The sequence below is a fragment of the Schistocerca serialis genome, unplaced genomic scaffold, assembly GCF_023864345.2.
Source record: "Schistocerca serialis cubense isolate TAMUIC-IGC-003099 unplaced genomic scaffold, iqSchSeri2.2 HiC_scaffold_1406, whole genome shotgun sequence".
Taxonomy (NCBI): domain Eukaryota; kingdom Metazoa; phylum Arthropoda; class Insecta; order Orthoptera; family Acrididae; genus Schistocerca; species Schistocerca serialis.
In genome coordinates this window covers 1,911,317-2,199,674 of record NW_026047632.1, presented here as the reverse complement: position 1 = coordinate 2,199,674, position 288,358 = coordinate 1,911,317, and the positions used below count along the sequence as shown (strand labels likewise).

At 43.7% G+C, this 288,358-nt stretch overlaps 1 protein-coding gene across 1 annotated transcript; it reads right to left on the bottom strand.

Moving 5' to 3' along the window:
* Positions 1-107,512: 107,512 nt before the first annotated feature.
* On the bottom strand, positions 107,513-235,607 carry LOC126442775 (uncharacterized). The gene is made up of 6 exons (XM_050090805.1): positions 235,447-235,607; positions 201,174-201,335; positions 168,283-168,441; positions 150,513-150,678; positions 139,126-139,152; positions 107,513-107,656 (listed from the first exon to the last, which is right to left on the bottom strand). The coding sequence occupies exons 1-6, from the start codon at positions 235,522-235,524 to the stop codon at positions 107,634-107,636; spliced, it is 615 nt and encodes a 204-aa protein (XP_049946762.1). The 5' UTR covers positions 235,525-235,607; the 3' UTR covers positions 107,513-107,633.
* Between the last annotated feature and the right edge of the window lie 52,751 nt (positions 235,608-288,358).

Below are 288,358 nucleotides of genomic sequence, written 5' to 3'. Positions count from 1 at the left end.
CTGCAAGAAAAGGTGGAATAACGAAAGAAAGGGTTGCGTTGTATGACCTGGGGCAAGAAATGTCGGAAGTTTGAACGCGGTAGCGCAGGTGGAAAATCTGAAATGGCAAATGCTAAGGCTGGATCTGATGCAGTGGGGGTCAGTGAAGCGAAATGAGAAGAATACAAGGTTTTTTGTCTGACGAGTATATGGCGACATGAACTGGGAGACGACTGTCAAGGGGAAGGTGCCTGCAAGAAAAGGTGGAATAACGAACGAAAGGGTTGCGTTGTATGACCTGGGGCAAGAAATGTCGGAAGTTTGAACGCGGTAGTGAAGGTGGAAAATCTGAAATGGCAAATGCTAAGGCTGAGTCTGATGCATTGGGGGTCAGTGAAGCGAAATGAGAAGAATACAAGGATTTTTATCGGACGAGTATATGGCGACATCAACTGGGAGACGACTGTCAAGGGGGAGGTGCCTGCAAGAAAAGGTGGTATAACGAACGAAAGGGTTGCGTTGTATGACCTGGGGCAAGAAATGTCGGAAGTTTGAGCGCGGTAGCGAAGGTGGAAAATCTGAAATGGCAAATGCTAAGGCTCAGTCTGATGCAGTGGGGGTCAGTGAAGCGAAATGAGAAGAATACAAGAATTTTTGTCGGACGAGTATATGGCGACATCAACTGGGAGACGACTGTCAAGGGGGAGGTGCCTGGAAGAAAAGGTGGAATAACGAACGAAAGGGTTGCGTTGTATGACCTGGGGCTAGAAATGTCGGAAGTTTGAATGCGGTAGTGAAGGTTGAAAATCCGAAATGGCAAATGCTAAGGCTGAGTCTGATGCAGTGAGGGTCAGTGAAGCGAAATGAGAAGAATACAAGGATTTTTGTCGGACGAGTATATGGCGACATCAACTGGGAGACGACTGTCAAGGGGGAGGTGCCTGCAGGAAAAGGTGGAATAACGAACGAAAGGGTTGCGTTGTATGACCTGGGGCAAGAAATGTCGGTAGTTTGAGCGCGGTAGCGAAGGTGGAAAATCTGAAATGGCAAATGCAAAGGCTCAGTCTGATGCAGTGGGGGTCAGTGAAGTGAAATGAGAAGAATACAAGGATTTTTGTCGGACGAGTATATGGCGACATCAACTGGGAGACGACTGTCAAGGGGGAGGTGCCTGCAAGAAAAGGTGGAATAACGAACGAAAGGGTGGCGTTGTATGTCCTGGGGCAAGAAATGTCGGAAGTTTGAGCGCGGTAGTGAAGGTGGAAAATCTGAAATGGCAAATGCTAAGACTCAGTCTGATGCAGAGGGGGTCAGTGAAGCGAAATGAGAAGAATACAAGGATTTTTGTCAGACGAGTATATGGCGACATCAACTGGGAGACGACTGTCAAGGGGGAGGTGCCTGCAAGAAAAGGTGGAATAACGAACGAAAGGGTTGCGTTGTATGACCTGGGGCAAGAAATGTCGGATGTTTGAGCGCGGTAGCGAAGGTGGAAAATCTGAAATGGCAAATGCTAAGGCTGAGTCTGATGCAGTGGGGGTCAGTGAAGCGAAATGAGAAGAATACAAGGATTTTTGTCGGACGAGTATATGGCGACATCAACAGGGAGACGAGTGTCAAGGGGGAGGTGCCTGCAAGAAAAGGTGGAATAACGAACGAAAGGGTTACATTGTATGACCTCGGGCAAGAAATGTCGGAAGTTTGAGCGCGGTAGCGAAGGTAGAAAATCTGAAATGGCAAATCCTAAGGCTCAGTCTGATGCAGTGGGGGTCAGTGAAGCGAAATGAGAAGAATACAAGGATTTTTGTCGGACGAGTATATGGCGACATCAACTGGGAGACGACTGTCAGGGGGGAGGTGCCTGCAAGAAAAGGTGGAATAACGAGCGAAAGGGTTGCGTTGTATGACCTGGGGCAAGAAATGTCGGAAGTTTGAGCGCGGTAGCGAAGGTAGAAAATCTGAAATGGCAAATGCTAAGGCTCAGTCTGATGCAGTGGGGGTCAGTGAAGCGAAATGAGAAGAATACAAGGATTTTTGTCGGACGAGTATATGGCGACATCAACTGGGAGACGACAGTCAAGGGGGAGGTGCCTGCAAGAAAAGGTGGAATTTCGAACGAACGGGTTGCGTTGTATGTCCTGGGGCTAGAAATGTCGCAAGTTTGAACGTGGTAGTGAATGTGGAAAATCTGAAATGGCAAATGCTAAGGCTGAATCTGATGCAGTGGGGGTCAGTGAAGCGAAATGAGAAGAACACAAGGATTTTTGTCGGACGAGTATATGGTGACATCAATTGGGAGACGACTGTCAAGGGGGAGGTGCCTCCAAGAAGAGTGGTATAACGAACGAAAGGGTTGCGTTGTATGACCTGGGGCAAGAAATGTCGGAAGTTTGAGCTCGGTAGCGAAGGTGCAAAATCTGAAATGGCAAATGCTAAGGCTGAATCTGATGCAGTGGGGGTCAGTGAAGCGAAATGAGAAGAATACAAGGATTTTTGTCGGACGAGTATATGGCGACATCAACTGGGAGGCGACTGTCAAGGGAGAGGTGCCTGCAAGAAAAGGTGGAATAACGAACGAAAGGGTTGCGTTGTATGACCTGGGGCAAGAAATGTCGGAAGTTTGAGCGCGGTAGCGTAGGTGGAAAATCTGAAATGGCAAATGCTAAGGCTCAGTCTGATGCAGTGGGGGTCAGTGAAGCGAAATGAGAAGAATACAAGGATATTTGTCGGACGAGTATATGGTGACATCAACTGGGAAACGACTGTCAAGGGGGAGGTGCCTGCAGTAAAAGGAGGAATAACAAACGAAAGGGTTGCTTTGTATGACCTAGGGCTAGAAATGTCGGAAGTTTGAACGCGGTAGTGAAGGTGGAAAATCCGAAATAGCAAATGCTAAGGCTTAGTCTGATGCAGTGGGGGTCAGTGAAGCGAAATGAGAAGAATACAAGGATTTTTGTCGGACGAGTATATGGCGACATCAACTGGGAGACGACTGTCAAGGGGTAGGTGCCTGCAAGAAAAGGTGGAATAACGAACGAAAGGGTTGCGTTGTATGACCTGGGGCAAGAAATGTTGGAAGTTCGAGCGCGGTAGAGAAGGTGGAAAATCTGAAATGGCAAAATCTAAGGCTGAGTCTGATGCAGTGGGGGTCAGTGAAGCGAAATGAGAAGAATACAAGGATTTTTGTTGGACGAGTATATGGCGACATCAACTGGGAGACGACTGTCAAGGGGGAGGTGCCTGCAAGAAAAGGTGGAATAACGAACGAGAGGGTTGCGTCTTATGACCTGGGGCAAGAAATGTCGGAAGTTTGAGCGTGGTAGCGAAGGTGGAAAATCTGAAATGGCAAATGCTAAGGCTCAGTCTGATGCAGTGGGGGTCAGTGAAGCGAAATGAGAAGAATACAAGAATTTCTGTCGGACGAGTATATGGCGACATCAACTGGGAGACGACTGTCAAGGGGGAGGTGCCTGCAAGAAAAGGTGGAATAACGAACGAAAGGGTTGCGTTGTATGACCTGCGGCTAGAAATGTCGGAAGTTTGAACGCGGTAGCGAAGGTGGAAAATCAGAAATGGCAAATGCTAAAGCTCAGTCTGATGCAGTGCGGGTCAGTGAAGCGAAATGAGAAGAATATAAGGATTTTTGTCAGACGAGTATATGGCGACATCAACTGGGAGACGACTGTCAAGGGGGAGGTACCTGCTAGAAAAAGTGGAATAACGAATGAAAGGGTTGCGTTGTATGACCTGGGGCAAGAAATGTCGGAAGTTTGAGCGCGGTAGCGAAGGTAAAAAAACTGAAATGGCAAATGCTAAGGCTCAGTCTGATGCAGTGGGGGTCAGTGAAGCGAAATGAGAAGAATACAAGGATTTTCTTTGGATGAGTATATGGCGACATCAACTGGGAGACGACTGTCAAGGGGGAGGTGCCTGCAAGAAAAGGTGGAATAACGAAAGAAAGGGTTGCGTTGTATGACCTGGGGCAAGAAATGTCGGAAGTTTGAGCGCGGTAGCGCAGGTGGAAAATCTGAAATGGCAAATGCTAAGGCTGGATCTGATGCAGTGGGGGTCAGTGAAGCGAAATGAGAAGAATACAAGGTTTTTTGTCTGACGAGTATATGGCGACATGAACTGGGAGACGACTGTCAAGGGGAAGGTGCCTGCAAGAAAAGGTGGAATAACGAACGAAAGGGTTGCGTTGTATGACCTGGGGCAAGAAATGTCGGAAGTTTGAACGCGGTAGTGAAGGTGGAAAATCTGAAATGGCAAATGCTAAGGCTGAGTCTGATGCATTGGGGGTCAGTGAAGCGAAATGAGAAGAATACAAGGATTTTTATCGGACGAGTATATGGCGACATCAACTGGGAGGAGACTGTCAAGGGGGAGGTGCCTGCAAGAAAAGGTGGTATAACGAACGAAAGGGTTGCGTTGTATGACCTGGGGCAAGAAATGTCGGAAGTTTGAGCGCGGTAGCGAAGGTGGAAAATCTGAAATGGCAAATGTTAAGGCTCAGTCTGATGCAGTGGGGGTCAGTGAAGCGAAATGAGAAGAATACAAGAATTTTTGTCGGACGAGTATATGGCGACATCAACTGGGAGACGACTGTCAAGGGGGAGGTGCCTGGAAGAAAAGGTGGAATAACGAACGAAAGGGTTGCGTTGTATGACCTGGGGCTAGAAATGTCGGAAGTTTGAATGCGGTAGTGAAGTTGAAAATCCGAAATGGCAAATGCTAAGGCTGAGTCTGATGCAGTGAGGGTCAGTGAAGCGAAATGAGAAGAATACAAGGATTTTTGTCGGACGAGTATATGGCGACATCAACTGGGAGACGACTGTCAAGGGGGAGGTGCCTGCAGGAAAAGGTGGAATAACGAACGAAAGGGTTGCGTTGTATGACCTGGGGCAAGAAATGTCGGTAGTTTGAGCGCGGTAGCGAAGGTGGAAAATCTGAAATGGCAAATGCAAAGGCTCAGTCTGATGCAGTGGGGGTCAGTGAAGTGAAATGAGAAGAATACAAGGATTTTTGTCGAACGAGTATATGGCGACATCAACTTGGAGACGACTGTCAAGGGGGAGGTGCCTGCAAGAAAAGGTGGAATAACGAACGAAAGGGTGGCGTTGTATGTCCTGGGGCAAGAAATGTCGGAAGTTTGAGCGCGGTAGTGAAGGTGGAAAATCTGAAATGGCAAATGCTAAGACTCAGTCTGATGAAGAGGGGGTCAGTGAAGCGAAATGAGAAGAATACAAGGATTTTTGTCAGACGAGTATATGGCGACATCAACTGGGAGACGACTGTCAAGGGGGAGGTGCCTGCAAGAAAAGGTGGAATAACGAACGAAAGGGTTGCGTTGTATGACCTGGGGCAAGAAATGTCGGATGTTTGAGCGCGGTAGCGAAGGTGGAAAATCTGAAATGGCAAATGCTAAGGCTGAGTCTGATGCAGTGGGGGTCAGTGAAGCGAAATGAGAAGAATACAAGGATTTTTGTCGGACGAGTATATGGCGACATCAACAGGGAGACGAGTGTCAAGGGGGAGGTGCCTGCAAGAAAAGGTGGAATAACGAACGAAAGGGTTACATTGTATGACCTCGGGCAAGAAATGTCGGAAGTTTGAGCGCGGTAGCGAAGGTAGAAAATCTGAAATGGCAAATCCTAAGGCTCAGTCTGATGCAGTGGGGGTCAGTGAAGCGAAATGAGAAGAATACAAGGATTTTTGTCGGACGAGTATATGGCGACATCAACTGGGAGACGACTGTCAGGGGGGAGGTGCCTGCAAGAAAAGGTGGAATAACGAGCGAAAGGGTTGCGTTGTATGACCTGGGGCAAGAAATGTCGGAAGTTTGAGCGCGGTAGCGAAGGTAGAAAATCTGAAATGGCAAATGCTAAGGCTCAGTCTGATGCAGTGGGGGTCAGTGAAGCGAAATGAGAAGAATACAAGGATTTTTGTCGGACGAGTATATGGCGACATCAACTGGGAGACGACAGTCAAGGGGGAGGTGCCTGCAAGAAAAGGTGGAATTTCGAACGAACGGGTTGCGTTGTATGTCCTGGGGCTAGAAATGTCGCAAGTTTGAACGTGGTAGTGAATGTGGAAAATCTGAAATGGCAAATGCTAAGGCTGAATCTGATGCAGTGGGGGTCAGTGAAGCGAAATGAGAAGAACACAAGGATTTTTGTCGGACGAGTATATGGTGACATCAATTGGGAGACGACTGTCAAGGGGGAGGTGCCTCCAAGAAGAGTGGTATAACGAACGAAAGGGTTGCGTTGTATGACCTGGGGCAAGAAATGTCGGAAGTTTGAGCTCGGTAGCGAAGGTGCAAAATCTGAAATGGCAAATGCTAAGGCTGAATCTGATGCAGTGGGGGTCAGTGAAGCGAAATGAGAAGAATACAAGGATTTTTGTCGGACGAGTATATGGCGACATCAACTGGGAGGCGACTGTCAAGGGAGAGGTGCCTGCAAGAAAAGGTGGAATAACGAACGAAAGGGTTGCGTTGTATGACCTGGGGCAAGAAATGTCGGAAGTTTGAGCGCGGTAGCGTAGGTGGAAAATCTGAAATGGCAAATGCTAAGGCTCAGTCTGATGCAGTGGGGGTCAGTGAAGCGAAATGAGAAGAATACAAGGATATTTGTCGGACGAGTATATGGTGACATCAACTGGGAAACGACTGTCAAGGGGGAGGTGCCTGCAGTAAAAGGAGGAATAACAAACGAAAGGGTTGCTTTGTATGACCTAGGGCTAGAAATGTCGGAAGTTTGAACGCGGTAGTGAAGGTGGAAAATCCGAAATAGCAAATGCTAAGGCTTAGTCTGATGCAGTGGGGGTCAGTGAAGCGAAATGAGAAGAATACAAGGATTTTTGTCGGACGAGTATATGGCGACATCAACTGGGAGACGACTGTCAAGGGGTAGGTGCCTGCAAGAAAAGGTGGAATAACGAACGAAAGGGTTGCGTTGTATGACCTGGGGCAAGAAATGTTGGAAGTTCGAGCGCGGTAGAGAAGGTGGAAAATCTGAAATGGCAAAATCTAAGGCTGAGTCTGATGCAGTGGGGGTCAGTGAAGCGAAATGAGAAGAATACAAGGATTTTTGTTGGACGAGTATATGGCGACATCAACTGGGAGACGACTGTCAAGGGGGAGGTGCCTGCAAGAAAAGGTGGAATAACGAACGAGAGGGTTGCGTCTTATGACCTGGGGCAAGAAATGTCGGAAGTTTGAGCGTGGTAGCGAAGGTGGAAAATCTGAAATGGCAAATGCTAAGGCTCAGTCTGATGCAGTGGGGGTCAGTGAAGCGAAATGAGAAGAATACAAGAATTTCTGTCGGACGAGTATATGGCGACATCAACTGGGAGACGACTGTCAAGGGGGAGGTGCCTGCAAGAAAAGGTGGAATAACGAACGAAAGGGTTGCGTTGTATGACCTGCGGCTAGAAATGTCGGAAGTTTGAACGCGGTAGCGAAGGTGGAAAATCAGAAATGGCAAATGCTAAAGCTCAGTCTGATGCAGTGCGGGTCAGTGAAGCGAAATGAGAAGAATATAAGGATTTTTGTCAGACGAGTATATGGCGACATCAACTGGGAGACGACTGTCAAGGGGGAGGTACCTGCTAGAAAAAGTGGAATAACGAACGAAAGGGTTGCGTTGTATGACCTGGGGCAAGAAATTTCGGAAGTTTGAGCGCGGTAGCGAAGGTAAAAAAACTGAAATGGCAAATGCTAAGGCTCAGTCTGATGCAGTGGGGGTCAGTGAAGCGAAATGAGAAGAATACAAGGATTTTCGTTGGACGAGTATATGGCGACATCAACTGGGAGACGACTGTCAAGGGGGAGGTGCCTGCAAGAAAAGGTGGAATAACGAAAGAAAGGGTTGCGTTGTATGACCTGGGGCAAGAAATGTCGGAAGTTTGAGCGCGGTAGCGTAGGTGGAAAATCTGAAATGGCAAATGCTAAGGCTCAGTCTGATGCAGTGGGGGTCAGTGAAGCGAAATGAGAAGAATACAAGGTTTTTTGTCGGACGAGTATATGGCGACATCAACTGGGAGACGACTGTCAAGGGGGAGGTGCCTGGAAGAAAAGGTGGAATGACGAACGAAAGGGTTGCGTTGTATGACCTGGGGCTAGAAATGTCGGAAGTTTGAATGCGGTAGTGAAGGTGGAAAATCCGAAATGGCAAATGCTAAGGCTGAGTCTGATGCAGTGGGGGTCAGTGAAGCGAAATGAGAAGAATACAAGGATTTTTGTCGGACGAGTATATGGCGACATCAACTGGGAGACGACTGTCAAGTTGGAGGTGCCTGCAAGAAAAGGTGGAATAACGAACGAAAGGGTTGCGTTGTAACACCTGGGGCAAGAAATGTCGGAATTTTGAGCGCGGTAGCGAAGGTGGAAATTCTGAAATGGCAAATGCTAAGGCTCAGTCTGATGCAGTGCGGGTCAGTGAAGTGAAATGAGAAGAATACAAGGATTTTTGTCGGACGAGTATATGGCGACATCAGCTGGGAGACGAGTGTCAAGGGGGAGGTGCCTGCAAGAAAAGGTGGAATAACGAACGAAAGGGTGGCGTTGTATGTCCTGGGGCAAGAAATGTCGGAAGTTCGAGAGCGGTAGTGAAGGTGGAAAATCTGAAATGGCAATTGCTAAGGCTCAGTCTGATGCAGAGGGGGTCAGTGAAGCGAAATGAGAAGAATACAAGGATTTCTGTCGGACGAGTATATGGCGACATCAACTGGGAGACGACTGTCAAGGGGGAGGTGCCTGCAAGAAATGGTGGAATAACGAACGAAAGGGTTGCGTTGTATGACCTGGGGCAAGAAATGTCGGATCTTTGAGCGCGGTAGCGAAGGTGGAAAATCTGAAATGGCAAATGCTAAGGCTGAGTCTGATGCAGTGGGGGTCGGTGAAGCGAAATGAGAAGAATACAAGGATTTTTGTCGGACGAGTATATGGCGACATCAACTGGGAGACGAGTGTCAAGGGGGAGGTGCCTGCAAGAAAAGGTGGAATAACGAACGAAAGGGTTGCATTGTATGACCTGGGGCAAGAAATGTCGGAAGTTTGAGCGCGGTAGCGAAGGTAGAAAATCTGAAATGGCAAATCCTAAGGCTCAGTCTGATGCAGTGGGGGTCAGTGAAGCGAAATGAGAAGAATACAAGGATTTTTGTCGGACGAGTATATGGCGACATCAACTGGGAGACGACTGTCAGGGGGGAGGTGCCTGCAAGAAAAGGTGGAATAACGAACGAAAGGGTTGCGTTGTATGACCTGGGGCAAGAAATGTCGGAAGTTTGAGCGCGGTAGCGAAGGTAGAAAACCTGAAATGGCAAATGCTAAGGCTCAGTCTGATGCAGTGGGGGTCAGTGAAGCGAAATGAGAAGAATACAAGAATTTCTGTCGGACGAGTATATGGCGACATCAACTGGGAGACGACTGTCAAGGGGGAGGTGCCTGCAAGAAAAGGTGGAATAACGAACGAAAGGGTTGCGTTGTATGACCTGCGGCTAGAAATGTCGGAAGTTTGAACGCGGTAGCGAAGGTGGAAAATCAGAAATGGCAAATGCTAAAGCTCAGTCTGATGCAGTGGGGGTCAGTGAAGCGAAATGAGAAGAATATAAGGATTTTTGTCAGACGAGTATATGGCGACATCAACTGGGAGACGACTGTCAAGGGGGAGGTACCTGCTAGAAAAAGTGGAATAACGAACGAAAGGGTTGCGTTGTATGACCTGGGGCAACAAATGTCGGAAGTTTGAGCTCGGTAGCGAAGGTGCAAAATCTGAAATGGCAAATGCTAAGGCTGAGTCTGATGCAGTGGGGGTCAGTAAAGCGAAATGAGAAGAATACAAGGATTTTTGTCGGACGAGTATATGGCGACATCAACTGATAGACGAGTGTCAAGGGGGAGTTGCCTGCAAGAAAAGGTGGAATAACGAACGAAAGGGTTGCGTTGTATGACCTGGGGCAAGAAATGTCGGAAGTTTGAGCGCGGTAGCGAAGGTAGAAAAACTGAAATGGCAAATGCTAAGGCTCAGTCTGATGCAGTGGGGGTCAGTGAAGCGAAATGAGAAGAATACAAGGATTTTTGTCGGACGAGTATATGGCGACATCAACTGGGAGACGACTGTCAAGGGGGAGGTGCCTGCAAGAAATGGTGGAATAACGAACGAAAGGGTTGCGTTGTATGACCTGGGGCAAGAAATGTCGGAAGTTTGAGCGCGGTAGCGAAGGTAGAAAATCTGAAATGGCAAATGCTAAGGCTGAGTCTGATGCAGTGGGGGTCAGTGAAGCGAAATGAGAAGAATACAAGGATTTTTGTTGGACGAGTATATGGCGACATCAACTGGGAGACGACTGTCAAGGTGGAGGTGCCTGCAAGAAAAGGTGGAATATCGAACGAACGGGTTGCGTTGTATGACCTGGGGCTAGAAATGTCGGAAGTTTGATCGCGGTAGTGAATGTGGAAAATCTGAAATGGCAAATGCTAAGGCTAAATCTGATGCAGTGGGGGTCAGTGAAGCGAAATTAGAAGAAAACAAGGATTTTTGTCGGACGAGTACATGGTGTCATCAACTGGGAGACGACTGTCAAGGGGGAGGTGCCTGCAAGAAAAGTGGAATAACGAACGAAAGGGTTGCGTTGTATGACCTGGGGCAAGAAATGTCGGAAGTTTGAGCGCGGTAGCGAAGGTGGAAAATCTGAAATGGCAAATGCTAAGGCTCAGTCTGATGCAGTGGGGGTCAGTTAAGCGAAATGAGAAGAATACAAGGATTTTTGTCGGACGAGTATATGGCGACATCAACTGGGAGGTGACTGTCAAGGGGGAGGTGCCTGCAAGAAGAGGTGGAATAACGAACGAAAGGGTTGCGTTGTATGACCTGGGGCAAGAAATGTCGGAAGTTTGAGCGCGGTAGCGAAGGTGGAAAAACTGAAATGGCAAATGCTAAGGCTCAGTCTGATGCAGTGGGGGTCAGTGAAGCGAAATGAGAAGAATACAAGAATTTTTGTCGGACGAGTATATGGCGACATCAACTGGGAGACGACTGTCAAGGGGGAGGTGCCTGGAAGAAAAGGTGGAATAACGAACGAAAGGGTTGCGTTGTATGACCTGGGGCTAGAAATGTCGGAAGTTTGAACGCGGTAGTGAAGGTGGAAAATCCGAAATGGCAAATGCTAAGGCTGAGTCTGATGCAGTGGGGGTCAGTGAAGCGAAATGAGAAGAATACAAGGATTTTTGTCGGACGAGTAAATGGCGACATCAACTGGGAGACGACTGTCAAGGGGGAGGTGCCTGCAAGAAAAGGTGGAATAACGAACGAAAGGGATGCGTTGTATGACCTGGGGCAAGAAATGTCGGAAGTTTGAGCGCGGTAGCGAAGGTGGAAAATCTGAAATGGCAAATGCTAAGGCTCAGTCTGATGCAGTGGGGGTCAGTGAAGTGAAATGAGAAGAATACAAGGATTTTTGTCGGACGAGTATATGGCGACATCAACTGGGAGACGACTGTCAAGGGGGAGGTGCCTGTAAGAAAAGGTGGAATAACGAACGAAAGGGTTGCGTTTTATGTCCTGGGGCAAGAAATGTCGGAAGTTTGAGCGCGGTAGTGAAGGTGGAAAATCTGAAATGGCAAATGCTAAGGCTCAGTCTGATGCAGAGGGGGTCAGTGAAGCGAAATGAGAAGAATACAAGGATTTCTGTCGGACGAGTATATGGCGACATCAACTGGGAGACGAGTGTCAAGGGGGAGGTGCCTGCAAGAAAAGGTGGAATAACGAACGAAAGGGTTGCATTGTGTGACCTGGGGCAAGAAATGTCGGAAGTTTGAGCGCGGTAGCGAAGGTAGAAAATCTGAAATGGCCAATCCTAAGGCTCAGTCTGATGCAGTGGGGGTCAGTGAAGCGAAATGAGAAGAATACAAGCATTTTTGTCGGACGAGTATATGGCGACATCAACTGGGAGACGACTGTCAGGGGGGAGGTGCCTGCAAGTAAAGGTGGAATAACGAACGAAAGGGTTGCGTTGTATGACCTGGGGCAGGAAATGTCGGAAGTTTGAGCGCGGTAGCGAAGGTAGAAAATCTGAAATGGCAAATGCTAAGGCTCAGTCTGATGCAGTGGGGGTCAGTGAAGCGAAATGAGAAGAATACAAGGATTTTTGTCGGACGAGTATATGGCGACATCAACTGGGAGACGACAGTTAAGGGGGAGGTGCCTGCAAGAAAAGGTGGAATAACGAACGAACGGGTTGCGTTGTATGACATGGGGCTAGAAATGTCTCAAGTTTGAACGCGGTAGTGAATGTGGAAAATCTGAAATGGCAAATGCTAAGGCTGAATCTGATGCAATGGGGGTCAGTGTGAAACGTACCCTTTGAACAATTATACACGACTGTCCTTAAACTGACACAAAATATTTTTAGCGCAACGCAATCTGACTTTCAAAATTCCCTACTAAAGAATGGCCCTGACAAACATTAAACTATACCTTTCACAAATCACTTACCTCACAAAAATCTTCGCTGCTCAAGCTACTGCAGTACAGCGAGCGCCACTACTGCCAGCTAAATAGAAGATTCAAACTACTGAAGGCACTAACTACTGATAGGGATAGTTAGCAAATGAAAGATATTAATAGAGAGCAAACAATGTATTTACCTTAATATCATCACAAGTCATAATATATATATCAGTTCATGACAAATTAGAAACCTCCGCCATCTCTCTCCCCACATCCACCACTGCTGGCGGCTCACCTCCAACTGTGCAACGCTACGCGCTGTTAACAGCCCAGCTGCCGCTGCCCAACACTACAATGGCAGACAACAATGCAAACTAGCCACAGACTGCACACAACACAGCCAGTGATTTTCATACAGAGGTGGCGTTACCAATAAAAAACCTAAACAGCCTACTTACATAGAGAAAACATAAACAGCCTACTTACATAGAGAAAACATAAACAGCCTACTTACATAGCCCCCATGCTCCCCACAAAAATTTTTACAAATGGTGTTGGGCACTGGCCAATACAGATTTGACAAAAATTTTTCACAATTACAGTAACAAAGATATAAAATGCACACACTTATTAATATGATGTTGGTCAAAAGATCAAAATTTCTCACAGTCCATAAAGACAGTCCACATTGTTCATCACAGTAAAAATGCAGAGCTTTTCTCAAAGTCCAAGCAGTAAAAGAAAATGCACATAGAAGTAGTGGATTTCCATGCAGTCTTGAAGAAGTAGTGTTGACCTTCCAACAGAAAGACAGTGCTGACTCTCGACATGCAGACAGGTAATGGGCCACAACAGAGCAAACCCACAGCAGAGTCATTCGAAGTTTGGAAGAATATTGGTAGGTAGGTCATCACAGAGCAGACCCACTGGAGTCCTGGTAGAGATTACGGTATTGGTGGGCCACCAGAGGTGCAGACCCACTGTAGTCCTTGTAGAAATAATGGCGTTGGTGGGTCATCAAAGATGCAGACCCACTGTAGTCCTTGTAGAGATGGCCAGCAGCCATCTGTTGTGACTGTGCAGGTGCACAATCACCATTGAAGAGTCTTGCGGATAATATAGCAAGTCCATAAACCACGACTTGTGCACTCACAAAGTTTTTGAAATTGTCCTTAGAACCAGCAATGCTGTTATCCAGTCCCTTGCTGAGTTATTAACACACGTGCAAACACTAACAGTCCCTACTTCTCACATATTGTCCACATACTATGACCAACAGAAACGTGTGCAGTGAAATGTAACTAACAAGTTAATAATGTCATGAACTGGTGACAATTACAATTTTATAACATAAGAATACAATTACAAAGGTACAAAATATATCATTAAAAACATAATAATACAGATAACATTTGTAGTACAGGCTTTACAAAAGAATAGAAATAAACATATACATCAGTGTTACAAAAATAGTGACATAAGTACATACATAAAATAATGAGAATAGTTTTCGAAACATTAATTTCACACATGAACATTGAAACAGAACAGGATTGTAAACAACTTTACAAAGAAAATAACATATTATTAATGCAACTTATATTTGAGGATAACAGTATTCCTCCTCATAGTGAATGTAGCTTAATATTAAAAGAAAAAAAATTCTATGAAACTACACAGAGACAGGAAGAAAACAAATACACAAGGGTACACAAACATATAGTGGGATAACACAAAAGGGAAAGGACAGGGTTCGTTTTCAGTGTAACATGTGGTACTGCAGTCCAACCCAAAACTTCATATATCTTTCCTCTTATTTCATCCTTTGTTTCCACCCAAAAAATTCTATCTAAGCATGCTTTCTGTGTTTATATGTTCACACATTTCTTACCTCATTTTTATTTTCCATTATCTTACCTCATCATTTATTTCCAAGAAAATCCTACCTAAACCTGTTTTCTCAATGCATTTCTTCCAATTCATCGCAACTCATTCTCTTAGAGGCTACCCCCTCTTAAGCTAACTTAAATCTACTGAGCTCAGATGCTAAACTAAGGGACGAGGCAATGCAGCATCACATAACAAATCAACACCAACAGCAATGCAAAAAATGCAAATTGGCAAAGCTAGCAGCATAAATGAGCAAAAGTCAAATTCAATAACACTATGCCTGGCAAACAGCAGCAACTTATATCTAAACATGACATAGCGCAAGCAGAAAAAATATTACACTAAAATGGCCATGTCTAATACCTATGTCACATCTTAACATTAGAGTGATGCATCACAAAAACTTACGCTAGTAGATAAGTTACCAAATCGTAAAAAAATTATTTATGCAATTCCTGTGAAGGGAAATGTTTTTTTTTTTTTTTTGTGCTCCCTCATTTGTTTTGGATAGATCATAAAATTATTTACTGGATCTGTAGGCATAAAATATTTATATTAGTACATATATTAAATTTTATTTTAACCAATGCTGCAGTGCAGCTAGAAACTTGATATTAAACAAAATGTGTAAATAAATACATTAAGCAAGCCATATGGCATTTTTCTTAACTAGCAAGGCAATAGCTGTGAAATGTTTCTCATCGTTTCATTAGGCATTTCAGTAAATATCATAAATTACGAGCTCCACAGTATGCTTTCAACAAGGAGATGTCAGTAGCGCGGACAATGGCCTTCCCTTTCTTTTTTTTTCTACCTGTGCCGCTGAAAAGGGCTCGCAATAATGGCTTTTTCTCCAGGCGTCTGACCCAGCTGGGTGCCCGCGACGCATGACATGCAGGTGGTCACTTTGGTTTCCAACATCCTGTTTCACAAGTCAAGAGTCCCTACCCACTATTCATTACTCCTTACCTTATTACACATATACGTATCCATCGACACTCGTCAATATTTCGTCATTATAAATATGAAGCATATTCAAATAACTCGTATAGCCTCAGCCTATTAATAATAAACATACCTCAGCAGCATAATACACATCGTCGTCGTAAAAATAACCTCATAACACTTCAATCAAATCTTAAAATCGTCGTAACTTCCTCCAATAATTAAAAAAATTCTCTGCTCATGTCAAAAGTGTCATCTGCCTCAAACGTACTTTAAAAATCATAATCCCTTTACCAAATACATCATTCAAAGCTCTCATAGTATCACAATGGTTCCGAAAAAATATGAACAGTTTACAATGCACAGACAAAATACAGTTTCATAAGTATAAAGTTACCCAACTGTGTATTGCGTAAACATGTGTCACTGATGTAATAAAAAAATGTTTATCTCTCAGTTAAATGATCAGATAGCTGTGTAATTTGTGTGTTAGAGAAATATGGTACCGATGTGTAAAGTTGTATAAGCAAATACCATATTAGCTAGGGTTCCTTGTGGTTGCCACACACATGGTACACAAAGTAGGCGTGTACCCCCCTGAGGATAAATGTAATTATACCCTCAGGTGTTACAAATTACAGAAATGGAATGAAATGTATCACGGAAAACTTTCTTTGTAATTAAAAAATCTTTGAAAATAAGTGTTTTAAGTATAAGACTAATCACTCAAATGCGTGTCCTGTAGCGCTAAATGCGCGTCTTGCTGTAAGATAATCTCTGTGGAAGTATCGTAGTTATTTTCCTCCGAAAGCTAAGTTCTGCAGAAGCCAATGTACTTACCTCATGATACACAAAAGTGAAATGCTTTGCGTATAAATGTCTTAGTTATTACGCTTATTGCCGTGATGAAGAAAGTACTGTGCAGTAACGTATTGTTATGCCACGAAAAAGGCTGTCTCATTGTTGCTATACCACACAAGTTACTACTAAAACATGTTTTTCTTTCCAGAAGAATTCAGAAAACTGTGCAGATATAAAACAGATACACCGCAAAAGCAACATTGTAAATTGTCACTCATTAGTAGCGTCGTGATAAAAATCGTGTAGCTGTCACGTAAACTAACCTCTGTGTCATCTGGTATCTCTCAGAAAGTACTTTAAATCCGGAATGTATTTTCAAGTAAACCAAAATGTTGCATTAAAATCTCATTAGCAGTACTGGTAAATGTTCTAATCGTACAACTAACAAGCAAGAATGTACACACACAATTACACTGTGTCGTCTGTTCGCAATAACAATGCATTCGTAATTTCTGTTTAAATAATTTCTCTTGGTTCTTGGCTGGATATTGAACTTCAAACATTGTTGCATGGTAACAGTTTCTAAAGCATACTAGTAACGTGAAGTGAAATGTTTTATGGCAAAGACAAAGTTAAAAGGCAGATTATCTGTCAATAAATGGTTTTACATGAGAAATGTGGTGTAAACCTTTACTCTTCCTAGTACGCAGAGTTTCAACTTCAACGCAATTATCATGTGGTATACGTCGGATTCTGTAAGGTCCATTGTAAACTAGAAAGAATTTGTGACTCAAGTGTTTCTTCTTATGTGACAATGAATGAGCTTTAATGAGAACTTTCTGACCAATATACAATTTCTTTGCATTTGCTTTACCGTGTAGTTTTCTCCTTTTGTCTGCTGCAGATTTTATATTTTTAAGAGCCAAATCAATTATGTCTTTGTGTCGAAGTTTACGTGTATTCGGGAAAGGTACAAGCTCTCTGATTCTGTTCGGTGGTTCTTCATTCTTCAGTACAAGAGTAGGTGGTAAAGCAGTGGAGTCGTGAGGCATTTCATTCAGCACGTTTTGAAATAAGTGTAAATATCTGTCCCAATGCTGATGCTTTCTGTGACAATAAAGTCTGCAAAGCTTATTGATTTCTTTCATAATCCGTTCAGACGGGTTGCAATGTGGTGAGTACAATGAAATAAAAACAGGTTTGATTTTATGGTTGCGAAGCATGCGTGACCAAACAGCAGATCTGAATTGCGGTCCGTTATCTGAAATGACTTTACTAACGTGTCCAACTTCACGTAAGAAATTTTTAACAAAGGCGTTGGATACAGACCGTCCAGTGGCTTTACGTAACGGAGTGAAAGAAACAAATTTTGAAGTAAGTTCAATAGCGACTAGAACGTACGAAAATCCATTGGATGTTCTGACAAGCGGTCCCAAGAGATCAACAGCAGCAAATTCTTTTAATTTAGCAGGAATAATAGGAAACAACGGAGCACGTTGTGAGACAGTAGATGGCTTCGCCTTTTGACAAAGTTTACAAATAGACAAGACTCTTCGAATTCTTTTTTCCATATTGTTAAAATAACAAGTCGTTCGAAGAATATGATAACATTTTCGTGGGCCAAAATGTGCGTAGCTGAAATGAATGTACCAAATGAGCTTATTAACAAAATCGTCTGGAATGCAAAGTACCCATAGCTTGTCATCAACAGTGCAGCGTTTGAAGAGTATGTTGTTTCTAACCAGGTAATAATGCCGAATCTGTGTGTGTGTCTTTTCATGCCATTTGCTCTTGATGTCCTTCCAAATCGAATCTTTATCTTGTTCATGAGCAATGTCCTTTAAAGATGTGGTGATGAAGTTTTCAAAGGCGACTTTCTGAATGTAAAGAATACTGAAATTTTTCTGGAGGTTGCCTTCTGTGGTACTTTTCTCAAGCCCAGCCGGTGCGCGTGACAGTGCGTCCGCAACAATGTTCTCCTTGCCGGGAATGTAGACTATTGTGAAGCGGAATTCTTGCAGAAACAATGCCCAACGTTTTAACCTGTCATGATTTAATTTTGAAGACATAAGAAATTGTAATGCACGATGATCACTGTATACTTTTACGTGCTTACCAGAAAGAAAGAAACGGAATTTGTGAAACGCCCAAACGATAGCTAAAGCTTCTAATTCAGTAACGGAATAATTTTTTTCAGATTTTGTTAGCACTCGGCTAGCAAAAGCAATGGTTTTCTGAATGGTAGTGTCATTTTCTATGGCTTCTTGAAATAAATGGGCACCAAGACCGACTTTAGAAGAATCCGTGCTAAGGCAGAAATCTTGTGACAGATCTGGATGAGCTAAGATTGGCGCGTGAAGTAACGCTTCTTTCAAAGAATTGAATTCCAACTGTGCTTGTTCGTCCCAGTTCCAAATAGTATTTTTTCCAGTGAGAGAACAAAGTTTTGGTGTAGCTAGAATTTGCATATTCAGAAAACGACGGTAAAAATTTACGAGACCTAGAAAACTGCGGACTTGTCTTTTTGTGGATGGCACTGGAATGGCTCTGATTGCTTCTAACTTTTCAGGATCCGGCTGAATGCCTTCAGAAGAAATAATATGTCCCAAAAACCTCACCTTTGACCTACCGAATTCAGACTTTTCCAAGTTAACTGTAATTCCAGATTCTGCAAAAATATGTAACACGCTGTTGAGGATGCGATTGTGTTGTTCCCATGAGGCTTCTGCTATCAGAATATCGTCTACATATAAGGTGATGTGACGTTTTAAGAACTCAGGTAATATGGAATTTAGCCCGCGAATGAATGCTGCCGAAGAAATGTTCAAACCAAAGGGAAGTTTCCGAAACTGATAACAAACGCCGAAACAAAGGAAAGCTGTGTATTTTCTACATTCTGGATGAAGTTCGATCTGATAAAAGCTGGATCTGAGATCAATGGAAGACAACACTTTTACACCATTAAAATTTTGAAGAAGTTCTTCTAACGTTTGCGGCCTGTCTGTTTCAGGAATAATGATCGTATTGATTTGTCTCGAATCTAAGACAAGCCTGATCGATCCATTTTTCTTCTCAACAACATGTAATGGATTGTTGTATGAGCTTACTGCAGGCTCAATAATGCCCTCATTAAGCATAGATTGTATTTCTGTTCTAACACGGTCCCTATAATGCGCCGGAATTACGTATGGTCTAACACAAAATTTATTATGCTCACGAACACGAAATTGGTATTGAAATCCCTTGATTGTTCCTGTTTTGTGAGTAAAAACTGTGGAATGTGCTTGTAAAATCTCAAAAAGGTCTTGCCTATCATTGTCATTACAATTCTCAATTGTTTGAATTTTATTCTGAATTAACTTATTAGTGTCAAATGCGCCGTCGATATCATCCCTGTCAGTACTTGCAGAGTGATTGTTAGTGTCTAGTTCCGTAGAAAAGTCCGAACTGTTGTCTAACAGAAGGTAAAGCCGATTAATTTCCTCGTCATGGTTTGAGAGCCAATCTTCAAATTTCAAAGCTATTGACTTACCTTCTTTCTCTAAACTTATTTCAGCATCGTGAAAGTTTAAGATTGCTTTGTATTCATTCAAAAAGTCTACTCCCAATATAATTTCCGTCGACAATAATGGAACAATGAGAAAGTTCATAGAGAAGCTGTGGCTTTGACAAAAGAATTCTAAATTGGTTTGTTGGCGTACATCTACACTTTTTCCAAAGATTGCACCTTGTAATTTAATCTTACGTAACGGAAGTGTGGGGCAATCGTTCGATTTGTTGCATTTGCTAAAGGCTGTTTCACTGATTACTGAAATGGGACTGCCAGAGTCAAGTACTGCTGTAAATTTTACGTCATTTACTGTAATGTGAATCACAGGATATGCAATGTTGTTATGTTTTACGTCGTGTTCTTGGAGTAAAATGTCCCTAATGTCTTCCATTTTTACGTAATTACTAGCTACGGCAGCTGCGTCGTTAGTTTCATACGTGCGTTTTGTGGCTGCCTGCGGTATGAGTCATTGCCTATTGTCTCTTTGTTGGCGCGCGTCGTTATTGGGATTTGGAGACCTAACTTCTACAAATTCACCGTGACGAGAGGGCCCTGCTCTGTTTGAATCCCGCCAGTTCTGATGCAATTCAGGTCTGTCGTTACGATCATATCGTCTGTCGTCATGTCGGTAGATTCCATAGTTTCTTTCTTGTCGGTCACATGGTGGAGAATTTCTCCCTGAATCGTAACTGCGCGCTGGTCCGTTGCGTCTAAAGTTATTCTGTCTCCCTTGATAGTATTTATTTTGGTTCCCGTATTGTCTGTTTATCTTATTGTCTCTGTGATAGTCATTACCACGGAGAGGTGATCTTTCCCTGTAGTTATTACTACTCTGCCAACGGTTGTCATACGGGTGGTGTCTGTTTTGGTCACGATTTGTGTTGTGAGAATAGCCTTGTCGTGTAAAGTTATTACTTCTTTCATCGCGGAATTGCGACGGATGTGACCTGTAATTGCTGTGTTCCTGGTTTCGCGTTCCGCGATTGTCAGTGTCAATTTCTAATTCTTGTAAGAGTCCCTGAAATGCTTCAATGTCGTCTTTGCAACGTCCTGCCAAAATAATATGTCGTAAATGTTCAGGCAGTTTGATTAAGCAAATGCGGATGAGTTCTGAGGGGCTGTATGGGTTTGAAAGATACTGATTCTTATGCAACATGTCTTCAAAATATTTCATAAGACTGGAAAATTCAGATTGTTCGAAACATTTCATCATTATGATGCCATGTTTTACTCGGTCTTGTGTGGCTGGAGACCAATATGCTGAGAGGAAGGCATGGTAAAACTCTCCTTCACTGTGGCAATCGTGAATTACCGATCGCATTCTTACAGCTGGTTCATTCTCTAAGTAGCCACACATAAATTCTAATCTGTGTTCCAACGACCAGTTGGGAGGAAAACAATGAGAGAATTGATAGAGCCATGCTTGTGGATGAATGTCGTTGGCAGAATTCTTAAACGTTTTGAATTTACGTGTAGTAATGAACAGCTTATAGTCAAAATCATCATGTCGGCGAGTCGCATGTCGGTCATTGTTACGTCGCTTCGGCGGTTCCATCTCAAAATTCGGTGCACATTCCCAATTTCTTTCATTACTTCCGAAATGCCCTGTGTTATTATTTTGCAGCTTTTCCGTGTTTCTAAGTCCCTCTTCCCGTGTTGGAGCGCGAGTGTCCTCTGAAATACGTAATTCTTGTATTACCTGTGTTAGCTGATCTTGTACTTCCCGGATTTCTCTTTGGTGTTGCGTATCAATTTGATTCAGATTTTGTTTCAGTTTCCTAATTTGTTCGCTCTCTTCTGTGTTATTAAAGACTACCGGTTTTGTGTCATTCAGATTATCATCTACCTTCGTAGATAAATTATTTAGCTGATCCGAAAGTTCAACTACTTTCTCTGATAATGAACTAATTTCCTCCATGTGTCTTTCTACTGTGTCCTTTAAGTTTTCCTGAGTTTTTGCAAGTTGCGTAACCGAATCGGTAGATGCAACTGAGTCAATTTTAGCTTGCAAAGTCTCATGATTTTCATGAACAATAATTTGCAGTTCTTTTATGGCTGCTTCGTGATTCTGTAATGCATTTTCATGCCGCGAAAAAATAGGTTGAAAATGCTCACAAATTTGTGTCTTTACGTCGTTACAGACTTTTTGACATTTCGATTCGATTTTATGCAACTCAGTAGTTAAATCTTCACGTGTTTGTTCAAGTGTGGTGTCTAACTTTTGAAGATTTTGTTCCATTGTGTCTAACTTTTTAAGATTCTGCTGTGTTTGTCTCTGATTTTGTTCCATTGTGTGTAACTGTTGCTGTGTTTGTTTCTGATTTTGTTCAAGCGTTGTGTCTAACTTTTGTAGCCTTTGTCTCATTTGTTGCATTAACTGTAATAACAATGCACTGGTGTCTGAAACATGTTCCTCAGTGCTTTTCGGCAGTGAATTTGCACCGGCAACATTCACATTTTGACAAGCGGAAAACGTGTCTTGACTCATTTGAGAAAACGGTGAGGACGCAAAACCTGAATCTACAGTGTTTGCAAAATTGTGTCCTATCATTTCGGATTCCTGAGGCGAGCTGTTGCCGACCGATCGATCGATAATGCTTCCCTCTTCACTAATTGTTTCACTGTCCACGCCATTGTTTGCCGCCCGCTCCATTTCCCTATGCACAATTATCGAATTACTACTTTGAACATCAGTTAATTCATTACTCGGTGGCGCTAACACACTGCTTTCATTTTCACTGTCATTTCTCAGTTTACTTTGGAGCCTAGTATTACGTTTTTCACACGCCATTATTGTCACAGTACTTCACACGACAACACAGAAAGACACAATTTGAAGAGCAAAAATAAGAGAACACATTAACATAACACTGAAAATAATATCTAGTTAATTACAGCTGCGAAATACTTGGTGCAAATCTATATGCATGCCACAACTGTTTTACTGTACAACAATGAAAGGCTACAACTACAAAGGAGATTCTCTCTACAATTACGCGCTAGCAATAAACAAAAGCTACACTAAATACACAAACTACAAGAAAAATCAGAAGATTCCAGTGAGGTATCCTAGGCTAAGGGTCGACATATGAAACGTACCCTTTGAACAATTATACACGACTGTCCTTAAACTGACACAAAATATTTTTAGCGCAACGCAATCTGACTTTCAAAATTCCCTACTAAAGAATGGCCCTGACAAACATTAAACTATACCTTTCACAAATCACTTACCTCACAAAAATCTTCGCTGCTCAAGCTACTGCAGTACAGCGAGCGCCACTACTGCCAGCTAAATAGAAGATTCAAACTACTGAAGGCACTAACTACTGATAGGGATAGTTAGCAAATGAAAGATATTAATAGAGAGCAAACAATGTATTTACCTTAATATCATCACAAGTCATAATATATATATCAGTTCATGACAAATTAGAAACCTCCGCCATCTCTCTCCCCACATCCACCACTGCTGGCGGCTCACCTCCAACTGTGCAACGCTACGCGCTGTTAACAGCCCAGCTGCCGCTGCCCAACACTACAATGGCAGACAACAATGCAAACTAGCCACAGACTGCACACAACACAGCCAGTGATTTTCATACAGAGGTGGCGTTACCAATAAAAAACCTAAACAGCCTACTTACATAGAGAAAACATAAACAGCCTACTTACATAGAGAAAACATAAACAGCCTACTTACAAGTGAAGCGAAATGAGAAGAACACAAGGATTTTTGTCGGACGAGTATATGGTGACGTCAACAGGGAGACGACTGTCAAGGGGGAGGTGCCTGCAAGAAAAGTGGAATAACGAACGAAAGGGTTGCGTTGTATGACCTGGGGCAAGAAATGTCGGAAGTTTGGGCGCGGTAGCGGAGGTGGAAAATCTGAAATGGCAAATGCTAAGGCTGAGTCTGATGCAGTGGGGGTCAGTGAAGCGAAATGAGAAGAATACAAGGATTTTTGTCGGACGAGTATATGGCGACATCAACTGGAAGGCGACTGTCAAGGGGGAGGTGCCTGCAGGAAAAGGTGGAATAACGAACGAAAGGGTTGCGTTGTATGACCTGGGGCTAAAAATGTCGGAAGATTGAACGCGGTAGTGAAGGTGGAAAATCCGAAATGGCAAATGTTAAGGCTGAGTCTGATGCAGTGGGGGTCAGTGAAGCGAAATGAGAAGAATACAAGGATTTTTGTCGGACGAGTATATGGCGACATCAACTGGGAGACGACTGTCAAGGGGGAGGTGCCTGCAAGAAAAGGTGGAATAACGAACGAAAGGGTTGCGTTGTATGACCTGGGGCAAGAAATGTCGGAAGTTTGAGCGCGGTAGCGAAGGTGGAAAATTTGAAATGGCAAATGCTAAGGCTCAGTCTGATGCAGTGGGGGTCAGTGAAGCGAAATGTGAAGAATACAAGAATTTTTGTCGGACGAGTATATGGCGACATCAACTGGGTGACGACTGTCAAGGGGGAGGTGCCTGCAAGAAAAGGTGGAATAACGAACGAAAGGGTTGCGTTGTATGACCTGGGGCAAGAAATGTCGGAATATTGAACGCGGTCGCGAAGGTGGAAAATCTGAAATGGCAAATGCTAAAGCTAAGTCTGACGCAGTGGGGGTCAGTGAAGCGAAATGAGAAGAATACAAGGATTTTTGTCGGACGAGTATATGGCGACATCAACTGGGAGACGACTCTCAAGGGGGAGGTGCCTACAAGAAAAGGTGGAATAACGAACGAAACTGTTGCGTTGCATGACCTGGGGCACGAAATGTCGGAAGTTTGAACGCGATCGCGAAGGTGGAACATCCGAAATGGCAAATGCTAAGGCTCAGTCTGATGCAGTGGGGGTCAGTGAAGCGAAATGAGAAGAATACAAGGATTTTTGTCGGACGAGTATATGGCGACATCAACTGGGAGACGACTGTCAAGGGGGAGGTGCCTGCAAGGAAAGGTGGAATAACGAACGAAAGGGTTGCGTTGGATGACCTGGGGCAAGAAATGTCGGAAGTTTGAACGCGGCAGCGAAGGTGGAAAATCCGAAATGGCAAATGCTAAAGATCAGTCTGATGCAGTGGGGGTCAGTGAAGCGAAATGAGAAGAATACAAGGATTTTTGTCGGACGAGTATACGGCGACATCAACTGGGAGACGACTGTCAAGGGGGAGGTGCCTGCAAGAAAAGGTGGAATAACGAACGAAAGGGTTGCGTTGTATGACCTGGGGCAAGAGATGTCGGAAGTTTGAACGCGGTAGAGAAGGTGGAAAATCAGAAATGGCAAATGCTAAAGTTCAGTCTGATGCAGTGGGGGTCAGTGAAGCGAAATGAGAAGAATACAAGGATTTTTGTCGGACGAGTATATGGCGACATCAACTGGGAGACGACTGTCAAGGGGGAGGTGCCTGCAAGAAAAGGTGGAATAACGAACGAAAGGGTTGCGTTGTATGACCTGGGGCAAGAAATGTCGGAAGTTTGAACGTGGTACCGATGGTGGAAAATCTGAAATGGCAAATGCTAAGGCTCAGTCTGATGCAGTGGGGGTCAGTGAAGCGAAATGAGAAGAATACAAGAATTTTTGTCGGACGAGTATATGGCGACATCAACTGGGAGACGACTGTCAAGGGGAAGGTGCCTGCAAGAAAAAGTGGAATAACCAATGAAAGGGTTGCGTTTTATGACCTGGGTCAAGAAATGTCGGAAGTTTGAACGCGGTAGCGAAGGTGGAAAATCTGAAATGGCAAATACTAAGGCTCAGTCTGATGCAGTGGGGGTCAGTGAAGCGAAATGAGAAGAATACAAGGATTTTTGTCGGACGAGTATATGGCGACATCAACTGCGAGACGACTGTCAAGGGGGTGGTGCCTGCAAGAAAAGGTGGAATAACGAACGAAAGGGTTGCGTTCTATGACCTGGGTCAAGAAATGTCGGACGTTTGAACGCGGTAGCGATGGTGGAAAATCTGAAATGGCAAATGCTAAGGCTGAGTCTGATGCAGTGGGGGTCAGTGAAGCGAAATGAGAAGAATACAAGAATTTTTGTCGTACGAGTATATGGCGACATCAACTGGGAGACGACTTTCAAGGGGGAGGTGCCTGCAAGAAAAAGTGTAATAACGAACGAAAGGGTTGCGTTGTATGACATGGGTCAAGAAATGTCGGAAGTTTGAACGTGGTGGCGAAGGTGGAAATACTGAAATGGCAAATGCTAAGGCTCAGTCTGATGCAGTGGGGGTCAGTGAGGCGAAATGAGAAGAAAACAAGGATTTTTATCGGACAAGTATATGGCGACATCAACTGGGAGACGACTGTCAAGGGGGAGGTGCCTGCAAGAAAGGGTGGAATAACGAACGAAAGGGTTGCGTTGTATGACCTGGGGCAAGAAATGTCGGAATATTGAACGCGGTCGCGAAGGTGGAAAATCTGAAATGGCAAATGCTAAAGCTAAGTCTGACGCAGTGGGGGTCAGTGAAGCGAAATGGGAAGAATACAAGGATTTTTATCGGACGAGTATATGGCGACATCAACTGGGAGACGACTCTCAAGGGGGAGGTGCCTACAAGAAAAGGTGGAATAACGAACGAAACTGTTGCGTTGCATGACCTGGGGCACGAAATGTCGGAAGTTTGAACGCGATCGCGAAGGTGGAACATCCGAAATGGCAAATGCTAAGGCTGAGTCTGATGCAGTGGGGGTCAGTGAAGCGAAATGAGAAGAATACAAGAATTTTTGTCGGACGAGTATATGGCGACATCAACTGGGAGACGACTGTCAAGGGGGAGGTGCCTGCAAGAAAAAGTGGAATAACGAACGAAAGGGTTACGTTGTATGACCTGGGGCTAGAAATGTCGGAAGTTTGAACACAGTAGTGAAGGTGGAAAATCCGAAATGTCAAATGCTAAGGCTGAGTCAAATGCAGTGGGGGTCAGTGAAGCGAAATGAGAAGAATACAAGGATTTTTGTCGGACGAGTATATGGCAACATCAACTGGAAGACGACTGTCAAGGAGGAGGTGCCTGCAAGAAAAGGTGGAATAACGAAGGAAAGGGTTGCGTTGTATGACCTGGGGCAAGAAATGTCGGAAGTTTGAGCGCGGTAGCGAAGGTGGAAAATCTGAAATGGCAAATGCTAAGGCTCAGTCTGATGCAGTGGGGGTCAGTGAAGCGAAATGTGAAGAATACAAGGATTTTTGTCGGACGAGTATATGGCGACATCAACTGGGAGACAACTGTCAAGGGGGAGGTGCCTGCAAGAAAAAGTGGAATAACCAATGAAAGGGTTGCGTTTTATGACCTGGATCAAGAAATGTCGGAAGTTTGAACGCGGTAGCGAAGGTGGAAAATCTGAAATGGCAAATGCTAAGGCTGAGTCTGATGCAGTGGGGGTCAGTGAAGCGAAATGAGAAGAATACAAGAATTTTTGTCGGACGAGTATATGGCGACATCAACTGGGAGACGACTGTCAAGGGGGAGGTGCCTGCAAGAAAAAGTGTAATAACGAACGAAAGGGTTGCGTTGTATGACCTGGGTCAAGAAATGTCGGAAGTTTGAACGTGGTGGCGAAGGTTGAAAATCTGAAATGGCAAATGCTAAGGCTCAGTCTGATGCAGTGGGGCTCAGTGAAGCGAAATGAGAAGAAAACAAGGATTTTTATCGGACAAGTATATGGCGACATCAACTGGGAGACGACTGTCAAGGAGGAGGTGCCTGCAAGAAAGGGTGGAATAACGAAGGAAAGGGTTGCGTTGTATGACCTGGGGCAAAAAATGTCGGAAGTTTGAACGCGGTCGCGAAGGTGGAAAATCTGAAATGGCAAATGCTAAAGCTAAGTCTGACGCAGTGGGGGTCAGTGAAGCGAAATGAGAAGAATACAAGGATTTTTGTCGGACGAGTATATGGCGACATCAACTGGGAGACGACTCTCAAGGGGGAGGTGCCTACAAGAAAAGGTGGAATAACGAACGAAACTGTTGCGTTGCATGACCTGGGGCACGAAATGTCGGAAGTTTGAACGCGATCGCGAAGGTGGAAAATCCGAAATGGCAAATGCTAAGCCTGAGTCTGATGCAGTGGGGGTCAGTGAAGCGAAATGAGAAGAATACAAGGATTTTTGTCGGACGAGTATATGGCGACATCAACTGGGAGACGACTGTCAAGGGGGAGGTGCCTGCAAGAAAAAGTGGAATAACGAACGAAAGGGTTGCGTTGTATGACCTGGGGCTAGAAATGTCGGAAGTTTGAACACAGTAGTGAAGGTGGAAAATCCGAAATGTCAAATGCTAAGGCTGAGTCTGATGCAGTGGGGGTCAGTGAAGCGAAATGAGAAGAATACAAGGATTTTTGTCGGACGAGTATATGGCGACATCAACTGGGAGACGACTGTCAAGGGAGAGGTGCCTGCTAGAAAAGGGGGAATAACGAACGAAAGGGTTGCGTTGTATGACCTGGGGCAAGAAATGTCGGAAGTTTGAGCGCGGTAGCGAAGGTGGAAAATCTGAAATGGCAAATGCTAAGGCTCAGTCTGATGCAGTGGGGGTCAGTGAAGCGAAATGAGAAGAATACAAGGATATTTGTCGGACGAGTATATGGTGACATCAACTGGGAAACGACTTTCAAGGGGGAGGTGCCTGCAGTAAAAGGAGGAATAACAAACGAAAGGGTTGCTTTGTATGACCTGGGCCTAGAAATGTCGGAAGTTTGAACGCGGTAGTGAAGGTGGAAAATCCGAAATAGCAAATGCTAAGGCTTAGTCTGATGCAGTGGGGGTCAGTGAAGCGAAATGAGAAGAATACAAGGATTTTTGTCGGACGAGTATATGGCGACATCAACTGGGAGACGACTGTCAAGGGGTAGGTGCCTGCAAGAGAAGGTGGAATAACGAACGAAAGGGTTGCGTTGTATGACCTGGGGCAAGAAATGTTGGAAGTTCGAGCGCGGTAGCGAAGGTGGAAAATCTGAAATGGCAAAAGCTAAGGCTGAGTCTGATGCAGTGGGGGTCAGTGAAGCGAAATGAGAAGAATACAAGGATTTTTGTTGGACGAGTATATGGCGACATCAACTGGGAGACGACTGTCAAGGGGGAGGTGCCTGCAAGAAAAGGTGGAATATCGAACGAGAGGGTTGCGTCTTATGACCTGGGGCAAGAAATGTCGGAAGTTTGAGCGCGGTAGCGAAGGTGGAAAATCTGAAATGGCAAATGCTAAGGCTCAGTCTGATGCAGTGGGGGTCAGTGAAGCGAAATGAGAAGAATACAAGAATTTCTGTCGGACGAGTATATGGCGACATCAACTGGGAGACGACTGTCAAGGGGGAGGTGCCTGCAAGAAAAGGTGGAATAACGAACGAAAGGGTTGCGTTGTAACACCTGCGGCTAGAAATGTCGGAAGTTTGAACGCGGTAGCGAAGGTGGAAAATCAGAAATGGCAAATGCTAAAGCTCAGTCTGATGCAGTGGGGGTCAGTGAAGCGAAATGAGAAGAATATAAGGATTTTTGTCAGACGAGTATATGGCGACATCAACTGGGAGACGACTGTCAAGGGGGAGGTACCTGCTAGAAAAAGTGGAATAACGAATGAAAGGGTTGCGTTGTATGACCTGGGGCAAGAAATGTCGGAAGTTTGAGCGCGGTAGCGAAGGTAAAAAAACTGAAATGGCAAATGCTAAGGCTCAGTCTGATGCAGTGGGGGTCAGTGAAGCGAAATGAGAAGAATACAAGGATTTTCTTTGGACGAGTATATGGCGACATCAACTGGGAGACGACTGTCAAGGGGGAGGTGCCTGCAAGAAAAGGTGGAATAACGAAAGAAAGGGTTGCGTTGTATGACCTGGGGCAAGAAATGTCGGAAGTTTGAGCGCGGTAGCGCAGGTGGAAAATCTGAAATGGCAAATGCTAAGGCTGGATCTGATGCAGTGGGGGTCAGTGAAGCGAAATGAGAAGAATACAAGGTTTTTTGTCTGACGAGTATATGGCGACATGAACTGGGAGACGACTGTCAAGGGGAAGGTGCCTGCAAGAAAAGGTGGAATAACGAACGAAAGGGTTGCGTTGTATGACCTGGGGCAAGAGATGTCGGAAGTTTGAACGCGGTAGAGAAGGTGGAAAATCAGAAATGGCAAATGCTAAAGCTCAGTCTGATGCAGTGGGGGTCAGTGAAGCGAAATGAGAAGAATACAAGGATTTTTGTCGGACGAGTATATGGCGACATCAACTGGGAGACGACTGTCAAGGGGGAGGTGCCTGCAAGAAAAGGTGGAATAACGAACGAAAGGGTTGCGTTGTATGACCTGGGGCAAGAAATGTCGGAAGTTTGAACGTGGTACCGATGGTGGAAAATCTGAAATGGCAAATGCTAAGGCTCAGTCTGATGCAGTGGGGGTCAGTGAAGCGAAATGAGAAGAATACAAGAATTTTTGTCGGACGAGTATATGGCGACATCAACTGGGAGACGACTGTCAAGGGGAAGGTGCCTGCAAGAAAAAGTGGAATAACCAATGAAAGGGTTGCGTTTTATGACCTGGGTCAAGAAATGTCGGAAGTTTGAACGCGGTAGCGAAGGTGGAAAATCTGAAATGGCAAATACTAAGGCTCAGTCTGATGCAGTGGGGGTCAGTGAAGCGAAATGAGAAGAATACAAGGATTTTTGTCGGACGAGTATATGGCGACATCAACTGCGAGACGACTGTCAAGGGGGTGGTGCCTGCAAGAAAAGGTGGAATAACGAACGAAAGGGTTGCGTTCTATGACCTGGGTCAAGAAATGTCGGACGTTTGAACGCGGTAGCGATGGTGGAAAATCTGAAATGGCAAATGCTAAGGCTGAGTCTGATGCAGTGGGGGTCAGTGAAGCGAAATGAGAAGAATACAAGAATTTTTGTCGTACGAGTATATGGCGACATCAACTGGGAGACGACTTTCAAGGGGGAGGTGCCTGCAAGAAAAAGTGTAATAACGAACGAAAGGGTTGCGTTGTATGACATGGGTCAAGAAATGTCGGAAGTTTGAACGTGGTGGCGAAGGTGGAAATACTGAAATGGCAAATGCTAAGGCTCAGTCTGATGCAGTGGGGGTCAGTGAGGCGAAATGAGAAGAAAACAAGGATTTTTATCGGACAAGTATATGGCGACATCAACTGGGAGACGACTGTCAAGGGGGAGGTGCCTGCAAGAAAAAGTGGAATAACGAACGAAAGGGTTACGTTGTATGACCTGGGGCTAGAAATGTCGGAAGTTTGAACACAGTAGTGAAGGTGGAAAATCCGAAATGTCAAATGCTAAGGCTGAGTCTAATGCAGTGGGGGTCAGTGAAGCGAAATGAGAAGAATACAAGGATTTTTGTCGGACGAGTATATGGCAACATCAACTGGAAGACGACTGTCAAGGGGGAGGTGCCTGCAAGAAAAGGTGGAATAACGAACGAAAGGGTTGCGTTGTATGACCTGGGGCACGAAATGTCGGAAGTTTGAACGCGATCGCGAAGGTGGAACATCCGAAATGGCAAATGCTAAGGCTGAGTCTGATGCAGTGGGGGTCAGTGAAGCGAAATGAGAAGAATACAAGAATTTTTGTCGGACGAGTATATGGCGACATCAACTGGGAGACGACTGTCAAGGGGGAGGTGCCTGCAAGAAAAAGTGGAATAACGAACGAAAGGGTTACGTTGTATGACCTGGGGCTAGAAATGTCGGAAGTTTGAACACAGTAGTGAAGGTGGAAAATCCGAAATGTCAAATGCTAAGGCTGAGTCTAATGCAGTGGGGGTCAGTGAAGCGAAATGAGAAGAATACAAGGATTTTTGTCGGACGAGTATATGGCAACATCAACTGGAAGACGACTGTCAAGGGGGAGGTGCCTGCAAGAAAAGGTGGAATAACGAACGAAAGGGTTGCGTTGTATGACCTGGGGCAAGAAATGTCGGAAGTTTGAGCGCGGTAGCGAAGGTGGAAAATCTGAAATGGCAAATGCTAAGGCTCAGTCTGATGCAGTGGGGGTCAGTGAAGCGAAATGTGAAGAATACAAGGATTTTTGTCGGACGAGTATATGGCGACATCAACTGGGAGACGACTGTCAAGGGGGAGGTGCCTGCAAGAAAAAGTGGAATAACCAATGAAAGGGTTGCGTTTTATGACCTGGATCAAGAAATGTCGGAAGTTTGAACGCGGTAGCGAAGGTGGAAAATCTGAAATGGCAAATGCTAAGGCTGAGTCTGATGCAGTGGGGGTCAGTGAAGCGAAATGAGAAGAATACAAGAATTTTTGTCGGACGAGTATATGGCGACATCAACTGGGAGACGACTGTCAAGGGGGAGGTGCCTGCAAGAAAAAGTGTAATAACGAACGAAAGGGTTGCGTTGTATGACCTGGGTCAAGAAATGTCGGAAGTTTGAACGTGGTGGCGAAGGTGGAAAATCTGAAATGGCAAATGCTAAGGCTCAGTCTGATGCAGTGGGGCTCAGTGAAGCGAAATGAGAAGAAAACAAGGGTTTTTATCGGACAAGTATATGGCGACATCAACTGGGAGACGACTGTCAAGGAGGAGGTGCCTGCAAGAAAGGGTGGAATAACGAAGGAAAGGGTTGCGTTGTATGACCTGGGGCAAGAAATGTCGGAAGTTTGAACGCGGTCGCGAAGGTGGAAAATCTGAAATGGCAAATGCTAAAGCTAAGTCTGACGCAGTGGGGGTCAGTGAAGCGAAATGAGAAGAATACAAGGATTTTTGTCGGACGAGTATATGGCGACATCAACTGGGAGACGACTGTCAAGGGGGAGGTGCCTGCAAGAAAAGGTGGTATAACGAACGAAAGGGTTGCGTTGTATGACCTGGGGCAAGAAATGTCGGAAGTTTGAGCGCGGTAGCGAAGGTGGAAAATCTGAAATGGCAAATGCTAAGGCTCAGTCTGATGCAGTGGGGGTCAGTGAAGCGAAATGAGAAGAATACAAGAATTTTTGTCGGACAAGTATATGGCGACATCAACTGGGAGACGACTGTCAAGGAGGAGGTGCCTGCAAGAAAGGGTGGAATAACGAAGGAAAGGGTTGCGTTGTATGACCTGGGGCAAGAAATGTCGGAAGTTTGAACGCGGTCGCGAAGGTGGAAAATCTGAAATGGCAAATGCTAAAGCTAAGTCTGACGCAGTGGGGGTCAGTGAAGCGAAATGAGAAGAATACAAGGATTTTTATCGGACGAGTATATGGCGACATCAACTGGGAGACGACTGTCAAGGGGGAGGTGCCTGCAAGAAAAGGTGGTATAACGAACGAAAGGGTTGCGTTGTATGACCTGGGGCAAGAAATGTCGGAAGTTTGAGCGCGGTAGCGAAGGTGGAAAATCTGAAATGGCAAATGCTAAGGCTCAGTCTGATGCAGTGGGGGTCAGTGAAGCGAAATGAGAAGAATACAAGAATTTTTGTCGGACGAGTATATGGCGACATCAACTGGGAGACGACTGTCAAGGGGGAGGTGCCTGGAAGAAAAGGTGGAATAACGAACGAAAGGGTTGCGTTGTATGACCTGGGGCTAGAAATGTCGGAAGTTTGAATGCGGTAGTGAAGGTTGAAAATCCGAAATGGCAAATGCTAAGGCTGAGTCTGATGCAGTGAGGGTCAGTGAAGCGAAATGAGAAGAATACAAGGATTTTTGTCGGACGAGTATATGGCGACATCAACTGGGAGACGACTGTCAAGGGGGAGGTGCCTGCAGGAAAAGGTGGAATAACGAACGAAAGGGTTGCGTTGTATGACCTGGGGCAAGAAATGTCGGAAGTTTGAGCGCGGTAGCGAAGGTGGAAAATCTGAAATGGCAAATGCTAAGGCTCAGTCTGATGCAGTGGGGGTCAGTGAAGCGAAATGAGAAGAATACAAGGATATTTGTCGGACGAGTATATGGTGACATCAACTGGGAGACGACTTTCAAGGGGGAGGTGCCTGCAGTAAAAGGAGGAATAACAAACGAACGGGTTGCTTTGTATGACCTGGGCCTAGAAATGTCGGAAGATTGAACGCGGTAGTGAAGGTGGAAAATCCGAAATAGCAAATGCTAAGGCTTAGTCTGATGCAGTGGGGGTCAGTGAAGCGAAATGAGAAGAATACAAGGATTTTTGTCGTACGAGTATATGGCGACATCAACTGGGAGACGACTGTCAAGGGGTAGGTGCCTGCAAGAGAAGGTGGAATAACGAACGAAAGGGTTGCGTTGTATGACCTGGGGCAAGAAATGTTGGAAGTTCGAGCGCGGTAGCGAAGGTGGAAAATCTGAAATGGCAAAAGCTAAGGCTGAGTCTGATGCAGTGGGGGTCAGTGAAGCGAAATGAGAAGAATACAAGGATTTTTGTTGGACGAGTATATGGCGACATCAACTGGGAGACGACTGTCAAGGGGGAGGTGCCTGCAAGAAAAGGTGGAATAACGAACGAGAGGGTTGCGTCTTATGACCTGGGGCAAGAAATGTCGGAAGTTTGAGCGCGGTAGCGAAGGTGGAAAATCTGAAATGGCAAATGCTAAGGCTCAGTCTGATGCAGTGGGGGTCAGTGAAGCGAAATGAGAAGAATACAAGAATTTCTGTCGGACGAGTATATGGCGACATCAACTGGGAGACGACTGTCAAGGGGGAGGTGCCTGCAAGAAAAGGTGGAATAACGAACGAAAGGGTTGCGTTGTAACACCTGCGGCTAGAAATGTCGGAAGTTTGAACGCGGTAGCGAAGGTGGAAAATCAGAAATGGCAAATGCTAAAGCTCAGTCTGATGCAGTGGGGGTCAGTGAAGCGAAATGAGAAGAATATAAGGATTTTTGTCAGACGAGTATATGGCGACATCAACTGGGAGACGACTGTCAAGGGGGAGGTACCTGCTAGAAAAAGTGGAATAACGAATGAAAGGGTTGCGTTGTATGACCTGGGGCAAGAAATGTCGGAAGTTTGAGCGCGGTAGCGAAGGTAAAAAAACTGAAATGGCAAATGCTAAGGCTCAGTCTGATGCAGTGGGGGTCAGTGAAGCGAAATGAGAAGAATACAAGGATTTTCTTTGGACGAGTATATGGCGACATCAACTGGGAGACGACTGTCAAGGGGGAGGTGCCTGCAAGAAAAGGTGGAATAACGAAAGAAAGGGTTGCGTTGTATGACCTGGGGCAAGAAATGTCGGAAGTTTGAGCGCGGTAGCGCAGGTGGAACATCCGAAATGGCAAATGCTAAGGCTGGATCTGATGCAGTGGGGGTCAGTGAAGCGAAATGAGAAGAATACAAGGTTTTTTGTCTGACGAGTATATGGCGACATGAACTGGGAGACGACTGTCAAGGGGAAGGTGCCTGCAAGAAAAGGTGGAATAACGAACGAAAGGGTTGCGTTGTATGATCTGGGGCAAGAAATGTCGGAAGTTTGAACGCGGTAGTGAAGGTGGAAAATCTGAAATGGCAAATGCTAAGGCTGAGTCTGATGCATTGGGGGTCAGTGAAGCGAAATGAGAAGAATACAAGGATTTTTATCGGACGAGTATATGGCGACATCAACTGGGAGACGACTGTCAAGGGGGAGGTGCCTGCAAGAAAAGGTGGTATAACGAACGAAAGGGTTGCGTTGTATGACCTGGGGCAAGAAATGTCGGAAGTTTGAGCGCGGTAGCGAAGGTGGAAAATCTGAAATGGCAAATGCTAAGGCTCAGTCTGATGCAGTGGGGGTCAGTGAAGCGAAATGAGAAGAATACAAGAATTTTTGTCGGACGAGTATATGGCGACATCAACTGGGAGACGACTGTCAAGGGGGAGGTGCCTGGAAGAAAAGGTGGAATAACGAACGAAAGGGTTGCGTTGTATGACCTGGGGCTAGAAATGTCGGAAGTTTGAATGCGGTAGTGAAGGTTGAAAATCCGAAATGGCAAATGCTAAGGCTGAGTCTGATGCAGTGAGGGTCAGTGAAGCGAAATGAGAAGAATACAAGGATTTTTGTCGGACGAGTATATGGCGACATCAACTGGGAGACGACTGTCAAGGGGGAGGTGCCTGCAGGAAAAGGTGGAATAACGAACGAAAGGGTTGCGTTGTATGACCTGGGGCAAGAAATGTCGGAAGTTTGAGCGCGGTAGCGAAGGTGGAAAATCTGAAATGGCAAATGCTAAGGCTCAGTCTGATGCAGTGGGGGTCAGTGAAGCGAAATGAGAAGAATACAAGGATTTTTGTTGGACGAGTATATGGCGACATCAACTGGGAGACGACTGTCAAGGGGGAGGTGCCTGCAAGAAAAGTGGAATAACGAACGAAAGGGTTGCATTGTATGACCTGGGGCTAGAAATGTCGGAAGTTTGAATGCGGTAGTGAAGGTGGAAAATCTGAAACGGCAAATGCTAAGGCTGAGTCTGATGCAGTGGGGGTCAGTGAAGCGAAATGAGAAGAACACAAGGATTTTTGTCCGACGAGTATATGGCGACATCAACTGGGAGACGACTGTCAAGGGGGAGGTGCCTGCAAGAAAAGGTGGAATAACGAACGTAAGGGTTGCGTTGTATGACCTGGGGCAAGAAATGTCGGAAGTTTGAGCGCGGTAGCGAAGGTGGAAAATCTGAAATGGCAAATGCTAAGGCTCAGTCTGATGCAGTGGTGGTCAGTGAAGCGGAATGAGAAGAATACAAGGATTTTTGTCGGACGAGTATATGGCGACATCATCTGGGAGACGACTGTCAAGGGGGAGGTGCCTGCAAGAAAAGGTGGTATAACGAACGAAAGGGTTGCGTTGTATGACCTGGGGCTAGAAATGTCGGAAGTTTGAACGCGGTAGTGAAGGTGGAAAATCTGAAATGCAAATGCTAAGGCTGAGTCTGATGCAGTGGGGGTCAGTGAAGCGAAATGAGAAGAATACAAGGATTTTTGTCGGACGAGTATATGGCGACATCAACTGGGAGACGACTGTCAAGGGGGAGGTGCCTGCAAGGAAAGGTGGAATAACGAACGAAAGGGTTGCGTTGTATGACCTGGGGCTAGAAATGTCGGAAGTTTGAACGCGGTAGTGAAGGTGGAAAATCTGAAATGGCAAATGCTAAGGCTGAGTCTGATGCAGTGGGGGTCAGTGAAGCGAAATGAGAAGAATACAAGGATTTTTGTCGGACGAGTATATGGCGACATCAACTGGGAGACGACTGTCAAGGGGGAGGTGCCTGCAAGAAAAGTGGAATAACGAACGAAAGGGTTGTGTTGTATGACCTGGGGCAAGAAATGTCGGAAGTTTGAGCGCGTTAGCGAAGGTGGAAAATCTGAAATGGCAAATGCTAAGGCTCGGTCTGATGCACTGGGGGTCAGTGACGCGAAATGAGAAGAATACAAGGATTTTTGTCGGACGAGTATATGGCGACATCAACTGGGAGACGACTGTCAAGGGGGAGGTGCCTGCAAGAAAAGGTGGAATAACGAAAGAAAGGGTTGCGTTGTATGACCTGGGGCAAGAAATGTCGGAAATTTGAGCGCGGTAGCGAATTGTGGAAAATCCGAAATGGCAAATGCTAAGGCCCAGTCTGATGCAGTGGGGGTCAGTGAAGCGAAATGAGAAGAATACAAGGATTTTTGTCGGACGAGTATATGGCGACATCAACTGGGAGACGACTGTCAAGGGGGAGGTGCCTGCAAGAAAAGGTGGAATAACGAACGAAAGGGTTGCGTTGTATGACCTGGGGCAAGAAATGTCGGAAGTTTGAGCGCGGTAGCGAAGGTGGAAAATCTGAAATGGCAAATGCTAAGGCTCAGTCTGATGCAGTGGGGGTCAGTGAAGCGAAATGAGAAGAATACAAGGATTTTTGTCGGACGAGTATATGGCGACATCAACTGGGAGACGACTGTCAAGGGGGAGGTGCCTGCAAGAAAAGGTGGAATAACGAACGAAAGTGTTGCGTTGTATTACCAGGGGCAAGAAATGTCGGAAGTTTGAGCGCGGTAGCGAAGGTGGAAAATCTGAAATGGCAAATGCTAAGGCTCAGTCTGATGCAGTGGGGGTCAGTGAAGCGAAATGAGAAGAATACAAGGATATTTGTCTGACGAGTATATGGCGAAATCAACTGGGAGACGACTGTCAAGGGGGAGGTGCCTGCAAGAAAAGGTGGAATAACGAACGAAAGTGTTGCGTTGTATTACCTGGGGCAAGAAATGTCGGAAGTTTGAGCGCGGTAGCGAAGGTGGAAAATCTGAAATGGCAAATGCTAAGGCTCAGTCTGATGCAGTGGGGGTCAGTGAAGCGAAATGAGAAGAATAAGAGGATTTTTGTTGGACGAGTATATGGCGACATCAACTGGGAGACGACTGTCAAGGGGGAGGTGCCTGCAAGAAAAGTGGAATAACGAACGAAAGGGTTGCGTTGTATGACCCGGGGCTAGAAATGTCGGAAGTTTGAGCGCGGTAGTGGATGTGGAAAATCTGAAATGGCAAATGCTAAGGCTGAGTCTGATGCAGTGGGGGTCAGTGAAGCGAAATGAGAAGAATACAAGGATTTTTGTCGGACGAGTATATGGCGACATCAACTGGGAGACGACTGTCAAGGGGGAGGTGCCTGCAAGAAAAGGTGGAATAACGAAGGAAAGGGTTGCGTTGTATGACCTGGGGCAAGAAATGTCGGAAGTTTGAGCGCGGTAGCGAAGGTGGAAAATCTGAAATGGCAAATGCTGAGGCTCAGTCTGATGCAGTGGTGGTCAGTGAAGCCGAATGAGAAGAATACAAGGATTTTTGTCGGACGAGTATATGGCGACATCATCTGGGAGACGACTGTCAAGGGGGAGGTGCCTGCAAGAAAAGGTGGTATAACGAACGAAAGGGTTGCGTTGTATGACCTGGGGCTAGAAATGTCGGAAGTTTGAACGCGGTAGTGAAGGTGGAAAATCTGAAATGGCAAATGCTAAGGCTCAGTCTGATGCAGTGGTGGTCAGTGAAGCCGAATGAGAAGAATACAAGGATTTTTGTCGGACGAGTATATGGCGACATCATCTGGGAGACGACTGTCAAGGGGGAGGTGCCTGCAAGAAAAGGTGGTATAACGAACGAAAGGGTTGCGTTGTATGACCTGGGGCAAGAAATGTCGGAAGTTTGAGCGCGGTAGCGAAGGTGGAAAATCTGAAATGGCAAATGCTAAGGCTCAGTCTGATGCAGTGGGGGTCAGTGAAGCGAAATGAGAAGAATAAGAGGATTTTTGTTGGACGAGTATATGGCGACATCAACTGGGAGACGACTGTCAAGGGGGAGGTGCCTGCAAGAAAAGTGGAATAACGAACGAAAGGGTTGCGTTGTATGACCCGGGGCTAGAAATGTCGGAAGTTTGAGCGCGGTAGTGGATGTGGAAAATCTGAAATGGCAAATGCTAAGGCTGAGTCTGATGCAGTGGGGGTCAGTGAAGCGAAATGAGAAGAATACAAGGATTTTTGTCGGACGAGTATATGGCGACATCATCTGGGAGACGACTGTCAAGGGGGAGGTGCCTGGAAGAAAAGGTGGAATAACGAACGAAAGGGTTGCGTTGTATGACCTGGGGCAAGAAATGTCGGAAGTTTGAGCGCGGTAGCGAAGGTGGAAAATCTGAAATGGCAAATGCTAAGGCTCAGTCTGATGCAGTGGTGGTCAGTGAAGCCGAATGAGAAGAATACAAGGATTTTTGTCGGACGAGTATATGGCGACATCATCTGGGAGACGACTGTCAAGGGGGAGGTGCCTGCAAGAAAAGGTGGTATAACGAACGAAAGGGTTGCGTTGTATGACCTGGGGCTAGAAATGTCGGAAGTTTGAACGCGGTAGTGAAGGTGGAAAATCTGAAATGGCAAATGCTAAGGCTGAGGCTGATGCAGTGGGGGTCAGTGAAGCGAAATGAGAAGAATACAAGGATTTTTGTCGGACGAGTATATGGCGACATCAACTGGGAGACGACTGTCAAGGGGGAGGTGCCTGCAAGAAAAGTGGAATAACGAACGAACGGGTTGTGTTGTATGACCTGGGGCAAGAAATGTCGGAAGTTTGAGCGCGGTAGCGAAGGTGGAAAATCTGAAATGGCAAATGCTAAGGCTCAGTCTGATGCAGTGGGGGTCAGTGAAGCGAAATGAGAAGAATAAGAGGATTTTTGTTGGACGAGTATATGGCGACATCAACTGGGAGACGACTGTCAAGGGGGAGGTGCCTGCAAGAAAAGTGGAATAACGAACGAAAGGGTTGCGTTGTATGACCCGGGGCTAGAAATGTCGGAAGTTTGAGCGCGGTAGTGGATGTGGAAAATCTGAAATGGCAAATGCTAAGGCTGAGTCTGATGCAGTGGGGGTCAGTGAAGCGAAATGAGAAGAATACAAGGATTTTTGTCGGACGAGTATATGGCGACATCATCTGGGAGACGACTATCAAGGGGGAGGTGCCTGGAAGAAAAGGTGGAATAACGAACGAAAGGGTTGCGTTGTATGACCTGGGGCTAGAAATGTCGGAAGTTTAAACGCGGTAGTGAAGGTGGAAAATCTGAAATGGCATATGCTAAGGCTGAGGCTGATGCAGTGGGGGTCAGTGAAGCGAAATGAGAAGAATACAAGGATTTTTGTCGTACGAGTATATGGCGACATCAACTGGGAGACGACTGTCAAGGGGGAGGTGCCTGCAAGAAAAGGTGGAATAACGAACGAAAGGGTTGCGTTGTATGACCTGGGGCTAGAAATGTCGGATGTTTAAACGCGGTAGTGAAGGTGGAAAATCTGAAATGGCATATGCTAAGGCTGAGGCTGATGCAGTGGGGGTCAGTGAAGCGAAATGAGAAGAATACAAGGATTTTTGTCGTACGAGTATATGGCGACATCAACTGGGAGACGACTGTCAAGGGGGAGGTGCCTGCAAGAAAAGGTGGAATAACGAACGAAAGGGTTGTGTTGTATGACCTGGGGCTAGAAATGTCGGAAGTTTGAACGCGGTAGCGAAGGTGGAAAATCTGAAATGGCAAATGCTAAGGCTCAGTCTGATGCAGTGGTGGTCAGTGAAGCCGAATGAGAAGAATACAAGGATTTTTGTCGGACGAGTATATGGCGACATCATCTGGGAGACGACTGTCAAGGGGGAGGTGCCTGCAAGAAAAGGTGGAATAACGAACGAAAGGGTTGCGTTGTATGACCTGGGGCTAGAAATGTCGGAAGTTTAAACGCGGTAGTGAAGGTGGAAAATCTGAAATGGCATATGCTAAGGCTGAGGCTGATGCAGTGGGGGTCAGTGAAGCGAAATGAGAAGAATACAAGGATTTTTGTCGGACGAGTATATGGCGACATCATCTGGGAGACGACTGTCAAGGGGGAGGTGCCTGGAAGAAAAGGTGGAATAACGAACGAAAGGGTTGCGTTGTATGACCTGGGGCAAGAAATGTCGGAAGTTTGAGCGCGGTAGCGAAGGTGGAAAATCTGAAATGGCAAATGCTAAGGCTCAGTCTGATGCAGTGGTGGTCAGTGAAGCCGAATGAGAAGAATACAAGGATTTTTGTCGGACGAGTATATGGCGACATCATCTGGGAGACGACTGTCAAGGGGGAGGTGCCTGGAAGAAAAGGTGGAATAACGAACGAAAGGGTTGCGTTGTATGACCTGGGGCAAGAAATGTCGGAAGTTTGAGCGCGGTAGCGAAGGTGGAAAATCTGAAATGGCAAATGCTAAGGCTCAGTCTGATGCAGTGGTGGTCAGTGAAGCCGAATGAGAAGAATACAAGGATTTTTGTCGGACGAGTATATGGCGACATCATCTGGGAGACGACTGTCAAGGGGGAGGTGCCTGCAAGAAAAGGTGGTATAACGAACGAAAGGGTTGCGTTGTATGACCTGGGGCTAGAAATGTCGGAAGTTTGAGCGCGGTAGCGAAGGTGGAAAATCTGAAATGGCAAATGCTAAGGCTCAGTCTGATGCAGTGGTGGTCAGTGAAGCCGAATGAGAAGAATACAAGGATTTTTGTCGGACGAGTATATGGCGACATCATCTGGGAGACGACTGTCAAGGGGGAGGTGCCTGCAAGAAAAGGTGGTATAACGAACGAAAGGGTTGCGTTGTATGACCTGGGGCAAGAAATGTCGGAAGTTTGAGCGCGGTAGCGAAGGTGGAAAATCTGAAATGGCAAATGCTAAGGCTCAGTCTGATGCAGTGGGGGTCAGTGAAGCGAAATGAGAAGAATAAGAGGATTTTTGTTGGACGAGTATATGGCGACATCAACTGGGAGACGACTGTCAAGGGGGAGGTGCCTGCAAGAAAAGTGGAATAACGAACGAAAGGGTTGCGTTGTATGACCCGGGGCTAGAAATGTCGGAAGTTTGAGCGCGGTAGTGGATGTGGAAAATCTGAAATGGCAAATGCTAAGGCTGAGTCTGATGCAGTGGGGGTCAGTGAAGCGAAATGAGAAGAATACAAGGATTTTTGTCGGACGAGTATATGGCGACATCATCTGGGAGACGACTGTCAAGGGGGAGGTGCCTGGAAGAAAAGGTGGAATAACGAACGAAAGGGTTGCGTTGTATGACCTGGGGCAAGAAATGTCGGAAGTTTGAGCGCGGTAGCGAAGGTGGAAAATCTGAAATGGCAAATGCTAAGGCTCAGTCTGATGCAGTGGTGGTCAGTGAAGCCGAATGAGAAGAATACAAGGATTTTTGTCGGACGAGTATATGGCGACATCATCTGGGAGACGACTGTCAAGGGGGAGGTGCCTGCAAGAAAAGGTGGTATAACGAACGAAAGGGTTGCGTTGTATGACCTGGGGCTAGAAATGTCGGAAGTTTGAACGCGGTAGTGAAGGTGGAAAATCTGAAATGGCAAATGCTAAGGCTGAGTCTGATGCAGTGGGGGTCAGTGAAGCGAAATGAGAAGAATACAAGGATTTTTGTCGTACGAGTATATGGCGACATCAACTGGGAGACGACTGTCAAGGGGGAGGTGCCTGCAAGAAAAGGTGGAATAACGAACGAAAGGGTTGCGTTGTATGACCTGGGGCTAGAAATGTCGGAAGTTTAAACGCGGTAGTGAAGGTGGAAAATCTGAAATGGCATATGCTAAGGCTGAGGCTGATGCAGTGGGGGTCAGTGAAGCGAAATGAGAAGAATACAAGGATTTTTGTCGGACGAGTATATGGCGACATCAACTGGGAGACGACTGTCAAGGGGGAGGTGCCTGCAAGAAAAGTGGAATAACGAACGAACGGGTTGTGTTGTATGACCTGGGGCAAGAAATGTCGGAAGTCTGAGCGCGGTTGCGAAAGTGGAAAGTCTGAAATGGCAAATGCTAAGGCCCAGTCTGATGCAGTGGGGGTCAGTGAAGCGAAATGAGAAGAATACAAGGATTTTTGTCGGACGAGTATATGGCGACATCAACTGGTAGACGACTGTCAAGGGGGAGGTGCCTGCAAGAAAAGGTGGAATAACGAACGTAAGGGTTGCGTTGTATGACCTGGGGCAAGAAATATCGGAACTTTGAGCGCGGTAGCGAAGGTGGAAAATCTGAAATGGCAAATGCTATGGCTCAGTCTGATGCAGTGGGGCTCAGTGAAGCGAAATGAGAAGAATACAAGGATTTTTGTCAGACGAGTATATGGCGACATCAACTGGGAAACGACTGTCAAGGGGGAGGTGCCTGCAAGAAAAGGTGGAATAACGAACGAAAGGGTTGCGTTGTTAGACCTGGGGCAGTAAATGTCGGAAGTTTGAGCGCGGTAGCGAAGGTGGAAAATCTGAAATGGCAAATGCTAGGGCTGAGTCTGATGCAGTGGGGGTCAGTGAAGCGAAATGAGAAGAATACAAGGATTTTTGTCGGACGAGTATATGGCGACATCAACTGGGAGACGACTCTCATGGGGGAGGGGCCTACAAGAAAAGATGGAATAACGAACGAAAGGGTTGCGTTGTATGACGTGAGGCAAGAAATGTCGGAAGTTTGAACGCGGTAGCGAAGGTGGAAAATCTGAAATGGCAAATGCTAAGGCTGAGTCTGATGCAGTGGGGGTCAGTGAAGCGAAATGAGAAGAATACAAGGATGTTTGTCGGACGAGTATATGGCGACATCAACTGGGAGACGACTGTCAAGGGGGAGGTGCCTGCAAGAAAAGTGGAATAACGATCGATAGTGTTGCGTTGTATGGCCTGGGGCAAGAAATGTCGGATGTTTGAACGCAGTAGTGAAGGTGGAAAATCTGAAATGGCAAATGCTAAGGCTCAGTCTGATGCAGTGGGGGTCAGTGAAGCGAAATGAGAAGAATACAAGGATTTTCGTTGGACGATTATATGGCGACATCAACTGGGAGACGACTATCAAGGGGGAGGTGCCTACAAGAAAAGGTGGAATAACGAACGAAAGGGTGGCGTTATATGACCTGGGGCAAGAAATGTCGGAAGTTTGAACTCGGTAGTGAAGGTGGAAAATCTGAAATGGCAAATGCTAAGGCTGAGTCTGATGCAGTGGGGGTCAGTGAAGCGAAATGAGAAGAATACAAGGATTTTTGTCGGACGAGTATATGGCGACATCAACTGGGAGACGACTCTCAAGGGGGAGGTGCCTACCAGAAAAGGTGGAATAGCGAACGAAAGTGTTGCGTTGCATGACGTGGGGCAAGAAATGTCGGAAGTTTGAACGCCGTCGCGAAGGTGGGAAATCCGAACTGGCAAATGCTTAGGTTGAGTCTGATGCAGTGGTGGTCAGTGAAGCGAAATGAGAAGAATACAAGGATTTTTGTCGGACGAGTATATGGCGACATCAACTGGCAGACGACTGTCAAGGGGGAGGTGCCTGCAAGAAAAGGTGGAATAACGAACGAAAGGGTTGCGTTGTATGACCTGGGGCAAGAAATGTCGGAAGTTTGAACGTGGTAGTGAAGGTGGAATATCTGAAATGGCAAATGCTAAGGCTGAGTCTGATGCAGTGAGGGTCAGTGAAGCGAAATGAGAAGAATACAAGGATTTTTGTCGGACGAGTATATGGTGACAGCAACTGGGAGACGACTCTCAAGGGGGAGGTGCCTGCAAGAAATGGTGGAATAACGAACGAAAGGGTTGCGTTGTATGACCTGGGGCAAGAAATGTCGGAAGTTTGAACGCGGTCGCGAAGGTGGAAGATCCGAAATGGCAAATGCTAAGGCTGAGTCTGATGCAGTGGGGTTCAGTGATGCGAAATGAGAAGAATACAAGGATTTTTGTCGGACGAGTATATGGCGACATCAACTGGGAGACGACTGTCAAGGGGGAGGTGCCTGCAAGAAAAGGTGGAATAACGAACGAAAGGGTTGCGTTGTATGACCTGGGGCAAGAAATGTCGGAAGTTTGAACGCGGTAGCGAAGGTGGAAAATCCGAAATGGCAAATGCTAAAGCTCAGTCTGATGCAGTGGGGGTCAGTGAAGCGAAATGAGAAGAATACAAGGATTTTTGTCGGACGAGTATATGGCGACATCAACTGGGAGACGACTGTCAAGGGGGAGGTGCCTGCAAGTGAAGGTGGAATAACGAACGAAAGGGTTGCGTTGTATGACCTGGGGCAAGAAATGTCGGAAGTTTGATCGCGGTAGCGAAGGTGGAAAATCTGAAATGGCAAATGCTAAGGCTCAGTCAGATGCAGTGGGGGTCAGTGAAGCGAAATGAGAAGAATACAAGGATATTTGTCTGACGAGTATATGGCGGCATCAACTGGGAGACGACTGTCAAGGGGGAGGTGCCTGCAAGAAAAGGTGGAATAATGAACGAAAGGGTTGCGTTGTATGACCTGGGGCAAGAAATGTCGGAAGTTTGAACGCGGTAGCGAAGGTGGAAAATCTGAAATGACAAATGCTAAGGCTCAGTCTGATGCAGTGGGGGTCAGTGAAGCGAAATGAGAAGAATACAAGGATTTTTGTCGGACGAGTATATGGCGACATCAACTACCGCAGAAAATGGTAAATGGGAGTAGGATTCGTTATGAACAGGAAGGTAGGATAGAGAGTGAATTACTGCGAAGAGTTCGGTGACAGGGTTGTTTTCATCAGAATTGACAGCAAGCGAACATCGACAACAATAAATAGTTCAGGTACACGTGCCAACGTCAAAGTGGAAGACGAAGGCAACAGAAAGTTTATGAGGATACTGAATCATTGATTCAGAATGTAAAGAGAGGTGAAAGTCTGGTAGTAATGGGGGACTGGAATGCGGATGTGGTAGGAGGGAGGAGAAGCAAGGCTAGCAGGTGAATATGGGCTTGGTATAGTAGGAACGAGAAAGAAGAAACACGAATGAGTTCTGCAATAAATTTCAGGCAGTAATGGAGAATACTCCGTTCAGGAGGAGGAGATACGGTTGGAAAACGCCGTGATAGACATGAGGATACCAGTTAGATTACACTGTGGTCAGGCAGAGATTCCGAATTCAGGTATTGGATTGTAAGGCGTACCAAGGAGCAGACATGGACCCAGATCATAATGTAGTAGTGGTGAACAGCAGCCTGAAGCTTAGGACACTAGTCAGGAAGAAGCAATGTGCGAAGAAGTGGGAAGTACTAAGGTATGAAGAGATACGCTTAAAGGTCACTGAGGCTATACATACTGCAGTAATGTATAGCTCATTAGCTCGTTCAGTGAAATAAGTATCGACATCTCTGAAAAGGGCAGTCACAGAAAAAAGGTGAACGGAAGTTCTAAACTGCATACCTTACGAGCTAAGAGCAGTTTTTCATGTTCCATAGTGTGGGATTAGCATTAAATAGTTTATCTCTCACTCTTTGTAACGTGTCAGTCGTTTAAGAATACGTTTATACTTGTGGAAAAGAGCAGTCACTTGTGTCCTGGCAGCAAAGTTTAATCATCCCCTCGTGAACGTCGTTTCGACATCTTGAGATTTCTCAGCTGCAACGACCATCGTTCATTACGTTACTTCTTCAGTTTGCATACATTCTCGCAAATCCATCGCTATCTTTCGTTGGTAACGATGAGAATAAATAACAGTTGTCACCATGTATCAGCTATGTGTAGGCATTAGGGAGTATTTCGAGCCACGGAACATAGGAGTTTTGGACATGGAAAATATAGTTTAGAAAATGCTGCTTGTTTTAGATGTCGGTGCAGAAGCTCAGCGTGACTCACGACAAATACGCACAGGCAGTCCAGCCACGCTGTGTTCCCTGAAAAATTCCAGAAATCGTAGACAAATAGGGGTATAGACGAGAACTCCGCAAGGGGAAGTGAGACCTCATCTTGGAATTGTCAGAAGTAGCAGTAGTAGTCCTGCGAATGAATTAGGAGGCAAGCCCGCCAAAGAGCGATCTCGAGAAAGTGCTATACATAGCTAGAGGGGAAATTTAGCGTCAGTGATGAAATTACGGTTACAGTGAGAAAGGGAAGTGGGAATGAGTGGTCTGAAACCGCAAAAGAGACGATGGCAGAATTTTTCCGCCAGTTCAATGTCGCCTTTGTAGCGGTTTACAATTGTCTAGTCTTACAGCTGTGTTGGTAGTGTAGGGGAGAGTAATGGCTCTCTCTGTTGTGTTGGCTGAAGAGCCAACACCGTGTTACGAGAGGAGGCCGAAATGCACGCGTTTTAGCTCACGCAGGCTGGCGTGAGGAGGGAAGAACTATACTGACGTGAGGTCTGGAAAATGACAAGGAATTAGAATTCAGAAAGCGGACGGAATTAGTTTGATACTTAACTTTAATCCATTAATGATGAACGTCACTCTTGACGCTACATGATACACAATATTATTTGTTCAGAATACAGTCTTGAAGTAATTAGTTGCAGTAACTGAATATGGCGCCTTGCTAAGTCGTAGCAAATGACGTAGCTGAAGGCTATACTAAACTGTCGTCTCTGCAAATGAGAGCGTATGTAGACAGTGGACCATGGCTAGCAAAGTCGGCTGTACAACTGTGGCGAGTGCTAGGGAGTCTCTAGACTGGAAGACTGGACCTGCCGTGTGGCGGCGCTCGGTCTGCAATCACTGATAGTGGCGACACGCGGGTCCGACGTATACTAAGGGACCGCGGCCGATTTAAAGGCTACCACCTAGCAAGTGTGGTGTCTGGTGGTGACACCACACTCTCCACTTTGCTGAGGCTTTTGGGTGTGGTGGTCTAGCGGTGGGGCGCGTGCCCGGAAACCTAGAGGTCGCTTTATCGAGTCCCAGCCGCACCACAGACATTCTGAGCCTGCCTAGGAGGAGGTGACGGGAGATTCTTTTACACCCGGACCAGAGATTTCGACTGAGGAAAGGTAATGAAATGCTGTACAAAGTTACAAAAACTGCACCATTTCATCACCTGAAGGCTGTATATTACATTTTCTTCTGTGAAAATATACTGACGTAGATAGTTCACGCTTACAAGGCCTCCAGAGTGCTCTCTGCACGTGTTTCGATAGTACTCTACTGTAATAGCAGTTACTAAATCGCCACTCTGGTCTGTTGACCTAGGATGTAGTCCCCTCTTGTCAGCAACTAAGTTAGGGGTATTGTCCAAAAATCAGTCCCACGCCAAGTCGTATCACACGTGGCAACTACGGCTGCTCCTCGAGTATCCCTTGGCGTGCCGAAACAGACTTTAATCCTCCAATTTCTCATCCGAGAATTCACTCTGCCACATTTATTACGCTCTTAATGCCGTGTTATCCTGTTTAACGAAGAAGCTGTACTAACGAGAGATCGCCACAGCCCATAAATTCGCATAATTGGCCAAACACGTCGGCGATACTGGAAATTTTAACGTGCGTGTCAGCTACACACACACATATTTACATTTTACAGGAAGCTTGATCCCGTCATCGCAAACTGTCGTAGTGCAGACAATGTGAAAAGACGTCAGTACTGACTGTACGTTACACTCCAGTGCGGGACCCACAGTGGCAGAGCGCTTCAACAGAAGACCTGCAGTGACGTCTCAACCAAGGGTCCTGAGCGAGCTAAACTGAAATGGATGGCGGGACTTCAGTATGCCGTGTACAGAGCGGAGAGTCACGAGGTTAAAACTGTTGTCTGACAGCCGAAAATTAGTTTGAGATTATCCTGAAGTTCTTAACCAAAATACGCTTCGAGCAGGTAGATAGGTTGCTGACGCGTGAGAGCATCAGCGTTCTTAAGTCTGTTATAGAGTCAATTATGAAAGATAGGATACACTTCGTTTAGCAAGAGTTACAGGAAACAAATTACGAAGGATGTCAGTACTCAACATCAAATATTCCGCTGTGGGAACCAAGATGTGAAGCAGAAATGGAAAACGTCAGAAGTATTGCACAATACGCCTCAGTCGAGTATATGCTGAGTAATGTCGTGACGGATGGGGAAAAATCCACCGTGGTCCCATACCCGTGTCGTCACATTTTCTACGACAGCAAAGAGAGCTTCACCTCCGATTTAAGCGAATTCATAGTTGATAAACAACAGCTCAACAAAACCAAATGAAGAGTTAAGATGGCACGGTAGGAAGCGTTCGGTTAGTTCGCATACGAAACATTGCCAACCGATCTGGCTACAAACCATAAGAATTGTTGCTCTTACGTTGTCTATGGCGGTTTAGACGTCATCTGTTCAGCCGCTCAGTGACCAAACTAAGACTGAAACGTAAGACAAAGAAAAACGAAAAACTGAACTCGATCTTCGGAGGTTCTTTCACAGCTCTATATCTTAATACAGTTCCTCCTTTCAGTCATCGCAATGACACCGAAATGCCCTTGATGGGATAAGTGATAGAATATAAGAATGAACTGAAAGTGCTCGACAGACGAAAGGCATCTGGACCAGATGGCATACTTGTGAGACGCTACAGCGATCGTACAACAGAACTTATTGCCCAAACACGAGTGGTTTCTCGTAGCTCACTGGATCACCAATGGGTGCCAAGCTGTCGGGAAATAAAAGCGCGGCTCATCCACGTTTTCGAGAACGCTCGCTGGATAGCTGCAATAAATTGTAGGCCTATGTCACCGACGTGTGTCTGGTGTAGAATTATGGAACACGTTTTACGCTCAGGCGATACTCCACACACACACCGTACTGATTCGCCTGTCAGAGCCAGTGCACGGAGCAGGAATATGCCGCCAACAGGGATCTTGCGCACCTCATCTCGCTCTGTTCGTTCACGAGATTCAACTCACCCCGGCCGCAGGCTCTTCGGCTGATTCCGTCTTCGTTGACTTCCGGAAGCCATTGGCTACAGTTCCGCACTCCGTTTAGCGAGCGAAATACGAGCCCGCCGAGTGTGGGACCAGGTGTGGGAGTGGATTCGGGACTCCGTAGCAGATGGGGCTGGACGCGTTGTGCCGGCCGGGACGACATCGACAGGTGGAAAGGACAGTCCGGCAGTGTCACGAAGGGGACTTTACAGGGCCTCGACTGTTTACAGTGTATGTACACAGGGTGAAAAATGGTTCAAATGGCTCTGAGCACTATTGGACTTAACTTCTGAGGTCATCAGTCCCCTAGAACTTAGAACTATTTACACCTAACTAACCTAAGGACACCACACACATCCATGCCCGAGGCAGGATTCGAATCTGCGACCGTAGCGGTCACGCGGTTCCAGACTGTAGCGCCTAGAACCGCTCGGCCACCCCGGCCGGCACACAGGGTGAGTCACTAACCATTGCCACCAAGAATAACTCGCAAAATATGATAGGAGCTGAAATGTTTGTGGGACAAATGTTGCGTGGGACAACTGGGGCCATAATATGACGTTCCTTTTTTGTTGCTAGGTGGGGGCCGCTTCAGAGACATAAACGTCAACTTTGTTTTTTTTTAATGGGATGCTATAGTTTGGTAGTTATTTTCTGATAGCGGCTATCGAGACGAATCCAATAACGTGTAACAGCAAGGTCTTTGAAGGTCAACGAAGGTCACAAAGGTGGCATGCACGTCCACTTACAGAAGGTGTTCGAAGTGATGATCATTGATATCAGTGCAGTGCTCCAATCTTCTTGTTATGGGTTGAGTGGTATTCCTTATGACTTCGGCATTTATTGAAGCACAAGCTCTGACAATTCACTCACACAATTCTTCAGGTGTAGTAGGAACGTCTTCATAAACAATATCTTTTACGAATCCACACAAGAAAAAATCCAGAGGCGTCAAGTCTGGCGAACGAGACGGCCCCAACACATCTGCTCCGCGTCCAATCCAACGATTTGGAAATTGTGTCTGCATTTCATTTCCAGCCATCAGTGGAAAACGTGCCGGGCACCCAACGTGTTGATGCCACATTCTGTTCCTTGTTCCTAAGATATTTCTTTCAGTATCAGACCTAATGTTTCTAGCAGGAATGTGGTGTACTTCCTACCATTAGATTTCCTTCAATGAAATAGGGGCCTATAAATCTGTCATCCAGAATCCCACACCATACATTCACCGACCACTGTTTTTGTAGTCCAACTTGTGACAGCCAACATTGATTCTCAGTTGCCCAATAATGCGTGTTATGCTAATTAACATTTCCATGATTCATGAATGTAGCTTCGACAGCAAATAAAATCAAATTAATAAACGTGTCATCTCTCGGAATCTGAAGTTGAGCGCATCGGCAGAATTCAGTGCGACGCGTACAATACGTAAAAGTTAATTCTAGGTGGTGACTGATGTGGTAAGGATGATATTTATGGCGATGCAGAACACGAACAACACTACTCTGGCTCATGCCAGATTCCCTTGCGACCTGACGTGAACTAACACGAGGATGTCGAACCACATTGGCAAGACTACCAATTTCCGCTTCCTTGTTAGTAAACTTCCTTTGCCGGATACGTTTTCGCTGCCTTAAAGATCCAGTCATTCTCCATTTATCACACACATATCTAAATGTACGACGTGTAGGGTGAGTACGTTGACGATATCTTTCAGCATTTCAGTGTCCAGCGATCACTGAATTTTGTTGGCATTCTCCGTAAATGAGAAGCGTATCGACTTGTTCTTCGAAGGAATACATCATTCACGTTCGCTGGATTTGACGATACTAGTCTTACCGTTCCTATTAGTGTTGTATTGCGAAACCTTCGAGTAGTGTTTGCGTGTCAATGGCACGTTAAATGGATACGCCGCACTGGGCGAATATTTAGAATATTTACTGTTTGCACGATATACGAGAGAGAATTTTCAGAGCATGTGCTTCGATAAGTGCCGAAGTCATAAGGAATACCACTCAATGCATGATAAGAAGATTGCAGCACTGCACCGATAACAATGGTTCAAATGGCTCTGAGTACTATGGGATTTAACATCTGAGGTCATCAGTGCCGTAGAACTACTTAAACCTAACTAACGAAAGGACATTACACACATCCATTCCCGAGGCAGGATTCGAACCAGCGACCACAGCAGTCGCTCGGTTCCAAACTGAAGCGCCTAGAAACGCTCGGTCACTCCAGCCGGCTGTTGATACCAATGGTCATTATTTTGAACACCTTTTGTAAGTGGATGTTCATACCACCTTTGTGACCTTCGTTGGTCTTCAAAGACCTTAGTGTTACACACCATTGAATTCGTCTCGATAGCCGCTATCAGAAAATAAGTTCGCATTAAAAAAAAAAAAAGTTGACTTTCATATCTCTGACGCGACCAGTTCTTGCGAAAAAATACCAACGTCGTATTATGGCCCCCTTGTCCCATGCAACATTTGTCCCACGAACTTATGAGCTGTTATCATACTTTTGGAGTTATTCTAGGTGGCAATAGTTAGTGACTCACACTGTATATGTGGTCCAATGCAGAACGTCCCAAGTTCGGTGAGGCTGTCCTCAGGCGACGCTGTGATCCGCACGGAGGCTGCAAAGGGTGGGAGCCTGTAGCGGAGTGCAGGAACACCTGCCTGCGGAGGGCAGAAGAGAGCGGCGGCGGTCGACAGTCGACCGCAAACGTGGAGAAACGTGACATAATGTGCGTAAGCAGTCGAAGAGAAGAAGAAATCGTTGGAATCTGCTACAAGCGGAAAACACGTAGAAGGAACAATTCGAATCGAACTGAACAGGAATGAGCTGTGAAAAGTATATATGCCAGGCTGGCATCGACTTCGAGAATCTCACGGAAACGTAATCGACGATGGAAGTGGTTGCATGTCTCGATCGACCGATTCTTGAGTGTTGCCCATCATAACGTGACCCTCACAGGGCTGTTGGACTGACAGAACACACGGGGAAGATCCAAATAAGGGCGGCGCTTTTCCTGACGGCACCGTTTACTCGGCTGGAGACCGTCACGGGGACCCTCAAACGACTTCAGTGGCAGGCGCTGGCGTCTGGCGCGTCGGGGGGTTCGCCGTCGACGTTCAGTGAACCTGCGTGACAGGGAGAGTCGTGCAACGTGTTACCGCCCCCCACAGACGATCACAGTGAGAGAACCGCGGGAATCAAGGATTCCATACGGCAGTCGTTCCGCCCACGCATTGTTCTCGAATGGATCAGGATAGGGGGAGACAGCAGCAGTAGCACCCTCTGCCACACACCGTAAGATGAACAGATGTACGTGGTGTAGACGTGATGTTTATTAACAAGTGGGGCTCAAAAAAGGGAGGGCTTCTGTACAGGATAATTACATGGACTCCGAATGGCACCAGGTGTATTATCACAGAATCATTAGTATTCTGGTGCTGTTCACAAAACAATGAAATTAGAAATAATTGAAGAACTTGTTGGGGCATGAAGAGGATTTGGGGATTTCCCTTTCTACGTCCGTGCGATAAAAGACGTGTGTGTGTGTGTGTGTGTGTGTGTGTGTGTGTGTGTGTGTGGCAGCGACTGCAGGGAGGACTGAGGTGAGGGCTGTGGAGTGTTGTCGTTGAAGACTCTACAAAGCGACAGGGAATGTATAAAGTCCAGTAAGTAGTATATATTGCCCAATTTTGGGATCGACTCACGAAAAAAAAATCAGTTATTCACATACTAAATTCTGTAACCATAATGTAACTGTGTAATTTCTGTCTTATATTATTTTACTGATGTTGTGATCTAATTTAAATGTCAAAGAATTGATTCAAACGCTCTAGTTAGAAAATATTATTGTAATACTGTCACGTAGTAAAGGCTGCGGCCTAATCAGGCAAGTTTGCTGTTGTACAGAGCCGCAGCACACGTCTGAAGGGAGGAGTGTTGTCTGTTGGCGCGTAGGAGGGGGCGGTAGTAGGGGTGGGGAGGGGAGGGGAGAGCTGCCGGCGGCAGGCACGTGGTGGGGAGCAGGCCGCGCGGGGAGTCGAGCTCGAGGCCCGCGATACTCGGCCAGGTGTGCCGTGTGGTCGAAAGTGGGGACAGTGCACCGCCACCTGGGGGCACTGGCACTGCAGGACCGTGCCGTGCTGTGGGCCCAGACTTGTTACGTGGGGCGACGTTTAGGAACAGCCTGTTGCCACACGCTGCCGACGAACAATGCCTTACGTCGCACCAACAGCAACTCATCGAAGTGACGGATCAACGATCTGCAAAACGTAGCTGCAGTGTTGTGGTGTCCGGTAATCTCAGACGGTGTGAATCGCGTTGGCCCAGAAGCAGCGGCAGAGCATGGATTTATTTCAGTCGGAGACGACACGAACAGAATTTTTAAGAGCATGGAAACACTTCCATTTTGGGAAGAAAATTCGACCTTGGCTACATAGATTTTATTCCTCATTTTATCGTTTGTTATTATGCAGGAAAGGTTCCCGACCAGATACGCATGTTGAGTGGCAGAGTAAGCATTTTGTTGTTCCGTGTCTACGTTACTTGATACACTGTTTTGTACAATGACTTCACCGTCCTCACTCCCCCGACATACCTCCCAAATAAGACACTGTTGTAGCGGCAATGAACGTAAAAATTTCGTAACCATGACTACGTGTAGCAGAGAAGAGACGAGGTGAACCCCACACAGCACGCGACACAGCGTGTCCTACAGGGACTCACAGTCACGTTGTGTGCACCAGAGTCCGCAGTCCGTGGCTAGCGTCCCAGGTTCGATTCGCGGGCGGGTCGGTAATTTGCTTCTCTCTGGGTCTGGGTGTTCCTGCCGCTCTCATCACTTCAGCTCATCTCCACCGCCACGGTGTGTGTGTGTGTGTGTGTGTGTGTGTGTGTGTGTGTGTGTGTGTGTGTGTCCGACTCTTATGGTGCCCTTTCCTCAGGAATGGGTAGGCGGCAGAGGGACTCGTATGGGAGTGTCGTGAACTCAGTGACGACACAAACGCACTACGGGAGCGTGGAAGAGGAACGAGGATGATGACCGGCAACCGACAAACAACTTTTACTAAATCTACACTGTTCGTGCGCCTCCCCCCCCCCCCCCCTACCCTTCTGAGGTTCGAGTCCTCCCTCGGGCATGGATGTGTGTGTTGTCCTTACTGTTAGTTAGAGTAAGTAGTGCTGAAGCATAGGGACCGATGACCTTAGCAGTTTGGTCACATAGTCCTCACCACAAATTTCCCAAATTTTCTAAATCTACACCGGAACGAAAAATTCATTCAATTTGTGTTCTCAAACTATGTCAACATGTAAACTACTACACCGTTTATAAAGGCTAAAGCAAACGTTCTTCTACCTGAAAGCTTGATATGGCGTACACATTTTTTATGCCCCAATGTTTTCCGTAACAGCGTGAAACATCGCTTTCAAACGACATGAACCACACAAAATACACCGTCATGAATGAACCTGTATACCCTCATGTGCACAATTGTAATACTTACGCTACCCTTCTCCAACACGCGTGTCGTGTACCGGTCAAATCTGAACATCAAGCACCACAAAATTAATGTCGTGCTGGGGTACTTAGTAACATTAAGTAAGCACCCACATCTCCATACGTCAGAGAACTTTGTGTGGCCGCGCTCAGCTGCCTGCCGACAAACCGCTGTTTCGCAGCGCCAACGCGTCTCCTCAAAACGTTCAGCCTTGCAGCGAAATGAGCACGACGAGATATTGCAGTCAATCGCGAACAGAACGGGGAAGAGGGGATGGGGGGTTTGGGGGGGGGGGGGGAGGACAGGTCAGATGGTGCACCAGATGTACACTCTGCGACACACGGCCTGGCGGCTTGCAGATGCACATGCAGATGACGTGACTACAGCGGCGTCCTTCAAGAGGACGCAAAAACTACGCCCGACCTTCCACGCTCGCTGGACGTCTGAGCCCTCAGCGAGGCTTCAGGCTGCGCCCTTAGCCCTTACCGGCTGGGCACCCACCCACGCATTACGGCGCAGGACGCACAGTGTCAATCCCACCTATACTTCATAAATGTATCTAGTGTCCGTAAGAGTCTTAGAGCATGAGCTACAGTGCAGAGACCTTCAATTAATTTTCAGCCACAACCAGTAATTTATGGAACACCTCCGAGCGTCACCTCTGAAGTATCACTGCACTGTTGTTACGATCCACAACTATTTCTGAAGCATGCTAGCAAACTCGTGACTGTATGTTGCTGAATATGGCCTGTAAATACGCATATAACGTGGGAAGCTACTTTGGTACAGAAAGATCGACAAGAAGGATTTCCGATTACCTGAGCGGTCAGCGTGAAAATTCCCTCATCTCCACCACTGGCTGCGTTGAACACCAGTGGGGAAAGTTCGAGAGCCCTGAGCGACAGGCTTCAGAGGCAGAGTAGTGGGGGAGGGCGAAGACCACAGCAGCGTTAGAAAGCAAACACAGCTCCACTGCAAAACCAAGCGAGGCCAAAACCCCACAGCAGAATTATATTAGAATAAGGAGAGCTCTGTTTGCAGCATTCAACGAGTTTAGGGGTCAGATTCTGTCTAGCAACTTAGCAGAAAGTACCGGTAGCAACAAGGAGAGTGTGATAAACCTTTTGCATTTCCTTTATGTTTTCATCTTTAAAGGCAAAGAGAAAATATGAAGCGGTAGCCCATCATAGAGCCTACGCGTACCGTCAAGTACTTTTGATTTTCAGCTGTTAAAAAAAACAGAGGAGTTTCTCTTGTACGAGTAGGAGGAAGGAAGGATTCGCGCTCAGCTAGTGAACGAGTGAGAAGTATGCTATTCTTAGCGAGTAATTGTAGACCGCCATTTGGGGTCGCTATGAATAAGTAAGCAGTATGTAATTACTTTTGAATGCATTATGGGAACAGCAGTGATCAATGTCTTATAAATAATTACTATTAAAAACAGTCTTGATCGCGATTTATTTAACAAGGTGACCGGTTTCGACCACTACTGTGGTCATCTTCAGACCTACAAGTTGTATACAAAGCTCTTATTAGAGGGCTACATACATGAAAGAAAATACGTAAAGTTATACAGCTATAAAACGTAGAATTACCATTGAGTAAGAACCTCTTTCTGTTGGAGAATCACTACCGGAGAAACCAGTGCACGTCTTACTATATATAATGGAGGCTCCACCCACTTCTGATTGCATGACATCATTACTAACCAATGAGTTGTAAGTAGAATTAAAAATTAAAATTTCTTAGTTAAAAGAACATTGTCAAGAATTAGAAATAAATACACACTAAACTTAGCTTATTAAACAGCTATTGTCAATTAAGAAGCGTTAAAATATTTAAATATGTAGGAAAATGAACTTCAGTTTGGCAGTACATAGGTTGCCCTCTCAAGGTGAACCATTTGGAACCACTGGTTGCTATGGTGAGGTTGGACGCCGTTGCAAAGATGAAGCAGCAGGCTTTTTTCACTGAAGTTGTTGTGAAGTCGATAGTCGAACTAGTGGTTGCCATGGTGAGGACAAACGCCAGTGCAAAGATGTGGCAGCAAGCTTCTTTCCAACGAAGTTGTTGCGAAGTGGAATGGCAAAGACTATCGCGTCAGACGATGTATTATTGAGCAGCAACATGTCTTTAATTGAAACTACAATATTCTGTAGCTGACATGTATACTACATGCTGCACAATTACGATACGAAGTAGTTGTCCGTATATATGAAATATTATCTATGAAGTTGATATGTAGATTACATGCGCAATTTTTTTTTTAAGGCATTGCTATTCCTCAAGTTATATGCCAGTCATATAAGCAAATAAAAATGAAAGAATTTAAAATTCCCTGTATACCAGTTGTTAGGGCGTTACAAACATATCCATAGTAGAAACGTTCATAGGTTCATCTAGATGGGAAACAGTTTTAAGTTTATTGTGAAATGTATTCGCATTTCACGAATCCACACTGACGTCCACTGTTTGCGGAACATGAAAATTTGTGGCGGAGCAAAAATCGAACTCGATTCCCACACAAACTCCCTCGTGCGCAAACAGCTGACGTCAATCCGGATTCGCCAAATATTGTAATCATCAGAACAGTGGGACTGCGAGTGTGAAGGGCGTTGTAAGGTGATACAGAGACTGTAACCATTGAGCTGTATTTATTTCAGAATAACTACGTATCACCTTAGTTCGATTTAGAATCTTCTTAATACACTGGAATACTTAATTAGAATGATCGTGCGCTGACGGAAACTACTGCCGTACGATTTTTTTATGACTTGGCCCATTTCGATAAATGTTTTTCTCTACTCCAAAGTATGCTGTCTACTTCATTAACGGGAGTTTCAGCTCTGGTTTTGCTTTGCAAACACGCAGTAGCCTTTCTTACACAAAAGGACGTTTCTCAGGGATCCCGTAATTTTCTTTAATTTCTGTTCCGAGCTCAGCAGCAAACGGCGCTCGTGAATGACGTTAGCAGAAGAGTGTCGTACACATTTCTGCCTTCTCACATCACTTACACAATCTGAAAACGACGTCGTTATAGATAAAACACAGCAGATACCGATAATTATGAAATTCGTCTGTGCTTGTATCTCCCTGAACTGATGTCTGCATATGTCTAGCGAAAACAGGTATCACATTTTTTTGTGATCTAAGTTACGAAAACATTTTAGTTTTTATGAACTAAGTTAATACACTACAGAGAACCAGACGGCCTGGATGTCGTACAGACAAATATGCCCGTCGAAATGGAGCAGTCTTTGTCGGCAGCTTCGAGTGCATTTAGTCTGTACTGGGAATACAGCATGGCCCTGCTTTCAGCTGCAGAAACAATCTGCATGTGTCAGCGACAATTGTCGTGCAACCCTGAACGACCAAAGGTGTCCCACGTGTAGAGCGGCCACCACCAACACTCTTAAACCCACACTCCAGAAATTAAGTTGCTTCTACACTACTGGCCATTAAAATTACTACACCACGAAGATGACGTGCTACAGACGCTTAATTTAACCGACTGGAAGAAGATGCTGTGATATGCAAATGATTAGCTTTTCAGAGCATTCACACTGTTCTTCTTTGAATTTTGAATAATATTTTCTCCTCATACTCTTGTGGCAATTTCTGAGGTAGTTTGGTTTGGTTCGCATGCTAAGTCCCTGACGCTTCATAAACCTGTGGCACCAATCAACATAACATCTGTTAAGTTGCACTGTAGCGATAGCTTACGAGCGTGTATTTGAGTCATTTTTGCATTAAGTCCCATACCATTTTGACTGTGTTCTTGAATCCATTTCAATACGTCATTTTCTGGTTTTGGCTATTTTGCACTCAGTCCTCTTTTGCACATTCAGTCTTCCTCATTTATTTCAACTCTTTTTTACTAGCCCGCCCATTGCGAATGGCTTTTTCTGTTGCTGGAGGGCCCAAGTGCCGCTCAGCTGTTCTGTTTCCATGTTCTTCTCCATATGCTATTTATAGCTCTCACCGTATGAAAACCTTTTATTTTTTTCCATTACGAAACTAGCTATTACGAATAATGTTGTACTTTACCGATAGCACAAATCACTTTCAATTCAAGTTCATTGGCACCGTAGACTGCATTGACGCATCATAGGCCAGACAGTGTGTTCTGGGTTTGTGTTAGCAGGCTTTTGAAGCCTCGCAACTCGCCTCCTTCGCATCGGTGCACTGTTGCTGCCAGCTGAATCGAATGTTCCCAGGTAGAGATAGTTTTGTATGACCATTTTTAAGACTGGCGGGAATTTTACATGAAACACTGGATATTTTTATTTTTATTTCCGTATAAGACACATCCGCATTTTGGAAGCAGTTTTTTGAAGAAAAAAGTGCGTCTTGTAGTCCGTAAAGTACGGTACTCAGCAATCCACCTTACGGTGCATGGTGGAGGGTGCCCTGTACCACTAATAGCCATTCCCTTCCTGCTCCACTCACGAACAAGGCGAGGGAAATTGACTGTCTGTACCCCTCCGTATGAGCCCTAATTTCTCGTATCTTGTCTTCGTCGTACTTGAGTGCAATGTATGTTGGATCGTTCTGCAGTCAGCTGCAAATGCCGAATCTCTAAATTTTCTTAATAATGTTTCTCGAAAATAAAATTGACTTACCTCCAGTGATTCCCATATTGGTTCCCGAAGCATGTCCGCAACACTTGCGTGTTATGCGAACCTAGCAGTAACAAATATAGCAGCCCACCTCTGAAGTGCTTCTATGTTTTCCTTCAGTCCGACCTGGTATCGATCACAAACACTGGAGCAGTACTCGAGAATAGGTCATACCAGTGTTCTACAAGCGGTCTCCTTCACAGGTGAGCCACTCTTTCCTGAAATTCCGCCAGTAAACCCAAGTCGAGGATTCACCTTCCCTACCACAGTTCTCACATGCTCGTTCCACCTCATATCACTTTGCACCATTATGCCCAGATATTTAAACGACTTGACTCTGCCAAGCAGGACACTAGTAATGCTGTATCCCAACATTACGGGTTTTCTTCTTCCTACTCATCCGCATTAACTTACATTTAGGGCTAGCTGCCATTGATCACACCAACTGGAAATTTTGTCCAAGCCGTCTTCTACCTTCCTACAGTCACTCAATCTCGACAGCTTACCGGACACCACAGCATCATCAGTAAACGACCGCGGACTGCTGCCCACCCCGTCTGCTAAATCATTCATGTATCCAGGGAACGACAGCAGTCCTACCACACTCCCCTGGGGCACTCCTGAAGATACCCTCGTCTCTGACGAACACTCGCCGTCGAGGACGACGCAGTGAAGTGTGTTATGTGAGAAGTGCTCAAGCGCCTCTCATATCTGTGAACCCATTCTGTGTGTCTGTATACCTTCCTTAACCGTGCAATACACCACCGTGCCAAACGCATTCCGGAAATCTAGAAACATGGAATCTGCCCAGTGCAGGTCATCCGCAGTTCGCAACATATAGTGTGAGAAAAGGGCAAGCTGAGTTTCACACGAGCGATGCTACCCAAAACTGTGCTGATTCGTGAACATAAGCTTCTCAGTCGCACGAAAATTTGTCACCTGCACTTTTTCCCAATCGCTTCGCGCTGGACGAGAGATTCGCGATAAGTGAAAGCTAGGCAAGGATCCAGTGTTGTAGAGCGCTCTTTGTGAAACCGAATTGGGATTCCATTCGCACCTGCTGTCTTATTTGCTTTTAACTCTTTCAGTTCTTTCTCTACGCCAGGGATGTTTATTACTATGTCGTCCTTATGGGAGCATGTTCGATGATCAAGATGATCAAACGACGGTATGTTTGTACGATGCTCCTGATTGAACGATTTCTTGAACGTGAAATTTAAAACTTTGGCTCCCCTTTTGTTATGAACAGCCCTACCAGACCGCTCAACAAGTGACTGCATAGAAGCCCTAGATCTTTCGTTGACATAGTCATACTGTGTTTCTATACTGTGTCTCGGCCTTCAAGTATTCGCAGCGGCGGTTTTTCAACTGAGATACAAGCAAGAGCTGATAAGCGATACTAGACCATACTGTTTCTCAAATACTTTTTATGCGTGTAAGAGAAGAAAAAAACTCCTTTCAACTGAAACATGTGTAGCAGGAATGGTGGTATTCAGACAAAATAGTTTGAAAGCTTCTGAAATAATTTGGTCGGTTTCATTCTGAGTCATTCTTTTGATAACGTCTCGCCACGTTTCTTTATGCTGGGAAGAAAATACAGTCTCCAGTTGTACACACAAGACCGAGTGATTGAAGGACTCACTATAGTGAATCCACACCGTCTACACGCAAATGCTGAGCATATTTGGCGAATTGAGCACCATTCCTTAAATTAAGGAAGAGAAGTTTATCCTGATGCGAAAACCTTGTATCTCGCTGTGTTACGTTGTTGTCCAATACCTCGAAGTATACCTCTTTTTATTTTGAAATGAATGGATTGCCAATGTATTTGTCCATCATTTCATCTCTATTAACGGAAGCTTCAGGTTACGAATTAGTAGACCATTTCGTGCAATTAAAAAAATTGATAGACGTTCATCAATTCTTTATTTCTTAGGTTTTTCATATATCTAAGTATTATTGCAAAACTGTGTATTATTGTTTTTTTCCTGAAGAATGTTCGAAAGCAGTCAGTCTTCAGAAACATGCTTTGAAAAAGAGGTAGAAAAGAAACTCTTTTAGAGGAAGATGAGATGGTGAGTAAGGAAGAGTTTCGACTGATAATAGATGTGGATGTTAATGGTATCGAAGTAGTAGCAGTCATTGATACAAGTAGTGAGTTGTGCGCCATAGCAGAGAGGCTAAATGTGCAAAAGAGGACTGAGTGCAAAATAGCCAAAACTAGAAAATGACGTATTGAAATGGATTAAAGAACACAGTCAAAATGGTATGGGACTTAATGCAAAAATGATTCAAATACACGCTCGTAAGCTAGCGCTACAGTGCAACGTAACAGATGTTATGTTGGTTAGTACTACAGGTTTAGCATGCGAACCAAACCAAACTACCTCAGAAATTGCCGCAAGAGTATGAGGAGAAAATATTACCTTTGCACCGTTTTATTATTCAACATTCAAAGAAAAACGGTATGGAAGTAAACGACCTAGCGAATAAGGACAAAACTCCTCTGATATTCGATGTGCCGATTAACAGAACTGTTCACATGAAAGGTGCTGCCGGCCGAAGTGGCCGTGCGGTTAAAGGCGCTGGTCTGGAACCGGAAGCGCAAAACAATGCCAAAATATTGTTGTGATGTTCAAGTACATGACGAGGGTTGGGTGGACGAGACTGGCATGAAGTTATGGATTAGCACAGTGTGGGAGACAAGGAAAAATGCCTTTTTGAAGAAGAGTTCTCTTCTTGTGCTAGGTCAGTTTACTAGTCATTTGAAAGATTCTGTGGCGGGGTTCAGATGGTTAAAATGGCTCTAAGCACTATGGGACTTAACATCTGAGGTCATCAGTCCTCTAGAACGACAAATTCATTTAAACTGTATATGAGAGAGGAGTGGAACAAATGGATAATGGATGAAATCCAACATGAATTCACGCCCAAGGGAGCTTTAAAGCGACCTACAATGAAACAAGTGTGCCAGTGGATAAAACAGGCATGGTCTAGAGTGAGAGAAGACATTATTGTTAAATCTCCCAAGAAGTGCGACATAAGAAACAGTCTCTGGCAGTGAAGACCGTCTAATATATGAAGAGGACAACGATGACGATGAAGAGGAAGAAGAAGAAGACGAAGAAGAAAGATCAGATGACGATTTTCCGGTATTTTAAATGTCGGTTCGGTTTTATAAACTAAGAATCTTTCTCAGCACTGCTTTGCAATACAATAACAAAAATGGTAAAAAATTATACATTTAAGAAACTGATTAAAAATTAAGGTACATCTTATAGTCCGTTATATACGGAATCTATGTAGAAGTAGGTGCATGTGAAAGATTCCAGAAGGCTCATCGAGATAACTTGTTTCACAACTAACAACGTTCAGATGCCCACTCTGTAGCAGTTCGTTTGTAAATAAAAGTGTACGTCATTGTTGTTGTTATTATTAGCTCCAGCAATAGCAGCAGTAGTTGCTGTCACCTTAACAAGGGAAACCCCAGTTTGCAAACACCCCCCCCTCCCCCACCACCCCGCGGCCGACAGATTCAGTGGTAAGAAGCCCCAGTGGATGGATGGCCCGTCGAAAACTGAACACAGATCAAGTATGAAAACAGGAACAACTTGTACTGAAATTAAAAAAAAAAAAAGAAGAAGAAGCAAAAAAAAGCAAAATGGAAACAGTGAACGGTCAAAGAACAAGAACTACGATACAGAGCAGACAAAACGAAAAATGGCGTTCTGGTTAAGTGGTTACGGTGTTCAAATCTCTCTCGTGCTTTCTTTTTTTCAACGCTTCGCTTTATTCAAATTTGTGTCTGTGTCGTTGTGTAAAGTCCGTTTGAAACAGCGAGTTGTAAGATAGGGACCCATAATGACAGCTGACTCTGCACAACTACTCTATTAGCAGCCGAAAGGAAGCGGCTTTCTAATGGGAACCGCAGACCTTTGATGACAAGGCGACAAGTCAGCCGAATCCTCCACCGGAAAACATGTCCGCTGTGTCACACATGGCGTTAGTGACAGTATGTGCGTCCTATGAGAGGCGTCTCTTACCGACGCACCTAATTTGTACGCCCGGTAACTGAATGAGATACGCCTGCTTGCCCTATGTAGGTGTTCGTAAGAATGTGAACGTGATCACTCCCAAGGAAATGACGAACGCAACAGTTTCATAATCACACAATTTCTCTGTGCTCAGTCGAAACCATTTTTTTACTTTTTTGAAGTTGCGTTTCTCTTTGGAAGCTTTGACTTTTGAATTCCTTTGTTGTAACATAGTTCACTCCCGTTTATTTGTTGTTTTCATTTCTGCGAGACTATAACCCTCCTACCTCTCCAGCTAATATTTCCGCAAAATACGGCCAATCCTGTTGGAAATGCTTCCTGCCTAAGGCAAAAAGTCCGTAGACTTGGGTGCCACTTCGTTGCTATCGTCACTCACCCGTTGCACAGAAGGCTGATACCGCAACGCAGGTTTGATCTGCCTCTCACTATAACCATTCTGACGAAAGGTGACTTCGAGATGTGATAGCTCAGCTGCCAGACTTTCAGGGTCTTGAGGTATCGAGGGCCCTGTGAACCAAGGTTATTAAGGAAGCTGTTGGGATCAAACTATCAAGTGACATTATAAACAGAGATGGTGGATTTTGTTTAAATGCTGCTTGGAATCCGGCTCTGTCTCTCATCAAAAAACAGAGTGACAGAATTAGTGCTACCTCACCTGTTGATTAATAGTCACTATCGATATTTCTGATGTCGGTTGTCCTAGGTTATGTGTTGACTCTGCGGTTACTTGTTCTGTGCGTTCAAATGGCTCTGAGCATTATGGAACTTAACATCTGAGGTCATCAGTCCCCTAGAAGTTAGAACTACTTAAACCTAACTAACCTAAGGACATCACACACATCCATGTCCGGATTTGAACCTGCGACCGTAACGGTCATGCGGTTCCCGACTATAGCGCCTAGAACCGCTCGGCCACACCGGCCGGCTTGTTCTGTGTGTGTAATCTTCCTTGTTTCTCCCCTGTGAACCGAGGTATTAAATTCCCCTACTCATTGCTTCCTCCTTGCAGTTGTGCCTTGAGAATGGCAGGGTGTGCTCCCGTCGAAATATCGGCGGTCGTCGACGACGTCACCCAGCAGCAAACCCGTAAGTTATTTGCATGTCCCAGGCATGTTAGATAGGGTTCATTTCTGGAGAACATTCTAGCCGCTCTAGTCGAGTGATGACGTGATCCTGAAGGAAGTCATTCACAAGATGTGTACGATGGGGGCGCGAATGTCGTTAAGGAAGACGAATGCCTCGCCAATATGCTGCCAATATGTTTGCACTATCGGTTGGAGGATGACATTCACGTATCGTACAGACGTCACGACGCCTTCCATGACCACCAGCGGCGTACGTCGGCCCCAAATAATGCCACCCCAAAACACCTGGTCCCCTCCACCTTGCTGCACTCTCTGGACAGTGTGTCAAAGGCGTTCAGCTTTACAGGGTTGCCTCCGAACACGTCTCCGACAGTTGTCTGGTTGAAGGCATAGGCGACACTCGTCGGTGAAGAAAACGTGATGACAATCCCGAGCGGTCCATTCGGCGTCTTGTCGGGCCCATCTGTACCGCGCTACATGTTGTCTTGGTTGCAAAGATGTAGCTCGACATGGATGTCGAGAGTGAAGTAGCGCATCATGCAGCCTATTGTACACAGCTTCAATCGTAACACGACGTCCTGTGCTGCACGAAAAACATTATTCAACATGGTGGCACGGCTGTCAGAGTTCCTCCGAGCTATAATCTGTGGGTAGCGGTCATCCACTGTGGTAGTAGCTCTTGTGTGACCTGAGCGAGGCATGTCATCGACAGTTTCTGTCTCTCTGTATCTCCTAACAACATCGCTTTGGTTCACTCCGAGACGCCTCGACACTTCCCTTGTTGAGAGTCCTTCCTGCCACAAAGTAACAATGCGGACGCGTTGACCCCGCGGTGTTGACTGTCTAGGCGCGGCTGAACTCAGACAACGCGAGCCTTCCTGGTGGAATGACTGTAACTGATCCGCTGTCGGACCCCCTCCGTCTAATACGCGCTGCTCATGCACGGTTGTTTACATCTTTGGGCGAGTTTAGTGATATCTCTGAACTGTCAAAGGAACTGTGTCTGTGATACAATATCCACAGTCAACATCTCACTTCAGGAGTTCTGGGAACCGGAGTAAAGCAATACTTTTTTATGTGAGTGTTAAAGACTTTCCTATTATACTGAACGAAACGAAACTATTTTAGGAGCGCTCTGGCAGAGAAAACACTTAACGTTATACTCTGTGGAAAAAAATTTGTGCACCCATTTAGAGGTTTCCAGTTCACTCACGATTTATTGTAGCCACTGCGCATATGGAGTACATAAAATTGTTACGTTTACAGATCAATAGCACCAGCGGATCTGAGGTAGCACGTATCGACGCCTGCTGAAACACACATATTAGTATATGGTGTAGCTTCCACAGGTGGTAATGCAGGCACTGACTCTGGTATCCAGTCGATCGTACATATGTAGAATACTGTCCTGCGATACATTATGCCATCCCTGCTCGACCGGTTCTGTAAGAGTTGTTGGTTGTCGAGTCGCACAAGTCACTTCTCGTCCCACCGTATCACACATTTGCTCGGTTGCAGACAAGTCCAGGGACATTGCTCGCCAGGGAGTTTGCTGCACATCTTGCAGAGCACGTTGAGTTCCACAGGCAGCGTGTGGAGGAGGATTGTCCTGTTGGAACAACACATTACCTTCCTGTTACAAGAGCGGCATTGAACAGGTCTAACAATATCCTGCACATGTCAGCTGCATGTTAAAGTCCCGTCCAGAAGCAGCAAAAATGAAAGGGAGCTGTAGTGGGTGGGACCAGTGTGTCTTGTCTACGAGACAGTGCTTGCCAGGTCTGCGACGTACGAGCAAACTACCATCACTTGCGTGCAGGCAGAATCTGCTTTCGTCGCTCAAGACCTCGGCACGCCAATCCATCTTCCAAGTCATCCTCTGATGACACCAGTCGAGTGGTGCACGGCGACGCTGTGGCGTGAGGGGGACACAGGCTACAGCTTCGCCTGCCCACAGCATCACTCCTAATAACAGGTTCGCAAAAGTTCGCGTGGACGGGTCTGGGCTCAGAGTCCCTCTTACCTGTGCGGTGCTGGCTGTACAACCTACCATTGCTGCCCTGACAATAGAAAGACCTGGGCCGGTGTCTCTGCTACTTGGACGTCCAGAGTCTATGATGTTCAGAGAGTTCGTATGACCACTGATAGCAGCGTCATTGCACAACCGACGCAGCAGGGCCCTCTGGTGTGGCAGTTGTCGGAAAGGACCATCCCGCCACAGTTTTACCCCCTTCAGTCTCGCTCAGTGGGCTTCAGGAAGAGCGCGTGCATCTCCGTGACATGGTTGCCTGCTTGCTTCAGACCTGAGCCTTCATGCCATATATCGTCATCGTATCAAAATCGACGTTTTCTTTCCAGATGTAAAACTTTTTGTTTTGACAATGTTTCTATTGGGTCTTTAGCATATATTTTACTCAGAGGAACTTGCTGCCAACTGCATTGTGCGCATCATATGCCACTCTTGTTATGTGCAGGACTGTGTTGTTCATTGTCAGGACACTACAGATTAGGACAGTGAGAGTTAGTGACGGGTAGTGAGGGTCACCGGCTCTTGGCTGCTGAGGTAAGGATGTAACTCAGGGCTGAGGGCACGGGTTCATGAGCAGGGCATGGGAAGTCTAGATTATCCTGTTCCCAACACGCAACAACAACGTGCAACACACCAAAATGAGACAACAATCTTCACCTGCAACAAAGCGTGATCGACGCGCCTGCCGCCGCTCGTCGACTGCACGCCACTAAATAATGCAAGTCGCTAGCGACGCTACGGCGGTGTAGACGCCCACACTATTGTAACGTGCCGACCACCAGGCAGCAATTGGAGGCAGGAGCAGCCGGAGAGGATAAAGATCCCCTCTCGGCACTGCACACCCAGATAAATCAAGCAACAGACAGATGATCTGCAAATGGCTTCTCCGCAATCTAACATTGCTAAGCAAATGCTAGTGGAGGAACAGTCGAAGCAGGTGACTCCACCACTGACTAGTGCAGAATCACCTGTGGCTGTGGTGCAGAGCTTTCCAGCAGTAGCGTTTATTCCGGCGTTCGATGGAAAGTCGCAAGAGAATATTGGAACGCTTGTCCAGAATGTCCAGGACATCGGAAAGCTTTGCGGTTGGCCAGACGAATTTCTCTTAAACGTGATGAAAATGAAGCTCACCGGCGAAGCGCGGAACTACGTGCAGTCGGTCGAGAGCTCGATAAATGCCCCTACCGTCCAGTCCCTTGCAACAGGGTTGACTGAAAGGTATACAGACAAACGTGGTACTAGTTACTATCGCGACTTGCTTTCCACCCTTAAGCAAAAACGGGTGACGATTTAGAAGCATTCGCGGACAGGATTAGAAGCGTCGCGTGCCACACATACGCACTAAGTGCCAGTTCTGCTCGTAACGAGGTTCTGTTGGAAGAATCAGAATGTCGTGCGATAGACGTGTTTATTCGTGGCATAAACCCTCAAGTAGGGGGCGAAATCGAGGTAGCTTCCCCCCGCACCTTACACGAAGCCGTGCGATTAGCACTCTTCAGAGAGGAGGCGAGCCGATTTGTGACCGTCTCCGCGCGGCAAAGCGAGCCCCGACGTGTCTTTTCGAACCACACTAAGTGTGGGCGCTGTAGTAGACAAGCACATGTGGCAGAGCAATGTCGCGTGCCATATTGTCATCAGTGCAGGAACATGGGTCACCAAAGCGTGCATTGTCCTGCAAATTCCAGGTGAAACGCAAACCAACCACAGAATGCGGGAAACGGCCGCGGGGCAGCAAGTGCCACGCCTCCCGGCCCCCGTTAAAAGCAGTCGCCCCACCAGCTTGTGAGGGAATCACGCAGGTGGCGAGCGTGGTTGTCGACGGTGTCGGAGGCCGCAAACCAACACGCGTGCTAATTCACACAGGCGCACAGATCAGCTTGGCATTTTTATCGAAGAGAGATAAAAGAACATTGCAACCGCCGCGGTACCATATCAGTGGTATTGGTCCCGGCATAGGTAAACCTGATGGCAGCTGTTGCGCTGAGTTCATGTTGGACTCAATAGAATATGCTTTTACGATGGAGGTTGTACGGAACAGGCGCACGGATTACGACATCATCCTGGGAAGTGACTTTCTGCGTCATTTCCAGGGGTTTATTGACTATAGGTTAAATACCGTCCAATTAGGCGACAACGTGCACCGTTTTGGACGTGACTGCACGTTGCGGGCGAGCGGAGCTGGGAAAAAAGGATCCGTTTCCCAAGTTTCGGAGTCTTCCGTAACGATACTAAAAGCCGATAATCCCGCGGAGATACCAGAAGGCACAGGAAAGATCCTTTGGGTGCCTGTCGGGATACGTGAGTCTGAAGAGGTTGATTTATTGGTAGATCCACTCTGCCAGAATGAAACTCTTCATCAGATGCAGGTCCACGTAAAACGTAGCCTGTGCAAAGCGCAGCAAGTACAGAAAGAAAACTGTGTACCCGTGTGTTTAGACAATTTTAGTCACAAGCAAGCTTTAATACCGCGTGGTACAGTATTAGCCAGCTTACAGGTTATCACAGAAGATGAGTTGCCAATGAAAAGCCGTTCTCTGAAAAAGAAAAAGAAAAAGAAAAAAACTGCTGCCGCCTCTCAACACCTTTGGACAATCACGTCACATCTGACAGATAAGTTTAAAGCTAAGCTTAGTCACCTACCATTGCATGAACAAAAGCTAATAAATGAAGCATTGAATGAGTATTCATGGTTGTTTGAAGACAGGAAATATTTACCAGCAACAGATCTAATCCAACATGAGATTCCAACCGGAAATGCTAGGCCAATAGCTCAAAAAGGACACCGAATTCCCTACCATCTTCAGTCAGCGGTAGAGGAAACTATACAACGGCAACTAGAAGCAGGAATAATACAACCCTCTTCTAGTGCGTGGTCTAGCCCAATTGCAGTCGTTCCAAAGATATCTATAGACGGAGAAAAATCCTATCGCCTCTGTGTAGACATGCGAGCAGTAAACAAGGTTACTACCCCAGATCAATATCCATTACCCCGGATCTAAGACACACTCGATCGTCTGCACAGTTGACGGTACTTTACAACATTAGACATGCGCAGTGCGTATCATCAAATTCCAATTGCTCCTCAAGATCGAGCTAAGACAGCTTTTTTAGTTCCTGGTGGCTTATATGAATTCTTAAGAATGCCTTTCGGGCTTCGCAACTCGCCAGCAACCTTTCAGCGATTTGCAGATCTGCTGTTACGTGGGTTGAAACCTACTATGTGCCTTGTGTATCTTGATGATATAATTATATTTTCAAAATCCATTGCTGAACATGCTGAACATCTACGCAGTGTACTGTTGCGATTGCAAAATGCTAATTTAAGCTTAAAATTATAAAAATGTTCTTTTGCTCAATCACAAGTGCAGTATTTAGGTCATGTCATCAGTTCCAGCGGAGTCAAGCCAGATCCACGATTAACTGAAGCAGTAGACACTTTTCCTATTCCAGCAAATTTAAAGGAATTACAATCCTTCCTTGGCCTTGCAAATTATTACCGCCGTTTTGTTAAAGATTATGCTACTATTACCAAACCTCTTACTAAATTGTTGAAAAAGGATACTCCTTTTGTTTGGACGGATGAATGTTCGACCGCCTTTCAAACAGTGAAAACTATTTTAACTAGTTCACCTCTACTTGTTTACCCAGACTTCGCTGAACCTTTTATTTTATCTTGTGACGCATCTGATTTTGCTGTAGGATGTGTCCTAAGCCAAGTGCAAGATGGTGAGGAAAAACCCGTTGGGTATGCCTCTCGTCAACTGAATAAAGCAGAAACTAATTACAGTACTACAGAAAAGGAATTGCTTGCCCTTCTTTTTGGAATTAATTATTTTAGATGCTACCTCTATGGTCGCAAATTTACAGTTCTTACCGATCACTCTGCTCTGCAGTGGTTATTGAATCTTAAAGACCCTAGCAGCAAACTTATGCGCTGGGCCATGAAACTGTCAGAATATGATTTTGAAGTTCGGCACAAGCCTGGTCGGTTGCATCAAAATGCTGATGCGTTAAGTAGAAAAGTGCGTGTCATTGAATCAGATGAGGTATCAATTGAAGAGTTAAAAGAAGCACAGCAGGTGGACGTTCAATGTCAAACATACGCCACCTTCCCAGAATTTGAAGTAATAGACGACCTTTTGTATCGAAGAACTCCACATGGGAATCGTTTGGTAATACCGGAATGCTTGCAGCAACGTATAATACGGCAATGCCATGATACCATCCAAGCATGTCACAGCGGAAAAGGCGCTACGAACGCTCGAATTGCGACACGTTATTGGTGGCAATACCGACAACGTGATGTGGACAGGTATGTAAGATCTTGCCTGCCGTGTGCACAACGAGCACAAAATAGGCATCCGCGAGTGCCGCTGCGAACACTTCCTCAGGCATCTTCACCCTTCGAAATTCTTGCTTTAGATTTCCAAGGTCCTTTTCCACAGTCGCAACAAGGTAACAAATACATTTTGTCTATTATTGATCACTTTTCACGTTATCTAATTTTGGTTCCCCTCCCCGACATGACAGCTGAAACTGTGGCGAGAGAGTTTGTAAATCGTGTGATACTACCTTTTGGAAGTCCTGATGCCATTTTAACGGATCAAGGAACCAATTTCATGTCTGCTTTATTTGTACAAGTTTGTAAATTATTAAGAATCAAAAAATGGCGTACAACTCCCTTCCATCCTAAAGCCAACGGTCGCGTTGAACGCGTACACCGTACAATTTGTAAAATGTTATCCTATTATGTTGCAAAAACGCACGCTGATTGGGACGGATATGTACCGTATATTTCTTCGGCATACAACACCCGAATACATGAATCCACAGGGTATACCCCTTACGAAGCTGTGTTTGGACGGCCGATGAATTCGCCGTTCGAAATAGACAAACTACCTCAAGGTGTAGAAATAAAGGAAGTAAAAGGTTTAGCCCGCCGGCTAAAAGCGATCTGGTATAAGGTAAAGAGGAATAATATCAAAGCTACTAATAAACTGTTGCACAGGCAGAACAAAAATGCTGTTTTACCGACTTATCAGACAGGTGATTTAGTGTTACTACGAAACCCGGCAATCAAAAAGGGACGAACTAAAAAGTTCTCTCCCCGCTTTGAAGGCCCGTATCGGATTGTACGGTTGACCTCACCAGTCAATGCAGAACTGCAATTACCCGATCGTACGGTGATAGTGCACTTTGACCGCCTGCAACCTTACCACGGTAGGGCTGTGTCACCACAACAGGTCGCAGCCCCCGATCCGCCTGTGTCACCTCCACCTCAAGTAGAACAAAAACGAAATAAAAAACGGAGGAGATTACCTCCACAGGGTTGTAGATACCCTCTGTGGAATCGACACCCTTATGGGTTGAGGTCGCGTGATTAATCACGCCTAGTTAGAGTTTTATGTTATGCTTTATTGCAGCTTAGTTTAAGTCATTTTCTCCAGGGACTTGGAAGCAAGACGTGCCTGGCCACCACGGAGTTCCCGGCCATTCTCAATTGTCAATTTCCAGTCCTGTCATGTATTTTTGCTTATTTCTATATGTATGATTATGTTTTATGTTTTGCAAGCAATGCCACGCATTAGACGTCACGTAAGTGGCTTGATTCAAATGCAACCACCACACTTGGTGTTGGCAGTACCGCGGCTGCTAACTCCGAATAATATTTTTCAATGTCCTCTATTGCCATCTATTTGGCAAACCAGTACATGTGGAGTATTTTTACTCCGAGCTTTTCTTAATACTTGTTACGTTGACGTCTAGTGTATTGTACTATATGTCGTAGTTCTGTATTTGCTGCAGCTAACCGTAAGTAATCGGAACAGATAAAGCCAGGACTTGAAATGCATACGCCTCGTACGCTTTGTTTACGGGACCAGCTGTTGGCGGGGCAACACATCAGCTGTCGCCTCCCCTCCTCTCTTCAGCGCTGTCCCATCTCCTCGCCGAGAACTGGCCAGCGGCCATCACTGTTTCTCAGCCAGTAACAGAGCTCCGCGCGATGACTTATCTTATCACCATCTGCGCTGCCGCCTCCAGCGTCTCAACACGCGGCGCGTCCGAGTAGTTACAAAAACAAACCGCAAATTACTGCCCTATCCCCCGTGTATCACAGACCACAATGCACTTACCATCATTTTATATAACTAGCAGCCTTTTTAAAAAACTCTTGTTCTAGAGAATCAGCAATTTCTGATTCATAGTTATTTCTGGTACACGCTAAGCGCGTGATATTTGTCGCTGCAGCAGCGGCCGGCCTCCCGCGGCTACACGCCGCCTCACACGACCGCTGACCTGCCGCTGCCTACTCCGCACCTACGCGTGCGCTGCGCGCTCGCCAACAGCTCCGAGCTGGTTTCTTTCATGCAGCCGGAAGACACGGCAAACAAAATTCATTCAAACATCCCAGTAAATCTTAACATAAATATTAAATAGATGTGATTCATTGTTTAAATTCTTTTCCTTGTTTTGTTTCACATTAGCTGGGTAAATCACACGAAGTTCTTAACGATTTACATTATTCTGCATACCTTAGTCTGCCAATCCTATAAGTGAAGTTTCACTACTGCTTTGATTCATTGTATAAGCTACAAACTACAGCCCTAACCCTCTTACACATCGAACTATGAGGACATTTAACGTTATCTGCCCTGGACAAGGCCAGATATGGGCAAACCAATGCAATGCCACGGGTTTTTCACGCTACTGACGAGGCACAAACGACCAATCGTCCGGGCTGCCGTATATCGGTGGGCGATTGTTCCTCGGTTGCTACGCAGTTATTTTTGCCCTCCCCATTTATTTTACTCTACCGCCGTGGTCATTGTTCTATCCTGTTTTCCTTCTTCTGTCGATGAGGAGGCCCCTACAACATGTTAGGTACCCTCTTCCGACAGTACCGGTCTTTTAATCTTACCACCCATTTACACCGAGATATTGCTCTCCCTTGTTGCAGTCTTGCCCCAAAATATCGGCCGATGATCCATTGTGAGATACGTACATTGCGTCTGATTAGCCGGTGATGTAAGCGCTTCGGGAATTGTGCCTAGTTGTCCTTTCAGTTGAATTTGTTATCGTCAGTTTTAAAACTAACACACACCCAGCCCAGCAGCCAGCCCCAGGTGGCCAGTGTTAACATGTTAACGTTGAGCGTTCCGACTACTTACAGCGTTATTATTATACATCATTGTGTTTTTATTTTCCTGTCAATATATGTCATTCTGTTTAATTATGTCATTATGCTAGCGCTAGTGATTTATAGTTCATGATTTTCATTTTATGTAGTGTTATGTACTGCGCGCACAAAAAGTGACGCTATTTATGCATGTATGCTATTCTAGCTTCAGAGCTATTTTTATTGCTTGAACAGTCGACATTTTCCTAGTACAGCAACTCGCTAATAACGCCACTGATACTTTTATTCCATGTATCGCAGGAAACCCATGTGCCTACAACAATTCTTTATTAAGTCAGACGGACGCCCTTAGACCCTCTGAACCATGGTATCGCAGACAGCTCCAATGCACTGCCTACCCCTCAATTATTAGACAGGTTGCCTTAGCACTGTCCGCAGGTTGCTCCATTGCCCTGCAAATTATATAATCATCAGTCCAAGTCTGCAGATTGCAGTAATACACTGCTGAACTTAATAGTCGAGTCACTTGCAGGTAGCTCATTCGCACCGCGAACTTGTACTTACACGTCACCGAATCCTAGGCTCCTCGGTTGACCACAAAACAATTCATACATCAATTACCGTGTGACAATTTGCACTCACACTACGCCTTTGGCACTCAACCACAAATGAACTGAGCCCCAGACGCTCTTTTATTACGTTTTATACAACGCCATTTTCTTCTACATGGCAATTCCATTGCAAAATCATCGGATTCTGCCAAAGATTCAGATACCGTTCCAGAAATGGCAGCCTTTTCCGTTGCTGAACGGATTAGTTGCTTTTCACCATCTGACAGTGCAAGCTGCACTTTCAAGAACAGTGTTGTTATATACACACACTGTCGGATTCTACTGACGTAGTCCCTTATGCACTTCGCCAACCGACTAAAAAAACAACTTCCCCTGACGGATTTCATATCCGATTCGGATGTTTAAGTTCGGGAAGTATTCCCTTTATTTTATTTCTTGTCAATTATTATTACTTCAATGTCATGTTTTATTGTTATCAATTTATAGTTATGATTAATGTTAGTACACTTTAGAGTTATACGTTATTTTTGTGTCATATTCGGTATTCCCTTTTAACTTTCATTGTTTCTCGACTGGAAGTCTCTCTGATAGCACCTATTGGCCTTCAATTCGTATCAGCCATCAGCTACCATTAGTCACACATTTACACAACACTTCATATGCCCAATAACAACTTACAACACACTCACACTGTTCATATCCACACTACCTTGGTGTAACTTGTTGATGTTACCAGACCTCTATTGTCATATACTAAGTACATGAACAAAGCTTTTATCGTTTATGCCCTCCGCTCCTCGGAAGGGGAAAGGGAAGTACGTACGTATGTACGTTATGTTCAGCAGCAGTTCCTTTTAATCAACGACGTAATCAATTTACCTGTTGAACACTTAAGTTGTTCTGTTAAAATGGAATCAAACGTTTTTGTGACATCAGCTATTCGTTTATTATTGCTTTGCAATAAACTGTTACTTTTAAGTTGCACCTACAGTGTCTTGGTCTCGGACGCAGAGCCACTAGCGCTCTCCGACGCTGTTACCTGAGCTCAGCACTCTGCCGGCTCAGCGCTGATAAAGCTGCGCTGCGCCGCCTCCACTGCTTCACGCCCAGCCTCTGTATTCACGAGCAACAGACTCGCTCTCGCTAACATTCATTTCCGACTTCAGTACAGTTAATCTCTCTATTGAACACTTTTGTAAGTAAAGATCCTATGATTATTGAGTTAGCTTGAGTTGTCTTACCCTCATTCGGGTTTTCTACAGCTGAAAAACCACTCAATATTATTTCTGAAATTTATGAAGTATTTCACCTGTCTCGCCGTGTCCAGCCTTAGCAGGGTGGGTGCCCCTGCGTACTGGCCAATGCGTGGGAGGTGCCTAGGCTGTGCAGGTTTGCACTGCGATCACAGGATTCCTTCTCATTTTATTCATTAAAAAAAAAAATAAAAAAAAAATAAAAACTTTCTTCGTACAAAATCTCAAATTAATTAACGACACATAGCATGTTGGAAAATTTTTTCCAGCGAGTTACGCTTAGTCTGCTCTGCGTAGTACTGCCTCCGCGTTCAGCGTCTTTTTGCTGGCGCGTGATTGATCAGCGGATACTCAGTGTTGAATTACACCATTGTGTTGCCGCCTTGCTACCCCCACGGCTGCCAGACTGTTGGTTGCTTGCCGCGATTCCACTTCGTGGCCTTCTTCATCAGTAAGCGTGACTGAACTGTTCCATCGTCGCTACTTGCCAGGTAACTATTGCTACAACGTTGTACCCCCTCTGTCGTCTCTGAATTACTCATCAAGTAAGCCAGGAAATTTTTACTTCTAGGGTCACTAATACTTTCTCTCGCAATCGACCGTTATCAACATTGGAAGCTGAAAGCAACCTCCGTTCAAATGGCTGTCAATTTATCATCCGCAATGGGAAGCATGTTAATCTCAATGGTTGTCGTCGTCGCCGTTAAGGCGCCTCCATTTCACGTCTACCCTTCCACATCTGGCGTGCTTTTTGGCCGTCGTCATAATCTGATGCATACTCCACATTATGCTATTGTGTCAGCTAATGTTAACTTAACATTATTAGAAGAGGAAGACCGTGCTTTATATGATACAGCTCAGCAATTGTCAAAATATGAAACCTTCTTGACGCAGACGAAGGAACATGAGTTTTTCCGATCTTTGTGGGAAGTGACTAGAATTATTTGAACCCTTCGAAGTCAATTGAACAGTATTAGGGATGCAGTACCACGGCCTCGTTTCAAACGAGCCTGGTTGCCCGTTGGAGGTACATTATTAAAATCTGTCTTCGGGACTCCTGACGAAACAGACGCAAAACGCTGGGATTTGGACACACAGCAAGCGCTTTCGGAAACACAAGTTAATCACGAAGTGTTGGTACATCAACAGGTGCGCCTGACACATCTTGAGAATAACCTGTTAGCCACAACTAGACAAATACAAGTTGTAGCCGACAGATTAACACGACACTATGGTGCACTTGAACAATCCTTTAACCAAGAGTGGACTCATCTTCGCTCGGGATTACGTAATCTAACTGTCACATTGGACATTGTGAAGACCACGCAGATTCTTTTATTTAATATACACACAGCACAGTTACACGTGCACATGTTACACTCGGCCATTCAACTCGGACTGCAAGGAAAGCTCAGTCCACATCTGTTACCCTCAGAGCCCTTCTTGCACATCCTACACAATGTGTCGTCGCAAATTCTGGCCCCTAAACAAATGCTTTATGCCGTGCGGGAAAGCAACCTCCCCTTTTACTATGCTGCGTTGGAGGTCCGACTTACCCATAATTCGGACGGTATTCGGATGCGAATGAGGTTGCCAACCACGTGCGCAAATTGTGAATACGAGTGCTGTCAAATATACACTTTTCCAGTCTCTTGGGCCACCCTCACCACCATGTTGTTTGGCAGACGCAAGAATTTTTAACAGTTAGTCGGGATCGACAAACCCACGCCACTCTCTCTCGCGCTGAACTATCCAGTTGCTTCCATACAACACATTACTCATGCTCCACACTAACACTACTGAGTGCGAGATGTCACTGTTTGTAGCTGAAACTACTACACCTCCATGTCCTCGTGTGCTAGTCTCACTTCGTCAACCAATAATTCAGCCCGTTGGCAACAGTTTTCTGTTCGCTGTTCCACAGACTATCGCCGCCACCCTGGTGTGCCACCGTTCAATGTCAGAGACTGAATCGTACCGGGTAACACTGAATAATAGTGGCCTAGTGTATAATAGTTCAAGATGTGACGTATACGCTGCTTCTATGAGGATATCAGCTCAATTGCACTCCACCTTTCATGTCACCATTCCCACATTTACCTTATACCTTCCTGAACTCTCTTTCAAAATCCATCACCATGAGAAGCTGAAGAATTTACCGAATACCAATGATTCAGATCTACTCCAATCGATCAATCATCTCCTTACCCAGGAACACAACCAAGTTGCTCTTGACCGAGTGGCCTCACATATTGCTGATTGGCCCCAAACCAAGCGATTAACCACCGTTGTATTACCCAGCGCTGGTTCGGTAATCATCACTGTAATGATTCTGATTATAGTATCCTGGATACTCTGTAAAAGAGGGTTTTGCAAATGTTTCACTTCCTTCCGAGAAGTAATACCACCCCCACAACCTGAAGGTGAATATCACACCTGAAACTACCTGCCAACCTTGGTGCATGCGATCAGGCATGACCCCCCTTTAGAATTAAGTTGTAGTCTAGATGTCAGGTCAATGAACTAATTTTGTAATGGATTTGTATTTCTATTTAAAGTCTATGGAGTCACAATTTAACTGTCGAGTCTTAAACCTCATGTAAGTCATTTTGTTTTCTCTGTAAATTTTTGTCATTTTGTAATGTTCTCATTCACCCACTTGGGCAATTACCATTGTAATCCTAGATTTAAGAACTCAAAGTAATATTACGGGGAAAAACCCCCTTGTGACTGTTAGGCCTGGGAGCATTCTCTCACCCCCACGAGGGTGGAGTGTTTCAGTGTGCTGTGCTCCGGTGCCCCTCACCATCGCCTGGGTACCCACCATCACTGATACCGCCGACACACACTCACAGCATGGCGCCGCCCCACTGCCGTCGCACCAACATCACAAGTTTGTTATTCAAGAGCCTTCCTTCAGGCCACTTTGTAACTTTTGCACATATTGATATTTATACTATGCTATGGATGTTAATTTCTGGGACCCTTCATAATGATCATATATTTTTTTAAATGGAATAATCAATTAGAATAAACTCATTCATTTTCATCCAGAGAGCCTTCTTCGGAAGGGGAAAGGATGTGCAGGAAGGAGACACCCCCCCCCCCCAAGAGAGGTCATTGCCGACAAAATTTTATTAAATAAAATTTTCCATGCATAATGTTCGGCCATAGTCGGCTTGGGCATACCGTGGTGGAAGGTGCTGGCCGGAAGACTATGGTCGGCACATTCCTGCCACGTGCTCCTCGGTCAGACTCAAGTCCCACGGGTTGGTTGCGCTGACGGGGGTACGCTACTAGCAAGCGTTGGCGGAATCGATCCTCCAATCAGAGACTAATCGTGTGATCACGTGGGGACGCGGCCGGGAGCAGCGAGGGCGTCTTGGAAACAGCTCCGCGCTCTCTTATCTTCAGACCTCGGCCCCGAGTAGTCGCTCCTCTAGCCTCTGCCTCTCTGATGAGCAGACGGCAACCCCTCTTGGGGCTGCTCAGCCCTACGTAGGCACCAATGTATCATCGTTACAGGAATATACTGGGTCCATTCCACTTCATTACTTTTCATTTTACAACGCCCTCCGCTCCTGACCTCTATCCTGACGAACAATATTTAGAAATAAGTTCCAAAACGACAAATATGAAAATATATCCATTTTTTGTGCGTGGGAGGGGCCCCATCAAATCTGTTGCAGCTATTTGTTTTAATGTTTTAGGGATTATTGGAAAAATAGGTGGCTTGGTTTGGGAAGTGACGTGTTTAGCCCTCATACATTTTTTGCATTTGACTAATACTGTTCTAATTCGTCTTTCCATATTAAGAAAATGGCTTGTTTGTTTTATTTTTGAAAAGCATTTTTTTGGTCCAAAGTGGCCATTACTTAAATGTCAATACCATATGTACTTATTAATTAGTTCATCTGGGATATAAATTAACCATTCATTCGTTGCAACATTTCGTCTAAAAAATAAAACATTGTTTTTTACGAGATAGTGGTGTCGAATGTCTGGAAAATTCATACTTCTCCACTTGTGTTTGATTCCTAGTATTTCGGGATCCTTGTCCTGTTCTTTGCCTATGTTTTCCAATGCTGTCGTAATGTAGTTTTCGAAAGGTACTTGTTTCATATAGTACATTGTAAACTGGTCTTCTGCTGCTTCCAAACCTATGTTATTGGATGCACCCTGAGGACATCGTGATAAAGCATCTGCTAATACATTCGCTGGCCCTGGTATGTGTGTAACAGTGAAGTCAAATTCTTGTAATATTAACATACATCTGGCTAACCTCCTATGAGTTAGTTTGGAGGATAACTGATATTCTAACGCTTTGTGGTCAGTGTATACTTTTGTTTTTCTTCCGAACAGGAAGTATCGAAAACGTTGGAAGCCCCATACAATGGCCAATGCTTCCAGCTCCGTGACTGAATAGTTTTTCTCGCTTTTTGTGAGTACCCGACTGGCAAATGCAATTGTTCTATATGATCTTAGCCCTGCCTGTTCGTATTCTTTGAATAAAACAACTCTTAAACCTGTTTTCGCGCTATCAGTGGCCATACAAAAATTTTATGTTAGATCAGGATGTGCTAAAATCGGTGCTATTGTCAGTGCGTTTTTCACTTTTAAAAATTCTTCATTGGCTTGTTGATCCCATACCCACGGCGTGTTTTTTCCAGTCAATGCACATAGGCGTGGTGTTGCGAGAGAGTCGATCCAAATAAATTTTTTATAGAATCCGGTGAGACCTAGAAATCCTCTTGGAGTTTTCTTATTATATGGAGTACAGAATTCTTTGATTGCCGTTAGTTTTTCTGGGTTGGGCATTACGCCTTTCTCGGAAATTATGTGTCCTAGAAATTTGACCTCTCGCCTTCCAAATTTGGATTTTGTGATCTGGTCCTTGTTCGTCTTCGTCTTCTTCGCTGTCTTATACCTCGTGGTCGACGTGATGTTCGTCTACAGAACTTGTTCCAGTGGCTGAACCAGATGTTGATGGACGGTCGTGATCTATAGGCAAACCACGGCGAACACGACACATTAGCCATTGTTCATAGGCATAGCGTTTCTGGCCTTCATGCATAAACTCCTTATTAGACCGTTCCCACAGTGGAATATCATAATTCTGAAGGCAAGAAACGTTAAAATCAATCAAAAATATATGATATACAACGAAAGTTATATTTACATACCTGTTTTTTCGGCATTTGGTTGTTTCGGATACAAAGTTTTTCTAATACGTTGTTCAACAGCTGTCTTCAATTTCAAGCCGTATTTTCCCACAAATGAATGCCAATTGCGTGTATGACTTCAGTCAACAGCGAAATCTATTATAGCTTTTGCATCCAACTGTTGAACTCGTTGTCTAAACTCTTCTTCTGTAAATGGTCGTGATCTGTAAAAACTGATTTAATGTGTCGTTGTGATGTTCCCAAGAGGGTTCTGCTATAATCACATCATCAACATAACAAGTAATTTTTTGTAAAATTTCAGGACTGAGTATAGTATTAAATCCCCTAATAAACGCTGCTGATGATATGCTTAAACCAAATGGCAATCGTTTAAACTGGTAACATCGACCGAATACGATAAATGCTGTAAATTTTCTACATTCTGGGGCCAATTATATTTGCCAGAAACTACTCTGTAAATCAATTGATGAAAATATCTTAGCACCGTGGAAGTTTTGTATCAATTCCTCTAATTTTTCTGGGCGATCTGTCTCATTGATTATGATTGTGTTGATCTGTCTGGAACCAAGCGCTAACCTGATGCTCCCATCTCGTTTTTGTACAATATGGAGCGGGCTGTTATATGTGGAGGTAGCTGGTTCAATAATATCGTCATCTAACATTTTAGATATCTCCTGGAATACTTTATTCCTGTAGCTTAATGGGATTGTATAGGGTGGCACTCTAAATGATTTGTGCTGTTTTACTTCAAACTTGTACTGAAAGTGTATAATACTGCCAGTCTTAGGTAAAAATACCACTGCTTTATCTCGTAAAATACCCTCTAATTCTCTTTTACTTTGTTCCAAAATACCTTGAACTTCTTGCAGTTTTTCGTCGATTTCTTTATGGACTTCTAACATGAGTTGACGCGATTCCCCCCTTTGTGCATACCATTCTAATTCTTCATCCTCTTTATCTCGCGTCATTCTTAATTGTTTGTTTATAACCGGTATTTCTTCTAATTGTAGCTTTTGCTCAAAGAGAAGTGTGACATTCCCGAATGTTACGCTACCTTTCCCCATATCTATTATCGCTCGTCTCTCATTAAAAAAATCTGCACCTATATCAAATCTACAGTTAGTTTAGGTATAATCACGAAGTTGGCTTCGATCTTTTGACCTTGACACGAAAGAGTTAACCTTGTTTGTCTCGTAACTTCCGCAGCATTGTTTCTAATAGGACCTCTTACTTTAATCTTACGTGTTTTCAGAACTGGCAATTCCTCATTGGCATTACACTGCATGAATAAATTTTCTGAGATCGCAGTCAGTTCACTTCCGCTATCAGTTACAATATTGACTGGGATATGTTTTACCTTGGCCTTCACAATTGGTTGAGTTTGAAAGGGTTGGTTCTGTTCTTCTTCTTCTTCTTCTTGCATCAACGAATCCTCTAGTGAATCATACATGAGTCTTTTTAGAAATTTCCCTTGTGAATTCGAACTTTCTGTAGGATAAGCTTCGACTGCTACTTCTCTCTCTTTTATTTCCTCTTCTCTATTTCTTCCTTCATTTACGCTTTCTTCAACATCCTCTACTTTTTCCTCATTATCGTCTATCTTTTCCTTATTCGTCGCTACTTCCACATAATCGCATCTAAATGCTCTAATTATCGCTTCATAACTTCCTTCATTATATACGTTGGGTTGTGTGCCCACTCGTAACTTATTTTCAACTTCTGTCGACTGCACATTATCCTCATCGAATTCGCTTTCCCTGGTTTCCATTTCAAAAAGCTCTGCAATACTCATTACTTCGTCCTTTCCTCCTACATTGCCGGCCGCGGTGGTCTAGAGGTTCTAGGCGCTCAGTCCGCTACGGTCGCAGGTTCGAATCCTGCCTCGGGCATGGATGTGTGTGATATCCTTGGGTTACTTAGATTTAAGTAGTTTTAAGTTGTAGGGGTCTGACGACCTCAGATGTTAAGTCCCATAGTGCTCAGAGCCATTTGAACCATTGGAACCTCCTACATTCGTCGTGCATGCCTCTGGTAATTGATCTTCCTCGTCAGTATTATCCCAATTAATTTCGTCCCAACACGATATTGTTATTTTCTTGTCTTCGTTTTCATCTGGTCCCTGCGGATTTGTTTCTTCCTTCTTCTCTTCTCGTGATAAGATTTTTACTTCTCTGTTCAAGGTGCTGCAATTGTCCTGGGTCGGTTTGTCATTCTCTTTGGCATGGGCGCATAGCTGTCAATTCGAACGTTTACCGAGTTTTAGTGGTCTTACCTCCACCTCTTCTATCTGTATTCTCTTTTCTTGTTCAGCTTGTTGATAGTGGTTGCTTTGTTGATAATTTGTCGGTCTATTGGTTCTCCAGTTCCCGTTCCGGTTGTCGTTATTCCCTCTGTAATAGTTGTTCCTCATTATCGTCTATCTTTTCCTTATTCGTCGCTACTTCCACATAATCGCATCTAAATGCTCTAATTATCGCTTCATAACTTCCTTCATTATATACGTTGGGTGAATTATAGTTATTGCCATATTCTCTTCTAAATCCATAACCGGTTCTTTGTTGAAATATATTGTCGTTTCTTGGTGCGAAGTTATCACATGGTTCGTAATTATTGTTTCTTCGTACTGTGTCTTGTGGATTCCACTGCCTTTTGCTTTCGTTTTCACGTGCGCTTCGTCTTTTTCTTGCGTCATCTTCCGAAAATATGAACTCTAGTTTCCTTAGAATACCTTTAAATGCTTCGACGCATTGCCTCCGCGACCTACTAATGATTGCTGGTATTTCAATGGTAGCTTCATCGCGCATAATTTAATCAACTCTCCGTCACTGTATGGTACATCTAAGCATTGATTTATCTTTGCCATTAATTCGAAAAATTTCACGGGAGTCTTCTCTCCTGAATTTTCAAAATATGGGTTCTGTAATAATTCGTACTTCACTCTGTTCTGTGCTTCGCTGGACCAATATCGTGAGAGAAACTTCTCTCTGAAATCTTCGTACGATCGGCATGTCGCTACAACATTTTGCATGGTTTCTGCGACTGTCCTGACATGTGTGCACATATAAAGTCTAATTTGTGTGCTAGCGTCCAGTGTTCTGGTAATCCTACTCGGAATTGATCAATAAAAGTTCGTGGATGTAATGAGTTTCCTTCTCGAAAGTCTTGGAATTTTCTGACTGTAAGGAAATGATCGTTGTCGTACTTCGTCATAGTTCCATATGAAATTCGCGATTCTTCGCCACTTTTGTTTCTGATCATTTCTCCCGTCGTTCTTTCCGGTTGTGGAAGATCCATTGGATATTGTCCACTGTAACTTTCGCCTACCCTTGCGTAGTATCGTTGGAGTGGTATGCAATAATTTTTTTCCATCGGCTGTGAACGTGTAGCTGAATGCATTGCACTGTACTCTTCGCGACCTGGCTTTCTATTGTCAGGTATTGGTTCGGTATCTTGTCTGGCTAACCTTGCTGCTTCATTGCACGATCCAAACTGTCTTGAAACATACATTTGTGGTTCCGCATGTGTTTGTGATGACGTTTGTTCATCAAGAATTTCGAAACGTGCTTGTTGCAGTGCAGGCTGTCTGATTTCACGTATGTTACTTTCCGCCTGTGATTGGAATCGCAAATGCGTAATATCTTCGTTAATTGCTTGTTTTTCCGGTGCTGTTACAGATACGGATGTGGTTGCAGACTCTGTGCTTGTTCGATCCTGTTTACTACGCTCTTCAATGGTTTGCAACAACTCTGTTCGCAATTTCTGAAATTGTCGCTTCGTTTGCGCTTCTATTTTGACTATGCGGTTATCACATCTTTTCAGCGCTGCTTTTGTGATACGTTTGCGTAACACACTGTTTTCAAAAATTTCACGCGCTGTACCTGCTGCTTGTCTAGTAATTACGTTTATCTGTTTCTCTAGTTTCTTGACTTCTCCCTGGGTGTTGTTACGTAATGTTTTGATCTCGTCGTGAATGTCATTACGCAATGTTTGTACATCCACTTGTACCTTGTCAACGTCTGTTCTCAATTGATTGTGACCTGTTACTAAGTTTCCTATCACTTCTCGAGATTCTTTTGCCTCGTCTTCAATACGACTTAGGTGTAACTGAATTTTTTTGTTTTGTTCTTTAATCACGCGCATTTGTCTCGTGGTTTCTGCATTCTGAATTTGAATTTGGTTCGCTATGTCTTTATTTTGCCTTGTCATGGTTTCCGTAATTTGTTGTAATAATTCTGCCAGATTGGTGGGTCCTATTGCGTTTTCTTCCGACGTCCTACGCTCTGTGTTTTCGCCCAAGTGTTGGTTCGCAACCGATTGCATTAAACTGTGCTGTGACACGTTTCTGCTCGCATTCCTTGTACTCTGTGGTGAGGGAGCTCTGATTACTTGTACTATGGGTTCTACGTATTCAAGACGCAAGTTAGAATCCTCATCGACTGTCTCTCTACTTTCCTGCTCCTCTGTCGTATGCTGACTTATGTTTTCTATGCCTTGACGTACATTATCCTCGTTATGGTGCGTTATATGTCCTATTTCTCGCGATACTGCATCGTCTGTTGTCCTGTGCTCTATTCTCTGTCCATTTTCGTGCTGGGTCTCTACCTCAATTCGGTCAAGGTCTCGATCTGCTATTGCTAATCTTTACGAATCCCTTATTTTCTGTTTCAAAAGCAATTCACGCGCCCTACATCGAGTCAACATGCGCTCATACGATCTCACACGTTTCATAAACTTTTTGTTCACACGACTTGATACTTATTATACCCAAGACTGACAATCCATTCACTTACTTGTTGGGTAGGAACCAAATTGTCAACGATGTATCCGCTGTGCATTGAACAGAAATCTTAATTCTAACAATTTTTAAAATTCATAACTTAATTATGCTATTGTCTCTGCTAGAATGTCTCACTATCTATCGCTGCAGCTACTGTTTTCAACTATTTATGCCTTTAAAAAAAAAATTTTTTTATTACGAAAAATTTTTAACAGGATATTTTTCTGACCTAGTTAGGCGTGTGGTCGACCTTCAATCATGGTATTTTACCATCCCAGCAGGGTCGCCATTTTCTAACATTCTGCGTGGCGTCTGTTGTTCTATATCGTGTCTCCCTACCACTTTCGCGCAACGACGCTCTGAGCATGTTTTTTAGGAAATTGACTAATTTGAACCTGGGACCTGTTGCTAGTAAGGAGACGCCAGACCACACATGACATGTAGAGTTCAGAAGAGTTCAGTCAGACTAGCGATGATATAACCAAATACTTAATGATTTCAGCGTCAGCGCCACTGCACTCCCTGTAAAAGAATCTTAATACTAACTAAATTTAGAGGAAGGGGTTCAAGGCTTTCCTATATTTAGTTAGCTGGTAAAATAACGTCGAAAAAGCAGTTAAGTTTACCATTGGAAATTTTATTCCACTCACAAAACATCGTTTATAAATTGCACTATTGATAAAAGGAAATGTTTTAATACAGGATGGTAAAAACCAACTGCGTTCAACAAAAATGTGAACGAATATTCCCTGAATGGGTTTCCAAGTTCTACAATGGATTGAAGGATGACCTACGCCATATCACATCTATAATCTAGGTTTAAATTAAGTTTCACAAAAGAGAAAACTATCAAAATGGTCTACAGTGACCCTCAACTATGTTTCATTACTTATCTAACTTGTCGTAAATTACAGTGGCTGATGTGGCTTCTCAATAACTATATAACAGAAAAATCATCGCGTTTCAGATTTTTACTTCAAGTGGCAAATGTGAACACCATGAGCTTTAATTGACGATCGACACTAGTATTACGCAAAAAGGGGGTGTAACAGATGAGACTTCTGCAGTTCTGAGTGAAGCTTTATGCGCTGTTATGTGGCATCGCAAGCGTTCATTACCTTGTCAGTGTTCGTCAGGGGGCAGCGGGCAGCACAGCTCGGCTCACCTCGCCGTCTCGGAAGCAACTCTCTCCTAACTTCTCCTTACTACAATTTACCGAAGTTGGTTTAAAAAAACTATCTGGCTGTGTTTTCATCTGACCAATCAGGGTCTCAATGTTAACTTTAAGCTCCGCCTACAAAAATTCTGTCCATCCAATGAGAAACGTTATACTTTTCGTGGTGGGGCAATGTTTTTAAAGTTTGCAACATAACAGAGACGTGAAAAAGTCTCACGCTAAAACTTGCAGCTGGTGTGGTCCTTTTAGTGTTATCGTAGGATCTATACTGTTCTTCTGGAGGGCTCTATCTTTTAACATGGCTGGGGGGTGGCCCTGACGTAACAGAGACGCGAAAAAGTCTCACGCTAAAACTTGCGGTTGGGGTGGCCCTTTTTGTGTTATCATAAGATCTATACTGTTCTTCTGGAGGGCTCTAGCTTTTAACATGGGCTGGGGGGTGGTCCTAGCGGTTAGCTGGCGACGTGGGTGTCCGTCCCTTATCGTAGGGCCTTCCAGCTTAACACGGTTCTGCTCTCGGCTTGTGTTCTCGTTTCTCCCCTCGGAACTGCGTCTGTCTCACGGTGGGAGGTATGACATGCATTTAGGCATTCTTGTGTTAGTCTTTGGTATTCCATTTGCTCACTCGTTACTCGTATTACTTTGGTTAATTTAATGTCACGATTTATTCGGAGCTATGTGACATGCTACTGGATTTGATTATTATGTCGGGGTTTTCATGGAAGGTGTTGGATTTGCCTGACACCTTACAACTTGTTCTTGGTGGACTGAACTTGACAAAACAAAGAGGAAACATCTGAGTCAGATAAAGTATGAAACTGTAACGAGAGGTAATAACTCCAGGTAGTATTGTTCCAATGAACTTCTATTCTGTGTTTTTCTTGTGATGTGTAACTAGCTACTCAGTGTTTGATGGTGTGCTAAACTGGTCATACCTAATGGATGAGTAGTTACGTCGCCTGTGTTGGCTTTGCCTGCGTGTTACAGGAACAAAAGAAAAAAAAAGTAGGGTAATGCTTCTAGCTATCTGTCAGTACTGCTAACGATCTCTCATAATAGTAGATTAGAAAATTTTGATGGTGAAAGGAATATCTAAAACGTTGTGGTGACATATAAATGTCTGGAGTAGTTCTCGAGTAGTTCGGAAATGCGAGCATGCAAGAAGGAAGGAAGATAGAGAGGTAAGATCGTGGTGGTGGTGTAGTGGTTTACATAACAATCCCCAAAACCCAAGATACCTGCCCTACTCCGCAATCGAGACAGAAGGGCTGCTCCTTTATGGGCACTCAAATATGATTAGTATCTAAGGAAGTAACCATAACAATTTTACAGTTGTCAGAGAGAAGTAAGTCACCTGTAACCAAAAATAGGCTAGCAATGTTTATAAAACGTCTCCCATACAGTAACGCCTTTTGGAGACTTAATTTTCCCTTTGTTGTAATTATTATTCAGGAATCGAGAAACCTGTATTTGAACTCAGTTACTGTAAATTGCCAAACAGATTAGCGTAAGATTTCAGAGAGGCATGTGTACAAAGAAAATGTAATATGTAGAGGTTAAGAATTATTTTGTATTGGTAACTATTTGCCATCCATTGTAAAGCCCTGGTGAAACCTGTAAATAATTACGTTTTGTGTACTTTATGTTAATTGAGAAATGTACTTGGTGTAATCAAGTGAGGAGACGATGCCCACTAACAATTAAGAGAATGACAATTGTTCTGTCTGAATGTTGGAAGGCGATTGCGAGAAAAGGGCGGCTTACCGAGTCCAGGTGGCAAGGACACTGGAGAACCTGTCCCGGTGCTGCAGCCGAGCGCGGAAGGGCGCGCACGCACGGGTCAGGCGGTATGAATGGAGCCTTGAACCCCCCCCCCCCCCCCCGCCACCACTCCATGCAGCAGAGCCGGGGCGTGGCTCGTCGTCCATGGCGGCCCTGTGCTGACGCACCACTCTCATCTGCTGACACGCGCCGGCGGCCTCGGGCGGCTACCTGCAGGTATTCACGGCCAGCCGGAGCGGCTAAGCCTTTAACTACTAAAGAGGCCCTGATGTTATCGCTGCGTCGCATCTTGTCAGGCGGCGACTCGCTTGCTGTTACGACGGGACGCAAGAGGCGGCGGTCGTAATGACTTTAGCAGAAGCCATTAGCGTTACCGAACTTGTCAGTGGCGAAGTAGGTTGCTGTTTGGTTTGTTTCCAGAGCTAAGAGATGATGGGGTACAGACTGAAGGCTCCTCGTCTCATAGGTAACCCCTGTAGTGACTATGGACACGGAAATGAGGGAGAACCCGTAAGAGACTGGCAATATAAAGACAGCGGATTTCGGACTTAGAGATAGGGCATAAACTCGCCGATATTGAATTAGATCGTGATCAACTACAATAGCAGTTTTACTGATCCATGACAGGTTTCAGACTCAAAGAGGACATAACCTTGCCGATATTTAACTAAGTAGATGGTATCACGATGAACTTCACTAGCACTTTTCGTGATCCGTGATAGGTTTTGACGTAAAGAGGAATTGGACGCACCAATATTTAATTAATAAAAGTGTGTCGTGATGATCTTCACTTGCATTTTCAGTGATCCATGACGTTGAGGTGTAGACACCGCCAGCAGTGCCTCCTGAGAGAGCTACGAACTGTTCACCACCGAATGTTAAGACAGTAAACGCTAGTAAACCTGCCACGCAATAATTTAGCGGTTAAATGAGGACAGTAGGAAAACTTCAAGCCATAAAGGGAAACAAACGTTCAGAACGATTGTATGACAGGTGATTTAAGTGGGCTTACAGGAACTGCTTTACCTTTAGTCCAGCCCATTCCACTAGTCATGGTGCTTGCAGGACAACAAAGGTAACCACTTTAACAGTGTGTTCACTGCCAATGGATGACTAGCTTGCCATCAGAATTTCGCAGAAGACAATGGCGCTGGGCGCAATAAAACTTAAGGAGACAGCGTGTGAGGAATGAGAGTCGGCTGAGTGTAATAGGCTACCCCCCCCCCCCCCCCCCCAGTTACTTTGGAAGAAAGCCCTCCCCTACGATAACCCTAGATTGTGTGCGTGTGACTTAGCAGTGCTGCGTGACTACTGAAGTGTAGGAAGTGCCAGTGATAACCGACCTAACCAGAGAGCTAGCCCCTTCTTTCAAGTTTTCTCTATCATGCCACTCAAGAGAGAATCTTGCATCTTTTTCATGTGAATATGTTGAGTAAGATGTATAAAGTGTTACTTGTTCTAGGTTAGTCGTGCCATTATTGTATCCTTTGATGACTTCGTAGCAGATTCTGAGCAGAGAGGAAAAGGAGGGGACCATTGGCTTTAACATAAAGTATTATCTCTAAAGTTAGAAGTATAGTAAGGTGCATGTCGTTAGTCTGTCATCTACCAGCCTGAAACTGGGGATGTAAGATGGGGTAAATTTTGTGACCCAAAGCAAGATGTACGCCTAATGAGTTAATCAGAACCTAGGCTGACAATGTTTCTCTCAATTCTGTCTGGCCAGAATTAAGTATGTGTCATGACAAGGCGGCCATAAGCCTCGGTGTAGCAGAGATAAGATACTTGATCTTAACTGGACCTAAGACATGTGTAAAGGGATATTGTTTTGTGAGCTATTTGTACCTATATAAGTGTTCATAACATTGCTTTCATGGCCCACGTAGCTTTATTGCAATCAATAATGAGAATGCTTTATTAAGGGTTTAGTGATAGGCTAGCACACTCAATAACTAATGAAGCTGAAATTAGAGTTTTTATTAGAGTTTCTGATAAGATGAATAATAGAAAATGTTTTGTAGCCCCTGAAGGAGATTTATTTTTATTAAGTGATTGTTTATTCATCTTTGATGTGTTGTTAAACAGTAACTGCCACCCTTGCTATACATGTTTCATCTCATGGTGTCTTGACTTAACTAAGAGTCTTTCCATTATATGTATTTATTTGTCTTTGTAATTACGTGAATATTTCTCATTTTAATATTTTGAACAGTACTTCTGTGATGCCTATTGAGAACCACTAACTGCCCCCCTTGTTATGAGTGTTCCAATTCACAGTGTGTTAAAACAATTAAGTGTGTTTCCATAATGTGTACCCATCTGTATTGTACAATTGTGATTATTTACTTAAGGTGATATCGTTTCTAGAACCTTCAAGGATGCTCTGAATATTTGTTGCAATAATTCATTGTGTTTGAATAATGTGTACCCATCTGTATTTTATAATTGAGATTAATTACCTGAGATGATGTCACTTATAGAACATTCACAATGCTGAGATTATCTGTTGCAATTGTCACTGTGTCAATGATATTATTTTGTGCGGTCTTGGCAGACTACTGTCCAATGTTGTACTTTGAACAGTGCCTAGCATAGCATGTTAAAATATATATATATATATATATATAAAACGGATTGGTGCAGCGTGGAGATTAGGGTCTCCTGCACGTTGCATCAATTGAAAAATGTTCTGGACTGTCGTTCCATTGGAAAGCCAGCCCCAAGTCCATTTTCTTCGAAGATACCCGAGTGTGATGAAACGGAACTTGTTGTACCGTTCCAATGTTTTATTAAATTGCTAGCACGCAGAAATTATTAGCAAGAATTTCTTCTCTTGCAGGTAATACCTCAGCTGGTGTCCAAAAGGAGAGAATGGACTAAACAGGGTTATTTATTGAATTTTTTTCTGTTATGTACCACGTTTCCCATTTTCCTTTCCTTTGTGCGGCCTGCACGGTATAAATGAGTGAGTGTGTGAACTAGCAGGAAACTTTAGGCACAGATTGAAACACTGAATGAATGCTCGTTCTGGGGTAGGGTAGTACCAACACCCCAAGTGCGAACAAGTTTAGCAGAGACCAAGTTTGCAGGTCAGGGCAAAGATGACACGTAGGCGCGCGTATTGGCTCTGTCAGGTTGGCGCGCCACCCCCACCACGTTTGTAAGCGGAACGGTTAGGCGGATTCGGTTGGAAGAGCACTTGTTCCTGGGTCGTGGTGCTGGACAGACATGGAGACGCAGGTCCCGTTTTGGTAATGTTAACATAGGTATTAGATTGTCTCAAATCTGCTCTGTAATGAAGTCCAGATGTTGAAATCAGGTGCGAGATTACCACTGAACACCATAAGGGAATTGATTTTCTTAATTTACTCGAATTTCAGTAGGCCTTGCGCCAGTGCCTTGTTCAGGCAACGCACCATGTGCCTTAAGCTCACGGTCACGTTATTGCTCTGTGCTTAACGGAAATTCAATCATTCAATGTATTTTAATCAGCTCTTCCATTTACAGTAATATTTTGGGGGTTTTTATTTATTTTCCATATGTTTTCTTTGTGAATTGGTTTCGCGCCACGTGGTCGGTTGGAGCAACCGCCGCATTGATAAATTGTAGTTTCGGTCTGAAAATATATTGTACACGATGAATAATCATACGATAGTGAGCGAGTGTAAAATGGGGAAGGAATAATCGTGTGTGTCCATATTTTTCTGCGTTTCTGTTGGCTACTCAAACTTGGCCATGTGGGTTGAACTGCGTTGCAGTGATGTTTCTTGTGCACCCCCAAAGCGATCTGATTTGTTGGCGATGTTGTGCGTTAAGTAAAATACTCGTGCCACCAGGAAAAGTATCGGATTTTAATGCCCACTGATTTTACTCCGTCCATCATAAAAAATAGGTGGCAGTGAGTACCCCAGTCGAATTCTGGGTCATGAAAGCAAATAAAAGCTTTATATACTGCCTATTAAGCCCTGTATAGGTTCCTTCTGTAGTGGTTTAAAAAAATGCGTTATCCGTTGCATTCCAATTTTTACCAGTTCATTAAAACCTTCCGCTAGACATTATTAATACCCAGCAATAACTCGCAGGGGCCATTAATTTCGTGGTCCACACGAATTTAAGAAACCATTTACTGCAGACGGTAGCTTGCAGGAGCGGTTGGACAGGTCAAAGCGACGGTAACCTACCTACTTAGGTAGACTTTTACCACCACCAGTACTGGAGGGTTACGTTGTACTATACCAAAGAAGACAGTAGCTATAAAATGTGAACAGTACCGGACTCTAAGTCTAATATCACATGCATCAAAAATTCTCATAAAATTAGTTCTGAAGAGAATTGAAGAGAAGGTGGAGGATATGCTGAGTGAAGATCAGTTTGGTCCAAAAGGGGATTGGGAACAAGAGAGGCGATTCTGGCACTAAGACTCGTTATCGAAAGGCAATGACAGAAAAATAAACCAACTTGTATTGCCTCTGTAGACCTGGAAAAGGCATTTGATAACGTTATCTGGCAAGAGATGTTCAGAGTGCTGAGGAAAAGTGGAATAAAGTACAAAGACATCCGTGTGATACTCAGTTTCTATAAGAATTAGGTGGCAGAGATTAGGAACTTTCACCAGGAACAAGAAGCAGATATTAGAAAAGGGGTAAGACAAGGATGTGCTCTCTCTCCTCTTATATTCAATGCTTGCATCTAGAAAGGTATCGACCACGTTCAAGAAACTACTAAGGTGGGTATCAAAATTAGTGGGCTGAAGATAGACATGGTACGTTATGCAAATGATATTGCTATAGTCACGGAGACAAAAGAAGATCTATGGGGAGTCCTCAGAACAATGGAAAAAATTCTATGCAATCAGTGTGGAATGAGAATTGGAAGAGAGCAGCTGGAAGTCATAGAGGAATTTACTTACCTGGGAAGTAAAACCACAAGGGGTGGTAGAAGCTGGAAAGAAATTGCAACCAGAATACAAAAGGCCAAAATTGCATTTAACTGGCGGAGGAACTTACTCACCAGCAACAACATCAGTCTGAAAATGAGGAAACGTATCATGAAAGCTTTCGTTTGGAGTGTGGCCCTATAAGGGTTTGAGACAATTGGAAGAGAAGACAGCTAGAGGCCCTGGAGATGTGGTGCTATAGAGGGACGATGAAGATCAGCTGGAGAGACAAAAAGTAACAAATGAAGAGGTGCTTAGAATAGTACAGGAAACCAGATGTCTGTGGAGGCACATCTAAACAAGAAGAGACAAACTTTTAGGGCACGTCCTACGACACAACAAAATGATTGGGACAATAGCAGAAGGAGCTACTGAGGGAAGCAATCGGCGGGGGTGATCAAGGATATCACACATGCAACACATCATGAATGACGTTGGATGTAACACATACGTGGAAATGAAGACAAAGGCAGACAGAAGAGAGGAATGGCGCCCTGCTCAAACCAACCTCAGGGTTGAACACTGAAAGAAAAGAAGACCAGTGTTACAAGTCCGGGTGGGACAGTGGGTCCGTGTGACCCTGTGCACACTACAGATGAGGGCAAAGCAGCACCGACTCCACCAGCGCCACACCTACGAAAGAAGTGTGGTTGCGAAAAGCATTACTTGGCTATTGGCCACTGCACAGTCGTTAAAAATTCTCTTTGTCTACATCTCCATTCCATACTAAAGATGAAAATGCATTTGACGTAATAGTCAGAACATAGTTACACTTTGAGTATGCGAGCTGGATGGAAACACAGTAAGTTAGTTTGGCTGTGCAGACTCACTTCCAAGTGATACAGTGCCATTAATATCTGCAGGAGCATATAATATTTAGAGAAAGAGAAACTGTTTGGCTGATGGATATTGGGTTTATTAGCTGGAACATCTTTCTTTCCATAATAGGAAAAGGAGTTTGTTATTAATTGCCTTTGTTTAGTAAAGAATTTGCAGAATATTTACTCCTCACCGTATGATGAAACCGTAGTATATGCGGAAATGTTCTCCTTGTGTGACTGAAGAGTTATAGAGTGTGACTTAGACAGAATTTCTGTTTTATCTGGATGAATGGCCATATTCTCTAAACGTAGAAAAACGTAAATTAATGCAGATAAGTAGGACGAAGAATCCTGTAATGTTTGAGCACAGTGACAGTGCTGTGCTACTTGACAAATTCACATCGGTTAAATATGAAATCTAATGAGCACATTAAAACAGCAGTAAGGAAGATGGATTTTCAGCTACAGTTTACTGGAAAAGTTTTAGGAACGTGTAGCTCACCTACAAAAGGAGACCACATATACAACACTAAGGCAACCCTATTCTTGAGTACCCTTAGAGTATTTGGTATCCTCAGAAAGTAATATTAAAGAAAGACATTGAAGCAATATAGAAGCATTCTGCTAGATCTGTTACCAGTAGATTTGACCATCGTGAGACTGCTACTGAGACGCTTCATAAACTCAAATGGGAATCCCTAAAGGGAAGACGACACACTTCCCATGAAACAGCTACACCTGCCTGCAGAAAATTCTACAGTGACCAAGATATATTTTGCATAAATATTACAAACACCAAATAAATTAGAGCTCTTGCGGAGGCATGTAAGCAATCTTTTTTTCCCTCGCTTTGAGTGGAATAGAAAAGGAAATCGCTGGTAGTGGTACATGGTATCCTCCACAATACAACATACAGTGGCTTGCTGACTTATGTACATAGATGTAGATGTAACACACAGTTTTCGGAACAGTATAAGAATGAACGCATTGTCTTGTTGGGTCACTGTAGTGAAGTTGTCACGTGCCAATGGTGAACTGGTTCAAATGGCTCTGAGCACTATCGGACTTAACTTCTGAGGTCATCAGTCCCCTAGAACTTAGAACTATTTAAACCTAACTAACCTATGGACATCACACACATCCATGCCCAAAGCAGGATTCGAACCTGCAACTGTAGCAGTCACGCGGTTCCAGGCTGTACCGCCTAGAACCGCTCGCCCACCGCGGCCGGCAATGGTGAACTGCCATGTTTCATTATTTACATCAGTGCTATGAGGAATAAATACAAAATCAAATAGGGGTAATGCAGGAGTAGGTTTAATAATGAATGAAAAATAGGAGTTCGGGTAAGCTACAACATAGCCGGCCGCGGTGATCTAGCGGTTCTAGGCGCTCCAGTCCGGAACCGCGCGACTGCTACGGTCGCAGGTTCGAATCCTGCCTCGGGCATGGATGTGTGAGATGTCCTTAGGTTAGTTAGGTTTAAGTAGTTCTAAGTTCTAGGGGACTGATGACCACAGTAGTTAAGTCCCAAAGTGCTCAGAGCCATTTGAACCATTTGAAGCTACAACAAACAACATAGTGAACGAATTATTGTGTCCAAGATAGACACGAAGCCCATGCCTATGACAGTAGTACAAGTCTATATGCCAACTAGCTTTGCAGATGACGAAGAAATTGAAGAAATGTATGATGAGATAAATGAAATTATTCAGATAGTGAAGGGAGACGAAAATTTAATAGTCATGGGGGACTGGAATTCGATAGTAGGAAAAGGAAGATAAGGAAACGTAGTAGGTGAATATGGATTGGGGGTAAGAAATGAAAGAGGAACCCGCCTGGTAGAATTTTGCACAGAGCACAACTTAATTATAGCTAACACTTGGTTCAAGAATCATAAAACAAGGTTGTATACATGGAAGAAGCCTGGAGATACTGACAGGTTTCAGATAGATTATATAATGGTAAGACAGATATTTAGGAACCAGGTTTTAAATTGTAAGACATTTGCAGGGGCAGATGTGGACTCTGACCACAATCTATTGGTTATGAACTGTAGATTAAAACTGAAGAGACTGCAAAAAGGTGGGAATTTAAGGAGATGGGACCTGGATAAACAGGAACTGCAAAATGGCTAGAAGCAGGGATGGCTAGAGGACAAATGTAAGAATTTAGAGGCTTATCTCACTAGGGGTAAGATAGATACTGCCTACAGGAAAATAAAAGAGACCTTTGGAGAAAACAGCTCAGATGGAAACCCAGTTCTAAGCAAAGAAGGGAAAACAGAAAGGTGGAAGGAGTATATAGAGGGACTATACAAGGGCGATGTACTTGAGGGCAATGTTATAGAAAGGGAAGACGATGTATATGAAGATGAAATGGGAGATATGATACTGCAGGAAGAGTTTGATAGAGCACTGAAAGACCTAAGTCGAAACAAAGCCCCGGGAGTAGACAACATTCCATTAGAACTACTAACGGCCTTGGGAGAGCCAGTCCTCACAAAACTCTACCATCTAATGAGCAAAATGTATGTTGTTGTTGTTGTGGTCTTCAGTCCTGAGACTGGTTTGATGCAGCTCTCCATGCTACTCTATCCTGTGCAAGCTTTTTCATCTCCCAGTACCTACTGCAACCTACATCCTTCTGAATCTGCTTAGTGTATTCATCTCTTGGTCTCCCTCTACGATTTTTACCCTCCACGCTCCCCTCCAATACTAAATTGGTGATATCTTGATGCCTCAGAACATGTCCTACCAACCGATCCCTTCTTCTGGTCAAGTTGCGCCACAAACTTCTCTTCTCACCAATCCTATTCAATACTTCCTCATTAGTTATGTGATCTACCCATCTAATCTTCAGCATTCTTCTGTAGCACCACATTTCGAAAGCTTCTATTCTCTTCTTGTCCAAACTATTTATCGTCCATGTTTCACTTCCATACATGGCTACACTCCATACAAATACTTTCAGAAATGACTTCCTGACACTTAAATCAATACTGGATGTTAACAAATTTCTCTTCTTCAGAAACGCTTTCCTTGCCATTGCCAGCCTACATTTTATATCCTCTCTACTTCGACCATCATCAGTTATTTTGCTCCCCAAATAGCAAAACTCCTTTACTACTTTAAGTGCCTCATTTCCTAATCTAATTCCCTCAGCATCACCCGACTTAATTAGACTACATTCCATTATCCTTGTTTTGCTTTTGTTGATGTTCATCTTATATCCCCCTTTCAAGACACTGTCCATTCCATTCAACTGCTCTTCCAAGTCCTTTGCTGTCTCTGACAGAATTACAATGTCATCGGCGAACCTCAAAGTTTTTATTTCTTCTCCATGAATTTTAATACCTACTCCGAATTTTTCTTTTGTTTCCTTTACTGCTTGCTCAATATACAGATTGAACAACATCGGGGAGAGGCTACAACCCTGTCTTACTCCCTTCCCAACCACTGCTTCCCTTTCATGTCCCTCGACTCTTATAACTGCCGTCTGGTTTCTGTACAAATTGTAAATAGCCTTTCGCTCCCTGTATTTTACCCCTGCCACCTTCAGAATTTGAAAGAGAGTATTCCAGTCAACATTGTCAAAAGCTTTCTCTAAGTCTACAAATGCTAGAAACGTAGGTTTGCCTTTCCTTAATCTTTCTTCTAAGATAAGTCGTAAGGTCAGTATTGCCTCACGTGTTCCAGTGTTTCTACGGAATCCAAACTGATCTTCCCCGAGGTTGGCTTCTACTAGTTTTTCCATTCGTCTGTAAAGAATTCGTGTTAGTATTTTGCAGCTGTGACTTATTAAGCTGATAGTTCGGTAATTTTCACATCTGTCAACACCTGCTTTCTTTGGGATTGGAATTATTATATTCTTCTTGAAGTCTGAGGGTATTTCGCCTGTCTCATACATCTTCCTCACCAGATGGTAGAGTTTTGTCAGGACTGGCTCTCCCACGGCCGTCAGTAGTTCCAATGGAATATTGTCTACTCCGGGGGCTTTGTTTCGACTCAGGTCTTTCAGTGCACTGTCAAACTCTTCACGCAGTATCATATCTCCCATTTTATCTTCATCTACATCCTCTTCCATTTCCATAATATTGTCCTCAAGTACATCGCCCTTGTATAGACCCTCTATATACTCCTTCCACCTTTCTGCTTTTCCTTCTTTGCTTAGAACTGGGTTTCCATCTGAGCTCCTGATATTCATACAAGTCGTTCTCTTATCTCCAAAGGTCTCTTTAATTTTCCTGTAGGCGGTATCTATCTTACCCCTAGTGAGATAGGCCTCTACATCCTTACATTTGTCCTCTAGCCATCCCTGCTTAGCCATTTTGCACTTCCTGTCGATCTCATTTTTGAGACGTTTGTATTCCTTTTTGCCTGTTTCACTTACTGCATTTTTATATTTTCTCCTTTCATCAATTAAATTCAATATTTCTTCTGTTACCCAAGGATTTCTACTAGCCCTCGTCTTTTTACCTACTTGATCCTCTGCTGCCTTCACTACTTCATCCCTCAAAGCTACCCATTCTTCTTCTACTGTATTTATTTCCCCCATTCCTGTCAGTTGCTGCCTTATGCTCTCCTTGAATCTCTGTACAACCTCCGGTTCTTTTAGTTTATCCAGGTCCCATCTCCTTAAATTCCCACCTTTTTGCAGTTTCTTCAGTTTTAATCTACAGGTCATAACCAATAGATTGTGGTCAGAGTCCACATCTGCCCCTGGAAATGTCTTACAATTTAAAACCTGGTTCCTAAATCTCTGTCTTACCATTATATAATCTATCTGATACCTTTTAGTATCTCCAGGGTTCTTCCATGTATACAACCTTCTTTCATGATTCTTAAACCAAGTGTTAGTTATGATTATGTTGTGCTCTGTGCAAAATTCTACCAGGCGGCTTCCTCTTTCATTTCTGTCCCCCAATCCATATTCACCTACTATGTTTCCTTCTCTCCCTTTTCCTACACTCGAATTCCAGTCACCCATGACTATTAAATTTTCGTCTCCCTTCACAATCTGAATAATTTCTTTTATTTCATCATACATTTCTTCAATTTCTTCCTCATCTGCTGAGCTAGTGGGCATATAAACTTGTACTACTGTAGTTGGTGTGGGCTTCGTATCTATCTTGGCCACAATAATGCGTTCACTATGCTGTTTGTAGTAGCTTACCCGCATTCCTATTTTCCTATTCATTATTAAACCTACTCCTGCATTACCCCTATTTGATTTTGTGTTTATAACCCTGTAGTCACCTGACCAGAATTCTTGTTCCTCCTGCCACCGAACTTCACTAATTCCCACTATATCTAACTTCAACCTATCCATTTCCCTTTTTAAATTTTCTAACCTACCTGCCCGATTAAGGGATCTGACATTCCACGCTCCGATCCGTAGAACGCCAGTTTTCTTTCTCCTGATAACGACATCCTCTTGAGTCGTCCCTGCCCGGAGATCCGAATGGGGGACTATTTTACCTCCGGAATATTTTACCCAAGAGGACGCCATCATCATGTAATCATACAGTAAAGCTGCATGCCCTCGGGAAAAATTACGGCTGTAGTTTCCCCTTGCTTTCAGCCGTTCGCAGTACCGGCACAGCAATGCCGTTTTGGTTATTGTTACAAGGCCAGATCAGTCAATCATCCAGACTGTTGCCCTTGCAACTACTGAAAAGGCTGCTGCCCCTCTTCAGGAACCACACGTTTGTCTGGCCTCTCAACAGATACCCCTCCGTTGTGGTTGCACCTACGGTACGGCTATCTGTATCGCTGAGGCAAGCAAGCCTCCCCACCAACGGCAAGGTCCGTGGTTCATGGGGGGAAGAAAAAAATGTATGAGACAGGCGAAATACCCTCAAACCTCAAGAAGAATATAATAATTCCAATCCAAAAGAAAGCAGGCGTTGACAGATGCGAAAATTACCGAACTATCAGTTTAATAAGTCACAGCTGCAAAATACTAATGCGAATTCTTTGCAGACGAATAGAAAAGCTGGTAGATGCCGAGCTCGCCGAAGATCAGTTTGGATTCCGTAGAAATATGGGAACACGTGAGGCAATACTGACCCTACGACTTATTTTAGAAGGTAGATTAAGAAAAGGCAAACCTACGTTTCTAGCATTTGTAGACTTGGAGAAAGCTTTTGACAATGTTGACTGGAATACTCTCTTTCAAGTTCTGAAGGTGGCAGGGGTAAAATACAGGGAGCGAAAGGCTATTTACAATTTGTACAGAAACTAGAAGCCAGTTATAAGAGTCGAGGGACATGAAAGGGAAGCAGTGGTTGGGAAGGGAGTGGGATAGGGTTGTAGCCCCTCCCTGATGTTATTCAATCTGTATATTGAGCAAGCATTAAAGGAAACAAGGAAAATTCGGAGTAGGTATTAAAATCCATGGAGAAGAAATAACAACTTTAAGGTTCGCCGATGACATTGTAATTCTGTCAGAGACAGCAAAGGACTTGGAAGAGCAGTTGAACAGAAGGGACAGTGTCTTGAAGGGACGATATAAGATGAACATCAACAAAAGCAAAACGAGGATAATGGAATGTAGTCGAATTATATCGGATGATGCTGAGGGAATAAGATTAGGAAATGAGACACTTAAAGTAGTAAATGAGTTTTGCTATTTGGGAAACAAAATAACTGATGATGGGCGAAGTAGAGAGGATATAAAATGTAGACTGGCAATGGCAAGGAAAGCATTTCTGAAGAAGAGAAATTTGTTAACATCGAGTATTGATTTAACTGTTATTTTTATGCAATTAACTGGAAGGAAAGTGATTTTTTAAATTTTTATTCCACTATCACGTTACTTTAATCAGTGTACTAATTGTTTCAGTTGTTGCAATTACTTCTTCCCATCATTGTTTTTCCACTTCGAATCTTTGTGCATGTGAATTTCATTATTTTTAATTTATCTATCATAATATTTAAACGCTTTAAAATGCCATTTTTTCATTAAAAAAAACAAAAGACGAAAAAAACCTACTCCTATTGACTGTGGTATGGTGTCAAAAACATATTTTTTGTAACAAGGTGCATAGCTTTTTTGGATGGCAACTGCCACATTGACATTTACAAAAAAATTCTTATTGCACTATGCACAAAACAACGCAGATGCAAATTAAGATGAAAGAAGGGTTATAGGTAAAACTGTATGTAGCAAAGTCAGGAATTAAAAATAATGAAGGCAATAACACGGACGAGAATATAAGATGATAAAAGGAAAGAAATTAAATCGTAACCAATAAATCACAATAATTAAATTCACAAGCATAAGTATCCCAAGTGGTAGAAGAATGTTAGGAAGAAAAAATGAGAGCAATTGAAAGAATGAACAGTGTAAATAAATTGACGTTACAAAGGAATAAAAAATGTTACATTTAAAACTGTTATTTGAATAAAAATAACGATCAAAGTGATTTCAATAAAGATTAAAAAATGAAAGAATTCTAAGTCTGTAACGAGATACGAACCTACTCAAAGCTCTAGTAGAGCTACTCACGAAATTCAGAAATTCTTTTCATCGATCACTCACAGACGAGGGCCCACCAGTGTGAACGACTGCAGGGTGTGACACCTTGGACCATCACCGTATAACGGTTTCAAAAATTCGAGCCCACTCTTGGAGACATCTTCTAGTCAGAGACTCTTCAGTGCTGTGACGTCACGTTGTATCATAGCGACAACTCCTACCAATTTGCGCACACAACAGAAGCGATAAAAAGTGTGCAGACGCGACTGTCGATGATATGTGCCACTCGATTGTGTTGAATGAACACCGAAAGATCTGTTTGCGTGGAGATGTGACAGAAAGCTGCTGACGTGTTTGGAGCTGCCAATAACTACACGGTAAATGAAGTTGCCTGATTTGTTGGCGTATCAAGGCGTATTTTACAACATGCCTGCAACGAATGATTTCCATCTCGCAAACATGTAATACGGCACAAAATTGCTACAAACCCGACAGAAATGTCAGCTGTTAGTCAATGCTTGTTCTTCCCAGTCAGTTTCTCAGCCATGATTGTGAAGGGAACTCCACGCAGTGGCAAACTGGAGTTGGAAACCTCGCTAAAGTCCATAAAGTCCATCCCTCGCAACGACATGTAAAGCTGCACGTCTTCGATTTGCCACACAACGGCGCAGCTGGACGTTACATGACTGTAGGGAGTAGCACGTTCCGACGAGTTTCGACTTCGCCCCTTTTCAAACAATGCAGGCCGTTGATTGGACCGACGGCTCTATGAGGCGTGTAGCCTGCAGCGTGTGGACGGCTAGTTGAGGCCGGAGGTGGTTTTGTGATGTTTTATGGGTGTTTCTCGAACCATAGATTGCGGCCATTGTGGTCTAGCGGTTCTAGGCGCTCAGTCAGGAACCGCGCGACCGCTACGGTCGCGGGTTCGAATCCTGCCTCGGGCATGGATGTGTGTGATGTCCTTAGGCTAGTTAGGTTTAAGTAGTTCTAAGTTCTAGGGGACTTATGACCACAGATGTTGAGTCCCATAGTGCTCAGAACCATTTTTTTTTGCTGCCATTCAGTCACATTACCTCGAACACGAACGCTGATCTTTATTTCAACATTATCGATACCAAGTTTTGCACTTTCTCCTACACCTTATGATGAGCACATGGTGCACCTTTGCATATTCCAATACGGCAACACCTGTTTTCCCAGGGCAGGTGACATGGTTTCCTGGTTACTTGAAGTTCGGCAGTGTGTCGTACCTCGAACTGTCCGCTACGTTACACGATAACTGTCCCATAACACACGTCTGTAGCTGTTTGTGCAATCATCATTCTCGCAGTCTCACAGCTTTTGGCTCCCAAACATCAGTGAATGTCTCTAGCTTGATCTAGTACACCCGAAGAAACTCTTGGAATCTCTCCCTTGACGAAATGAGGTGGTGCCACACAGTATTGGCTATGAGTCTACGGGGGTCACTAACATTTTGTCCAGTGCCCTTGAATGCCTACCAGCTTCAACACTTTTTTTTACTGAGCGGTCATTACTTGTGTTATTAGAGTGAACGAACGTCTCTGGAAGATCGCCATGGTTTGTACGCTGAATAGATAAAAAACTGGTACACCTGCCTAATATGGTGTAGGAACCCCGCGAGCAAGCCCAAGTGCCGCAACACGACGTGGCATGGACTCGACTAATGTCTGAAGGGAACCGACACCACGAGTCCCGCAAGGCTGTGTAAGGGGGTGGAGATCTCGTCTAAACAGCACGTTGCAAGACATCCCAGATATGCTCAGTAATGTTCACGTGTGGGGAGTGTGGTAGCCAGCGGAAGTGTTTAAACTCAGAAGAGTGTTCCTGGAACCAATTCTGGACGTATAGGGTATCGCATTGTCCTGCTGGAGTTGCACAAGTCCTTCGGAATGCACCATGGACATGAGTGGGTGCAGGTGATCAGAGAGGATGATGACTTATGTGTCACATGTCAGCACGTGTCAGCACGTGTCAGCGGTCCCGTATCACCTCAAATGCATACGCCCCACACCACTGCAGAATCTCCACCAACCTGGTCCCCTGCTGACATGCAGGGTCCATGGAGTCGTGAGGTTGTCTCCATTCCACTACACATCCATCAGCTCGATACAGTTTGAAACGAGACTCGTCCGACCAGCCAGCACGTTTCCAGTCATCAACCGACCAATGTCGATGTTGACGGGCCCAGGCGAGACGTAAAGCTTTGTGTCGTACAGTCATCAAGGGATCACAGTGAGCCTTTGGCTCCGAAAGGCCATGTTGATTATGCTACGCTGACACTTGTTGATGGCCCAGCTTTAAAATATGCAGCAATCGGCGGTAGTGTTGCACTTCTGACACGTTGAACAATTTTCTTCAGTCGTCGTTGGTCCCTTACTTGCAGGATATTTCTCTGGCTGCAGCGATGTCTGAGATATGATGTTTCACCAGATTCCTGATATTCATGGTACACTCGTGAAATGGTCGTATGGGTAAATCCCCACTTCATCGCTACCTCGGAGATGCTGTGTCCCACCGCTCGTGCGCTGACTATAGCACCACGTTCAAACTCACATCTTGATAACCTGTCACTGTAGCAGCAGCAACCGATTTAACGACTGCGTCAGACACTTGTTGTCTTATACAGGCTATGCCGACCGCAGCGCCGTATTCTTCCTGTTTACATATCCCTGTATTTGAATACGCATGCCTATACCAGTTTCTATGGCTCAGTGTATTACGAACAGCCAGTCAGTTATTCATATGTTCCATTGACCTCATTCACAAAGAAATGAATAAGATAAAAACTTATTTCCTCAGCTATTACGAAGTACTTATTGAATGAATTGTGTGTAGTTCTTTTACTTCCAGACATTTATTGTTGTTATGGGTCATCTATCGTATAGCAGTTGCTGAAGGGAAGCATCAGTTGGCTGTTAGAAGCATTTCCCTGCCTGCCAGACAGTTTTGTTTCATTCATATTTTACTATGTCCTATAACGCTACAAGTGAAGAATGTGTTAGTGTTGGTGTACTGCCCTGTGTAGCATTATCACTGTATGAAATGACAGTCTTCCTGTAGATCTGCTTCAAGAGCTGGAGGATGGTTCATTTCTATCAGAAAAGGAACACAGTTATATCAAGGAACGAACTTGATACCGTAAGTGAACAGAAACACTTTCAAAAATCTGATACTGAATTAACAACACTTGACATCAACAAGAAATCAGTTATTTTACGTATGTCTTAATCACCCAGTGTTAGTGTGGGCCCTTTCTTCAATGAATTAACACAAGTTGTAGATAATGTCTCAATTACAAGAGTCGATAAACATATCGTTTTGGCGGAATGTTTGTCTTCAGTTCCAAATCTTTTCTAGTTACTTGCCTGATATGCCATCGTATTTTAAATGACTGGTGATTAAGCTTTTCCCCGTTATGTGTTGGAGGCCCATTTCAGGAATTATGCTGGTATTTCTTGATAATGTGTATAGCTCATTCACAGACTATGTCGGCATCCTTCGTGTACGACATTCAACCGGACTCTACGTTATTGTACTTTCGAAAGCTTACCAGTCTCCTGTCGCCTTGTACGTCTCTCCAGTAGAACGTAGTTCGAGTTGAATTAATTGTGCGATCCTGCCTTGATGGATATGAAATGTGACGGCAATATTTTCTATGCATGAGAACTATTTCCGTATTCTTGTTAAGAAATTCCATTTGAATTCCATCTGAAATGAATTTAATTTTACAAGAATTTTTACAAGACAGGAGAGTAAAGTAATCATCGAAACATGGGTAGAGCAGAAAATGTAAGCAAGTCAGGAGGAAATAGGGAAAGAACTCCAGAGACCATCAGTTGAGACAGAACGAAAAACTAATAAACAGTAATTACGCTCAGGATATCCGCCGCGATGTGAGTTCAAAATATCGGTACACGAAAAGTACACTATGTGATCAAAAGTGTCTGGACACCTGGCTAAAAATGACTTACAAGTTCATGGCGCCCTCCATAGGTTATGCTGGAATTCAGTATGATGTTAGCCCACCCTTAGCCTTGATGACAGCTTCCACTCTCGCAGGCCTACGTTCTATCAGGTGCTGGAATGTTTCTTGGAGAATGGCAGCCCATTCTTCGCGGAGTGCTGCACTGAAGAGAGGTATCGATGTCGATAGGTGAGGCCTGGCACGAAGTCGGCGTTCCAAAACATACCAACGGTGTGCTGTAGGATTCAGGTCAGAGCTCTGTGCAGGCCAGTCCATTACAGGGACGTTATTGTCGTGTAACCACTCCGTCACAGGCCGTGCATTATGAACATGTGCTCGATCGTGACGAAAGATGCAATCACCATTCCCGAATTTATCTTCAACAGCGGGAAGCAAGAAGGTGCTTAAAACATCAGTGTAGGCCTGTGCTGTGGTAGTACCACAGGAAACTACAAGGCATGCCAGCCGCATCCATGAAAAACACGACCACACCATAACACCACAGCCTCTGAATTTTACTGTTGGCACTACTCACGCTGGCAGATGACGTTCACCGGGCATTCGCCGTACCGACGCCCTGCCATCGGATCGCCACATTGTGTACCGTGATTCGTCAGTCTACACAACGTTTTTCCACTGTTCAGTAGTCCAATGTTTACGCTCCTTACACCAAGTGAGGCGTCGTTTGGCATTTACTGGCGTAATGTGTGGCTTATGAGCAGTCACACTCCACCATGAAATCCAAGTTTACTCAGCTCCCGCCTGTCATAGTACTTGCAGTGGATCCTGATGCAGTTTGGAGTTCCTGTGTGATGGTCTGGATGGACGTCTGCCTATAACACAGTACCATCCTCTTCAACTGTCGGTGGTCTCTGTCAGTCAGCAGACGAGATCGGCCTGTACGCTTTTGTGCTGTACGTGTCCCTTCACGTTTCCACTTCACTATCACATCGGAAACAGTGGACATACGGATGTTTAGGAGTGTGGAAATCTCGCGTACAGACGTATGACACAAGTGACACCCAATCACCTGACTACATTCAAAGTCCGTGAGTTCCGCAGAGCGCTCCATTCTGTTCTCTCACGATTTCTAATGACTACTGAGGTCGCTGATATGGAGTACCTGGCGGTAGGTGGCAGCACAATATATATGTGAAAAACAATGCAATATGGAAAATGTATGCTTTTGTGGGTGTCCGGATACTTTTGATGACATAGTGTATCGTCCAATGTTTGGAAAGAAAGAGATGTTATAAACCTGTCAGAACCTTTTTCAATGCGTATATACACCTTCATAAACACACTGTAAACTGCATGATGGGCATATCAATTATATTAAATTTTACAAATCTTTCTGGTGTTTGGAATCCGTAGGACATTTTATGGACTGTGAATTTAAACATCGTGGCTTGTGGGATTGGAGCAGCACAGAAAACAGTGGAGACTATCAACTTTTATTTATTATAAAGCGAATACACTGTAGTTCCTTACTTCAGCTGTACATAAGATGCTACGCTAGGCCACTATCCGTGCACAACCATTGCTGAAGTACCTGCTGATCACCCTCGGCCCCATGCAGAACCTGTAAACAACGTAAGCACCAGCATTTACAACGACGAATATGTAGCAAATTCTCCCTTAATAAAACAACGGATAATGGTATGGATTTTAAAAGTCAAAACTGTAAAGTTCGGGCACATGTGTTGTTACTACCAAAAAAATTCTGTACCAGAGAATTAAACGACATTGAGGTCGCATCCATGATCACATCCATTTGAGTCTCCGCCATGGCATCCAGATTCAACTTGTGAAGTAACGGGCGAGTTGCGGCGCCCTGGAAATATTCTATGGTCGGAGTTGGCGCGGCCGCACAGGATGCTCGTCAAATCCGCGGCCCGGCAGCAGCCACGTGGTCCCAGACGTTAGCTTAGCAACCGCGTATGCTTCACAAGGGCCGGTCCTGCCGCGTGGCTGGGAATTTCTTGGTGGCGCCCTGCGCCGGGAGTGCCAAAGATGGCGCACTTCGTGAATCCTTAATGGCAGACATCTCACAGTTCGTATAGAAATTAATAGTAGCCAGATGAATCATGATACGTCAAAAAGAAACATGTACATTACTATTATTTGCACGTCGATTCTGATGGTGTGATCGGATTTTCAATATCTTTATTAGTTTAAAGTTTAGTACTGACCATAAATTATACACGTAACACCCAGTAACGAATTTCCAAAATATAAATGCTTCTTCCGAATTTGTCGATCGCCATGTCTTTAGAATGGTACGAGTGTAAACCTAAATTGGTATGATTTACAGGCATGTAACTTGAATAGTACATGAGTTATTGGAGGTCAAAGTGGTCGATTACTATCGATCACGTCAGGCCATAAGTACTCCACAGTTACACAAATAAACGGTATCAGCATGCTTATAAATATATTTATTCACCTATGTCTTTGTTTATATCCGATATACACTATTCATGAAGAAATTGCTTAAATATTTACTGTGGTTTAGAAAGCACAGAGACATTAGGCTGCTGGCCTACCTTTTGTTGCTATTACTTTGATATATGTTTATTTAATTTGTTTATGTATCTAATAATGTGTGTTAGAGCGTGTTTATGGTCCAGCCATAGGAGTATTTATTTAATTTCAAGTATTTAAATGTAAATCCAGTATTTCGCATGTGCTTAAATATGTGTGCGTGTGTGCGTTGGTTTGCAGACATGGCGCGAGCGCTCGTGGATGGGGAGACTGGATGGGAGCATCGTCTCCGGAGAGGACACGGGGCAGTTGGGAACGGTGCGGCGCGAGGGACGGTCGCATGGGAGACGGCAGTTCGGAACAGGACGGCGACGGGCGCGTAGTCGTGGCAAAGACTGGGAGAGCGTGGAGCGGTCTGCGCGTGGTCGCGGCGGGTGGAAATACTCCGTAGTGCCCACTTGTGCACTTGTGAGATTTCCGTGGCTTCTATAGTGAACACGTAGTGTGCGCTTAGAAGTGAATATCTCGCGAGCTATGTCGTTGTTCGTAACTAATTACGTGCAGTAGGAATTTATTGTTTCCATGTTATTCAACTTATATTTTATTTAATTGCTGCACCAACGACACCAATAAGTCTTTTGCAGAAATATATCGCATTCTCAAAAGTACTTCTATTATAGTACTCCTCATTTAAAGTCGTTAAGATAGTACCTGCAGTTTTTATTTAATTGCAGTCTTTCATTTATAAATTTATATGTTACTTTCATAATTCGCAATTACCGAGTGATAGAAACCTTCGACCATTCGATTCATGTGTGTATTCTTGTAGTATACTGTAGACTCAGCAGTATGTGGCGAGCAATGCGGCAACTACGTATCCCAGCCCCTGGACAACGAAACCGGCCAAAACTTTTAATATTTCAACTCTGAGTCGGAGGGCGCGTAGTTGAGGGCCACCAACCAACATCATTTCATCTCATACTGTGGGCATGTTTCCCTGAAACAGGACAGAGCCGATTTACCACTTTTTTTTATTCATCAGTCTTCTTACTGCTTTAATGCTGCCCGCCACGAATTGCTCTCCTGTGCTAACCTCCTCATCTCAGAGTAGCACTTGCAACCTACATCCTCAATAATTTGCTGGATGTATTTCAATCTCAGTTCTCCTCTACAGTTTGTGTCCTCTAGTACCGTGGAAGTCATTCCCTTATCTCTTAACAGATGTCCTCTCGTCCTGTCCGTTTTTCTTCTCAGTGTTTTCCACATATTCCTTTCCTCTCCGATTCTGTGCAGAACCTTCTCGTTCCTTATCTTATCACTGCACCTAATTTTCAACACTCGCCTGTAGCACCACGTCCCAAATGCTTCGATTCTGTTCTGTTCCGGTTTTCCCACAGCCCATGTTTCACTACCATACAACGCTGTGCTCCTAACGTACATTCTCAGAAATTTCTTCCTCGAATTAAGGCCTATGTTTGGTTCTAGTAGACTTCTCTTGGTCAGGAATGCCCTTTCTGCCAGTGTTAATCTGCTTTTGATGTCCTCCTTGCTCCGTACGTCATTGGTTGGTTTGCTGCCTAGGTAGCAGAATTCCTTAATTTCATTTACTTTGTGACCATCAATCCTGGTGTTAAGTTTCTCGCTGTTCTCATTTGTGCTACTTCTCGCTACATTTGTCTTTCTTCGACTTACTTTCAGTCCATATTCTGCACTCATTAGACTGCTCATTACATTCAACAGATCCTGTAACTTTTCTTCACTTTCACTCAGGATAGCAACGTCATCAGCGAATCGCATCATTGATACCCTTTCACCGTAATCCTAATCTTGAACCTTTCTTTTATTTCCATCATTCTTCTTTGATATACAGTTGGGATGAAAGACTACATCCATGTCTTACACCCTTTTAATCCAAGCAATTCGTTCTTGGTCGTCGGCTCTTATTATTCCCTCTTGGCACTTGGCGCTGTTGTATATTACCCTTCTCTCCCGCCGGTCCTAGGTGCTTCAGTCCGGAACCGCGCTGCTGCTACGGTCGCAGGTTAGAATCCTGCCTCGGGCATAGATGTGTGTGATGTCCTTAGGTTAGTTAGGTTTAAGTGGTTCTAAGTCTAGGGGACTGATGACATCCGATGTTAAGTCCCATAATGCTTAGAGCAGTTTGAACCTTCTCTCATTTTCCTGAGAATTTCGAACATCTTACATCCGTATCGACAAATCCTACGAAAATATCTTGATTTTTCTTTAGTCTTGCTTCCATTATCAACCGCAACGTCAAAATTGCCTCTCTGGTGCCTTTACCTTTCCTAAAGCCAAACTGATTGTCATCTAACACATTCTCAATTTTCTTTTCCATTCTCCTGCATGTTATTCTTGCCAGCAACATAGGATGCATGAGCTGTCAAAATGATTGTGCTACAATTCTCATATATGCTAGCTCTTGCATTTTGCGGAATTGTGTGAGTCATATTTTTCCAAACTGGGAAGGGGCAGTTGAGCTTGAGAATGTGATTAAATAACCGACGAAAAGTTAACAGTGTAGGAGTTTGAGTGTAGAATGTCAGAAGTCTGAATGTGGTAGGGACGTTGGAAAGTCTAAAATTACAAATGCAAAGGCTCAGTCTAGACGTAGTGGAGGTCAATGAAGTGAGATGGAGAGAAGATGTCTCCTGGTCAGACGAATGAAGGCTAATATTAACACTAGCATACAATTGTGTAGGCAGAAAGTGAGCTACTGTGCGCAGTGTGCGCAGTTGAATGCTGGGATCTATCGGAATTACGTTTTCGTGGAGATACATTGAGTCTCGAGGATAGAAGCCGAGACAATGAATTAAAATTCATGCCACGGCTGGGACTTGAACCGCGGTTTCCCACATGAGGTACGGGCAGTATTTCTCCGTTATATACAAAGCTGGGGTGCTACTTCAATATCGGAGAGCCTCAGCAATACCGACGACTTAAGGAAGGGAAAATTAAAATGGACTGAAGTTTGTGTTAGGGAGGGCATTGAACTATGGTTAACTGTGCACCTGGAGTAGCCACCATCGACGTGAGTAACACATCTGCATAGTAAGCTGGAGATCTGGATTCAAGTCCCGGCTTTAGCAAAAATTTTAATTCATTACTTGAGCTTCTGTCTTTATCAGTGGTAGGAGTTTCACAACAGGCTCGATACTAATAGAACATCAGCAACAGTTATTACGGTATAAATGCTAACATCACATGCAGAAGATGATGATAGAGAAAGAGTAAATGAAAATATTGAATAGGTAATGCAGTGTGTAAACGCGCTCAAAATATGATAATTAAGGGCGACTGAGAAGCAAGAGGAGCCGTAGAAATATAAGAGAGATTGACAGGAAGATGTTGGTTCAGTAGTAGGAATGAGACTCTAGAAAGACTAATTGAATTCTGCAATAGATTTCAGATAATAATATTTGGAACACTGTTAAAAAATAACGAGCGGATATTCTTGGAAAATACCCAGACGCACAGATGAGACAGCATTCCGAAATCAGATACTGGATTGCAAGATGTACCGAGGAGCTGATGTAGACTTAGAACACAAATCCGTAAGGATGAAGAGTAGTCTGACTTTACGAGAATCGTCCAGAAGATCCAACGAGGAAAAAAGTGGAATACTGAACCAATGACTAATGATTAGATACGACTGAAGGACTCTAAGGTTGCAAATATTTCGATAATGAATACCAGAATAAGCCGTTCAGTTGAAGAGGAACTGATAAAGGTACAAGGAAGGTAATACTAGGAAATCTCGAGTGACAGAAGAAATACTACAGCAGATCGATGAATGAAAGAAAGAATATAAACACTCAGGAAATGACAGGAATACAGCAGTGAAAGTCACTTGGTAATGAAATAAGCAGGAAATGCATGGATACCACGACGAAGTGGATGCATGAGAAATGGAAAGAAGTCGAAAAAGAACTTGTCGTCGAAAAGACTGATTCATCATACAAACGCAGATGGAATTAAAAGGAAAGGCGTCAACACTAACACGGCAGGAAGAATTCCACGGTGAAATGCAGAGGAGTTAGCGGACAGGTGGAAATACTACGTAAAGGCTCCTGTGCTGAAGTGGACATGTCTCATGATGTGATAGAAAAAATGGAAGTCGATGTGGAACACGTGAACCCATCTTCTCTAGAACCTGTGGTCTAGGGGCAGCGACTTTGACTAGTAGTCAAAACGTCTTCGATTACTTGTTCAAATCCAGCCGCTATATAAATTTAGCTTAGAAATCATCAGCAAAGTTGGCCGAAGACTTTCGGCACAACAAGTCACCTTGACTCAGCCAATGGCCTTGTCATAACTGACGGAGTAGCGGACAGAGATTCAGGGCACTCGCTTGCCCATTGGGTGGGAAAATGCCCCAAAAAGGCGGAACCATTGGCGATGATCAACAGCATGAGGAATCAGAAAGCAATGGAAACCACTGGGCAAAAGACGCATGATGTATATTTGCAGGACATGTGACTTTTAACTGCAAAAGTCTCATCATGACCTCTCCATTGGCGCCAAGATTCTGAACTAGTCCGCCGATCGGAACCTGTGGGAGGGAACTGCCAAGGGGTAGGTCACCATAAGGAAAAAAAAAAGATATAATCAACGAACGAGTAACATCGTTCGAGTTGAGGAGAGGAATGTAAGAACTCTGAATGGGTCACAGGGATGAAACGGAATGAAGGTAAGGATTTCTGGTCAGGTGAACACATGATAATAGAACAACAGCAGAATACTGTGTAAAGGGAGAAGGATTATGCGTAAATAGGAAAATAGGGCAGGAAGTGAGCTACTGTGAACTGTTCGGTGATAGGGTAGTTCTCATCCGTTTTGACAGCAAATCAGTATCGACAGCGATAGTTTTTGTATAAATACCGATGTCGCAATCGAAAAATCAGTATACAGAGGCTGTATAATTATAAGGATACTGAAGGAGTAATTCAGTATGTAAAGGGAGATGAAAATATATGAAACATAGGTGATTGGAATGTGTTTGTAGGGGAAGGAGTACAAGAAAGGTTTACTAGAGGATATAGGATAGACAGTAAGAATCAGAGAGGGGAAAGATTAATTGAGATCTGCAATAAATTTCAGACGGTGACTCTTTTCAACGTTCACAAGAGGAGGAGGTGCACCTGGAAAAGATCCAGATACATGAAAAGATTCCAGCTGTATTACATCATGGTCGGACAGAGATTCCAAAATCAAACTGGAGTCATACCCAGGAGCAGATATGGACTTATATCATAATTTAGTAACAGTGAAGAGTCGACAGAGGTTTAGGAGACTCGTACAGAAGAGTCTGAGCGGAAGGAAGTGGGATATGATACACTCAGGAGTGATGACACTCGTCTGAAGTTCGCTAAGGAGGCGGGTACTACGATAAGGAACATTACAGCAGGCAGTTCAGTTTAAGAGGAGTGGACATCTTTAAAAACGGCAATCTCACATGTTGCACAGTCAGAGAAAGGTACAGGGAAGGTAACTACGATGAATCCTTGCGTAACAGAAGAAATAATTCGATTGACAAACGAAAGGAGGAAGTACAAAACTGTTCATGGAAAGACAGGAATCCATACATACTTTAAAATGGACGTACATACATATGTATGTTCCACATACCCACCAAAAATAGTGGACCGATGTCAACCAAACTTGGCACACATACATCGTATTGCCTTGAGATAATCTCTGTAGGGCTAAGAAACACCTGCCTGTCAAAGAGATACGCGTGAAAAAGGAGTGTAGCTCGTTATGCGCGAATATCCATTCTTTATTCACCAGTATTTCAGAACGGGAACAGTTAACGACTTCGAAGAAACATGACACATAATTTCAAACCTTTCTCATACCTTGTTCAAACCTTTTCCCGCTGTAATGATGAAAGTAAAAAGTTGGTAGCTTACTACATTTTCCCTATTCACGCTGAAAAAGTGCCACCTGAATCAAGAAGTTTCAACCTAAGTAATTGTTTACTACTACCGCTATTCGCAACACACGTCCCAAATAATAAACACGCATGCTGTTGAAAGTATCTACAAAAATGTATAATTTAGGACACGCCGTTGAGGCGATATGACGTCAAATACAAAGATGAGTGACAAACTGTCGCATCATGCACGACATTTTAATTTGTTATTTTTATCCTATTAACTCTACTCGCAACACATTTCGCAGACAGTATGTACATATGTCACCGAATATAACTACAGAAATACACCGCCGAAAGAAAAAAAGAAATCGCTCCACCAAGAAACACTTGTGCGACATAAGCGAAAGTTGGTTCAAATGGCTCTCAGCACTATGGGACCCAACATCTCAGGTCATCAGTCCCCTAGACTTAGAACTACTTAAAGATAACTAACCTAAGGACATCACACACAGCCATGCCCGAGGCAGGATTCGAACCTGCGACCGTAGCGGTCACGCGGTTCCAGGCTGTAGCGCCTATAACCGCTCGGCCACCACGGCCGGCTAAACTAAAGTTGGTAGCCGTGCTTAGACATCTGAACAATGACGTCTATTCGGATTTCGGACCGAACGAGATGGCATATTGGTTAGCACACTGGACTCGCATTCGGGAGGACGACGGTTCAAAACTGCGTCCAGCCATCCTGATTCAGGTTTCCTATGATTTCCCTAAATCGCGTCAGGAAGATGCTGAGATGGTTCCTTTGAAAGAGCATGGCCAACTTCCTTCCCATCCTTCCTTAACCTGATGGGACCGATGACCTCGCTGTTTCGTCCCGTCCCCAAAATTAACCAACCAATCGGATCTCGAGCCAGTCGCATTAGAGTGGCACTAATAGCGTCACTATGAGGCTTCGAATCAAGTTTCCTTTAAATACACGCCGTGACGGTCGTGAGTGTTAGTTACCTTTGATATTGGACGTGGTGAGTAGTTGTTAGTCAAGAATGCCTTTGACAAAAAAAAAAAAAAAAAATAGGGCCGCCAGTTGAGGACCAGCACCCAACTTGTGTGTGTGCTAGACATTCTGTATCTACACCTGGAGCTGCGGTCTGTGGTGCGATTTCTTATGACTGTAGGAGCACTCTCGTGGTTATGCCGAGTACCTTGACGGCAAAACCACGTGTCAGTCTCGTGATTCGAACTGTTGTGTGGCCATTCATAAACAGCTCTCCAGGGGGTGTTTTCCAACAGGATAACGCTCGCCCAAGTAAATGTTCTATAGAGTGTCAGCAAGTTTCCTTGGCCTTCTTGATCGCCAGATCAGTCTCCAATCGAACATATATGGGACATCACTGGACAAGCACTCCAGCGTCATCCACAAACAGCATTAACCTTCCCTGCATTGACGGAGCAAGTGCAACACACATGGAATTCCATCCCACAAACTGACATCCAGAACCTGTGCAATACAATACATGCACGTCTGCATGCTTACATTCGACATCCTAGGGGCTTACACCAATTAATTTGCATGCCAGCGTTTCAGCATTTCACATTTACGATTGCTTTCCTCGCACCTATATCAAACTGTGATACTGCAAAGTTAATCATTTAAATATTTCATCTAAAGAAATTTATTCCCGAGATTTCATATCTCTACATTAATTATTTTGTGCTGCTGCGACTTTTTTCCCGTCGGTTCAGAAGACACGACGTCACAGACATTGAGCCGTGGGAAAATGAAAGTGCAGGGCGAATTTCACTAGAGATACAAGTGAAATATGTCTGCATATACACGTGCAAAATTTTAAATATACGTGAAACATATTTGACTTGCATGTACGCAAGCAAAGCCATAGGTGGAAAGTTTATCCTAAAACCCTGCAACTATTGCTGTCAAATGTGATACACTTGTTAGTTACTCTCTGCATAATAAATACTGTGGCAGTGTGAGCCAGCAGCATCCTGCTGGGGTGGGTGTGATAGTGGGCCAGGAGAAGACTGGCAGACAGAGAGTGTGTGAGGAGATGGAGAAAAAAAGGGAAACAACGTAGAATGATAAGAGGAGGGAATGGACAAAGAGCGGGGGGATGAGAAGATGGAGAAAGGAAAGAGGAAGAGATTTACCTTGACAGAGGAGAGGAAGAGACAGGCAGAGAGAGGGGGAGGAGACAATGGTCAGGGGAATGGAGGAAGAGAAGATGGATTGAGGGAGGCGAGAGGAGGAAATAGAGAAAGGAAAGAGGAGGAGAAAGAGTGGATGGAGGAGCAAATGAACAGAACAGCGAGAGGGGGGATGAGGAGATGGACACGATAAGGAAAGAGGAGAAAATGGAGAGAGAGCAGAAGGAGGAGGAGATGAACAGTGAGAGAAGAGTTGGAGGAGATGGACATGGAGAAGGGAGGAGAAGATGGACAGAGCGAGGGATGGAAGTGGTTGACAGAGAAACAGGGCAGGAGGAGATGGACAAAGAGAAGTGAAGGAGGAGATAAATGGAGGGAGGTGGACATGGACACAGAGTGTAGGAGCGGATGGGCAGGAAGGACTAGCAAATGAACAGAGAGGGGAAGAGCACATAAACTGGGACAGGAGTAGCAGGAGCAGACAGAGGGTTGAGGATGAAGGAGATAGAGAGAAAGAGAGGGAGAGAGAGGGCGGGGGTAGGGGAGATGGAGAAAGAGGAACAAGGAGGAGATGGACTAATAGAAGACTGGAAAAATTCAGTTCTATTTGGTTTAATATTTTACTACGAATTTCAGACCTGTTATCTGGAAACTCTAAACAGGTCGTACATATTCATTAATCATGGTGACGTACCATGTTTTATGTTATGTATGTTAACAGCAACGACTGGTAGCATTAATGCAGAAATAAAACCGAACAGTTGAAAAACAAGAATCAATTTAAAAAATAACATAAAATAAAGGGAATTAACTGAAGTTCCAAGTGAACAACTTTCATCTTACATTACTAGATATATTACTGGCAGACAGAACAACTCGAGGTTTACCGACTGACTACTACACGTACTTCCAAACATATTGTTGCTACACTATTCTACATCACCCACACTGGCACTTATTTGGCTCGGCAATCCTCGAATCTGCGCATACCGATGTGGTTGACCGTAGAATTCTTTCGTTTCGTTTTTATTTTATTTTTATTTTTTCTTATTTGTTCATATATATATATATATATATATATATATATATATATATATATATATATATATATATGTCTCTGTTAATTAAATGTATATGTGCCTATCATTACCTATAATTAAGGAAACGCTTCTCTGACCTGTTGACACTATTTTGATACTCAGAGCGTCCACTTGATCTTATAGACCGAAAATTAGGCAGTTTCCTTTTAGATATCTGATGTGCTATCATATTGACTTTAGTCTACAAGTGTTGGTCACCTACGATTGTTTGCAGATCGCAGTCTAATTGTTTGCTGTCTCTCTCTCTACCTGAAAAAGGGGCTTCTCAGAACGACATGCTTAGACGAACCTTCCTCACCTCACTCACAGACTGGTGCGTTACCACATCCTATTCGACAATGATGTGTGGGATATGGACAGTGACCTGTTAATGGGTAGGTGCAACGTCGTGCAGTTTGAGCCTGTTCCAGGTGCTTGGGAATACACTGTAAACACGTCTTGTAGTGCTCCTAGGGTCCCAGTCAGACTGCCATTCAATTCCAGGGTCCTAAATGTCTTTTATCAGGAAGATATGTCCTTGTGATCTCGTACACACGATCATATTGCTCACTTCCCGACCAACACAGAGGTGCCCTGTAACGTACCACGACATACACGTCATGTAGTCCGAAGATCACAACTAAACCCTCTACAGGTGTAGTGCAAAAGACAGCGGCGAGCCTCAGAAGTACGCTCCGCTGAATTCGCCACAGTATTGTTTTGTAGCTGCCTAGTCCAAGGCGATGCGCCCAGACGCTGGCAGCAAAGCTCACAGTAGCTTCGTAATATGGCCACACTACGTGCAACGGTAATTTTTGGTCAGGAGTACCAGCATGGGCAACCTTATGCATGATTTTGACTGCTTTCTGAGGAACAGATCTTACGTGTTGTGGGAAGTTTCTTTTCTCGTCTAGAAGAGTGGCTAAATATCTATGACAGGTATTACGTCAAGCACCAGGGAAGGATTTCTGTCAAGAGAAAGTCTTCACTAAGGAAGTATGTATGTGGTTTTATGAACGGCTATAGTTAGTTTCTTGCTTTTGCACCAATGCTGCATCTGGACAAGCACATCATTCACTTTTTCCTCAAGTCTCGCCCTGGAGTCTGCAAGGACTACTACTAGGATGTCATTTGTGTATGTAACAATATCGTCAATAGCATCTGCCCCATATAATAGAAGTAATAGGAGTTCAGCACTAGGATTCCAGGACAGTGGACCACTTATGGACACAGTAAACATACCAAGGGGACAATATTACACGTGCCAAACAGTTTATTAACTGAATAACAGAATTTTAAAACTTCCTGGCAGATTAAAACTGTGTGCCCGACCGAGACTCGAACTTGGTAGTTCGAGTCTCGGTCGGGCACACAGTTGTAATCTGCCAGGAAGTTTCATATCAGCGCACACTCCGCTGCAGAGTGAAAATCTCATTCTGGAAACAGAATTTTAATTTATGCCTGCAGAGAGAGAACAGCACAGATAGAAATTAACAGAGATGTACGACAAGGGTGCCATCTCTCTCCCACTTTATTTAATATATATGTCATACTGACAATACTGTTAGACAGTCGAATGTTAAATTAGTCCAGGAATAAAATTAATTTCTAGAAATACACATTTACATACTGCACTCATTCCTGATGGCCAAATAATTTGCCGGCCGCTGTGGCCGAGCAGTTCTAGGCCCTTCAGTCCGGAACCGCGCTTCTGCTACGGTCGCGGATTCGAATCCTGTTTCAGACATGGATGTGTGTGATGTCCTTAGGTTAGTTAGGTTTTAGTAGTTCTAAGTCTAGGAGACTGATGACCTCAGATATTAAGTCCCATAGTGCTCAGAGGCATTTGTTAAGTCCCATAGTACTTAGAGCAATTTGAAGCAAGTAATTTACAAAAAATGGACGATTATTTACAATTTAGCCTACATCTCTCGGACTCCACAGCTTCAACATATCACAAAATACAACGTAAGTTATGACTTTTTATGGAAAATACCCAAAGTGTACTAAAATAGTGCTAAATGGAAAATCATTTGAAAAGGGAATCTCTCTTTATGCTGTTAGGATATGATGCAATTATCGTAACGTTATATCCAATAAGCTAAGTAAGTTTCAAATGATACGTGGCACTATACAGGTAACATTACCCAATGATAGCAAGAACAATATAAAACTAAATTCTACCGAGTAATGGCAACATCTATCCTCACACGTGGACGTGAGACTTGGAAAGTAACTAAGAAACGCCAAAGGAGGATACAGTCAGCTGAAACGAAATTTTTCAGATAGTGAAAGGATGTACTCATTGAACCCTCTGCCAGGCACTTAATTGTGAATAGCACAGTAATCACGTAGATGCAGATGTACTCTGAGAGAACAAATAAACAGTTCTCAAATGGGGACAGAATTAAATACATTTTGCACCAATGAAAGAATGGAAAATGCGACGATAAAATGAAAAAGCACATTGAAAGAATAAGGCAGAAAGAATAGTTGGACATGTAATATACTTTATGCTGTAGGACAGAGATACAGGTATACCAAGGAAAAGCTGGCATCTGCGAAGGTAGAACAGGCTATAAAGTTACTGCCTGATTTTGTAAGTAGGCTGTTTAGGTTTTTTTATTGGTAACGCCACCTCTGTATGAAAATCACTGGCTGTGCTGTGTGCAGTCTGTGGCTGCTTTGCATTGTTGTAATACTCGCCATTGTAGTGTTGGGCAGCGGCAGCTGGATGTGAACAGCGCGTAGCGTTGTGCAGTTGGAGGTGAGCCGCCAGCAGTGGTGGATGTGGGGAGAGAGATGGCGGAGTTTTGAAATTTGTCATGATCTGCTATATTTATATATGATGATATCAAGGTAAATACATTGTTTGTTCTCTATTAATATCTTTCATTTGCTAACTATCCCTATCAGTAGTTAGTGCCTTCAGTAGTTTGAATCTTTTATTTAGCTGGCAGTAGTGGCGCTCGCTGTATTGCAGTAGCTTGAGTAGCGAAGATTTTTGTGAGGTAAGTGATTTGTGAAAGGTATAGTTTACTGTTAGTCAGGGCCATTCTTTTGTAGGGAATTTTGAAAGTCAGATTGCGTTGCGCTAACAAAATATTGTGTGTCAGTTTAAGCACAGTCATGTATAATTGTTCAAATGGGACGTTACATATGGCGACCCTTAGCCGAGGATACCTCACTGGAATCTTCTGATTTTTTGTTGTAGTTTGTGTAATTAGTGTAGATTTTGTTTATTGCTAGCACGTAATTGTAGAGAAAATCTCCTTTGTAGTTGCAGACTTTCATTGTTGAACAGTAAAACAGTTGTGGCATGCATGTAGATTTGCACCAAGTATTTCGCAGCTGGAATTAACTAGATATTATTTTCAGTGCTATGTTAATGTGTTCTCTTATTTTTGATCTTCAAATTGTGTTTTTCTGTGTTGTCGTGTGAAATACTGTGACAATAATGGCGTGCGAAAAACGTAATACTAGGCTCCAAAGTAAACTGAGAAATGACAGTGAAAATGAAAGCAGTGTGTTAGCGCCACCGAGTAATTAATTAACTGATGTTCAAAATAGTAATTTGGTAATTGTGCATAGGGAAATGGAGCGGGCGGCAAACAATGGCGTGGAAAGCGAAACAATTAGTGAAGAGGGAAGCATTATCGATCGATCGGTAGGCAACAGCTCGCCTCAGGAATCCGAAATGACAGAACACAATATTGCAAATACTGTAGACTCAGGTTTTGGGTTCTCACCGTTTTCTCAAATGAGTCAAGAAACATTTTCTGCTTGTCAAAATGTGAATGTTGCCGGTGCAACTTCACTGCCGAAAAGCACTGAGGAACATGTTTCAGACACCAGTGCATTGTTATTACAATTAATGCAACAAATGGGACAAAAGCTTGAAAAGTTAGACACAATGGAACAACACCAGAGACAAACACAGCAACAGTTAGACACAGTGGAACAAAATCTCAAAAAGTTAGACACAGTGGAACAAAATCTCAAAAAGTTAGACACAGTGGAACAAAATCTCAAAAAGTTATACACAATGGAACAAAATCTTCAAAAGTTAGACACTACACTTGAACAAACACGTGAAGATTTAACCACTGAGTTACATAACATCGAATCGAAATGTCAAAAGGTCTGTAATGACGTAAAAACAGAAATTTGTGAGCATTTCCAACCTATTTTTTCGTGTCATGAAAATGTATTACAGAATCACGAAGCAGCCATAAAAGAACTGCAAACTATTGTTCATGAAAATCATGAGACCTTGCAAGCTAAAATTGACTCAGTTGCATCTACCGATTCGGTTACGCAACTTGCAAGAACTCAGGAAAACTTAAAGGACACAGTAGATACCCTGAAAATTGGTTCAGAAAGACACATGGAGGAAATAAGTACACTATCGGAGAAAGTAGCCGAACTTTCGGATCAGGTCACTAACTTATCTACAAAGGTAGATGATGATCTGAATGACACAAGACCCGTAGCCTTCACTGACACAGAAGAGTATGAACAAATTAGAAAATTCAAACAAAATCAAAATCAAATCAATACACAGTACAAAAGAGAAATCAGGGAAGTGCAAGATCAGTTGGCACAAGTAGTTCAAGAATTACGTATTTCAGAGGACACTCGCGCTCCAATACGGGAAGAGGGACATAGAAATACGGAACAACCACAAAATAATAACACAGAGCATTTCGGAAATTATGAAAGAAATTGGCAATGTGCACCGAATTTTGAGATTGAACAGCCGACACGACGTAACAATGACCGACATGCCACTCGCCGACATGATGACTTTGACTATACGCTGTTCATTACTACACGTAAATTCAAAACATTTAAGAATTCCGGCAACGACATTCATCTACAAGCGTGGCTCCATCAATTCTCTCATTGTTTTCCTCCCAACTGGTCATTGGAGCACAGGTTAGAATTTATGTGTGGCTATTTAGAGAATGAACCAGCTGTAAGAATGCGATCGGTCATTCACGATTGTCACAGTGAAAGAGAATTTTACCATGCCTTCCTCTCAGCATATTGGTCTCAAGCTACACAAGACCGAGTAAAACATAGCATCATGATGATGAAACACTTTGAACAATCTGAATTTTCCAGTCTTGTCAAATATTTTGAAGACATGTTGCATAAGAATCAGTATCTTTCAAACCCATACAGCCCCTCAGAACTCATCCGCATTTGTTTACTCAAATTGCCTGAACATTTACGGCATATTATTTTAGCAGGACGTTGCAAAGACGACATTGAAGCCTTTGAGGGACTGTTACAAGAACTGGACATTGACAGTGACAATCGCGGAATGCGAAAACAGGAACACAACAATTACAGGTCACATCTGTCACAATTCCGTGACGACAGAAACGATAACTGGACGCGACAAGGCTATTCTCACCACACAAATCGTGACCAAAACAGACACCACCCGTATGATAATCGTTGGCAGAGTAGTAATAATTACAGGGAAAGATCACCTTTCCACGGTCGTGACTATCACAGAGACAATCAGAGAAACAGACAATTTGGGAACCAAAATAATTATTATCAAGGGAGACAGAATAACTTTAGACGCAACGGTCTAGCGCGCAGTTACGATTCAGGGAGAAATTCTCCACCACTTAACCGACAAGAAAGAAACTACAGGAACTACCGACATGACGACAGACGATGTGATCGTAACGACAGATGTGAATTGCATCAGAACTGGCCGGATTCAAACAGAGCAGGGCCTTCTCGTCACGGTGAATTTGTAGAAGTTAGGTCTCCAAATCCCAATAACGACGCGCGCCAACAAAGAGACAATAGGCAATGACTCACACCGCTGGCAGCCACAAAATGTTCTTATGACACTAACGACGCAGCTGCCGTAGCTAGTAATTACGTAAAAATGGAAGACATTAGGGACATCTTACTCCAAGAACACGACGTAAAACATAACAACATTGCATATCCTGTGATTCACATTACAGTAAATGACGTAAAATTTATGGCAGTACTTGACTCTGGCAGTCCCATTTCAGTAATCAGTGAAACAGCCTTTAGCAAATGCAACAAATCGAACGATTGCCCCACACTTCCGTTACGTAAGATTAAATTACAATGTGCAATCTTTGGAAAAAGTGTAGATGTATGCCAACAAACCAACTTAGAATTCTTTTGTCAAAGCCACAGCTTCTCTATGAGCTTTCTTATTGTTCCATAATTGTCGACGGAAATTATATTGGGAGTAGACTTTTTGAATGAATACAAAGCAATCTTAAACTTTCACGATGCTGAAATAAGTTGAGAGAAGGAAGGTAAGTTAATAGCTTTGAAATTTGAAGATTGGCTCTCAAACCATGACGAAGAAATTAATCGGCTTTACCTCCTGTTAGACAACAGTTCGGAATTTTCGACAGAACTTGACGCCAACAATCATTCTGCAAGTACTGACAGGGATGATATCGACGGCGCATTTGACACTAATAAGTTAATTCAGAATAAAATTCAAACAATTGAGAATTGTAATGACACTGATAGGCAGGACCTTTTTGAGATTTTACAAGCACATTCCACAGTTTTTACTCACAAAACAGGAACAATCAAGGGATTTCAATACCAATTTCGTGTTCGTGAGCATACTAAATTTTGTGTTAGACCATATGTAATTCCAGCACATTATAGGGACCGTGTTAGAACAGAAATACAATCTATGCTTGACGAGGGCATTATTGAGCCTGCAGTAAGCTCATACAACAATCCATTACATGTTGTTGAGAAGAAAAATGGATCGATCAGGCTTGTCTTAGATTTGAGACAAATCAATACGATCATTATTCCTGAAACAGACAGGCCGCAAACGTTGGAAGAACTTCTTCAAAATTTTAATGGTGTAAAAGTGTTGTCTTCCATTGATCTCAGATCCAGCTTTTATCAGATCGAACTTCACCCAGAATGTAGAAAATACACAGCTTTCCTTTGTTTCGGCGTTTGTTGTCAGTTTCGGAAACTTCCCTTTGGTTTGAACGTTTCTTCAGCAGCATTCATTCGCGGGCTAAATTCCATATTACCTGAATTCTTAAAACGTCACATCACCTTATATGTAGACGATATTCTGATAGCAGAAGCCTCATGGGAACAACACAATCGCATCCTCAACAGCGTGTTACATATTTTTGCAGAATCTGGAATTACAGTTAACTTGGAAAAGTCTGAATTCGGTAGGACAAAAGTGAAGTTTTTGGGACATATTATTTCTTCTGAAGGCATTCAGCCGGATCTTGAAAAGTTTGAAGCAATCAGAGCCATTCCAGTTCCATCTACAAAAAGACAAGTCCGCAGTTTTCTAGGTCTCGTAAATTTTTACCGTCGTTTTCTGAATATGCAAATTCTTGTTACACCAAAACTTTGTTCTCTCACTGGAAAAAATACTATTTGGAACTGGGACGAACAAGCACAGTTGGAATTCAATTCTTTGAAAGAATCGCTACTTAACGCGCCAATACTAGCTCATCCAGATCTGTCACAAGATTTCTGCCTTAGCACGGATTCTTCTAAAGTCGGTCTTGGCGCCCATTTATTTCAAGAAGCCACAGAAAATGACACTACTGTTCAGAAAACCATTGCTTTTGCTAGCAGAGTGCTAACCAAATCTGAAAAAAATTATTCCGTTACTGAATTAGAAGCTTTAGCTATCGTTTGGGCATTTCACAAATTCCGTTTCTTTCTTTCTGGTAAGCACGTAAAAGTATACAGTGATCATCGTGCATTACAATTTCTTATGTCTTCAAAATTGAATCATGACAGGTTAAAACGTTGGGCATTGTTTCTGCAAGAATTCCGCTTCACAATAGTCTACATTCCCGGCAAGGAGAACATTGTTGCGGACGCACTGTCACGCGCACCGGCTGGGCTTGAGAAAAGTAACACAGAAGGCAACTTCGAGAAAAATTTCAGTATTCTTTACATTCAGAAAGTCGCCTTTGAAAACTTCATCACCACATCTTTAAAGGACATTGCTCATGAACAAGATAAAGATCCGATTTGGAAAGACATCAAGAGCAAATGGCATGAAAAGACACACACACAGATTCGGCATTATTACCTGGTTAGAAACAACATACTCTTCAAACGCTGCACTGTTGATGACAAGCTATGGGTACTTTGCATTCCAGACGATTTTGTTAATAAGCTCATTTGGTACATTCATTTCAGCTACGCACATTTTGGCCCACGAAAATGTTATCATATTCTTCGAACGACTTGTTATTTTAACAATATGGAAAAGAGAATTCGAAGAGTCTTGTCTATTTGTAAACTTTGTCAAAAGGCGATACCATCTACTGTCTCCCATCGTGCTCCGCCGTTTCCTATCATTCCTTCTAAATTAAAAGAATTTGCTGCTGTTGATCTCTTGGGACCGCTTGTCAGAACATCTAATGGATTTTCGTACGTTTTAGTCGCTGTTGAACTTACTTCAAAATTTGTTTCTTTCACTCCGTTACGTAAAGCCACTGGACGATCTGTATCCAACGCCTTTGTTAAAAATTTCTTACGTGAAGTTGGACACGTTAGCAAAGTCATTTCAGATAACGGACCTCAATTCAGATCTGCTGGTTGGTCACGTATGCTTCGGAATCATTAAATCAAACCTGTTTTTATTTCATTGTACTCACCACATTGTAACCCGTCTGAACGGATTATGAAAGAAATCAATAAGCTTTGCAGACTTTATTGTCACAGAAAGCATCAGCATTGGGACAGATATTTACACTTATTTCAAAACGTGCTGAATGAAATGCCTCATGATTCTACTGCTTTACCACCTACTCTTGTACTAAAGAATGAAGAACCACTGAACAGAATCAGAGAGCTTGTACCTTTCCTGAATACACATAAACTTCGACCCAAAGACATAATTGATTTGGCTCTTAAAAATATAAAATCTGCGGCAGACAAAAGGAGAAAACTACACGGTAAAGCAAATGCAAAGAAATTTTATATTCGTCAGAAAGTTCTCATTAAAGCTCATTCATTGTCACATAAGAAGAAACACTTGAGTCACAAATTCTTTCTAGTTTACAATGGACCTTACTGAATCCGACGTATACCACATGATAATTGCGTTGAAGTTTAAACTCTGCGTACTAGGAAGAGTAAAGGTTTACACCACATTTCACATGTAAAACCGTTTATTGAAAGATAATCTGCTTTTTAACTTTGTCTTTGCCATATAACTTTTCACTTTACATTACTAGTATGCTGTGTCAGACTTAAGAAACTGTTAACATACAACAATGTTTGAAGTTAAATATCCAGTCTAGAACCTAGGGAACATTTTTAAACAAGAAATTACGAATGCATTGTTATAGTGAACAGACGACACAGTGTTGTATTTGTACATTCTTGCTTGTTAGTTGCACGATTATGTAACGACTATCAGGCTTACATACTTAGGACACATACTGGTACTGCTAATGAGATTTTAATGCAACATTTTGGTTTACTTGGAAATACATTCTGGGTTTAAAGTACTTTCTGTGAGATACCAGATGACACAGTGGTTAGTTTATGTGACAGCTACACGATTTTATCACGACGCTACTAATGAGTGACAATATACAATGTTGCTTTTGCGGTGTTTCTGTTTTATATCTGCACAGTTTTTCTGTTTTATTCTGGAAAGTAAAACATGTTTTAGTAGTAACTTTTGTGGTATAGCTACAATGAGACTGCCTTTTCCGTAGCACAACAATACGTTACAGCACAGTAATTTCTTCATCACGGCAATAAGCGTAATAACTAAGATATCTATACGCAAAGCATTTCACTTTTGTTTATCATGAGGTAAGTACATTGACTTCTGCAGAACTTAGCTTTCAGAGGACAATAACTACGACACTTTCACAGAGATTATCTTACAGCAAGACGCACATTTAGCGCTACAGGACGTGTGTTTGAGTGATTAATTTTGTACTTAAATCATTTATTTTTAAAGATATTTGAAGGACAATGGTACAAAGGTTTTCCGTAATACATTTCATTCCATTGTTGTAATCTGTAACACCTGAGGGTATAATTACATTAATCCTCAGGGGGGTGCACGCTTACTTTGTGTACCATGTGTTTGGCAAGCACAAGGAGCCCTAGCTAATATGGTATTTGCTTATACAACTTTTCACATCAGTACCATATTTCTCTAACACATAAATTACACAGCTATCTGATTATTTGACAGAGAAACAAACATTCTTTTTACTACATCAGTGACAGATGTTTACGCAATTACACAGTTGGATAACTTCACACTTATGAAACTGTATTTTGTCTGTACTTTGTAAACTGTTCATATTTTTTTGGAACCATTGTGATACTATGAGAGCTTTGAATGATGTATTTGGTATGGGATCATGATTTTTAAAGTGCGTTTGAGGCAGATCACACTTTTGTCATGAGCAGAGAATTTTTTTTAGGTTTTGAAATTATTGGAGGAAGCTACGACGATTTTGAGAGTTGACTGAGATGTTATGATGTTATTGTTACGATGACTATGTGTATTATACTGTTGCGGTATGTTTATGATCAGTAAGCTGATGCTATATGAGTTATTTGATTATGCTACATATCTGTAATGATGAAATATTGAATAAGTGTTGACGAATAAGGTAAGGAATAATGAGTAGTGGTTAGGGACTCTGGTTTGTGAAAAAGGTTGTTGGAAACCAAGAATCGTACTTTAAGAGTTATGAAATGTGTGTATATGTGTGAATGTATCACAATGCTGGCGAAAATTTTTTGGACGCTGTTATATTTATAGGATTTTGTTTCTACAGATTTGTAACCCAAATTCTTGACCTGTGAAATATTTTTATATGAGACTGTCACTGTAGTGGAAACTGGTGTCGTAAATATTTCGGTAAGAAAGTTAAGTGACCACCTGCACCTAATGCGTCGTGGGCACCCAGCTGGGCGACAGTCGCCTTAAAAAAAAAGCCATTAGCGTGTGCCTTCCAGAGGCACAGGTGGAAAAAAAAGGGAGGCCATTATCCTCCCTATTGACGTTCCTTTGTAGAAAGCATCGGAAAAACGACACCGTCGAACTTGATAACATATGATTACACTGTGGAGCTCTTAATTTATGATTTACTGAAATGCCTAATGAAATGACGAGAAATATTTTTATGTCTATACACCTGATTATGACTATTGTCTCTCTAGTTGAGAGATTTGTCTACTAACTTATGAAATGCCTAATGACTACTAAATGATGTTCTTATGCTTTACTTTGTACATAGTTGCTTATTTCATTTGATATCTAGTTTCTAGCTGCACTGCAGCATTGGTTAAAATAAAATTTTGTAGATGTACTAATATAAATATTTTCTGTCTACAGATTGAGTAAATCATAATTTTTTTCAAAAAAATGAGGGAGCACAAAACGACATTTACCTTCACAGGAACTGCATTCATAATTTTCTTTTCAAGTACTTGGTAATTTCTTTTGTAGAATAAATTGTGATGCATCACTCTAGTATTAAGATGTGACATAGGTATTAGACATGGCCATTTTTAGTGTACTATTTTTTTTGCTTGAGCTTTGTCATGTTTAGGTATAAGTTATTTCATTTTCTGTTGTTGGTTGCCAGGCATAGTGCCACTGAATTTCAATTTGTGTTACTCTGCTAAGCCAGATTTATTTTTTTTTGTTTGCTGCGCATTGCCTCATATTAGTTGTAATGTTGAATTGCTTGGTAATTTAGATTTACTGTAGCTTGCTTTGCGATTTTCCATTTTTTATTGCTGTTTATATTAATTGTTTTATGTGCTGCTGCATTGCCTCGTCCCTTAGTTTAGCATCTGAGCTCAGTAGATTTAAGTTAACTTAAGAGGGGGTAGCCTCTAAGAGAATGAGTTGCGATGAATTGGAAGAAATGCATTGAGAAGTTATACAAAAAAAAGTACAGAAAACAGGTTTAGGTAGGATTTTCTTGGAAATAAATGTTGAGGTAAGAAATGTGTGAACATATAAATACAGAAAGCATGCTTAGATAGAATTTTTTTTGTGGAAACAAAGGATGAAATAAGAGGAAAGATATATGAAGTTTTGGGTTGGACTGCAGTACCAAATGTTACACTGAAGACGAACCCTGTCCTTTCCTATTGGTGTTATCCCACTATGTGTTTGTGTACCCTTGTGCATTTGTTTTCTTCCTGTCTCTGTGTAGTTTCATAGAATTTTTTCTTCTTTTAATATTAAGCTACATTCACTATGATGAGGAATACTGTTATCCTCGAATATAATTGGCATTAATAATATGTTATTTACTTTGTAAAGATGTTAGACATTATTAATTCTGTTCTGTTTAATGCTCATGTGTGAAGTTGATGTTTCAAAAGTTATTGTGATCTTTTATGTATGTACTCATGTCATAATTCCACTGATGTATATGTTAGTTCGATTCTTTTGTAAAGCCTGTACTACAAATGTTATCTGTATTGTTATGTTTTTAATGATGTATTCTGTACCTTTGTTATTGTATTCTCATGTTATAAAATTGTAATTGACACCAGTTTATCAAACTAAGTAACTTGTAAGCATTCATTTCACTGCACACATTTCCGTTGGTCATAGTATATGGACAATATGTGAGAAGTAGGGACTGATAGTGTTTGCACGTGTGTTAATGATTCAGCAAGGGACTGGATAACAGCATTGCTGGTTCTAAGGACAATTCCTAAAACTTTGTGAGTGCACAAGTGGTGGTTTATGGACTTGCTACATTATCCGCAAGACTCTTCAGTGGTGATTGTGCACCTGCACAGTCACAACAGATGGCTGCTGGCCATCTCTTCAAGGACTACAGTGGGTCTACATCTTTGATGATCCATCAATACCATTATTTCTACAAGGACTGCAGTGGGTCTGCACCTTTGATGACCCACCAATACCGTAATCTCTACCAGGACTACAGTGGGTCTGCTCTATGATCACCTACCTACCAATATTCTTCCAAACTACAACTGACTCTGCTGTGGGTTTGCTCTGTTGTGGCCCATTATCTGTCAGCATGTCAAGAGTCGGCACTGTCTTTCCGTTGGAAGGACAACGCTACTTCTTCAAGACTGCATGGAAATCCACTACTTCCGTGTGCATTTTCTTTTACTGCTCAGACTTTGAGAAAAACACTGCTATTCTACTGTTATGTACGATTAGGACTGTCTTTATGGACTGTGAGAAAATTTTAGCTTTTGACCAACATTGTATCAATAAGTGGGTGCATTTGATTCCTTTGTTATTGTAATTATGAAAATTTTTTTTCAAATCTGTATTGGCCACTGCCCAATCCAATTTGTAAAATTTTTTGTGGGGAGCATGGGGGCTATGTAGGTAGGCTGTTCAGGTTTTTTTATTGGTAACGCCACCTCTGTATGAAAATCACTGGCTGTGCTGTGTGCAGTCTGTGGCTGCTTTGCATTGTTGTAATACTCGCCATTGTAGTGTTGGGCAGCGGCAGCTGGATGTGAACAGCGCGTAGCGTTGTGCAGTTGGAGGTGAGCCGCCAGCAGTGGTGGATGTGGGGAGAGAGATGGCGAAGTTTTGAAATTTGTCATGAACTGCTATATTTATATATGATGATATCAAGGTAAATACATTGTTTGTTCTCTATTAATATCTTTCATTTGCTAACTATCCCTATCAGTAGTTAGTGCCTTCAGTAGTTTGAATCTTTTATTTAGCTGGCAGTAGTGGCGCTCGCTGTATTGCAGTAGCTTGAGTAGCGAAGATTTTTGTGAGGTAAGTGATTTGTGAAAGGTATAGTTTACTGTTAGTCAGGGCCATTCTTTTGTAGGAAATTTTGAAAGTCAGATTGCGTTACGCTAACAAAATATTGTGTGTCAGTTTAAGCACAGTCATGTATAATTGTTCAAAGGGGACGTTTCAAGTTAAAGACGATGATGAAAGAATATCAAACCAGTGCCGTCAACAGTATTTCATTTACGCATGTGGATTTCACAAGCAAAAGATGAAAAGGTAGAGAAAATGTATGACGGCACCAGATAGGCAACTCAGTATGCTGCGGTAGGGGAAGGAACATAAGACGGTGTTATCGCAAAATTTGGGCTCGGTGGTATGAAGGGGAGAGGAGAGACAATACTAGAGTTTTGTGATAAACATCGGATAGTGGTAGCGAATACACCGCTCAAAAATCACAAAAGCAGGAAGTATACTAAGACGTGGCCTGGAGTGGATGCTAGATATCAGCTTGATGACGTTATTGATAGGCTGAGATTCCGAAATGAGATAATGGATTGTAAAATTTAATCAGGGGCAGATATAGACTAAGACCACAATGAAATAAAGATAAATAATAGGCTGAATATAAAGAGAACTATCAAGAAAATTAAATGTGGCAATAACGAGGAGAATCTGAGAATGGGTAGATGTGCTGTAATGAATATTACAGTAGGTAGTTCAGTTAAAGGGGAAGGGGTCATCAAAGAAGCTGGAAGTGTGTTCCTCGAACCACTCCGTCACAGTCCTGGCCTTGTGAGATGGGGAATTCCTTGTTGAAAAATGCCACTGCCGTCGGGAAACATGTTCGTTCTAAAGGGGTGTGTGTGTTGTGCCATCCAGTGTACGATACACATTGGCCGTCACGGTGCCTTGCACGAGCTCCATTGAACCCACGAATGCCCGTGTCAGTGGTTTCCAGAGCACAATGGAGCCGCCGCCAACTTGTCTCCATACGGCCGTACAGGTGTCAAGGGGCTGTTCCGCTGGAAGGCGACAGATTCGCGCCCTGCTATTGGGATGAAGAAGGTATCGGGATTCACACAGCCATGCAAGGCTCTGCCACTGTTGCACTGCCCAGTGCTGAACATTCCAGGCGAAGTCGTCAGTGTCGTGCTGTTCATATTAGCACAAGCATGGGTCGCCGGCTGCGGAGGCCCATCGTTGGGAGTGTCCGGTGCACTGTGAGTTCAGACACACTTGTGCCCTGCCCAGCATTAAAGTCTCGTGTTAGTTCCGCCACAGTTGGCAGCCTGTCCTGTTTTGCCAGTCCGCCCAGCCTACTACATCCGACATCTGTAATGGGAGGTGGCCGCCCAACCCTACGACGTCTGGACGTGGTTTGTCCTTGGCGTTGAAGACATTCACCACAGCTCTCCTTGCAGTTTTTGAAATGCTCGTACCTAACCTCCACGCCATCGCAGTCTGCCCTCGGTCAAAGTCAGACACAACGCGCGCCTTCACAATTCTACACACAGACAGCACTCACTGATACCACATGCACCGTACGTGTGTCTGATCAGCAGGCATATCTCGCCAGCTAACGCCGCTATCGCCTAAATGGATTTATATCGATAGTAGGCCATTATGTTCTGGCTGATCGGTGTAGGTACGAGTAGAATAACTGAGAAAAAATCTTCTGCAATGGAAGAAATATTGCCGGCCATAGTGGCCGAGCGGTTCTAGGCGCTACAGTCTGGAACCGCGTGACCGCTACGGTCGCAGGTCCGAATCCTGTCTCGGGCATGGATGTGTGTGATGTCCTTAAGTTAGTTAGGTTTAAGTAGTTCTAAGTTATAGGGGAGTGATGAGCTCAGAAGTTAAGTCCCATAGTGCTCAGAGCCATTTGAACCATTTGAAGAAGTATTTAAACTGATATTCGAATGAAAGAAGTAGGAAAATACTCTGGGAAAGACAGGAATAAAGCAATATGTACTTAGGGATTAAGCACAGTGATAGCATGTCAAGAAAGCTGCACGAAAATTGCGAATAAATCGAATAAGAAATGATCGTCGGAAAGATAAATTCAACATACAGAAAAATCAAAACAACTTCCGTTGAAATTAAATGCAGAAGTGTCAACATTAATAGTGTAGAAAGAGTTACGATGTTAAACGCAGAGGAGAGAGAGGATATGTGGAAAGACGGTGTTTAATGGCTTTAGGAGGGAAAAGAGCTGTCAGTGACGAGCTGGAAGAAGAAACAGACGTCAATAAGGGGTTCATTATTACTGTCAGAGTCTGACACAGGTATGGAGGACTTGCGCTTGAATAAGGTAAAAGACATAGATACTCAAGTTTTGCAATTGCTAAATGCGCTGGGATTAAACGCAACAAACTTTTCATGTTGTGGTGGAGACTTTCGAAAATATCATCGGTACAATTCCAAAGGTAGTAAAGGGAAATAAATGTGAGACTTATTGCACAATCAGTACAGTAGCTCAAGAATGCAAGTTTCAGAAACAAATAGCATAGGATGCAAAAATAGTTGTGGACGTGACCGAAGGTTTTCCTTTAGAAAAGGTGAAGGCAGTTCTGAAGAAGCAACACTTAAGAAAAATTGAGGCTCTTTTATGTGATTTGCAGACCTGGGAAAAACGTTATGGAATGGCGAATGGTGAAGGACTATCGATATTCTGAGAAAATAACAGTGAGCATTACGGAAAGACGTGAAATATACATATGTATAAGTATCAAGAAGTAACAATTAGTACTGAAGACAAATGACGAAGTGCTCGTATTAAGAAAGGCATAAGACAGAGATCAACTCTTTCGTTCTTACTGTTCAATGTGGCCGCGCGGAGTGGCCGCGTGGTTTGAGGCGCTGTGTCACGGATTGCGCGGCTCCTCCCGCCGGAGGTTCGAGTCCTCCCTCGGGCATGGGTGTGTGTGTTGTTCTTACCGTAAGTTAGTCTAAGTAGTGTGTAAGTCTAGGGACCCCAGACCTCAGCAGTTTGGTCCCTTGGGAATTCACAAACATTTGAACATTTTGTTCAACGTGTACATCGCAGAAGCAGTGACAGGTCGGTCCAGGAGTGGGGTTGAACCACAGAGTGAAAGATCACCAGGGATAAGATTCGCAGATGACATTGTTCATATCAGTGAAAGCAAGGAATATTTGCAGAACATAATGGAATGAACAGTCTACAGAGCACAGAAAATGGACTGAGAGTAAATCGAAGAAAGGCGAAAATAGTGAGGTGAGGAAGAAACGTGGTTTGTGAGAACGTCTGTTGTAAAAAAAAATTTCCTTGTTTTGAGAAAGATATTTCTGAAAATGTGTGTATGGACTGCAGCTTTGTGTGGAACCGAATGTCGGACAAGGAAATCTCAGAAAGAAGACAGTCAAAGCGTTTTGGACGTGGTGCTATGGAAGGATGTTGAAAATTAGGAGGACTGATAAGATACGGAATGGGGAGCGGAGAAGATTATATGGAAAACATTTACAAAAAGAAGAGACGTGATGATGGCTCATGTGTTAAGAATCAAGGAATAACATTTATGATGCTTGAAGGAATTACAGAGTATGAAAATCGTAGGGCAAGACAGTGACTGGAATATACGGAAAGAACAATTGAGGACGGAGGGCGCAACTGCTGCTCTGGGGCGAAAAGTTGGCACAGGAGGGGGAACCGTTGCGGCCACTGGAAAACCTGTAGGGACATTGATCAACGAAAAAGAAAATGGCGATTTAGAAGATTGTTGGCCTTTTTAACTGGCATTCTTGCTTACTTCTGCCAATAGAAAGTGTGTCTGATATTCAAATGACAGGAAAGAGAGCGTTGACTACTGTATATATTTGAATTTCCATTGACATTTGCAATCAAAGTTCATCATAAAACCTGTACTGAAGCTGTGTTTCGTTGTCTTCTGCTACCAGACAGTGCTACAGGTTGTCCCATGTTTATACAGAAAAGATGTACAGGAACGTCTTCATGTTCTTACATGTTTCTTCTCCCCACATTAGTTTAGGTATCTAGTTAGTAAAGTTTTACCGAATACTTTTATGGAAGAAAACTATATCCCTCAAGGAGATGTTTCAATTGTGACGTGGTTTCTGATGGCTATAACTAACAATACCTCAATGGACTGTTCGGGCGCTTTAGTTGCGGAGAGTTTTTCAGTTTTCAATACATCTTTCACAATTGCAGCAAGTACGCACCAACTGCAGATGATTGCTAAGAGACTAGAGAGATGGGCACACAGACCTGGATTCAAGTAATTGTCTAAAAATAAGCTGCATGTGTTGCTTGTTAACAGTTCCCGTCATCCTTTCCGTCTTCCAGAACTGAAACTGAGGGACATCTTTTTAAATTTGAAGGCGTCGGTGAGGTATATGGGCATCCATTTTCATCAGGCGTTCAAGTGCCTGCCACATCTGAGGAACTTTTGCTCTCGATCCATCAAAGCCCTTGAAATTTTAAAGCGTGCAGCACACAGAGTTTGGGAAGAAGATCGAGCAGACCTGCCCCAGTTTTAAAGAGCGTTTGTCTGGTCCCAGCTTCATGATGGATCTCCGATGATCAGACCTTCTAGACCGTCATATTTGGAGGTCCACTGGGTGGGCATTAGACTAGCAACAGGTGCATTTAGAGCCTCTTCACCGAAGCTCGCCAGCCACCACTTCTAATGTGACGGCAGCTGCTCGCCGTAACAAATCTCCACGGCTGAGGTCGCTAATGCAATCCTGTGCAGTGGCGCTTGACCTGGTGGTAAGGCAGTTCAGATTCTGGAGGCGGAAAAAGTTTTTACTGCCAGTATTTGGGTGGCGAGGGGAGGAGAGGTGGTGGCGTAAAGCTCCTGGTCACCAGGCTCTACGCCAGTGTTCTCGTTTGAATACTAAAGCTGTCTGCAGTATTTCACCAAGTGGGGGCATGCAACACTGTTGATGATAGTTTGTCTGCTGGATGGGGATGTTCAGCCTGGTGGCCCCCTTTGTGTCAATCATCAGGAGCAGGCCATATGCCAGCACTGGCTTTCACCCTCTCCTTTCCCCTGTCATCATCATACAAAACAAAGATCACACTACACACACACACACACACACACACACACACAATACATACATGGAATATTACAAATATTCTAATGGATCACGTTGTAAATAAAAATAAATCAAAGAAGCTACTCACTGTGCAACAAGCTTACAAAATGTCTTGCAAAATCTAATTGCCAGCATACCATACTGATTCTCTCCCACTCACAGAGTGGCTTTTCGATAATCGTCTGTGAGCAGTGGGACCATTTGGGAACCGAACAAAGAGCTGTATTTTAAAAGTGGTTGTGGCGAATACTAAGCCTTACAACACAGGTGGAGTAATTCACCACCATATTATGTTTAGAAGCCATTACTTTTTTTAAATTTGACTGATTTTAAAGATTGTAATTTTTTGGGTATATTTACTAACGTCTTACATGAACACATGAATTTTAAGATTGTTTATTGAAATGTATCTAGACAGAGAGGATACCTTGGGTGCTCGATGGTATTCTCTGATTGTGTCCTCAGAGTCTGCCTACCACACGCTTTCACAATCTGTCATGCTGAGCTATACGATATTTGGAAGACCCTGTATCGTATGAGATGATACAAAGGAAACATTTTTCTAAACTGATCCAATACCCTTAGTGCTCAAGCATGTAGGTGAAAAGGTTTCGTAAAATGTACGCATTTATCTTGCGGCCACATTGTGGATAGATGGTGGTGTACTGCCAGGTACCTGGGCTGGAAACCAGCAGGTAGATATTGAGGTGAAGAAGGCCTGTAGGGAGTGGCAGTTGGAGAAAGCATCATTCCCTTGGAACCTGTGAACTCACTGTTGAGCCAGAAGGTCAGGCGTGAATGGGAAGGTGAGTGGCTTGTCACTTGTCACCGTACTGGACGTTGCTCTTTGTGGGTGGCGTTTTCTCCGTAGAAAGTTCCAGCTATTTCTGAAATTCGTTGAACTGTCCAGATTACACTCTAAGCTGTTAGGTTGAAGGAGTTTCAGAGTGGTGTCTCATCCCTTACCAACCCAACCTTCAGTCAGCTGCAATTCCTGCTGCTCCATTTAAAATCTTTCATTGTACCTTTCCTCTTTTAGTTGACTGCTTTACAAATCATGATTTCATACATCATAGTGTCTCTTTCTCTCTCTCTCTCGCTATATATATATATATATATATATATATATATATATATATATATATATATATATATATACATATATATATATATATATATATATGTGTGTGTGTGTGTGTGTGTGTGTGTGTGTGTGTGTGTGTGTGTCTGTCTGTATGTGTGTGAATTCCTATGGGACCAAACTGGTGAGGTCCCTAGACTTACACACTACTTAAACTATGTTAATAACAACACACATACCCATGGCTGAGGGAGGACTTGAAACTCCAGTGGGAGGGGCTGCATAATTCGGGACATGGCACCTCTAAGTGGGCGGCCCACACAGAGTGGAAATAATGTAAAACATATTGTGACTGTGCACTGGAAACTTGGAGTTTCAATAGAGACTAGCAACTGTCACAGAGAAGCCTTACGTAAAATGTTGCCTGCGAATTCCCAACTGCGTCTTATGTAGAAAGTAATATCAATAGCTGAGTTGGATTGTTTGGTGGAAGAGACCAGACAGCGAGGTCATCGGTCTCATCGGATTAGGGAAGGATGTCGGTTGTACCCTTTCAAAGAAACCATCCAGGGATTTACCTGGAGTGATTTAGGGAAATCACGGCAAACCTAAATGAGGAGGGCCGGGTGCGGGATTGAACCGTCGTCCTCCCGAATGCGAGTCCAGTGTGCTAACCACTGCGCCACCTTGCTGGGTTCAATAGCTGGCAATGCTGGAACACAGTGGGGTGGGGGATTACTCTATCAAGGAATCCAACAACTCTTCCACAGAAGGGAGAAATGTCTCTTTTCATCTCCTTTCAAAGAGTGTCAAACTAACATTCACCCCAACAGTAGCATCTGTGACTATTTTCTAATAAAACACTAGACCAAGCATTAAAGATTTAATTTAATAATTGCCAGCCTCTTACTTCTTTTCAGAGTCTGTGGTAATTCTGTCCATTTTGTAACGAGAATTTTATAAGAATAGCAATTGTCATGATGTTAACAGTTCTTTTGTATTATTTATTACAGCATAATTCTTGTACAATCATCATGTCCAGCGTACTGGGTGAGTACTGTTCTGGAATGGGACCTCAGGTAGAAGAACAAAACGATGGGCCAAGACATTCTGAAGTAATGATTCAGTAGACATACATAAAAACTTTTGAAGTCAGTTGAGCCGGCCGCGGAGGCTGAGCGGTTCTAGGCGCTTCAGTCCGGAACCGCGCGACTGCTACGGCCGCAGATTCGAATCCTGCCTCGAGCATGGATGTGTGTGATATCCTTAGGTTAGTTAGGTTTAAGTAGTTCTAAGTCCTAGGGGACTCATGACCTCAGATGTTAAGTCCCATAGTGCTCAGAGCCATTTGAACCAATTGATGCCAGTTGATTACATGGCATGCTAATTGAAACTGAATTTTGATATAACATCTCACATAATAAATAATGCTGTAAAGACACTGTTGCACAACTGAGAACATATCCGCAACAATAACAAAAAGTTTGATTATGTGGACGATACATACCTCCTAAAGGTGGCTTGAATCCCAGAGCTGCAGAAAGAAAAGTAGTGTAAATATATAAAGTCAACAGAGTCTGTTTTTAATAAATATAAATGTACAAAAGTAAATGAGATAAGTGCAACAGAATAGTATAGTTCTAAGTTTCTTCAGCAATGGCAGTCGCTTGTACACAATAGACACATATCTAAATCATGAAGCAAAAAAGAAAACTTTCTACTGATGGTTTAAAAACTTAATTTTTAGACAAATTTCAATTAACGATGTTCTTATTGCGTAATTTTTATCAGTCCTAGGAATCTGCATGGCCACAAATAAAATGAAAACAAAATTATATCAATAAAACACACTCAGCACAGTGCCTATGTGAACAATCAAAACAGCTTTCTATAGCACTCTGGCGTGTTCCTTTGCCTGTTTTGCCAGTCGGAACTAGTTATTCACTTTCAATGCCTTTGAAGTTGATAGGAGATTACAGTGAAATCTGCCTTAGTGTTATTTCTTTTGAGTCCAGCTGTCACAAGGCATATCTTGAATTTCATTCATATAAGATTTTCAGACTCATCCAAAGTAGCCCTAAATATTGGAAGATATCATTTAAAAAGTCTGTGAGATTTAGAAAAATATGTGAGACAAGATGATACCTTAGCTTTAAACGATCAAACTTAATTTCCTTTTACCCCTCTCTTAAATTAAGTTTCATTTATATAATAGGCTAAAATTGTAAATTCTGTTCTATTTTCATCTGTTCTGACTGCAGCAACACACACAGAAATAAGTTTATGTTTCATTTATAATGATATTTAGCCATAAGTCACAAATAATTTTATCTGTGTTTGTGAGGCATAGTTGTCATCTGTCAGTGGCTTAGGAAGGCAAAAGGTTGTGACTTATTTAACAAATAATATTTTGAAGAACGTTAGGAAAATTTTCCCTAGATACAATTTAAAAAATGAAATTATGCCAAGGCTAATTACTAAAGATATTAACTATTTAATGATGTAAAGATAAATAAGGTACACTTTACACTAACTGCGAATAAAGTAAAGTCTTGCATTCAGAATAAGATAGATTCTTGAGCAGAGATGCAACGAGCACTCTGGGACAAAACCTGTCACAGTGTTTGCTGCCCTTATTTGTATATGACATAGCATTCCAAGATAGTGGAATCGAAGATGGCAAGGCAGGAAATTAAAAAATCCAAGACAGGGCAACTACTGAAATATCAGAGATGATGGAACTACCTCACTTCTCTAAATTTTAAAATGATGGGAAATTTAAGAAGCCTACTTATGACAGAGAGAAACTCAAAAAGCCCAGACTTGCGTGTGCTGCCCTATTTTGGATGCGCTCAGTATACCCAAATGGCATGTATATTGCGAATACATTTAGGGGCAGTGTTATGGAACAGTGTCTCCCATAACTGCCCTGTAATCTAATTAATAACCCATTCATCAAATTAGACTAAAAATTTCGAGCGATAAATTTAAGTACACATGTAAGTGAAACAAATGCCAGCGATTGTGATTCTAATAAGTTCTTCATTATTGCAAGTCTATGCTGTGACTGATATGTGTAACGTTTCTGTGTAAGCTGGGTCTGCTGGCTGGCTGTGGGAAGTCGAGAACTGCACGGCGAGAATAGCAAGTGGTTCGGAAAACTTTTTTTCGCTAAAAGGGGCAGAATGCAGCCAGGTACACACTGGGAAGCAGCTGCAGCGTGGGACGGATGTGGTACGCCTTGCGTGGTCACTGCATGGCCAGCTGGGAGAAATCTGCACTCTGTAAATTCCATTGTGAGAAGGAGCAAAAAGAATAACATTTAAAAAGATAGAGGTTTGTGACGGGTTGGGGAAAAAAAATGAAGCAGAGAGAAGTACTCACTGGATCCAAAGGAGTCCAGCAAAAACTTATGTTGAAATTTAGGGGCAGATATTCGTAGGCACCTGCTACAGGTGCCGAATACTAAAACCTACGACACTTAGAATTCTTTCTACTGTCAGTTGCCATCAGATAATAGAGTGCTGTTGTCGTACTGAATACTAGCTCTCGGAAGCTAAGTAAGGTTTCGCTACTCTTGTGGAAGATGCAGTTTTATAATAGGACCTGGTTAGCGATATTATACGGCTTATCGTCTGATGTTTATTGTTTCACGAAACCGTGAACAGTAAACGTTTTTGTTTAATGATCCAGGATTGTATCGCCCATCTGAGGGAAGACGAAACCAACTACTCAGTGTTTCAAGAAGATGACGCTACTGCTAACACGGCTTACAACACACTATGCGTCTTATGGAAGAGTTTTTTTGGCGAAATTTTCATCTCAAAGAACCTATGGCAGCCTCGCTCCTCGGAGTTTACGCCAACAGACATTTTTCTTCGGGGAATAGCATGTAGTGTACCGCAAACGGCAATGCTTCATTCGAGATTTAAATATTGAAACAACTTCATACACGAGAAGCATACCATAATCAGATGGACAGAAAGGGATTCCCAATAAAATTAGGCGGGTTGAGCCTTGTATAGTCACTCGTGGATGTCATTACCAACATAGTGTACATAGTAACCACACAGTTACTTTCTGAGCACCCATACAAACAGTGGCACTCAATACACATATTATATACAGGTACTCGTTACAGAGGAAATGTTGAGGAAGAAGAAATCCTGACCTCTGCCGCATTCGAGCAACGAAAAAATTCATAGGTGGCAAATGAAAATTTCTATCAACGCTGGGGTTCTAAACCGGGTCTTCCGTTTAGCAGGAAGATGCATAAACTACGCTACCTTGACATAGCAGTTAGACACAATTGCGCAGACTACACAAGTGTGCTACCCCAGCTCCATCCATATTACTTTTCGCCGCACAGCTAGCCGTGGTGGCCGAGCAGTTATAGACCCTTCAGTCCGGAAGCGAGCTGCTGCTAGGGTCGGTTCGAATCCTGCCTAGGGCAGGGATGTGTGTGATGTCCTTAGGTTTAAGTAGTTCTAAGTTAGGTTTAAGTAGTTCTAAGTTCTAGGGGACTGATGACCTCAGAAGTCCCATAGTGCTCAGAGCCATTTGAACCACGAAGGGATGCAGGCAGTATGCAACTGCCAATGTGTCTCCGATTACTACCACAGGTGCCACGCAAGTGCAGGAGAATGTCTCCCACACCATAACACTGCTCCCACCAGCCAGTGTCAGTGGGTCGCTGCACGTTTGAAACCGCAGTTCACCTCGATGACGACCATCGACCTAGTGTAGCAAAAGTGTGGTTCACCCGAAGAGCCGACACTTTTCGATTGATCGACGGTCGTACCCCGACAGTCCTGTGCCCACTGCAATCGTAGCTAACGATGTCGTTGCCTCAACACGTGGGGGTGGTGTGCTGTGGAGCTCCGTGTTGGGCAATGCACGATGAGAGGTGTGCTCCGGAACACTTGTGCTGCACCAGCACTGTGCTCTTTCGGCAGAGGTGCCACAGATCACCATCCGTGCTGCTTCACATAGCAGCGAAGCCTCCGACCCCAACGTCCTGTGAAGAATAGTGGACGTCTAGCCATTCAGCGCCTAATAGTAGTTTCACAGTCGAACCCCTTCCCGCAGATGCTCACGACAGTAGCACGTGAACATTCGACCGTCTCCGCCGTTTTAGAGATACTCGTTCACAAGTTCTGCGTAATAATAATCTGCCATTTGTCGAAGTCGCTTACCTCGGTGGATTTCGCCATGTGCGGCCCGTATGTCCGCCGTCCGTGGCTGCTCCACTTACGCACTTTCGTCACTGCGTCACGGGCCCGCAGCGCCACCAGGCGGCGTCCAGCGACGCGGTGGGCAGTCGTCGTAATGTTTCGGCTTATCGCTGTGTATCTGTGTAAGTGGTGCCTGTTCTTTCGGACATGTCGGGAAGTAAAGACACCACTCATACAGGTTGTAGATGTTTTGAAGGCCTTTATGCTCAAAAACATCAGATGGTAGAGAGTGCCAAAATTAGCACTGTGCGATCTAGAACTAACGCTCAGCAATGAATACTTACTTTTGTCTTATTTACTTTAGCAGTCCAGGCTAATATTGACAGTGCAAAATGACAGCCACTCTTCTCAGTGCACGCCTTATGAGGCGTCAAAGCTGCTCCCCCGACTCTGCTTGAGTTTTGTACACTGAATACTCTGTGTAGCCACACGGGAAAAAAATACAATTAAGGGCAATGTGGTTTATTCGTTTGGATGTTCACGTTACCAATTCTGACGCAGAGACATAAGCAGTTTGCACGACATGTGCCCACCTCTCTGCCCACTGAAGCCCTCGAGCTGCCTGCAGCACTCACTCACTCTGCATGCAGACGCTCACAACGCGACACTACAGAGCGCTCTGCCCTCTCCGACTCCTTTCGTACTCACAGGGCTTCAAGTTCAGTGTCTGGACGTAAATGTTCTGAGGTGCCACCGCGCATTTCTCCAACGAACAAGACAAATTGGATTTGATGGTGAGAAGACTTCCGAGTGTTGTTACCCAAACAGCATTTGACTAACTCAGCTTGTAGCATAGTCGGATTTTCAATCATGAACACTACAGTGGAATCTAGCTAGTAGCATACTTTTTTAAATGTAATATTTATCAACAAATGCGAACGTTAAGTAAGAAATAAACGTAGCATCCTTTTATTGACGGTTACTAGATGTCTAAAAATGAATTTAAACTCCTTAGGAATATGCCAAAACGTATATTATTCAATGAAAAAATTACGTATTTCAATAACACTAGTGAGTCTGTGAAAATGATACTTTCTCATTATCTATCTGATGTATCGGCTTCGTATGCCATATTTCAATTTACTGTCAGTAGCAACGAATAACCAAGATGTTATTCTTATTAAACACTATAGTTCCATATCTGTCAATTAAGATTACACTTTGTTAATAAATATAGAAGTTTTTTTAAAAATTAAAAGATACAGGGTGACGCAGAAAAACGGGAACATTTCCACAATCCAATAAAACTAGAAGTGATGAAGGAAATAAATTGCATTCATCGTAACTGAAACCTTCCAACTTTGCCATTTAGGAAACATTGATGGCATTTATCATTTTTCAACAATTACGTCCTTTAGATGGCGTCCTCCTGTAAGAATACATTCGTGAAACCTGCTGTTGAGATTCCTCATTGACCGCTGCAACATCTCAGCTGGCATTCTGTGGATTGCATCCCGAATTCTCTGTTTTAACTCGTCCAGGGTTCTTGGTCGAGTCGCGTAGGCTTTGCTCTTGAGGTAGCTCCAGAAAAAAAATCACAAACGGATAGATCTGGCGATCTAGGAGGCCCGGGCATGTTAACGAATTGTGAGATCACACGGTAGCCAAACAATTCTCGCACGTATGCCACTGATTGCCGTGTAGTGTGTGATGTCGCTCCGTCACGTTGAAACCAGGCTTCTTGAACGTTTGAAAAGTTGTGCAATGCAGGTGTAACGAAAGTTCGTAACATCTCCACGAACCGATCGGCGTTGACAGTTATTGTGTTTCGTTGTTCATTTGCGAGACAATACGGTCCGATAATCCCACGTGATGAAACAGCACGCCATACTGTCACTTTAGTAGCGTGTGAAGGGCGCTCATGAACGTCATTAGCATTTGTGTTTTCCCAGTAACGATAGTTCCGTTTGTTCGCATTACTTGTGCCTCATCTGCCGTCCACAACTTTTTTTAGAAATTCATCGCCATTGTTTATTTTTGTCATCATTTGTTGACAGAATCCTAATCGTAATCGGAAATCGTGGTCCTTAAATTGTTGCACCATCTGTAGTTTGCACGGATGAAATTTTAAATCAAGATGAAGGATTCTGCGAACACTCTCCCGGGACACTCCAATCGCTGCTTCTTGCTTACGAATTGACGCCGTGGTCTCCGTAAGACAGACTCGCGTTCAACATCAGTGTTCGCTGGAGAACGCACACTTCTTGGTCGTCCTGTTGGTTTCTTTTTGAGGGCAGATCCAGTGTCTTCAAAGTTATTAATCCAACATTTTATCGCGCCTATGGACGGAACGGCATGATGACATCCTACATTACAAAAATGTCAAAACTCCCTCTGCGCCGCTACCAAACTATCATTGTTTTTATAAAACATTTTTATGGCTACCGCACGCTGTTGTCCGTTCCATTGACGCACGATTAGTGAAATGGCGAACTGTTTACTGGCTGTCTGTCACGAACCCGCAGTGCTGCCACGTGCGCATGGCTGCCACTCCTCATTTCAAACTTTCCCGTTATTCTGTGTCACCCTGTATTTATCTTACTAGCGATATTCGAACCATCGAACGTACTAACGTGATGAGAAACCGACGAATTCGTCGAAATAATGAAAATTGTTTTTAACTGCACTTGGAGATCTGCTAATTTTGAAAGGTGATATTTCAGAGTTCTTTGTCGTACTGTCTTAGAAAATTTATGTGCGTGCACTGAACTCCACCTGCTACAAGTGTGCACAAAATCGGAATCTGTGAGGACCCCTCGTCAATGTAGAATCCTCCTTTTACCACCAGCATAACTGTGACCTGAAGCCACTTTGGCACAAAAAACTTTTAATAATTATCTGACAGGTCTTTCACTGGAAACTGTCCTCAGAAACATCGATAAATTATTTCTTTGGTATTGTGTAACGTCATCACATATACAATCAAGGCCTTCCCCGTACTCTCTGACTGCCGAAGGAGTCTGCCACCTCTGCAACAAACCACCTCCGTCGCTCGCTAATGGGCGATCGTTGTTGAAATCCATACGCTGTGTGGAAAGGCCACATCACACAAGAATTTCAGTCTTCCTACTACAGACCCTGGAAGCAAATGAATACCTTACGCGACTTGCCGTAAGATCAAACAAATTGTACTATCTTGCGTACATGGGCATGTTACAGCGTGTCATGAAATGATTCCGTAGTATCTATCATTTTATTTCCTCCTGAAAAAAGTTTTTGGCCAGTACTACGTTAGTGAAGCATCTGTATACACGTACGAGACTAATCCGCAAACTAAGGTTACAAAATTTTTTTGAGGCGCAAAAAATTTAATTTATCATAATAAAATTTAGATGCATTGTAGTACAGGTGCTGCATTATTTTTCCAAGCAATCACCATGTATCTCTGTACATTTTGTCATCAGTAGGACGAGTTTTTTGATTCGTGTGTCATAGACGTCTCCCACCGCCTTTTTCAGTCAGTTCTTCACTTCGATTTTCACCTCGTCGTCGTCGGAAAAGTGTTTTCCAATAAGGTTTTTCTTCAATTTATTGACCGGCCGCTGTGACCGAGCGGTTCTAGGCACTTCAGTCTGGAACCGCGCTGCTGCTACGGTCGAAGGTTCGAATCCTACCTCGGTCATGGATGTGTGTGATGTCCGGAGGTTAGTTAAGTTTAAGTAGTTCTAAGTCTAGGGGACTGATGTCCTCAGATGTTAAGTCCCATACTGCTTAGAGCCATTTGAACCATCAGTTTAGTGAACAGATGATAGTCACTAGGTGTGAGATCGAGGCTGTGAGAGAGTTGACTTAAAACATCCCAATCAAACGAAGTCAACCACTCTTGCGTTGCATGAGCGGTGTGCGGACGCGCGCTCTCATGAAGCAGACAGAGTCTCGTTGTCAGCACGTCAGTGTTGTATGGCTCTGCGAAGTTTCTTCATGACCCCACAGTATCTTGCAGCATTTATGGTCCCACCTATTTCCAAAAAATCAACGGGAGAAACTCTTTTCCTGTCCCAAAACACTGACACGACGATCTTCCTTGCTATATCCTGGGTGTGAATTTCTTGGCTATAATATTTCCGTTCATCTCCGTTATACAGACACTCTATATACTCCTTTTGCCTTTCAGCTTTCCCTTCCTTGCTTAGGACTGGTTTTACATCTGAGCTCTTGATTTTCATACAGTTGCTTCCCTTATCTCAAAAAGTCTTTTTAAATTTCCTGTAGGCAGAATCCATTTTGCCCTAGTGAAACATTCCTACATTTGTCCTCTACCCATTCTTGCTCAGCCATTTAACACTTCCTGTCCAACTCATTTTGAGAGACGTTTGTATTCCCCTTCGCTAGCTTTATTTGCTGCATTTTTATATTTTCTTCTTTCATCAATTGAATTCAATGTCTCTACTATGCCTTGTCTTTCGACCTATTTGACACTCTGTTGCCTTCTCTATTTCATCTCTTATAGCTATCTATTTGTCTTCTACTGTATTCCTTTTCCCTGCTCTACTCAACCGCTGCGTAATGCTTCGTCTAAAACTATCAGCAACCTCTAGTTTTTTCAACTTATCCATGTTCCGTCTCCATAATTTCCTACCTTTTTTGCAGTTTCTTCAGGTTTAATGTACAGTTCACTACCAATAATTTGTGGTCAGAGTCCAATCTCCCTGTAAATGTCTTACAGTTTAAAATCTGGTTCCGAAATCCCTTTCTTGCCATTATGTAATCAATCTGAAACCTTCCAGTGCCTCCAGGAGTCTTCCATGTATACGCGCTACTATGATGATTCTCAAGCAAGGTGTTAGCGATGGCCGCGCGGGGTTGCCGAGCGGTCTGGGGCGCCTTGTCACGGTCCGCGCGGCTCCCCCCGTCGGAGATTCGAGTCCTCCCTCGGGCATGGGTGTGTGTTGTCCTTAGCGTAAGTTAGTTTAAGTTAGATTAAGTAGTGTGTAAGCCTAGGGACCGATGACCTCAGCAGTTTGGTCCCATAAGACCTTACTACAAATTTCCATTGTTACCAATGATTAAATTATCCTATGTGCAAAATTCCACTAGACGGCTTGCTCTTTCATTTCTTTCCGTGAGTCGAAATTAAATTTTTGCTTTTCTTCCTTTTCCTGCCACCAAACTGCAGTCTCCCATGACAATTAAATTCTCGTTTCCTTTAACTATATGAATAATTTTTTTTATCTCATCATACATTTCTTCAGTCTCTCCATTATCTCCAGAGCTAGTTAGCATATAAACTTGTACAACTATTGTAGGTGTGAACTTAGTGCCTATCTTGGCTACGTTAATGCGTTCACTATGCTGTTTCACGTAGATTACCTGCATTCCAATTTGCTTATTCATTATTACACCCACTCTTGCATTATCCCTTTGTGACTTTGTATTTATAACCCTGCATTCATCTGACAGAAGTCCTGTTTCTCTTGACACCGAGCTTCGCTAAGTCTCAATATATTGAACATCAAGCTATCCATTTCCGTTTTTAAAACCTCTAACCTACCTGCCCGATTAAGGCATTTAACATTCCAAGATACTATCCGTAGAACGACAGATTTGTTTTCCTTGGTGATGACATCCTTCTGAGTAGTTCCAGCATGGAGATCCGAATAGGAAATTCTTTCATCTCCAGAATATGTTACCCAACAAGAACCTATCATAATTTAACCATATAGTAGAGCTACATGCCCTCGGGAAAATTACAGCTGCAGTTTCCCCTCGCTTTAGGCTGCTCGCAGTACCAGGACAGCAATGCCGTCTTGGTTAGCCAGATGAGTCAATCATTCAGACTGATGCCCCTGCAACGACTGAAAAGGGTGCCGCCGCTCTTCAGGAGCCGTATGTTTGTCTGGCTTCTCGACAGGCATCACTCCATTGTTGTTGTACACACAGTACAGCTATGTACGGTTAAGGCAGGCAAGCCACCCAAACCGACGGCAAGTCCGCGGTTCATGGGAAACATTGGAAACTATGAACGAAATTTTCACTCTGCAGCGGAGTGTGCGCTGATATGAAATTTCCTGACAGCTTAAAACTGTGTACCAGACGGAGATTCGAACAAAGGACCTTTGCCTTATGCGGACAAGTGCTCTGCACTTGATATGAAACTTTCTGGCAGATTAAAACTTTGTTGCCAGACTGAGATTAGAGCTCGGGACCTTTGCCTATTGCGGGCAATTGCTCTACCAACCGAGCTAGCAAGCACGATTTACGACCAGCCTTTACAGTTTCAATTCTGCCAGTAACTCGTCTCCTAGGTTCCAAACTTCACCGGAGCTCTCCTGCGAACCTTGCAGAGCTAGCACTCCTGAAAGAAAGGATATTGCGGAGACATGGCTTAGTCACAGACAGGTGGATGGTTCCAGAATGAAGTATTGACTCTACAGGGGAATATGCGCTCCTCTGAATATTCCTGGCAGACTAAAACTGTATGCCAGACCGAGACTCGGGATCTTTGCCTTTCGTGGGCAAGTGCTCTGCCAGCTAACCTTCCTTTCAGGAGTGCTATTCCTGCATGGTTTCCAATAGAACTTTCGATGGTAGGAGACGAGATACTGGCCAAACTGAAGCTGTGACGACGGGGTGTGAACTGTGCTTGGGTAGCTTAGCCAGTAGAACACTTGCCCATGAAAGGACAAAGTCCAGAGTTCGAGTCTCCACCTGATACACAGTTATAACCTGCCAGGAAGTTTCTAGCCAGAGCAGACACCTCTGCAGCGTGAAAATTTCTTTCTGAAAACATCCCCCAGGCTATGCCTATGCCATGTCTCCGCAATATAATTTCTTAAGGAGTGCTAGTTTTGCAAGGTTCATAGGAGAAAAATGGTTCAAATGGCTCTATACACTATGGGAGGTCATCAGTTCCACAGACTTAGAACTACGTAAACCTAACTAACCTAAGGACATCATACACGTCCATGCCCGAGGTAGGATTCGAACCTGCGACCATAGCAGTCGCGTGGTTCCGGACTGAAGGGCCTAGAACCGCTCGGCCACAGCAGCCGGCTCGCAGGAGAACGTGTGTGAAATTTGGATGGTAGGAGGCGAGATGTTGGCACAATTGAAGCTGTGAGTACGGTGCATGAGTTGTGCTCGGGTAGCTCAGTTGGTAGAGCACTTGCCCACCAGAGGCAAAGGTCCCGAGTTCGAGTCTCGGTCCGGCTCACTGTTTCATTGGAAACTGTGGTTTAACCAACATAAAATTGCAATATTGCTTCAGAACAAATTAGTGTATTTGCACGTGCTCTTTACGCTTTTTTCTGTAACAATCCAGAAGAATTGTACTTGTTTCCCATTGCCATTGTTGTCATGTTGTATGTGCTTGGAATGTACGAACATAAATTTGTTTACATCATCAGCTATACCACTCACATAAATGCAGCTGACTGCTGTGTATTACATCGAACTTCAAGGAGGAAACTCTCTCTCCCCAGGAGACAACGCCGAGGCAGGCTTGGCTTTAGCCGGTGGCAGTGACGGGAGGGCACTGTGTACAGCCACCTCTCTTTTGCTTCTCGGCTAAATGATTACGACTGAAACTTTTTCTACCGACAGGACTTTTACCTGCTATGTCCACCTCTTCAATGACCTCGAAGCCCTCGGTTGTGGAATTTCATAACTCTACTGAAACAATTACTCGTGATCATGTGTTACTCAAAGATCAAATCCTTACCTTTGAAAAATCCGACTTCGTAGATATCGATGACCAGCTGCACACAAACTTGTCTTTTTCCATCCTTCAGACCCTTCATGTACAATTTATACTTCCCGTAAGGTAAGGCGACGAACTTTTTTAGGGTGATCGGTCGTGTCCAGTACCGATGCATGTAGTAGGTGCCCTGCTAACAGAGGTAGCGATGTAATTACACAATACAGGTTTTGTGACTAAATCAAAACTTCAACTTCTAGGATTATTCTTTGTCGAGGTCTTTACTGAGTATCAGATGTAGCAGTCTCTTCCTGTTTTTTTTTTTTTCTGCTCCTTTCATAACTTAGACACGCTTATTGCATTTTGGCCGTCATATATTGGCACATGTAAGTTAAGGAAATAACAAAGGATGTTGAAATTCACACTCTAATAGTTAACATAGCAATGAGTGAACATCCTGATACTTCTCAGCAATCAGTGGCGAATGACAAAGACAGGAACAGGAAACTCTAAATCTCAAGGCATTTGCCTAACACGAGTGAAATTAAGAAACAGAGTGTAAGACGTCGTGGTCTCCTGACCTTCATTGCTTACATATTCCGCCCTCACAATCATATTCTGCACATCAAGACACTTCATTCGAACCCACACTCGATAAGATAAAGTCAATCTTGTATGAATTCATTTAAATTATATGCAAATAACTAATAAGTCGCAAGTGCGCACCGTGGTTGAAATACTCGAGGCTGGCGTACACACTTACATTCAAGACACGACGCCACAGGAGCTTTTAGTTCGAGAGAGGCAAAACCGCACGCCAGGAGGACGGTCCCAACCCATCTACGTCGGCCGGTGACCGCCTGTAGAGCAAACAGCGTTAGTACGAGTGAAAGGAGGAACGACCCCGTGTTCGGCTTAAAATCAAATTCCGCTACATTGTGTGGGAGCGGCCAGCCTACGCATTCTTTACACATAGCACGCAGTTTCAGAGATTTTCACAGAGAGACAGCAAACGCGAAACGCCGATACTACAGATTTCCCGATTGGTCGCCTTACACGAAACGTCATTCTCCCGTTTTAGAAGAGCAATGCTGATTGGTAGACGATATTTCTGACGCCTTGAGCTGAAGGAGTAATGGAAGAGACCGAAAGATATACCCCTTCACGCCTGGCGTGGAGAGGCGCCGTTCCGTTGTCTCTCTTGGAGAGAGAACACGTAACGAGAGAGTGCGCGCTCGTACGTGTACTCAAAGAGCGAGGAACAAGTCTCTCCTCAGTACTTCACTGGGAGAGCACCTCTGTTGAGAGCGAATCGAAGTGTGACTCTATATTGAGTCCTTGCAATTAAGCGTTGTCCACTGTATTGGCCGACTCACTTATTGTGCAGTGTGAACGGACAGAGTTATAGTTAAACGCCTGCGAGCAAATTTTTGAGTGGCATCGCGGTGGACTGGTTATCTGACCGGTGTACCACGCCAATAGTTAGACTAGGGGCGAATAGAAGTCCTTGCGTTCATCAAGGCGTATGGAGAGTTTGATTGGCGAAGGTCAATCCAGATAGAACGAGAGTTATCTTATTTGTCAGCAACAAGCGGCGCAGACAGCAATCATCGCAGCTTACAGTATTGTGCGCTACAGTTCTTGCGAGTCCCATATTTCCTCCACAACAGTACACTTCACTGCATTTCACACGCGACATTCCTGACCGTACCTTGCAATATTCTAAAGGATAATTATTCAAGTTGAGTATCTCCTCCATGTCCGAACAACATCTCTTTGGTTCACTCAGAGACTCCTGGACACTTCCCTCGTTGAGAGCCCTTCCTGGAACAAAGAGACAATGTGGACGCGATCGAACAGCGATATCTATGCATGGTTGAACTACAGACAACACGAGCCATGTACGTCCTTCGTGGTGGAACGACCGGAACTGATCGGCTGTCGGACCCCAACCGTCTAATAGGCGCTGCTCATGCATGATTGTTTACATTTTTGGGCAGATTTTGTGACATCTCTGAACACTCAAAGGGACTGTGTCTGTGGTACAATATCCATAATCAGTGACTGTCTTCAGGAGTTCTGGGAACCGGGGTGATGCAAAACTTTTTTTTTGGTGTGTGTAAATGGATACTTAAATATGGAGCTCTAAAACCGGCAGTATATTTACAATGTGAAGCAGATACTTTTATGAGCCGATAGGTTGATATTTTATCAGTCTGTTTATCGAATATGTATATGTTGGTGCCATTTAAATATCGATGTATCGGATACTCGATACCTTTAAAAATATCAACAGTTCTATCAGAAAGAGTAGGTGGCTGTTTCTCGAGGAGGTCCTGGCTATACTTCAGTCTTCCGTGAAGACGTGCCCGTGTCCACAGGACCACATGCATTCGTTCCTGGTGTGACGAAGGCTTACAAACCCTACCGCACGTCGTCCGTTAAATCACTCAGTCTTAAGGCCAGGTTCTCATTCAAAATGGTCGAAAAATCGATTTTTTGTTGCATTTTTGAAAGATATTTGCGTCAGTGATGTTGATATACGGTCTTGGAATTGCAGACTAAACATAAGTAACGAAAACACTATTTTTATCAAAATTTCATTAAAATTGGCCAAAAGATAATATTCGGTCAGCCACAATGGATTATACATTTTGAATTTTGAAAATCTAACTTCAGATTTGTGTTCAGCGACATCAAAAGTGTATAATGACATATAGTTTTTACGCAAATTCGGCTAATAATTAATATAAAAGTTCGCCCTAAACTTTAGTCATGGTTTTCCTCGTATCGTTAAATTTAACGTTGTTTCATTGTAGTTATGTACAAGCTCCCATAAATTTAGTGTAGTATCTACTGATGTTATCCATTTTTGATTTGAGATAACTTCTAGAGGCTACACTCTACTTCAAACTCGTAGGTTCTCGATCAGACCTCGATTATGGGCTCCATTTTCTTCTTTTTTGTATCTAAAATCTAAAATATAGTTGCACGTATGTCTTTTCATTGTCTCAAAAAAATTTCGAAACTTTGCATATTTTTTGTTCATTTGAATGAGAACTTGGACGTAATTTCCACTAAAATATGGAGTCTCATTCTCTGCAAATCAAGGACAACATCAAGACTGGGGGCCTTGTGACGACGCCATACCAGTGTCGTATCTGTTGTGGAGGGGGCATCTGACTCTTTGTCACTGTGGCTCTTGTGTGCGTGGGGTTGCTATTCTGTTATTCTGCGCAACGGATTAACCCTTTACCCTGTGGCTACTGCAAGATGCAATTGACACCCCCACACTACCACAGAAGTCAGACAGACCCTCCTAAAGAGAAATGCCTGAAAAACTTTCAGCAATAAATATCTTCTGGAGCCCTCCGCTGTAAGGAAATGACACAAAAATTTACAAAATTTCTTACGTACCTAGTCGGATATTTGGGTACTGGAGTAGTGCTGGTTAGTGTAAGAAAAACATGAAACTAACGAAAATTATTATTTATTTTGCAAAAATTTTGAGAAATCACAATGGCACTTTTAGTTATGAACTGAACTACTGCAGTGGATGACCGCTACCTACGGATTATAGCTCGGAGGAACCCTGACGGCAACGCCACCATGTTGAATAATGCTTTTCGTGCAGCCACAGGACGCCGTGTTACAACTCAAACTGTGCGCAACTTCACTCCCGACGTCCATGGAGAGGTCCATCTTTGCAACCACGACACGATTATAGTTGGTGGAGACTTTAATTTACACTCGATGTGTTGGCGAAAATACATGTTTCATTTCGGAGGTACGCATAAAATATCATCCTAAATCGTTTTAAACGCATTCTCTGAAAATTATTTCGACCAATTAGTTCATGAGCCCATGCGAATAGTAAACGGTTGTGAGGACACACTTGACCTCTCAGCAACAAATAATTCTGAGTTAATAACGAGCATCAAAACCGATACAAGGATTAGTGAACACAGGGTTGTCGTACCGAGACTGAATATTGTAATCCCCAAATCCTCAAAAAATAAACGAAAAATATACCTATTCAAAAAGGCAGATAAAAATTCACTTGACGTCTTCCTGATAGACAATCTCCACTCATTCCTAATTAATAAAATAAGAGTAGATCAGATGTGGCTTCAAATCAAAGAAATAGTATTGGCAGCAGTTAAGAGATTTATTCCAAATAAATTAACAAACGATGCAGCTGACCCTCCTTGGTACACAAAACGAGTTAGAACACTTGCAGAAACAATGAAACAAACGTGCCAAACTTAAACAGACGCAAAATTCCCAAGATTGGCGATATTTTACAGAAGCTCGAAATTTAGCGCGGACTTCAATGCAAGATGCTTATAACAGTTTGAGGCGTGGTAAAAATTGCTGTTTTGAAGAGCGCGCCGCAGTGTGTAGTGTGAAGCAGTCGCCCTCCGTTTCTGGTGGTGGCGCCGCTGTGGCAGTCGCAGCTTTGGTGTCTCCCTCTGGTGGGAAAGGGGAGAGGTTGGCTGTTCACGTGCATTTAAGGGGCGCTATGAGCTCGCCAGTGGGTCAGTCTGGGTCAGTCTCTCGTCCACTGCTTGCTCCTCTGTCTCTCGTCCGCATTTGTTAGGCAGTTACTGTCTGTCTGTCGTTCGGAGCTGCCTCTGTCATGTTTCTCGGATTCGGTGTGTGAACGAATTTATTGCTTGAAGTGTAACGGCCTAATTTCTTAAATATGTTTTTATCTTTCCTATCATCTGGAGAGGCGGTATATGTGTACTGTAGAGCATGTTTGGCCAACCTGGCATAATTTTATGTTAGATTGCATTTCATTGGCTTTTATTTAAATGGTCATTTTAGTAAATAAAATTTGCCACTCTTCCACCATAAGACATTCTTAGAAGTTAAAATCGAGTTGCACCTTCAGTGGAACGTTTATCTTTTAATTTTAGTCTTTTGTACCATTTCCATCCCTCCTATGGGGTGCATAGTTTGTGTGCTTGTGTGAATTGTTAAAACTTTTACTTTACGGTAATCTGGTGTGTTGCAGATTTGCACCAGTGTAGTCTTTCAGAGGCTGTTGTGAGCGGTCGTAACTACGGCTGCGTCTAAAGGGAGCGGCAAGGTTCTCAGCCCAAAAGCTCATACACTCAAAAATTTGTTTCTTTCTGCCTCTGAATAAATTGTAACTTGAGGTTTAGAGGGTGCTTTCTGCTTATAATTTTAAATCTGTTTCTAAAAAAAATCTGTTAGGAATAAAATTCCCATTTGTTGAAGGCAAATTGATTTTGATTTCATAAGTTACTCCCTGGCAACTACTTCCACGCTCACATAGCGTGACTAAATGTGTTAATGTTGTTGATGAATCGCTAGTAAATAAAGTAAATTTTTAAGAATATTCTTTGACATTAAATCCACAGTTCACAGTTTCCACAACGAAACTTTGTCTCGAAAAATGGGAGAAAACCCAAAAAGATTCTGGTCGTATGTAAAGTATGTTAGTGGCAAGAAACAATCAATGCCTCCTCTGCGCGATAACAATGGAGATACTATCGAAGCCTTCCGAAACCCCTTCACAAAAGAAGACGAAGTAAATATTCCAGCCCGCATCTCGTGGTCGTGCGGTAGCGTTCTCGCTTCCCACGCCCGGGTTCCCGGGTTCGATTCCCGGCGGGGTCAGGGATTTTCTCTGCCTCGTGATGGCTGGGTGTTGTGTGCTGTCCTTAGGTTAGTTAGGTTTAAGTAGTTCTAAGTTCTAGGGGACTTATGACCACAGCAGTTGCGTCCCATAGTGCTCAGAGCCATTTGAACCATAAATATTCCAGAATTCGAATCAAGAACAACTATCAACATGTGTAATGTAGAAGTAAATATCCTCAGAGTAGTGAAGCAACTGAAATCACTTAACAAAAGCAAGTATTGTGCACCAGACAGGAAACCAACTAGGTTCGTTTCTGAGTATTCTGATGCATTAGCTCCATACTTAACAATCACATACAACTGTTCGTTCGACGAAAGAGGCGTACTAAAAGACTGGAAACATGCACAAGTCACACCAATATTCAAGGAAAGTAGTAAGAGTAATCCACTTAATTACAGGCCCATATCGTTAACGTCTATATGCAGCAGGATTTCTGGAACATATATTGTGTTTGAACATCATGAATCACCTCGAAGAAAACTATCTATTGACACACAGTCAACATGGGTTTAGAAAACATAAAAAAATGGCTCTAAGCACTGTGGGACTTAACATCTGAGGTCATCAGTCCCCTATACTTAGAACTGCTTAAACCTGACCAACCTAAGAACATCACACGCATCCTTGCCTGAGGCAGAATTCGAACCTGCGACCCTAGCAGCAGCGTGGTTCAGGACTGAAGCGCCTAGAACCGCTCAGCTACGGCGGCCGGCTTAGAAAACATGGTTCCTGTCAAACACAACTAGCTCTTTATTCACATGAAGTGTTGAGTGCTATTGACAAGGGGTTTCAGACCGATTCCGTATTTCTGGATTTCCGGAAGGCTTTTGACCCTGTACCACACAAGCGGCTTGTAGTGAAATTGCGTGCTTATCGTCTCAGTTATATGACTGGATTTGTGATTTCCTGTCAGAGAGGTCACAGTTCGTAGTAACTGACGGAAAGTCATCGAGTAAAACAGAAGTGGTTTCTGGCGTTCCCCAAGGTAGTGTTATAGGCCCTTTGCTGTTCCTTATCTATGTAAACGATTTGGGAGACAATCGAAGTACCCGTCTTAGGTTGTTTGCAGATGACGCTGTCGTTTATCGAATAATAGAATCATCAGAAGATCAAAACAAACTGCAAAACGATTTAGAAGAGATATTTGTTTCAAATGGCTCTGAGCACTATGGGACTTAACATCTGTGGTCATCAGTCCCCTAGAACTTAGAACTACTTAATCCTAACTAACCTAAGGACATCACACACATTCATGCCCGAGGCAAGATTCGAACCTGCGACCGTAGCGGCCACGCGGTTCCAGACTGAAGTGCTGAGAACCGGACGGCCACACCGGCCGGCTTAGAAGAGATATCTGAATGGTGCGAAAAGTGGCAGTTGACCCTAAATAGCGAAATGTGTGAGGTCATCCATATGAGTGCTAAAAGGAATTCGTTAAACTTTGGTACACTATAAATCAGACTAATCTAATATTTGTAAATTCAACTAAGTACCTAGAAATTTCAATTACGAACAACTTAAATTGGAAGGAACGCATAGAAAATGTTGTGGGAAAGGCTAACCAAAGACTACATATTATTGGCAGGACAGTTAGAAAATGTAACAGACCTAGTAAGGAGACTGCCTACACTACACTTGTCCGTCCTCTCATAAAATACTGCTGCACGGTGTGGGACCTGTACCAGATAGGACTGACGCAGTACATCGAAAAAGCTCAAAGTAGGGTAGCACGTCTCGTATTATGGTGAATTATGGGAGAGAGTGTCACAGAAATGATTCAGGATTTGGGCTGCACGTCATTAAACGAAGGCGTTTTTCGTAGCGACGGAATCTTCTCACAAAATTCTAATCACCAACGTAATAATAGAGAATTATGAAGGTGGTTCCATGAAACCTCTGCCATGCACTTAAATGTGATTTGCAGAGTATCCATGTAGATATAGATGTAGATGCAGCGTGGTACAGATGGGCCCGACAACATGCCGAATGGATCGCTCAGGACTGCGTCACGTTCTCTTCACTGATGAGTGTCGCATATGCGTTCAACCAGACAATCGCCAGAGACGTGTTTGGAGGCAGCCCAGTCAGGCTGAATGCCTTAGACACACCAGCGAGTGCAGCAAGGTGGAGGTTCCCTGCTGTTTTTAGGCGGCATTATGTGGGGCCAACGTACGCCGTTGGTGATCATGGAAGGCGCCCTGTTACGGCTGTACGATATGTGAATGCCATCCTCCGACCGTTAGTGCAACCATATCAGCAGCATGTTCCTGAAACCAAACAAACTGCCATCTGCTGTCTCCTCCTACCGTCCCGTCAGCCTTACCTTGGTCTTCAGCAAGGTCCTGGAATCCATCCTTACCCAACACATCCACCAGCGTCTCCGCCAGCACCGCCTCCTTCCCACTACCCATTGTGGCTTTCGACCGTCCTTCTCTGCCGATGACCTTCTCCTTCACCTTACTCATCTCCTCCCCGAACAGCTCAACTCCCGCCAGTCCACCATCTTCCTCTCCCTCGACCTTGAGCGTGCTTACGACCGTGTATGGCATTCTGGTCTCCTCTTCAAGTTCCAAACATTCACTCTTCCTGACAACTATGTCCGTCTGATAGGGTCCTTTCTTTGCCAACGTCCTTCCTATGTCAGCATCCATAACACAGATTCCTGCACCTTCCACCCTTCTGTCGGTGTGCCCCAACGTTCCACCCTCTCCCCTCTTCTCTTCCATCTGTATATGGTAGACATGCCACTGCCTCCACCCCTTGTCCACCTTCTCAAGTACGCCAATGACACCACCTTCCTTGCCCTCGCCCCCACCCTGCACCGCTCCTAGCACCTCCTCCAATCCCATCTTGACCGGTTCACCATTTGGTGCCACCTTCCAAGAAGCAGGCGACCATTGTAGGCAAAGCCACTCCTTCCTTCCGTCTCCTCGACTTCTATATCACCATTTCTGGCTGTCCTATCACCCTCACCCCCACCCTCAAGTACCTTGTCGTCACCCTTGATCGTCGCCTCTCCTGGACTCCCCATCTCTGGACAATCCAAGACGAGGCACGCTACCTCCTCCGTCTCCTCGAGCTCCTTTCTGGCCGCACATGGTGTCTGGCCCCCTGCACCATCCTCCACACAGAAATCCCTCATCTGCCCTATCCTCTGCTATGCCCCTCCAACCTTTTAGAAATCCCTTCAAATCCTAGAACGCCATGCGCTCTGCCTCGCCCATCGCATCCATCTCCCCTCCCCCATGCAGATCTTGTATGACCTTATTCCGTTCCCGCACTTCCTCCTTTTCCTCTAACCGACAAGGATCCTCTACACCTCCCGTAAACTTGATCCCCCTCACCTGCTCGTCTCTGCCATCCTTCCCCACCCCTGTCCACTGCTGTGCCTGTATTCCCACATCCCACCTGCTCTCTATCTCTCCACTCTCCATACCTTCGCCCAGGGTGTCTTTCACCAACTCCCCCTCCCTGGTGATGCCCTCATCCCCTGCATCTAACCCTCCTACCAACTTTGATCCTACCCTTCCATACCCTGTGTTTTTTTCCTGAGGGCACCCTATCTCCCTTCTCTCCTTCCTCCCTTCCTGCCCCCTCCTCTCCCCGAGCTTCCCCTACCCCTACCTTGTTTCCTCCCCCTCCCATCTCCTCTGCCACTGGTATCTCCACTCTCCCCTCTCCCTCCTCTCCCACGTTTTCCCCTTCTGGCAGGTCCCTGGACTCGTACATGTAAAGTGAACATTCGCGCGCCGGAGATCGTCGCCAGTGTTTTGTGTGTGCCATTGTGTTAGTGATTCAGTCTTTCGTCATTTGTGCTCCTTCATTCACGTGCGCCGTTTCTGTCGTCTCTGTTAGTGCCAGAGTGCAACACTTGTGACCGACTTCATGTATTTTTAAATTTGTGTGTCTACTGGTGTCTATGCACCGTGTTGTTTCGTTTTCCGATGTCTCCACTTGTAATAAATGTATTATCTATGGCCGAAGAGCGGCGTAGTATTGCCGCTGCCGGCCTACCTTTGTATAAGGTGTCAAAATAACAATAAAGGAAAAAAGGAAAAGTCTGTGTCGTTCAGAAGTACGATGCAACGTTCCTTAGTCACGCAAGAGTGCTCGTCCCTAAGAACATCGCGTCCTACTTCTGAACTATACGGGCACTGCAATATCATTCTTTTCCAATGGCCGTTCTGTCATCACAGTCCAGTGAGGGTTCAGGGAATGGTTTAATATCTCGCCTGCAGGTTGCGTTCCTGATCGAAAATCGATTGTCGTGTGGGTGTACGTGTTTGTGGATACAGGGACAGAAACCAGGATCTTCAAGAACTGGCGATTTTAAACTCCCCCAGGCTACGCGCACGGAAACGTGCAGCTGCTGCTGCTGCTGTTCCTGATCGCACAGCGAGACGAAATCTCCACGAGGGCTTAAAAACTCTTGCATACACACTGAGACTAGTGTTCACACTTCCTACACACATTCTCGCTTCACAGAAAACCACTTGTGAAGCCTTGATCTAAAACGTGCCTCGTGACAGCCTCGTCTTCTCCAGCGTCGAGGCACATTTTCATTTCCCTGGATGCGTGAATGAACAACACATGCGATACTGGAGTGGCACGAAAACCCAAGAACTTCATGAGGAGCCCATGCCTACGGATCGTGTGACTGTCTGGTGGGCATTATCAAAAACTGACATTATTGGCCCATGGTTTTTCGAAGAGAATGGTAGGGCAGTTACGGTCTCTTTTGAGCGTTATGACCAGATGATTCAGACAGCTACTCTTCCATAACTTAAAGAAATGTGTGTTGGGGATGTCTGATTCCAACAAGAAGGCGCCACAGATCACACAGAACGGACGTCAGTGACAATCGTTCGCGAACATTTCCCCGACCATTTCACGTCTTTGAAGGGCGATCTGCAGTCGCCAGAACGCTGGCCACGTTTGGCCCGCTGCGACTTGGCGCTGTCTTATGGGGCTATCTGAAACCCTTGGTGTACACCAATCGGCCACAGACCCTGTGTAAACTGCAGAACCATATTCGTGCTGCTAATGCCAGCATATAGAATTGCTGGATGCTGAAACGAAACTTCGATTTCGACTCTCCAGATGCACTGAGGAGGGCGGAGGCCACCTTCAGGATAAAAAAAGAAATGTAAAGAAAAGAGAATTAAACTGACATCTGCAATACTTTCTGCTTCATGATTTTTTTAACGTAAGGAAGTTCCTGCGCCACATCCAGTACTACGAGGGTCATTCAGTACGTAATGCAAGACTTTTTTTTCTGAAAGCACACTGCTTTTGTCAATATTCCAGTACACCAATTACGCGCAACTCTTTTCGCTACAAAAACTTATTTTTCAACATAATCTCAGTTCAGTCTGACGCAGGAGCCACAAACGTGTGCGGCCGGCTGCCATGTGGGATATCGGACAGGTCTGCATGACCTTTTTGCAATGATGACTGGCGCCTCGCCCAACGACTCATCGTGCTTTTGTTCAACGCCAGTTCTCCGTAGACATTCGGCAAGTGTCTACGAATATTTGCGGTGCTCTGGTTTCCCACCAAAAGAAACTCAATGACAGCTCTGCTCTTACAGACGCCGTTTTGAATGTTACATATACTGCTACCACCCACCGAAACTTCATGAAAGCGTAGGGACTGAAGAGGGAATATTCCGTGACAAATTCTGCAATTTTTCCATAGAAACTGACCGTAAAAAACAGAATCCATTACTTACTGAACGCCCCTCGTATAAGCTGTCTTTCCAGTTGAAGTAATCAGTGACTCTCATACGATCTTTTTGAATTTATTTACGCTCCTTGCCATTATTAAACTGATAGCGTTCATTTAACGAATCTATTTAACAAGCCAGGTGGTCATGTACTGCACGAGCTACACACTACTGCGTACTCTCCCAGGATCATTTTGCCTTCAGCAAACGTGTTGATTCACTGAGAGTTGCTGCGCGATCGACACTCATTTATTGAGCACAAGATTACTAGCAGAGATTTTGCACGAATCTTTCAGGTTGTAGGAGGTAAGTTTACATCAGGATATTCGCAGCAGGTTATCGTCACTGAGTTTCCATTCACTGTTATTCTATTATTCAACATTCTCAATCTTAGCGTGGAGAAGTACTGAAGCCAGAAGCCAACGTAAGAAGGGCCGTATCTATGGGCGGGGAGGGGGGGGGGGGACTGGGTTATTTGTCCAGGACGGCAATTTCCAGGGGCGCCAAATTCATATTATTGTAGAAAAAACCTAGTTTTACAAAGCGACAGCCCACGTATCGATTATTCATATGATTCTGAAACATATCCCTATTGATTTTCGAACATTCTAAGTTCATTTCTGAACGTATCGTAAGTTGACTCAACGCGTGCATACAGTACGTGATGTCTCTGCTAGAGGAATCCCCGTCGCATCCAGAAGTTAATAACTTTCCCGCAGACAAAGGGGGATGGGGATGGGGCTGTATGAGCCGATCCCAATGTGGTTGATTAGGTGTGCTAATGATAATCCTTATTGTAACATTTAGCGAAGTCCATAGATTGAGAGAACCAGAGTGGAAATAAGCGACTAACAGCAACCCAGGTAATAAAAATTTCATATTATTTCCCCGATGTATCCAAGAAAATGAAATTCTGAGAGCTAATTTTTGTTAGATTGCTACACTACTAAGGGCCAGTTGAACAGTCTCCGGTTAGCAGTAGCGTAATTCTATTCTCGGAATAGCGCGAAAAATGTTTTTTACGAACATGTAAGAAACGCCTAACTGGAGAGTGGACGCGGGATAACTAAACAGGTGATACTGGCTGGGTTTGACAATGGCAGGAATAGTTACAGAAATAGTGATGATAAGATTGCTTGTTAGAACGAGTAAGGAGAAAAAACGAGAACATCACACAAATTAGATGGAAGAATACGACGATCTCAAATTTATACAAAAATTTCGTACTACTACTACTTCTCGATCTCCTGCTTGAGAAATTGGAGCTTATGAACGAAAAGTGAAACTCCTAACATAAAATTTTTGCTTGTAGTAAGCCCAATAGGCATTTGATATTCGTACTTTGTGAGTTATATTCTGTCGTGTTATTTATATAAATAAGGTAGATAAACATAACCATTTGTGCCAAAACAGTATCGACTATTTGGCGAGTGTTACAACTGCTGCAATATTAAAAAGACGCGTTTCGTTTTATCTAGCAAACACTGACAAAATAGACGTAATCAAATCGAGAAACCCCGCCAGTCTTCGGTACTACTCGTATTAACAGCTTTTTCAGTATTAGGCAACAAATTTTAATTTTTCATGTACGAAAACGTTTCACGAACTTTGATGGCGTAATACACATATCAAAAAAGTTTTGCATCACCCTGGTTCCCAGAACTCCTGAAGATAGACGTTGACTGACTGTTCACTGATGTCACTAAACCCTCCCAAAGATGTAAACAACCATGCATGAGCAACGCCTATTAGACGGAAGGGGTCCGATAGCCGATAAGTTACAGCCATTCCACCAGGAAGGAGGTAAACGGCTCATGTTGTCTGTAGTTCAGCCATGCCTACACGGCCAATACCGCGGTTAGATCACGTCCGCATTGTTACTTTGTGCCAGGAAGGCAAGTGTCCAGGCGTCTCGGAGTGAACTAAAGCGATGTTGTTCGGACATGGAGGATGTACAGACGAACTGTCGATGACATGCCTCGCTCAGGCCGCCCAAGGGCTGCTGCTGCAGTGGATGACTGCTACCTACGGATTATGGCTCGGAGGAAGGCAACGCCACCATGTTGAATAATGCCCTTCGTGCAGCCACAGGACTTCGTGTTACGACTCAAACTGTGCGCAACAGGCTGCATGATGCGCAACTTCACTCCCGACGTCCATGGCGAGGTCCATCTTTGCAACCACAACACCATGCAGCGCAATACAGATGGGCCCAACAACATGCCAAGTGGACAGCTCAGGATTGACAACATGCTCTCTTCACCGATGGGTGTCGCATACGCATTCAACCAGACAATCGTCGGAGACATGTTTGGAGGCAACCCGGTAAGGCTGAATGCTTTAGACACACTGTCCGGCGAGTGCAACAAGGTGGAGGTTCCCTGCTGTTTTGGCGTGGCATTATGTGGGGCCGACGTACGCCGCTGGTGGTCATGGAATGCGCCCTAACGGCTGTACAATACTTGAATGCCCTTCTCCGACCGATAGCGCAACCAAATCCGTAGCATATTGGCGAGGCATTCGTCTTCATGGACGTCAATTCGCGCCCCCATCGTGCACATCTTGTGAACGACTTTCTTCACGATAACGACATCGCGCGACTAGAGAGGCCAGACATGAACCCTATCGAAAATGCCTGGGATAGACTGAAAAGTGCTATTTATGAACGAATGGACACACCAACCACTCTGAGGGATTTACGCCGAATCACCGTTGAGGAGTGGGACAATCTGGACCAACATTGCCTTCATAAACTTGTGGATAGTGTGCCACGAAGAAGACAGGAATGCATCAATGCAAGAGGATATGTGCGCCATAGTAAAAATTGCTGTTTTGAAAAGCGCCACACCGCGAAGTGTAAAGCAGTCCCCCTCCATTGCTGGCGGTGGCGCCGCTGTGACAATCGCAGCTTTGGTGTCTCCCTCTGGTGGGAAAGGGGAAAGGTTGCCTGTTCACGTGCATTTAAGGGGCGCTATGAGCTCGGAAGGGAGTCAGTCAGTCAGTCTGAGACAGTTGGTCAGCCAGGGCAGTCTGTCAGTCTGGGCGAGTCTGGTCAGTTGGTCAGACAAGTTAGTCTGGGCCTGTCTCTCGTCCGCATTGGTGAGGGGGTCAGTGTCTGTCTGTCGTCCGGAGTGCTAGTATGCGTCAGGCCGCCAGCCTGCTCGGGTTTGTTCAGGTAATGGGCACTGGCGGTTGGATCGATCGGTTGGTCGGACGCGCACTGAGACACGAGGTGACTACTGGTCCGCCTTGAGCGTCGTCGCATGTGAGGTCGCCACGTGAGTCCAGTGGGCCGCGCCGTGTAGCGAGGGGTAGTGGCTTCGCGGTTCACACGAGAGCAACAGGAGTCAACCCACGACATCGGTCTGGCCGTGGCGAGCTGCGACGCCGTGAGATGGGATATCGGCGCGCCTTCCTGCGTCCGTTGAAGCGGCTGGCAGCGGACGGTTCGGGAGGGCGTTTTGGGGGTGCTGTGCCAGGTCTTGGCCAGAAATCGCAGTTATTAGAAGTTAAGTGATTGGTGGTATGTTGTTTCAGTTACTTGCTAAATTCTGCTTGTGTTCTTGGTCAGTCTCTCGTCCCCAGCTCGCTCGTCTGTCTCTCGTCCGCATTTGTTAGGCAGTTGGAGTCTGTCTGTCTGACTGTCGGTCTGCCGTACGTTAATAGCTGCCTCTGTCATGTTTGTCGGATTCGGTGTTAACGAATTTATTGCTTAAAGGCCGAATTCTTGAAATATGTTTTTATCTTGCCTATCATCTTGCGAGGTGGTGTAAGTGTAATGTGGAGCATGTTGTACATTTTATGTAGTTCTGCATTTTATGGGTTTTATTGAAATAGTTATTTTAGGTTATACCATTTCCATCTCCCTTACGGAGTGCATGGTTTACGTGTTTGTGTGAGTTGTTATAAATTTTTTATTTAAAGTAATCTGGTGTGTTGCAGATTTGCACCAGTGTACTCTTTCAGAGGTTGTTGTGAGCGGTCATGACTTCGACCGTGTTGAAAGGGAGCAGGCAAGCTTCTCAGCCCAAAGGCTCATACTGTTAATATTGTTCTTTCTGCCTCTAAATAAAATTGTAACTTGATATTGCGAAGGTGCTTTCTGATTATAATTTTAAATATGTTTTGAAAAAAGCTTTTAGGAATAAAATTCACATTTGTTAAAAGTAATTTCATTTTTCATCAGTTACTTCCTGGCAACTACTTCCACGCTCACCTAGTGTGACTAAATGTGTCAATGTTCTTGATGAATCGCTAATAAATAAAGTAAATTCTATAAGAAAATATTTTGAAAGTTAAATTTTACGGTTCATTGCTGGTAGCAGAGCGTGGTTACGATCCACGAACCTCTGGCTTATGCGCCCAGCACGCTTCCACAGCATGCATCAATGCAAGAGGACGCGCTGCTGGGTATTAGAGGTATCGGTGTGTACAGCAATCGGGACCACCACCTCTGAAGGTCTCGCTGTATGGTGATGCAATGTGTGGTTTCCATGAGCAATAAAAACGACGGGAATGATGTTTACGTTGATCTGTATTCCAATTTTCTTTACAGGTTCCGGTAATCTGCGAACTGAGGTGATGCAATTTTTTTTTATATATGTGTAGATTCTTTCTGAGAAAGGAAAGCACGCCGTGAAAGCTGTAGCGAGATAAGAGAGAGAAATGCTTGGACCTAAGGATTGATGAAATGTGTAGTGTCTTGCTTCTCTCTTGTCTTTATTGCGATGAAGTTGTGGCACTGCACTGTGGCACACTTCAGACCAAATAAGGTGTTTTACATTTCGCCGAATATATATTTTTTATATATCATACTCTTCAGAAAGATGTGCGCTATTTTTGAAAATTCGATTTTTTTAAATTTGTGGCGGTCTATCTCAAACTCTCGAGGGGGCGGGTGGGGAGCGGGAAGTCGCCAATATCACGTCTTGGCTCTGGTCCCAAAATATCGTAGATCCGGGGCTGAAGGTAAGTCTGACCTGTATTAGCGTCTTCTTGACATTGGGTCAGGTAACGTTAAATTAAATCTTTTGTGGATAAATGTTCATACATTGTAAGTGGACAATTTAATGAGGGCCGTTTTCTGTAGGTAGTATAACACGTTACAAATCACTTGGTACGAGGGGTAGCAACAGCTGTAATCACGCATTTCGAACGATGAAAACGGCAGGAGACGAGTGAAAATGGTTTACTAATCGCGACTAGTTTCGTGACATTACAGTGTTGTCTTCAGGTAACAAACTGTTGACACTCTAGTAAAAAAGTCCTTAAAATCTTCGTATGGGTGAAGAAAAGAAGTCTTCAGACTTGCTGAACAAGATTTTGCACAATTGTCAAGAAAAACACGACCAGTGGTGTTGTAGAAAGGCGTTTCCCAGACATACGTGATACGTATTCTCAGGAAAAGCGGCCATCTCGGAGGCATGTCTTTCTACGGTTGATTTCGGCACACCAACACAAGACTCAGAGCACATTCATTACTTTATCAAGTTTTTTTCCGTAATAAATCACGTTCAGATACAACAGCACCCTTCATAAATTCAGTTATAGAAGGAGAAATGACTTACACTACCCACCACTAATCCATACTGTACTACAGAAAGGAATGAGGTCTTTGACGTCATAGCCAGTAATGTAAAGAATTTTATACTAAATAAAATCAACATCAAACGCTGTCTGAAATCGTATCTGCTTGAGTTGTTAATAATCCTTGTGTGTGTGTGTGTGTGTGTGTGTGTGTGTGTGTGTGTGTGTGTGTGTGCGTGGGCACGTGCGTGTTGTTTTAGAGAGATGGGTGGGAGATGGACAATACAAAAAAGTGTATTGAGACAGTTAAGAAGACAACCGCACAAATGGTCAGCAAGTTCTCTTGTTTCTCGGCGAGAACATGCATTACAGCTGCAAAAGTGACTCTCTCCACATCGTAGCGAGAGGTCGAAATTACAGTGCACAGACCATGAAAGTAATTAAACTAAACTCTCACGAAAGGAGTTTTGTTACATTCCATGCAAGAAAGTATCCGTAAACTTCAGCTGGTGCGAGTAATGTGTTTTTCTCTGTTCATATCTCATCTCTAGTTCGAACTGACAACGTTTTCCTTGCACATTAGCGTCTGCCTCCAGTTTCAGTTTTAGGATCTGATAATTTGCAGGGGAGGTGCTTAACACCAGAAAGGCGTCAAACTGATTAATTTCGAACATATTCCTTTTCTTATTGCCGTTCTTCAAAGTCATCGTAAACGAGTTTCACAAAGCATGACATTAAATAAAACTATATGGAGCTGTTCTAGATGTTCCAGTATGAATAGCAGCCTTCTAAGTATCACTTTAATGGATATTTTTCATGCAGTTTGTCATCCACGCTTCTGAAGATACGCCCCGTCCAGAGTGGATACTTGCCGGAGGCACAGGCTTCTTGTTGATGCCCATGGGGTACCAGATGTACTCAAAGACGGCCGGGAAGTTAGTCAGCAAGTAGTCGAATGGCTTGGTGAAGGTCAGGTCGTAAAATTTAAGCCATCCTCCAGTACTGCCCCACTTGTAAACGGTGATCTCCATCTGCAACGACACCACAGAAAATCATCAGAGAACTGTTCACGAAAACTTTCTCAGTGCAGCTCACTTGCAGACAATTTTAGAGGAAATTAAATGGGATCAAGTGCAAACATTTTCAGCTCTTTCGAAAGCACGCCAGATTGCGTACAGGGAGAAAGCAAATAGTAGGTTTAAAGAAATTGTTGTATCAATCTCTAAGCGAAGTGGAAAGATTTCCATTTCGATTATACTTTCTTAAACCAAGACACGGAAAGGTGTCTACTATTGTGCAGTTTCCGTTGTCTGCAGACATTCATCAGAAAGGAGATATGTAACAGATAATTCTCAGATATCCAGAATAATTTGGACGGAAAACGTATTTCACTCTGTAAAGGAATACTTGTGAATCATTCAAAGCCTTTCGTCAGCTGACTTGAACATTCGTTTGCTGCTGAAGAGAAAAATCTATTGACATCGAACTGCACTAGAAGGTGACTGATAGGGTTGCTTCACCGTGGTAAATACCTACGAGAAAGGGTAACAGACTGCTTCCTCGTGTTATATTAAGACCCACAAACGGTATTCATTGGGTCCAACAGATATGTGTCAACTGGTATACAGAACGAAGCTAAGACAGACACTTTATTTAAGTGAAATAAAATAGATGAACTAAAGTTAAGCAATATTGTACTATAGTAAAATAAATGTCGTGTGAATAGGGCCTCCCGTCGGGTAGACCGTTCACCGGGTGCAACTCTTTCAATTTGGTGCCACTTCGGCGACTTGCGCGTCGATGGAGAAGAAATGATGATGGTTAGCACAACACAAGAACCAGTTCCTGAGCTGAGAAAATCTCCGACCCTGCTGGGAATCGAACTCAGGCCTTTAGGATTGACATTCTGTCACGCTGACCACTCAGCTACTGGAGGCGGACTTTAGTATAGTAATACGAAATTGAGAAATAGTGTGCAATAACGATACCAACATGATCTGCAATACAGACAAATATATCAATTTCGAGAATTCGTGTGTGAAAAAGTTTGCTTTGGGATTGAAAGTGTTCTCCAAACAAAATATTTAACTTACCATTAAAACATTCTCATGATCAGAATAAACAGAACACCTCGAACGATTAGAGAAAGGACATTCACATTCACAGTGAAACGTCCCCTTGGAAAAATTATTGAATTACTGTGCTGATAAACCTCTTACATTATTTGAATTTCAAACAGCTGAGCAAAACTGAACGTACTCAGACATTTCGCTCTTTACCTATTCTGACCAACACTAAACTGACACACAATATTTTTAGCGCAACGCAATCTGAATTTCAATAATCCCTACAAAAGAATTGCCCTGACTAACAATAACCTATACCTTTCACAAATCACTTACCTCACAAAAATCTTCGTTTCTCGAACTACTGCAATACAGCGAGCGCTACTACTGCCAGCTAAATAAAAGATTCAAACTACTGAAGGCACTAACTACTGATAGGCATAGTTAGCAAATGAAAGATTTTGATAGAGAACAAACAATTTATTTACCTTAATAGTGCTCAAAAGTCATAATATATATAGCAGTTCATGACATCCATTCTTACAAATGTACTGTTTCTGATGGACGCACGTCCAGATCATCCGCTCTCAAAAATCCGCCATCTCACTTCCCCACATCCACCACTGCTGGCGGCTCACCTCCAACTGCGCAACGCTACGCGCTCTTAACAGCCAACTGCCCAACACTACAATAGCGACTATTGCAACAATGCCGACCAGCCTGAGACTGCACGCAGCACAGTCAGTGATTTTCATACAGAGCGCTACGTGGCGTTACCAATATAAAAACCTAAACAGCCTACTTACAACAGGACATGTGCATTAATTAATATGTCCTTCATAAATGATAAGCACTTCAGTCACCTCGGTTCAGCATGCATCCTGTTGCCTAGTAGCCACAGGGACTACGATGGGGCCTGATTCCTTCTTCCACGCGTGATGGCATCGACACGCTTAACCCGCGAATGGCGTCCTGTGGTATAGGCATCATGCTGTAATCACCTGGTTCCAAAGTTCATCTGTGGTGGTTGGCATTGGTTCACAGCACTGCCACCAAAAAGGTCATGCATTGTCATGCTGGAAAGCAGCATCTGGGGTGTTGTGCACGTATGGCTGCAGGCCGCGGGATGTCATTCACTAGGTCACACTGGTCACAGTGCCCTTGACACACTCCTGTCTCTACGTCTAATCAGACTTTTCTGTATGACTCTAATCTGTGGCGAAAAGTTATTTACTCCACAGAATAATATAAAACCGAGAGAAGTAGATGAAGTTATAACCGAATCGCCACTGCTCAGTACTTTAGCAATGACGATTAGACACATAGTTCGGTTAATTTTATACGTTTTTGTTACGTAAACTAATTTTTAATAAACAGTAGTTAGTGGGAAATTTGGAAAAAAGGTTTTCAAAGTAAGTCATTAATGAAAATAAGCAACGGTCGTGAATTCCTCACCACAACACCAATAATTAAATAGAAACTGAACTTTATACACGTGAGCAGTCTTGGGTAAGAATCAATTACAGTACGATTGTCTATTGGCTGTGGACAGAAACTTTTGTTACGTTACTCACCGTAATACTGACTGTCATAATTGTAGCAAGCAGGAAGATTGTGTGAATTTACTCATTGGTAAGGACTGTTGTAAATTGTGCCATAAGGTATAAATTAGAAACTACGCTTTGACAGTGAAATCCAGTGTCCAAATTAAGTACAGTTTTACTAGAAATTTTTGATTATGAAAGTTACTCTATTTTCAGCAAATGAATTAATAATGGCTTTTGCATCATTCTGTTTCTGACATTAGTCATACTACAGCCAAAGATTTCATTATTACATAATTGTCCAAAAGTTTTGATAATCTAATAAATTGTGTTAACTTCGGTTTCAGTTCATTTTCTGACTATCTCGGTTCGTACAAAGGGATACGATGGGTACTGTGATACTTGGATAACGACGTATGAAAATTATTTATGTGACAATATGCACGAAAACAGTGTTATTTAAGCAATAAAGTTCCAAGTACGCTGGTCAGCCTGTTACACTTCTAGTTATAAAAAGTCTAGGTCTACTTCACTTTATGATGCCGTTGGTTTGTCGAGCGGCTTCATTCAGCGGTAAAATAGGGCACAGGTTGATCTTCTTGCCATACCATAGCCAATAACAAGGGCCCACAGTACTCTTGATGTTATGCGAATTACTCTTGCTGCATTTGTGCTGTGCCCAATAAATGCCATACACATAGCTTGCCCATATTAAGCATCCGCCAAAACAACCATTTCAGTTTTCACTGCTCCGCACTTGGGAAACAGATTTTTTGCCTCCGCGCTTTCGCACAGCCACACCGGCGAATACACACAACCGACGACACCAATCGTCTCCTCGCAACTCCCAACTTCTGCTTCTTCTTGGCGCGCTCGCACGCCCAGGGATAATGCATTTACAATTTATTACGCTGTTTGACAGTAGCTTTTCCCTGACTAGGCCAGCGTGTCTATTTACAAAATGTTAACATTCCATGCGTATTATGTTTCTAAAATAACAAAGAACATTTGCAACTTGACAACATATTTACAAGAATAATATGCAGCACAGCTAATGATACATCGGAAAACACGTAGAAAACGTATGACCACACAGAGAATTGTGGTGTTATACCCTGGACATGCACCAAATGTGGTTTGTGGTTGTAACCAACAGCACGCCACACCATAAGGCCTCGAACTGGGGCTGTATGCCTCGTGCGGATGCAGTCACTGTGACTCCGCTCCCCCTGTGTATGGTGAACCAAAATGAGGGCATCGTATGGGAGCAAACAGAACCTGGATTCGGCGGAAAACACTATATGATGCTATTCCTGTCCCCAGTGACGTCTTTCCATACACCATTGCTGTCTAGCATGTTTATACACGTTCGTCAATGGCAGGTGGAGAAGTGGACGGCGCGCAAGTGTAACCCGTGCCGTAACAAAACAAACGACGACGGACTGTCACCCCTGGCAGTGTACGGTGTGTTACACTGTTCCACTGTTGCAGCACAGCCGAAGAGCACACAGATCTGTCCTGGAATGCCATTTGGATGACGCGTCTATCTTCTCAGGGAGTTGGCTGGATTGAGTGACCTGGCCCATCTCGTCGTGTTCTGCACACACCCGTTGCACTGCCGACACACTTGGTCCCACAAGAGTAGCAATTTCCCCGATGGACGCATCACATTCTCTCATGCCAGTAATACACCCTCTTTCAAACTCGCTCATTTGACGGTACACTACGCGCATAAGCCTCTCAGCCATCCTGCACGTCTGCTCGAGTCACACTGACCCATTATCTTCGGTTTGCAGCGACAACGAGAGCCACAGGCGCATGTTACCGGTAGGTGGTGTTGCGCCGTGATGTCGATGTTGACCTCGAACCCCCGGGCCGACATTGTTCAAATGCTTACCACTTGTGCAAAAAAATGGTTCAAATGGCTCTGAGCACTATGGGACTTAACATCTTAGGTCATCAGTCCGCTACAACTTAGAACTACTTAGACCTATCTAACCTAAGGACATCACACACATCCATACCCGAGGCAGGATTCGAACCTGCGACCGTAGCGGTCGCGCGGTTCCAGACTGTAGCGCCTAGAACCGCTCAGCCACACCGACCAGCCCACTTCTGCAGAGCGTACTAATGTACATGTGCTGTGAATATGAAACGTTGTATCTCCAGTCGTTTAAGGTATTCTGTTTTATTTCTGAACGTGGATGTAAATTATGGTGCTCATGTAACATTTCTAATATGTCTCTTTTAATTTTAAATACGTTTTCTCCTTTTCTTGATATGTTATTTTTCGTTTTCTACGAAATACTTCGGATTTTAATATTACAGGACCTTTATATCGTCTTGGAAATACATACACTTCACTGGTTAGAGATTGCATTGTTAAGTACACTACTGGCCATTAAAATTGCCGCCGTCAGTGTCAGCCAGTTTGCCGTGGCATACGGAGCTCCATCGCAGTATTTAACACTGGTAGCATGCCGCGACAGCGTGGACGTGAACCGTATGTGCAGTTGACGGACTTTGAGCGAGGGCGTATAGTGGGCATGCGGGAGGTCGGGTGGACGTACCGCCGAATTGCTCAACACGTGGGGCGTGAGGTCTCCACAGTACATCGATGTTGTCGCCAGTGGTCGGCGGAAGGTGCACGTACCCGTCGACCTGGGACCGGACCGCAGCGACGCACGGATGCACGCCAAGACCGTAGGATCCTACGCAGTGCCGTAGGGGACCGCACCGCCACTTCCCAGCAAATTAGGGACACTGTTGCTCCTGGGGTATCGGCGAGGACCATTCGCAACCGTCTCCATGAAGCTGGGCTACGGTCCCTCACACCGTTAGGCCGTCTTCCGCTCACGCCCCAACATCGTGCAGCCCGCCTCCAGTGGTGTCGCGACAGGCGTGAATGGAGGGACGAATGGAGACGTGTCGTCTTCAGCGATGAGAGTCGCTTCTGCCTTGGTGATGGTCGTATGCGTGTTTGGCGCCGTGCAGGCGAGCGCCACAATCAGGACTGCATACGACCGAGCCACACAGGGCCAACACCCGGCATCATGGTGTGGGGAGCGATCTCCTTCACTGGCCGTACACCACTGGTGATCGTCGAGGGGACACTGAATAGTGCACGGTACATCCAAACCGTCATCGAACCCATCGTTCTACCATTCCTACACCGGCAAGGGAACTTGCTGTTCCAACAGGACAATGCACGTCCGCATGTATCCCGTGCCACCCAACGTGCTCTAGAAGGTGTAAGTCAACTACCCTGGCCAGCAAGATCTCCGGATCTGTCCCCCATTGAGCATGTTTGGGACTGGATGAAGCGTCGTCTCACGCGGTCTGCACGTCCAGCACGAACGCTGGTCCAACTGAGGCGCCAGGTGGAAATGGCATGGCAAGCCGTTCCACAGGACTACATCCAGCATCTCTACGATCGTCTCCGTGGGACAATAGCAGCCTGCATTGCTGCGAAAGGTGGATATACACTGTACTAGTGCCGACATTGTGCATGCTCTGTTGCCTTTGTCTATGTGCCTGTGGTTCTGTCAGTGTGATCATGTGATTTATCTGATCCCAGGAATGTGTCAATAAAGTTTCCCCTTCCTGGGACAATGAATTCACGGTGTTCTTATTTCAATTTCCAGGAGTGTATCACTAAGGACCACTTATTAAATTAGAACAACACTTCAAAATACTGTTAGAGACTCCATCAACACCACATGAGCTCTTGTTTTTCAGTATATTTATAATCCCCTTAATATCAGTGGAGGATGTTGGTGCCATTTCTAAAGGCCTAAGGTCCTGGGGAATGACATTTTTAACCTATTTTTTTGCTTCTTCAACTGAACCCTTTACCCCTATTTTTGCTACCACACTCAATAAGTAATTGTTAAAAATACTTGCAATTTGCGAATTATCACTGACAACATCATCATTTACCTTTATTGCTATGGTATGCTGTGCACTGTCAGGCTGCCCCATCTCCTGTTTGACAGTATTCCATATAGTTTCAATCTTATTATCCACATTATTCTTTTCTGTTAAAACACATAAGCTTCTCGACTTCTTAATGACTTTCCTGGAAATATTACAGTAGTAAGCAAGTAATGTCGGATTCTGACTTATTCTGGCCTTTCCATATATTTCCCTCTTCCTCTTACATGATATGTTAATTCCCTTAGTAATGCACAGCTTACTTGACTTTGTAATGTCTGTTTTGGATAACGTTTCAGGAAAGCAACTCTCAAATATTGAGACAAATTTACGGTGGAATAAATTGAATTAGTCAACATCATCATTTTATGTGTATACTTCATCCCATTCTCTTAAAACTCTGTACCCTGTTCTCATCAATAAGCCTCCCTGCCTTGTATGAACCTGCCTGAAGCCTGTAAGGTGCTATATGTTGAAAGGTGGCTACACTGAGCCACTGCGCCAGAGATTGCGCCAAAGAGTACTATTAAGCCGCCTCCACAGTGCCTGTTAAGAACTGGTAGAAGTCAGTGAGTGGGCAGAGCTCGTAGTAGTGAGTGCTTGTTGAGAGCTCGTAGTTGTCAGTGCTTGGAGAGAACTCGTAGTAGACAGTTCGTGTTGAGATGTGCTAGTGGGCAAGGCTTGTCGAGATGTTGTAGTAGGGAGTGTTTGTTCCATGTTTTATCCAGTTATTTGATGGGAGAGATAGCAGATGTTATTCTAATGAAGATATTGTAACGATCAGAGTGCTTTTCGTCAATATATATGAAGGTAAAATATTGCGTGTTTTTTCATTATTTCCATGTTTTAAATAATGCGTCATTACAGGTTCAGTCAACAAAGCATCTGGCGTGTGTTCTTGTATTAGAGTTTAATTCTGGTTTCCTTACGCAATTGTAGTATTTGTAATTTTCTTTTATCACGTCAGTATAATTGGTATTTAAAAATTCTCGTCTTGTTGGAAAAGAACCGTGCCAGATGTGTACGTTGAGTCACAATCCCACATACAGAACAGTTATACTTGTACTTTGGTTTCGTAGGTTTCATAGTTGCTGGGGACTTAATTAATTAATTGTGTTAACAAAAAAATTTCATTTCATTCTTGTTGTTGTTCTAAGCAGTCAGATAGCGTAATAATACTGGTCAGGGCCTACCGTTTACGAGAAATAGCGTAATCGGACTGACAGCTACTAAAAATCTAAAAATATTTTCAATCATATTTAATTAAGCCCCCATGCACGTGGCGACCCTGCCAGGATCGTCCCTTGGATTCTTCTGATTGTAAAAGTAGTAGACGGTAGTATTGTTGTAGTAATTTGTAGTTAGTAATTGTAGTCTATTTTGAATGTGTAGATTTGGTAATTGTCATTCTTCTAATGGTATTTTTTCTCAGAATTTGATTTGTTGTCTTGTTTACGCGTTTGACAATCTAGTGCAATTATGTCAATTGTTTGTTAATCGTGTTTGAGGGAAACATTCATGTAAATGGTATTGTTGGAGATAAAGAGTCATTGTGTGTAATTTTCGTACAGTGACGAATTTTTTATGTTTTGTAAATGATTACGCAGTCAATGAAACAGGCAAAAATGATGAATAGTCAGAATAACGAAATTGTTAACATGGCGAACTCGCCAACAGAGGAAAACAGTGTCATGAATAATGTAGTGGAAAACAATTTAATAAGCAGGGAAAATAGTTCGGAAACAGTTCAAAATGTTTCAAAATCGAAAAATTCTCAGATTGCGTGGTTAACGACAGAAGAAATTGAGCAGTTAATGAGTGCAATATTAGATTTGGGATCAGAGTTAAGATCTGAATTTTAAAAAATGGGATCTGAATTAAGAGCAGTGATAAGAGGGTTTGGCTCACAAATAGGAACAAGTAAAACCGAGATGGAAACAATGGAAACACGGTTAGGCTCACGAACAGGGACATGTTTTAAAAACATGAAAGATGAATCAAAGAAAGAAATTAGAGAAGTAGTACAACCGATTTTGAATGCTCACAATAATAGTTTAATTTCAACAGAAATCAGACAAGAGGAACAGGACAGAGAACGGGAAGAAAAAGATCGCGTGATAGTACAGAAATTTTCAGAGTTAAATTTACAATGTGCGCACGATAAGGAAGAAATAATTGAGAGAATCGAGGAATCCGTACCAAATGACTTAACGCAACAGTGTGAACAGTCAACTACTAAATGTGACAATACCGAAACCAGAGTCGCGACACTTACGGAAGGCGTAAATAAACAGAAAGAAGAATTAGGTGACTTATCGGAAAGAGTTGAGGAGATTTCAGACAAATTGACAAATCTTAGTCTACATGGGGACAGAGATTCGGATGATACAGCTCCATTACCATTTGCAGAAACCGAAGAGTACCAGAACATAAATAAACATGTTGAAAATCAGGGAAAATTTAATGAACGCGTGAAAAGGGAATTTGAGGCTTTAAGAAAGCAAGTCAAACAAATAGAAGGCGAAATTGTAGGAAAAGACAGTAGAAGAAACTTAGAATCACAGATAGCAGAGGGGTATGAAGAAAGTAATTCATTTCATTTACGAGAAGCAACAAGAGAGCGCCAGGCGCGCGAACTTGACAATAGTCGACATTCGGACTGGAACAGACGCGGTAGGTCTTTGTCGCCACGAGGCGAAAACTTTGACTATAAACACTTTTTGACTGTTCGGAAATTTAAGATCTTCCGCAATTCTAAGAATGACATACATCCATGTGCATGGTTAGATCAATTTATGTACGCACTTCCGCCAAATTTGCCACTAAGACACAAACTAGAAATTATGTGCAGCTATTAATGTCCTCAGGGGATTCACTACTCTAAGTGAATATGTGCCGTAGCGAGCATAGGGCCCCGAGCTGTAGTGGTGCTATTTCTCTTTTAGTTTTCTGTACCGCTGCCTACTCTTTTACTATTCTTTGCATCTGTCAAAACAACTCTTCGACTATCAATCTATCTAGTGAGTAAGTAAACAGTAACCGGATTTGACTAATTTACCTAAAAGTGATTTCGGAAATTACCATGTGGAGTTACTGTACCTTCAGCAGCATTCATTCTTAGCTTAAATGAAATTTTACCTGTTTATCTTCGTGACAATATTGCTTCATATGTCGACGATATTCTTATTGCTAAACGTTCTTGGAGTGAGCACAACAAAATTTTGGATTCATTATTACGTATCTTTGCAAGAGTTGGCATTACAGGGAACTTCGAAAAATCTGAATTTGGTCGTTCTCAGGTGAAATTTCTCGGTATTCTTCCTGATCCAAAAAAATTAGACGGTATTCGTAATTATGCTGTTCCTACCACAAAACGTGAGGTTCCTAGTTTCCAAAATTTTTGTGGAATGATATACGTTTGAAAAATTTTTGTGGAATGACATACTTTAGAGAAACTAACAGCTAGATGTAAACATGCGGAGAGTACAAGGATACCGCGCTGTGTTTTGGCGGCGGCACATACTCAAAGCAACAGTCAAGTCTGCGCGCCGCACAGGGCAGTCGTTGACCGCAAACAATTGCTTCCTACGTCACGCGCCTACAGCTGATCGAGCGCTCAGTGCGAATGCACTGACAGCCGTAAACAAATACACAGTTTAATTTCTCCGATTAAATTCAGTATAAAGCTATAGTGACTTGATGAATTATGTTATTAACATTCAGTATTTTCAGGATACGGTTCTATAAAATATTTAAGAACTTCAGGTAAATTCTGTGTGTCTCCGACGTTAAGAGGACTTGCTATCGAGAAATTTTCAGGAAGAATGTAATTTCGAAGAAGAAACTAATAAACTAAAAAAATGGTAACTATTAATTGAGTTCATTTTTCAGGTAACATATTTCCACTTAGGTACGTACTTTAGTCGTAATTTGCTGCTCGCGATTACGTGATTCATACTTTGTGCTAAACTTCATGTTCTATGAAATTACTTGTGAAGCGACGTGCTTGCGTACGTTAACTGATTTTGACAATGATTATTAATGAATAGGGTTGTTATTTGTATATATTATGCATCGCTTGGCTGCACTGCTTTTTCACTGATGTCATACTTTTTAATTATGTGCCTGCTGTGCTTATTTATTTAAATTATAATTGTCACCTGATTTATTGTGCTGATGTGGTTAGGTATGTAAGTTATACTTTGTGATTTATCTGCTTGCGCCTTCATGTTTACTTAGTAAGATTACATATGAACATTTATTTGCTTATGCTGATATGATGCTAATGACATGTTTACTGCTTTGCGTATGGATTGCATATTTATACATATCTGTTGTTGTCATAACTACTCTTTAATTTGGTGTATAGAAATGCTGATATACTGTGCACAAACAGAGAGTTTAGGTCACACTATTGGATTAATTACAAATTGTTCGCTTGGCAGAGCCTCGTTGTAAGAATTGTGCTGCATACACTTGTTGACATTCTGTTCTCTACTGGTATATTTACTCGCTATTGCTTGTTTTGCTTACGCTAAGTGCCTTATATTTTTAAGATAAGAAAATGAACTGCTATAATTCGACGAACGACATTAGTACAAGAAACTTCATAGAAGTCACATGAGCTGAGGTTTTATGGAAGCTGTATAAATTTATGCTAAAAGGAAGGAAGCTAACGACATGACATACCAAAACTAGGTTTAGACCATTGACAATTATTACACTGCATTTTTCGTGAGCAATTGAAATAGGAAGTGACACTCGACACAAGAAATACTCCACATGTTTGCTTCTGTTTGCCATAATTCTTGAAGTGGTGTACACGCTGTGAAATATTATGATTATTCACACTCCGTAATCGTACTTAATTACTGAGAGTTATTCGAACTAAGTCTGTTAGAGGTCATGTATGCTTTTCTTTTGTTTATAATTCATAATGAGTAGAAGATTTGGTCAGATGGATTACACAGAGGTTGTGTGTTGGCAATGTGTCTTCAGATTGTATGGGATGATGAACTGAAGTTTGCATTAGGATTTTATCTGTACTTGTTCGAGGAGACTGACTAGAGGAAAGAGTTGTTATGGAAGTGAAGTGATATTGGTAATAAGGTTCATATGTATCGACGTATTGAAGAGATATTATTGAGGTATAGAGATTATATGAAGTTGATGATTATTGGAGTTTTTGTGGACAAGAGGTAAGGTAAATGCTATTAATGATAAGGTTTATATGTATCGATGTATTGAAGAGGTATTATTGAGGTATTATTGAGATTATGTGAAGTTGATGATTATTGGAGTTTTGGTGGATAAGAGGTAAAGTAAGTGAGATGCATATTTTTTTTGTTGGTCTTATGGAACAAGGAGGATGAAGATAGCAGACTAGAACACAAAAGTAGAAGGAAGATAGTCTATATACACACTTTGTTAAATCACTAAGCAGTATATACTTTTTTTTTTGAAGAGAGGAAGTATTTGCATATCTTGGCTCACGGACAGTTGTTCAACAACAGTACATTTGATCTGGCTTGGCAAACATTGGTCTTGACATGATGACTATGACGTTGACCTAACTATTATTGACTGTTATACATTGCTGCCACTATTACTTGATACACATGATGAACATCAGATTTTGACAGAGTTGCATTTACACAGTTAACACTATTCAATTACACAGTAGTACTTAATGTGGACGAAAGATGAATGAGTGTGTTTTGTGTGTTTTCCTTTCCTAATCCTACCCACCTATCTCGTAAATATTATTTTATTCGTTTGTAGTGGCTTGCACTGACACCCATAAATATTATAGGTTTACTGATATTTGAGTATTTGTAATAGTTAATATGAAAATTATCTGACATCATTTGTGTGTTTGTTATGATTTGTATGTTCAGTGTAAAAGCATTTGTATGTGCATTCAAACTATTGTTCATGCCTGAACTGTCTGATTAGTGATGGTGAATATTATGAACTGTTACCTGCACTTTTTCAACGTAATGTGTGACACTAGGACATGTTTAATTTTTGCTGATGAACAGTGTGATTAGTATGTGTATTCAAACTATTGTTCATGCTTGAACTGTGTGATCAGTGATAGTGAAGATTATGGACTGTTACTTGTATTTTTTTCTACATGATTGGTGCCATTAGGACATGTTTAATTTCTCCTAACGAACAGTGTGATCAGTGATAGTGAATATCATGGACTGCTCTCTGGACCTGCTCATCATTGCTAGGTGCAACTGATGGACTACTGGTATGGAAATGAAGTCACTTCTTGCTGTCTGCACCTACTCAACATTACTGGATGCACAGATGAAGCTACTTCTATGGAAATGATGTCACTTGCCGATGTCTGCACCTACTCAACATTGCTGGGTGCCACTATTAGAACTGTTTCTGCTGAGAAATGTGACTTGTTGCTGTGTGTACCTACTCAACATTGCTGCGTGCAACTGATTGTCTGCTTCTACTGAAATGATGTCACTTGTTGGTGTCTGCACCTGCTCTCAACATTGCTGGGTGCAACTGATGGACTGCTTCTACTGAAATGAAGTCACTTGTTGCTGTCTGCACCTGCTCAACATTGCTGGGTGCAACTGACGGACTGTTTCTGCTGAAATGATGTCACTTTCTGGTGTCTGCACCTACTCAACATTGCTGGGTGCCATTGTTAGAACTGCTTCTACTGAAATAATGTCACTTGTTGCTGTCTGCACCTGCTCAACACTACTGGGTGTCACTGACGGACTGCCTTTTACTGAAATAATGTGACTTGTTGCTGTGTGTACCTGCTCAACATTGCTGGGTGCAACTGATGAACTGTTTCTACTGAAGTGAAGTCACTTGTTGCTGTCTGCACCTACTCAACATTGCTGGGTGCCTCTGATGGATTGCTTCTACTGAACTAATGTGACTTGTTGCTGGGTGCACCTGCTAAACTTTACTGGGTGCCACTGATGGACTGCTTCTACTGAAATGATGTCACATGTTGGTGTCTTTTTTTGTATAAACTAATCATTGAAAGCATTTTATGTGAACATTTGTATAAACTGATTTTTTTATGTATTCTGTAAACTATTATGTAAAGCCACATGTATGAAAAGAATTTGTATTGCCTACTGTATTTTATATATTAGGTTATTGAAAGGTCAGTGCAAAGCCAAAATTTTAACTAATTATGTGATATTTAGGTATTAATATTATCTTTTATTTTTGTCTGTATTTTTGTGGACGAATTTGGTGGTATTTTCGCCACCAATGCTGGCAAAAATACCATCAAATTCTGGCCTGTGGAGGAGGGGCATATGAAAGGTGGCTACACTGAGCCACTGCGCCAGAGATTGCGCCAAAGAGTACTATTAAGCCGCCTCCACAGTGCCTGATAAGAACTGGTAGAAGTCAGTGAGTGGGCAGAGCTCGTAGTAGTGAGTGCTTGTTGAGAGCTCGTAGTTGTCAGTGCTTGGAGAGAACTCGTAGTAGACAGTTCGTGTTGAGATGTGCTAGTGGGCAAGGCTTGTCGAGATGTTGTAGTAGGGAGTGTTTGTTCCATGTTTTATCCAGTTATTTGATGGGAGAGATAGCAGATGTTATTCTAATGAAGATATTGTAACGATCAGAGTGCTTTTCGTCAATATATATGAAGGTAAAATATTGCGTGTTTTTTCATTATTTCCATGTTTTAAATAATGCGTCATTACAGGTTCAGTCAACAAAGCATCTGGCGTTTGTTCTTGTATTAGAGTTTAATTCTGGTTTCCTTACGCAATTGTAGTATTTGTAATTTTCTTTTATCACGTCAGTATAATTGGTATTTAAAAATTCTCGTCTTGTTGGAAAAGAACCGTGCCAGATGTGTACGTTGAGTCACAATCCCACATACAGAACAGTTATACTTGTGCTTTGGTTTCGTAGGTTTCATAGTTGCTGGGGACTTAATTAATTAATTGTGTTAACAAAAAATTTCATTTCATTCTTGTTGTTGTTCTAAGCAGTCAGATAGCGTAATAATACTGGTCAGGGCCTACCGTTTACGAGAAATAGCGTAATCGGACTGACAGCTACTAAAAAACTAAAAAATATTTTCAATCCTATTTAATTGAGCCCCCATGCAATGTGTTATTTCCATTAACTGTGCATAATGATCAGATAGCCCATTAACAACTGGGTACGCATTGTTTCTGCCTGAGCACTGTCTATGAAAATGTCATTGATAAGTGACCTACTATCCTGCTGCACACGAGCTGGGAAATTTACAACAGATACTAGATTGAAACAACCAAATAAAGATTCTAGCTCATTTTTCCTATCCGTATCTTTTAAGATCTTTATCTTTAAAATCACCACAAACAACTAACTGCTTCTTTTTGTCTGACAGGTAGCTCAATAATGCCTCTAGATTGTTTATGAATAGCTGAAAGTTACCTTGAGGGGATCTGTAGATTGTTACAATTTCTATAGAACTATATTGCAGTAGCAACTCAGAAGCACTTGCTTCAAGGATCTGTTCTACACAAAACTATTTGTTTCAATATTTTTGACTTTGTGTGCAGTTTTTATATAAGTAGCAACTCCTTCTTTTTCCATGTTGACTCTACATGAATAAGACGCTAATCTGTAATCCCTTAAATTTAACTTCTCCATCCCTTCTATTACATTGTGTCGAGAGAGACGCAAAACATCTATACCTTCAGAATTTACCCCATTTTCTAGGCATACAAGAAGCTCATCTATCTTCCTTTTCAATCTTCTAATGTTCTGATGAATTTTATTTCTTTGGATACTGCTATAGATATTATGACACTGTTCTGTTTTAATCTCTTTCAACACTCTCTGTCGGTAACCTGACTCAAACCTAAAAAATGTGTCCCTCTGACTCCAGTAGTCACAGGTATTTTGTCTTATGTGCATGTGGCCCCCCTTGCATTTTCTGCAAGAAGATCAACTAATCTATCCTTCCCCCTCCCATTCAGGTGCAGGCCATGACTAGTGTAACCCCACCTCCCAATTGCATCAAAAGGCACAGCACAGATATGAGTTTCAGTTTCTGCTAGCAGTAACACCCCCCCACCCTGCCCCTCCCCCAAGCTCTCTGTTAACAGAGTTGACAGCCGTATTAACCCAGGGTTGGTCATGGCGGTGCAAAACATCCACAAACCCCACACAGGTGTGAGCTGTTGCTGCTCCTATTACATCCATCTTACACCTAATATTACAGTCCGAATTGCTAGCCAGGCTGTTTCCCACTCCTCCTACTATACGAACATGGTCCTCACCATAAAAATCTTTGCACAAGGCCCCTAGATTTTCCGTAACCTGGCTTAGCTTAGCACTAGGTTTCACAATGCTTGTGGCCTGGTACTCTGACTCCTAGGCTACAGTGTAGCAACCGGCCTACACCTCTCCCATGACTGCTACCCAGCAGCAGGACTCTTCTCTTTCTGCTTGACTTTACACCCGACCTAGCATTACATCTGTTAGTAGTCCGATGCACCCTACTTTGCTCAAAAACTGTTTGAGGCTCTTCTACTTCAGGTAACAAATCAAACTGATTGCTCACTGGAATCTGAAAAGTGATTTTTGAGGTTTTCTCCTTCTGACTACGACTTGTTACTTGTTCCCAGCTCCCATTGTCTCTTTCCCCCTTCAGCCTGTCTAATTCGAAGTACACTGTTTCTAGTTCTGCCTGCAGGGCACAAATCTTTTTTCCCTGTTCCACGATTTTCTTGTCACGGCTACGTCAGCTACAGCTCCATTGGCGAGCCTCATCCTGTCACTATAACAGCTTCCCTGCTACAATCACCTCCGCAAACCAACTGACAAACAGTCGGATCCCTGATTCACAGAATCGGTGATATATTTCGTTCCAAAGACGAATAAACGAGATATTAAGAAGGTGGTCATAATGTTTTCGCTCATCAGTGCACACTGTTTTACATGTGGCATGCTTGTCTAGTGTGAAAACTAGTAACCACTCGGCGATGTCCGTGCAGTAACCTCTGTGCATGTGCATCATGCGATTGCTTTGTTGCTGAGTAACTAATGTTGTCAGAATGTCTGTTTGATTTGGTATGATGGTGCACTCCGATCCCAGCCATCTATTTGTTGCCAGTGCGCCTGCCGTGTGACGGGTGTGGGAGGATATCTACCAGCCTGCCACCTGGTGCTAGCCAGCGCAACCACTAACATATCTAGGTCAAGGACGTCGAACGAGCAGCAAACGACATGATGCATTCACCCCTTTGATGGAGGACACGTGTAATCCACCACATCATCCACAGATTCCTGGACCCTTTAATAAGCTCGTATCCCATGCCACTATATTCTGAAGATACCAGCGTAGTGAAATATTGAATTATAGAGCGTCATGGACATGTATTGATATAAAAAGGGAATTCACAATTTTGGAAATTTGTGGTGAGGTCTTATGGGACCAAACTGCTGAGGTCATCAGTCCCTAAGCCTACACACTACTTAATCTAGCTTAAACTAACTTACGCTATGGACGACACACTCACCCATGCCCGAGAGAGGACTCGAATCTCCGACGCGAGAGCCGCACAGACCGTGACAACACGCCTTAAACCGCGTTGCTACCCCGCGCGGCCGGAATTTACAATTGCTGAAGGTAGTGTCAAGCCATATTCTAAATTCATCGCAACTTTTTGCTGGATTATTCCAATCTCTGTCTTCTCTAAAGCTTCTACCCTCTCCATATCACCACGGAGTTAATCCCTGATGCCTTAACAAATTACCTAACTCTCTAAAGATCGCTCTAGTACCATGGAGTTTATCCCTGAAGCCTTAAAAAATTGCTCATCATCCTGTCCCTTCTTCAATCAGTGTTTTCCAGATGCCTCTTTCTTCGTCCATTCTGCAGAGAACCTCCACAATCCTTATCTTATGTCCACCTAATTTTCAAGATTCTTCTTTAGCACCACATCGCAAATGCTTCAGTTATCTTCTGTTAGAGTCCTCCCTCGGGACTGTGTGTGTGTGTGTGTGTGTGTGTGTGTGTGTGTGTTGTCTTTAGCGTAAGTTAGTTTAAGTAGTGTGTAAGTCTAGGGACTGATGGCTTCAGCAGTTTGGTCCCATAGGAATTCACACACATTTGAACGTTTATCTTCTGTTCCAGTTTTCCCACTGTCAATGGTTCACTGTCATACAACTGGATGCTCCAAACTTAATTTTTGGACATTTTTTCCCGAAATTAAGGCCTATGTTTGACACCAGTATACTTCTCCTGGCCAGGAATTCCCCTCTTCGCCTGTGCCAGTCTGTTTTTTATATTTTTCTTGCTCCATTTGTCATGGGTCTATTTTGCTCATTTTCCTTTACGCTCAGTCCATATTCTGTACTCATTAGTCTGCAGCTCGTGGTCTTCTGGTTAGCATTGCTGCCTCAAGGAGTCCCAGGTTCGATTCCTGGCTGGGTTGTGGGATTTTCTTGGCCTGGGGACTGGATGTTTGTGTTGTCCTCAGCATTTCATCATCATCTGTCAAAGTGGCGAGATTGGACTGTGGAAAGATTGGGACTTCGTACAGGCGCTGATAACCGTACCATTGAGCACCCCACAACCAAACAGCATCATTATCATCTCAGATTGTTCATTTTATTCAACACATCCTGTAGTTTTTTATCACTTTCATCCAGATAGCAATACCATCAGCGAATCTTATCATTGGTATAATTTCACCATGAACTTTAATATCACTCTTTAACGTTCCTTTTATTTGCTTCATTGCTTCTTCGATGTATAGATTGAACAATAGGGCTGAAAGACTGCACCCCTATCTTAATTCTTTTCTTATCCTATTGTACCCTCGTGGTTTTTGTACATATTGTATGTCACTCGTCTTTCCCTGTAGCTTCCTGTTACATTTCTCTAAACTTCTAACATCTTGCATCATTTCACATAATCGGTATTCTAGATTGACAAATCCTATGAGCGTTATCTTGATTATACTTCAGTCTTGCTTCCATTATCAAGCCCAAAAGCAGAACTGCCTCACTGGTGATCTACGTTTCCCAAACCGAAACTGATCGTCATCTAACAGATCGTCAATTTTCTTTTCCATTCTTTTGTATGTTGTTCATGACAGCAGGTTGTATGCACAAGATGCATTTCCCTATTTAGATTTCCTAGCTACCCTACCATGTTCAAACTTCAGTTTTTTCAATTACAGGCCACATATCTTGTGGATACACATTATGCGTTTTTAATGCAGTAATTTCCATTGCCCTCTGCAGCCCCAAGCCGTTGATCATCACTGATTCCTCTGCCACTTTGGGGCAGCATCCCACCCCTTCCTGATAAAGGCGCTGGCATGGCGAGGATAGCTTCGCATACTGGATGTCTTCGGGCACCAATGCTGATGATTTTTATTTAGAATTTAAACTGTGGTTGTGTTCGAACCTAGAACCCGTGACGTGATGATTACTGATCAAAGACACTATGCAACGATCACAGGCCTAACCTAATAATACGACATTTTGTGCACTGCTCTTTCTGAACTACAGTATAGCATAATGGTGTAATAATATTCTTTGATTAGTTCTACATTCATCTGGGTCTTCTGTGATTTTTATAACACTACGAGATGTTTTCTACGTGTTTAATCTCTGTTTTTCGCATAACTTGTATGAAAAAACATCTTCCTTGGTAATTATTCGCAGCTCTACTGTTATGTCAGGTCACTGCACCGACTGATCTGTCGTGCGCCATCCAACCTAAGAGGACTTTTAAGGCCTTTAGGGATCCGACATTGCTTTCATCCTGATTAACTGCATACCAGACAGAGTGCTTACACAGTAACTGCCTGTGTCTACGTGGAAGCGTCTTTTTTTCATTAACTTCTGTCTTTACAAGTAAATTATCTCCACAGCTTCGAAGTCAGATAAAATTCCTCTCTTTTTGTTTTATGACAATGTTCCACTGACAAGTTTTCTATGTATTTGTATGTTGTGTACTTGGCTACCTTCGTTATTCTATGATTTTGTTGACATTATCAATTTCCACTGGTTACATTTATGTCAGGTACACAATATAGACATTAGTTTTTGGAACGCCAAATGTTAATAATCGACTGATATTTCTTGCTATTTGTAATACGGCTAGGACGACTTGAATATTTCGTTCGGTATTATGGTTCAAAAGGTTCTGAGCACTATGCGACTTAACTTCTGAGGTCATCAGTCGCGTAGAACTTAGAACTACTTAAACCTAACTAACCTACGGGTATCACACATCCATGCCCGAGGCACGATTCGAACCTGCAACCGTAGCGGTCGCTCGGTTCCAGACTGCAGCGCCTAGAACCGCACGGCCACTCCGGCTGTCGCTTGAGGAATGGGAACCGTCGTGGTGCGTCTCTGTATAGGACCGTGTACTTTGTGTGCTTACTGTGTGGTCTTGCTAACGGTGTTGTGTCGGAAACGTTGAAGAGATCCAGTCTCCTGTTATGACTTCTCTCTATCCGTATTGAAATAAGGAGAAGAAGGAAAAAATCTACATGTTAGTTGCAGCGTACAGACCCAGTTACAGTGAAAATAAAGGAAATATGTTTCAGATATATGAAGAACAGAGCTGAACTTTTAAAATCAGTGACAACAGTTCCTCCAAAAGACAGAGATATGAGTCGAAACTGATCAGTGTGCAGCTCATGATTCGCAGGGGAACTTCTTACAAAAACGAAAATGTTTATCGTCGGCGGTAAACAAGTTGAAATTACGTGACAAAAAACATAGTCTCTAAAAGCCGGAGTTGTTCCCCGGTTATTTCCCTGTTTACCGTAATATCCTTTTAAGATATTACTGAAAAGAAAATTGCTAGTAAAGCACTCACAAAAAGGCCAGAACATTGTAAAGCAGAGAAAGTTGTGATGTGCGCCAGTGTTTCCTCAGTCGAGGAAAATATACAGAACAAATCAATGCCGGACGCACCAATAATTTCAGTAAAAAGAACACACACGTGTAAGAAACTGGAAATTGTGTGATTACGTGAGAATATGGGAACAGAGAATTCCAAAATAACTCTACTGCAAAAGCTGCTCACTTCTTAAAAGCATAAGAGGAGTGAATGAGACCTTGTACAATTTATATCATTCTAAACTCAGTAAGAAGCATAGCTGACACATGGTAAGTGATAAATAATAGCTCACTTTAGTACGATAATGTATTTGTTACTGACGTCCTACTTTTGAAAACTAAGTCGTCCAAACGATACATATATTGCTTTTAGCACGGATTGTTGCCACTTCCTTACGAAATAACTCAGAAATTTACTAAACAGTCTCAAATAGGCAAACGTAATTAATACATATTCGTTGGAAGCAACTGGGAATTATTACAAGATAAAAGTAAACGCATAGGTATGCTGCTTTTTCACGAAAATAAGTTCCAAGAAAAACTGCCATTCAGTTGAACTTGGGTGAATATGCACTATTCCGTTAATTTAGGGAAATATAATCCAGACGATTCTAAGGGTAAACTTTCAAATCACGCCTTTCTGCTCCGTAGCTCGAATCAACTTTTCGCAGTGTATGTAAGCCGTAACACAACTTCTCGAGCAACGTGGAGCAAGAATTAGTGTATTGTCTTCTGATGACAGTCATCCGAATAAAAAGGTCTGGTGGTGTCTTGGAACTGATGGCATAAAAAATAACGTGTTTTATACCAAATCCAATTGACGAAATCAGAACGTGGTAATTTTCACACACCATTTATGTAATAAAATGCGTAAGAAATAATTTTTGTGATGAAAGAAATATACTCCTTAATGACGAGTGCATCACTCATAACTTTGTCAAGGAACTGATCGCAAAGATAATTGTCCTGAATTCATGAAATTGAGAATTTGCCACAAATTAACTTGAATTCAGTTGCATCTGACGCCATTTCTACGAAGCAACTTTAAGATTAGCTTTGCATTGCTCAGTAACTCAGTAGCCAATGGCAAAATATTGTCGAGGGGAAAATAAGCCACGAGATTAGATGGCATCGAATCAACAAATCTAAACTGATTAATTGTTACATAAAGGCCTCCAAAAATGTCGAACTCTTCCTGGAAACTAATCAAAACCACCTGGCAACTGATGTCCGCTGAGGTACGTTAATTAAACCCACATATTTTACATTCAATTATATAAGATCCGGTTCGTTAACCGTGTTCGTGCATTGACATTGCCATGGGTTACAAGCGGAGCAGCTAACATCTCGCGGCAGAATCGGTCACCTAGAGGAGTCAACACACTTTCTCTTCTTCTCCCTATGCTCTCTCATGGCAGAACCGGTCAACTAGAGGAGTCAACACACTTTCTCTTCTTCTTCCTATGCTCTCTCGCGGCGGAACCGGTCAACTAGAGGAGTCAACACACTTTCTCTTCTTCTCCCTATGCTCTCTCGTGGCAGAACCGGTCACCTAGAGGATTCAACACACTTTCTCTTCTTCTCCCTATGCTCTATCGTGGCAGAACCGGTCAACTAGAGGAGTCAACACACTTTCTCTTCTTCTTCCTATGCTCTCTCGCGGCGGAACCGGTCAACTAGAGGAGTCAACACACTTTCTCTTCTTCTTCCTATGCTCTCTCGTGGCATAACCGGTCACCTAGAGGAGTCAACACTCTTCCTCTTCTTCTCCCTATGCTCTCTCGTGGCAGAACCGGTCAACTAGAGGAGTCAACACACTTTCTCTTCTTCTCCCTATGCTCTCTCGTGGCAGAACCGGTCAACTAGAGGAGTCAACACACTTTCTCTTCTTCTCCCTATGCTCTCTCGTGGCATAACCGGTCACCTAGAGGAGTCAACACTCTTCCTCTTCTTCTCCCTATGCTCTCTCGTGGCAGAACCGGTCAACTAGAGGAGTCAACACACTTTCTCTTCTTCTCCCTATGCTCTCTCGTGGCAGAACCGGTCAACTAGAGGAGTCAACACACTTTCTCTTCTTCTTTCTATGCTCTCTCGCAGCAGAACCGGTCAACTAGAGGAATCAACACACTATCTCTTTTTCTCCCTATGCCCTCTCACGGCAGAATCGGTCAACTAGAGGAGTCAACACACTTTCTCTTCTTCTCCCTATGCTCTCTCATGGCAGAACCGGTCAACTAGAGGAGTCAACACACTTTCTCTTCTTCTTCCTATGCTCTCTCGCGGCGGAACCGGTCAACTAGAGGAGTCAACACACTTTCTCTTCTTCTCCCTATGCTCTCTCGTGGCAGAACCGGTCACCTAGAGGATTCAACACACTTTCTCTTCTTCTCCCTATGCTCTATCGTGGCAGAACCGGTCAACTAGAGGAGTCAACACACTTTCTCTTCTTCTTCCTATGCTCTCTCGCGGCGGAACCGGTCAACTAGAGGAGTCAACACACTTTCTCTTCTTCTCCCTATGCTCTCTCGTGGCATAACCGGTCACCTAGAGGAGTCAACACTCTTCCTCTTCTTCTCCCTATGCTCTCTCGTGGCAGAATCGGTCAACTAGAGGAGTCAACACACTTTCTCTTCTTCTCCCTATGCTCTCTCGTGGCAGAACCGGTCAACTAGAGGAGTCAACACACTTTCTCTTCTTCTCCCTATGCTCTCTCGTGGCATAACCGGTCACCTAGAGGAGTCAACACTCTTCCTCTTCTTCTCCCTATGCTCTCTCGTGGCAGAACCGGTCAACTAGAGGAGTCAACACACTTTCTCTTCTTCTCCCTATGCTCTCTCGTGGCAGAACCGGTCAACTAGAGGAGTCAACACACTTTCTCTTCTTCTCCCTATGCTCTCTCGTGGCATAACCGGTCACCTAGAGGAGTCAACACTCTTCCTCTTCTTCTCCCTATGCTCTCTCGTGGCAGAACCGGTCAACTAGAGGAGTCAACACACTTTCTCTTCTTCTCCCTATGCTCTCTCGTGGCAGAACCGGTCAACTAGAGGAGTCAATACACTTTCTCTTCTTCTTTCTATGCTCTCTCGCAGCAGAACCGGTCAACTAGAGGAATCAACACACTATCTCTTTTTCTCCCTATGCCCTCTCACGGCAGAATCGGTCAACTAGAGGAGTCAACACACTTTCTCTTCTACTCGCCATGCTCTCTGGTATCCACAACCAGAAACGACGCTGCTTGTTTGGAGAGTGCAGCGCGGGGCAGTCGTGGGCTGTCGTTTGTAGTTGGCCGGAGCCATTAAAGACGCCGTGCTACATTACAGAGGCGCCGCAGTAAGTGCTCAGGCTGCATACGCGAATAATGCTTAATGTCGACGCTAGTGTTGGAAACGTCATCCCAGACTGAACCGTTTCAGAACCCTAAGTGTTATTAGAATCTTGCAGCATGAGTTTATTATTCTGAAAGGGCATGAATAAAAAAAATGTTGCGTGCTAGTGTGTTGTGCTTTCAGAATTTCACCCATTGATTACTAAACAATCTGCTTGCAACCTGAAGAAAGAAGAGGTACAAGCTATCAAGAGGCTGAAGGCCGACAGTAGTATATTGTTACTGTCTGCCGATAAGGGAAATGCAACCGTCGTAATGAACACCGAAGATTATGAGCTGAAGATCCGGGACCTGTTAGGTCCCACGACGTACCGAAAACTAAGCGCATATCCGACGCAGCGTACCACATGGAACACGGATTGGTTAATCAAGGCATCTTCTCTGCCGGCGTACATACAGAGGAAGCTGCGAAACACAGAAGTTCTACTGTCTCGTCTGTATGGATAACTTTCCACTGCCGGCCAGAGTGACCGAGCGGTTCTAGGCGCTATAGTCTGGAACCGCGCGACCGCTACGCTCGCAGGCTCGAATCCTGCCTCGGGAATGGATGTGTGTGATGTCCTTAGGTTAGTTAGGTTTAAGTAGTTCTAAGTTCTAGGGGACTGATGACCTTAGAAGAAGTTAAGTCTCATAGTGCTCAGAGCCATTTGAACCATTTAACTTTCAACTGAGACCTATTGTTAGCGCTCCTGGGTGAGCGACGTATAAACTGGCGAAAAACTTGGCATCTCTGCTCCAGCCGCAAGTGGTGAAGACTGACACATACATAAAGGACTCAGGACAAAAAAATGGCTCTGAGCACTATGGGACTTAACATCTGAGGTCATCAGTCCTCTAGAACTTAGAACTAGTTAAACCTAACTAACCTAAGAACATCACACACATCCATGCCCGAGGCAGGATTCGAACCTGCGACCGTAGCGCCTAGAACCGCTCGGTCACACCGGCCGGCGACTCAGGACATTTCATTAAGAAGCTGAAGAAACTAAAACATGCACCGAACGACATCCTGGTCAGATACCATGTTGTTTCTTTGTTTACTCTCTGGAGCACTTCAGTCCCATTTTCACGCAAGACGTCACCAAGCTCTTTCATGCATGTCTCACCGCGAGCTATTTCACGTGGAATGGCAACCTCTATGAACAGCAGCAACGAGTCGCCGTGGGTACCCATCTTAGTTCAGTGGTGGCCAGCTTCTTCATGGAACATTTCGAAGCACAGGCACTAGATTGGCGCCCTGTAAAGTGCGGTACAGACATGTAGATCATACCTTTGATGCGCGGAACCATGGTTACAAACAGCTTCCTAAGACACTTTAACAGCCTCCACGCCAGCATAAAATTTACCAGGGAAGCAGAAAAGGACAAAAACCTACCATATCTAGACGTGCTGGGCACAAGCGACGGTGGAAACGTGGGAGACGAGGTGTATCGAAAATTGACGCTCACGGACCGCTACCTGCACAAACTGTCTAACCACCACCCTAGCCAGAAAAGAGGCACGATTAATACACATTCCTAGAGTGAGGGACAGTATCGGCCGTATATTGCGCAAACACGGCGTAGAGACTATTTACGTACCGACATAGAAGATCACAGAGTGTCTGAAATCGGCAAAGGAGAAAGGACCCACTTGCAATGTCGGGAATATACCGCATACGGTGCACATGCAGAAAAGTTTATGTCGGAATGAGTGGACGATCAGTCAACACCAGGAGCACACGACATAAGCGACATTGCAGGCTCGGAAAGAAATCGGCCGTGGCAGATCTCGCGCTGTATGAGACCGACCACGTAGTACAGTTAGCCAACACGGAAGTTCTGGCTGTAGAGAAGAACTATCACACCCGCTTGTTCACAGAAGCTGTGGAAATACACAAACACGAGAATAGCTTCAGCAAGAAAGAAGAAAGCATCAAGGTAGGCGGATTCTGGACTCTCGTGCTGCAGCGATGTTGGGAAAAATCATCAGACAAAGGTCGGCCAAAGAACCCGAGACAGAAGACCACAGGCAGTATGTAAATTTTATTAATTAGCCTACAGGTCGTGGTCCAAAAGGAGAGGTGCTGTTCTTGGAGAAATGGGGCAAAAAAGAAGGAGGAATCGCATGAAGCTGTAAAATTGCTTTAAAGGAAGGACAAGTCTCACAACTTAATGCCTTTTCACGACCGTGGACTGTCAAATTAAGTGTTACGAATTTCGTCACTTAAAACTTGTGGGCTAATACGCCGTGCTAGATATATAAAACTCTCTCGTAACATTTCCTCTCCGACTCGCTTGGCGGTGTGGCTCTTAGTCCGGCTGTGGCCGATTTGTTTACAGGGAATTTTGAGCAACGGGCGTTGCACACTGCCAGTAAAAGACCAGCACCGTGGTGCCGTTACGCCGACGATACTTTCGTAGTATGAACGCACGGTGCAGAGGAATTGTATGCTTTCCTGAGACATCTCTAATCAACCCGAAACTACAGTTTAGTACGGAGACGGAGAATAATGGCCAACTGACTTGCTCGCGTGTGTCTCTTATCAAGTGAGAATACGGGACGTTGCGCTATAGGGCGCACGAAAAAGCCACGCACACTGACCATTGCCTGCACAAAGATTCTGACCACCACCCCAACCAAAAAGAGGTATGATTAAAACCTTGGTGGTCAGGGTGGACAAAACTTGTGAACCGACTTATTTAAAAGTTGAACTTGAAATCTATGGTCGACATTCAAGAAAGATGGTTATTGGAACAAGGAGATAGATCGAGCACTTCGCAATAGGGAGAGAATCAGGATGGACGAGGACCAACGGTCACCCAATGGGAAAGTTATCCTTCCGTTCATCAGTATGATTACAGATCGCATTGGGAAAGTGTTGAGCAAGTATAGTGTGGATCTGTTGATAAAATATCGATATAACGATATTTCTTCCAAAAATATCGATAAGTATAGGTGATATGTATTCCACGATATATAGACATCAAAATGGCGATATCGAGTGCCGATGTGTGAAGGACTCTTACAGCTTTTGAGGTATCATGACTTACAGTCTCTCTCTTTGACTGTGTGAAGCAAGAATACGTGGTACACGAGGAGAAGTATGTCCGATAGCACCAGGGGGAGGGGGGGGGGGATGTTTGCAGTGTGAATTGAATGACAAGATTTTCAATGTGAAGAAACAGTACACCAGTTGCATTAAAAGACAATTTTTAGAGCAACTAGTGTGTTATTTCTTCGATTCGGCATTCTAAAACAGTTGCTGAAAAGGATGAACAAAAATATAAATTCCGCGGGATTAGCGAGCGGTCTAGGGGATGCAGTCACGGACTGTACGGCTGGTCCCGGCGGAGGTTCGAGTCCTCCCTCGGGCATGGGTGTTTGTCCTTAGGATAATTTAGGTTAAGTAGTGTGTAAGCTTAGGGACTGATGACCTTAGCAGTTAAGTCCCATAAGATTTCACACACATTTGCACATTTGAAAAATATAAATGACTAGATTGGTCTCTGCGGTGGGCATATACGTGTGAGCGGAAATGTTGACGGAACCGGCGGTTGGCGCTACCAACAGAAACTGTAGCTTTTAGCTCCACCACGTGGTTTTGACACAAGTGTTACGTCGCTGGCGTTGGCAGAAATGAAAAAAAAAGCATGGAAGTGTGTGATGTCCTTAGGATAGTTAGGTTTAAGTAGTTCTAAGTTCTAGGGGACTGATGACCTCAGAAGTGCTCAGAAATTAAAAAACTGATTATCATCTCGAAGAACGCACTGAAGAAACGTGTGCCAACATTTCTGCAGAAATCCTCCTACGAGTGCATGACGACAGGATTCAGCGCCTTGAAATGAGCGTTGACCGAAAGGGACATCGTGCTGAACACATTCAATGACTGTTTTTTTATGGAGAACAGTCCCCCTCGTAATTCCAAGAAAAATGTGTTATAACTTTAGAACCATAAGTGCTACTTCGAATTTGTTTGTAGGAATGTGCCTGTCGGAAAATGCTGATGTTATTTGATATATCACGTAACCGTGTTCCAACTTAAAAATACCGACTTCGATTCAAAATAGCCGATTGCAAGATGGCGCCCATGTTGTGTATGTACAGCAAAGGATAGATAACCTCACCATACCTTAGCGGAATGTTCGGGTTTCCCCATTCCTGCAGGGTTTTCGACATAGAGGGGTGTACTGCGACTTTTGACCCGCCCTGCACTTCCAGAGTCCTCCTCCTTCTGCTCCTGTTTTATCATGGTCTTAATCAGAAAGCAATAAAATGATCAGAGCCACAGTCTATTCCTGTTTTTAACCTTACATCTTGCACCTGAATTACCCGGTGCCTTAGCACTCTTACACATTCTGTAATGGATTTTAGGTCCCTTGACAGATTGACCCAAGTGTATTTACGTATATCTCTGTGCTGGGATGGGGCATTCATATGAGTACTCTTCTGAACCTTACACAAGTTAATCAGCCTCATTCCGTTACCGTTCTCTACAGCTTAATCATTTAATCTTTTCCCACTTCACCCATTTAAGTCCGTCATTACTAATAATTTGCTTACATCTGGAAATTCGTCAACCACTTCTTGCAAGCCGTCGAATAAACTCGTCTTTTCTCGTCAGTTGCTGCTTTTTTAGGGTCATACACAAATTAATTCCAGTTTTTGTTCCTTGAGTTTTTATTCTTACACTGACTATCCTTCATTCTCTTCCTTCCAATTAATTATTGCATGTTTCCATTCTCGTTTATAAGAACTGCTTCTTATGATTTGGTCTTTCCACTTCGCCCCAAAACCAATGTCAGTTTGCAGTTACTTCTTGTCCACATCGTTTCATTGTCGTTCCTCTTATTACCGGGATATCCATTTAATTACCACTAAATGACGTTAAATCAACTTTCATATCTATATTACACTTACACTATGTGATCAAAAGTATCCGGACACCTGGCAGAAAATGACTTACAAGTTCGTGGCGCCCTCCATCGGCAATGCTGGAATTCGGTATGGTGTTGGCCCACCCTTATCCTTGATGACAGCTTCCACTCTCGCAGGCATACGTTCAGATGCTGGAATATTTGTTGGGGAATGGCAGCCCATTCTTCACGGAGTGCAGAACTGAGGAGAGGTTGTAATTAACCTATTTCTACGGGTTATAACGCTAAGATTAGGGTCACTACCGAGTCCAACCAAACACTGTGCAGTAGATCAGCTCCCAGCAACACACCTGAAAATAAGACTTAATCTAAGGCATTTGCTTTAAAATAAAGGGATAAACTAACCACTGGACCTGTGCTTAGGTGCAAAAATGTAACCTCGGAGCACAAGAGAAAATTATAGATAAAATCATTTATTCCTAATAATGGGTGTGAGGCATGTACACAATTCCTGATAAAATTAATTCCTAAAACATTAAAGAAAAGCATTCTCCGTTATAATCTACACCTAAAATCATTGGTGTGAATCATTCATACAACTGCTGTTGCCTCATAACTGATCGCAATAATTCGTGAAACGGTACACGTTTCGCAGTACACCCGCGTGCCCACGTGGTTTGTGGAGACGCTATTTCTAGGTATCGTGGCCAAGTTGTAACAATATCACATCACACAATTATGAAGAGTTAACATTCTTTAAAACAAACATGACATCGGACAGTTAGTGATGACGGTAGCCCGACGAACTCAACCACGTGGCTGGCCCCCCACAGACGAAAGATACATAAAGCAAGGAAATTTTAAGAGAAGGCGAAGCTGTTAATATTTAGGAAAATAAAAGCTCATACAGGCACAGCTGAAGGCAAACAGACATTCATACAGAAGCGAGTGCTCACTTCTCATCGACACCTTTGTGTGGCGCTCTTCCGGCGGATCCATTTACTAAAAGAGAAATCCGCCCTAGTTTTGCATTCCTTGCTGCGACAAGGCAAAGCAATCTTTCAGAGTTGAAAAGCGAGACCAAAAGCTAACAGCTCTCGTCTCGCCAAGTAACAACGCGCCACGCGGTCAGTCTAACTCACCCTTCTTTGACTGGAGCACAGCTGTGGACGCTTCCCGTACTGGCGGCAGACTGCCTCGCTTTTTCTTCTCCAGCCTCTTCCACCCTCCGCGTGGCTCGGAAAACCCAAAGACGCCATTTCCGCTACCAACCTATCGCAGGTGGATTTCTCACAAGTAGCGCAAACCTCTTTGCCTACTTGACCACTACGAGAGTTGGCTATTCTGTGCAACTGCTGCTGAATCTGTATGACTATCGCAGACTTTCTGTAGCAGACTACGCCACCCTCTAGCAACGACACATAAACACAGTCATTCAGTCACACCACTATGAGAGTTATAAACAAGGAACAGAAAGAGAAATGCTAGAGAAAATGGGCTACCGGACTAATGAAAGGTGGCTACAGGACCATTTCAAGGTATCGATGTCGGTCGATGAGGCCTGGCACGAAGACGGCGTTCCAAAACATCCCAAAGGTGTTCTATAGGATTGTGGTTAGGACTCAATGTAGGCCAGTCTATTACAAGAAATTTACTGTCATGTAACCACTCCGCCATAGGCCGTGCTTTATAAATAGGTGCTCGATCGTGTTGAAAGACGCAATCGTCATTCCCGAATCTCTCTTCATCAGTGGGAAGCAAGAAGCTGCTTAAAACATCAATGCAGGCCTGTGCTGTGATACTGCCACGGAAAACAAGGGGTGCCAGCCCCCTCCATTATTAACACGACCACACCGTAACACCACCGCCTCCAAATATTAATGTTGGCACTACACACGACCGGCCGCTGTGGCCGAGTGGTTCTAGGCGCTTCAGTCTGGAACCGCGCGACCGCTTCGGTAGCAGGTTCGAACCCTACCTCGGACATAGATGTGTGTGATGTCCTTACGATAGTTAGGTTTAAGTAGTTCTAAGTTCTAGGGGACTGATGACCTCAGAAGTTAAGTCCCATAGTGCTCAGAGCCATTTGAACCACACGCTGGCGGAAGACGCTGGACGAAACTGACAGCATGAATCCTTAAGGGCTGTGCATAAATCCGTAAAATTACTAGGGGGTGGAAATCTCTTCTGAACAGCACGTTGCAAGGCAGTCCAGATATTTAGGGAGTTTGGTGGCCAACGCAAGTGTTTAAACTGTTTAAACTCAGAAGATTGTTCCTGGGACCACTCTGCAGCAATTCTGGACGTGTGGGGTGTCGCATTGTCCTGCTGGAATTGCCCATGTTCGTAGGAATACACAATTGACATGAATGGATGCAGATGGTCAGACAGGATGCTTACGTGCGCTTCAGCTGTCAGAGTCGTATCTAGTCGTATGAGGAGTCCCACATGACTTTAACTGCACACGCCCCAGAGCATTACACAGCCTCCACCAGCTTCAACAGTCCCCTGCTGACATACAGGGTCCATGGATTTACGAGGTTGTCTCCATAGCCATACACGTCCATCCGCTCGATGCAATTCCAAACGGTACTCGTCCGTACAGGCCTCATGTTTCCAGTCATCAACGATCCACTGTCGGTGTTGACGGGCCAGGCGAGGCGTAAAGGTTTGTGTCGTGTGATCAAGGGTACACGAGTGGGTCTTCGGCTCCGGAAGCCCATATCGATGATGTTCCGTTGAATGGTTCGCATGCTGACACTTGTTGATGGGCCAGCATTAAAATCTGCAGCAAGATACGGAAGGGTTGCACTTCTGTCACGTTGAACGATTCTCTTCAGTCGGCGTTGGTACTGTTCTTGCGGGATCTTTTTCCGGCGGCAGCAATGTCGGAGATTTGATGTTTTACCGGATTCCTGATATACACGGTACACTCGTGAAATGGTCATCCGGGAAAATCCCCACTTCATCGCTACCTCGGAGATGCTGTGTACCATCGCTCATGCCCCAACTATAACGCGACCTTCAAACTCACTTAAATCTTGATATCCTGCCAAAGCAACAGTAACCGACCTAGGGACCAATGACCGTAGCACCAACCAGTAACCGACCTAGTAACTGCGCCAGACACTTGTTGTCTTATACAGGCGTTGCCGACCGCAGCGCCTATTCTGCCTTTTTACATATCTCTGCATTTGAATATGGAAGCCTATATCAGTTTCTTTGGCGCTTCAGTGTATGTTATGGGAAATATTTCAGATCCTGTCATATTAAATGAGAAATGTGTCACTGCTATGTAAGAGCATTAACCCAGAAAACCGATTTTGGCAAATAAAATAGTTCTAATGCACATCATGGTGTATTGAAGACGTCTTTCTATAAACGTTTCCTCTTTATCAGACGTGACGTATTTCTTATTTGGCTAAGAATTTACTAGTTCCGCGTTAAGACGGCAAACCACTTCAAGATCAAACCAGACAGGTGTTGTAACTACTCCGAAAATAGTGCAACATCGCCGTGTAACTGGGATTCTACCTGGATAAATTGCTACAGTTGCATTAAAAATAAAAGGAAAAAAACGTCGATATCTGTTTCTCTGTAGTTAAACTAAACTCTGCCCGAACTGGTCATAAAGCCCCAACGGTACCGACCGGTCGCCGTGTCATCCTCGACCAACAGGCCTCACTGCATGCGGATATGCAGGACCATGTGGTCAGCACGCAGTTCTCCAGATTAAGAGACGCGAACCGCTACCTCTCATTCAAGTACCCCCTCAATTGGCCTCGAAAGGGCTGAGTGGACTCCGCTTGCCAACAGCGTTCGGTAGACCGGATGGTCACCCATCCAAGTGCTAGCCCAGCTCGACAGCGGTTAACTTCGGTGATGTGAGGGGAAGCGGTGCTACCACTGCCTTCTCTGTAAGTAATTAGCAATGAAAATACGCTAAGCGCCGCTTAGTGAGTGCTTCCTCACAATTCACCCAGTGGAAACGATATTACGACATGAACGGCTTCGGAAGCAGGTGAGGTGCAGAGCTTAGCCCAATCGCCCCTTACATCGGACAACACGCGTGTGCTCCAGAGCTGAGCGACGCTGCCGCCGAGCGCTCACCTCGCAGTCGTCCGCCAGGTAGTCGTAGCTGGTGGTGAACTCCCCCGTGTAGGCCGTCTCGTTGGCAGCCTCGTCCAAGATCAGCGACACGTTCACCAGCATCCCCGGGTATTCCCCGTCGTCGCAGGCGCCAAAGTCCACGGTCTTCAGAGCGTACGGCCCCTGCCGGACACAAACAATACATTGCAAGGGGTCTTCCAGCACTCGTGTCGACACAACGAATGTTGTTTTGAAACCAAGTGCTGACAAAACAATACGTTGGTGCTTTATCTACACTAATATATAGGATGATTTCTGCACCATGTACAAGCTCTAGGGATTGACTGAGGAGAGGATACAGATCAGAGAAGGTCTAATTAACTTATGCCCGGAAGTGTATGGTTTCTATGCTAGAGGACATTTATTCAACCGTACGAGGGTCGTTCAATAAGTAATGCCCTACATTTCTTTTCTCACAACATATTTGCTGTTAAGAGTCAGAATTTGGTGACACTAACAGAGTGATTATAATTAAACTTTCAAAACGCTGTAGAAATAACACCTCTGGTCACAATTACGTCAATTTGGAACGGAATATTATCGGAAAAGGAGGAAAACGTACGGCAGAAGAAAAAAATTGTGTGAAGATTGATCAGTAGATGGCGCTGTATGCGTCAGAATACGTAAATGAAAACACCTGCCATGCGCACGACCCAGTAAAGTCGGTGTAAACACGCCGGGTACACGGCTTTTCCTCCTTTCGCGTCTGCAACGGTCGCCGTGACTGTCTCAATGCAGGATCGCGCTCTGCTCGCAAAGCTGCATTACAAGAATGATGGCTGTGCACACGTCGCTCTGCAGAAGCCACAGCAGTGCAGGAGGAGACGAGTGGTGGAGTGCAAACGTGTGGTGCACGGAGAACTGCCCGAACGTTGGGCGTACGCGTGAGCACGGCGCGTAAAATCCTACGAAACATTCTTCTTTGCTATCCATTCAGAATTTCCCATGTGCCCGAGTTGCTTCCTGTTGACCTGCCAGCAAGAGTGACCTTTGCTTTAGAATTTCTTGCTCGCACGGAAGTGGTCAATGATTGACCGTGGAAGATTTTGTGGACACACGAAGCCCACTTTCATCAGACAGGATATGTCAGTACACAGAATTGCCGAATAACGGCAACGGAAAATCCACACGCAAAGCAACCAGTACCACTTCATGCTGAAAAGGTTTCTGTGTGTTGCGGGTTTACGGAATCGTTTTTCATAGGGCCATAATTTTTGTAAGAGACAGGTACTTCCGCCCCTGTTACCTGTACCGTCACTGGTAAACACTACGCGTGTCTTTAGCGCAACCACTTCATTCCAGCTCTCCAACAGCGTGGGTGTGTGGATGAAATCATTTTTATGCAAGATGGTGCACCTCCGCACACTGAAAATCCAATTAAGCAGCTGCCGAAGTACCATTTCGGAAATGCAAGAATTACCAGCCGCCATTTCCTTACAGCCTGGCCGTCTCTATCACCTGATCTTGATCCGTGTGATTTCTGGCTGTGCAGCTGTCTGAAAGATGTTGCGTTCAGTGATCCGACTGCAAACTTAGCTACATTTAAGACACGCAGGACAATTAAAAACTGATTTTTCCCAATCCATGTGATATGACCTTGCCTTGGTGGATGGGCTTACGTGATTAACAGTATGACGTTTGACGTCAAACGTACACCTTAGGCTTTGTTGTATGATTCATTTGTAGTCAACCTCTATTAAACAATGGCGCTTACAGCGACATCCATTGCTACATTCTGTAACTATTTATTTTTCTTCTACGATAGGTTTTCCCCCTTCTCCGTTAATATTCCGTTGCAGTTTGACCTTATTCGGACCAGTGGTGTTATTTCTAAAGTGTTTTGAAAGTTTAACTTTAATTATAGTCACCCTGTACATGAACTTGTCTTGTCCAAGGCCTACTTTTCTACATAGTCTCCATCACGTTCTATGGCTGCACGCCATCGTTGTGGAAGAGCATCTATTCCCTGCTATTAAAAGCTCTTGTCCTGTAGGCGTAGCCATGTTTTCACTGCATGACTGACACTCTCGTCATCTTCAAAGTGTGTTCCCCATACAGAGTCTTTAGGCGGCCCAAAGAGATGCAAGTCCGAGGGTGCAAGGTCTGGACTGTAGGGTGGATGACGCAATGATTTCCAACCCAATGGGGCGATGTGTTCCTGGGTTCTCACACTTGTGTGTGAGCGTGAATGATCGTGTTGGAGCAAATTTATACCGGATTCTTGTCCGATCGAACACATCCTAAACGGTTCTGGAATTTATTCGAAGTGTTCACGTACGCCTCTGAATTGATGGTTAACCGTCTTGGAATCACATCCACGAGAATAACATCATCAAAATCTAAGAAGACTGTCACCATGACTCTTCCAGCAATGATGGTTGTCTTGATTTTTCTCTTTTGTGGTGAATGAGGACGATGGCACTCCATGGACTGCCTTTTTGTTTCCGGCGCAAAGTGGTGCATCCAGCTTTCGTCCCCTGTAACGATCCACGACAGAAGTGTGTCTCCGTCGGTTTCGGAACGCTCCAACAATTCAGATGAAATGGTCTTTCTTTGAATCTTGTGGCCCGCTGTCAGCATTCGTGGAACCCTTCGTGAGCACCTCTTTGAGTATCTGAGAGTCTCCATCATTGCAGACGCACTTCAAATGCTGACCGACAACAGTAGAGCCAGTTGTCGAGTTGTGAGGCGTCGGTCGGCACGAATAATGGCATCCACACGATTCAGCACGTCTTGATCAGTGGCTGCTACAGGACGTCCCGAGCGGGGCTGATCGTGGAGCTCTGTTTCTGCATTTCCTGAGGCTCTAACTTTCTTTACCCATCACACAACTGTACTCCTATGAACTGCAGCATCGCCAAACACTGCAAACAAATGTTTATGGACGTTCACCACGGTTTCTGTTTCTGCACACAAGAATTCAATAACAGCACGCTGCTTGTAACGTGGGTTGTATGTAGAAGCCATTTTGACGCTATACTACGGCTCTGCGACTTGCCAGAACGGTTCGAAACCTCCCGGCGCAGGGAACAAACATCAAATGTGAAGCACCCACTAGGACGTTTGTCTGTGTATTTTAAAAATTTTAAAAAAATGTGGGACGTTAGTTACTGAACTACACTCGTACATTGTTGCAGAGACTGCGGTATAATACGCGCTGTCGCATGTAGCCGCAGTTACAATATGTGTTGGAAACGTTTCCCATGTGCCTCATCTCATCCGTGTACGCGCTGCAGCGAGCTCTGTGTGACACGTCCGCACGGCCAGGCTGCACCCGGACAGTGTCACAGGCAGCATGGATACACTGCGACTGGAACCACCCCGCCTCGATGTCACCCACCGACAAGGGAGGACAAGAGTGAGACGCGTCCGGGCGTTGACGGCGCTGTGAGCTGGAGCATCTGCACGTAGTAGCCGTATAATCCTTCGAATCATCAATGGCACTTCTTCCAGCAGGGGGATAGAGTCAGCCACAAGAAGTTCCGGCCTGTTATGTGTCTTGGAAGGAAGATCGATCCCAAAATACGGTCGCCAGTTATTCCGGCCCACACATTCCGGCAGCACCGACGCTGGTCATTCGCTGTCACCATACCCTGCGGGTTCCGCATAATATGCCACAGATGACTGTCCCGAAAGTTAATGATGCCACTCCGCGTAACGGTGGCCTCATCTGTGGATAGGGTGGATGACACAAATCCCGGAATCGTGGTTGCCAGTCGGAGAAACCAGTGACAAAGCTGATCGCGATGTGGAAAGGCTGTCGCTAGTAAGCCCTGCACACGCTGTGATAGGGTAGCAACAGTTTTCATCGAGAATGTCACACACGGTCGTCTGACGCACCCTGTGCTGGGGGGGGGGGGGGGGGGGCAACTTTATGGTACGGACACGGCAGTCGCCTTCCACAGTGTTAGTCACATTTTCCTCCAAGTCTGGTGTCCAAACATTTGGGGTACGTCCTTCATGATTTCTAGCTTTCTGAAACGACCCCGTCTCAGACAAACGGCGAAACACTGTTGCAAACATTGAGAGCTGTGCCAGAATGAGATTTTCGCTCTGCAGTGGAGTGTGCGCTGATATGAAACTTCCTGGCAGATTAAAGCTGTGTGCCGGTCCGAGACTCTAACTCGGGACCTTTTCCTTTCGCGGGCAAGTGCTCTACCAACGTAGCTACCCAAGCACGACTCACGCCCCGTCCTCACAGCTTTACTTCTGCCAGTTTCATTGAGAGCTGTGGTTGTTGGCGGGAACAGATCTGATACAACGTTACTTCCAGCAGCCCGTTGCTATTTGCCTTTCCGTAAGTAGACACCATGTTGGCAAGCTCTCGATTCGAATATAGGAGCATTGTAAATAACGCTCCATCACGTCCACTACAAGGTGAATCAGCAAGAGGCTGTGGCTTGAGAGGGCGCTAGGGCATGACATACGAGGAACAGTACCACCCTCTAGGAGGAAACCACGCGTACTGTGGCTGCATGCTACAGTGCGTATTAGACCGCATTCTCTGTAACAAAATACCATTCAGTAAGTGGCCTCTAGTATCGAAACCATGCCTTTCCGTACATAAGTCCGTTAGACTATTTTTGTTCCGTATCCTCTCATCGATCAATCCCTAGAGTTTGCACATGGTGGTAAAAATCACCCTATATAAAGGAGAAACGTTGTTAAACATTGTTCCCAAAAATCTCTAATAGTTTACCTCAAAGTTTTACACAAGGCTCTTATAAGCGATTGGAAGAACATAGGCTACACATTTTCTTAAACAACAATGCACATATTTTTCTGTTAAAACCGAGTCCGGGAAAGAAAGTGCTGTTCTGTGTTATGAAAAGTGTGGCTTCGACTCCTTTCTCACAGATGACTTCTGTTACGGTAGCAGAATGTTTAAACCATTATACAAAATTTTTATCCCTCATATATTGTTTCTTAGGGGATATAACTTTAAGCAATATATGTCTACCGAACAAAGTGCTGTTTTGTTTTCTTCCTCGAAGTCGGATTTCACATAATCTTGTATGATCAGAAATTTGTATTTCTACCTTATAGGCTTGTGATTAGAATACGGTTATGCAGTGTGAATCATCCTAAACTTTGTAATGCTATTTGTCCGTGGATTAAGACTGCGATGTAATGTCACTGAAGATGCTTCCCTCACATATCAAGCAGCTGCAGAGGTCTCTCTTGTACCCCAGATACCAATCATCGTAACCGATCTATCCATTCATTTTAAGTCAATCAACATTGATTTTGCAATAACAGAGAATGCTCACGGTCTGGCATACAAGTACGTTGGAACGGATTTACGATCAGAGTGTTTGTACCGTCGTGAACTGTATGTACCGTGTCACTGACACTTGGCACACAGTAGCACAGAAACTAAAATTGTACTCTGTAGTATCAGGACATAGGCTACAACAACTATTGTACAAACAACAGTACATAAGTGTACAGGGTGAAGCGAAATTCGCGCACTCGGGCTTCGCGGCCCACCACATGTGCAGTAACTACCTCTGTCAACACACACATCCAGCGCTGTACAGTTGGTGCTTCTGGAGGCGAACCACGGCCGAATTCTACCGGCGGTGCCTGAAAGGCGCACTCGACGCACCAGCAGACGACCAGCAGTTCCTGCCGCGACTAAGGAGAACCCAGGTGAAACTCCTTCAAATAAAGAAACAACAAATGAGAGGCGTCCTCACCAGAAGCAAGACGTCTGGCGAGGTGGATCAAGAGCCGCTCACCGTGCACCACCTACAGGGTGTCCAGAAGAGGACTCCCTGATTTCAAAATTAAATATCTCGAAAACAAAGATCGATAGAGGAATACAGTAAACAGTATGTCTATTGTGAAAGCTGTAAGAAGTTTATACAGCAGTTTGAAATAATAGTTACAAAAGCTGCTAACAGATGGCGCTGTACGCTGTACAGCTCGTATCAGTATACATAAGTGAAATAATCGTATGAAAACAATCTTTGCAAACAATCACATCACAATGTTTTCAAAATGTTCACCATTGGCACTACAGAGGTGACGCAAACGAAGAATGAAATTCGCCATCACATTTCGTAGTGTCTCAACCGAAATGGATTCACATGCCACAGAGATCGCCGATTCAAGCTCGTCCAGCGTGGCGGGATGCTTCGGGTAGACGATGTCTTTCACTGTGCCCCACAAAAAAAGTCACAGGGAGTCAAATCCGGCGAATATGGAGGCCAATCCATGCCTGCAGCAGTAAATTTGGGATATTCCAAAGCAATGACTCTATTCCCGAAGTATTCCTCAAGAAAGCGAAACACTTGTTCGGTCCGATGTGGTCGGGCTCCATCTCGCATAAACCATTCAGTACCTGGTCGATCCTCTAAGGCTTGCTGTGTGCCGACAAATTGTTCCAAAATTGCAACGTAACGTGCACCAGTGACCGTTTCTCGAATGAAAAAAGGGCCAGTAATGCCTCTGCTGCATACTGCAGCCCACACAGTAACTTTAGGAGAATACAGGGGTTTCGTTTCACACCAATATGGCTTTTCGGAATCCCAAAATCGCCAGTTCTGCTTATTCACGTATCCATTCATCTGTAAACCAGATGCAGCCCAACACCAAATCCTTCACTATCAATCATTGTGAGCATCTGATTAGCAAAGACAACCCTTTGTTGCACAGCTCGTATGGGTATGGTCTGGTGCGTTTGAATTTTGGATGGAAACATTTGTAGGCTCTTTCTCAGTATTTTCTGTGTGCTGGAACGCTTCAAACCAGTCTCAGATGCAGTTCTACGGACGGATGACATTGGATTTCGCTGAATAATTCCAGAAACTGTGACGATATTTTCAGGCGTAACTGCGGTTTGCTTGCGGCCAACATGCCCCACTAGATCATCAGTTACGCTGCCTGTTCGTTGAAATTTTGCGAAGAGCGTACGAATGGTTTTCGCATCGGATCCTTTTGGAACATTAAATCGTGCTTGAGAACTTCGCCTTGTTGCCGTAGGACTCTCTTCTAACCTGTGGTACTCTAGCACCACAAAAACGCGTTGTTCAATGGAGTAGATGGTTTTAATCTCTTCCTTCGGTACGCTAACCTCCTTTCACGTTTCAATAGTGGAACATCGCTCTGGGCTTCGGATCACTATTTATACTAGGCATTACGTATGGCGATTACAGCGCCATCTGTTAGCAGCTTTTGTAACTATTATTTCAAACTGCTGTATAAACTTTTTACAGCTTTCACAATAAACACACCTCTATCGATCTTTGTTTTCGAGTTACTTAATTTTGAAATCAGGGAGTCGTTTTCTGGACACCCTGTAAATAGGGAAAGGGAGAGAGCCGCAGGAAAGTGCGTAAGTGAGCTGCAGGACAAGCAGGGGCAGACGCTCACGAAGGAAACGGAATTAACAAAACACATCGAAGGCTATTTCCGAGACGTGTTCCGTCGAGAAGCGGCAGACGACGCGGCGACTGCTGGAATTCTGCAGCAGACGAGGAGCGTGCTGACAGGCGCGGGCAGGCCGCTGCTGACAGAGAATGTCGACGAGGACGACGTCACAGAGACGATGGAGACCAGCGCCAGAGCAAGAGCACCGGCCGCCGACGGCATCCCGCTCCAGTTCTGCCCCTCGTACTGGGACGTACCGGGAGTGCAGTTCACGGAGATGGTGAACGAGATACTCGATGGGGCGCAAATTCCACATGGGCTGGCCGAAGGGACCCGTAACCCCCATCCCTAAGAGGAGAGCCGCCCGCCGCACTGGAGAGTTTCGCCCGATTGCGCTCCTCAACGCCCACTATAAAATAATAGCGAAATGCATCGCAAACAACCTGAAATCGGCGATGAGGAAAGTCATAAGTCCGTGGCAAACATGTGCTGTAGCAGGGAAAATATATATTTGACGCCACATGCACCTACAGGGACATAACAGCACAGGCAGCCACCACCAAAGGCACAGGTGCCATAATTTCGGTGGCCTTCAACAAGGCCTTCGACAGGATCGATCACAAATACCTCGTAGAGACACTAAAGAGACTCGGGTTTGGGCAAAAATTCATCATAATCACCCAGAAGATACTAAGTACTGGGAGATCGACAGTAATAATCAATAGTTGGAAAACAAAACAGATAAAACTGGACACATCCGTGAGGCAAGACTGTCCATTGTCAATGGCTCTATTCGCTACAGCACTGCACCCGCTGCTACGGTAACTCGCAAATGACATCAGAGGATTCTCCGTAGAAGACAAAGCAATAGCATGTATAGCCTACGCTGACGACCTAGGGATCTTTATTGAAGATCAGGAAGATATTGGCAGAGTAGAAACCATCACGAACACATTGCAAACCAACAAACAGTGCTACTGCCGATAGGGAATCAACGACCCAAAGCAGACAGGCAGTGGTACAAAATAGCATGGTACCTGGCGCAAATCTTGAGCATCCCGGCCGAAATGGCGCGAGCACTTAGGGGCGCAGTGTACTACCTGTTGTGGCGTCGAAATATATTCAAAGTGACGCAACCAACGTGCTCGCTGCCAACGAAAGAACGGGACTAGGTCTAGTTGATATAAAGACCAAATGTGCAGCCCGTCTACTAAAACGAACGCTCGCGATCCAGGACAATAACCCTGACAGCGTCACAGCCAACATCATTGCAGGATACAAGCCCGCATCAGGAGGAGCTCCGGTCGACACGAGGCAGAATGCGACACGCCAGGCTGCACTACGCCAACGAAAGTTACGTTCTGGACACCGTGGTGAACCCGAGCCACAGAACAGCCAAGAGAATACGCTGGGCCCTCAGGGGGAAGCCGGCAAAAAACAAAATTGAACACAAACTGCCGCAATACAATTGGAAACAAATATGGGGAAACGTCTGGGAAAACGTGTTGCCTAAACATGCGAAGGAGACATGGTACAAAATAGTCAACAGAACGGTACCAACCACCCAAAGACTGGCGGAGATAAAACTCGTCGCAAGTGACAAGTGCGACGTATGTGCCACGACCGACAGCCTCGAGCACCCATTCACCTGTGGGAATGCCGTCAACATAAGCGTGCCAGCAGATGGTGGTCCACATCGACAGGACGTGTAAGTGAGCTGTTTAGGTTTTTATGTTGGTAACACCACGTAGCGCTCTGTATGAAAATCACTGGCTGTGCTGTGTGCAGTCTGTGGCTGGGTGGCATTGTTGGAATTCGCTATTGTAGTGTTGGGCAGTTGGCTGTCAACAGCGCGTAGCGTTGCGCATAGAGATGGATCGAACTCGTTGATTCCCGTGAACTACTTCATTCATTTCACTCTTTGCCGTGAAGCGTTCAAATGAAGTAGTTCATTCATGAAGTATGGAAGCCTGGCGGTTGTCCAGTTCGCCGCTCCGCCGCGGCTACGCTCGCTTCGCCTTGCTCGTACAATAAAGCTTCGTAATACTTCATAATTTACCAACAGAGGGCCGAACTATGCAGTAACGTGCACGCAACGTTTTACGCTCTTACAGCGTCTGAGTTAACTTAAATAGAGCATGGTCGAAGGGGACAAAGGAAAGATAAACAGAGGAGCCTGTCACATATAAAGAAGGTATTACATTTAATCTTGCTCGGCACTTTCTCATGAAGCGCCCAAAAAAATCTTTATCTGCCAAATTAAACATTATTTGTTGTATTCATGTACTGAAAAACTAGGGCTACCAACAAAATGCAGTCCAATTTCATGTTCCTTTTAAAATTTAATTCAAAATAGAGTATGTTTACTACTGTCACAAAGTCTATATATCTGCGTTAAGTAATTATTCAGAAGTTTTCCCGTAGATTTTATTTTGTTGAGACTAATATAACCCTCCAAATTCAAAACGTAAACTGTCACCTGTAGTAATTGATACGATTTCAGGTAAAATCCCTCTTTCAGTGTTATTAACAAAACTTTTATTTTCATGTTGGCTGTGCGTGCTCACACAGCCAGCCTCTTCGTTTGTATCTGTAATATTTATTGCCCGAAAGCGCTGCCAGCGGTAGGCTACCGGTAGACGCGAAGTATAACTGAACTGCACAAATAGTCACGGGTAATGATGTCAGGACTGCAGGAAGCAGTTGACGCTGCCTTCCCATCGCCCCTCACCTCCCCAACCCATCGCAAACCTATAGTTTCCCACAAACGCGGCGCGATTCGTCGACAGGCAGTAGAGGGGGGACTGAAGTGAAGGGAGAATGAGTGACGTAACGCCGATGTAATGGGATGAGGGAGAGGGGAAGAGAGTGAGTGAACTTGAAGGAAGTGTGGAGTGTGTTATCTGTGAAGAGTTTGAAGTACCAGTTCATTGAAATTGAGTGGTTAGTTCACACTTCACTGGAGTGAAGCGTTCATTTGAACGACTCATTCACGAGCTCCCCATCACTAGTTACGCAGTTGGACGTGAGCCGCCAGCAGTGGTGGATGTGGGGAGAGAAATGGCGGAGTTTTGTAAGACTGGATGTCATGGAGTGATATATGTATTATGACTTTTGAACACTATTAAGGTAAATACATTGTTTGTTCTTTATCAAAATCTTTCATTTGCTAACTATGCCTATCAGTAGTTAGTGACTTCAGTAGTTAGAATCTTTTATTTAGCTGGCAGAATTGGCGCTCGCTGTATTACAGTAGTTCGAGTAACGAAGATTTTTGGTGATGTAAGTGATTTGTGAAAGGTATAGGTTATTGTTAGTCAGGGCCATTCTTGTGTAGGGATTATTGAAAGTCAGATTGCGTTGCGCTAAAAATATTGTGTGTCAGTTTAGTGATGATCAGAATAAGTAAAGAGAGAAATGTCTGAGTACGTTCAGTTTTGCTCAGCTGCTAGAAAATCAAATAACGTAAGAGGTTTATCAGCACAATCATTCATTAATTTTTCTAAGGGGACGTTTGAAACGGCGCCGGGAAGCGCCACAATGGAGGCAACCACCGTCCCAGACTGCAACCCACTTCCACGGCCCAAACGACTGGCAGCTCTCTGGATCCTCGCCGTGACCGCACACGCCATCGTAGCTGGCCTTCCAGGTGGACCTCTGGGAGGAGAACGAGACGTCCCAGCAGCACAGGCGCTACCGCGAGAACTTCACAAACTTGCTGCAGACTCCACTGCAGACAGCGACCGCCAGAGTCCTCCCCAGCCTGTGACCCTCAGCACCGCCACCAGCCACCTCACCTCACCACACTCACCACGAGAAGAACGAGTGCACTGACAGTGATTGAGTGCAACAGAAAAGATAAAATGCTTTCTCCTCTCGCCTCAAATACTGAAGTATAGTAGTATAAAGTGTTTCTTCTTAGTGAAATCATTGATACAAAGTGAGCCAGCCGGTGTGGCCGAGCGGTTATAAGCGCTTCAGTCTGGAACCGCGCGATCGCTACGGTCGCAGGTTCGAATCCTGCCTCGGGTATGGATGTGTGTGATGTCCTTAGGTTACTTGGGCTTAAGTAGTTCTAAGTTCTAAGGGACTGATGACCTCAGATGTTAAGTCCCATAGTGCTTAGAGCCGTTTGAACCATTTTGATACAAAGTGCTTCTCACCAAACATCTGTCATGCTCGCAGCCAAATCAGTGTCAAAAGTATACCCAGTAGATTTTCACCAACTCGTTAATCACGGGAAACACACAAGAGCAGAACATTAGAATCATGGGGAACGTGCACTCTTGGCGGCGTCTGATTACGTTGTGCGCAGACAGTGTTTTGTTTTACATGTCCCCGTTGCCACGCGACGTACGTCATTGCTTGTTTCCAGTTAACTTCGACTGTTCCAACTGTTTAGTACGACCGTTGCCGACACAGAGGTTACTACGTAATCACAGTCGGCCGCTGTGGCCGAACGCCTGTAGGTGCTTCAGTCTGGAACCGCGCTGCTGGTACAGTCGGAGGTTCGAATTCTGCCTCTGGCATGGATGTGTGTGATGTCCTTAGGTTAGTTAGGTTTAAGCAGTTCTAAGTTCTAGGGGACCAATGACATCAGAAGTTAAGTCCCATAGTGCTAAGAGCCATTTGAACCATTTCATCTACATCTACATCTACATTTATACTCCGCAAGCCACCCAACGGTGTGTGGCGGAGGACACTTTACGTGCCACTGTAATTGCCTCCCTTTCCTGTTCCAGTCGCGTATGGTTCGCGGGAAGAACGATTGCCGGAAAGCCTCGGTGCGCGCTCGAATCTCTCTAATTTTACATTCGTGATCTCCTCGGGAGGTATAAGAAAGGGGAGGCAATATATTCGATACCTCATCCAGAAACGCACCCTCTCGAAACCTGGACAGCAAGCCACACCGCGATGCAGAGCGTCTCTCTTGCAGAGTCTGCCACTTGAGTTTGCTAAACATCTCCGTAACGCTGTCACGCTTACCAAATAACCCTGTGACGAAACGCGCCGCTCTTCTTTGGATCTTCTCTATCTTCTCCGTCAACCCGATCTGGTACGGATCCTACACTGATGAGCAATACTCAAGTATAGATCGAACGAGCGTTTTGTAAGTCGCCTCCTTTGTTGATGGACTACATTTTCTAAGGACTCTCCCAATGTATCTCAACTTAGTACCCACCTTACCAACTATCAATTTTATATGATTATTCCACTTCTAATCGTTCCGTACGCATACTCAGAGATATTTTACAGAAGTAACTGCTACCAGTGTTTGTTCCGCTATCATATAATCATACAATAAAGGATCCTTCTTTCTACGTATTCGCAATACATTACATTTGTCTATTTTAAGGGTCAGTTGCCACTCCCTGCACCAAGTGCCTATCAGCTGCAGATCTTCCTGCACTTCGCTGCAATTTTCTAATGCTGCAACTTCTCTGTATACTACAGCATCATCCGTGAAAAGCCGCCTGGAACTTCCGATACTATCTACTGGGTCATTTATATACATTGTGAAAAGCAATGGTCCCATAACACTCCCCTGTGGCACGCCAGAGGTTACTTTAACGTCTGTATACGTCTCTCCATTGAGAACAACATGCTGTGTTCTGCTTGCTAAAAACTCTTCAATCCAGCCACACAGCTGGTCTGATATTCCGTAGGCTCTTACTTTGTATATCAGACGACAGTGCGGAACTGTATCAAACGCATTCCGGAAGTAAAGGAAAATAGCATCTACCTGGGAGCCTGTATCTAATATTTTCTGAGTCTCATCAACATATAAAGCGAGTTGGGTCTCACACGATCGCTGTTTCCGGAATCCATGTTGATTCCTAGAGAGTAGATTCTGGGTTTCCAGAAAAGACATGATACGCGAGCAAAAAACATGTTCTACAATTCTACAACAGATCGATGTCAGAGATATAAGCCTATCGTCTTGCGCATCTGCTCGACGACCCTTCTTGAAGACTGGGACTACCTGTGCTCTTTTCCAATCATTTGGAACCTTACGTTCCTCTAGAGACTTGAGGTACACGGCTGTTAGAAGGGAGGCAAGTTCTTTCGCGTACTCTGTGTCAAATCGAATTGGTATCCCGTTAGGTCCAGTGGACTTTCCTCTGCTGAGTGATTTCAGTTGCTTTTCTATTCCTTGGACACTTATTTCGATGTCAGCCATTTTTTAGTTTGTGCGAGGATTTAGAGAAGGAACGACAGTGCGGTCTTCCTCTGTGAAACAGCGTTAGAGAAAAGTGTTTAGTATTTCAGCTTTACGCGTGTCATCCCGGAGTGTCTGGATATGCTGTTTCGAACCACTTGCTGATTTAACGTAAGACCAGAACTTCCTAGGATTTTCTGTCAAGTCGGTATACAGAATTTTACTTTCGAATTCACTGAACGCTTCACGCATTGCCCTCCTTAACGCTAACTTTGACGTCGTTTAGCTTCCGTTTGTCTAAGGTTTCGGCTGCGTTTAAACTTGCAGTGAAGCTCTCTTTGGTTTCGCAGTAGTTTCGTAACTTTGTTGTTGAACCACGGTGGGTTTTTCCCGTCCCTCACAGTTTTACTCAGCACGTACCTGTTTAAAACGCATTTTACGATTGCCTTGAACTTTCTCCATGAACACTCAACATTGTCTGTGTCGGAACAGAAATTTTCGTTTTGATCTGTTAGGTAGTCTGAAACCTACCTCCTATTACTCTTGCTAAACGGATAAACCTTCCTCCCTTTTTTTATATTCCTATTTACTTCCATATTCACGGATGCCGCAACGGCCTTATGATCACTGATTCCCTGTTCTGCGTTACAGAGTCGAAAAGCTCGAGTCTGTTTGTTATCAGTAGGTAGAAGGTGTTATCTCCACGAGTCGGTTCTCTGTTTAATTGCTCGAGGTAATTTTCGGATAGTGCACTCAGTATAATGTCACTCGACGTGTATCTGTGCCATTCACAGCGTGTGCAGGCGCTATCAGCAGCTCATATTTCCCGCTCAGGTACTCTCCTGCGACTGGTTTATTCAATAAATTGTAAACCCTAGTTTTAGTGCAACGGCGCTGTTCATAGATGAGGCGTCTTTTCATCGAGATCAGACTGTAAATTTTCACAATCGGCACGAATGGACAGACGTCTGTCTTCACGAAACTGTTGAAGCAAGTCGTCAACACAGATTTTCTGTCAGTGTTTGGGCCGACGTTGTTCGTGACTGTTTGGTAGGGTCTAAATTTCTTGCACCCAGGCTCAACGGACAAAGTTACCATAATTTCGCAGAGAATGTTGTACCTGATCTGTTAGCAGATGTGACTTTAGCTGTGCAACGAAACGTGTACTCAATGCCCAATGGAGCATCTCCTCATTTTAGTGTTAGTATCGGTCGGCCTCTACATAACGTCTTTCGTTGCATAGGTAGAGATGGACAGTTGCCTGGACTACGCGCTCTCCAGACCTAAGCGCCATCGGATTTTTTTTGTAGTGACATTGGAAAGCTCTTGTATATGGAACCGCAGTAGAAGACGTTCAAGAGCCTCGGTGCTCATATTATGGAAGGCTGAAGGACCGTATGCAATATTCGAGTGGTACATCAGCGGGTCCGAGATTCACTATGACAATGCATCAGGGGCATATTGAACATCTGCTGTGAATTGCATGTAGTATGGTCGTTCGTTCAGTCCATTTGTGTTTCCCAGTAATATGGAAACAAAGTGTTTCCAGACTCATATTCAAACAAAAACAATTTCGTGACCTACGTGTGAGGAATGTGTTCTGGCGTAACCACAAGCGCCGGCATCAGGATGAAGAACGCAGGAGCAGAGAAGCCTGTGAGACGACGTCGAGCTCGATGACAAGGACCGCACCACGACAGCAGCGGCCTCTACAAGAGGAGAATACAAGCGCCGCTCCAGCCAGCCTCGGCCGCGCAGTACCAGCACATCAGGAGAGTCGCCGCCCTAACTGTTGTACTGAGACAAGTGCCTCGTATAAAGCATGTAGCCCATCGCCTGTGACACATACTTGTAATACAGAGTTAATTATTGTCAGTCTTCTTTATTGTAATAAAAACTATTAATGTGACTTGCTTGAATTGTTATACAAACCACAGCAGCACCCCGTCTCCAGGCCACAAGTGGCCCGTCGGGACCATCCGACCGCCGTGTCATCCTCAGCTGAGGATGCAGACAGGAGGGGCGTGTGGTCAGCACACCGCTCTCCCGGCCGTTACGATGGCTTTCTGAGACCGGAGCCGCTGCTATTCGGTCGAGTAGCTCCTCAGTTGGCATCACGAGGCTGTGCACCCCGAAAAATGGCAACAGCGCACGGCGGCCCGGCCGACAGCGCTTAACTTCGGTGATCTGACGGGAACCGGCGTATCCACTGCGGCAAGGCCGTTGCCGAATTGTTGTGTAGCAGTCCGAGAAAGCAGCATCCTTTGGGCATCGTATAAGAGTTGGCAGGATAACACAGAATGTGTCCTGTGATTGCTGCCACGCATTTCTGTTACACCCTGTACGATCCAATGGATAAAAACTATTTCTCAATAGTGGTCGAAGATGAGTCTTTCTGCGAAGTTATTTGGACGCAATTAATTGGCTGAAATGCACTCCAGTTAGTCACTGGATGTTTTTTACCAGCCATCCGATTCCGCCGTAACAGCAGTAGAATGATCAAAGAAAGTGTATGCACGGTAGCGCAGAATATTATTCGGAACCGTATTTACCCTACAATGTACACATTCATTGTAGGTGGTATGGGCAGAGAGTCCTATGAAGTACACTGCGCAACACGATTCAAAGATAACTTTTTCGGAACCCCGTAAATGTCTCTGACTGCAATGTATATGCTTGAAATGTTGCTCAGAGGTGCCTACAATCTTCCTCTGTAGTGGTGCAGAAGTGGGCCTCCCTCCGAAGTCTCCTTCTGGCTCGACGACGCTTCTAACAGCGAGGTATCGACATGGGCGAAAGAACTGCCAGATAGCAGCAGAAGTTCGCGTGGGTTAAAGGTGTCACACCGGCGCCAAGCTCCACCACAACGCTTTCCAGCGCAACCGTGGGCGTGTCACAAGATGAGAAAGACGTCACAGCCCTTAAACACTTATGGCTCTCGGACTGACGTTGGGGTCGGGTGTGCCTTCGTCATCGACACACGTGTCTTTGGATATCGGCTTCCGGCACTCTGCTCGGTATTTACAGCAGAGCTCTTCGGCCTGTATCGGGCCGTGGAGTACATCCGGCGACACAGACTTTTCAGTTGTGTCCTCTGCTCAGACTCTCTCAGCGCCCTTCAAAGTCTACGTGCGCTGTACACCAGCCGTCCCTTAGCGCAGCAGGTCCAGTAAAAATGTCACTCGCTCACTCTTGGTGGAACCAGTGTGATGTCTATGTGGGTCCCTGGCCACATCGCTCTGCCAGCAAACGAGGCTGCTGACGCTGCTGCCAAAGCTGCAGTCCTCGTACTGTACCTCAGCCCGCTAGTTCCTGTATTCCCTCCGATGATGGCTGTGTTGCCGTCTGTCAGGAGGTGGTGTCCCTTTGACATCTCCAATGGTCCTCCCTTCACAGGAATAAGCTCCGGCTTATTAAGCCTCTCCCAGCGGCTTTGACGGCCTTCTCTCGGCCCTCCCGCCGGGAGGAGGTCATTTTAACCAGGCTGCGTATTGGGCACTGACTTTTTAGCCATCGTCATTGGATAAGTGGCGCTACCCGACAACTTTGCACTTTGAACGCCATTTCCTGACGGAATGCCCATTTTTTAAGCGTTTACGTTCCCGCTTGGGTTTGCCGTCTGAGTGATCGGCCGTTTTAGCCAATGACGCGCTGGCTGGCGACCGCCTTTTACTTTTTGTCTGCCAAAGCAGTATGGCGAAGGCCACTTAATTTTTAGTTTTTCGACGTCCGTTTCTGTATGGTGTCTTTTTTAGCCCTTTCTCCACGTCGATGTTTTTAGCTGTCTTCTGTTATGTCAATTGTGACTGACATATAGTCGTTTTTTAACTCCTGTTTGTCTTCGTAATCTAAAGTTCTGACCTGAGCGCGTATGACCCCAGTTTTTTTTACTCCCTAAATAAATACAAAACCACAAAGCAAAACATTTCGCTCCCTCTTTTTGGGCCCCTGCGATGGAGGTCAGAACCGCGACGGCCGGCGTTGAAATCACGCGGTTTTCTTATGACCGACCCTGGGAAACATTTCAGACACAAAAATGGTTCAAATGGCTCTGAGCACTATGGGACTTAACTTCTAAGGTCATCAGTCCCCTAGAATTTAGAACTACTTAAACCTAACTAACCTAAGGACAATACACACATCCATGCCCGAGGCAGGATTCGAACCTGCGACCGTAGCAGTCGCGCGGTTCCAGATTGTAGCGCCTTTAACCGCTTGGCCACTCCGGCCGGCCATGTCAGACACATTGCCGCTTAGAATGGAAAGGGGAAGACCTCAGTGGGGTAGCACAAAGGGCGTCAATGAATCCACCCCTTTCCCTGGGCCGTTGTTTTCTACACATTTCGCAGTCGAAAACGACAGCTAGATATTCTTTACTATCTGTGACAGTGCTGACGCACTCGGACGTTTCAATCCTTCTGCATGGACACTGTAACGCTGCAGCTCCATTAAACGCAATCGCACCCCTTTTTTAGTGCAGTGCTACCGCTATTTTCTCTCTTGTGTACAGGGTGGACCCACATTCGACGATATTCGAACATGATCCGAAGCAGCCAAGGGCTTTCTATGCTAATGTTTGACATGCTCCTCTGGTGTGCTCACACAGAGGTGTGACATTAATACAGCGGGAGATACAGGACGGTAAAGCATCCAAGACTCCGCAGTTTTCCAAAACCGTCGGTGGCACCTGCGCATATTGGGCGAAAATTTTAAAAATGCATCTTCATCGAGGAAATTTGTGATGCAGCGTGAGGCGCCTACAGGTAGGCAACCGTTTTACACAGCTCTGAGTACAGTGGTAACACCGATCCCAGAAGTTAAGCGCTGTCGGGCTAGGCTAGCACTTGGATGGGTGACCATCCGGTCTGCCGAGTGCTTTTGGCAAGCAGAGTGCACTCAGTCCTGCTGAGGCAAACTGAGGAGCTACTTGACTGAGAAGTAGAGGCTCTGGTCTCGTAAACTGACATGCGGCCGGGAGAGCGGTGTGCTGACCACATGCCCCTCCGCATCTGCATTCAGTGAAGCCTGTGGGCCGAGAATGACACGGCGGCTGGTCGGTACCGTTGGGCCCTCCAAGGTCTTTTCGGACAGAGTTTCTCTCCAAAGGCTCATTTCTGATTATTCAATATGTGTAAGTGGGCAGCTTTGAGCGTTTTACCGAAATGGTAATCTTGGAGGGACCCTCCGTCATTTTATTCTCACATGTGTCAATGTCATACCCCTCTGTCATCTTACCACAGGAGGGCGCGAACGGGTAGAACTGAAAAAGCATAACAACCCTTTGCTTCTCCGTATGACGTCCGAGTTTGGTTGAATCGTTTCCAACAGTCCCTATTGGCTCCATCCTGGACACAAGAGCGAAAATGACGGTGCTACTGCAGTCCGAAGGGGTGCGATCACGCCTTAGAGGATGCAGCTCCACAATGTCCATACAGAAGGACTGAAACTTCCGAGTGTGTCAGTAGCGTCGAAGTTTGTCGAGAATATCTAGCTGTAGTTTTGGAGAGAAAAATGTGTGTGAATTAACGTCCCAAGGAAAGGGGTGGGTTCATTGATCTCCTTTGTGCCACTCCTTGAGGTCTTTTCTTTTCTATTCTGTACGGCGGTGTGTCTGAACCGTTTTGCTCGGCCGCTCTCTAGAAAATTGCGTGATTTCAACATTGGACGCCGCGGCTCTGACCTCCATCGCAGGGGCACCAAAAGAAGGGGTTAAATCGGGGTAAGACCAGCTGTGACGACCTTCCTATCGCGTAACGCTTCGGCGGACAGAATTGTGGCGAAATTTTGTCCCAATGTGTTGTCATTAGCCCCCTTTACACGTCACAGGACACACGAATATTCAAGAAAGGTGGTAGGAGTAATGCAGTTAATTACTGGCCCGTATCATTAACGTCGATATGCAGCAGGATTTTGGAATGTGTATTGTGTTCGAACAACGAATTACCGCAAAGAAAACAGTGTATTGACACATAGTCAATACGGATTTAGAAAACATCGTTCTTTTGAAACACAACTAGCTCTTTCGTCGCACGCAGTTTTGAGTGCTATTGACAAGGGATTTCAAACTGATTCCGTATTTCTGGATTTCCGGAAGGCTTTTGACACTGTACCACACAAGTGGTTTGTTGTGAAATTGCGTGCTTATGGAATATTGTCTCAGTTATGTGACTGGATTCGTGATTTCCTGTCAGAGATGTCAGAGTTCGTACTGATTGACGGAAAGTCATCGAGAAAAACGGAAGTGATTTCTTGCGTTCCCCAAGGTAGTGTTACAGGCCATTTGCTATTCCTTATCTATATAAACCACTTAGGAGTTAATATCAGCAGCCGTCTTAGGTTGTTTGCAGACGACTAGTAAACGCATCAGAAGATCAATACAAATTGCGAAACGGTTTGGAAAAGAAATATGTGTGGTGCGAAAATTGGCAGTTGCCCTAAATGACGAAAAGTGTGAGGTCATCCACATGAGTGCTAAAAGAAATCCTTTAAATTACGGTTACACAACAAATCAGTCTAATCTAAAGGTCGTAAATTAAAGTAAATACCTAGGTATTACAATTACGTACAACTTAAATTGAAAGGTACACATAGAATATGTTGTGGGGAAGGCTAACGAAAGGCTGCGTTTTACTTACGAAATGTAACAGATCTACTAAGGAGACTGGCTACACTACGCTTGTCCGTCCTCTTCTAAAATACTGCTGCGCAGTGTGGGATCCTTACCAGATAGGTTTGACAGAGTACATTGAAAAAGTTCAGAGAAGGGCAGCAAATTTTGTAGTATCGCGAAATATGAGAGTGTCACTGAAATGATACTGGATTTACGCTGGACATAATTAAAGCACAGGCGTTTTACGTTGTGGAGCAATCTTCTCACGAAATTTAAACCACCAACTTTCTCCTCCGAATGCGAAAATATTTTATTGATGCCGACCTACATAAAGAGGAACGATCCCCATGGTAAAATGAGCTCGTACGGAAGGATATAGGTGTTCACTGTTTCCGCGCGCTATACGAGATTGGAAAAATAGAGAATTGTGAAGGTGGTTCGATGAACCCTCTGCCATGCACTTAAATGTTATTTACAGAGTATCCGTGTAGTTGTAGACGTAGATGAGGTCTGACTTTTTCTTCGCGTGTGTCGACAGCCTGCAGTTGAAAGCGTCGCGGAGGTCGAGGGCAATATCGCTGGGTCGACGCTTCTCCACCATTACTGAGGAAGGCTGTAGGCACCTCTGGGCCACATTTGAAACTTATGCGTTGCAGTCGGAGACAGTTATGGGGTTCCGTAAAAGCGGTCCTTTAATTCTGTTGCGCAGTGTAGTGATTGAATACGTTTCGTGACCCAGCTGGAGTGGCCGAGCGGTTCTAGGTGCTACAATCCGGAACCGCGCTACCGCTACGGTCGCAGGTTCGAATCCTGCCTCGGGCATGGATGTGTGTGTCGTCCTTAGGTTCGTTAGGTTTAAGTAGTTCTAAGTTTTAGGGGACTGATGACCTCAGATGTTAAGTCCCATAGTGCTCAGAGCCATTTGAACCATTTTGAACGTTTTGTGAAGACGGTCTTCAACAGCTAGTTGTACAACCCAGCCGCGTGGAGTGGCCCCGGTTTGAGGCGCCATGTCACGGGTTGCGCAGCCCCTCCTGCCCGAGGTTCGAGTCCTCTCCCTTGTTCTTAGTTCGTAGAATAAGTTAGTTTAAGTAGTGTGTAAGTCTAGGGGCCGATGACCTCAGCAGTTTGGTCCCTTAGGAATTCACACATTTCTACAACCCACACGCAATGAAATTATTTTAGACCTTGCAGTTACGGACAGGCCTGAGCTTAACGACAGTGTAAGTTTAGAAATAGAGATTAGTGATAATGATGTCAACATAGCTTTGATTGTTATCGAAGTTCGTAAACGCAACAGAAAGACTGGGGTACAAATTATGCTGGAAAGAGCAGGTAAGCGGCTATTAGCTCCCTACTTAAATAGTGAATAGACAACATTTAGTTCAAATATTATTGAAGCATACGAATTATTGCAAGTTTTAAACTCACTGTAGATAACACTCTGGAGTATTATTTGCCTAGTAAATGTGTCAAGGGCGGGAAACAAAGCTCAATCCTGGTTTTATGAGAAAATTCGGAAAATACTGAAGAAGCAGAGATTGTTGAACTCTCGGTTCAGAAAAGGAGGTGCAAATGTCGACCGGCAAATGTTAGAAAGAAATTTATGGATCTTGAAAAAGATCGAAGCGTGAAGCGTACATAATCTTCCACTGTCGTAAGTTAGCGAAAGATCTCGCCGAGAATTTGAGAAAATTCTCGACCTATGTACACCAAGTGGGTCGCAGGCTTGCAGTCAGTCACTCGTCGACCAGTTTCGTGTGGCAGTCTAAGACAATAAAAGGAAAGGAGACGTTGCAAGCGTCGAGTTAAAAAAAAATCACATAGCCGGGTCGTTGAGATGTACCGTCGTTAGGCCGTGGCACCCACTCACGTCTGGAGGCAGCGGCTGAGTGTGACGTGCTCTTAGCGCTAGGATTTCACCCGGAACAAGTCCCGCCCATTCAGCCCCCTCCACGCCTATCCATGGTGTAAGGCACTCCCCTAAACAGCCGCCACTTCCACAAACTGGAAGCTACATCAAAGTTGTTATCGCCACAGTCCAACACATGTTACACTGTGATGGGATTCAGTAATGATAAGAAATTTAAGTTTTTCTAGGTAGTAATATAATATGAATGTGCATTATTAAAGAAATAAAAGTATTTATAGAGAATTGAAAGCATCGCCAGCAGCAGAAAACAAAAAATAACGTGATGCTATTTAAGGACAATATGGACAAATTGTCATTAACTAATTCACTTATTATAACACGTTTATTTGAGGGAAACAGCATAGCAAACATACAGTGCGAAAACAATGGTCTTGAATCTGTTATGTCGGTAGTAAAGCCACGGATGCAGTCGACTAACTCTGTTGTCTAAAATCAACATTATATGGAAATAAGTGAAAGTCGTTTTGTTTATGTAGGCTCTCATAGTAGCTCACGAAAATTAAAGAATATAAGAATGCCATAAAGTAGAAATGCCTAATGAAAGCTGTAAGATATTTGCTTATATGCCATGTTTTGTTTGTATTTCCATGGGTAATGGGTGAATTTTAACTTGTAAATTCTTCCAATGCCATACCTGCGCATTATAAACGAGGTTATAAAGAATTGTGGTTGTTTCTGTGTGATTAGTGTCCTATATGCTGTTGCAAGCGTCTCACGAAAATAACCCGTCGTTATTCTTTGTCCTATCTGTTTTTAACCAAAAGATTTATTAATTTCGTAAATGTCATTCAAACCATTTAAAAAAAATAATAATGTGATGTTTATGTTTGTCACAGAGCAGTTATGGAGGAAATATATGCTGCGGTGTTTCATGGCTGTAAAACGTCCTTCAGCTGTGCTAGTTCTTCTTTCACCCCTAAAATTTTTCAGCAAAACTATTCAGTGAATAGCACGCGAAATCAGCTTGGATCGATCTAGCAACAACAAAGTAATTTTGATGCCCTCTGGAAGTATAGTGAATGTTGGTGCTTGTTTCACATATACTGTCTGAGTTCTGAAACTCAAGTGTCAAGTATACTGTGGTTCCTCTTTCTCCAAACAAATTATTCTTTGAGGGTAGGTTTATCATGTTGTAGCTTTGGGTGCTTTTCCTCACATAGAAGTATGTTTCTTCATAGGCTATTCATCTGGATACTGAGTTCTCGTATTTAAAGAATTCACTGCTAAATTGTTTTCTCTTACGTTTGTTGTGGAAGTACCTGGCACAGCTGAGGCAATTTTTTTTGTAACATGTCTTTTAACTATCTGGCAAAATTTAAGACCTAGCAAGATATTAATGTAACATTCACTCCAAGTGCAGCCGAACGCGGTAAACCATGTCGGTCAACTGAAACGATGCCCAGGCGCCGAACAAAGACCGAGAAAGCCGGGGGTGAGTGGGCGGGACTTGTTTTGGGCGAAATCCTAGCGCTAACAATTCCTCTGAGTGTGGGGGGTGGTGGGTGGAGTTTGACTGAAAGCGAGGCCACCCCCGGCCGTCTGTACCTGGGGTGGCCTGCTTTTGTCGTGGGCCTCGTGATCTGCAGGCCCCCCAGGACAGTTGGTTCTAATAAAATCTCAAACAAGGCCAAAACGTGTTCGGTAATTAAGAGGTAGTCTGCAGTTTGGGACTGCATTATCAGGCTATTGCGCTTGCCGATGGAGTGTTCAGAATTTTTATATTTTTTTTTTTGTGAAACATTGCATGAAATCTAAAAAATACAGAACGATAAGCATTAGCTGATAGCAAACGACTCTATGCCGCCACCGTTCATTCCGCGTAAGGCACGGAAAGGTAAGAGAAATTAGCACTCCTACAGAGGTGTAAACAGTCGTCTTTCCCTCACTTTATTGAAAAGAGGAACAGGAAAGGAAATTACTTCTAGTGGTGTGAGGTAGCCTCTGCCATGCACCACACGGTGGCTTGCACTATACGTATATAGATGGAGGTGTACATCTACATCTACATCAGTACTCTCCAAATCACACAAAAGTGCCTGACATACAGTTCATCGAACCACCTTCACAATAACTCTCTATTATCCCCCTCTCGAACAGCGCGTGGGAAGAAACTGGTTCTGATTTTCCTTATTTTATTATGATGATCGTTTCTCCCTGTATAGGTCGGCGTCAACAAGATGTTTTCGCATTCGGAGGAGAAAGTTGGTGATTGAAATTTCGTAAGAAGATTCCTCCACAACGAAAAACGCCTTTGTTTTAATGACGTCCATCCTAGATCCTGTATCAAGTCCGCGACACTCTCTCCCGTATTTCTTGATAATACAAAACGTGCTGCTCTCCTCTGAACTTCCTCGGTGTACTCCGTTAATGCTATCTGGTAATGATCCCGCACCGCACAGTACTAGTCCAAAAGAAGACGGACAAGCATAATACAGGCAGTCTCTTTAGTAGGTCTGTTGCATCTTCTAAGTGTTCTGCAGTAAAACGCAGTCTTTGATTCGCTTTCCCCACAACGTTGGCCGGACTCTCTGGCCGAGCGGTTCTAGGTGCTTCAGTCCAGAACCACACGGCTGCTAGAGTCGCAGATTCGAAACCTGCCTTGGGCATGGATGTTTGGGATGTCCTTAGGTTAGTAAGGTTTAAGTAGTTCTAAGTCTAGGGGACTGGTGACCTCAGATGTTAAGTCCCATAGTGCTCAGAGCCATTTGAAGACAATTAATCCTGGTGCGAATATGATCACTGGGCTACAACAATGCGAGAAAATGAGGATAGCCGATGCAGACAGGTCTGCATGTAATGTGGCCAAGAAAGATGGACAAACATCCAGGAAGGTGAAAAAGAAGCTGGAAGACCTGCTAGAGGCCAAAGAAGGGCCATCATATGCAGCAAGACAGTTTTATTGACTGTAAGTAACAAATTTCAAAAGGTTTTTCTTTAAAGTCAATTTCCCACAAACTAAAATTTTTAGTACATATGCCCCATTATATCAGGAACTATCATAGATAAATGTATGAAATTTTCAGAGAGTCTGGATAACTTAAAAAGCCACCTCTGGTACTACATTCATTAATATTCCCCATTAGGAAGTTTTAAAAAAATATTATCTGCTGAAAAAACTTAATATTTTTCTTAGTAAATTTAAAAAAGTATTTCTTAAAAACTATAAAAAGGATACGGTAGATTTTAGTACAGTTGACTCTATTAGTATAATGTAACATAGAGTAAAATTATTAAGGTCCTGCATCAAGTAGTTTTTCAGAAGTTCGTCAAATACTTGCCTAAATTAACACGGGTTAGATAGGCAGGTTGTGCTCCCCTTAAGTTGTTTGTAATTGTAATTTACGGCCTTCATATTTGGTTGATTTATGGTGTAACATGTGTAACCGGAGTTCAACGCATTCCTTTTAGCACTCACGTGGATGACCTCACGCTTTTCATTATTTAGAGTCAAATGTCAATTTTAGCACCATACAGACATCTTCTCTAAGTCGTTTTGCAATTGTTTTTGATCATCTGATAACTTTACTAGACTATGGATGGCAGCGTCATATGCAAACAACCTACGAGGGCTGCTCAGATTCTCTGTCAAATCTTTTGTATAGATAAAGAACAGCGTAGGGCCTGTAACACCGCCTTGGTGAACGCCAGAAATCGCTTCTGTTTTACTTGATGACTTTCCCTCAATTACCACGAACTGTGGCCTCTGTGGCACAAAATCACTAATCCATTCGCGAAACTGAGGCGGTATTCCATAAGCACGCAATATGACTACAAGCCGCCTGTGAGGTACGGTGTCAAAAGCATTACGAAAAACTTAGAAATATGGAATGAAATCCAAATCCCTTGTCAGTAGCACTCAACACTTGGTGTGAGTAAACAGCTAGTTGTGTTTCACAAAAGCGATGTTTCCTAAATCCATGTTCATTGTGTGTCAATGGACAGTTTTCTTCGAGGTAATTCGTAATGTTCGACTACAAATATGTTCCAAAATCCTGCTGCATATCGATGTTAATGATACGGGCCTGTAACTTAATGGATTATTCCTATTTTCTTTCTTGAATATTGGTGTCATCTGTGTAACTTTCCAGTCTTTGGGTAGGGATCTTTCGTCGAGTGAGCGCTTGTATATGACTGTACAGTATGGAGCTATTGCATCAGCATACTCCGAAACGAATGTAGTTGGTGTTGAGTCTGGACCGAGGGACTTGCTTTCATTAAGTGATTTACGTTGCTGCACTACCTCCGAGGATATCTACTTCTAAGTTGCTCATGTTGGCAGCTGTTGTTGTTTCTGATTCTGACATATTTACCTCGTCTTCCTTGGTGAGGGAATTTCGGAAAGTTGTGTGTAGTAACCCTACTTTAGCAGCACTGTCCTCGGCAGTATTTCTGTTGGCATCGCGCAGAGAAGGCAGTTATTGCGTTTTTCCGCTTGCATTCTTTACGTACTAACAGAATCTCTTTGGATTTTCTGCCAGGTTTCGAGACAAAGTTTTATTGTGGAAACTACTGTAAGCACCTCGCATTGAAGTGCGCGCTAAATTTCGAGTTTCTGTAATAGATTGTCAGTCTTGTGGATTTTCCGTTCGTTTAAATTTGACATGCTTTTCTCGTTGTTTCTGCAACAATATTGTGCACTGTTTTGCGTATAAAGTCGTTTGTTAATTAATTTGGTATATATCTCTCAATTGCTGTCGATTTTATTTCTTTGAGTGCAAGCCACATCTGGTCTACACTTACGTTGTTATTTTGGAAGGAGAGGAAATTGTCTCTCAGCAAGGCGTAAGTGAATTTTTATCTGCTTTTTTGAATAAATATATATTTCCTTTATTTTTGGAGGATTCGGGCGTTACAGTATTCAATTTCACTACGACCACCCCGTGTTCACTAATCCCTGTATGCGTTCTGCTGCTCGTCATTAACTCAGGATTATTTGTTGCCAAGAAGTCAAGTGCGTATTTACAACAGTTTACTATTCGAGTGGGCACATGAACTAATTACACGAAATAATTTTCAGAGAATGCGTTTAGCACAATTTCGGATAGTGTTTTATGCATACCTCCGTATGTAAATATGTATTTTCGCCGACATATCGAGGATAAATTGCAGCCACCACCAACTATAGTTGTACGAGCCGGTTACGTGTTTAAATTAAACTCAAGTTTTCTTTGAATCTTTCAGCAATCGTATCATCTGAATTGGGAGGTCGGTAAAAGGATCCAACTGTTATTTTATTGCGCTTGTCAGGATTGACCGCTACCCATACTAACTCACAAGAAGTATCTATTTCAGTTTCTATACAAGATAAACTTCTTCTAACAGTAACGAACACGCCGTCACCAAAGGTATTTATCCTATCGTTTCTGAACACCGTTAGGTCCTGTTCAAAAATTTCGGATGAACTTATCTCCGACTTTAGTCAACTGTCAGTGCCTATAGCGATTTGAGCATCAGTGTATTCTATTAGCGCCTTCATCTCTGCTACTTTCCCAACACATCCACGTCAATTTACAACTGTTATAGCTATGGTTCCTGGTAGATATCCAGGTATCAGCAAGACGCAGTTATTCTACATCAAACGTTTATTGATACGTATACTACACTTAAGCGTCAAAGAAACTCGTATAGATATGTGTATTCGAATATAGAGATATGTAAACAAGCAGAATATGCACTGCGGTCGGCAACTCCTATGTTAGACAAGTGTCAGGTGCAGTCGTTAGATCGGTTTCTGCTGCTACAACGGTAGGTTATCGGGGTTTAAGTGAGTCTGAACGTGGTGTTATAGTCGGCGCGCGAGCGATGGGACACAGCATCTCGAGGTAGCGACGAAGTGGGAATTTCTCCGTACGACCATTTCACGAGTGTACCGTGAATATCAGGAATTCGGTACAATATCATATACTAAAATGTAGACTTTCACGGCCGGAAATATCATGTCCATTATAATTATCCGGGCTGTTATGCCGTGGTCGATTGATGAATTCTGTGTCGATTCCCAACGTTACGTCTCCGACTGCGGGAGATATCTTCAAGGGGGTCCGTAGCTCGATGGAAGGTCCAACACACCCACTGGTTCGCTACTGATTGAACCAGTGGGTGTGTTGGACCTTCCATCGAGCTACGGACCCCCTTGAAGATGTCTCCCGCAGTCGGAGACGAAACGTTGGGAATCGACACAGAATTCATCAACCGACCACGGCATAACAGCACGGATAATTATAATGGACACAATATCAAATCTCCGACATGGATGCGACCGGTAAAAGATCCTGCTAGAACGGGACTGAACACTATTGAAGAAGTGTTCAGCGTGCCAGATGTATAGCTCTTTCGCAGATTGCTGCAGATTTCAATGCTGGGCAATCTAAAAGTGTCTGCGTGTGAACCATTCAACGAAACATCATCGATATGGGCTTTCGGAGCAGAAGTCCCCCCTTGTGTACCCTTGATTACTGCACGACACCAAGCTTTACGACTAGCCTCGGCCCATTAACACCGACATTGGACTGTTGATGACAGGAAACATGTTGCCTGGTTGGACGAGTCTCGTTTCAAATTGTATCGAGCTGCTGACTTGTTCGGGTATGTAGACAACTTCATGAATCCATGGATGCTGCATGTCAGCAGGGGACTGTTCAAGCTGGTGGCTGCTCTTTAATGGTGTGGGGTGTGTGCAGCTGGAGTGATATGGGACCCCTGATACGTCTAGATACGACGCTGACAGGTGACACGTACGTAAGCATCGTGTCTGATCACCTGCATCCATTCGTGTCCATTGGGCTTTCCGACGGACTTGGGCAATTCAAGCAGGACAATGCGACACCCCACACGTCCAGAATTGCTACAGAGTGGCTCCAGGAACACTCTTCCGAGTTTAAACACTTCCGCTGGCCACCAAACTCCCAGACATGAACATTATTGATCATGTCTGGGATGGCTGGCAGCGTGATGTTCAGAAGAGATCTCCACCCCGCTCGTACTCTTAAGGATTTACGGACAGGCCTGCAGGATTCATGGTGTCAGTTCCCTCGACCACTACTTCAGACATCAGTCGAGTCGGTGCCACGTCGTGTTGCAGCACTTCTGCGTCCTTGCGGGGACCCTACACCACATTTGGCAAGTTAACCAAATTATTTGGCTCTTCAGTGCTCTCTTAACAGCAAAAAATACGCTGTCGTCAAATATATTTCTCCTGTCCTTTCGGAACAGGATTAGGTCCTGCTCAATGATTTCGACTGAACTTATCTCCGACTTCAGTGCCTATTACCGTTTGACCATCAGTGCTTTCTGTTAACACCTCGAGCTCTGATACTTTCCCAACACATCCACTACTGTTTACAACTGTTGTACCAATAGTTCCTGGTAGATAAACAGTTGTCAAATGGTTCAAATCGCTCTGAGCACTTTGGGACTTAACATCTGTGTTCATCAGTCCCCTAGAACTTAGAACTACTTAAACCTAACTAACCTAAGGACGTCACACACATCCATGCCCGAGGCAGGATTCGAACCTGCGACCGTAGCGGTCGCTCGGTTCCAGACAGCAGCGCCTAGAACCGCATGGCCACTCCGGCCGGCTGCGTGGTGGTAACCAAAGGCGTCATGGTGGCAGTCAACTACGTGATCACTGTTGCGGACGACTTGCATCGCTTCATGCTTGAAGTCTCCTCCTACGGCGATGGCATCTTTCAGCAGGACAACTGTCCGTGTTTCAAGAGTCAGAGTTGTGGTACAGTAGTTTGAAGGGCATTACAGTGAACTCATATTGACGTCTTGGGCAGTAAATATGCGTGATCTGTACCTGTTAGAACACATACAGGGCTGATAGTGGCTCCATAATGGTGTGGGATGGCATTAACTGGGAATGGCTGCGTTCTGCTACTTGGAGACCATTTTCAGCCATTCCTTGACTTCCTATTCTCTGACAATAAGGGGACTTTTATGGATGGCAATACCCCATGTCACCAGGCCACAGTTATTTGCGATTCACGTGAAGAACAATCTGGACAATGCTGTTCCTCACTCACTGACATAGATATGTTACACACCGCCATCTTGTACGCTGCAGTCTGGAGCCCTCTCGCACCAGAGAGAGGATTGCAACTTACGCCAGCGAATAGGCGAAGTCGACCGAGTAAAATGCGTGACGTGTAATACCACAACCGGTATTCAGAACAGAACACAAAATTCGGAAGAAATACTTTTCATTACGCCCTAGAAATTTTGTAGCCAACCGCATTGCCGCAGTGGTAACACCGGTTCCTGTCAGATCATCGAATTTAAGCACTGTCGAGCTAGGATAGCACTAGGATGGGTGACCATCCGATCTGCCTAACGTTATTGGCAAGCGCAGTGCATTCAGCCCTTGTGCGGCAAACTGGGGAGCTACTTGATTGAGAAGTAGCGGCTCTGGTCTCGTAAACTGACGAACGGCCGGGAGAGCGGTGTGCTGACCACATGCCCCTCCATATCCGCATCCAGTGACGCCTGTGGACTGAGGATGACACGGCGGCCGGTCGGCATCGTTGGGCATTCCACGGCCTGTTCTGACGGAGTTTAGTTTTTTTAGTAATTGTTTACTGTGTGACTCTTTGACATAGGTTCGAGCAACTGAAGGAAAGACAAATGTTCAGCTTCAACTAATATGGCTCGGTCTCCTTAATTTTTAGTAAACGAACCTATCTGAGGAACGAACGGAAACATACGACCCATTATACTCCGTCCAGTTCGACTACACTTGAATACCATTTGCCGTCTTTACGGATAATTCATTCTAGCTTTACTACGGAATTCCGTTGCTGTTTCGATGAGAGGCACTGACGAAACGACTCCCTTTCGGATTTGGAAATGTTGCGTGCATTATGGCAGTGGAACATTCGGGAGTTACGAAATGCTGATGAAAATCTTTATTACAAGAAGAGGTGCTTCCCTAAGGAGCCAGACACGATGTGGGACACCCTCAGACCGACAACGACTCGCGTCCATAGTATAGTTCTCAATCGATCTCACCCCTTCTTCTCCTATTTAATGCCGTGTCGGGTAAAGGTCATACTTCCGATTCCAGCAATTATGGGTTACCTGTTTTTGACCAGCCTACACGCGTGAACAAGTGATTCCATGAGCTGTATGATACCTCAATCATTTTTTGAAGTGCAAAACACAGAAGCATGCGGCTGCTACGGTCAGAGGTTCAAATCCTGACTCGGACATCGATGTGTGTGATGTCTTTAGGTTGGTTAGGTTTACGTAGTTCTAAGTCTAGGGGACTGATAAACTCAGATGTTAAGTCCCATAGTGCTTAGCGCCATTTTTGCAGGCCACAGGGAGGTCTCCACGCAAAACAATTTTTCCGGGGAGGTACCCAAATTGGAAAGCTAATTTTACCTACGGTGACTTTTTACGTTATAATATAAATACAGTCTTGATTAAATCTTTCAATAGATCGGTCAGGTCGACAAGAATCGACTCTCTGTTTTCATTCGCATTAAATGATCTGTGAACGTGTTAATAGCACAAACTAGATGAATATTTATTTAATTTACAGCAGTGTTTAGTACTCTCTTCGCTGTGCCTTTTTATACAATTTTTCCGGGACTGGCTGGTTAGTGCGCGTTACCACTTACATGAGTCGGCACCTTCGACGTTTACTATTAGTTTATCTAGCCTTATCCCTTATTTAGGTCTTACCTTTCCCTAGTAAGACTCTCATTTAATTATTTTATGTAGCCTATCTAGACAGCAGAAACACGAAATAAGCTCATGGGGAGGGGGGGGGGGTAGTCTTGTTTATTTGTTTTTATATCGAATTGATAGACACGAATTCTGTCCAATGTTGTGCTTAGGAATAACGAGTGATCAAACGCCGATCGCTGTGACTTAGAATTTCAGATATATTTACTTGACAACGACTTTTTTGCCGGCTATGGAAGAGAGCCATCTTTACAACTCGTTAAATAAATTTGTCTTGCTTAGAAATTATTATGGCGTGGATGAGATGCTTAATGACATTTCTGTTTTTAAAAATTGAAATTACGAACTAAATGATTCGCATCACTCGCATTAATTCCAGTGATTGGAGATGCTATGGTGACCTTCTCTGTATCTGCAGTACAGTTGAAGTAAGGATACAAGATAGTGAAGCGCTGGTTTACCGCACTTCCTTCTTCACTGATAACACACCCACACTATAACAAACAAATTGAATCGAAAGTTGTCTTAGAAGTTGGCCGATGAATAATAGCTAGATAAGTGACTCCGAGAGAATGTCTTAACTTTTTATGTGTTTGGAGATGCTTACTTTGACATGATTGGACAGGGGCTTTGAGATCATGCTCGCTTGTATAGGTATACTCCACTCCACCTGACAGTTCCTGCTGAATTCAGTCACTATTTTGTTTTCTACACGAAAGGCATCTATTTAATTTATACAAGTTTTCGAACAAAGGTTCGAAAGACCTTGAGTCTATTATTTCCTGCTCGGAAATGGCCCAGATGCAGCCTTGTATGTCTAAGTATGGCACTGAGACTCGAGACAGGAAGATAGTTATCTGAAACGTATCCTCAGATGATTTATTTATTTCCAACTACACGGAAAACCTTGCGTGAATACAGATTTAGTGATGAAACTGTCCACCATCTGCTTCACAAGAGTTTTAGCCTCATATAGGTTGGTGAATCTGCCTCTGCTGTTGTTCATCAACTTCTGTACCCCTGAAAGTCTTTTCACTTTCAGTCATAATCGAGATTGAATAATATTAAGAAAGTACACTGGAGCACCAAAGAAACTGGTGTAGGCATCCGTATTCGAATACAGAGATTTGTAAACAGGCAGAATACGGCGCTGCGGTCGCTGCGAAAACAAGTGTCTGGCGCGGTTGTTAGATGGGTTACTGCTGCTACAGTGGCAGGCTATGAAGATTTAAATGAGTTTGAACGTGACGTTGTAGTCGGCGCACGAGCGATGGGACACAGCGCCTCAGAGATAACGATGAAGTAGGGATTTTACCGTATGACCATTTCACGAGTGTACAGTGAATATCGGAATTGCAGTAAAACATCTAAACTCCGCCATTGTTGTGGCCAGGAAAAGATGCTGTAGGAATGGGACCAAAGATGACTGAAGAGAATCGTTCAACGTGACAGAAGTATAACCCTTCCGCAAAATGCTGCAGATTTCAGTGCTGGGCCGTCAACGTCAGCGTGCGAACCATTGAACGAAACATAGCGTACCCTCGATGGCTGCACGGCACAAAGCTTTACGCCTTGCCTGGGCCCATCATCACCGAGACTGGACTGTTGATGAGTGGAAACATGCTGAGAGGTTGGAAGTGTCTCGTTTCAAATTGTATCGAGTGGATGGACGTGCACAGGTATGGAGACAACCTCAAGAATCTGTGGGCTCTGCATGTCAGCAGGGGACTGTTCAAGTTGGTGGAGGCTCTGTAATTGTGTGGGGTGTGTGCAATTGGAGTGATATTGAACCCCTGACACGTGACAAGTAGGTAAGTATCCTATCTGATCACCTGCATCCATTCACGTCCATTGTGCATTCCGACCGACTTGAGCAATTCCAGCAGGACAATGCGACACCCCATACGTCCAGAATTGCTACAGAGTATCTCCAGGAACACTCTTTTGAATTTAAACACTTCCGCTGGCCACCAAACTCCTCCCTAGACATGATCATTATCGAGCTTATCTGGGATATCTTGCAATGTGCTGTTCGGAAGAGATCTCCACCCCCTCGTACTGTTACGGATTTATGGGCAGCCCTGCAGGATTCGTGGGGTCAATTCCCTCCAGCACTACTTCAGACGCTAATAGAGTCCATGCCACGTCGTGTTGCAACACTTCTGCGTGCTGGTAGGAGCCGTGCACGATATTAGGCAGGTGTATCAGTTTCTTTGGCTTTCCATTGTACTCAGTTTAAACCCAAACTTTCTCGGAGGGGGGGGGGGATGGAGGGGGAGGGTGCGTCCGCAAACTTCTCCCACCTGCATGTGGGACTGATCACAGAATGGAAAAGCTCCAGTAGTGGTAATCACGTGGAACTGCAATGATGAGCCGTAAGAGGGGGAGGTCGTGTGAAACTCCACGGGGGAAAATGCCGTCGTTTGAGCGGTTGACGCAGAGAAGAAGCAGGGCGGGTACTCACGGCGAGGGCGATGTTGGCGCTGGTGATGCCCGCCGCCGCCGCCGCCGCCGCCAACGTCAGCAGCGCTCCGGGCCCCATGCTTGGAGCCGGCGCGTCTCTCTACCTCTCTACGCGTGCCTCTGCCTCCGCCTCCACCTCCGTTCTGCGCTGTCCCGGTCGCAGTGCTGCGACCCTGCACTGTCTGTCGCCCTCGGCTGTCCTGCTCTTTTGTAATTGCGCCGCCACATGCCACAAAGCGGTCCCTGTGAACTGCACGCTTGTCCACCGCCGATACCATCTGTCCCCCACTCCTCGTCCAACGTATCTGTGCGACCCTGTCCTTCTGCTCTTCCTGTTTTGCAGCTTGTGTCAGCTGTTGGAGTATAATTCACCGCTGCCAGGTTAGCGTGGTTTGCTAGCGAAATGGAATTCGTCATTTCATTTCCCAACGACCTTCTCTCTTTTTTTTTCTAGTTTGGGAAGTTTGAATTGTCTACTATTCTTCCTTGTCAGGTCAGATGAATGCTTTGACTCCACAAGCATTACTATCGACACATAAGCCTGTAAAACTGGTACTGTGCTATCAGACATTTACTTTAGGAAAAATTTTTATTTTTCTGATTACGATTACAATTGCATACATTATTATACCGCTATCCCAGAACACTGTACTACTTCCAGGTTCTCTACATAGCGGACTCCACTGGCAACAAAAATTTCATTTTCAATATTTCGCACAATTATTCGCCGTATATAGAAATTTAAAATTTTGTCATAATCTACTGATTAAGAGGTGACAGAAGTGATGGTATAGTGGCATGCACATAAACAGATGTCGACAGGATCGCATACACGAGGTACAGCTGCCATAGCTGTCATTTGTACTCATTCGTGTGAAAAGGATTCCGACGTGATTATAACGGCACGCGGGAAATTAACGGACCCTGACCACAGATGGTAGTTGCAGCTAGATGCATGTGACAATCCACGTAGCTAAATCATTAGGGAATTCAATTTCCCAACACCCACAGCGTCAAAAGTGTCCCGAGAATACCAAATTTCGGGCACTACCTCTCAGCACGGAGGACGCAGTGGCCGAAGCCTTCACTTAACGACCGAGAGCAGCCGCGTTTGTGTAGAGTTGTCAGTGCTGACAGACAAGCCACAGTGCATGAAATAACCACAGAAATCAGTGTGTCACGTACGGCGAACGCATCTGTTAGGACGGCGAGGCGAAATTTGGTGTTGATGGGCTGTGGCAGCAGACGGCCGGTCAGACTGCTTTTGCTAACGGCACGACGTCGCCTGCAGCGCCTCTCCTGGCTTCCTGACCAGACCGGCTGAAGCCTAGACGACTGGGAAACCATATCCTGGTCAGATGAGTACGGATTTCAATTGGTAAGAGCTGATGGTAAGTCCTGAGTGTGGCGCAGATCCCATAAAGCCATAGACCAACTTGTCAACAAGACACTGTGCTAGCTGGCGGCGGCTCCACAATGGTGCGGTCTGTGTTTACATAGAGTGTACTGGGCCTTTTAGTCCAGCTGAACCGATCACTGACTTGAAATAGTTATTTTCTTCTGCCTGGAGATCATTTGCGGCCATTAATGTTGTTTGTGGTCTTCTTGAAGTCTGGGGGTATTTCGCCTATCTCATGCATCTTGCACACCAGATCGAAAAGTTTTGTTTTTTTCATGGCTGGCTTTCCCAGAAGTATCAGTAGCTCTGAGGAAACTCCGTACAGATCATTGTCAAATTCTTCTCGCAGTATCGTATCCTCTATCTGACATTCATTTACATCTTTAAGCTAATTTCTCTGCAAAGACCCTCTATACTCCTTCCAAATTTCAACTTTCTCTTCTTTGATTGCTACTGGTTTTCCATCTGAGTTCTTGATATCCATACAGCCCCTCTTCTTTTCTCCAAATATCTCTCTAGTTTTCCTGTAGGCGGTGTCTACCTTTCCCATAGTTATATATGGGTCTATATACTTACATTTGTCCTTTAGCCTTCCATGGTTAGCCATTTTGCACTTACAATCAGTCTCATTTTTTAGATGTTTGTAGTCCTTTCCACATGCCTCATTTGCTCCATTGTTATATTTTCTCCTTTCGTCAATTAAATTCATTATATCCCGTAATATCTAAGGATTTCTCCTAACTCTTTTCTGTTTATCTATATGATCCTCTGCTGCCTTCACTATTTCATCTCTCAGAGCTACCCAATCGTCGTCTACTGTACTCCTTTCCCTTGTTTCAGTCAATCGATGCCTATTGCTCTCACTAAAATTCTCAATAACTTCTAGTTCTTTCAACTTATCAAAGTCCCATCTCCTACATTTCCTACCTTTTTCAATTTCTTTAGTTTCAATCTGCAGTTTATAACCAGTAAATTAAGAGAAACAACAGATATACATCATTATACGTTTTTATACAGAGTCGTTGAGAAACAGATTAATGAGCAGATGGGCATAGCCATGGTAACTAATTCAGAGTGGAAGGAGAGAATTACACCCTGCACTTTTCATAATGAGTGATTAACGCTTTTAGGGTCGAAAACAGAGCGAGGTCACCTACCTGTGACTGGAGATTATTGGTCTGAAAAGAGATGAGTATAGGATTCAGATAATGTTTATGAAAAGCTCCTGCGGATATAAACGAACCATACTTGATTTATGTATGTGAGGGTCGAAATGTTTGAGTGGGTAATAGCAGGATTAAAGGCGTGGTGGGGAGATACGGAGGATATACTGTAAATTCAAATGGTAATGAGAGAAGAAGTTTTTTTACATACACTAACTTCATAGTAACTAAAACGTTCATCCAAAAGAAAACTATTCATAAAAACACTTGGCCCAAAACATGAGATAAATGAGTTATATATTTTAGTAAGTGAGTTGTTTCTTTCCTTAGTGTAGCACATTAAAATTTTCACGTAGTGTGATATTTTCAGAGACCATTTTTTGCTATGGCCAAAACAGCATTTCTAATATAGTGAAGGAGACTCGTGGGCTCATCCCCTACAGATAAAGAAAAATCAATCAATTTTACGTTACAGTTTTTAAAAGATCCTTCAGCTTCAGATCTCTACCACCAAAGATTGCATTATTATTTAGTAAATTCACCTACACAAAATGATGGAATCGGGAACATCAAATACTGCATAAATAAGACAGCAGTTGAAGCAGTAAGTAAGCAAACTAAATGGCGAAAGGAGAAAAGAATTGTAATTTGGAATGAAAAACTTAAAGAAATAGTTTAGGAGAAACAAAGACTACATGAGTGTTTGCTGCAGTGATCAAGCAAGCGAAAGATATAGACCGATGAGTAGAAAGCAGAATCACTAACAAGAAAGGCCCATCATGGTTGTTACATTTGTAGCAGAGACATAATGTGACGTTTATGACAGATAGCACTTTGCTTTAACAATGTTAAGAGACTAAAACAGATACGATGTGGAACAAATAAATGTAATACGTCAGAAATAATGGATAGAAAATTACAAGAATCTGTAGTATAATCCATGGGCAAGTAATCATTATGAAAATATAACTGATTATGTTAACACTGATTTAATAACCCTAGAAGATACAGAATATTTTACTGAAAAAGAAAATTGTGGGAAAACTAAAACAAATAGAGTAGGATTTTACTAGTAGAATAGGGTATGAGGTATATGATATGCAAGTTTGAAGAGGAATACAATAAGGCTGGCCTGAAGATTACGGTTAGTTGGTTGATTCAGTGGAGGGGACCATACAGCAAAGTCATCGGTCCTATCAGATTAGAGAAGGATGGAGAAGGAAGTCGGCCGTGCCCTTTCACAGGAACCGTCCCAGCATTTACCTGAAGTGATTTAGGGAGATCAATGAAAACCTAAATCGGGATGGCTGGACACGGGATTGAACCGTCAACCTCCCGAATGCGAGTCCAGGGTGCTCAACACTGCACCACCTCGCGCAGTGCCTGAAGGTGAACATGAAGAAGTGTGAGTAGTTGCCCGTTGGAACGGAAAAGTAAATAATTTGGAGGTAGATGAAAAAGTGATTGACGGTATGGAAAAGGCAAAATGTGGTATTATTTAATGAACAGAGCGCAAGTAATGATGAAATCACAAGTAGGTTTAATAAAGAAGGAGCTGTAAGAAGAGCAATAACTCTGTTCTGAGAGAGCAAAAGATCAGAAGAGAATGTATAAACCTGCAATGCAGAATGTAGCAGCCTTGAGATGGATTGCTTAAGGCGAAGCTCAAGCTGTACTAGGATGTATAGAATAAGAAATGACGCTATCCGACATATGGTGAAAATGGATGGGGATATCTGTGACGACGTCGAACAGAAACAGCTTATGTTGTTTGGCCGTGAGGATAGGATGAACTTAGTGGAACTTGGTAGTTGTACCGAATAGCATACCGCGGTGGAAATAATCCCAGTGGAAGGAAAGAGGTCGCTCACAACGCAAATGGCAAAATGATGTGGAGGAGGCAATGGAAACACGGAATATGAAAGTTGAGGAAACTCAAGACAGAAGGGCGAAGATGCGGCGCCAGCCAAAGATAATCCACAAGAAGAAGAAGAAGACAAAAATGCAAAAAATGTCCAGGACTTGATGGGATAAATATAGAACAGATCATACGTGTTTGATTACTGATTTTGTTTTATTTATACATCCGATCAATACCCGCTAACTGAACGCTAGAATTCCAGAACATAGTTATACAGCAGAAAATGTCTCCAGTGTTAAAAAGAAGGGGGGGGGGGGATCTCAGGAAAACTTCAAATTACGAAAGTTTCATATTGTTAAACACTGCCTACAAAATATATTTAGCTGTATTAAATAACTGCTTAAAGAATATGAGAGATCTGTTGTTAATAGTGCCTTCATAAGTGTAAGGTAATGTAGCAATAATTTATTTACAGTGCAAGAAGTAATACATAGAAGGTAATTTAATTTACCAACTTATCCAAATTTTATAGATTTTGAAAAATCAGTTGACAGATTGATATGTAGAATAAGTGGAAAATTATTGCAGAACGTGGATACCCAAATCATTTAATAAACTGCAAGTGTCTGCGTAGTGGAAATTACATTGTTCTTGACGCTGCGAATTAAAGAGGGCAAAAGATTTTAATAAAACAAGGTTCAAGACAAGAATTCATTTCGTTGCCTACTCTTTTTAATGTTTATACAGACGATGCCATTCGAAAATGGAAAGAAAGAGCACCGAAAGGTATCCAAATAAACAGGATTTAATGTTGTCGTACTGTACACTGATGAGCTAAAACATTGTGACTACCTGCTTAACAGCTTGTTTGTCCGTCTTTGGAACGAGATACGTCACTGATTCCGCGTATCAGGAACCCGATAGTTTGTCGGTAGGTTTTTGGAGGTACAGCATTAGATGTCTATGCACAGGCTGCGTAATTCGCGTAAATATGGGGTCGCTGAATTGAGTACGCGGTGATGGTGCCCGACAGCTATCCAGATGGGTTCCACAGCTTTTACGTCAGGAGAATCTGGTAGCCGAGACGTCAACGTGAGTTCACTGAAATGCTCATCAAACCACTGTAGAACGGGTCTGACTCCGAGGCATTGACAGTTGTACTGCTGAAAGATGACATCGCCGTCAGGGGAGACACCGAGCTTGGAGGGATGCAGGTGGTTAGCAGCTGTCAGCGTGTCTTCCATTGCTACCACAGGTCCCATGCGAGCGCGGGACAATGTCTGCCACAGCATAACACTGCTGCCACCAGCCTGCGTATGTGGAGCGCTGCACGTCTCGAGGCGCCGTTCACCTCCCTGGCGGCGTTTGTGGAGACGGCCATCGACCTAGTGTAGGAGAAATCTGACCCACCCCAGGAGCCGACACTTTCCCATTGATCGACAGTCGAATAGCGATGGTCTGGTGCCCAATGCAGTCGTAAATGACGATGTAGTTGTCTCGACACGCGCACACGTAGCGGTGGTCTGCTGCAGACCTCCATGTTCCACAGTGGACGATGAACTGTGTGCTCCGAAACACCAGCATTGTGTTGTTTCGGCAAGGTGCCACTGATCATCACTTGTCCCACTTCACACAGCAGACACGCCTCCGAACCTCACATTCTGTGAATAGTCGTGGACGTCCAACCACTTAGCGCCTAGTAGCAGTTTGACTGTCGTTCCGCCTCTTTCTGTAGGTGCTCACGGCAGTAGCACGTGAACATTCGACCAGCTTCACCATTTTCAAGATACTCGTAATCTGTTATGTATTTCCCCATTCGAAGCCCGCATCTTCGCTAGGGTGATCCCCCGTCCGAATCTGGCTGTATGCAACGTCACGGTGGTCGGTGGTCATAATTTTTTGCGTTATCAGTGCACGAGCTGTCGGCAGGGCATTAATGTTAAATTCTGAAGATAAACTGCGAGAAGCAAATTGGGTTGTTTTGAAAATCAGCCTTATGCAAACACAATTAGTTTATTTTCGTGTTTAACCAGACATGTTTCGACACCTATGTGTCATCTTCTGAGGGTCAAATTTTTTATTTCTGTAAAGTACAATGTGAAATTTATAATAATTTAACTGTTGTAGACCTAAAAATTGCGGTATCTGCAATTTGCTTTGTTTTGTTGACACGCTCACCTTAAAATTACATCGGTAAATCAACTGCGTTGTTATACACCGGTTTTCGTGATCTTTTCCAGCATTTTTGGACAGCATGTCATCTGCAATCTAGGCACGAAGGATATTTAATGCGTATTTCGTGGGTAGAGGTAATGTGCGTTTCTGTACTTACATATTTTCGTCCTGTTGCGTGTCTGGTTGGTGTCTCGATCGGCAGCTACTCAGTGCACTGTTTTTCAAACAATTTTCGTTCACTAATTCACTCCACCTGCACTTAAAGAAAAATTGGCGAAATGTGTTCTGAGCAGAAATTTCTGACTCCATTCTTAATTAGAGGTATTATGTTATTGCCGCTGCTCACTTTCAAGAGGAGCTTCTAACCTTAATAAAATGCATACAAGAAGCAACCTATCTTTTAAACTTAGTTTTAATGAATTATAATTTTAAGATAGCAATATATATACATATAACAAAAATCCCATGGAATGGTAAATACCAAGAAAATCTTAGGAAGTGCAGCAGTTTAGTTTTCTAGGGATCTATACCTGCAACAAAGATAAGGATGTATGCAGCAAACTTCAGAGGTATCAGGTTGTAAGTGGCACTGTAAGCAGAAAATTGGAAACCACACGTGGAATCTCGAAAATGAAATTCTATAATGGGACAGGTGCATTTCTTCCACGGTATGGCAGCGGATCCTGGGCTCTGCAGAGAAAAGATTCTAACCACGTTCAAGTGGCCGAAGTGAATTTCTTACGAGCAGTCAAAGAATGCATTAAGTTGGCCATGGTTCCTAAATATTTTATAATAAAAAAAGCACTCCGTCTTCAGGCCACGAGTGACCTACCGGGACCATCCGACCGCCGTGTCATCCTCAGAGGAGGATGCGGATACGAGGGGCATGGGGTGAGCAGACCTCTCTCCCGGTCGTTACTATGGCATTCTTGACCGAAGCAGCTACTATTCGGCCGAGTAGCTCCTCAATTGACATCACGAGGCTGAGTACGCCCCGAAAAATGGCAACAGTGCATGGCGGATGGATGGTCACCCATCCAAATGCCGTCCACGTCCAACAGCGCTTAACTTCGTTGATCTCACGGCAACCGGTGTATCCACAGTGGCGAGGCCGTTGCCCAAATATTTTATAATAAAAAGCAAAGCATAAAAGTACGCTCAAAACTGGGAGGAATAACTGAACGAATGAGAGAAAGAAGGGATGAAAATATGGCCTTACAGTGCAAAGCCATGGGAAAGGCGGACGTAGGAAGGCCAGTTAAAATATGAAAATGAGGACAGAACAGGCCGACAGGTCCACTGTCTGAAACGAGGAGTAAGAAGAAGAAATGTGGCTGTAGCGGTAGATGTAACAGGGAATTTTTATATTTGTGATACTTGTGCTCATTGTAACTGTAGTTTTCTGTGGTAACAGTACTGATAGCAGTCAAATTAGTGAATGTAAGTTGAAAAGGAAAAACCTGTTGCTCTAATTCTGTCAGAATCAAGGAAGACAGGACTGAGAGTGTGGAGGTTAGGTGCTTAGATCCGAAGAAATCAAACTTTTTTTTAAAAAAAATCAAATTGATTAAAACAAATTACAAATGAAAATGAAGGTCATTTACGTATAAGTAGTGGTATGTTTCAAGAGTAACGTTGCACGACGTTACCCCTTCAGCCGCAGTGACAGCCTCCAATCTCGTCCTGAAGCGATCGCACGCAATATTGAAACAGCGACATATGAGCGAATGCTGCTTGGATAGCGGTGCGAGAAGGTGCGACATTCGGGTGCCTCGTCTTACTGGCCACTCTTTCGAATACGCTCCAGACGTGTTAGCCGAGGGGGCTCCAATTCGAACTACTCAGGCGCCAGAACTCCTTTCACCGGAACACGTCAACAGTATCCGAGAGCCGCTTCTGGACTAAATGGCTCGTATGACGTTCTCCTCTGCCATCCGACGCTCTGTTCGCTCGTTTACATTCAGTACTGACGCCAGTTTCCCCAGCGACAGCCACTTTCCTCCGAAATCGGCGCCTAAGCCTTTTCGATGACTGCCGCTATTCGTGACACGCGTTTGCTCGGAAGGGGTTTCCTCGCCGGTTTAGCGGAACCTCCCCCCAGACTTGTCCGAAGCATCATTCTTGGCCACGGCAGTTGGTCTCGCGTAGCCGAAGATTCGAACTATTTCGGTGGGCGAACGCCGCGTGCGAAGAGTTTCCATAATGGCGGCTGTTTGGTTGTACAGGGTGCGGTTGCGGCGCGGGAACTCCCTTATTTGAAAGGCGCGGCACACAGGGCCTGTCACTCACTGTTGCGTGGGACTCTGTGCAGTCAAAAGTGCGGGACTTTGGGTTTTTTAAAGGTTAGTTTAGTAGCGATCACGCAGTGGGCAACGCAGCGGCGGTCATGCAGGCCGTGGCGGCCTACTTGTCGAATGGACGTTCGGTCATCAGGACTCAGCGTGCATGCGGGAAACAGTTCCACATCGCGCCTGCAGGCGCGTGATGGTAAATCAGTTGTTATGTTGGTAGACACCTTCACGGATACTGGAAGTGTGCAGATAAAGAAACCAGCACCTCAAGTACCAGCAGAACGCCTGAAAACATTGAGAGGGCGAGGATATCGATTTTGAATTCCACCAAGCGATCTGCACGCTGAGACGCTGCCGCCCTCGCAATTTCTGAACGCACAGACGAATTCTGCACGAAGAGTTGAAATTTCATCCGTATAAACTGTCAGTGGTGCACTCACTTCATCCACGTGATGAGTGTGAAGTCTCGATCGACGAGCTGCCTCATGACGCCTTAGTGTTCTCCAGCGACGAGGCACATTTTAATTTGTCTGGCTGCGTGAATAAACAAAATATGCGGTATTGGAGTGGCACGAGCCCCGAGGACTTCACGAGCGGCCCCTGCGTACAGAACGTGTGACTGTTTGGTGTGCACTATCTAAAGTTGGCATTACTGGCCCACGGTTTTTCGAAGAGAACGATAAGGCAATGAAGGTCACATATGAGCTATGTGTTCAGATATTCGAACACTTTATTCTTACAGAACTTGAAGAAACGGATGTGGGTGATGTCTGGTTCCAACAAGGTGGCGCCACAGCTGACACGGCGCGAACGTCGATGACCGTGTTGAGGGAACACTTCCGCCTTCTCCTCATCTCTTTCGGGGGCCAGCACGTTCGCCAGATTTATCGCCATTGCGACTCTTTCTTATGGGGCTGTCTCAAATCTAATCGTCCGCAAATGCTGGATGAGCTGCGGAACATTATTCGTGTTGCTATCACCAACATCGATCGACAGAGACATGTTGGAAAAAGTGGACCGCAACATCCGAGTTTTACTCTCCAAATGCATTGTCCGGATTTAAGCGCCGCACGCTCTAAAAGGATGCAATAGGCAAACTAAGTGTAGAGGTTCATATAGGTAGTCACTTACACGTCAGTGTCAATAGCGGAGAGAACTAAAGACAACAAAAAAAACCTGTGAGAGACATTGTAAACTTATTTTAGTACTCAGAATAGATAGAAGAAACAGTAAAATAAATTAATTATCACGGAAATCCACATAAATTTAGGTACGTCGTTGTTATTACGAAAGCGGATTGCGGTAAATAAACAAATCAATAAATGACTCGTAGTTGAGGGAGCTCTCAGCCGAACACCAGTCGAGCTAAGGTGATGTAGTGGGGACCCCAGCGGGGACAGCGTCGGCAGGAAAGCTCCAGGAGCACCTTTTGCCTTTCGACAGGGGAAATCTCCCAGAAACCGCGGTCAAAGCCAGTCTGCGGCAATTGTTTGTAATTTTAAACCCTGTACGAAGTATGAAAGGATAATACTTGTACTGTATACAGTGAAACTATAAACTGTCCGGGGTGCCTATGCTGCCGCTGATCACAGGCGATGCTGTTAAGCTCCATCTTACGTAAATCCGACTGTTGGAATAAAAATTTCGAGCCGACATTTGCCGAAAGAAACTTAAGGTAGTGCCATTCTCCCACGGAGCAGGTTGCTCATACAGAACACTCGTTGGATCCGTTACTGTAAACTGCTCTTCCCTCTGCGGCGCTTGCCGAGTCGCTTAGCGGAACAAGTAGAAACGGTTCGAAGAAGAAGTTTGCGAATCGTCTCGGGTTTGTTTGGTTAGGCCGAGACCGCCGGCAGGTTGCTCGGTAAACACTGCGCGTCGCTCGGACCCTTCTTCTCAGAATACCGAGAGTCTGCGGTCAAGTGCAGGGCGCTCTCGACGAAGCCCGCAGTGGGAGGTTTGCGCCAGCGGCGAAAGGCAATCATGCGATCTCCAGTGGCCGATCCAGTACCGAGTACGAAACACCTCCAACAACAACTTGCACGTACAGATTACTATTCCGATTTTAGATTCGGATCTCACAGCGCCGAGAAAGACGCGTCACCATCATAGCATCTACGTTTAGTTCAGCGTTTCTCTCACATACTTCTGTGAAGCAGCGAGTAATACACTGAAGCGCCAAAGAGACTGGTACACTTGCCAAATATCTTGTAAGGCCCCCGCGAGCACGCAGAAGTGCCACAACACGACGAGGCAGGGACTCGACTAATGTCTCAAGTAGTGTTGGGAATTGACTCCATGAAACCTGCACGGCTGTCCATAAATCCGTAAGAGTACGAGGGGATGGAGGTCTCTTCTGAACAGCACGTTACAAGGCATCCCAGATATACTCAATAATGTTCACGTCTGGGGAGTCTGGTGGCCAGCAGAAGTGTTTAAATTCAGAAGAGTGCTCCTGGAGGCACTGTGTCGCAATTCTGGAGATTTAGGGTGTCGCATTATCCTGTTGGAATTGCCCAAGTCCGTCGGAATGCACAATGAACATGAATGGATACACGTGATCAGACAAGATGCTTACGTACGTGTCACCTGTCAGAGTCGTATCTAGACGTTTCGAGGGGTCCCGTATCACTCAAACTGCACACTACCCACACCATTAGAGAGCTACCCCCAGCTCGTACAGTTCGCTGGGTCCATGGATTCATGAGGTTGTCTCCATACCCAGTCAAGTCCATCTGCTCAATACAATTTGAAACAAGACTCGTCCAACCAGCAACATGTTTCAAGTCATCAACGGTCCAATGTCGGTGCTGGGGCGTAAAGCTTTGTGTCGTGCAGTCATCAAGGGTACACGAGTTAGTCTTCGGCTGCGAAAGCCCATATCGATGATGTTTCGTTGAATGATTCCCGCGCTGACGCTTGTTGATGACCCAGCACTGAAATCTGCAGCTGATTGTGGTAGGGCTGCACTTCTGTCACGTTGAACGATTCTCTTCAGTTGTCGTTGGTCTCGTTCTTGCACGATCTTTTTCCGGCAGCAGCGATGTCGGAGATTTGATGTTTTACCCGATTCCTAATATTCGTGAAATGGTCGTATGGGAAAATCCCCACTTCATCGCTGCCTCGGAAGTGCTGTGTCAAATCGCTCGTGAGCCGACTATAACACCACCTTCAGACTCACTGAAATCTTGATAGGCCGGCCGGTGTGGCCGAGCGGCTCTAGGCGCTACAATCTGGAACCGCGCTACCGCTACGGTCGCAGGTTCGAATCCTGCCTCGGGCATGGTTGTGTGTGATGTCCTTAGCTTAGTTCGGTTTAAGTAGTTCTAAGTTCTAGGGGACTGATGGCCTCAGCAGTTAAGTCCCATAGTGCTCAGAGCCATTTGATCCAAATCTTGATAACCTACCATTGTAGCAGCAGTAACCGATTTAACATCTGTGCCAGGCACTTGCCGTTTATATAGGCGTTGCCGACCGAAGCGCTGCACTCTTGTATGCTTGAATGCGCATGCCTATACCGATTCTTTTGGCACTTCAGTGTATACGAGGCGCTGGGAGTCAAAGTTGTACAACTCAATTTTCGCACTTCTGAGAAATGAAAGGTTTAGCGTTTCGTTTAATGTAAATTCACTCTTTATAGTAATACATCTGATGATATGTATAAATGAAGTGTTATAATTACGTTCGCAACAGACGTTTTACTTATTTATTGTCCTTAAATTTTGTACTTCTTAAGAGTTGGAGAACCACTTTCCCTGCCAGAAATTCACTCATAGTGCAAGGTAAAGTGGTATAAAACAAGAATTTTAGCACCCTTCTTGCATAGTTTTGGTGAAGTTGAATACCTGACAAGGAATATGCTGTCTTTTAATCTCCATAATTTCAATTTATTTCTTAAACGTAGATACAAAGTGATACAGTTAATGCGAGTCTGCACTGGTTGCTCACATTATGCACTTTTCTCTCACAAATTGATTTAAAATAATTGCATTATTGTTGTTAATTATTAGAATGCTACCTACAGAGTGTGTCTAATAGTTCATAAGTGCGTTGATCTATGGGTTATAAACAAATTGTTGATTCGAAATGTCGAAATTTCTAAAAATGTAATTCTTCTCATGCAGATACTTGAGGAGACTTCACAGTGCAGCATGTCTGTTTACTCAGTTTCACCATCCGCATCACCTTCCTCTGGCAAAGGCTCGGCGTGTTCAGGTGCAGATTCCTGAGCCGAACTTGCACTTGTCAGTTGGTTGACGAAAGCTTGGTGCACCGACGCGGTTTACGGGAGAAGTGTCGTCACATCTCTCCTTCGACACGGAGTGCAAACTTACCTTATAAAGACAATTTATGCCTTACTTTAGAGCAGAATTAAACACGCAAAACAACACAGAAGACCATGTGGCCTTGCCACTCGATCTATACCACTATTCCCGCGAACGCACTTCATTCGGCGTGAAGGGAGAATGTACAATATGTGATCAAAAGTATCCGGACACCTGGCTGAAAACGACTTATAAGTTCGTGGCGCCCTCCATCAGTAATGCTGGAATTCAATATGGTGTTGGCCCACCCTTAGCCTTGATGTCAGCTTCCACTCTGGCAGGCAATCGTTCAATCACGTGCCGGAAGGTTTCTTGGGGAATGGCAGTCCATTCTTCATGGAGTGCTGCGCTGAGGAGAGCTATCGATGTCAGTCGGTGAGGCCTGGACGAAGTCGGCGCTCCACAACTTCCCAAAGGTGTTCTGTCGGATTCAGGTCAGGACTCTGTACAGGCCAGTCCATTACAGAGATGTTATTGCCATGTAACCACTCCCCCACAGGCCGTACATAAGGAACAGGTGCTCGATCGTGTTGAAAGATCGAATCGCCATCCCCGAATTGCCCTTCAACAGTGGAAATTAAGAGTGTAGGCCTGTGCTGTGATAGTGCCACGCAAAACAACAGGGGGTGCAAGCCCCTCCATTAAAAACACTACCTCACCATAAAACCAATGCCTCCGAATGTTACTGTTGGCACTACACACGCCGGCAGATGATGTTCACTGGGCATTCGCCATGTGAACACCCGGCCATCGGATCGCCACATTGTGTACCGTGATTCGTCACTCTACACAACGTTTCTCCAGTGTTCAATCGTCCGATGTTTACGCTCCTTAGACCAAGCGAGGCGTCGTTTGGCATTTACCGGGGTGATGTGTGGTTTATGAGCAGCTGGTCGACCATGAAATCCGAGTTTTCTCACCTCCCGCCTGTCATAGTACTTTCAGTGGATCCTGATGCAGTTTGGAATTCCTGTGTGATGGTCTGGATAGATGTCTGCCTATTACACATTACGACCCTCTTCAACTGTCGGCGGTCTCTGTCAGTCAACAGACGAGGTCGGCCTGTACGCTTTTGTGCTGCACGTGTCCCTTCACGTTCCCACTTCACTATCATATAGGAAACAGTGGATCTAGGGATGTTTAGGAGTGAGGAAATCTCGCGTACAGACGTATGACACAAGTGACACCCGATCACCTGACGACGTTCAAAGCCCGTGAGTTTCGCGGAGCACTCGATCCTGCTATCTCGCGATGTCTGATGACTACTGAGGTCGCTATATGGAGTACGTGGCAGTAGGTGGCAGCACAATGCACCTAATATGAAATACGTATGTTTTTGGGGGTGTCCGGATACTTTTGATCACATAGTGTATTTAGAGCTCTCAGTGGCTCCGTTGGGAGTTATCGTTGCGGTTTTCCCCACAACAAATTTCCGTGCATTGTGAGTAAACTGAGTGTTATAGCTCGGAGACTAAATTTTTTTGGCTTAAACCAGTTTGGTTCTCAGCGGCTCACATCTACCAGCAGCATTGTAGGGGCTCTCCAACTGAATTGGCATAGCACCTCACTACTGGACAAAATGGAATTTCTGCTTGAAACCCAGGCATTGGCGCTTTAATGGGGGTAGGACGTCAAAAATTTAAATAAAATTCGATTTTTCACAGATATGCCCCTTTTATAGCGAACATCTTCCTAAATAGTTTGATGTATGAAACATATATATTTGAGACATTATAAGGCACATTATTTGGTCTTAAGTGTACCAAGATGCAGCGCCAGCATTCGTCCTTCATACGTAAGTGTATTTCGCTCTGTAAACTTCGAATGTTTATATTCGTGCCAGAGACTGCTATACGTGAAACAAATGACTATTGATATTGATACTTCCTTTGACGAAATGTCTTCATGGCTATTCCCAAAACCCAAATGAAAATTTTAACCACTGCGTATAAGAAAGAGATACAGGAGCTGTGGTCTAGGGTTAGCGTCTTTGATTGATGGTTAAAACGCCTTCGGTCCCGGGTTCGAATCCCGCCGCTGCTTAAACTTGGATTAATAATCAGCATTAGCGGCCGAAGACTTCCGGTATAGGTCACCACCCTCATTCCGCTAACGGCCTTGTCAAAGAAGGGCGGAGGAGAGGACAAAGGTTCAGGGCTCTCTGTCGTCCTAGGGGTGGGAAACTGCCGCTAAAGGCGGAAGAATCAACAAAGATCAACGGCATAAGGATGCAGAAGGCAATGGAAAACACTGCATTAAAGACACGGAACGTGTATCCACAGGACATGTGACCTGTAATTGAAAAAGTGTCGTGATGATCTCTCCTTCAGCAAAAGATTCCGGAATATTCCCCCAGTCGCATTTCCGGCAGAGGACTGCAAATGGGAAGGTTACCGTGAGAAAAATATTGAATAATCAACGAAAGGGTAACGTTCTACGAGTCGGGGCATGGAATGTCAGAAGCTTGAACGTGGTAGGGAAACTATAAAATCTGAAAAGGGAAATGCAAAGGCTCAATCTAGCTGTAGTAGGCGTCAGTGAAGTGAAGTGAAAAGAAGACTAGGATTTCTGGTCAGATGAATATAGGGTAATATCAACAGCAGCAGACAATGGCATAACGGGAGTAGAATTCGTCATGAATAGGAAGGTAGGGCAGATACTGTGTTACTGTGAACAGTCAGTGATAGTGTTGTTCTTATCAGAATCGACTGCAAACAAACACCGACAACGATAGTCCAGGTGTACATGCCGACGTCGCAGGCTGAAGATGAAGAGATAGAGAAAGTGTATGAAGATATTGAAAGGATAATACAGTATGTAAATGGGGATGAACACCTCATAGTCATGGTGGACTGGAATGCATTTGTAGGGGAAGGAATAGAAGGAAAGGTTACAGGAAATAGGGGCTCGGGGGCAAGGAATGGCGAATACCCTGTTCAAGAATCACAAGAGGAGGAGGTATACTTGGAATAGGCCGGGAGATACAGGAAGATTTCAATTAGATTACATCATGGTCAGACAGAGATTCCGAAATCAGATACTGGATTGTAAGGCGTACCCAGGAGCAGATATAGACTCAGATCACAATATAGTAGTGATGAAGAGTGGGCTGAAGTTCAAGACATTAGTCAGGAAGAATCAAGACGCAAAGAAGTGGGATACGGAAGTACTAAGGAATGACGAGATACGTTTAAAGTTCTGTAGCGCTATATATACAGCAATAAGGAATAGCGCAGTAGGCAGTACAGTTGAGAGGAATGGACATCTCTAAAAAGGGCCATCACAGAAGCTGGGAAGGAAAACATAGGTACAAAGAAGGTAGCTGCGAAGAAACCATTGGTAACAGAAGAAATACTTCAACTGATCGATGAAACGAGGAAGTACAAAAATGTTCCGAGAAACTCAGGAATATAGAAATACAAGTCGCTCAGGAATGAAATAAATAGGAAGTGCAGGGAAGCTAAGACCAAATGGCTGCAGGAAAAATGTGAAGACATCGAAAAAGAAATGATTGTCAGAGGGACAGACTCGGCATACAGGAAAGTCAAAACAACCTTCGGTGACATTAAAAGCAAGGGCGATAACATTAGGAGTGCAACGGGAATTCCACCGTTAAATGCAGACGAGAGAGTGAATAGGTCGAAAGAAGACATTGAAAGCCTTTACGAGGAGGGAGATTTTTCTGATGTGATAGAAGAAGAAACAGGAGTCCATTTAGAAGAGATAGGGGATCCAGTTTAGAATCAGAATTTAAAAGAGCTTTGGAGGACTTAAGATCAAATTAGGCAAAAGGGAAAGATAACATTCCATCAGAATTTATAAAATCATTGGGGAAAGTGGCTACAAAACGACTAATGACGCTGGTGTGTAGAATGTATGCAACATACCATCTGACTTTCGGAAAAGCATCAGCTACACAATTCCGAAGACGGCAAGAGCTGACAACTGCGAGAATTATCGCACAATCAGCTTAACAGCGCATGCATCCAAGAATAATATACAGAAGAATGGAAAAGAAGATAAAATTGAGGATGCGCTAGATGACGATCAGTTTGGCTTTAGGAAAGTTAAAGGCACGAGAGAAGCAGTTCTGACGCTGTGGTTAATAATGGAAGCAAGACTAAAGAAAAATCAAGACACATTCATAGGATTTGCGTTTGACAATGTAAAATGGTGTAAGGTGTTGGAAATTCAGAAAAAAGTAGGGGCAGGCTATAGAGAGAGACGGGTCATATACAATGTGTACAACAGCCAAGAAGGAATTATAAGAATGGACGACCAAGAACGTAGTGCTCGTATTAAAGAGGGTGTAAGACAAGGATGTAGTATACTGTTCAATCTGTACATAGAGGAAGCAATGATGGAAATAAAAGAAAACTTCAGGAGTGGAATTAAAATTCAAGCTGAAAGGATATCAGTGATACGATTCGCTGAGTGAAAGTGAAGAAGAATTAAATGATCTGCTGAACGTAATGAACAGTCTAATGAATACAGAGTATGGACTGAGAGTAAATCGAAGGAAGACGAAGGTAATGAGAAGTAGTAGAAATGAGAACAGCGAGAAACTTAACATCGGGATTGATGGTCACGAAGTGGACGAAGTTAAGGACTTCTGCTACCAAGACAGTAAAATAACCAATGACGGACGTAGCAAGGAGGATATCACAAGCAGACTAGCGATGGCAAAAAGGGTATTCCTGGCCAAGAGAAGTCTACTAATATCAAATACCGGCCTTAATTTGAGGAAGAAATTTCTGAGAATGTACATCTAGAACACAGCATTGTATGGTAGTGAAACATGGACTGTGGGAAAACCGGAACAGAAGAGAATGGAGGCATTTGAGATGTGGCGCTATAGCCGAATGTTGAAAAGTTGGTGTGCTGACAAGGTAAGGAATGAGGAGGTTCTGCTCAGAATCGGAGAGGAAGGGAATATGTGGAAAACACTGATAAGGAGAAGGGACAGGTAGATAGGACATCTGTTAAGACATGAGGGAATGACTTCCACGGTACTAGAGGGAATAATGAATGTTGTGAAGAAAAAGATTCCGAGCTTTTCCGCTCTAATGTTTTAATCATATGTCATCTGAAGATGTGGCTTTAACGACACGAGACCGGTAGAGGTATAGTAATAAAGGACCAAAATACAACTGAAGCGATTGAAAGCGTCAGTTTAGCTTCTTTTTCAGATAAGAGGGAAGGTCATTTACATATATCAAGAACAGAAGGGGACCCATGATCGAACCCTGTGGAACATCTAAAGTAACTTCACACCAGTAAGCCGAAGGGGGAAACTTCGAGATGAGAAACGTGTTCCATGTGGGGACAGCTTTAACTGAAGGTGTGTTCCAAGCAGACAGCGCTATTACGCACAGGTACACAAATGGCGCATTGAAGTGCTTGCAATTCTTTGCAGTCCTCAGGTGTCAATGTCGGAAGTAAGTCTGCCTTCGTAGCCAGGTGGTCGGCTTCTCTAACTGCTATGCGGAGGCCTCGCGTTCAGTTCTATATTTTTTTCCTCGGTAGGAGAACTGGAATGGGACGCATTCAGCCCCGTGATGCCAGCTGAGGAACCACTCGGGTGGGAAGCGGTCATTCCGAGGGCGATAGAGAGAGGTCGCTGACCCCACGCCTCGACCTCACACGAGTCCCGTTCGCGCCTCAATTTAGCGCCACCGACGACCTTCCGTAGGGCTAAATAGGCCGGTAGCCCTACCCACGTACGTGATTTTGTCGTTTAGGCTAATGAGGAGGAAGTAATCTACATTACATGCCACATAGCACATTCACATTCTGTAGGACGCATTGCTGGAAACGAAAACACATCCTGACGCGACGTACATCGCGTTCGCGTGTTAATTCAGTCCGGTAGGCGTCCTTGCGCGGTGCACAATAAGCCGGTAGCGTCATCTACACACGCGTGGCTTTCCTTGCTTCGCTAAACCAGTAGCCAACAATGTGCCTGCAGCGCTCCAGAGCACAAGAGCTGTGTCGGCCGCGTCACCGCGTATGCGGTGGCTCCTTCGTGCCTGTCGAAAAGCTCAGTGAAATCATCACAGTCGTGTCAGAAACAGCCAATTGCATCACTGCTGCTACATTTTGCCTCTACCCGCACTACATCTGAAGCGAGTTACGTCTTCCGTCTCGGAAGCAGCACCCTCTGCTGAAGGTTCCCCAGTTACTCTTCCATCAGTCACCAAGTAACTACGTCTTCACGCTTATCTTCGTGGTTCGCTGTTCATACACTGATGGAAAAAAATTCACACCACTAACAAGGAGTTGTGCGACACAAGCGAAACACAGTAGTCGTGTTTCTACATCTAGAAGATAACGTCTATTCGAATTTCGCGCCAGTCGCATGAGAGTGGCGCTAGTCTGAGGATGCAGGTCGGATTTGGTTCAAATACACGCTGCAACGGTCGTGAGCGGCAGCCATGTTTGAGATAGCAAGTGGTGAGTTGACGTTAGTCAAGACTGCCTTTAACCCTAGAACGATCGGGCGAAAAATAACTTCAAGAACGGTCAGGCTGGATCTGTACGACGCAATAAATGAAACGCTTACAGCAACTGACAAAGAGTATATTTACATCAAATGACGAATATTTATTTTGTTCAGGTAGTACTAAATGCTATAGTGTTATTATTTTTACTTTTTAATCATACAATAATTGTAAAAAGCCTCAAAAACATACTCCTTAGCAGTACTAAATGTAAGTAAAGTGGAAATATAAGTAATAAGATTTGATTGAAGTACGAATATAAATGAGAATAAGTTGCAGAACTAAGGGGTAAAAATGTTCAATTTTCATTATACAGGGTCACAATTGTTGAACGACGTGAAATGAAATCGTCATAACTTCTGAACGGTTTGCGTCTGGACAATCAAACTGCACCGATGGCCGCGGGGCATGCTGTATGGTTTCGTTAGGTTATGAAGCCTACTCTCATTTGGATGGCTTCGTCAACAGCCGAAACTGTCGCATCTGCGGGACTGAGAAGCCGCATTTCGCGATCGAAAAGTCTCATCACCCTTTTAATATTTTTGTGGGATCTAAAATTTAAAAACCTCTCTCACACCGGCCTGATTTAGCTTCACTGATCAGGATAGTAAAAAACATGCGTATATTAAGGGAATTTTCATTCACAAAGCAGGCTTACCACATCACACAGTTCAATACTGTTCTATCCTGATTAAATTGAGCTTAACTTAAATTCCATAAGGCAGTGAAGCAATTTCGAAGTCTCGGTGCGAGGAAGATTGTCAGTCGATCTCCTAAAAACATTTGTAATAATTATTAACTTTCGGTGATCACATGGGGAAGACCGGAGATCTGCTGGTAAGACCGTGTCAGCCTATTTATTGGAAGTAATAAGCTGAATATCTTGAGCATACAAAACGGCAGGTTCGTCCAGTGTAAATCAGACGTTCCCCACTGATCCCGTGCAACACAGCGTAGTAAGCAGACACTGTCAGTAATAATCACTTAAATAATACGCGAACACATTTACTTTAGTTTAGTTCCTTCTCATACAGAATCTCATCAAGATGGCGACTAGCTCAACAATACATACATATACATCTTCGTTCTTTCACGGCTAATCGGCAAGATCTGAATCCTTTTCATAAGGGAAAACGTAGATAGCAGAGGAGCTATTCCATGGAGTAAATGCATGCTCCAAGGAATAATAGGACTTGAAACTACTTTGCATTGATAATCATCGTATATTAGAATTTAGGAATCGGTAAGATAAGAAGAGATATTTCGAGATATGTACTGAGTTATATAATTTATAAAATTTCTGAAAATATCGCGGAGAGACCGCTGCAAGAGACATTACATCGCCCCTCGCAGCGAGCAAAGTTGATATGTATCCACTTTGCGAACTAACTATTGGATTAGCTAACTCGTTAGAATTTGTGGAACATACGTTCCTATAAATTTTAAGAAGTTAGTAAGATTTTTTGATTATAAGAATTGAAAGAGATTTGGTATAGGTAACACGGATATTCGTTACCTAGATACCTAGTTGTTGCTTTCACGTGTACTGGGGCATACCCGCATCCCACGTACACAACCAGGGAAGATGAACTTTTATAGTTTTTAATCAGGTCTACCTATTCAGGAACTGGCCTTCACAGGGAAACCCCGGAAAACCTGGAGGCTTCGACCCCAACTAGGTATCACAGATGATAGGAAAGACAAAATAATTTAGAAATTTGAGAGATATTCTAGATTTCACAGGAAAGATAAAATCTGTCTCATAGCCAAAAAAGAAAAAAATATTTACCCATGCAAATTTTTACAATCTTCTGAAAAATTTTCTTCATCGATGTCTTGCTGAACTGCGGTGAAACTGATCGAACAGGAACATGGAACACGGCACTGAGGACAGGCGTCGCATTGGCGTACCGGACAGGAGGCATAACGGATTTGAGAGACCAGAAGGAACCTCAGGAACAGGTACTCAGGATTGTGGCATGAAACAATCGAAATTCATCTAAGGAATGGTCAACTATTAAAGATTCCTGGAAGAGAAGGGCTAGTCGAATTTATCCAGATTCATTTTGAACTCAAATATGGACCCGATCCAACCAATCTTCCATCTGAGGAATGGGAAAATCCATTCGTCTTATACTTTCCACACCTAGGTGTCTTAATCGATACTGTAGTTGCACAATATCACAACTCCAGATCGGAAAACAATTTCTGAAAACATGGATAATTTCATCAATCTTCTTGAATAAGCCAAAAGGTTTTAATCCTGGTTTTAATTTTTTTTTTGTGTTTAGTTGGTTTTTCCAGGTGGAAGTAGATCTGAATCTTTCCTAATTTGATTTCAAGTACGAATGTGGATAGCATGTCAGAATATTAAAAACTTTATTATTTGAGACAATTTCCAAAAAAATTATATCTTATTCATACATGATTACAATGAAATTTTGCTGAAAGAGAACGTTTAATTAAGTCTTGCTGCATGACCTCTCCAGCTGAAATTAATCTTTGTTAGTAGTGATTGACGATCAAATTTTTCTCTTTTATACTCCGATTGCCGCATTTTCTCATGAACATATATAAATGCAATATAACAATAAACAAAGCCAACTGGAAAATGACACATTATTATAAATTCAATGAAGAACTTTCTTATTAACTCTAATTTTATAAATATACACTAAGCTAGTTAATTAAATTCTCTTGAATAGAATTTAGCTGGCGCCAAAAAAAGCCAGTGAGTCATTATGTCTGTGGACAGTTGCAATCGATTCTGATTTCCTAACGCAGTTCATTTGTTCTCCAGTGAAATGTCAGTTTACAAAAACTAACTTCACACGTAAGCGCCGTATTCGATCATATAGTTTCAGTAAACTTAGTCTCTGGAGATTAACACTCCCTGAATGTATATTATTTCACACGCACAAGCTTCTTTGGTGATCATCGCGTAGACAGATAACCCGTAAGTCTTCACAGCAGCAATAGCTACAGTTCCACTTACTTTTCTAAATATTCCTATACTATCACAGAAGCAATCGTTTACTGTTCATTAAACTATCACAGATGCTTGGCATGCTGTCATTTAACCTATCACAGTAGCTGAGGCATAGTGTCCTTCGCACTTCAATTTTTTTTTTCAACACCCAAATACTTCATACAGGCTTTTCATTTAATTTGAAACACTTTCCTTAAAAGTACCCCTTTAGGTCTACATGGGGAAATAATCCTTTTATTCTTCCAGAATCCGGATATGCTAATAAATACGCACCGGGATTCGGTATATCAACTATTATATATGGACCTGTATAAATTAGATTCCATTTTCTGATGGTCTTCTGCAACCTTGATGACTTGATGTGTCTTCTTAAAAGAATTTCCTGTCCGATATTGAAAGTCTGAATCCGTTTGATGTTTCTATCATGGATTTCCTTTCGCTGTCTCGCTTTCTCCGTAATATTAATGAGAGCATTGCGAATTTTTTCTTCCCATGACATTTTGGTGTCCTCGAGTTTAGGCAAATTATCTACCCAAAAGTTTCTTTCGTTATCTGTGAAGATCAGTTCATTCGGGGGTAAAGTTTGTAGAACTATGTGGTAAATTATTATAAATCTGCTCAAACTCGGTCAAATAGTTTATCTAGGTAGTTTGTTTATCATGACAGTACGTTCTCATGAATCTGTTTAGTTCTCGGAAAACCCGTTCAATTAAATTCCCTTGTGGATGGTAGCAAGATGTAAAAATCTGTTTTATTCCTAGTTGTGATACTAATTTTCTCAATAAATATCCAGTAAATATCTTCGCTTTCTCACAGATTATATGTTTTGGAATCCCTGCACGAGGAATGTAGTCATTTACAAACTTTACTGCGGCAGCTCTTGCAGTTACTGATTTTATAGGATATAGTTTAACATATTTTGTAAACACATCACAGAATCCAATAATGTACTTAACACCACCTCGGGCTCTAGGAAGTGGTCCACAAATATTACATGATATAAGGTATTATTGAGTGAAGGGCAATTTTATTTCCTTTGTTGTCCAGCTTAGCCTTTTGACAGAGAACACATTTCTGTATGACTTTGTGCACATTTCGCCTTATATTTGGGAAGTAACAATAATATCTAATCTTATTAGCACACTTTACAACACCAACATGACCCCAGGTCAAAAGTGTAAACCAAATTAATCGTTCTTCATATTTTTCGGGTATGCAGACACACCACTTAGGATTCTCAGTCTTCCCAGTTTCAAAAAATAAAATATTATTCACAAGCCGGTAGTATTCCAAATTGACCGTAGGATTTTGTTGATTGAATTGTCGTATTATAGCATTCCATCGTCGATCCTTCTTCTGAAGCTGAGCCATTGTCTTATATAAATGAATATAACGTAACTTGTAATTATTTTCTTGAAGAAGAAGCACTGGAAATTCTGCCTTATTATTTACATCCATTTCACGTGTTATTCCTTCTGGAGATTTTGACAACTCGTCAGCTATAATATTTTATTTTCCAGCTACATGAATAATTTGAAACTGATGTTCTTGCAGCGCCAGCTTCCACCTTGACAAACGAGGATGCAGCAACTTACAAGTTTGTAAAAAGGCTAGTGATTGGTGGTCACAATAAACAGTTATCCTTGAGCCCTATACATAATAGTTAAACCTTTTTAAAGACCAAATAACTGCTAAAGCTTCCAATTCCGTAGTGGTATATGCTCTTTCACAGGTGGATAAAACTCTGCTAGCAAATGCAATTGGACAAAAGGTTTTTACACCATCAATATACCTAATTTGAAATAAACAAGATCCTAATCTCACATCTGATGAATCAGTGGCTAAACAGAATCCGACATTCATATCAGGGTGGCATAATAACTGAGCACTTATCTGTTTATCCTTAATTTCACAAAAAGCCTTTTCACAATCATTAGACCATTGCCATGGTACATCTTTCCTCAGGGGCTGGTTTAGTGCTTCAGAGTTCATTGCTTGAGGTTTAATAAATCGACGGAAAAATGAAGCCAAGCCTATAAAGCCTTTCAGTTGTCTTCTGTTTCTTGGACTTGGAAAATTTTATCGCACTAATCTTCGCTTCTGTTGGAAGAATGCCTTTGGCATTAATCATATGTCCTAAGAATTTAATTCTCTGTAGAGAAAAATGGGATTTTTTTTAGTTTTGCAGTTATACCAGTTTGTTTGAACACAGCAAAAATCCTCGTAAGTTGTACATGTTCCTCCCAAGTTTTAGAGGCAATTAATAAATCGTCCACAATAATTGTTATTCGACTACGTAGTTCTGGTCCAACGGCATAGTCCAACGCTGAAATAATAACTCCAGAGTTGATATTGTGACCAAACGGAACGACCTTGAACTGATAGCTTCTCCCTCCATATATAAAAGCAGTATATTTTCTTGAGTACTTCTCTAACTGGACTTTCCAGAACGAACTTCTCAAATCAATATTGGTTAAATAGGATACATCTTGAAATTTCTGTATTAACTCATCGATGTTCTTCGGCTGTATGCACACAGGTACTATAATTTTGTTAATTTCCCTTGCATCTAATACCAATCGAACTTTTCCTCCTGGCTTTGGTACAACAGGCAACGGAAAACAGTATGGGCTGTTAGACGGTTCAATAAGATTCCATTTTAACGTTTTTTGTATCTCTTCCTGAACTGGTGGTTTTAATCGACAGGGAATGGGATAGTGTGTGCGACAAAATGTCTTACGGGGCTTAATCTGTAATGTACAAACATATCCTCTAATAATTCCGGGCTTTTCATCGAAAACTGACTCATATTCTGTTAATATATTGAATAATTGTTCCCTCTGACTATCCGTTAGGCAATCTGACTCAGCAATCTTCTGTTCGACTGTTTGTCTGAAATCCTCTGCTTGAATTGACTTGATCGGTAGTCGGCACATAATATTATTTTCAGCACAAATCAACTGCACAGCAGCACCACGGAAATATCGCTCATACACTGCCTCCTTTCTCAGTAAGATCAGTGTAACAAATTGATCTTCGATTTTGAAATGCACCTTTCCTTCTACCAAGTCCAACTTGCAATTGCAGGCTTGCAAAGTTCCAATGTCAAGAACACAATCTACTAACAACTTTTCCACTACAAGGAATGTGCATTGTTTAGCTACATTTCCCAATTTTATCTCTATAAGCGTTTGTATCTTGACGTTCCGGGATTTTGCTCCCACTGCACCTATAACTCGGCAATTTTGTACTGGTAGAACAGGGGTTTTCTTAATTTTACTAATTCTGCGAAACAAAGTTCCGGATACTACGTCTGTAGATGAAGCTGTGGCCAATACAACATTGGTTAAAATTCCTCCCACTTCTGTGATGATCTCAGACACAGGAATCCTTTTATCTTCGACTACACAGGCCTCTAAGTCTCTCGTCAATTCATCTGTCATTAATTCGCCTTCATTATATCTCAACATTGCCACGGAATTAATTTCGTTTAAAACAGGTTTGTCCCTTTTGTATTTCCCCGGCCGACTTCACGGAGCATAAAGCGGACCTCTTCAGTTTAAATGTCGATTATTATTCCCTCTTGAATCATCTACTACTTCTGTTATGACTGGTTGTTGTTGATGACTGGTTGTGTTATTAGCTTCAAATCGAGGGTCAGAATTTCTGTACGCATTATTATTGTTTGTAAACTGCTGGTTCTGATAATCTCTTGCATTTCCAAACATCGGGTTGTATCTGCGACCTGTTCGATTGTCTCTGAACCTGCCCCTCGCAGCACTGTTATTGAAATTTCCATTTCCATTGCAATTGTTTCCGTTGAATCTCTGACTATTCCTAGTATAATAATTATTAAATTCGTTTCCGTTCCGGTTTGCGTTTGGCACCTCAATCGCTCTCCTCTGCATACGCGGTTGTCTTGGCCGATGTTCATCTTCCTCGATCATATCTATAGTGTCAAGCGTAGTCATGAAAGAGTCAAGGTCATACTCGTTAATGTACAGCATTCTATTTCTGATTCTGGCCGGAAGTCGAGATTTTAATATGCCAATCACGTCTTGTAGAGGCATAGGCCTATCCCAATACCGCGATTTGTTTATATATTTCTCAAAGTATTTCTTTAAAGACCCACGTGAAAAGGAAAAAGGTTCCGGATATAATACCTCCTGCCTTAAACGTTCTTGTACTCCTTCGGACCAGTATTTGGATAAAAATGCTCGTTCAAAATCTTCATATGTGTCCCAAGTTGATATCATATCAGATGCCCATATAGCTCCTGACCCCTGAATATAACCGGTCGTCAGGAACCGCGAGACCGCTACGGTCGCAGGTTCGAATCCTGCCTCGGGCATGGATGTGTGTGATGTCCTTAGCTTAGTTAGGTTTAAGTAATTCTAAGTTCTAGGGGACTGATGACATCAGAAGTTAAGTCCCATAGTGCTCAGAGCCATTTGAACCATTTTTTATAACCGGTCACGAAACTAATCTTTTGCCCCTCACTCCAATTTTTTGGCAATACTCCCCTAAAACTTCTTATAAACACTACGAGATGAACATTTTTCTTGTCTGGGTTGTAGATCTGGAATTGACGTTGTTTCAGCATTTTCTCCTCAGTATTGCTTTTACAATTTGATCGGTTAAATAATGTAGCTTCGTTGATAGATGTCGTTATGGGTTCATTTCCTTGCGTGTAACGCAAGTCTTCTCGAGATAGGTTTAAAGATCTCTCAATGTTTTCTTTCCATTGTTTAAGTTCTTCGCCTAGTTGTTCTCTGGGTTCTCGCAAACCTTTTTTAAATAAATTTTCTTCAGAACTCTCGGTTATGGACGGTATAGATGTCGTTATGGGTTCATTTCCTTGCGTGTAACGCAAGTCTTCTCGAGATAGGTTTAAAGATCTCTCAATGTTTTCTTTCCATTGTTTAAGTTCTTCGCCTAGTTGTTCTCTGGGTTCTCGCAAACCTTTTTTAAATAAATTTTCTTCAGAACTCTCGGTTATGGACGGTATAGCTGCTCTGACTGTATATTCAATATTGTCTGAAGAAATGCTTTGCCTTTCAAAACTTAACTGCGAGAATTTTCCCGCGAGAATTTTTACCTTATGATCAACCTCGTCTTGTCTCTCCTTTATGTTATTTATGAATTTATCCAAATTTTGGATGTCCTTCGGAATTTTGTCTTGTGATTGTCTCAAATCCTGCATATCTGCTGACATCTCATTTACTTGTTGCTTTAATTCATCTTGAACTTCAACTAATACCGGAATTACCGCCATAGAACATTGCATCTGTTCTTGTGCTTGAACTATCTGTGGGATTGACTCGACCTGCTCTTTAATAGTATCAAGCTTAGTAGCAACATACTCGGTTAGCTCTAGGCGTAATTTCTTCGCATTTTCATTACACTGTTGAGTGACTTGCTCAATTTGAGCAGCTAATTTTAATTCTGTCTTTCCATTCTGAATTTTCAATTCTTCCGCAGTTTTATTTAATTTATCATCAAGTTTCTGAAAACTCTCTACTAATTTATTATTTAATTCCGCTTGATTAGCTTCTAATTGCTCATTCAACTTTGTTTGATTAGCTACTAATTGCTCCTGGAGTTTCACTTGATTGGCTGCTAATTGTTCCACTTTCACTTGATTGGCTGCTAATTGTTCATTCATTTCCCTTTTAGTCTCTATTTGCGCTTTAGTTAAGTCTGTTACATTTTTTGCCATTTCCCTTGTAAGTAGGCTATTTAGGTTTTCTTATTGGTAACGCCACGTAGTGCTCTGTATGAAAATCACTGGCTGTGCTGTGTGCAGTCTGTGGCTGGTTTGCATTGTTGTAATATTCGCTATTGTAGCGTTGGGCAGTTGGCTGTTAACAGCGCATTGCGTTGCGCAGTTGGAGGTGAGCCGCCAGCAGTGGTGGATGTGGGGAGAGAAATGGCGGAGTTTTGAAATTTATAAGACTGAATGTCATGAACTGTTATGTATATTATGATTTTTCAACACTATTAAGGTAAATACATTGTTTTTTTCTCTATTAAAATCTTTCATTTGCTAACAATGCCTATCAGTAGTTAGTGCCTTCCGTAGTTTGAATCTTTTATTTAACTGGCAGTAGTGGCGCTTGCTGTAAGCAGTAGTTCGAGTAACGAAGATTTTTGGTGAGGTAAGTGATTTGTGAAAGGTATAGGTTAATATTAGTCAGGGCCATTCTTTTGTAGGGATTTTTGAAAGTCAGATTGCGTTGCGCAAAAATATTGTGTGTCAGTTTAAGGACAGTCATGTATAATTGTTCAAAGGGGACGTTTCATATGGCGACCCATAGCCGAGGACACCTCACTGGAATCTTCTGATTTTTTCCTTGTAGTTTGTGTAATTAGTGTAGCTATTGTTTATTGCTAGCGCGTAATTGTAGAGAGAATCTCCTTTGTAGTTGCAGTCTTTCATTGTTGTACTGTAAAACAGTTGTGGCATGCATGTAGATTTGCACCAAGTATTTCGCATCTGAGTTAATAACGTCACTGACCTAAACTTTGCATAATACTCAGTTATAACAAATACTTCCTATTTAACGTTCAACCCAACAGTCACTCAATCAATCTGATTCAAAAATATTCAAAGTCCACCTTTAGACATTTAAATAGTTATTCTAAATTTCTATCTACAAAAATTTAAATGTATATTGTCTGGCCTGAACGACGTTCTCGTAGGTTGTGGCGAAATTGTGACTTCTGGAACAGGCCTCGTCTTCTTTTCTCTCGTGCACATGCAACATAAAATTCACACAATGTTTAAGTAATGCTCAAAAATGTATCCTGTCACAGTGAAGCCAAATTTAATATTTTGTGGGATCTAAAATTTAAACACCTCTCTCACACCGGCCTGATTCAGCCTCACTGATCGGGATAGTACAAAACATGCGTATATTAAGGGAATTTTCATTCACAAAGCAGGCTTATCACATTCACACAGTTCAATACTGTTCTATCCTGATTACATTGAGCTTAACTTAAATTCCTTAAGGCAGTGAAGCAATTTCGAAGTCTCGGTGCGAGGAAAATTGTCAGTCGATCTCCTAAAAACATTTGTAATAATTATTAACTTTCGGTGATCACATGGGGAAGACCGGAGATCTGCTGGTAAGACCGTGTCAGCCTATTTATTGGAAGTAATAAACTGGATATCTTGAGCATACAAAACGGCAGGTTCGTCCAGTGTAAATCAGACGTTCCCCACTGATCCCGTGCAACACAGCGTAGTAAGCAGACACTGTCAATAATAATCACTTAAATAATACGCGAACACATTTACTTTAGTTTAGTTCCTTCTCATACAGAATCTCATCAAGATGGCGACTAGCTCAACAATACATACATATACATCTTCGTTCTTTCACGGCTAATCGCCAAGCACCCCTTCATTCTTTTCATAAGAGAAAACATAGATAGCAGAGAAGCTATTCCATGGAGTAAATGGACTCTCCAAGGAATAATAGGGCTTGAAACTACTTTGCATTAATAATCGTCGTATATTAAAGTTTAGGAATCGGTAAGATAAGAAGAGATATTTCGAGATATGTACTGAGTTATATAATTTATAAAATTTCTGAAAATATCGCGGAGAGACCGCTGCAAGAGACATTACATCGCCCCTCGCAGCGAGCAAAGTTGGTATGTATCCACTTTGCGAACTAACTATTGGATTAGTTAACTCGTTAGAATTTGTGGAACATACGTTCCTATAAATTTTGAGAAGTTAGTAAGATTTTTTGATTACTAGAATTGAAAGAGATTTGGTAAAGGTAACACCGATCTTCGTTACCTAGATACCTAGTTGTTGCTTTCACGTGTACTGGGGCATACCCGCATCCCACGTACACAACCAGGGAAGATGAACTTTTATAGTTTTTAATCAGGTCTACCTATTCAGGAACTGGCCTTCACAGGGAAACCCCGGAAAACCTGGAGGCTTCGACCCCAACTAGGTATCACAGATGATAGGAAAGACAAAATAATTTAGAAATTTGAGAGATATTCTAGATTTCACAGGAAAGATAAAATCTGTCTCATAGCCAAAAAAAAAAATCTTTACACATGCAAATTTTTACAATCTTCTGAAAAATTTTCTTCATCGATGTCTTGCTGAACTGCGGTGAAACTGATCGAACAGGAACATGGGACACGGCACTGAGGACAGGCGTCGCATTGGCGTACCGGACAGGAGGCGTAACGGATTTGAGAGACCAGAAGGAACCTCAGGAACAGGTACTCAGGATTGTGGCATGAAACAATCGAAATTCATCTAAGGAATGGTCAACTATTAAAGATTCCTGGAAGAGAAGGGCTAGTCGAATTTATCCAGATTCATTTTGAACTCAAATATGGACCCGATCCAACCAATCTTCCATCTGAGGAATGGGAAAATCCATTCGTCTTATACTTTCCACACCTAGGTGTCTTAATCGATACTGTAGTTGCACAATATCACAACTCCAGATCGGAAAACTATTTCTGAAAACATGGATAATTTCATCAATCTTCTTGAATAAGCCAAAAGGTTTTAATCCTGGTTTTAATTTTTTTTTGTGTTTAGTTGATTTTTCCAGGTGGAAGTAGATCTGAATCTTTCCTAATTTGGTTTCAAGTACGAATGTGGATAGCATGTCAGAATATTAAAAACTTTATTATTTGAGACAATTTCCAAAAAAATTATATCTTATTCATACATGATTACAATGAAATTTTGCTGAAAGAGAACGTTTAATTAAGTCTTGATGCATGACCTCTCCAGCTGAAATTAATCTTTGTTAGTAGTGATTGACGATCAAATTTTTCTCTTTTATACTCCGATTGCCGCATTTTCTCATGAACATATATGAATGCAATATAACAATAAACAAATCCAACTACAAAATGACACATTATTATAAATTCAATGAAGAACTTCCTTATTAACTCTAATTTTATAACACACACTAAGCTAGTTAATTAAATTCTCTTGAATAGAATTTATCTCGCGCCAAAAAAAAAAAACCAGCTAGTCTTTATGTCTGTGGACAGTTGCAATCGATTCTAATTTCCTAACGCAGTTCATTTGTTCTCCTGTGAAATGTCAGTTTACAAACACTAACTTCACACGTAAGCGCCGTATTCGATCATATAGTTTCAGTAAACTTAGTCTCTGGAGATTAACACTCCCTGAATGTATATTATTTCACACGCACAAGCTTCTTTGGTGATCATCGCGTAGACAGATAACCCGTAAGTCTTCACAGCAGCAATAGCTACAGTTCCACTTACTTTTCTAAATATTCCTATACTATCACAGAAGCAATCGTTTACTGTTCATTAAACTATCACAGATGCTTGGCATGCTGTCATTTAACCTATCACAGTAGCTGAGGCATACTCCTTCGCACTTCAATTTTTTTTTAACACCCAAATACTTCATGCAGACTTTTCATTTAATTTGAAACACTTTCCTTAAAAGTACCTCTTCAGGTCTACATGGGGAAATAATCCTTTTATTCTTCCAGAATCCGGATATGCTAATAAATACGCACCGGGATTCGGTATATCAACTATTATATATGGACCTGTATAAATTAGATTCCATTTTCTGATGGTCTTCTTCAACCTTGATGACTTGATGTGTCTTCTTAAAAGAATTTCCTGTCCGATATTGAAAGTCTGAATCCGTTTGATGTTTCTATCATGGATTTCCTTTCGCTGTCTCGCTTTCTCCGTAATATTATTGAGAGCATTGCAAATTTTTTCTTCCCATGACATTTTGGTGTCCTCGAGTTTAGGCAAGTTATCTACCGAAAAGTTTTTTTCGTTATCTCTGAACGTCAGTTCATTCGGGGGTAAAGATGGTAGAGCACTTGCTCGCGAAAGGCAAAGGTCCCGAGTTCGAGTCTCGGTCGGGCACACAGTTTTAATCTGCCTGGAAGTTTCATATCAGCGCACACTCCGCTGCAGAGTGAAAATCTCATTTCGGAAACATCCCCCAGGCTGTGGCTAAGCCATGTCTCCGCAATATCCTTTCTTTCAGGAGTGCTAGTTCTGCAAGTTTCGCAGGAGAGCATCTGTAAAGTTTGGAAGGTAGGAGGCGAGATACTGGCAGAAATAAAGCTGTGAGTACCGGGCGTGAGTCGTGCTTCGGTAGCTCAGATGGTAGAGCACTTGCCCGCGAAAGGCAAAGGTCCCGAGTTCGAGTCTCGGTCGGGCACACAGTTTTAATCTGCCAGGAAGTTACACTTACTTTTGTTTAGTTCATGTATTAAATTCCTTCTCATACTGAATCTCATCAAGATGGCGACTAGCTCAACAATACCTACATATACATCTTCGTTCTTTCACGGCTAATCGCCAAGCACCCCTTCATTCTTTTCATAAGAGTAAACATAGATAGCAGAGAAGCTATTCCATGGAATAAATGGACGCTCCTAGGAATTATAGGGCTTGAAACTACTTTGCATAGATAATCATCGTATATTAAAGTTTAGCAATCGGTAAGATAAGAAGAGATATTTCGAGATATGTACTGAGTTATATAATTTATAAAATTTCTGAAAATATCGCGGAGAGACCGCTGCAAGAGACATTACACCCTCAACGGGTGACTGTGCGGTGTGCAGTGTTCAGTCACAAAATAGTCGGTGCGACGTTCCTTGATGGCACGGTGACTAGCGAACGGTACGTGAAGGTTTTGGAAGACGATTTTCCAAAGTGATCCTGATCTCGACAAGATGTGGTTTGTGCAAGTTGTAGCTCGACCCCATCGAAGCTGGAGAGTGTTTGATGTCCTGAGGAAGCACTTTGAGGACCGCATTCTGGCTCTGGGGTACCCACTCTCCGCATATGAACGTATGAGACTCCTTTTTGCGGGGCTATATTAAAGACAAGGTGTACAGCAATAACCCCAAAATCACTGCTGAGCTGAAAACAGCCATTCAGAAGATCAGCGATGACATCGATATTCCGACACTTTGGCGAGCCATGCAGAACTTTGCTATTCGTCTGCGCCACATCATCGCTAATTGTGGCAGGCATGTCGAACATGTCATAACATCATCATCATCATCATCATCATTTAAGACTGATTATGCCTTTCAGCGCTCAGTCTGGAGCATAGCCCCCTTATAAAATTCCTCTATGATCCCCTGTTCAGTGCTAACACTGGTGCCTCTTCTGATGCTAAACCTATTACTTCAAAATCATTCTTAACCGAATCCAGGTACCTTCTCCTTGGTCCGCCCCCACTCCTCCTATCCTCTACTGCTGAACCCATGAGTCTCTTGGGTAACCTTGCTTCTCCCATGCGTGTAACATGACCCCACCATCTAAGCCTGTTTGCTCTGACTGCTACATCTGTTGAGTTCATTCCCAGTTTTTCTTTGATTTCCTCATTGTGGACACCCTCCTGCCATTGTTCCCATCTACTAGTACCTGCAATCATCGTAGCTACTTTCATATCCGTAACCTCAACCTTGTTGATAAGGTAACCTGAATCCACCCAGCTTTCGCTCCCATACAACAAAGTTGGTCGAAAGATTGAACGGTGCACAGATAACTTAGTCTTGGTACTGACTTCCTTCTTGCAGAAGAGAGTAGATCGTAGCTGAGCGCTCACTGCATTAGCTTTGCTACACCTCGCTTCCAGTTCTTTCACTATATTGCCATCCTGTGAGAGTATGCATCCTAAGTACTTGAAACCGTCCACCTGTTCTAACTTTGTTCCTCCTATTTGGCACTCAATCCGTTTATATTTCTTTCCCACTGACGTTACTTTCGTTTTGGAGATGCTAATCTTCATACCATAGTCCTTACATTTCTGATCTAGGTCTGAAATATTACTTTGCAAATTTTCAATCGAATCTGCCATCACAACTAAGTCATCCGCATATGCAAGACTGCTTATTTTGTGTTCACATATCTTAATCTCACCCAGCCAGCCTATTGTTTTCAACATATGATCCATAAATAATATGAACAACAGTGGAGACAGGTTGCAGCCTTGTCTTACCCCTGAAACTACTCTGAACCATGAACTCAATTTACTGTCAACTCTAACTGCTGCCTGACTATCCATGTAAAGACCTTTAATTGCTTGCAAAAGTTTGCCTCCTATTCCATAATCTCGTAGAACAGACAATAACTTCCTCCTTGGAACCCGGTCATATGCCTTTTCTAGATCTATAAAGCATAGATATAATTCCCTGTTCCTCTCATAACACTTCTCCATTATTTGCCGTAAGCTAAAGATCTGGTCCTGACAACCTCTAAGAGGCCTAAACCCACACTGATTTTCATCCAATTGGTCCTCAACTAAGACTCGCACTTTCCTTTCAACAATACCTGAGAAGATTTTACCCACAACGCTGATTAAAGAGATACCTCTGTAGTTGTTACAATCTTTTCTGTTCCATGTTTAAAGATTGGTGTGATTACTGCTTTTGTCCAGTCTGATGGAACCTGTCCCGACTCCCACGCCATTTCAATTATCCTGTGTAGCCATTTAAGACCTGACATTCCACTGTGTTTGATGAGTTCCGACTTAATTTCATCCACCCCAGCAGCTTAATTGCACTGCAATCTATTGACCATTTTCTCCACTTCCTCAAATGTGATCCTATTTCCATCATCATTCCTTTCCCCTTCTACCTCGAAATCTGAAACATTGCTGATCGTATTTTCACCTACATTGAGCAACTCTTCAAAATATTCCCTCCATCTGCCCAAGGCATCCACAGGATTCACCAGCAGTTTTCCTGACCTGTCCAAAATACTTGTCATTTCCTTCTTACCTCCCTTTCAAAGACTGCTAATTACACTCCAGAATGGTTTTCCAGCAGCTTGACCCATAGTCTCCAACCTGTTTCCAAAGTCTTCCCAAGATTTCTTCTTGGATGCTGCAATTATCTGTTTGGCTTTGTTTCTTTCTTCAACATAACTTTCTCTGTCTTTCTCAGATCGAAACGTACTTGACTACTCTTTTTTAAATTTTTTGGGTAAAAACTCAACTGGAATTTCAGGTTTTTTTTTTATGTAGAACAGTAATTTCTTGTAGCACTTTTTTGAAGACTGAGTAAGGAATAAAGCAATTATCTATTGTCAGATTTCTTCCACGCGCTTTTATCGATTCTACAAGCTCCAAAACAACATCGTCTGCCTTATTACTGACTTTGTACGGTCCTTGTGGTTGCGCACCTGGGTGTCTTACATAGTACGTTTTAAAACAACACAGAACGAAAACCTTGAACCCACACTTGTCAGGTTTATTTGGTATATACATCTTGAAAATGCACCTACCTATGTATGGAACGAGCGTTTCGTCCAAAGTAACGTTTTCTGACGGAGCAAAATATTCAGTGGGAGACAAACTTAACTAGAGTGGATCTTATGGCAGCAAGATTGTATCGCGCTTTTCTTTCTTCCATCGTCTGGATGTTGTCACACCTGATGCAACGAGTCAAAAATCTGAACCTTTTCAATGACAGACTTGATCGAAAGATTTCTATTTCGGTCCCGTATGTACTCCAAAAGTTTTCAGTATTCTTATTACCGCCATGGAATATTCCAGCTAAGTAAAGTAGCCCAAAATACGCCTTTAGTTGATTTAAACATGTAGGTCTAGTAATATTTGGATGACTTGCATGTTTGTTTCGAATTGAATGAATATAGATATTGGTTGATTCAAGAACTTAATCAGTCAATGGGTGTTAAACAATAACTGCCACGATTTTAACGGTGTATGTACATCCATAGCAGCTCGAATACTTCCAGACAAACTCATCGTGACTATGTTGTGACGTCTTGTTCGAAAGCCTTGTGGGAAACAAGTTTTTCTCCATTTAGTTGCTCCGTTCCTTACTTTATAACCTCGCATAGGTGACGTACCCGAGTCAGGTCCGACGGGTCAACAACAATAAGTGCATCGGTTTTGGCAGATACCTGAACATATTCCTCTTCACACCACTCATTTCACTATTACTGTCATGATGTTTATTTCGAAGTCTGGGTCCCCATCAAAATCGCCTACTTCACTCACATCATCATATAAAGTTCTGTAAATTTCACTACACAAAAGATTTGCTCTCACCAATTTATATTATAAACTACTGACAATAATAATTCGGTTTTAGGACATCACAAATAGTTGGCAAAGTAGCTCAATGTTGGGCCTACACCATAATAAAAATGGGATCGCACTGCCAGAAATTAGTAACGCAAACGGTCGGGCTGGTTCTGACAAAGCAGCGCACTTTCTGGAACACTGCGAAACAATGACTAAACAAAGGAAAACCTCATTTACGACTTGAACGCTAACTTTCGGATGTTATAGAAAGCTAGCAGAGCGCTCGAGTCAAATCAGCAACTATAAGGAGACAAAGAGACCATTATCAGCATCTGACTGAGTTTGAACGAGTCGTTTAACAGGGCTACGAGAAGCTGGATGTCCCTCGTATGATACTGCAGAAAGACTTGGCAGGGATGTGGCCACTGCACACGGTTGCTGTCTGCGGTGGTCACGAGGCCCTGCAGCACAGGAAGACCGGGGTACGGGCTGTCACGTGGATTTACCCAGAGGGGAGACCACTGTGATCGGCGTACGGCTCTGGTGCGTCGCGCTGCATCCGCAGCAGCAGCCGCCACCACAGCGTCACAGCGAACTGGTACAAAGCGGTTACTTCCAGGACAGCTCCGATCCAGACGTCCCGAGGTGTTCATTACAGCGACCCCAAACCGCCGCCATTTTCGACTTCAGTGGTGTCAAGGCCTGGGTCGAGATCTGTTGCGATTTCTGATGGAAGCTGGTTCTGCCTCGGTGCGAGTAATAGCCATGCGTTGGGTAGTTGGAGCCCAGTTGAGGGCCAGCAACAAACCTCTCTCTGTGATAGACAGGCTGGACCTACACCTGGAAATTGTAAGTCAGGTCTGGTGATTCGAGCTGTTGTGCTGCCATTCATGGAGAGCATATCGTTTTCCAACATGCTAACACCCACCTACATACCACTGTTGTAACCTAACCTGGTCTACAGAGTGTCGACATGTTACTTTGGCCTCCTGATCACCAGATGTGTCTCTGATCGACCACATGTGGGACATTATTGGACGACAACTCTAGCGTCATCTACAAACAGCATTACCCGGCCCTCAGTTGACCAACCAAGTGCAACGGATATGGAACTCCATCCCACAACCTGATATCTGCCACCTGTACAATAGAATGCATGCACGTTTGCATACTTGCCTTAAACATTCTATCGGTTGCACCAGTTATTAATGTACCAGTGTCTCACATTTACAGTAGCTTATCTCGCTTCTACATAAATCTGTGACCTTGCTATGTTAATCACTTAACTATGTTACCTAGACAAATATCTTTTCGAAATTTCATTACTCTTCATTAATTATTGTTTAGTGTTGCGAATTGTTTTCTGTCAGCATACTTTCTCTTAATGCTCCTACTAAGAGGATATTTTTGTCTTACTCAGTCCCACTGCAGTCATACAGACATCAAGTAAAATGCTGGGTAGCTGGGTGGTAACGTGTCATACAGACATCAAGTAAAATGCTGGGTAGCTGGGTGGTAACGTGCTTGCCTCCCACGCACTGGGCCCGGGTTCGATTCCTGGCTGGGTCGGAGATTTTCTCCGCATGGGGGTTGGCTGTTGTGTTGTGTTTCTCTCAACATCATTTCATCCTCACCATCGGCAGCCACCAGCATGGGACATCCTGGCCAACAATGCCATTCTATCATTTAATTTTTTTACCTGATACATTGGCAGTATTTTAAAGAACTAATATCAACCCAAACATTATACTTCTCCAGGATAGCGGCAATGGTTCTATTTTCATGAACTAGAAGAAATTTTATTTGGGTCACATTGATCCCAGTAGTACTCGGCGCAAAACGCCACGAATAAATTTTAATGTATTGAGAATGTTATATTCAACAAAACATCACTAAATGTAATTGACTTGGAGAGATAACGTCACTTATTTTGTGAAAAAATAGCTTTGTAAGTTAGGGACAAATGATTTTCCAATATTCTTATGGTATCATTTTGACCCCAGCGCTACTAGGAAGGGTATTTGATGGAATGAACCCTAACAATGGGTACACAAACGAATGCGAAATAATGTTTTCATTGCTGCAAGATTTTCGTTCAAATGGTTGAAATGGCTCTGAGCACTATGGGACTTAACATCTGAGGTCATCAGTCCCCTACAACTTAGAACTATTTAAACGAAAGTAACCTAAGGGCATCACACACGCCCATGCCCGAGGCGGGATTCGCGCCTAGAACCACTCGGCCACATTGGCCGGCTCGAGTTTCGTATAACAGCTGTTCAACATAACATTTATCATTCCATTTCCATAAGTGTTACGTTGAACACATAAACAGAGAATTCAGTTTGGGGTAATACTGACGCCAGCGGTACCCAACGCAAAAGCATGAATAAATTATAATGTGTTGTAAATATGAAGAGAACGAAACATCACTGGATAAAATTGAGTCCGAGGGAAAAAGTCATACATTTTGGAAGGAAAAGTTTATATATATATATATATATATATATATATATATATATATAGGGTCATATTGATCGCATTGGTACTAGGGGGGTTAAACCATGTTTAGAATCGCAAAAATAAGAGAAATATGTAAATCGAGTTGTCCATCCGGAAAAACACGTGTGGGAAATTTTCGTTGGCAGTCTCACGAATACACGTATCTCAATTTCCAAGGATGCTGAATGTCGCAATGTGGACAAGTACCTGTATCGAATACTGATGGAGGTGGAGATTACACCCCCACTGTCTATCCGTAAAGGGGAGCACAGCTGATCCTTTCGCTTCACGCTGTGCACTGGAGCTGGGTCGTTGACGAACTAACGGGCAGAAAGGAACCAACATAAACGGAAGGAGCGAGGAAGGAATTCTAAGGAACTGTCTTTCATAGTTCACTTCGGTCGCGGCTTCCTACTTATAGTTTCCGGGAACGGGACACGGTCGATCTCGTTCCCCCAACGGCACGTCGGCCGGTGTCGTTCGGTCTCGTTCTCGCTCGGCTGCACTCGTCCTTCTTCGGATGGCCGCTCGTCGCATTTACACTACCGACTGCTCCTACTTAGTTTAGTGTCGAGTTGTTCATATAGTTCGCTGTGCACGACCATTCTAGATCTGTTTCAAAGCTTCATTGAAATCTGGACGCCTGGTTATTTTCGTATTCTATTCAGCATGCACCAACAGTAATTAAAATGTATTTTATAATTACGTAAATTACATAAAAATTACGTAGTATGTAACACACACATCTATTCAGGTGACAAAAGCGCATACCAGCTTACTTCATTCTTGCGATAAACAACAGAATACCGGTACACACGAGTGGCCACTTTCCGTCCCTTTGGATCCAAGATAAAACAGCATTTTCATTGTTATGGGAGGCAGCTCGACTTACAAACCGAATGAAGCCCGAACTCCATAATCGAGTGTTTGGTCTCACATTTTGTAAAGAGAATACGGTAACTCCTACAATGTCATTTCAGTGGTACAGCGTGGTGCACGAAACATCGGTCCCGAGTACTAGACTGCTCATTGTCGTTCACCAACCGTCATCTATTGCTTCGAAGTTGTTGTTTGCATTAGCTTATTTCGTTTTTCTTTACTGCCTAATTATTATATGTTTATCTGTTCTGTTCGTGGCGGTCAACAAATCGTGCATAATTAACGAGCAGTCTATATTCGCAGCCGGTTTTTCGTGCGCCTCCTTACATCATTTCACTGCGATCAGGCACATAACGCAACAGTTTGCTAAAGGAGAGATGCTGCTTCTACAAGTCTGTACCCCAAGGGGAAGGCAAGTGCCCCCCCCCCTCCGCCACCCCTCCTGGCGCCATCCATCCTTCAGTCACTTATGCTACTAATTTTCCGCTTTTCATGAGAACCATAGACCATGTACAAATGAACAGTGAACGAGTAAAAATGAACGGCTCCCAAACAAGAGCGCTCACCAGTGAACAAAATTGCCAGGGATGAACGAGTTTCCCCATCTCTACTACGCACACCCAGCACTCATTTGTAGTGTTTTGTGGAGTGACGACAGAAGGCATTTTCGCGACGATAATTTCATAGGACAGCGGCTATATAATAATTCTCTGGCTTCGCTGCTGTAGACAATGTCTAGCCTGCTGAATTGATGTGGTCGCCTAAAATGAATTTTATTTACCTAAGAATTTAGATTCCGTGACATGCTGTAAAGCGCAGGAAGAAAGCCCAAAGACAGCCTTGCAGCTGACATCTCTACGTTTCCCCTGTTTCACGCATTACGGCAACCTGCGGCAAGACCCAGATGAAAGACAGAACAATCGGACAAGATTATAAATTAATCACTCAGTAACGCGAGCTGTGGTGCCAACCATAGCGACAAAACGATATACACCTCCCCCTGTATCACCAATACGTCAGAACACAGCTGTGACCAGAGTAACATTTTATACTATTCACGTAAATATCAATGTACATTGACAGAAAATAAATTGCAGCAACAAGAAGGAGTTGTGCATGATACACCGAAGGTGGTAGGCATGTTTCTACATCCGAAAGACGACGTCTGTTGAAATTTGGCCCCGCTAGTGGCGCCACTATGAGGATGCAAATAATATAGACTTTATAAATACGCGCTATAACGGTCATGAGCAATAATTACCTTTGGAACTGGAAGTGGTGATGTTAGTGAAGAATGTCTTTAAGACATCGCCGAGGCATTATCTACAGATCACTGAATTTGAACGAGGTACTGTAATAGGGCCGGCCGGGGTAGCCGGGCGGTTCTAGGCGCTACAGTGTGGAACCGCGCGACCGCTACGGTCGCAGGTTCGAATCCTGCCTCGGGCGTGGGTGCGTGTGATGCCCTTAGGTTAGTTAGGTTTAAGTAGGTCTAAGTTCTAGGGGACTGATGACATTAGCAGTTAAGTCCCATAGTGCTCAGAGCCATGTGAACCTGTAACAAGACTATGAGAACCTGGATGTTCCTTCGGCAATATTGCACGGAGACTCGGCAGCACTTTAGGCTCTGTACATGACTGCTGGCAGCGGTGCTCACGAGAATGTACGGCTGCAAGGAGGCAGGACTCCAGATGGCCACGTGTCACTGCTGAGAGGGAAGGCCGACGTGGTCAGCGTGTGGCTGAGGCGCACCGTACTGCATCTGCAGCAGCAGTCTGAGCAGCAGTTGGCACCACTGTGACACAACCAACTGTTACAAAGCGGTTGCTTCGAGGACAGCTCCGAGCCAGACACCCTCTGGCGTGCATCTCACTGAACAAGAAACCACCGCCGTTTGTGAGTTCACCGGTGTCAAGCGAGAGCTCATTGGAGTGAAGGGTGGACGTCTGTCTTGTTTTGAGACGACAGCTCCGTGTGTGATTAGAGGGAAGCCAGTTGAGGACCTGCAACCAACCTGTCTGCGTGCTGGACACACTGGAGCTACACCTGGAGTTACGATCCAGCGTGTGACAGCAGGAGCACTCTCGTGGTCATCCCACGCTCCCTGGCTGCAAATATGCACCTGAGTCTGGTGATCTGTTCTGTTGTGCTGCCGTGGACGGACACCGTCCCAGGTGGTGTTTTCCGGCAGAATAACGCTCGCCCACATACCGCTGTCGTGCCCCAACATGCTCTACAGTGTGGTGACGCCTTGGCCTTCTCGACCACCAGATGCGTCTCCAGTCGAGCACATATGTGACACCATGGGACCACGACTCCAGCGTCATCCACAACCACCATTAACCTCTCCTACACTGACTGACCAAATGCAATAGGCACGGAACTGCATTCCACGAATTGACATCCGGCACCTGCACAACACAATGCATGCACATCTGCATGCTTGCATTCAACATTTTGGCAGCTACATCGATTATTAAGGTACCAGTATTTCACATTTCGAATAGCTTATCTTGGACTTATACTAAACTGTGATCTTGGAACGTTAATCACTAAAATATGTTCCCTAGAGAAATCTGTTCCCGAAATTTCATTACTCTGCATTAATTATTTTTGTTGTTGCGCTTTTTTCGTTTCTGTATTACGAATTTTATATTCTTGCAAATTTGTGTATTAATTTTGTTGCCCCAAAAATACTGGCGGCTTTTTTAAAGTAATGGTTCCCACAAAATTAAACAATATCATAACTACAATAACAATATCACAACTACACATCAATCAGATATATATTCTCCTTTGTTGTCATACTTTCAACGAGCTGTTCAGTCCTTTGACGGCAGAAATCATCAGGGCTCCACTTGAAGAAATTGTCCAGCCAAGGTTTTACTTCCACGACATTATTGAACGGAACGCCACGCATTGTATTCGAGAGGGATCGGAACATACGGAATACGAAGGCGTCAAGTCAGGAGAATATGATGTAGCTGCACTTCCCAGACGAGCATCTCAAATGGATCCCTGGTCATGTCGGTGATTTGAGGGCGAGCGTTCTCGTGTTGGAGATGAACCCCACGTCACCGATGAAATCGTTTTCGCTGGATTGTAGTTCCATTTCGTGGACATAAAGTTCCGCATTCACTGTTTGGTTCAGATCAAGAAATTTGTAGTGGATCGTGCCTTCCCACCGACACCACATGCATAAAATCATTTTACATAGGTGAGGACCTTGTTTGCTTACGGTTTCGCCCATTTGCCAGGGCTGAACCATTCTTTGTGCTCTGTCATACTGATGTAAAGGCACCATCTTTCGTCGCCGGTAACAATTAGATAGATGAATCGCTGCTTGTGTCCACGAGTTGACGAATGAGGGGCATGGAAACTGTCGTTGAGGAGGGGGAGATTACAGGTGGGCGTCCCGTCGACAACGAGGTCATTGCAGACGGAGCGCAAGCTCGGATTAGGGAGGGTTAGGAAGAAAAATTGACCGCGCCCGGCATTTTCCCGAAGTGACTGCGACTGTGTTACAAACCGTCGGTTTTTGTCGTTGTTAGTCAAACCATATGGAACCCAACTTTTGAATGTTTCTCGTCAACTGAAAGCGGCACTTTCGTTACTGTAAGAGCACGCCATTATCTCTGCCAGTTCTGTTGTCGTTTGACGTGTATCTTCGTGAATGAGTTCAGTTGCTTCTCAGTGAATAGAATGGGATGTCCACCGCGATTCGTGTCTTTGAGATTGAAATTGCCTTCTCTGAAACGCTTAAACCAATTACGAGCTGACTTAAGACATATCGCTTCCTCACCACACACACACACACACACACACACACACACACACACACACACACACACGCTCTCTCTCTCTCTCTCTCTCTCTCTCTCTCTCTCTTCATAAAAGTTGCTTGCATGGACTTGGCACCTCCATTAAACATAAGAAGCACATAGTATCGAAAATCCTCTTGTACATTTGTCACTCCGTTTAGATGACCTCAAAAGAACAAAAAGTGTGCCAGCATAATAGAACTGAACACACTTTTGCAGAACACATAATTCTCTTTCGAATAATTCCATGCAAAATGTTTGTGCCATGCGTCGAAACCTTCTGCTAAGTTTGGTATTTTTCGACTTTGTGCCTCTCTCGTGCAATCACTGGTTGTGTAGAATATCTTCACAGGAGGGCTTTGTGGTGGGAATGTGGTCGGCGAGGTGGCGTCGCTGGAGCAGCGGAGGAGTCTCGAGGTAGCAGCGGCACGAGGCGTGTAGCGAGCTGTGCCGGGAGGGGTCCGAGTAAGTGTTGGAAAATGGCTTGGCCGCGTGATAGCGCGGCCTGGTTGTAGCTGAGAGCCGTTGTCGGGGAAACTGTAATTTGGAAAGGAGCTTCCCTTGTGCATGCACAATAGTGTCGTTGCTCAAAGGAGATCTGCGTTTGAAGCAGCGGTGTTAAGTCCACACAGCCGCCACTGTACTGTCGCTGCAGCCTGGTTGCTCTGACACATGAGTACTGGAAGACTCCACGTGAAGCTGAGTGACGTCGTGTTTCAGTACTTGCCCATCTGTGTGCTTCAGTTGCTCGTCTTGCAAAACTGTAGTTGAGTCTGCTCGCGTGAGGTGCCATTAGTTCGACTATTTAGTGACTTGTCTTCTGTTTGTTTTAACTGTTCGTGTTGCAAGGTTGTCACCGAGTTTGCCCTGGAGTGGCTCATTATTTGTACGCATGTGTGGGACCAGTGGTAACTGATTTATCTTTCAGTTCTCATCACGCCAATTTAACGTCGTGTGTAATATATCGGCTGGAAGTGTGCGCGAGACTGATTTGTAAAATAAAAGAAGATGGCAAGATTACAGCTCTGTAAGCCCACTGACGTAGCAGCGGATGAATTCTAATGATGCAGATTTGTTCTTGAGTTAATTACCTTTGTAATTGAATAATTGATGCATCTTAATTGGGCAGTTGTGTGAAGAAGTTTGCACCTAAACTTGTTTGAAATTGTGTGGTACTTTTGTACAGTAAATGAACAAATTTTAAAGTGTGGTACCAAAAGGAGTCGTGTATAAAATTAGTTATCAGGAGGTCCAGCTATAATTTGTTGTCTATTTCAAGTGCTTTGGTTACATTGGGGTTATCGGAACAGTGGTTTTAGGTTTGAATTGCTGTCAGTTTGTTATTGTAAATTTGTTTAAAGGTTACTACATGCATTTAGAAATAGCCTTGGACGTTTTAAAGTTTTTATCAGAAATAGTTATCGAACTTGAGTTGAAACTTTTAAGTGGTGCTGTAATTGCCTTGGACTCAAAGACCGAGATTTTTAATAACTGTCGAATAAGAATTGTTGTTAGTAAATTTGTTTTAAAGGACATCTGAATTCATGTTATTCCAGCACCTCACCACTCCTTCACCACTCCTACTGCACCAGTTTCCACTTTAAGAAAATACCGTGGCTTATGGGTCAACCTTAACTTTTTACTGAATACTGGTACGGGAATTATTTCCTTTTCTATCTTAAACATCACAAATATTTTATATTACCTCAGTGGTTCAAGCATAGGGGATCTTAGGATTGTAGTAGGTAGGGAATGTGGAGGCAAGTGCCCCACCGCATGGGTGGTGAAAACGCGTGAAAAGCACCGGAAAAGGGGGGTTGGGGGTGGGAATGGTGCATGAGCGTGGAGAGAACACGTCAACAGCAGGACAGCGAATCGTCTGCGTCCGAGCACTGGAGTATCTGCATACAACCTGCAGCGGGCAGGGAAGTTAAATTACTTGCTACTTATATCAAGTCAGTATCGGATTGAAATCATGTACATATGCTGCAATATCTCATCTTATGGAATGATCTAAAATGCTTCAAGTCGCCACAAAGAGAATTTATGGGGCAATGGCAAGAACAGCCAGGGTTCTGTAACATTCTCCAGTGCCGTCGCCAAACCAGTCCGTCTCTGCAACACCTCCAGGCAAAGTGATGACTTGTTGGATCAGTACCAGTGTACGAATCAGTAGAAGTTCAACAATGTATGTTAACCATACATCATTTACCTACATCACTGCCTTTGTTAGGTTCCTGCTTCATGAAAGTTTCCGAATAATACTAAAAGTGAAAGTCTCCATGTGAACAGTTAATTCACATCAATGGCTACACATAAAATATTTGGGTAAATTTGCTTGCTTTTGCTTAAATAAGTGTCACGAATTGTGTTTCATCTGTACTATGTTTCAGTATGAAAATTCATACTCAAAGTGTCGTGTTACTTGACACTGTGAGATAACACCATTTATCTTCGGCGACTGAGCACTGTTACGGAGTCAAACGTGGGCATGATAAACCAAGATGAGCGATTCAGAATCACTAATTCATCAGCATTGGTGAATGCTTTCTACAAGTCCATCTCAGAATCTGCCAAGAAGTCCGGACCACTGAGCGATCCCGCAGAAAGGAGAGTAAGTCTGGGCGAGCTCCTCCACAGCATGCCGCCCCCTGCACCAAGCATCCACTCTCAGACTGCACTGCATTAGAATTTTCCAACGTCGGGATTTCTCTGTGTACCACAGCATCATCCGAGAAAAGCCTCATTCAACTGCTCACGTTATCTGCCACATGATATATATATATATATATATATATATATATATATGTATATATATATATTGTTATTATTTGTGTTATGCCCTTGAAGAGGGCATTTAGACTAACCTTCATGTCCATTTCCCTATTGTTTTCTCTTTACGTTCTGACCAAACATCCCGCATTTGTGAGCTGTGTTTCTGCTTGCTTTTTTCGTTCCACTTTAGGTCCTGTGTTCTCTTCAGCTTCTCTTTTTCCATGTTCGCCCAGTGTTCCTCCATCCTCTGGCTGTGTTCTTGTCGCCTCTGATCAGTCCATTGCATTTGTTTGTTGTCTGGTGTCTCTTGTAAGTCATTTCTTATTCCATTCATCCATTTGTTGTTTTCCCTTGTGCTAACCCGGTCCAAAATCTGCCTCGTTATCCTATGTGGTGCCATTCTGGTGAGGTGTCCATAAAACTATAGTATTCGTTTCTTGATATGGTCTGTTCGTATAGATCATCAGCTGGCCTCTTTATCCATACTCCATCTTCTTGCATCGCCCTGAATATTTTCCTGAGTATCTTTTATTCCATCTTCTCTATCTGTTTGATTCGTGTCTGTCCTTGTACCACTGTCGTCTCGGTTACATCTTATGCTTCTGGTAGCACCACCATCTCATTGTGTCGTAGCTTGGCCTTACTTGAGATACCTTTCTTATTGTAGTGATTCCAAGTCAGTTTATAGGATTTCTCTAGTTTCGCTCTTCTCCCTTCATTAGATACTTTATTTCTTCCTGTAATCTGTATTGTTTCTCCCAGGTACTTGAAATGTTGTGTTCTGTGTATTGTCCCATATTTTCTGTGTAGTGATGTGTGTTTTTGGGTGCTCAGGAACTGTGTTTTCTCGTATCATATCTGTAGTCCGGTCTTGGCTGCGATGTCATGTAGTTCCTATATGGCTCTTATTGTTACTGTTCGTCGTACTGTTACGATGGCTAAATGGTCTGCGAATGCTAGGCACTCGACTCTTACTTTTCCCAACAGGACTCCTTTCTGTGTCTTTTCCCATTCCTTCACTATTTTGTTCAGTACTACGCTGAACAGCAATGGCGAGAGGCCCTCGCCCTGCCTGACTCGTGATTTCGAATTATTCTGAGAGCTCTCCCCAGAACTTCACTTTAGATGTCGGGTTTATTAGTGTTTGCCTAATTATGGTTAGTGTCTTCCTCTCTAATCTGTATCCTTTCAGGATTTTAAAGAGGGTTTCTCTGTGTATTGAGTCATACGCCTTCTTGAATTCGACGAAGGTGATGGTTGTGTTCTGTTTCTGTTACAGTGTCATCTTAAGGTTCCATATCTGTTCATTGCCGACCTGTGCTTACTAAACCCACCCTGGTATTCGCCAATCAGGTGGGCTGCTTGCTTCTGTAATCTATTTAGCAGTGTTTTACAAATGGTTCAAATGGCTCTGAGCACTATTGGACTTAACATCTAAGGTCATCAGTCCCCTAGAACTACTTAAACCTAACTAACCTAAGGAAATCACACACATCCATGCCCGAGGCAGGATTCGAACCTGCGACCGTAGCGGTCACGCGGTTCCAGACTGTAGCGCCTAGAACCGGCGTGTCCCATGTTGCCATGCGACGTACGTCATTGCTTGTTTACAGGTAACATCAACTGTTCGAGGGATCAGTACGACCATTGTAAGCAGATGGGTTACTACGTTGAGTTAACCAGACTTGGCTAGTGCAATGACAGTGTACACAGAGTAAGAGATGGCAGATACCCGTTTGATGTATGAGTTATCTGACAGCAATGGCGCTCGTTCCCAAGGTATATACCAGGACAGACTTCCAGGACAAAGGTGCCCCGACGGATAAACGTTTGAAGCCACACTCATCCTCATCTTAGGGACCATGGGGCATTTAAGCCTGATACTCAGGGCACTGGGAGGCCTAGAAGGACGAGGACACCGCAACGCGAGGCGGCTGTTGTTCACGCAGTTGACGACGACCCTAGCATCAGTACAAGTCGTGTAGCTGCAGCACTGAATGATGACCGCTTGACCCTGGCGAGCGTTACACGAGGACCAGCTGTCATTATACCGTTTACAGCCTGTGCAGGCACTACACGGGGGCTCTTCTGTAAATGGTTTATTCAATACTGTGTCAGTCCTAATTTTAGTACAACTATTGAAGTGTGACACGCTGAATAATGAAACATCGGAGCCAATTGCAAAGCTTTGTCCAGACACTTTAAGACAACTGTAACTTCTCTTAGATAAGCTGATCTCTTTTTGTGGAGACAGTACCAATAGCAAATTCGTAGGGCCCCATCGACGCTGCCAGCGGAATATCTTTCGCCAAATTAAAGAAGAACTGGGAAAAATGTTGAAGAAACTGGATGACCCGCCCGTATCCTGCACAGCACTACATCCAGCGCTGCTGGAGTCTTAACTGTCGACACTGAAACAATCGTCATGAAAATATTTAATTATTTTTCAGTATACATGGTAAGAACAGGGAGGCTGAAAGAGCTCTGCTTATACATGGATGTCAATCATCGGACTCTGTCATTCAGAAACAAGACGGATTCCGTTAATATCCGCAGCTGGGAGAATTCTTAAGCTTTGGATTCCATTAAAACATTGTTTGACGCCGAAGACAGGCCACCTAAAATAATTTCAGATTTTTTCAGCAGCCTGATCAGCGAAATTGACTTCCTGTTGCTGCAGTCAAATTTGGCTCTGTTTGAAAAAAAAAATTAAAAAGATGGAGAATAGTCTCAGTAACTTTAATGAGAAGTATATTAATCGACACTGAAAGATGTCTGAATGAAAGTATTTGATGAAGAGTCAATGGGCTCCTATACCATGCCATTTGATTATTTAGAGAGGATGGCTATTTCTCTTAATTAATATGAATGATGCATCTCATTGGATGACGGTCTGAAACCCCAGATTGGGTGCCGATTGAAAACATTATTATATACCTGACTAAAAATGATGTGATGGTTTCAGGTGACTGTTTTTTTTTTTTTTAGTATATATGAATCTGAAGAGCATTTTGGGAACTACGAGGACGATCAAAAAGTTTTTAGCCCGAGATAGATACGGTAAAGTCTGGCACAAACACCACTACCTCCTTTGTGGGTATGCAAGTCAAACTTCGCGTCTCCAGTTTCCTTAGTTCTGTCGCTGGGATGAGTTGTATACCGTAGCGTAATCAAAATGGCGAATTTCGAGAGAATCAAGAACCGTGCTGTGATTGAATATCTTCATTTGAAGGGAATGACGCCCAAGCAAATTGCGGAGGACACGCGGAATACATTTAAGGACAGTGCTCCATCATATGCAGCAGTGAAAAACTGGGTGTCCGACTTCAAACGTGGAAGAACGATTGTGGAAGATGCGCCAAGGAGCGGAAGGCCGGCCACCGCTGCCACTGATGAAACAACGCCTGCAGTTCACGATACGATTTTGCAGGATCGTCGAACAACATTGCAGGACGTTGAAACCGCATTTGGTATCTCCCACTGGCGTGCTCATGGCAGTGTTGTGGATAGTTTGGGAGTGCAGGGAGTTTCATGTCCGTGGGTTCCCAAAGACTGGAATGCGGGTCAGAGACGGGAGCGTGTGCAGTGTTGTGAAGGAAGCGCCCGCCAGTTTGAAGCGGATGAACACGGCTGCCTTGCTAGGTATGTGACAATGGACGAAACGGGGTTCACCACTTTGATCCTGAGAAAAAACAACAATCACAACAATGGAAAGATCCTTCATCGCCTACCCCGGGTGCAAAAATCTGCCGGTAAGGTGATCGCATCGGTCTTCTGGGATGCAGAAGGGATAATTATGGTAGATTACTTGAAAAAGGGCGTAACTATCAATGCATCATACTATTGCTCCCTCCTTCGCAGTTCGAGAGAAAAGTTAAAAAAAAAAAGCGCGGAAAATTGGCGCGCGGAGTTCTTTTGCATCAGGACAACCCACCGGCGCTCAAAGCCCACGCAACGCTGGAAACTCTGCGTGACTGCAGGTCCCAATTGTTACATTATCCGCCATATTCTCCAGATTTGGCTCCTTTTTTACTTTCCCAAACCTAAAAAAAGACCACAAAGGACGACGATTTGACAATGGTGGTGCAGTGATCTATGATGTGAGCGCTTGGTTGCACTCGAAATCGAAGACATTTTATTTGAATGATTTGCAGGTGCAATTTGAGCGTGCCCGTAAGTGTATTTGTGTACACGGATATTATATTGAAAAATAAATTGGCAATATGAAATTTCTGCCATTCTTTAGTTGTTAGGCTGGGGGCTCGTAAGCGCGACTCGGAAGAATAGAAATCTAAACACTCCCTGGAAGAAAGGTGGATTTACTTCCTTAAGGAAACCAAAAATCCTCAACGCAAATACCAACTGCTGAAGTCATGCTAGTATTTGTTTTATGTTCCCGCACACAACGCCACGTGGGAAGAGCGTTTTCGCTGATGGCGGCCCCGTGTGCTGACGAAAGAAATCAAGTGCTGCCAGAGACTGTGGAATCAATCTGACAGTGCCAACTTAACTACAAGCTGACTTATTTCATAAACACATTTTATGAGCACGTAAAAGGGAAAAAAGACTTGTTGAAAAAGGTGAAATCTTCCTTAGAATGTGGTGTACCATCTACTTCTGTCGCAACAAGTTCCGTGTAATTGTGGTCTAAATAGAAAGTAATTATATTTAGTATATTTTTACTTCATTTCTACACCTCCGTCTCAGAGTGTCCCAGCGATGCCCAGATATCACAACCGTACATATACCACAATACAGGGTCCATATTTCTCACGTTATTTGCGATGCATTAAAAACTCCCGTGTGGCCTTAGAATTAAACCGGCCCTAAACAAGATTCGAGCACAGTTTATCAGAATCCTATGAAAAATCGGATGCTCGTCATCTGACACAAAACAGTATGCGTTGAAAAGGCACGTTATATCGTACTAGCGATCCGGCGAGGAGGCCTCACACGGGTAGCGTTAAGTGCCCGCGGCCAGGCAGCGTAACTGGCGAAGTGTGTTTTGTCTGGGGCCACGAACAAAGTTCAGAGAACAACTTTGGTTAAGTGAATACGACCACGTTCATGTAACTTACGCGATGTAAGCAGCGCACGTCAGGAAAGCTGTCTGGAGACACGAATGTTGTGTGTTGCGTACTGAACTGGTGTCTGACGACAGTGGTGGGAGCCAGTTCTGATGTAAGTAACATGTCTACAGCCAGTGTGAATACTGTATGCGAAACGTGGGTGAATGTGTCTGTGAGCGGTAAGTGAGAAAACACACGCACGATGTAAATGCTTGGCTGGCGTTTGTGGGGCTCAGCACGCACTTCGATGCGTTGCTGAGACTCATTGACACAATTCCTTGTCGCGGACTCTTTACGGCAGACGTCTTCGCCGTGCCACGCTTTAGGATCTTGCCGACATCTCGGTCTCATTCAAAGAAGCAGAAAGCTGAAAGTTATATCGTGCATTGCTGGAAGAACGTACTGTCTGTAAACAAAGCGAAATTGACACAGTCCTTTTTTGGAAAACGTTTTAGTGAAGCATAAAAAATTAAAACACCACGTATTTCTGATACGCATGATTTTTCGCTAGGGATTTTTTTTTTCTAAACGGTTGCAGGGCAACTATTGGTTAAAAATATTCGATTGTTTCAATGTGTAAGTCTCACGTCGCAACCTCACGATGAAGTCGTTAGCTTTTCGTTAAGTGGTCGCATCTATTACCACACTTAAAAGGTTGAGGAACTCGCTGTCCACTGTTTGAAGAATTTTCGGTGAATTAAGAGGGCGAATTGAGAATGGTAATTTCAGGGAAGCAGTAACTGGCAGTCCGGAATTGTGGTCATATTTCAAAACGCGTCATTCAACTGTCTACGGAAGTATTTCCAAACCTTGTGTAGCCTCTCAGAAGAAATTTCTGAACTCCAGTCAAGAAGATCGTGCCGATGTCTTTATGATCTTTAAAAGGCCAAAATCTCTTTCTCGTCAGTGGAGAATCCCTTACCAGTCTTCCATATAATTTGAAAGTGTCCAAACAAATAACATATTTCGCTTCATCACGCAGTGAATATCGTTCACATCCATGTTTCACTCAAGGAAAGCAAGAAGCCTAAAGCTGAGTCATTTTCTGCGCTCCTGTGAAAATTTCTGTGTGTATACGAAATGAAACTGCATC

What these genes read in the sequence shown, in the direction of transcription:
- LOC126442775 (XM_050090805.1), bottom strand. Translation starts at nt 235,524, where the DNA reads ATGGGGCCCGGAGCGCTGCTGACGTTGGCGGCGGCGGCGGCGGCGGCG. An exon ending in ACAAGAAGCCTGTGCCTCCG is followed by an intron (nt 150,679 to 168,282) that starts GCAAGTATCCAC and finishes CTCTGTTAGCAG; the next exon opens with GGCACCTACTACATGCATCG. An exon ending in CGAAGTCGGATTTTTCAAAG is followed by an intron (nt 139,153 to 150,512) that starts GTAAGGATTTGA and finishes TTCTTTCTGCAG; the next exon opens with CTCTGGGATTCAAGCCACCT.